The sequence below is a fragment of the Electrona antarctica genome (assembly GCF_951216825.1).
Source record: "Electrona antarctica genome assembly, chromosome: 15".
Classification (NCBI taxonomy): domain Eukaryota; kingdom Metazoa; phylum Chordata; class Actinopteri; order Myctophiformes; family Myctophidae; genus Electrona; species Electrona antarctica.
In genome coordinates, this window is record NC_136796.1 from 46,806,324 (window position 1) to 47,094,681 (window position 288,358).

The 288,358-nt window shown below is 42.2% G+C and overlaps 3 protein-coding genes and 2 long non-coding RNA genes across 5 annotated transcripts; 1 reads left to right on the forward strand and 4 right to left on the reverse strand.

Moving 5' to 3' along the window:
* Positions 1-56,161: 56,161 nt before the first annotated feature.
* On the reverse strand, positions 56,162-56,939 carry LOC306938923. The gene is made up of 2 exons (XR_013791802.1): positions 56,876-56,939; positions 56,162-56,737 (listed from the first exon to the last, which is right to left on the reverse strand). It is a non-coding gene; the product is annotated as an uncharacterized lncRNA (long non-coding RNA).
* Positions 56,940-56,963: 24 nt separating this feature from the next.
* On the forward strand, positions 56,964-191,008 carry LOC306938919. The gene is made up of 4 exons (XR_013791798.1): positions 56,964-57,003; positions 189,805-190,454; positions 190,511-190,599; positions 190,744-191,008. It is a non-coding gene; the product is annotated as an uncharacterized lncRNA (long non-coding RNA).
* Positions 58,908-157,256, reverse strand: LOC306938666 (NACHT, LRR and PYD domains-containing protein 3-like; the record flags this gene model as incomplete). The annotated part of the gene is made up of 12 exons (XM_079522933.1): positions 58,908-59,755; positions 70,505-70,554; positions 71,203-71,331; positions 75,614-75,778; positions 76,766-76,926; positions 78,511-78,651; positions 80,237-80,393; positions 108,036-108,209; positions 111,300-113,104; positions 127,997-128,093; positions 148,735-148,875; positions 157,147-157,256. The coding sequence occupies 12 exons, from the start codon at positions 157,254-157,256 to the stop codon at positions 59,202-59,204; spliced, it is 3,684 nt and encodes a 1,227-aa protein (XP_079379059.1). The 3' UTR covers positions 58,908-59,201.
* On the reverse strand, positions 81,563-84,032 carry LOC306938900 (protein NLRC3-like). Its single transcript, XM_079523264.1, has 2 exons — positions 83,850-84,032; positions 81,563-83,590 (listed from the first exon to the last, which is right to left on the reverse strand). The coding sequence occupies exon 2, from the start codon at positions 83,517-83,519 to the stop codon at positions 81,723-81,725; it is 1,797 nt and encodes a 598-aa protein (XP_079379390.1). The 5' UTR covers positions 83,520-83,590; positions 83,850-84,032; the 3' UTR covers positions 81,563-81,722.
* Positions 191,009-209,061: 18,053 nt separating the features above from the next.
* LOC306938120 (protein NLRC3-like) lies at positions 209,062-223,534 on the reverse strand (the record flags this gene model as incomplete). The annotated part of the gene is made up of 4 exons (XM_079522134.1): positions 223,492-223,534; positions 214,209-214,372; positions 212,134-213,949; positions 209,062-209,239 (listed from the first exon to the last, which is right to left on the reverse strand). Exons 3-4 carry the CDS (start codon positions 213,876-213,878, stop codon positions 209,062-209,064), a joined length of 1,923 nt encoding a protein of 640 aa, XP_079378260.1. The 5' UTR covers positions 213,879-213,949; positions 214,209-214,372; positions 223,492-223,534.
* Between the last annotated feature and the right edge of the window lie 64,824 nt (positions 223,535-288,358).

A 288,358-nucleotide genomic window follows, 5' to 3' on the forward strand; every position in this document is an offset into this window, starting at 1 on the left:
TGGTTAAGGTATAGGGTCAGCTATCATGGTAAACCAATCTGAGGCAGAGCTGGGCGGGTCTTGTCTAGTCTTCCAGGTGCACTGCACGCACACGCAGGTGTGCACGTGTACACACACACTCACATTGTGTGCGCACACACACACATCGTGTGCGTGTGCACACCAGCCAATCGCTTAGATATTGATTATTCTAGTATATGGTATAAAACACTTCAACAACATTAACCCCTTCACTTCTGTATTCTTAGTAAAACACACCTGGCTCTGTACTTGGGACGCTCGTTTCCCTCTACACCAAATCTCTTTGAGGAAATATCAGATCTACAAGCTCACAATGCGTTACAACATGAAGAAATATCAGATCTACAAGCTCACAATGCGTCACAACATGGAGAAATATCAGATCTACAAGCTCACAATGCGTCACAACATGAACAAATATCAGATCTACAAGCTCACAATGCGTCACAACAAAGCCAAACGTTCCCCCCAGAATAAAATTGGCTCTCTGGGGTGGTTAACATTCTTAACCAAATTCCAATTCCCAAAATCTCTGCCTCTCACTCACTCACGCCAGAATGTTATGGTGAAATTGGTGACCTGCTGAAATACGTGACCATCTTGTGGACTTCACATAACTTACATGGAGGTCTTTAAATACGTGGCCTGAATACCGCTAAGTTGAACTCTGATAATAAACAAACCACAATGATTTACATTCAGACACTGATGTTATGTGATGTCTACACGATTGTCACATATTTCAGCAGGTCACCAATTCCACCGTAACACCTCCATGCTGGAGTGAGTGGCAGAGATTATGGCTATTGGAATTCAGCTAAAGGGACAGTTCACCCCCAAAATGACTTTTTGTCTATGGACTACTCTCCCCATGGAGACTTGAATCCATGGTTATTTCATTGTTTGTTTGTTTTCGTCACATTCCTAAACCAATCATTTGATGAGAAGCAGCGGTTCCGGTAGGAGACACAAAGAGTCTCCTTTGTGTCTCCATACGTTATTTTAATGCTATCCCTTTAACCCATTTAGACCTGAGAACGATTCTACAAATGTCTTCTAAATCCTGACAGTTTTCTGAAAAACCCTATGTTTCTATGTCAACATTTTCATGTCAAGGACCACCAAAAATATATGTAATTGGCCGCCGCCCCCCATCTGAAAAAATGTTTTGTTCCAGTGACCACCCAGAGGCAAAGATTTGAGTTAAAAACGTTCGCTCTGAAAGAATATATTCAAAGATTTGCGCCACATTTTCACGATTTTTCAAAAATTGCAGACCTACAAGCTCGTAGCGCGGCGCTACGAGCTAATGCTTAAAACACCAAGAGGGGTTCTTGCCCAAAATGGGTTAACACCAGACTAGAGAGATTATTGCTATAGTGTATAGTTTAAAATCACTTACCCTGCAATAATCTTTATGCTACACCAGACTAGAGAGATTATTGCTATAGTGAATGTTTTAAAATCACTTACCCTGCAATAATCGTTATGCTACACCAGACTAGACAGATTATTGCTACAGTTAATGGTTTAAAATCACTTACCCTGCAATAATCTTTATGCTTTTATCCGACGTGGCAAAAAACAAAATGGTGTCCAGACGCTTCAGTTGACTGTGAATCAACACACTTACAGTTCTGTCATACTGGAGGTGGTGTTGTTGCAACAAGAACCTATGAATGATGACACCATGTGATACATTGACCTGCGACCAGCACACACACACGCACGCACGCACACACACACACACACACACACACACACACACACACACACACACACACACACACACACACACACACACACACACACACACACGCACACACTTATACAGTCAGTGTGCAGGTCAATGTTTAACTAAGGTGTGACACCATGATAACTTGTTCCTGTTCTCACCTCCCAGACTCTAGACTGCAGGGTGTCCAAACTGTGGCCCGGGGTCTAACTTTAGACGGCCCGCGGCTTCATACCTGAACTGTATTATGAACGGCCCGTCCAACAGTATGGGACATTTTTGGGACATTTTTACATTGAAGTTTTGTATTTGCTGATTTGTATTTCTGTTTTGCATAGATGTGTGTATTTGTATGTCTTTATAAATGTCTTGATGAATTGAAAATGGAGGACACTGATGTAAACAAGTCTTCAGAGTGCTTTTTCTGTTTTTATCCTCACAGCAGTTTTTGTATTGACCTGTACTTTCTTTGAAATGTACCCATTCTACAAACTGTTAATAACATTTTCAATCAATCAATCAATCAATCAATCAATCAACCTGGGTATTTCCCAGGGTATAACCAGTAAGACGCCTGAGGGAGAGAAGCGACCTCGCCCTAAAGGGCCTCCTGGGCGGAAACTACAGGCTGAGGCAGTTTTGTCCAGCTTTTAACACATCTTTTATCCCAACACAAATATTAAATGCCATTGACAATGAATGGACCATTTTGAGTGTTTGTGTAAACACAAACATTGCATAACACAAACATTGGTGCGGTGAGGACGCAAATTGTGATTGGCCGGCATGAGATGATGTATGATGATACTGTAAGAGAGCCCCTCACTTCACATGGGTGTGATTTTATTTTAAATTAAAATCCAAATGTCACCCACTTCTAGTGGTCAGAGGCCAAATAGCCATATGAAGGTTGTTCACAGACACTTGTTTGGGGGTTAGGAACACATTTCTGAGACATTTGGACCTTTACAAGAAATGTCCCATAGGGGAATTGACAAATAGGTTTTAACGTCAAACAAAGACCATTATCTATTGAACCAAACATCAGAGAAATATGACACTTGCAGCTTTAGAAGCACCTGATCCATACCTTTCTTTTCATATAAGCTAACCCTAGTGATAGTTAGTGTTACCCAGAGAAATATGACCTTTGGTCACTTTATGACCATGTGCTTGTTGTCCATAGTCCATATGAAAGTCCATACGAAATCACACTGGCATCGGGTGTGTCTTTGAAAGGCCTTTCTTAGTGTACCGGTATGTGGTTCAGTGCTGACACAAATAAAAAACTAACCCTTTGAATCATGTCAACATTGCAATGGACAGATCATGCTAAGGCCCAGGCTACACGTATATGGATCTTTTGCAAAATGCACATTTCTTTGTGCGTTTGGGCCTTTCAGCCACACACAAACAGCGTTTTCGGGCAAACGGAGGTTTTTGGAAACGGATTAATAAGTGAAGATTTTCGAAAATATCCAGATCAATTGTGCCTGCATGGAAACTACACGATATCTCCGATTGTATTTGTTCATGTTTATATATCACTGTTAACAACTTTAAAACATATGTTGCATCAACTGCAGCGAGGAAAGGCTCTGCTCTGCTGCATCCAAATATATCAGCCTACTCTTCCAGTGCGGATGATTTCATTTGTTTTGGTGCCGAGTGCGAAGCTTGAACAATAGGTTAATTGCGGACCGCTACAGATAAACTGTGGATATTAACCTACCAATAAAGGACCCAGGCCAAATGCCATTGCGCAATACTTGTCTATGCGTGGTGTGTGCATAGCCGCATGTGAAACTATATTCTCGTGCTGTATTTTGCTCTCCATGTCAAGGTCATGGTCATGGAGGAGAGAGAGAGGGTGCAGAGAGAGAGAGAGAGAGAGAGAGAGAGAGAGAGGTGTGAATGCAATCGCATATAGCGTGGTTGGTGAGAAGAAAGTATACAGTGAGTGGGTCGCCGTGTGCATAATATGCACATGGTCTCTCTCCTGTTCAGGTAATAAAGGGCGCACCCTTGACTGCATTCCGCCTGCATGCCGACAATGTGCGCGCGTGAACTTTTATTAGCCTACATTATAACGTGACATGTGTTATACACCTGGAAAATATAGCCACTCTACAAGCTCACAACTGGTTGTGGACGCGACACTTCTATAGGTCTGACTCTGCTATTATTTTCTGTGCAGGACTTGCCAAGTCGCCAGAGCAATGGGAAAGTGTCTATCATTTTTTAATTATATGGAGAGAAAAGTCGAGAGTCATGATTTGGAGATTTACGCACATATTGCATGTGACATGCTGACAGACAATGAAAGAAACATGTTCCACTTCCACTCACAATTTAGGTGGCTTTTAAAATGCGGTACTTAATCCTTCATTCAAAAATGTGTAAAAAAAATTCTAATATAATATAGCCTACAATTGAAACCTGCTACTGCAGTGATTTTATCCTGTGTTCAATGCGTTTCTGTTTGTGTGTGGACTAATGTCTGTCATATGGGCAGGGATTCTTTCTAAAACGGAGGACGAAAATATCCGTTTTGCAAAAGATCCATGTACGTATAGCCTGGGCCTTAAGGGTTAAAATCTGGTTAACAAGCTTGTGCTGCACACCTGCTGCTCATTCCTGATTGCAAATGTTGCTCCGCCCAACACCCCTATAAAAGTGTGAGAGTCCCACACTCCTGCTTTTTCATTAATTCACTCAGTCAGTCATTCACTTAGTCAGTCAGTCAGTCAGTCAGTCAGTCAGTCAGTCAGTCAGTCAGTGCAGCACAGAACAGCATGTCCTGTTACACTCATGCAATTATAAGTTTAGTGGTTTTTAGTTTGGGGGAGTGGTTAGAATGGTCCTATGTGGGACTTGCCTAGCTCCTCTCCTTTCTTTTCTTTTTCAGTTTGGCTGATATATCCAGTCACTTTTGGTTATTTTTCTTTCTTGATTGACTCCTGAGTTTAATTCTACTCTCAAATGAGTCATTCTTCCTCATCCACTTATTTCCTCAGTGGATTGACCGATCTGAAGTGCATGGCATGAGAGCTAGTTCACCAAGACATATTTTTCACTCTGCTCAAATTAATTCCATGAAATCCATTTATTAGCATTTTCTGAAAACTCACTCAAGATTGCAGTGGGAGTGATTCAGAGCAGTGTCAGGGTTAAGTCATTGGCAGGTGTTGTCTAATTGTGCTGTCCTCCTGATCTACAATGCCTTCAGTCATTCTTCTCAAACTTTAGTGCCAAGGAATATATGAAATATGTGGACCCCATCTGAAGATGATTTGTGCCAGGGACCCCCCAGAAGAGAAGATGAAAGAGGCAATATCCAACATAGTTGATGAAAAAACAAAACAATAGTTGATCTACAAGCTTGCAGTGCAGCGCTGTGCGTACAATGGCTATTTTTTCAGAACCCGTCTGTTCTAAATAGTTTTCTGAAAAACATATGCTGCTATATATTTATATATAGCTAAAATCCCAAAAGACAGATGGTTGAATGGGTTAAAGTAGTATGCTGGACCAGTGTGGTCAAAGTCTGGAAGAATGTTTCTTCTGTCCATTTTATCAAATAATTTGCTGTGGATGATACAATCATGTGATTGTTTTATTCAGCATGGTTTAAGCGGCTATTCCACCCACTGTAGTTAGCAGAGCAGTGTGTTGGACATGTCACAGCATGGTTTAAGCAGCTATTCCACCCACTGTAGTTAGCAGAGCAGTGTGTTGGACATGTCACAGCATGGTTTAAGCAGCTATTCCACCCACTGTAGTTAGCAGAGCAGTGTGTTGGACATGTCACAGCATGGTTTAAGCAGCTATTCCACCCACTGTAGTTAGCAGAGCAGTGTGTTGGACATGTCACAGCATGGTTTAAGCAGCTATTCCACCCACTGTAGTTAGCAGAGCAGTGTGTTGGACATGTCACAGCATGGTTTAAGCAGCTATTCCACCCACTGTAGTTAGCAGAGCAGTGTGTTGGACATGTCACAGCATGGTTTAAGCGGCTATTCCACCCACTGTAGTTAGCAGAGCAGTGTGTTGGACATGTCACAGCATGGTTTAAGCAGCTATTCCACCCACTGTAGTTGGCAGAGCAGTGTGTTGGACATGTCACAGCATGGTTTAAGCGGCTATTCCACCCACTGTAGTTGGCAGAGCAGTGTGTTGGACATGTCACAGCATGGTTTAAGCAGCTATTCCACCCACTGTAGTTGGCAGAGCAGTGTGTTGGACATGTCACAGCATGGTTTAAGCGGCTATTCCACCCACTGTAGTTAGCAGAGCAGTGTGTTGGACATGTCACAATCAACACAACATCATTGTGGTCATTTTAGTCTGGGGGGGACAGACCATAGATATGAAACAAATAGATGCCTCATTGGCTGCTGCAGTTCGTTGGAGCCGTGTGTGTTGACGGGAGGGCGGAAGAATTTACACTGGTACGCCGGAAGAGTGGACGGAACACTACGTCACGCTGCCACTCAAGTGACTACTGGCCAATCACAGTGCCTCTTTTCCGGGACTTGCCCGGACATGCGCCTTGCTTCCGCCGCGGGGCTTCGCAAGGAATATCGGGATTTTTTTGCCCTCCCTTGAGCACATACGCTCCACAGCCGAAAGGGGCGTCTACCTTTATATGTCTATGGGACAGACTATAGCAACTACTCTAAAGAGAAACATCGTGGATAGTCACTCTTAAAGCAACATTTGCTGGTCTGAATTGACATTCATATTGACATATCTCCCTTTCTTTAAAATATCTTATATCTTACATTATTGTTGAGTTATTGATGGTGACTTCTCTCTAGTCTCCTCAACAACAGGCTACTCAGCCGGATACAGGCTTTGGTTCCGACATACTATTGGTCTGACAGTCATTAGACCGACACCCTACCCTAAACCCTAACCTAACCCTAACCGCAAGCACAGCACAACACATACATGTCGGACCAACGCATTGTCGGGAGCGACGGGTGATTTCCATGTGTCGGTTCTGCGTGTGCATCCCACTCAGCCACAGTGTTGTTTTGTCCACTAAACATATGACAGAAAATGTTAGTCGACTACCCCTTCTCACTGATGAAAACTAAATAAAAGCAATAAGCCACAAGAGGTCTCAGGTTACCATGGATTTTACCATGGGTGAGAGGCGTGGTGAGACACGAGCGTAGCGAGTGTCTCCAACTCCAACCCTATAGCAGATTTTCTGAAATAGTGGATCATCAAGCTCAGCTTGTAGATCTGCTATTTTCAGCATGCAACCAAGTGTAAAATCAGCCATTCCGACACTAAAATCTTGCGATATTTAGTCGAATAAAACTAGACTAACACTGAAACATTTTAGATGACTAAAAGTCAATTACATTTTACTCAAGACTATGACTAAAACTAAAATGTTCCAAAATGTGTCAAATCAACACTGCTCAGCCAATATGTAATTATTTTTTATTATATCTACATTTATACTGTGGTTCTTATACTGTGGTTCTATTTTAGCTATCTCTATTTTTCTGTCTTCCATTTAGGCTCTGTATTTCATCCTAATGTATTGTTTTTCTATGATGCAGTTCTCTATTGGGGTATAATGTATTTAAGCACACACTCAAGTGCATTTGTTCTGATTATGACTTGGTGTTGTCATGTGATTGTGGGCACTGTGTTGCGGATTTCAACCTGTGTTTCTGCCATTGCATGGCAGATTTTAATTTTGATTAGTACCTTCGGCCATTTGAAAATAGCAGATCTACACGCTCAAGCTCACAATTATGTAGAGCCTATGGACAATCACAATCAGTTGGAATAATACATTTTGATGTGGCATAATTAAACGTATTGTTGATATGGCACACTAACAACAAAATGTAAACATGGCACCTTCATCTCAGAAAAGTAGCAGACACCTGATCTAAACGGCTTCTGTATCCATACTGGCCGTAGGCTAATATGCGGTTGTTTGAGGTCACCACATGGGCCTGGATCTGGCCTACTCATGGACGTCACTGAAAAACGTCATGTTGGCATTGTGATGACGTCCTTCGGTGACGTTCAGGACTAGGACGTGTTGAGCAGGACGTCATATGAACGGCTTTTTCATCACCCACGCTAGCCGTAGGCCAATAAGGGGCTGTTTGAGGTCACCACAAAGATGACCTGGCAATGACGTCCATATCATCCCATAATGGGCCTTTGTCTGGCCTAGTCGTGGACGTCACTGAAAGACGTTGTGATGACGTCCTTTGGTGACGTTCAGGATAGGCCAGATCACAGCTAATAGGGTTACGAAGTAAGTTTGGCCTCAAGCAAAGTCTATGGACTTTTAATATGTGTGTACAGCCTAATTATACCTTCCCTGTTGCCAGCCAAATATATGGACGTTAATGTTTGTTTAGGGTAGTAAATGACCATATGTCATCGGGGTGATATAAATACTGCCCTCGCTGCGCCCCTCACAAGCTCACAATGCGTTGCGATGCATTGTGAGCTTGTAGATCTAGATTTTGAACACATTTTGAACTTGTGAAATTCTGCAATATAACCACTTTTACTTGTAGTGCTTTAATTACATGCCCATACTTTTGTACTTTTACAGTAGGCTACTTGAGTATAACATTTGAGTACTTTTTCCACCACTGAAGGCACCAAAACTGATAAGCCCAATATACAACTGTTAAAATGCTCATCTACATATCAATGATTCAGTCAAACTGCAGTACAACAGGAGTTATGAATCAATTGTCATCACAACAAGTTGACAACACTTAAGACGATGGGGTGTCGTAGGCTGAGTTGTTGGCTACAGATCGTTTGTTGTATCCCCCACCACCAGACCTCCCAGGGGCATGTTTTAAATAGTCTGCAACGATCGTGGTGATGTTGCTCACCGTTTCCGTTCGGTCCCAGCGGCTCACTGCCTCTAAAATTGAAAATAATTAACACTGTCAGAAATGCAAAACATCACTTAAAAATATATATTTATACTGTATATCAATTGTAATTACCTATAACAGCACTGAAGAGAGCCGTGGGACCGAAGGCCATCTTAATGCCTGTCCCCCTCATGTTCATGGCTGACATTAGACTGTTAGTAAATAATCTGAAATGGTAAACAGAACCAATATGTAGAAGGACCCCCACAAGAACTGAAAAAGTTAAGATAAAGATAATGAACAAGTTTAGAAACTTTCCACAACAGAAAGTGTAATTAAGAATGAAGCTGCACTACTACATTTAGGCTTACCTCCCCTAGCCTTGCTAATTGTTGCCAAGGCAGGGTTCTGTGCACTGGCAGGTGTGGGTATTTCAATGTCCCTACTTTCCTGTGACATGTAGTCCCGTGCTTCATTAAGAGAAGTAAAAACATGTCACCCCTGAATCCTCCAGTTGAAATGTCTCAACCCTTCAGTGTCAATAGTGCAATGTGACAAATCTTACTTTCATTGTATATTCCTGCCTCATTTGGTGTGTCTGTAAAAACAATGGAATCACATTAGAATATGCATGACATCGGAAATAAATAGGCCTACATTATCCCAAATTCCTCCATACTAAAAGTGAAATGCTAAAGGTTACCATCTTGATGTACCACTGAGGAGTCCTCCATCTCCTCGACAGCACTGCAGGCAGAACTCTCCACCACTTCAAAATATAAGGAAGAGAGGACCAGCTTAAAAATCACTTATCTTGTAAATGTTTTCTCACAATGTAATCAGAGTACTAAACTGACAACTCACCGTGGTTGTTTTTTTGGACTGCCTTTTTTTTAGGCTGGGGCTTTGGTTCAGATCTGTAAAGACACAATTTGTGCGACATTATTACATTCAGTTTTCATTTTTATTCTTCGATTAAGAATAATGCAATTTACACTCACAACTTTTAAATATAGTTTTATGAAAATGTAATCAGATCCAAACTGCCAGTTTACCTTTGTTTTTCTTCACAGCTGCCTTCCTCCCTCGCCCAGGCTTTGATGCAACTGGTGTTACTGTAAAGACAATTTGTGCCACAACAAACAGGACTCACATTAAAATATCCATGAAATCGGATTAACTTCTACAGTAGGCTTACATTATCCCAAATTCCTCCATACTAAAGGTTAATGCTAAAGGTTACCATCTTGATGTACCACTGAGGACTCCTCCATCTCCTCGTCAGCACTGCAGGCAGAACTCTCCACCACTTCAAAATATAAGGAAGAGAGGACCAGCTTAAGAACACGAGGCCTGCCAGGAACATAGACACGTAGAATAGCGTACCGTGCCACACCCGGAAAAGCCGTTTTAACAGCGATGTATTATTTAATGCATGTTTTAATACGATTGTATCGTTGCTACCGTTCGTTAGCTCTGTTATGCTTCTGAGCCAATGGCCATTTTGAAGATGCGCGCGCATCCACTTACATCGCTTGCTCTGTTTTCAGACGGCTGTATCTCCAAAAGTGACATTGGAGGGGTCGCTTTGTCCCAGACAAGCGTTTTCAACGGCCTGTAGCAGGCGCTGTGATACTCGCGGTCCACTTTTTCCACCACCGACCGAGAGAACAAGCACCAGCTTCGTCAACACACACAGAATGGTTTCATAGTAAAATGCGATTACGGATATTTGGCTCTTCAAAGTAAGTGTCACGCGCGATAAAACCCTGGCAGGACGCGACGGAGGGATTCAATAATGGTAGCGGTAAATGGGTTTTAAAATCACTTAAGTTTAAATGTAAATAGTTTTACCACAATGTAATCAGACATTGACAAGATTTACCTTGTTTCTTTTTTTGGACTGCCTTTCTCACAGGCCTCTTGGGTTCTGTAAAGACATTAATGGGTAACATCATTAGATTAGATTAGTCCAATTACAATGATGCAATTCAGCAATTTACACACAGCTTTAAATGTAAATAGTTTTATGAAAATGTAATTAGATCCAAACCGCCAGTTTACCTTTGTTTTTCTTCACAGCAGCCTTCCTCCCTCGCCCAGGCTTAGATGCAACTGGTTACTGTAAAGACAATTTGTGCCACAACAAACAGGAATCACATTAAAATATCCATGAAACCGGAATAACTTCTACAGTACTTTATTCCAAATTAATCCATATACTGGCTAGTGGCTATAGGTTACCATTCTGTTGAACCAGTGGGGGGTCCTCCAGTTGTTTGGATTTATCCAGCACTTAAATATATAAATGGGTTATTTTTCATTCCTCAATTAAATAATATACTCACACTTACGACTTTAAATGAAAATATAAGACATCATAATCAGATACAAAACTGACTGACTTTACCTTTGTGTTTTAGCACAGCCTTCCTGACGGGCCTAGTCTTGCGTGCATCTGTAAAGACACATTGGGCCCTATTAAGCAAGTGGAATCTAATTACATATAATTTTACAGTTTTTAAGACGTGGGGGCGGGTGCAATGTCATATTACAATTATGGGCCAGGTAAGAAGCGCTTTCGACACCCCGTGGTGTGAGCAAAACGGCCTTGAATTAGTCATGGGAGTGTTTAAGGGAGTTTTGAGGCTTACCCAATGAACATGTCCGTACTATTCTCTTTACGACACCAGCTGATGATGCGCCCTTTTCGGCAAGTGGTATTACATTTCTGCAGACTGGCACCATAGACATGACATGACTTTGTCACATTTGGGTTAATTATTCATATTGCACTGCATGCTGTCACCTTTATGCCTCAAAAGAACAGATCCACAAGCTGTCACAGCCATGATGTGCATAGCTTGTAGGCCTATGTCTCTATTTTGTTAAGTAACTTGCAGTGTTCATTGGAAAGTCATTACAGCGGCGCAGCCATATGCTAAGGGAGGGAGATATACGCACATCATCACTTCATTTGTTTCTGTTCTAAGCATGAAAAACAGCTGTAAAAATCTTTATTCTAGTTCATTTGATTCATAAATGAATAACTAAGCCTTTGAAATGGCACCTACCTATACCTTTCAGATCGGAATGGAACTGCGAGTAGATACGCAGCATTGGCTGGCAAATTGGCAATCCATGCGTAATGTTCCCAGAATCGTCTAACCCCCGAACATACAAGTTCGTTTGATATTGTTTAATTCGATAAAAATAGAACCATATACCATACAGCGAATGAAAGCAAGATTCCTAAGGAATGTGGGGATTTTTACATTTTAAAAAACGGCTGAGAAATGAGAGAACCATGAGTGTTTATAATATCAAATATTATAAGAATAATATGAAAGACAAACGGGCTGTGAAGAGCTCAGCTCACCATCCCGACAAGGAGGAAATATAGCCTATAGTGCATGCACGTATATGCACTGACTGTTGCACACACGCTCTTTATTTGTTTCTATTGAAAAACACCAGTAAAATAACGTTTATTTTATTTTATTTCATTCGAGTCACGACGAAGGAATGAGTTGAAATGCCATACGTGCGCCATGCGTATTGCTGCGGCCCCAATGTTATGGTCTTCGCTCGTAGCATTTTATTGAAGAAGAATTGAGTCGGGTGTGATACAGCATATGAAAGCTAACTTCCCAGTGATTATGGAGATGTTTTATTTTTTTTTAAAGGTTGAGAAATGAGCGATATATGACCCTTTAGCCAGAAAGCTCGTCTCCTGCTGTTGCCATGTCTCATAGAAACAAGTAAATAGGTCTATAAACATACTCCCTAAAGAATCGCATATAACAGGGGTCTGCAACCTATTTTAAATGAAGTGCCATGTTTTTATTTTCTAGATAGTGAGTCTGCCATATCAAGATTCCTTTTAATGACACCACATTAAAATTTCCAGCATATTTTGATTGTCCACAAATAAATAATGAATAAAGTTCTTCCTTCTTTTTACATATTTTCTTGCACATTGTTATAATGATCATTATAAATATATATCCCCCATGCAGTCAGAGTTCATTGTTTTAATGAATGAATGTGATGCATTGTGAGCTGGTAGATCTGCTATTTTCAAAAGTAATCTTTGAAAAAAGTGACAATAAGAATATTTTTGAAAAATGTTATTGAAACATTTAAAAACACAAATCTGTCATGGGGGTCACTGGCTTAGTTGGGCAAATGCATTCATCTGGGGGTCCTTGACATGGGAATGTCGCTGTGTGAGGATCACTGGTTTAAACAACATTAGGAGAAAAGCCCAAATAAGCACTTTAGAAACAAGAAAAGCAACCACAACTACCAATATTTACAAGCAACTTTGCAGAAAAAGAAGCCGCTTATAATAAACAGCAGACATGGCAACACTCCAGCAGCACTCCAGAGCCGCTGAAGTGTAAAATCAAACAGTGCTTTTTGCTTTTAAGACGTGGTCAGACCCAGGCGGAATCGGTATGCGCTGAGTGTTTTTAGGTCAAGGGGCTTAATAGCAAATTAGCGCAAAGCGAAAATAATTAACATATGGACACTCCCCCAATGCTAAATTATGCAGGAACGTGGTATTCCATATGAGTGAGCGCTCACCACGGCTTCCATAATAAGAAAAGGCGCAGAGCGAGGGCGAAATCTGTATTACCGCATGGGTTTTTCGTCTTGCTTAATAGGGCTCATTGTGTCACATCATTAGATTCAGTCTCCAACGACCAGCTATGTGTGTCTCTATGCATGCATGTCTCCGTGTCGGAGTATGGACAGCTGCAACACTGCTGGGTGACCACTGAGTGGCACTGTTGAGCAGCCTACAGGCCCATTCACATTGACCACTATAACAATACAAGTATAACTAACAATAAAACTGTACCGTACAGTACAGTAACTGTCACAATAAAAGTATAGTTGCACCGCTCAATTCACACAGGTGTGATTTTAAGTTTTTGATTACAATAATGCAATTTACACCACAACTTTTAAATGTATATAGTTGTACGACAATGCAATCAGACTAGTAACAAAACTCTAAGTTTACCTTCGTTCATTTTTTGCACAGTAGGTGTAGTTTCACAGGACGGTGGCCCAGCCTTTTCTGTATCTGTTGCAACTGTAAAGACAAATCAAACAGGAATAACCAACTCCAACTCTCCCCGCAACAGGAACAGAGTACCAACTACCAAGGTCTTGACATCACTACCGCTAACCCTGGGCCATGAAGTATTCTTTCAATAATAGGGGAATCTTAGATAGAGTCATAATAACTGTACATTCTACAAATAATTAAATCAGGATGATTTTGTTCCTGCAGCCAGAACTGGACTTAAATGCTTACCTTTGCTTTCAGGCTCCACCAACTTAAATTTATTTGGCGGGGTTGGCGAAGCCATATTTATTTTTTCTGAACAAAGTACAATAGAGCTCCAGTTAGAACAACTACTGTGCAATAAAATGAAATTCACCTAGAACTATATGTAATCAACTTACTCCCCCCCTTCCTCCAGTTCCACATCCGGGTCCTCCGGGTCCACATCTGCCAGGTCTGACAGAGACAATTGAAGACATTTATCAATGCTCTAAAATGTGGAAAAACTGCCTGCCTAAATAAACAGAAAGATTTACTCACTGTATTCATAGTGTGGATCCATCTGTTTCTGTGTCATGTTTCCACTTCGATTTGATTCCTCTGTCTGTATATAAAAACAGTGGAGAGGTATTAGTACACATGACATCCGATTAAGATTAAAACAATTGAAATAATACTCACCAACTGCCCTTGTGCACCCAATACAATAGTTTATATTAGTGCAAAGGTTATGGTTACGTATGGACATTCATATTTTGATTTGACTTCATCCGAACCTTGTGCTTTGATGATGTGCTGGATGTTGCAAGTGGCAAACGTTAGGCTCTATGATGGCTTGTGATAATGTGTAAATGTATTTCCCCTTCTTTTTTCCTCCTTTGTTTTGGAATATATAACAAATACAAAATAAAAGTAAAATAAACAGTCAGTCAGGCAAACAAGTTCTATGACTCCATGTCATGAAGAAGGGGGAACACAGCATAGCCTTCTGAGTGAGTTCTATGACTCCATGTCATGAAGAAGGAGGAACACAGTTCTATTACTCCATGTCATGAAGAAGGAGGAACACAGCATAGCCTTCTGAGTGAGTTCTATGACTCCATGTCATGAAGAAGGAGGAACACAGCATAGCCTTCTGAGTGAGTTCTATGACTCCATGTCATGAAGAAGGGGAACACAGTTCTATGACTCCATGTCATGAAGAAGGGGGAACACAGCATAGCCTTCTGAGTGAGTTCTATGACTCCATGTCATGAAGAAGGGGAACACAGTTCTATGACTCCATGAGCCCTATTAAGCAAGACGAAAAACCCATGCGGTAATACAGATTTCGCCCTCGCTCTGCGCCTTTTCGTATTATGGAAGCCGTGGTGAGCGCTCACTCATATGGAATACCACGTTCCTGCATAATTTAGCATTGGGGGAGTGTCCATATGTTAATTATTTTCGCTTTGCGCTAATTTGCTATTAAGCCCCTTGACCTAAAAACACTCAGCGCATACCGATTCCGCCTGGGTCTGACCACGTCTTAAAAGCAAAAAGCACTGTTTGATTTGACACTTGAGCGGCTCTGGAGTGCTGCTGGAGTGTTGCCATGTCTGTTTATTATAAGCGGCTTCTTTTTCTGCAAAGATGCTTGTAAATATTGGTAGTTGTGGTTGCTTTTCTTGTTTCTAAAGTGCTTATTTGGGCTTTTCTCCTAATGTTGTTTAAACCAGTGATCCTCACACAGCGACATTCCCATGTCAAGGACCCCCAGATTAATGCATTTGCCCAACTAAACCAGTGACCCCCATGACAGATTTGTGTTTTTAAATGTTTCAATAACATTTTTCAAAAATATTCCACAATTGTCACTTTTTTCAAAGATTACTTTTGAAAATAGCAGATCTACCAGCTCACAATGCATCACATTCATTCATTAAAACAATGAACTCTGACTGCAGGGGGATATATATTTATAATGATCATTCTAACAATGTGCAAGAAAATATGTAAAAAGAAGGAAGAACTTTATATTTGTGGACAATCAAAATATGCTGGAAATTTTAATGTGGTGTCATTAAAAGGAATCTTGATATGGCAGACTCACTATCTAGAAAATAAAAACATGGCACTTCATTTAAAATAGGTTGTAGACCCCTGTTATATGCGATTCTTTTGGGAGTATGTTTATAGACCTATTTACTTGTTTCTATGACACATGGCAACAGCGAGTTTTCTGGCTTTGTCGTTGAGATTATAAAGGGTCATATATCGCTCATTTCTCAACCTTTTTTAGAAATTAAAACATCTCCATACTCATTGGGAGGTTTGCTTTCATACGCTGTATCACACCCGACTCAATTCTTCTTCAATAATATGCTACGAGCGAAGACCATAACATTGGGGCCGCAGCAATACGCATGGCGCACGTATGGCATTTCAACTCATTCCTTCGTCGTGACTCGAATGAAATAAAATAAAATAAACGTTATTTTACTGGTGTTTTTCAATAGAAACAAATAAAGAGCGTGTGTGCAACAGTCAGTGCATATACGTGCATGCACTATAGGCTATATTTCCTCCTTGTCGGGATGGTGAGCTGAGCTCTTCACAGCCCGTTTGTCTTTCATATTATTCTTATAATATTTGATATTATAAACACTCATGGTTCTCTCATTTCTCAACCGTTTTTTAAAATGTAAAAATCCCCATATTCCTTAGGAATCTTGCTTTCATTCGCTGTATGGTACATGGTTCTATTTTTATCGAATTAAACAATATCAAACGAACTTGTATGTTCGGGGGTTAGACGATTCTGGGAACATTACGCATGGATTGCCAATTTGCCAGCCAATGCTGCGTATCTACTCGCAGTTCCATTCCGATCTGAAAGGTATAGGTAGGTGCCATTTCAAAGTCTTAGTTATTCATTTATGAATCAAATCAACTAGAATAAAGATTTTTACAGCTGTTTTTCATGCTTAGAACAGAAACAAATTAAGTGACGATGTGCGTATATCTCCCTCCCTTAGCATATGGCTGCGCCGCTGTAATGACTTTCCAATGAAAACTGCAAGTTACTTAACAAAATAGAGACATAGGCCTACAAGCTATGCACATCATGGCTGTGACAGCTTGTGGATCTGTTCTTTGGAGGCATAAAGGTGACAGCATGCAGTGCAATATGAATAATTAACCCAAATGTGACAAAGTCATGTCATGTCTATGGTGCCAGTCTGCAGAAATGTAATACCACTTGCCGAAAAGGGCGCATCATCAGCTGGTGTCGTAAAGAGAATAGTACGGACATGTTCATTGGGTAAGCCTCAAAACTCCCTTAAACACTCCCATGACTAATTCAAGGCCGTTTTGCTCACACCACGGGGTGTCTAAAGCGCTTCTTACCTGGCCCATAATTGTAATATGACATTGCACCCGCCCCCACGTCTTAAAAACTGTAAAATTATATGTAATTAGATTCCACTTGCTTAATAGGGCCCCATGTCATGAAGAAGGGGAACACAGCATACCTTCTGAGTGAGTTCTATGACTCCATGGGCCCTATTAAGCAAGTGGAATCTAATTACATATAATTTTACAGTTTTTAAGACGTGGGGGCGGGTGCAATGTCATATTACAATTATGGGCCAGGTAAGAAGCGCTTTCGACACCCCGTGGTGTGAGCAAAACGGCCTTGAATTAGTCATGGGAGTGTTTAAGGGAGTTTTGAGGCTTACCCAATGAACATGTCCGTACTATTCTCTTTACGACACCAGCTGATGATGCGCCCTTTTCGGCAAGTGGTATTACATTTCTGCAGACTGGCACCATAGACATGACATGACTTTGTCACATTTGGGTTAATTATTCATATTGCACTGCATGCTGTCACCTTTATGCCTCCAAAGAACAGATCCACAAGCTGTTACAGCCATGATGTGCATATAGGCCTATGTCTCTATTTTGTTAAGTAACTTGCAGTTTTCATTGGAAAGTCATTACAGCGGCGCAGCCATATGCTAAGGGAGGGAGATATACGCACATCGTCACTTAATTTGTTTCTGTTCTAAGCATGAAAAACAGCTGTAAAAATCTTTATTCTAGTTCATTTGATTCATAAATGAATAACTAAGACTTTGAAATGGCACCTACCTATACCTTTCAGATCGGAATGGAACTGCGAGTAGATACGCAGCATTGGCTGGCAAATTGGCAATCCATGCGTAATGTTCCCAGAATCGTCTAACCCCCGAACATACAAGTTCGTTTGATATTGTTTAATTCGATAAAAATAGAACCATGTACCATACAGCGAATGAAAGCAAGATTCCTAAGGAATATGGGGATTTTTACATTTTAAAAAACGGTTGAGAAATGAGAGAACCATGAGTGTTTATAATATCAAATATTATAAGAATAATATGAAAGACAAACGGGCTGTGAAGAGCTCAGCTCACCATCCCGACAAGGAGGAAATATAGCCTATAGTGCATGCACGTATATGCACTGACTGTTGCACACACGCTCTTTATTTGTTTCTATTGAAAAACACCAGTAAAATAACGTTTATTTTATTTTATTTCATTCGAGTCACGACGAAGGAATGAGTTGAAATGCCATACGTGCGCCATGCATATTGCTGCGGCCCCAATGTTATGGTCTTCGCTCGTAGCATATTATTGAAGAAGAATTGAGTCGGGTGTGATACAGCGTATGAAAGCAAACCTCCCAATGAGTATGGAGATGTTTTAATTTCTAAAAAAGGTTGAGAAATGAGCGATATATGACCCTTTAGAATCTCAACGAGAAAGCCAGAAAACTCGCTGTTGCCATGTGTCATAGAAACAAGTAAATAGGTCTATAAACATACTCCCAAAAGAATCGCATATAACAGGGGTCTACAACCTATTTTAAATGAAGTGCCATGTTTTTATTTTCTAGATAGTGAGTCTGCCATATCAAGATTCCTTTTAATGACACCACATTAAAATTTCCAGCATATTTTGATTGTCCACAAATATAAAGTTCTTCCTTCTTTTTACATATTTTCTTGCACATTGTTATAATGATCATTATAAATATATATCCCCCTGCAGTCAGAGTTCATTGTTTTAATGAATGAATGTGATGCATTGTGAGCTGGTAGATCTGCTATTTTCAAAAGTAATCTTTGAAAAAAGTGACAATAAGAATATTGTTGAAAAATGTTATTGAAACATTTAAAAACACAAATCTGTCATGGGGGTCACTGGCTTAGTTGGGCAAATGCATTCATCTGGGGGTCCTTGACATGGGAATGTCGCTGTGTGAGGATCACTGGTTTAAACAACATTAGGAGAAAAGCCCAAATAAGCACTTTAGAAACAAGAAAAGCAACCACAACTACCAATATTTACAAGCATCTTTGCAGAAAAAGAAGCCGCTTATAATAAACAGACATGGCAACACTCCAGCAGCACTCCAGAGCCGCTCAAGTGTAAAATGAAACAGTGCTTTTTGCTTTTAAGACGTGGTCAGACCCAGGCGGAATCGGTATGCGCTGAGTGTTTTTAGGTCAAGGGGCTTAATAGCAAATTAGCGCAAAGCGAAAATAATTAACATATGGACACTCCCCCAATGCTAAATTATGCAGGAACGTGGTATTCCATATGAGTGAGCGCTCACCACGGCTTCCATAATACGAAAAGGCGCAGAGCGAGGGCGAAATCTGTATTACCGCATGGGTTTTTCGTCTTGCTTAATAGGGCCCATCGCTTTTTTAAAAATTAAAACATCTCCATAATCACTGGGAAGTTTGCTTTCATACGCTGTATCACACCCGACTCAATTCTTCTTCAATAAAATGCTACGAGCGAAGACCATAACATTGGGGCCGCAGCAATACGCATGGCGCACGTATGGCATTTCAACTCATTCCTTCGTCGTGACTCGAATGAAATAAAATAAAATAAACGTTATTTTACTGGTGTTTTTCAATAGAAACAAATAAAGAGCGTGTGTGCAACAGTCAGTGCATATACGTGCATGCACTATAGGCTATATTTCCTCCTTGTCGGGATGGTGAGCTGAGCTCTTCACAGCCCGTTTGTCTTTCATATTATTCTTATAATATTTGATATTATAAACACTCATGGTTCTCTCATTTCTCAGCCGTTTTTTAAAATGTAAAAATCCCCATATTCCTTAGGAATCTTGCTTTCATTCGCTGTATGGTATATGGTTCTACTTTTATCGAATTAAACAATATCAAACGAACTTGTATGTTCGGGGGTTAGACGATTCTGGGAACATTACGCATGGATTGCCAATTTGCCAGCCAATGCTGCGTATCTACTCGCAGTTCCATTCCGATCTGAAAGGTATAGGTAGGTGCCATTTCAAAGGCTTAGTTATTCATTTATGAATCAAATGAACTAGAATAAAGATTTTTACAGCTGTTTTTCATGCTTAGAACAGAAACAAATGAAGTGATGATGTGCGTATATCTCCCTCCCTTAGCATATGGCTGCGCCGCTGTAATGACTTTCCAATGAACACTGCAAGTTACTTAACAAAATAGAGACATAGGCCTACAAGCTATGCACATCATGGCTGTGACAGCTTGTGGATCTGTTCTTTTGAGGCATAAAGGTGACAGCATGCAGTGCAATAGGAATAATTAAGCCAAATGTGACAAAGTCATGTCATGTCTATGGTGCCAGTCTGCAGAAATGTAATACCACTTGCCGAAAAGGGCGCATCATCAGCTGGTGTCGTAAAGAGAATAGTACGGACATGTTCATTGGGTAAGCCTCAAAACTCCCTGAAACACTCCCATGACTAATTCAAGGCCGTTTTGCTCACACCACGGGGTGTCGAAAGCGCTTCTTACCTGGCCCATAATTGTAATATGACATTGCACCCGCCCCCACGTCTTAAAAACTGTAAAATTATATGTAATTAGATTCCACTTGCTTAATAGGGCCCCATGTCATGAAGAAGGGGGAACACAGCATACCTTCTGAGTGAGTTCTATGACTCCATGTCATGAAGAAGGGGAACACAGCATAGCCTTCTGAGTGAGTTCTATGACTCCATGTCATGAAGAAGGGGGACACAGTTCTATGACTCCATGTCATGAAGAAGGGGGAACACAGTTCTATGACTCCATGTCATGAAGAAGGGGGAACACAGTTCTATGACTCCATGTCATGAAGAAGGGGGACACAGTTCTATGACTCCATGTCATGAAGAAGGGGGACACAGTTCTATGACTCCATGTCATGAAGAAGGGAGAACACAGCATAGCCTTCTGAGTGAGTTCTATGACTCCATGTCATGAAGAAGGGGAACACAGTTCTATGACTCCATGTCATGAAGAAGGGGGAACACAGTTCTATGACTCCATGTCATGAAGAAGGGGGACACAGTTCTATGACTCCATGTCATGAAGAAGGGGAACACAGTTCTATGACTCCATGTCATGAAGAAGGGGGAACACAGTTCTATGACTCCATGTCATGAAGAAGGGGAACACAGTTCTATGACTCCATGTCATGAAGAAGGGAGAACACAGCATAGCCTTCTGAGTGAGTTCTATGACTCCATGTCATGAAGAAGGGGGAAGTTCTATGACTCCATGTCATGAAGAAGGGGGAACACAGTTCTATGACTCCATGTCACGAAGAAGGGGGACACAGTTATATGACTCCATGTCATGAAGAAGGGGGACACAGTTCTATGACTCCATGTCATGAAGAAGGGGGACACAGTTCTATTACTCCATGTCATGAAGAAGGGAGAACACAGCATAGCCTTCTGAGTGAGTTCTATGACTCCATGTCATGAAGAAGGGGGACACAGTTCTATGACTCCATGTCATGAAGAAGGGGGACACAGTTCTATGACTCCATGTCATGAAGAAGGGAGAACACAGCATAGCCTTCTGAGTGAGTTCTATGACTCCATGTCATGAAGAAGGGGGAACACAGTTCTATGACTCCATGTCATGAAGAAGGGGGACACAGTTCTATGACTCCATGTCATGAAGAAGGGGGACACAGTTCTATGACTCCATGTCATGAAGAAGGGGGGCACAGTTCTATGACTCCATGGGCCCTATTAAGCAAGACGAAAAACCCATGCGGTAATACAGATTTCGCCCTCGCTCTGCGCCTTTTCGTATTATGGAAGCCGTGGTGAGCGCTCACTCATATGGAATACCACGTTCCTGCATAATTTAGCATTGGGGGAGTGTCCATATGTTAATTATTTTCGCTTTGCGCTAATTTGCTATTAAGCCCCTTGACCTAAAAACACTCAGCGCATACCGATTCCGCCTGGGTCTGACCACGTCTTAAAAGCAAAAAGCACTGTTTGATTTGACACTTGAGCGGCTCTGGAGTGCTGCTGGAGTGTTGCCATGTCTGTTTATTATAAGCGGCTTCTTTTTCTGCAAAGTTGCTTGTAAATATTGGTAGTTGTGGTTGCTTTTCTTGTTTCTAAAGTGCTTATTTGGGCTTTTCTCCTAATGTTGTTTAAACCAGTGATCCTCACACAGCGACATTCCCATGTCAAGGACCCCCAGATGAATGCATTTGCCCAACTAAGCCAGTGACCCCCATGACAGATTTGTGTTTTTAAATGTTTCAATAACATTTTTCAAAAATATTCTTATTGTCACTTTTTTCAAAGATTACTTTTGAAAATAGCAGATCTACCAGCTCACAATGCATCACATTCATTCATTAAAACAATGAACTCTGACTGCAGGGGGATATATATTTATAATGATCATTATAACAATGTGCAAGACAATATGTAAAAAGAAGGAAGAACTTTATATTTGTGGAAAATCAAAATATGCTGGAAATTTTAATGTGGTGTCATTAAAAGGAATCTTGATATGGCAGACTCACTATCTAGAAAATAAAAACATGGCACTTCATTTAAAATAGGTTGTAGACCCCTGTTATATGCGATTCTTTTGGGAGTATGTTTATAGACCTATTTACTTGTTTCTATGAGACATGGCAACAGCTCGTCTCCTGTTGCAACAGAGGGACGGCTTTCTGTTCAAACGTTTAGATTGTAAAGGGTCATATATCGCTCATTTCTCAACCTTTTTAAAACATTAAAACATCTCCATAATCACTGGGAAGTTAGCTTTCATACGCTGTATCACACCCGACTCAATTCTTCTTCAATAAAATGCTACGAGCGAAGACCATAACATTGGGGCCGCAGCAATACGCATGGCGCACGTATGGCATTTCAACTCATTCCTTCGTCGTGATTCGAATGAAATAAAATAAAATAAACGTTATTTTACTGGTGTTTTTCAATAGAAACAAATAAAGAGCGTGTGTGCAACAGTCAGTGCATATACGTGCATGCACTATAGGCTATATTTCCTCCTTGTCGGGATGGTGAGCTGAGCCCGTTTGTCTTTCATATTATTCTTATAATATTTGATATTATAAACACTCATGGTTCTCTCATTTCTCAACCGTTTTTTAAAATGTAAAAATCCCCATATTCCTTAGGAATCTTGCTTTCATTCGCTGTATGGTACATGGTTCTATTTTTATCGCAATTAAACAATATCAAACGAACTTGTATGTTCGGGGGTTAGACGATTCTGGGAACATTACGCATGGATTGCCAATTTGCCAGCCAATGCTGCGTATCTACTCGCAGTTCCATTCCGATCTGAAAGGTATAGGTAGGTGCCATTTCAAAGGCTTAGTTATTCATTTATGAATCAAATGAACTAGAATAAAGATTTTTACAGCTGTTTTTCATGCTTAGAAGTCAGAAACAAATTAAGTGATGATGTGCGTATATCTCCCCCCCTTAGCATATGGCTGCGCCGCTGTAATGACTTTCCAATGAAAACTGCAAGTTACTTAACAAAATAGAGACATAGGCCTTGGCACATCATGGCTGTGACAGCTTGTGGATCTGTTCTTTTGAGGCATAAAGGTGACAGCATGCAGTGCAATATGAATAATTAACCCAAATGTGACAAAGTCATGTCATGTCTATGGTGCCAGTCTGCAGAAATGTAATACCACTTGCCGAAAAGGGCGCATTCCATGAGGACATCAGCTGGTGTCGTAAAGAGAATAGTACGGACATGTTCATTGGGTAAGCCTCAAAACTCCCTGAAACACTCCCATGACTAATTCAAGGCCGTTTTGCTCACACCACGGGGTGTCGAAAGCGCTTCTTACCTGGCCCATAATTGTAATATGACATTGCACCCGCCCCCACGTCTTAAAAACTGTAAAATTATATGTAATTAGATTCCACTTGCTTAATAGGGCCACATGTCATGAAGAAGGGGGAACACAGTTCTATGACTCCATGTCATGAAGAAGGGGGACACAGTTCTATGACTCCATGGGCCCTATTATGCGTGTCTTAAGTACCAGGTCTTATGACTTAACTTAAGACCTGGAGGCGTGGTCAATGCTGTTTGGCCACTCAGAATAGCCAAATGGCATTGATCACGCCTCCAGGTCTTAAGTTAAGTAATAAGACCTGGTACTTAAGACATGCATAATAGGGCCCCATGTCATGAAGAAGGGAGAACACAGCATAGCCTTCTGAGTGAGTTCTATGACTCCATGTCATGAAGAAGGGGGAAGTTCTATGACTCCATGTCATGAAGAAGGGGGAAGTTCTATGACTCCATGTCATGAAGAAGGGGAACACAGTTCTATGACTCCATGTCATGAAGAAGGGGGAACACAGTTCTATGACTCCATGTCATGAAGAAGGGGGACACAGTTCTATGACTCCATGTCATGAAGAAGGGGAACACAGTTCTATGACTCCATGTCATGAAGAAGGGGGAACACAGTTCTATGACTCCATGTCATGAAGAAGGGGAACACAGTTCTATGACTCCATGTCATGAAGAAGGGAGAACACAGCATAGCCTTCTGAGTGAGTTCTATGACTCCATGTCATGAAGAAGGGGGAAGTTCTATGACTCCATGTCATGAAGAAGGGGGAACACAGTTCTATGACTCCATGTCATGAAGAAGGGGGACACAGTTCTATGACTCCATGTCATGAAGAAGGGGGACACAGTTCTATGACTCCATGTCATGAAGAAGGGGGACACAGTTCTATTACTCCATGTCATGAAGAAGGGAGAACACAGCATAGCCTTCTGAGTGAGTTCTATGACTCCATGTCATGAAGAAGGGGGAAGTTCTATGACTCCATGTCATGAAGAAGGGGGAACACAGTTCTATGACTCCATGTCATGAAGAAGGGGGACACAGTTCTATGACTCCATGTCATGAAGAAGGGGGAGACAGTTCTATGACTCCATGTCATGAAGAAGGGGGACACAGTTCTATGACTCCATGTCATGAAGAAGGGAGAACACAGCATAGCCTTCTGAGTGAGTTCTATGACTCCATGTCATGAAGAAGGGGGAACACAGTTCTATGACTCCATGTCATGAAGAAGGGGGACACAGTTCTATGACTCCATGTCATGAAGAAGGGGGACACAGTTCTATGACTCCATGTCATGAAGAAGGGGGACACAGTTCTATGACTCCATGTCATGAAGAAGGGGGAACACAGTTCTATGACTCCATGGGCCCTATTAAGCAAGTGGAATCTAATTACATATAATTTTACAGTTTTTAAGACGTGGGGGCGGGTGCAATGTCATATTACAATTATGGGCCAGGTAAGAAGCGCTTTCGACACCCCGTGGTGTGAGCAAAACGGCCTTGAATTAGTCATGGGAGTGTTTAAGGGAGTTTTGAGGCTTACCCAATGAACATGTCCGTACTATTCTCTTTACGACACCAGCTGATGATGCGCCCTTTTCGGCAAGTGGTATTACATTTCTGCAGACTGGCACCATAGACATGACATGACTTTGTCACATTTGGGTTAATTATTCATATTGCACTGCATGCTGTCACCTTTATGCCTCCAAAGAACAGATCCACAAGCTGTCACAGCCATGATGTGCATAGCTTGTAGGCCTATGTCTCTATTTTGTTAAGTAACTTGCAGTTTTCATTGGAAAGTCATTACAGCGGCGCAGCCATATGCTAAGGGAGGGAGATATACGCACATCGTCACTTAATTTGTTTCTGTTCTAAGCATGAAAAACAGCTGTAAAAATCTTTATTCTAGTTCATTTGATTCATAAATGAATAACTAAGACTTTGAAATGGCACCTACCTATACCTTTCAGATCGGAATGGAACTGCGAGTAGATACGCAGCATTGGCTGGCAAATTGGCAATCCATGCGTAATGTTCCCAGAATCGTCTAACCCCCGAACATACAAGTTCGTTTGATATTGTTTAATTCGATAAAAATAGAACCATGTACCATACAGCGAATGAAAGCAAGATTCCTAAGGAATATGGGGATTTTTACATTTTAAAAAACGGTTGAGAAATGAGAGAACCATGAGTGTTTATAATATCAAATATTATAAGAATAATATGAAAGACAAACGGGCTGTGAAGAGCTCAGCTCACCATCCCGACAAGGAGGAAATGTAGCCTATAGTGCATGCACGTATATGCACTGACTGTTGCACACACGCTCTTTATTTGTTTCTATTGAAAAACACCAGTAAAATAACGTTTATTTTATTTTATTTCATTCGAGTCACGACGAAGGAATGAGTTGAAATGCCATACGTGCGCCATGCGTATTGCTGCGGCCCCAATGTTATGGTCTTCGCTCGTAGCATATTATTGAAGAAGAATTGAGTCGGGTGTGATACAGCGTATGAAAGCAAACCTCCCAATGAGTATGGAGATGTTTTAATTTCTAAAAAAGGTTGAGAAATGAGCGATATATGACCCTTTATAATCTCAAGGAGAAAGCCAGAAAACTCGCTGTTGCCATGTGTCATAGAAACAAGTAAATAGGTCTATAAACATACTCCCAAAAGAATCGCATATAACAGGGGTCTACAACCTATTTTAAATGAAGTGCCATGTTTTTATTTTCTAGATAGTGAGTCTGCCATATCAAGATTCCTTTTAATGACACCACATTAAAATTTCCAGCATATTTTGATTGTCCACAAATATAAAGTTCTTCCTTCTTTTTACATATTTTCTTGCACATTGTTAGAATGATCATTATAAATATATATCCCCCTGCAGTCAGAGTTCATTGTTTTAATGAATGAATGTGATGCATTGTGAGCTGGTAGATCTGCTATTTTCAAAAGTAATCTTTGAAAAAAGTGACAATTGTGGAATATGTTTGAAAAATGTTATTGAAACATTTAAAAACACAAATCTGTCATGGGGGTCACTGGCTTAGTTGGGCAAATGCATTAATCTGGGGGTCCTTGACATGGGAATGTCGCTGTGTGAGGATCACTGGTTTAAACAACATTAGGAGAAAAGCCCAAATAAGCACTTTAGAAACAAGAAAAGCAACCACAACTACCAATATTTACAAGCATCTTTGCAGAAAAAGAAGCCGCTTATAATAAACAGACATGGCAACACTCCAGCAGCACTCCAGAGCCGCTCAAGTGTAAAATGAAACAGTGCTTTTTGCTTTTAAGACGTGGTCAGACCCAGGCGGAATCGGTATGCGCTGAGTGTTTTTAGGTCAAGGGGCTTAATAGCAAATTAGCGCAAAGCGAAAATAATTAACATATGGACACTCCCCCAATGCTAAATTATGCAGGAACGTGGTATTCCATATGAGTGAGCGCTCACCACGGCTTCCATAATACGAAAAGGCGCAGAGCGAGGGCGAAATCTGTATTACCGCATGGGTTTTTCGTCTTGCTTAATAGGGCTCCATGGGTCCTATTATGCGTGTCTTATGTACCAGGTCTTATTACTTAACTTAAGACCTGGAGGCGTGATCAATGCCATTTGGCTATTCTGAGTGGCCAAACAGCATTGACCACGCCTCCAGGTCTTAAGTTAAGTCATAAGACCTGGTACTTAAGACACGCATAATAGGGCCCAGAGTCATGAAGAAGGGGGACACAGTTCTATGACTCCATGTCATGAAGAAGGGAGAACACAGCATAGCCTTCTGAGTGAGTTCTATGACTCCATGTCATGAAGAAGGGGGAAGTTCTATGACTCCATGTCATGAAGAAGGGGGAACACAGTTCTATGACTCCATGTCATGAAGAAGGGGGACACAGTTCTATGACTCCATGTCATGAAGAAGGGAGAACACAGCATAGCCTTCTGAGTGAGTTCTATGACTCCATGTCATGAAGAAGGGGGAACACAGTTCTATGACTCCATGTCATGAAGAAGGGGGACACAGTTATATGACTCCATGTCATGAAGAAGGGTACACAGTTCTATGACTCCATGTCATGAAGAAGGGGGACACAGTTCTATGACTCCATGTCATGAAGAAGGGGGAACACAGTTCTATGACTCCATGTCATGAAGAAGGGGGACACAGTTCTATGACTCCATGTCATGAAGAAGGGAGAACACAGCATAGCCTTCTGAGTGAGTTCTATGACTCCATGTCATGAAGAAGGGGGAAGTTCTATGACTCCATGTCATGAAGAAGGGGGAAGTTCTATGACTCCATGTCATGAAGAAGGGGAACACAGTTCTATGACTCCATGTCATGAAGAAGGGGGAACACAGTTCTATGACTCCATGTCATGAAGAAGGGGAACACAGTTCTATGACTCCATGTCATGAAGAAGGGGGACACAGTTCTATGACTCCATGTCATGAAGAAGGGGGAACACAGTTCTATGACTCCATGTCATGAAGAAGGGAGAACACAGTTCTATGACTCCATGTCATGAAGAAGGAGGAACACAGCAGACAAACACACTTTATGTACAGTTCACGTTTTTGGAGCAACCGTCTAGTCCAGGGTTCCCCAATAGGCGGCCCGCGGGCCATTTGCGGCCTGCAGAGCGCCCCCTTGTGGCCCCTGGAAGAATCTTTTTTTAAAGAAAAAGAAAAAAAGGTGTTTTTTTATTTTTTTTGAGGGGGTCCCAGATATAAATGGCATTAAATGGGGGTCAGTAGCCTATGCATGTCAAACTGGGCATCCTTTTCAAATGGGGTCTTGCCCTGAATTTTCAGGGCAAGACCTCGACCTCGTGCGTGCAGACTCGCCCCCCAGCCTGGTACCCTAGTCAAAATATGGCCCTTGAGGAAAATTAATTGGGGAACCCTGGTCTAGTCCCTCCATTCATCTGTCTGTGTTCTATATATACAATATCAATGAGCTTTGATTTGCATGGCTTTTCAAACAGGTCCACTGCATCGCCCTGTGCAATTACATCTACTGCGACCGTGCCTTCTGGTCTGTTGTCTTTCACAAAGGCAAAGTCCCCATTCTGCAGCAGGAAACAAGAATTTGGTCCTTTGGCTGACACAAAGTGACGTTTGCATTTGTGGCGGAATATGTCAGTATGTAGGTCTACATACTGCCTTTCAGTCACTCTCTTTGTTATCTGGGCAATTGGGTTGAGACTTTTCCTAACCATTCTTTTCAGGGACTGGAGGTGGTTCTCAAAGGGGAAACAGGAGATGTCATTTAATGAACAGGCAAAGTTTTCCACGTCATCTGCCACATGTTTTAAGTTATGCACATTGTACACAGGAAACACTTCACTGTATAGCTCTGAACTTTTAGTTACAAAATGTTGCATGAGCTCCTTGGCATAAGGGAGATAGGCCTGTCTTTTTGCAGCATCTGATTCCAGGAGAATAGAAGTGGCAACCGACAGACTTAGAAAATGAACATAGTACGGCTCTTTGACCAAGTATTTGAGCACAATTGACCCAGTGTAGAGAAGGAATTGTCTAAACTCTGTTGCCTTCCACCGGTCCAGGTCTTTCAGAGAGCGGGGTTGTCTTGCAAACTCTGCAGGCATTGCACCTTGCAACATGAGTAGTCTCTCTGACAATCGCTCTCTTGTTTTTCATAGGTTTTTCATTGGAGGATGCCAATAAACTGACCCATGCCTTTGTACTGTCTCGTTTAGATTACTGCAACGCACTCTATACAGGCCTGCCCAAAAAAAACACGGATCGCCTACAACTAATCCAAAACGCAGCAGCCAGAATTGTAACAAACACCAGGAAAAGGGACCACATTACCCCAGTACTAGCATCCCTACACTGGATCCCTGTACATTTTAGGATAGATTTTAAAGTTATTTGACTTGCTTTTAAAGTCAAGAAGGGTCTGGCGCCTTCCTATCTGTCAGACTGCCTCCATGAGTATGTCCCAGCTCGCCCCCTCAGGTCACTCGGTACTGAACGGCTGATCGAAATTCCAACTAATGGCAAAAGACACGGCGAAGCTACGTACCTAGGGTGTGGAACTCTCTTCCTCTCCATATCAGACTGGCAACCTCAGTTGATGACTTTAAGAAGCGGCTAAAAACCCACTAGTATGACCTCGCCTTTAAAGGGGCATTCCACTCATTTTCAACATTTGACTATGTCTTTAATATACAGTACTAGAGCTGTTGTGTGGAAATAATAAAAAAGTCCCCCCATTCTGTGTTTCCTAGAACTGTAATTATGCATTTATGTGAATTTTTCTTTCTACTGTATGTAAAGCACTTTGAACTGCACTTGTGTCTGAAAGGTGCTCTATAAATAAAGATTATTATTATTATTATTATTATTGGATGATATGTGGACCCCCATCTGAAGATGATTTGTGCCAGGGACCCCCCAGAAGAGAAGATGAATGAGTCAATATTGAACATAGTTTATGAAAAAAAAAAAAAAACAATAGCTGATCTACAAGCTTGCAGTGCAGCGCTGTGCGCTTGTACAACGGCTATTCTTTCAGAACCTGTCTGTTCTAAAGCGTTTTCTGAAAAACATATGCTGCATATATATATATATATATATATATATATATATATATATATAGCGCTAAAATCCCAAAAGACCGATGCTTTCCCGGTTAAAGTAGTATGCTGGACCAGTGTGGTCAAAGTCTGGAAGAATGTTTCTTCTGTCCAAACTAGTGTAACGCCCGGGATTCGAACTCGGGTCTCCCCGTGTGAAAGTCCAACATCTTAACCACTAGACCAAAGGGATATCCCTGTGGACTGGGGGGATATTAGACTATTGAGGCCATCAGGCAGAGGCTCTGAGCCACTCCGCTACACTAGCTGTGGATGATAAAATCATGTGATTGATTTATTCAGCATCGTTTAACCAGCTATTACACACTGTAGTTAGCAGAACAGTGTGTTGGACATGTCACAATCACAACAACAACAAAACATCATTGGTCATTTTAGTCTGGGGGGACAGACTGTAGCAACCACTCTAAAGAGAAACATTGTGGATAGTCACTCTATAAAGCAACATTCCCTGGTCTGAATGATGACATTGACATGCCTTTCTTTAAAATATCTTGTAGGCCTATCTTACATTAGTGTTGAGTTATGTATAGTGACTTCTCTCTAGTCTCCTCAACAACAGGCTACTCAGCCGTTTACTTCTGACATACTATTGGCCCGACAGTCATTAGACCGACACCCTACCCTAAACCCTAACCTAACCCTAACCGCAAACACAGCACAACACATACATGGAGCGACGGGTGATTTCCATGTGTTGGTTCTGCGTGTGCATCCCACTCAGCCACAGTGTTGTTTTGTCAACTAAACATATATATGACAAAAAATGTTAGTCGACTACCCCTTCTCACTGATGAAAACTAAATAAAAGCAATACAAATTAAGCTATGCTGACTAAAACTAAGACTTAAGTATTTTGACAATTTCGTCAATAGATAAAAACTAGACTAAAATGCTAGGGAGGGACTAGTGGAGAAGAGATCCAGTAGAACTAAAACATAAGTCATTTTATGTTTGGTTGGGCTCGGGTGTTTCGCTCTGAAAATAGCAGATTTTCTGAAATAGTGGATCATCAAGCTCAGCTTGTAGATCTGCGATATTTAGTCGACTAAAACTAGAACACTGAAACATTTCAGATCAAGTCAATTACATTTTACTCAAGACTATAAAAGACTAAATCCAAAATCTGCTGTCAAATCAACACTGCTCAGCCAATATGTAATTTTTTTTATTATATCTACCTTTATACTGTGGTTCCATTTTAGCGATCTCTATTTTTCTGTCTTCCATTTAGGCTCTGTATTTCATCCTAATGTATTATTTTTTTCTATGATGCAGTTCTCTATTGGGGTATAATGTATTTAAGCACACACTCAAGTGCATTTGTTCTGATTATGACTTGGTGTTGTCATGTGATTGTGGACACTATTGAATGACGTGTGATGCCGTCATTTCCAGTTGACCCTGATGAAGGCCTTAGGCCGAAACGCACAGGTCAGCAGCATTCTTTAACCCTTGCTTTTCCATAATGGAATAAAGGATTTTTCTACTTGAACTGAACAGAGTTGTCTTGGACCTTAGTTCACCACCATCCCTTTTCTTCCCACTACGCTTTTTTTGTCCTGAATCAAAAAACTAAAACCTCTCCAAAGAGCACCTGTTACTGTTTTCTATATTTAAAGGACCACTTCACCACTTTTCAACCTATCTTCATATAATAGGTCCTCACTAATAATCATGAAAAAATGGCACGATTTTTTTCTACTCAGTCTGTGTTTCATAGGACGTCTGTGGGCAGTTTAGAAACCGTCTTCCAGTGACATCATCATTAGGCAGATTTGTTTTAAACAAGATTTGTTTTACAAAAATATTTAGATTTTCATTATCGTGAGAACGATGGCTTCCATTTTCGCATTGCAACTTTTCAGGACTAGAAAGCCTGCAGTTTCTATTAGCTTGCATTCCCCATTGATGATGTCACTGGAAGACAGTTTCTGAACTGCCCACAGCCCTCCTATGAGACACAGACCGAGTAGAAAAAAATTGCACCATTTTTACATGATTATTAGTGAGGACCTATTATATGAAGATAGGTTGAAAAGTGGTGAAGTGGTCCTTTAAGTACCCACAAAGCACTGCTTCTTTTTTCTGCTCCCTTATCATTGTACTGACGTGTGCAAATGTTTGGCCATTTATAATAGGACCTCAGAGTTGAATTATTCTGCTACATTTCCATGATGATTGAGCTATTCTGATGAGGACACCAACATCACTTCATAGTGATATTGACTCATGTAACAGAACTGGCATGATAGCAGCTTGAAGGGAAGGGACGAAGGAATATTTTACACTGGTGTGACAAAACACTGCAAAGCTGCCTCCTAGTGGCACAATCACACCACCTCAGTCAGATGAGCACAGCATTGTGCAATTGGCTATTTAGAAAGCTGCATGGAGCACCATTGTCCCCAGAAAAGACAGGAGAATAAATGCATCAAGCATAGGTAGGTACGTCATACAACACAAGTAGTCAGTGTGCATTCTCAGAGTGTATTTACGACTCAAGTGTGAAATGGGGTGCATGGCAACCAGTCAGATTCCTAGGTGGTCTGTGCCACCTCAGGACACCTCCTGTCACACCACTGGATGGGGCACAATGACAAAAACATGTCATTGTCAATTAATTCAGACTGTGATAAGTTTCTGTACTTGACATGACATTTTTGTCTGATTGTCATTCAAATAATTGTGGTAAATGAACGTTTTTTTGGGAACCTTAAACAAGATTGGAAAATATAAAAACATTTCTGTTTGCCTTCTAGGCCTTGTAAACCAAGACTACACAAAGCAGATTTGAGAAATAACTTTATACTGTATACAAATTTCAGAAATGAAATATATAGGATATATTTTCCTTTTCTTTCTCGTTGTCCTTTTTGTGTTATGGTCCTCCATTTAAGTGATTTAATAGGGCAATAAATCAACTTAGGGGTCAGAAAATGTTGAACCGAGAACTGCAAAAACAAAATCCATTTATATTGTTCAATGTAGTCTGAGTGATCCAGGGCGTCACTTGTCACCATACACTATAATGGCTCTTTAGCTTGGTGTAAACATAAATAATACTGTCATCAAAATGGGAAGAGGGATCGGTATGACTGATTAACAGTATTTATTAACAGATTGGAGAATTACAGTACATTTCAAGCACAACTCAATACAAAACTGTTAACTGTGGACGACACCATAAAGCATTACACTTGTTTACAATAGGGTCCACCATGTTAAATTCATTATAACATTTAGAGATATAAACTTCTAGGAAGTGTTCTGCTTTCACTCCCCCCATAATGAAATCTGTCATTCATTCTTTGGTTCTGTCTCATTTAGAATACTGCCCTGTTATCTGGTCGTCAGCTACATCTGATTTGAAAACGTTGCAGGTTGCTCAGAATAAAGCGGCTCGTCTGGAACTAGGCTTTTCATACAGGACAAGTATTATATGCAAACTGTGGCACCGCTAAGAACACCAATACACTTAAAAGGGGGGTTGTACTAACAGAAAGTAGACTTCCATTGACCTAATCACAAAATGACTCTCCTAACACAGTGTCTTGGTCTGTAGTACTATCGTCCTAGACTACCAGAGAGACTAAGCCTATTCCATTCTGTCCTCACCTACTGATTCACTGACGCTCCACATGGACCACAAAGTAACCACAACAAAGCAACAACAACAAATCCACAGACAAGCAGGTCCGTTACTTGTGGCGAAGAACACAGCGATTCTAAAGGCCTGATGGTCCACTTCTCGGACGCAGAAATGCATCAACACGACCGGATTTCAAGGCACCAAAATGTCGTATCTTACAACTGAGGGTTTGTTATAGGCCTATTATATCCTTGTTGTAGCCGCTTTGTTGAAATTAACCCAATAAAGTCCAGGGACAGGGAATCACTTTAATTGCTCCTCCCCCCGCCTGTAGCGGGGCGTGAAATCACGAATTCCTTTAATCTAATTGCTGTAACAACTGACCACAGCACCACCTCTCCATTCATCTGAACTGTACAACTGACCACAGCACCACCTCTCCATTCATCTGAACTGTACAACTGACCACAGCACCACCTCTCCATTCATCTGAACTGTACAACTGACCACAGCACCACCTCTCCATTCATCTGAACTGTACAACTGACCACAGCACCACCTCTCCATTCATCTGAACTACAACTGACCACAGAACCACCTCTCCATTCATCTGAACTGTACAACTGACCACAGCACCACCTCTCCATTCATCTGAACTGTACAACTGACCACAGCACCACCTCTCCATTCATCTGAACTGTACAACTGACCACAGCACCACCTCTCCATTCATCTGAACTGTACAACTGACCACAGCACCACCTCTCCATTCATCTGAACTGTACAACTGACCACAGCACCACCTCTCCATTCATCTGAACTGTACAACTGACCACAGCACCACCTCTCCATTCATCTGAACTGTACAACTGACCACAGCACCACCTCTCCATTCATCTGAACTGTACAACTGACCACAGCACCACCTCTCCATTCATCTGAACTGTACAACTGACCACAGCACCACCTCTCCATTCATTTGAACTGTACAACTGACCACAGCACCACCTCTCCATTCATCTGAACTGTACAACTGACCACAGCACCACCTCTCCATTCATCTGAACTGTACAACTGACCACAGCACCACCTCTCCATTCATCTGAACTGTACAACTGACCACAGCACCACCTCTCCATTCATCTGAACTGTACAACTGACCACAGCACCACCTCTCCATTCATCTGAACCGTACAACTGACCACAGAACCACCTCTCCATTCATCTGAACTGTACAACTGACCACAGAACCACCTCTCCATTCATCTGAACTGTACAACTGACCACAGCACCACCTCTCCATTCATCTGAACTGTACAACTGACCACAGCACCACCTCTCCATTCATCTGAACTGTACAACTGACCACAGCACCACCTCTCCATTCATCTGAACTGTACAACTGACCACAGCACCACCTCTCCATTAATCTTTAAAGAACTACAATTCGTATGTATGTGTGTATATATATTTATATATATATATATACACACACACACACACACACACACACACACACACACACACACACACACACACACACACACACACACACACACACACACACACACACAGGCTGCCGTGGCAACAACTCCAGCTCCCAGAAGGCCTCAGGAGTCAGACACACAGACAGGTGTAGGTGTTTGAGGCAGAGCTGGGAGAGAACTGCAACTCCCAGAGGGCCTTGCAGCGCAGCACACAGTAGCCTACTATTCATTCATTTTTTAGTAATAGTACAAAACATTTACAGAGACTTTAGTTGTCACTGTAGCCGAGTTTGGAAATGGTCGCCTATGAAAACAAATACCGCTCACTGTACAATACTTGTATTTAAAATTAAAATACTAAAATTGCTGATATTTGCACCGCCCTTGTTGAAAAACAATGTATTTCAAACTCCATCTTGTCCCTCTCCAGTCCAGGCTGCTTGAACAGTTTTCTGCCCCCTCTATGGCACAACTTTGTATAATTCAATAGCTCTGATCCTCATTAGCTCCTACATGCAGCTCTACTGACCCCTTGTGGAAGGCCTTTGGGTGTAGAACCAAGAGCCATCATTTTCAGCACTGTTATGTTACTTTGAGTCAGTAGACTAGTACTAAGACTATACCAGTCTCAGACCCAAAACTAAAGAATATTGTTATCATTGGATAAGATTTTTGTCCACAATTCAATAGCAAAAACACTTGCCATGAACAATTATGTTCATGGCAAAAAGCAGGACAACTGTGACAAATAGCCTACATTAAAAACAGCTTTAACGAGACAAAGTCTTTCAGCTGGGGACCATGGGAACGTCCACAAGGACCACTGGTTGAGAACCACTTGCTTTAGACTTTTTAGATACATTTTCTACCAAAACAGTTTTTCCACATGAATCATGAAAGCGCTTCAGAAAGGAGTATGAGTGGCTGTCTCTCGGTGATAAAATGTTCTCATTAAACTATTTGATTAAACTAAATATCCTTTAAGTGCCACATTCAAGGTTGGAGTCCTGCACACAAACAAGCATTTTTGTACAACATTCTATTCCACACTCATTTCCATCAGCAGGCTATAGTTATACCACACATATCTTTATTTATTCACTTTTATAGAAATATAGTTAACTATTGTATAAGTTGGTTTGTTGTATCCATCACATGCATGTTCCATGTCCTGTAAGACCATAAATATAGTTAACTATTGTATAAGGTAGTTTGTTGTGTAAGAACAAACTTACTCACAGAGCCCCAATGCTCGGGACATTTTAGATTTTTGGTGATGGTTATGGACCTTATTCTCCTTTTTGATCCTTTGATCCTTAACCGTTTTTATTGTTTTCATTGTTCTGGTACTAGCCTTCTGATTTGAATGTTATATTTATATTTATTTTGGCATATCACAAGCTGACCCAATATTGGGACATGCAGAAGACACCCAGATTGTAATGTAGGCTACTGTACGCTGTCAAAATGTAAACAAAAAACAAAACAAAAACAAGTCATTTTTAACAACTACATCTATCTTTTTAATAGCCATGATTCTTGTCATCAAACCAGTGACTGATGGTCAGAAACATTCCTGCTCTCTGAGTGACATACCAGGCATGTTGATTTGAGATATCTATCTAATCCACCTACTGTACTAACTGCATGGACCCCTGGTCTGTATGCACTTTGATTTATGTTCAACTGATAGACCTTTTATTTGTGTTATTTATTTCTCTGACAGGAATCCTGTCATTCCATAAATAGCCTATAACTCTCTGGTATAAAGGACTCTCTGACAGGAATCATTTCCATAGATAGTGGACCAACCAACCCATAATGAAGAGGTTATCACTTGAAGAGTTGCCTTTTCTTTTCTTAGTTTTACATGTCATGGAAAAAACTTCATCTCACATCAAAGCATATTAACAGTAAAAGACACAAAGGACATAAAGAGAGAGAGAGACATTGACTGAAGTTCAGTTCAAATTATGGACAGATACTGCAGGTCAGCATTAAGTTGGCATTTCTTTCCCCTTAAATGTATACAATAAAGAATAAATGTATGCTTTGGAAAATGGACGTAAATAATGTCATCAATATCCATGACTTTACGGTACATAATTATCAGACCTAACCCTTCAACGTCTTGTGTATGACTGGCTATAGTGGCTATCACAGGTTTTATAGCATTTAAAAACATATTAGGCCATACAAAAATATATTATATTTATTTTGCCACACATTTGTAAAATAAAAAATATATACTTTATATATACAGGTATAAATGTTATTCCAAAAATATATTATTATTTTGCCGCAGACATTTGTAATCAAATATTCAAAATAAAACTGTGCCAAGTGTTCTCAGGGGCCCAAAGTTCCAATTAGCTTTCCTGCGTGTCCCAATAGTTTGGTTTAGTTCAGTTCAGTATTTGCACACAATCACACAGTTGAAAAAAGATTTAGTAGAAAAGCTTTCTCTACATCTACAACGGAGCAGTGCAACTCCATCTGCTCAGTTAACCTCTTTAACCCTGGAACTATATGATCAGAGATCAGATATGTGTAAAGTTGGTTAATCAAATGAAAACAGGGTTTACATTTAGGCCTGACGCCGAAATTTAAAAAAAAAAAGTCTTCTAAATCCTGACAGTTTTCTGAAATACCTATGTTTCTATGTCAGTGGTGCTCAGTATTTCATGTCAAGTTACCCAAAAATGATCTGTATTTGGCCACCGACCCCCGTCTGAAAATATGTTATTCCAGGAACCCCTCAGAAGCAAAGATTTGAGTTAAAAACGTTCACTCTGAAAGAATATATATATTCAAAGATTTGTGCCGCATTTTCACGATTTTTCAAAAATAGCGGACCTACAAGCTTGTAGCGCAGCACTCGCACGGCCGTGGTATGAGCTTGTAGATGTGCTATTTTTCATTAGCTATGAGGAGCCAGCAGGGATGAAGTGACGCTTCGGGGGACACACGCGGTTCATGTACATGTTGAAGTTGACTGGGCGGGACAGTTTGGCCAGTCTAATGCCGCGTCTAGGCAAGTTGCCACTCCAGTTGAGGTGAATGAAGACCTTCAGAGAAATGACAGGCACATGTTTAGATGCCACATAAGCTCTGTTTCCAAACATTAAAAATCACACCCGTGTGAAGTGAGGGGCACTAAAGTCTAACTCATTAGGTGATGTAATGGTGGTGTAAAACAAACGGTGACAAAACAAACATTAAATTCTCTTTATTGTTAATGGCATTTAATGTTTGTGTTAGGGACAAGATGGCATAAACTTTCCCTTGCATTGTCAATGGCGTTTTTAAAACAAACATTGAACTAAAAACTAAACTAAAAAAATAAATAAAAAAGCTTAGATTGTAGATCTATTTCCAATGGATTTCAACAAATTGTGGAATATGTTTGACTGAATTGAAGAGCAGATTGGAGTTCATTGCCTTGCTCAAAGGCACTTGGTTTAAGCACCCCCCTGACAACTTTCAGTTCAGTAACACTGTAAGTTGTTATGTGTATAATTTCCGCTCATTTCTAAGTGATAGTTATGTATGTAATATGTTCTGACACATGTTCATACTTCATACCGCTTCTATCACAAACTTCTGCTGGGTGCAGAACGATTATGGGCCCCTAGGACCACAACTTCACCAAGACTGGAAAACAGAAACAAATGATTATTTCACTTTAATGTCATTATCAATAAGTAGGCTAACTATTTCATATTTGTCCATACATTGTCCGTTCATTTTACATATTTAATAATAACTTTAGCCCTACACACACACTTCGCTGTATAATGAATATCGAAAATAGCCTGTGTGTGTGTGTGTGTGTGTGTGTGTGTGTGTGTGTGTGTGTGTGTGTGTGTGTGTGTGTGTGTGTGTGTGTGTGTGTGTGTGTGTGTGTGTGTGTGTGTGTGTGTGTGTGTGTGTGTGCGCGCGTGCGCAGTGGTGTCATGCTCGTAGAACGCAGTACCACGCCGTGGTTACCAGTAATTCTTTGACGTGCAGGGACGGAATGGAACGGTGCATGTGCGTGCACGCTAGAACGCGTCCCCCTAGATTCAAGAGGAGACGCACCTAATCAACCTCGCGTCACCAGACTTTCCAAGACGCACAAAGTCAGTGGTCTAGGTTTACTGGTTTACTGTTTTTTTTTCCAGTAACTTCATGAATAATCGAATACATTCCATGAATTAGAACAAATATTTAAGAAGTAGTGAAAATAGCCGATTTACAAGCTCACAACGCGGCGCGAAGCTATCTGCTATTATCGCTAATTATTGAGGGTCCCTTAATTAATGTCTAATTTCTGTTATTGGTCACGGATTAAAACGTTTGGGAACCAGTGCATTTTATAGTCTATCAGCGTTCATTCTCAAAGCCGGGAGACGGAATGGAAGATATAGAGCCTATACTATTCAGACATAAAAGACACATGCAAGATAAGAAATGATACCCTACAGAAAGTGGACATTCAATTTAAAATGAATAGCCTAATAACATATAGGCTCACGGTGAAGAAGAAGCCATATACAGTACATCTGAGTTTTCTCATCCTAGGCCTGACGTCGACATTTTAAAAATGTCTTCTAAATCATGACAATTTTCTGAAAAACCTCATGTTTCTATGTCAGTGGTGCTCGACCTTTTTCATGGCAGGGACCCCCAGAATTATCTGTATTTGGCTGCGGACCCCCATCTGAAAAGATATAGTTCCAGGGACCCCCCATGCAGAACCAAAGATTCCCATTCTGGACGGGAACCCCTTTTGGTGTTTTAACTAAGCATTATGTTATACTTTAGCTATTGAAAAATAGCAGATCTACAAGCTCATAGCGCACCACCAAGTGGCGCGCTACGAGCTTGTAGGTCTGCTATTTTTTTTAAATCACAAAAATGCGGCACAAATCTTTGAATATATATTCTTTCAGAGCGAAGGTTTTTTTTATTTCGACGTTAGGCTTAAATGGGTTAAAAGCGTTTTCTCTGAAAGAATATATATTCAAAGATTTGCACTACATTTTCACGATTAAAAAAAAAAAAAAAGACCTACAAGCTCATAGCACGGCACTCGGTGCCGCGCTATGGGCTTGTAGATCTGCTATTTTTCAATAGCTAAAGTGTAACATGAAAACACCAAAAGGAGTTCCCACCCAGAATGGGTTAAGCTTTAAATAACCCATAGGCTTCATTCCTCATATAGCCTATCGCACAACTTCACACCAAATTCTAATTTCTTACCAAGGTGACTGCTATAAATAAATAAATAAATCAATCAATCAATCAATCAACATAATAACAACAATACCATCAGGACAGGGTCATTAAGTAAAAAATAAAATAAAGATCATAAGATCGCTGTCTGTTTTGGCATTTATAGCTGTGCGCTTGCGCGCTCCGGGAGGCCACTCACATATGGTTTGGCACCATGTATGCTCTGACAGTGTCTGCTATCCGATCCAAACGCACTTAATAATATAGCCTAAAAGTCTCAGACAGACCACAACACCTCGAAGACCCTAATAGGAGCCCTCGTACAAGGTTTCTTCTACTGAAGACCCTAACAGGAGCCCTCGTACAAGGTTTCTTCCACTATGCATATAAATATACACCTCATGGTACCACAGCACCTCGAAGGCCCTAAAAACAATTAAGGCTCCAGACATCCCAAAACAAACTGGTCACTTGGCCTAACTCCCTATATCCTCGGTCACAGGCTTACTCATCTGCAAACTCCCAGAACCCACCTCACCCCCGCTTATTTTGATAGGTTGGAATGGCTTAGGGTTGACGACAGAGAATGCAACTTACAATGGGCATGGTCTACAAGATTCGCTATACACCACTAAGAGATACCATGTACCTGTCAATTGATATACTTCCTTAATGTCAACGAAGTCCACGATCACAACACCAGAGGGAGTTAAAAAAAAACATGTTCAACCCAGATTTGGCTCTAACAAGGGGTTACATTTATTTTGCAATATGAAACTGCCCTCCCCCCTCTATTTATATACAGGTTTAATGTTTTTTTTAGTTCAATGTTTGTTTTAAAAACGGCATTGACAATGAAGGGAAAATGTACGTCATCTTGTCCCTAACACAAACATTAAATGCCATTAACAATAAAGATAATTTCATGTTTGCGTTGGCACCGTTTGTTTTACACCATCATTACATCGCCTGTCCTAATCAACATGAGTTAGACTTTAATATATTAGCGTCCCTCACTTCACACAGGTGTGATTTCTTCTTCATATATGTGTATATTTGTATGTCTTTAAATGTTTTGATCTGAAGCCATGCCACTTGGTTCTCTAACATCTATCCCAGACCTGTCCGAACCCTTCCCTTTTAAATGGTCACCTGCTGGTTTCGTTTATTTGGGAGTGACTATAACACCTGCTTATGATACACTGTTCAAGGCCAACTTCCCTCCTCTTTTAGATATTATAAAGGCAGATTTGGAACGTTGGGCCCCCTTACCCCTCTCTTGGCTAGGTAGGATAGCTCTTATAAAAATGAATATTCTCCCCAGAATACTTTATCCATTGCAAATGATTCCTGTATTGTTGACAAACAAGGTTATCAAGGTACTAGAAGGCTGGTTAAGTACTTTCATTTGGAGTGGGAGGAAGCCTCGGCTGAAATTTGCCAAGCTGCAAATGGATAGCGCAGATGGTGGTCTAGATCTGCCCAATATAAGGCATTACCAACTGGCCGCGCACCTCAGGGTGCTTACGAATTGGCTTAAATCGGATCCTTCCTCGATTTGGCTTGATATTGAATCTTCACAGTCCAAGTGCCCTCTTTGGAATCTATTATTCATAAAGGACCTTAAGTCTATTAGGAAATGTTGTTCTAACCCCATCACGCTATGTTCAGTCAAAGCCTGGAGGTCTGTGCGTACTATTGAAGGCCGTGCTAAATTGACATCTCCCCTTACTCCAGTGGTAGGCAACCCCGACTTTAGGCCGGGACACTCAGGTGTAGGCTTTAAGACCTGGCATGAGAAGGGCATTACCAAACTTGGAGACCTGTTTGATGGCCAGACCTTGATGTCTTTCACACAATTGCAGCAGCGTCATGGGTTGCTAAAATCTGAATTCTTTAGGTATTTACAAATTAGACATTTTATTACTGAGGACACTTCACTTGTAACCAATAGTTCCGCTTCACAGGTAGAACGAGCCCTCTCTTTGCAATTTTCCAAGAAACAAATTTCAATTTTCTGTGACGTATTGAATTCCTACTCATCTATATCCTCTCAGGTTACTAAGCAGTCCTGGGAAAAAGACCTGGACGTCTCTATTCATGATGAGGACTGGGCAGATATGTGGGCCTATGCAAAACAGATTTCAGTTTGTAACCGAACTAAATCCATCCAGTTCAGGATATTACATCGTATACATATAACTCCTGCTCTCAAGAATAAAATGGATGTCAGTGCGTCCCCATTTTGCTTTAAATGCAAGACAGAGATTGGTAATTATGTTCACTGTCTTTGGTCCTGTGTGAAGCTTCAGAACTATTGGTATGACATTGTATCAGAACTCTCTGTTATTTTTGGTGTCCCGATCGATTTAAACCCGTTGTGTCTTTTACTTGGTCTCCCGGATGATCATGTTATTGATGTCAAACATAAGAGGTTGTTCAACTTATTAACGTTTGCTGCTAGGAAAAATATTCTTTTGTTTTGGATCAAGGATGTTGCTCCATCAAAGAAATCATGGCATAACATTATAATGGACTGTATTCCTTGTGAATACATTACATGCATGTTGCATTCTAAATTGGACACTTTCTACAAAATTTGGGACCCTTATTTAGATCATATTGGACCAACATTGTCTGCCACAATACTTGGAGGTTTTCCGTGCCAGCCTTAGATATCTTATATGCCAGCATTCTTCCCTAGTGTGTGCTCTGCTTTGGGGTGGGGGCTGGTCTGCCCTTTGGGTATGGGGGGGTGGTCGCCCGGGCAGGGGTCTCGATGCATTGCATCGGGGCCGCTTCTTGGGGCGGTGGCCCTGCCGCCTGGAGGGGGGGGGCGGTCGCCGCCTTTGGGTGGAGTATGCATTGGTCTGCTCTTATTGTAATGTTTTGTGCCTATGATAACTGTATTGTCTGCCTTTTTAACATGTATTTATATGATGTATTTCCTGAATGGGAGTCTATCAAAACTCAAGAGTCATTGTGGTTCATTGTCCTTGCCATGTCTTTGTATGTTCAATCTTTTTATTTATAATGATGTTGTGCCTGAGCTGTTTTTTTGTTTTTCTTTTCTTTTGTTGTTTGTTATTATGTTCTTGTTGTGTAATGTCTGTTTGTTGTCTTTAAGTTTGTTAAAAACCAATAAATATACTTTATAAAAAAAAAAAAAATGTTTTGATGAATTGAAAATGGAGGACCCTATAGCTGATGTAAACAAGTCTTTACTGCTTTTTCTGGTTTTATCCTCATAGCAGTTTTTGTATTGACCTGTCTGTACCTTCCTTCGACTGTACCCATTCTGCAATCTGTTCATAACATTATCAATCAATCAATCAATCAATCAATCAATCAATCAATCAATCGTCACACAGTGGAGGACTGCACTGCAAAACAACGTGATCGGGACATCCCTAGTGGTAATACATCACATGCATATAGAAATAGTCACCAAGGATCAGATTAAAGGCAAGTATAGTAACTTAAAGGACCACTTCACCACTTTTCAACCTATCTTCATATACTAGTCCTCACTAATAATCATGATAAAATGGCTACCATTTTTTTCTACTCAGTCTGTGTCTCATAGGAGGACTGTGGGCAGTTCAGAAACCCGTCCACCAGTGACATCATCGATGGGGAATCCAAGCTATTAGAAACTGCAGGCTTTCTAGTCCTGAAAGGTTGCAATGCGAAAATGGAAGCCATCGTTCTCACGATAATACAATTTTTTGTAAAAAAATATTGTTAAAAAAAAATCTGGTGGACGGGTTTCTGAACTGCCCACAGTCCTCCTATGAGAAGCAGACTGAGTAGAAAAAAAATGGTGCCATTGTATCATGATTATTAGTGAGGACCAATTATATGAAGATGGGTTGAAAAGTGGTGAAGTGGTCCTTTAAGTACACTAAAGAACCTAACATCTGTCTAGCTATTCAGCATCCCCAAGACATCTGGTCCCTCAATAACAACTGGCCACCACTAGGCATTGTAGTAGGCTACTCTGTGCGGGCAGTACTAGTAAGACCTAGGGGTGGGACGATATGGGTACCTCACGATACCATATATATCGCGATATTAGGCCCTAATAACAATAATATCACGATATTCGATATATTGCGATATGTCTAGTGGCATAGAGTCAACAGACATTGCCGTGGAGTCGGACCAGACCGCCGGAGTCGCATCATCTCCCAGTGTGGATCATGTGGCTGTGGATACCGGGACCGGCGGGCACGATTCGGATGGAGCGTCCGTTGATGGTGATGGTGCTACGTCTGCAGGAGTGTCCGCCTCAGTCGTGAAGGAAAGACGGAGTCTACTTCAGGTATGTTTGTGGTCCTCACTTTTGGTTAAGGAAATGGTGTATTGTATTTGTGTTGTAACTTGTACTGTACACGTAACTGTAACAGTATAGGCGGGCAGCAAGGAACAGTGTTACATAGGCTAATTTCCCCAGCATGTTAATACATATTTTTTGGAAAATGTTTTTAATAAAGTAGAATGGAATAGAATATGTCAATATGCTATTTTGTAGATAGCCTACACTGCATATTGCTCTGTATTGGTTGTTTTCACAGTTGTATGCTAGACAGTAGCTAGATAATTGTTTATAGCTGCCAAATGTAATTCTGTCTGCTTGTTTTTGAGGGGCGCTCCTATATACAGGTTTGTTTTAAAAACGCCATTGACAATGAGGAGAAATGTATGTTTGTTTTGTCCCTAACAAACATTAAATCCCATTAACAATAAAGATAATGTAATGTTTGTTTTGACACAGTTTGTTTTACATCACCTAATCATAGCAACATGAGTTAGACTTTAATATATTAGCGCCCCTCACTTCACACGGGTGTGATTTTTAAGTGTAGTAAGTAAAGTATTCTATTCTTCTATTCAAGGCCAAACTTAATGGCTACAGGTACGACAAGCTGAAGAGAAGGGCTCCGGTGGATGCAGCCCAAGAAGACCTGGAACTGAAGAGGAGCATGCTGAAAGTCATGGAAAAAGCAGAAACACAGAACACACAGAATCTCAACCAAATCACCTCAAATGTTGCACAGCTCACATCCTCAATCAATAACGGTTTTAACCTTTTGACTCAAATGATGCAACCTCCTCAGCCACCATATTACACCCAACCCCAAAGTATGCACAACCCTCCGTCCCTACATCACCCATCTCACACTGTCTCATCTCCACAACCAAATACCACACCACAGCATCCTACCCAGCACAACCACAACCCTCCGTCCCTACATAACCCATCTCACACAGTCTGATCTCCACAAACAAATACCACACCACAGCATCCTACCCAGCACAACCACAACCCTCCGTCCCTACATAACCCATCACACACTGTCTCATCTCCACAACCAAATACCACACCACAGCATCCTACCCAGCACAACCACAACCCTCCGTCCCTACATAACCCATCTCACACTGTCTCATCTCCACAACCAAATACCACACCACAGCATCCTACCCAGCACAACCACAACCCTCCGTCCCTACATAACCCATCTCACACAGTCTCATCACAACATCCTGCTCCGTTATCCCACAACCCTGCATCCATACATATCCGATCACAAACCGTCTCACCTCCACAACCAAATGCCACACCACAGCACATCACCCAGTTATCCTACAGACAAGCTTTGTTTGAAGATAACACAAAATCTGCTTAACCCATTTAGATTCTACAAATATCTTCTAAATCCTGACAGTTTTCTGAAAAACCTATGTTTCTATGTGAGTGGTGCTCAACCTTTTTCATGTCAAGGACCCCCAGAATTATCTGTATTTGGCCGTGGACTCCCATCTGAAATTATGTAGTTCCAGGCACAGAAGCAAAGATATGAGACGTTTGTTGTGAAATAATATATATTCAAAGATTTGGCCGATTTAAAAGAAATAGCAGATCTACAAGCTCAGTAGCTAAAGTATATACATAATGCTTAAAACACCAAAGGTTCCCATCCAGAATGGGTTAATTTCTCTCCTCATGCATAGAAGGAATTTGCTCCCCAAGTTGGCAGAGGGAATGTAGAGCCCAGGATTACATTATAGACAATTGACACTGGGTGAAAAAACGGGTTACAAAATTGTTTGATAAAAATTGTTCGAACATGTAAAGTCAATAGCACTTTAGGCCAGTGAGGATTGTTTTTTCTGTTTGTTTATTGAATTATTTATTTTATATTGCGCTAATGCACTTTTTTTTTGGACCATGTTCGAAATAAAGCTTTATTCATTCTTCCAGCCTAATGTTTAATTTAAGCTTGGCATATTAAGCTTCTGGATTGATATTAAAACAAAATGTAATGTATAGTGTATACAATACATATACAGTAACATATACATACAGTAACATCTGTCATGTCATGATGAAAATAAATGCACAAAAAGTTTTAATTAAAAAAAACGTATACATTTCAAGACCACACATCTACAAGAATCTGCTCAAACATTTGGCCTTTTTTTAAAGAAACGTTCTTGCTTATTTTTGATGCAGTAATAGTTTTTCTTATCTTAACACAAAATGTTGAATGACTTTTCATGTCTGTTAGAACTACTGATTCAACAAATGCCTTCCATCAGTGGTTCTCAAACTTTTATCGGGTCTAGGACACCTCAAAATGACGATGTATTCCCCCCCCCCCCAACTGAAAATGTTTGGTGCCAGGGACCCCACCAGAAGACATTTGCATAAAACAAATTTGAAATATTTCAAACCCATTCAAGATTTCCCCCAACCTGGAGGACCAGGTGCTGCTTTTCGTCTGGCCTCTCCCCTGAGACCTGCCCGGCTTGGTTGAACCTGCCGGGGGTATGAACCCCCTCCGGTATAGCCCTCAGAGTCACGGAGACACACAAGCCTTCCCACCACGACAAGGTAGCAACACAAGGGAAGGACTAACTAAACATAATAACATAAATAAATATAAGCAGGCATTAGAAAACAATCAAGGAGCAAACGGTGCAATATAAATGGACATATAGGCCTACAAATATGCATGTTCAAATTAATAATTTATAGACAGTAAAATGATGAGTAAAAGACAATATATGGGTAATGTTATGTTATCCATATCTGGGCTTTTGAACCCCCCCAGATGTTCAGTTGCTCCATTCAGTATTTAGATGTTTGACTCGTTTTATCAGACACACGCGCACACGCGCACACACACACACACACACACACACACACACACACACACACACACACACACCCTTCCAATACAAATCCATTGTAACTCCAAACTTTTGTATTACATTTTTTTAAGATTTGTTTTGGGCTTTTCTGCCGCCGCCCCTCAAAAATCACACCCGTGTGAAGTGAGGGGTATTATCATCATCCGTCGTCTCATTCCGGCCAATCACAATTTGCGTCCTCACTTTTCCCTCCCCGCTTTTCTGCCCTCACTTTTAGCTTCAAATTTCAATATGTATGGACTCAGCCAATCAATGCATCGCTGTGGGGTGATCAGCCAATCACAACAAGCCAATATTTGTGTTCACACAAACCCGGAAAGCTGGCCACCGCGCCTCAAAAATAAATAATATTTTTTTGTATTTTTGAGGAGCTCCTATATTCAGCTATTAGTGTAGATTTTCGTCTTACACAAACATTAAATTCCCATTGACAATGAATGGAGAATTTACGTCATTATGTGTCTGAGCAAATCGGCAAATGTTGTCCTACACAAAGATTAAATTCCCATTGACAAAGGAGAGTTTAAGTCATTATGTGTCTGAGCAAATGGTTACGTCATGATGATGTACAATGAGAAGAGCGTCCCTCACATTTTGGACTGAGGTCGATAAAAAAATGTCTCTGTTCCCCCCTCCTGCTCCCATCTGGGAACTCTCAGGCAGACTTGATGCAAACGGCCTGGCCAATCAGTGGCAGCTAGAGGCGGGATCAAGGCATACACAGTGCTGCCTTGATCCCGCCTCTAGCTGCCGCTGATTGGCCAGGCCGTTTTGTGGCCAGGCATCAAGTCTGCCTGAGAGTTCCCAGATGGGAGCAGGAGGGGGGAACCCAATGTACTCTCTGCTGCCCCATCTGGCGGAGTCAGGTTACCACGGACCCCCATCTCAAAATATGTAGTTCCAGGGACCCCCCAGAAGCCAATATTTTAATTACAAATGTTCGCTCTGAAATATATATTCAAAGATTTGTGCCACATTTTCACGATTTTTCAAAAATAGCAGACGCTCGTACCGCGCCACTCGGTGGCGTGCTATGAGCTTGTAGATCTGCTATTTTTGAGTGGTGCAAACCACTCCAACAACCAGCTTTGTCTGTACCCGTGTACCCGTGTATGTACCTGTGTACCTGTACGTGGCCCCACGCACAGGTGAGCATGGTTGCTATGGTTAGTGTGTGACGTCACTGCAGCACTCAGTTCACACGGGTGTGATTTTTTAATAGCTAAAGTATAACAGAATGCTTAAAACACCGAATGGGGTTCCCACCCAAAATGGGTTAACACGGGTATGTTTTTTTCTTTTTACACCTCACGTCGTCATTAGTGCCCTAAACAAACTGCCTTATGACGTCATTTCAAAAGCCATACATAGTCTATAGTAGCCAGAATGTGAACCCGGACATGTTGAGTACACCAACGTTTATGTTAGAAATGTTTACTATGGGCCCCAGCATGTAGAAACTGATAGTCTAGTAGCCAGAATGTGAACCCGGACATGTTGAGTACACCAACGTTTTATGTTACAAATGTTTAGTATGGGCCCCAGCATGTAGAAACTGATAGTCTAGTAGCCAGAATGTGAACCCGGACATGTTGAGTACACCAACGTTTTATGTTACAAATGTTTAGTATGAGCCCCAGCATGTAGAAACTGCCAGATGCTAACTTGCATATGTTGAGCAATTTTCCTCATCGGCATAATTAGCTTTAATGACTATCATTAAACATGGACACTATTTCAGATGATATAGTCCGAGACTTTAGTCATATTTTTGCGGTAATCAGTCTTAGAAGCACCACATTTGGCACAGATGTAGCCCAGGGCATGCTCTAATGATTTAGCTAGGGTGGGGGCCAGTGTGTCAGTGTAAAAACCAGATAAATGAATGTCCACTGACTGCATTGAGTCTTCTGCTCACTTTGAATTAACTAATTGCTACTTCTAGTCTCTCGAGACAGACTGTTGACTAACGTCACATTCACAGGAAAAGAGGGAGCTGTTTTTCCTTTATTTTTTGACAAGGGGTTCTCAGATTGCTTCTTGTCTGAATGGGATCGAGGAATGTCACAACAAATGTGTAGGTCTGTCGCCCTCTGCTGGACAAACATCGGACATGACATTAAAATAATAAACATCCACGGTTGAGAGAGACAGACACAACATTTGTCACACCATAAACACAACATTTACCACCACCTCCAATCCCAGGTATATCATTTTAGATATATAATTTTACCCAATATAATACATTCCATAAAAGCAATTTGAGGTACCGTAAAATGTGGAACGCCCTACCAACAGTCATTAAGACATGCGAATCCCTTGACTCCTTCAAAACCGCTCTCAAAGGGCACCTACGGATGGCTGCAATTCGAAACTGGCCCCGTAAAATCTTTCATTGCTTACAGGAATGAAAGAATTCCATTAGTTTATGCCAGGTGAGTCCAGTGCAACGCGCCTCAGAAATCAACGGGAAGTGTTGGAGAAATAGAATCAATATCCGGTCAGTGCGTTCAGTGTCTGTTTCTCGCTTCAAATGTTTTCAGAAACATTCTTGAGAGAAATGTTTAGCTGTAAATTACATTGTTTGTTTATACATTAAATAATAACGTGTGTTCCGATTGGATCCAACGTAGTTCTTATTGTGGACATGTTGTCACACTATGAATATTAATACACAGGAACAACGACAGACTGTCAACAAATAGCGGTGTACGATTATGAAATTATGACCGATATCCGATTATTTGCAGAGTCATATCTGCCGATACCGATTGTGACCGATTCCGGTATCATACAGAGGACCACAATGGAAACAAGCCTATAGGCCCTATAGGTGCTTGGCCCAAAGCCTGTTAATAAAGTATTAAAGCAATCAATAAATAGCCTAGATACTCTTTTCCAAGTGTCTGTTTTCACAACTGAATGAGATGAGTACACAAATGAAATGTAGAAAAATGTAAAGTTTATTTTTTACTTAAGATTTGACATCATATTTGATGTGGCTTTTGTTCTAGACTAGAGGTACTAGACACTTTTGATTTATATTGAACTCATTGATGAAACGAAAATAAACATAACGAGGCCATTTTACATGTAAATGGCCCTCCTCCTCATTGACCAGGCCTTTAGTCAACCATTTCTCATGATTCTGAAATCATTGCAAACATTTGTTGTACACGTTTGTTTGTTACTAGACACCTTTACAAACACATTGAAATCATTGCAAGCATTTGTTTTAGTCAACTTTCTTGTACCGCGCAAAATGGGTTAACACGGGTATGTTTTTTTCTTTTTACATCTCACGTCGTCATTAGTGCCCTAAACAAATTGCCTTATGACGTCATTTCAAAAGCCATACATAGTCTATAGTAGCCAGAATGTGAACCCGGACATGTTGAGTACACCAACGTTTATGTTAGAAATGTTTACTATGGGCCCCAGCATGTAGAAACTGATAGTCTAGTAGCCAGAATGTGAACCCGGACATGTTGAGTACACCAACGTTTATGTTAGAAATGTTTAGTATGGGCCCCAGCATGTAGAAACTGATAGTCTAGTAGCCAGAATGTGAACCCGGACATGTTGAGTACACCAATGTTTTATGTTACAAATGTTTAGTATGGGCCCCAGCATGTAGAAACTGATAGTCTAGTAGCCAGAATGTGAACCCGGACATGTTGAGTACACCAACGTTTTATGTTACAAATGTTTAGTATGGGCCCCAGCATGTAGAAACTGATAGTCTAGTAGCCAGAATGTGAACCCGGACATGTTGAGTACACCAACGTTTTATGTTACAAATGTTTAGTATGAGCCCCAGCATGTAGAAACTGCCAGATGCTAACTTGCATATGTTGAGCAATTTTCCTCATCGGCATAATTAGCTTTAATGACTATCATTAAACATGGACACTATTTCAGATGATATAGTCCGAGACTTTAGTCATATTTTTGCGGTAATCAGTCTTAGAAGCACCACATTTGGCACAGATGTAGCCCAGGGCATGCTCTAATGATTTAGTTAGGGTGGGGGCCAGTGTGTCAGTGTAAAAACCAGATAAATGAATGTCCACTGACTGCATTGAGTCTTCTGCTCACTTTGAATTAACTAATTGCTACTTCTAGTCTCTCGAGACAGACTGTTGACTAACGTCACATTCACAGGAAAAGAGGGAGCTGTCTTTCCTTTATTTTTTGACAAGGGGTTCTCAGATTGCTTCTTGTCTGAATGGGATCGAGGAATGTCACAACAAATGTGTAGGTCTGTCGCCCTCTGCTGGACAAACATCGGACATAACATTAAAATAATAAACATCCACGGTTGAGAGAGACAGACACATTTGTCACACCATAAACACAACATTTACCACCACCTCCAATCCCAGGTATATCATTTTAGATATATAATTTTACCCAATATAATACATTCCATAAAAGCAATTTGAGGTACCGTAAAATGTGGAACGCCCTACCAACAGTCATTAAGACATGCGAATCCCTTGACTCCTTCAAAACCGCTCTCAAAGGGCACCTACGGATGGCTGCAATTCGAAACTGGCCCCCGTAAAATCTGAATCCCCTAGGCTAAAACGAACGCAAGAGAACGTTTGAGAAGAAAGAAGGAAATGAAAATAGCAGATCTACAAGCCACTCAGTAGGTGACGTTCCCGCATAACTTCTGGGTATGATGATGATGTCATTCGCATACCCTCTATTCTGGGGGGAACCTTCAGCCAAAAATAGCAGATCTGCAAGCTGTAGGACGACTATGTTTGGCAACATTTGGTGTAGACAGAAAAGAAGTGGTCCAAGTACAGAGACAACTCAGGTCCAGTTTAGTAAGTCTAGAGGGTTTAAGAGGATAAATAACAATCTGTATTATAGTGTGTATATGAATAAATTTTAACAAACTGTATTCTACTATATGTTTATATGTATATGAATGTATTTTAACAAGCTGTATTCTATGTTTATATATATGAGCTGTTTGAACTGATTTTGAAGGATGTGTCATTGATTGATTCCATCAATTGGTTCAATAATGGACATGTCTTTTAGTTTACAAATAAGGAACAAAGTGTGTCTCCTATCAGTTCAATAACGGACATGTCTTTTAGTTTACAAATAACAAAGTGTGTCTTATTGTTGTTTCCAAACAAGGGACGATTCCTTATTCCTTATTCAGTTGGCGACCCAATATATGGCTATTTACGTACACAATAAATTACCAGAATGATCCAAAAGTACAAATGAAACAAAGTATTTCATTGCTTACGGTAATGAAAGTAGTCCATTAGGCCATTGGTTCCCAACCTTTTTATACTGAAGTACCACCTCAGAAAATATTTGTCTCTCCAAGTCCCACCATAATAACTGATGTTAGATGTTAGGGTAATTAATGGGAATTGACCCATGAGTAAAAACTAAATGAAGGTGGATTTCATTGCTTACAGGAATGAAAGAATTCCATTAGTTTATGCCAGGTGAGTCCAGTGCAACGCGCCTCAGAAATCAACGGGAAGTGTTGGAGAAATAGAATCAATATCCGGTCAGTGCGTTCAATGTCTGTTTCTCGCTTCAAATGTATTCAGAAACATTCTTGAGAGAAATGTTTAGCTGTAAATGACATTGTTTGTTTATACATGAAATAATAACGTGTGTTCCGATTGGATCCAAGCCCTTTTGTGACATATATTCATATTTTTAAATCATCATTTTAATGCCTAAAGAAAAATCCGCGATTTACACACTATATCTCATTCTGACGGGGCAAGACTATAGTATTGGGACAATCAGACCTGATGGTGGCGGTAACGTCACCATTGTGCCGATTCTGACCAAAAGGAGCGAGTGAACGATGACCACATCCGGTTAGGATCAAAATATCCGGCAGTAGCTTTGCTAGTGTGCCACAATGAAAGATGTCCGGAATGCTAAGCTATCATCGTCTTTTTCATAACTAAGTCAAATTAAGCTCTAATCAAGCCCAAAACATCGCATTTTACGCAGCGATGCATGCGCAATCATGCGCGTGCGTGATCGACCATGCACGCGCGGATTTCGGCCGGTTTTAGGAACATTACATCGGACGTTAGCCAAATTAGCCAAAAAATGCTAAATTTTGCTACATTAAGGTCCCGATTAGGCTCCCGATTGACAGGCCGTCAATTCCGTCAACGGTAGGTCTGGATTTATTGATTAAATCCGTCAATTCCGTCAACGGGAGTCTAAGGGTTAATGGGAATTGACCCATGAGTAAAAACTAAATGAAGGTGGATTTCATTGCTTACAGGAATGAAAGAATTCCATTAGTTTATGCCAGGTGAGTCCAGTGCAACGCGCCTAAGAAATCAACGGGAAGTGTTGGAGAAATAGAATCAATATCCGGTCAGTGCGTTCAGTGTCTGTTTCTCGCTTCAAATGTATTCAGAAACATTCTTGAGAGAAATGTTTAGCTGTAAATGACATTGTTTGTTTATACATGAAATAATAACATGTGTTCCGATTGGATCCAACGTAGTTCTTATTGTGGACATGTTGTCACACTATGAATATTAATACACAGGAACAACGACAGACTGTCAACAAATAGCGGTGCACGATAATGAAATTATGACCGATATCCGATTATTTGCAGAGTCATATCTGCCGATACCGATTGTGACCGATTCCGATATCATACAGAGGACCACAATGGAAACAAGCCTATAGGCCCTATAGGTGCTTGGCCCAAAGCCTGTTAATAAAGTATTAAAGCAATCAATAAATAGCCTAGATACTCTTTTCCAAGTGTCTGTTTTCACAACTGAATTTTATTTAGCGAATGCAAAGTCCTTTAGCCAAGCGGTTGCCTCCTGGTCTGCTGTATGGAGGGTGATTAATCCTCCTTCCAGTCTTTGGAGAGGGCAAACTTCTATGATGTGCTTCATAGTTTGCTCCTCACCACACGCACACAGTGGGCTTGGGCTACTGCCCCACTTGTGAAGGCTGGCCAAGCAGGGGCCATGTCCAGTCCTGAACCTATTCAACGTAGACCACTGTCTCCTTGGGAGGGTGGTGCCAGGGACCTGTTGGTTGGGATCTGACACCAGGTGTTTGTTTGGGACCTCATTGGACTCCCATTCCCTTTTCCAAGCTGATTGGATGGTGAAGTCAGCTGATGGGGGGGTTCTTCCAAATCGGTCGTCTAGATGGGAGTCGAGCAGTGGGTGGGTTAAATATGTCTGCATGGATTGGTAGGTGGGGAGAGTCTTTGACCTTTTGAAGCATCCTTTGAGAGACTGCTGCTCACAACTGAATGACTGAATGAGATGAGTACACAAATTAAATGTAGAAAAATGTAAAGTTTATTTTTACTTAAGATTTTACATCATATTTGATGTAAAACTAGAGGTACTAGACACTTCTCATTTATATTGAACTCATTGATGTTTTTTTACATTTTTCATTTAAAACCGATTAAATAATCTGTATTATTTTGAGACTGTTCCGATACCAATATGGCATTTTTATGGCCGATATGGCCGATTCCGATTTATGCTACCGATTAATCGTGCATCCCTATCAACAATCAATTTATTAAACAATTATGACTTCTACACATGATCATACAATAACATGTGAATAATGAGAATATCAAATGAATGAATGCATGAATGAATGAAATATTTATTTTCGTGTCATACCACTTTGGCCCATCCCATATGGGATTATATGACACATTTCACAAAGTACATTGAATACAACTGACAGTCCTTCCTGTTCATACATATTTGTACATTATTCGAACAAAAAAAGAAAACAAAACGAAAATAAACATAACGAGGCCATTTTACATGTAAATGGCCCTCCTCCTCATTGACCAGGCCTTTAGTCAACCATTTCTCATGATTCTGAAATCATTGCAAACATTTGTTGTACACGTTTGTTTGTTACTAGACACCTTTACAACACATTGAAATCGTTGCAAGCATTTGTTTTAGTCAACTTTCTTGTACCGCGCTCTGACTTATGGTGCGTCACCGGCTTAAATCAACATCATAAAAAGTAGAGAAACAAATTCAAGCAGGTTTATTTCTCTATTTCATCAGGACAAACGTTTGGGCTAACAGCCTTCTTCAGTGTGAGGAGTTGTGGGAGTCAAGTCTCTTTTGAAGGAGTGGTGACGTTGTGCAGGTGCACACCATCACTAATCATCACCTCACAGTCACACCCAAGGTGTGATTACAGACTGGATAGATAAAAGCTATCAGTATCTATTAACAATGTCAATACATTTGCCCAATATATAGAAATATCAAATATACAAATATACAAATATTATAAAAAGATTTAACACTAATGAAAGTGGCTGAGGACATCGGGCATTACTGCCGTTCATAAATCAGTTACAGTCATTAGAGGAAAACGATTACTGTTTGTTTGGGACCTCCTTGGACTCCCATTCCTTTGTCCAAGCTGATTGGACGGTGAAGTCAGCTGGTAGAGGGTTCGTCTAGATGGAAGTGGAGCAGTGGGGGGGTGTAGATGTCTGCATGGTAGATGACTGAAGACAGGGACTGTGTTCCTCCACCTCACAGCTGCCTTTGATACCGTCTGGCACAAACACCTCACAGTGAAACTCACAAAGACCTCACAGGGAAACTCACAAAGACCTCACAGGGAAACTCACAAAGACCTCACAGGGAAACTCACAAAGACCTCACAGTGGAACTCACAAAGACCTCACAGGGAAACTCACAAAGACCTCACAGGGAAACTCACAAAGACCTCACAGTGAAACTCACAAAGACCTCACAGTGAAACTCACAAAGACCTCACAGTGAAACTCACAAAGGACGCTCCCTGCTTGTACAACGGCAATAATTCAAACTCTGCCGACCAACAGGAGGTTCAGAGTTCACCTAGGTCAGAACACAGGCACACGGAGAACACAGAGAAATGGAGTCCCGCAGGGCTCAGTTCTAGAGCTCCAACCCTGTTCAACCTCTACACAAAACAACCTACCATCCACCAACTCCTGCAAATGTATCTATGCAGATTACATCTGTCTGGCATTCCAAACCACCAGACCTTGACCGACTGGAACAGGTGCTCTCTGAAGACCTTTACAAAACTGGACCAGTTCTGCAAAACCTGGCGCCTAAAACCAAGCCCAACAAAAAAAGTTTCCAGCGTATTCCATCTCCACAATGCTAAAGCTGCCAGAGAACTGAACATCCATCTGAGTGGACTCAAGCTAAAGCTGCCTCTAATCCAACCCACCTCGTTGTGACCCTCGACAGAACCCTGTCCTTCAAAGAACAACTAAAAGGGAACGACAGCGAAGGTGAAGTCCAGAAACAACCCACTCTGCTGCCGATGAGCTTTGCTGCAGCCTCCACACTGAGCTCTGCTGCAGCCTCCACACTGAGCTCTGCTGCAGCCTCCACACTGAGCTCTGCTGCAGCCTCCACACTGAGCTCTGCTGCAGCCTCCACACTGAGCTCTGCTGCAGCCTCCACACTGAGCTCTTCTGCAGCCTCCACACTGAGCTCTGCTGCAGCCTCCACACTGAGCTCTGCTGCAGCCTCCACACTGAGCTCTGCTGCAGCCTCCACACTGAGATCTGCTGCAGCCTCCACACTGAGCTCTGCTGCAGCCTCCACACTGAGCTCTGCTGCAGCCTCCACACTGAGCTCTACTGCAGCCTCCACACTGAGCTCTGCTGCAGCCTCCATACTGAGCTCTGCTGCAGCCTCCACACTGAGCTCTGCTGCAGCCTCCATACTGAGCTCTGCTGCAGCCTCCATACTGAGCTCTGCTGCAGCCTCCACACTGAGCTCTACTGCAGCCTCCACACTGAGCTCTGCTGCAGCCTCCATACTGAGCTCTGCTGCAGCCTCCACACTGAGCTCTGCTGCAGCCTCCATACTGAGCTCTGCTGCAGCCTCCATACTGAGCTCTGCTGCAGCCTCCACACTGAGCTCTGCTGCAGCCTCCACACTGAGCTCTGCTGCAGCCTCCACATTGAGCACCAGCAGTTACTCAGAGGATGCTTCAGAAAGTCAAAGACTCTCCCCGTCTACCAGGTCAAAGACTCTCCCATATACCAGGTCAAAGGTCAGTGACTCTCCCAGTCTACCAGGTCAAAGGTCAAAGACTCTCCCATAGTCTTTGGAATGAAGCTTCATTTAGTTTTAGTCATATTTTAGTCATCTGAAAAGTTTTAGTGTTAGTCTAGTTTTAGTCGACTAAATATAAGATGTTAGTTGACAAAATATACAGTTAATTTAGTTGACTAAAATGTATTTTGGTGGGCCTTGGTGGCGTCGTAATGGCTGAGTTTACATGCTGAAAATAGCAGATCTACAAGCTCACAACGTGTCGCAATGCGACGCGTTGTGGGCTCTGAAAATAGCAGATCTACAAGCTCACAACGTGTCGCAATGCGACGCGTTGTGGGCTTGTAGATCTGCTATTTTCAGCAACCAAGCATAACATGACTTGTCTTTTAGTTCTACTGGATCTCTTCTCCACCTTAACATTTTAGTCTAGTTTGTATTTGTTGATGAAATTGTCAGTATATTTAGTCTTAGTTTTAGTCATCAAAGCTTAGTTTTTATTTTGTTATTTAGTCTTCCTCAGTGAAAAAAGGTAGTCGGCGAACATTTTCCGTCAGTTTTAGTCGACGAAATCAACACTAAATGGTTCTCAAAGTGTGGTCCAGGGTCCTCCAGGGGTCCTTGAGGGGGTTCCAGGGGGTCCTAGAAGCTAAATGATCAAATATTAACCATATATTACCTTGCTATTTGAAAATAGCAGATCTACAAGCTCACAATGCATTGGGTCAAAGGTCAAATACATGGGGGGAGTTGACATGACAACGTCCAGGAGCTGTAATGTGTGATGTCACTAGTGATGCTTATTACATCATCACGTTGATGTCACCGTGATGTCATGAGTCACTCATGCCCAAATATGGAGTCCATGATGTCAGACTCGGCTATAGTGTCAAAGTACCCCGTGGCGACGGTGGTAACCATGACAACCTGCAATCACTCAAACATGTTGAGTAACCATGGCGACCTGATGATGTCACCCTCACATAGAGCCTCTATCTCTGCTCACACAGACACACTGAGGAGGAGGAGGAGTCCCAGTATAACCTGAACCCGGCATAGAGAGATTGAGTGGGCGTGGTCTGGAAGGTGTACAGGTGTCTCAGTGACTCAGAGCACACTGTGTAGAAGGACAGAGTCCCAGCGGGACGGTCCACATACACTGATACTCTGTTGGAGCCTTCAGAGGCTCTGACAGGGAGGACAGTCTGCTGTCCGTTGTGTCTGACAGAGTAACTGGTACCATTAAGACCATCACAGTCCAGACTCCAGGACTTGTCATTCCATCCAAGCCCACAGTCAACACCACTTCCTTTCCTGCTGATTGTTCCGTCAGCCACTCCTATATTAACATCTCCACTGCACTCTACCTCCCAGGAACAACGTCCAGTCACACTCTGTGTACTCAGAACCTGATACCAGCCACTAAACCTGTCGGGGTGATCAGGAGGATCCTGACCCCCTGACCTCCATGTGACCTTCCTGTTGTCCTCAGACAGAGAGAGGGCTCTGTGTGCTGTGTTTGTGTCCAGTGTGAGACGCTGGAAATCTGATGAGAAAACAACACAAGGAACATTAAATACATCATTCACTGACTGACACACACGCACAAATGCACATGCACGGTCGCACCCATGCGCACACACACATGCACGGTCGCACACACACACACGCGCGGTCGCACACATACACGCGCACGGTGACACACACACACACACCCGCGCGCAGTCACACACACACACACGCACAGTCACACACATACACACATGCACGGTCACACACACATGCGCGGTCACACACACACACGCGCGCGCGGTCACACACACGCGCGGTCACACACGCACGCGGTCACACACGCACGCGGTCACACACACACACGCGCGCGGTCACACATGCGCAGTCACACACACACGCGCGGTCTCACACACACACACGCGCAGACACACACACACGCGCGCAGTCACACACACACGCGCGCAGTCACACACACACGCGTGCAGTTACACACACGCGCGCAGTCACACACACACACGCGCACAGTCACACACACACACACACATGCACGGTCACACACACTTGCACGGTCACACACACACACACACATGCGCGGTCACAAAACACACACGCGTGCAGTTACACACACACACACGCGCGCAGTCACACACACACGCGCACAGTCACACACACACACACATGCACGGTCACACACACATGCACGGTCACACACACATGCACGGTCACACACACACACACACACACACACATGCGCGGTCACACACACGCGCACACAGTCGCGGTCACACACACATGCGCGGTCACACACACACTCACAGTCACACACACACATACACGCACGGTCAAGGTCACACTCACACGCGGTCACACACACAGTCGCGGTCACACACACAAATACACGCACGGTCACACACACACGCGCGTGGTCACACACACACACACGCGCGGTCACACACACGCGCAGTCACACACACACACACGGACACACACACACGCGCGCGCGTGGACACACACACACACAAGCGCGGACACACACACACGCGTGCGCGCGTGGACACACACACACAATTGCGGACACACACATGCGCGGACACACACACACACACATACATGCACGGTCACACACACATGCGCGGTCACACACACAAGCGCGGACACACACACACACACATGCGCGGACACACACACACACACACACATACATGCGCGGACACACGCGCGCGCGTGGTCACACGCGTGCGTGGTCACACGCGCATTCACACACACACACGCACGCAGTCACACTCGGTCACACACACCCGCGCGCAGTTACACACACACATGTGCGCAGTCACACACACACACAAGTGCGCAGTCACATACACACATACACACGCACAGTCACACACACGCGCGCGTGGTCACACGCGCATTCACACACACACACGCACGCAGTCACACTCGGTCACACACACCCGCGCGCAGTTACACACACACATGTGCGCAGTCACACACACACACACAAGTGCGCAGTCACATACACATACACACGCGCAGTCACACACACGCGCTGTCACACACACGCGCTGTCACACGCACGCGCAGTCACACACACACATGCGCGGTCACACACACACATGCGCGGACAAACACACACATGCGCGGACACACACACACACACACATGCGCGGACACACACACACACAGACATGCGCGGACACACACACGCGCACGTGTGGACACACACACACACAAGCGCGGACACACACACACACACACACACAAGCGCGGACACACACACACACACACACACACACACACACACACACACACACACACACACACACACACACACACACACACACACACACACACACAGTTGGGTGAAGGGTTAGAGTCCAACCACCAGGGGGCAGAATGTCTAAAAGTCTCCACACAGTGTGATTTTATTTGAACTGGAGACCCCCCAAAATAATCATTTGAACTGCATGGGGACCAGTGTTGTTTTCATCGACTAAAACTATGACAAAAAAATGTTTGTCGACTGCCTTTTTCCACTGATGAAAACTAAATGGAAACAAAATGAAAACTAAGCTATGATGACTAAAACTAAGACTAAATATACTGACAATTTGATCAACAAATAAAAACTAGACTAAAATGTTAGGAAGGGACTAGTGGACAAGAGATCCAGTAGAAGTAATTTTACACTTGGTTGCATGCTGAAAATAGCAGATCTACAAGCTCACAAGCTTGTGAGCTTGTAGATCTGCTAGTTTTAGCAAGTGTAAAAACAGTCATTACGACGGCATCAAGGCCCGCCAAAATACATTTTAGTCGACTAAATCAACTGTAGATTTAATATCCTATGATATTAGTCGACTAAAACTATACTAACACTAAGACATTCCAGGTGACTAAAATGTGACTAAAACTAAATGCAACTATTCAAGAGACTATGACTAAAACTAAAATCTAAATTTGCTGCCAAAAACAACACTGCTGGGGACCCCCCAAAATAATCATATTTTAACTGGGGGGACCCCAAAATTATAATAAATGAAGTGGGGACCCCCCAAAATTATAATACATGAAGTGGGGACCCCCCAAAATTATAATAAATGAAGTGGGGACGCCCCAAAATTATAATAAATGAAGTGGGGACCCCCCAAAATTATAATAAATGAAGTGGGGACCCCCCACACTGACAAGCACATGGAATTGTAGGCGTTACATTTAGTTTGAGGCATTGTGAGCTTGTAGATCTGCTATTTTCACAATATTTTCCACTTTCTTACACCTTATTTGACATTTTTGGCCAATTTGGCCACAACCATCTGGGGATCCCCACAACCATCTGGGGATCCCCACAACCATCTGGGGACCTCCACAATCATCTGGGGACCCCCCACAACCATCTGGGGACCCCCACAATCATCTGGGGACCCCCACAACCATCTGGGGACCTCCACAATCATCTGGGGACCCCCCACAATCATCTGGGGACCCCCCACAACCATCTGGGGACCCCCACAATCATCTTGGGACCCCCCACAATCATCTGGGGACCTCCACAATCATCTGGGGACCCCCCACAACCATCTGTGGACCTCCACAATCATCTGGGGACCCCCCACAATCATCTGGGGACCCCCCACAACCATCTGGGGACCCCCACAATCATCTGGGGACCCCTACAACCATCTGGGGACCCCCAGGGGGTTCATGGGGGGAGGAGGTGCCTAGTTCATGTATGCAGTGATAGGTCAGGCTAGAGGGGGTTAAAGCAATGGGCGAAGGTGGTTGGTGAAGAGGAGAGCCCGAAGAAAAAGGAAGTGACACAATGACAGTGGGCAGAGAGAGACTAGCCTAGACAGAGACAGACAGAGAGACTCTTTGTTATTTTATAATTATAAAGGAAGTGACACACTGACAGTGGGCAGAGAGAGACTAGCCTAGACAGAGACAGACAGAGAGACTCTTTAGCCAAATTCCAATACCCAAAATCTCGGCCACTCGCTCACTCCCACTCGGTCACTCGGGGTCATTCCAGCTTGCCCCGGAAATGGTTAACGTTCCAATTGTTAATGTGCTCCATCGAGGAGGCGAGTGGAGTCGAGTGGAGGAGCCGAGTGGGCTCTCCGAGAGCGCATAGAGCGAGTGTACATCAGGTGCAGGCTCGGTGGGGTATGTTGTCTCCTCGCGCCGGATTTCCGCATCACGTGTACATGTTTTTTTCTTTCTCCAGTGACATAAGTCCGCCTCCTCCACATGTGGCACACTGCTTGAAACCCGATACTATGCACCCCCCCCACCCCCACCCCCACCCCCATCCACCAGCACTGAATTAATAGAGCTTCTGAATGATAAAGTAGCCTATCTATAGCCTACATATGTGAAAGCCACTGGCTTTATTGCATTGTGTGATATAAGCATAATGAAAGTAGGTATATAAATATAGGCTATATTGTGCGCGACTCAAAAGCTATAGTTTTTTTCTCTCTGTGCATGCCTGAATGCGCAGACTGCTATGAATGACGGTGACAAAAATGTATTTAGCCTATTTATGTGGACTCAACTGAATATGTAAGTCAGAAAGACTACTTAATTCCTGTTATAGTGTCCGTTATGCAAAGACCGTCGGAGGAGGGACTGGGGGGGGGGGGGGGGTTGATTTATAAGCACAAAATGATGAATTGTCTATTCTGTAGACTGTACTGGGTTCGGAGTTCCAGTGATCCAGCTGTGTGACACTGTATTGTTCCACCACTTTTGCTTTGGCAATGTAAACGTATGTTTTCCATGCCAATAAAGCCCTTTGAATTGAATTGAATTGATACACGTCAAGTGACGTCATAAGTGATCGCGGAATGTGCCGTCGCTTTGAAATGACATTCCGATTCTAGAGGCAAATCCACTCCACCACTCTGTCCTCGCATCGAATCCTCTCCTCCTCGCTGGGGGCGGAGCTAAGGAGCGAGTGGAGGACGCGAGGGGAGTGAGCGAGTGTGAAAGTTGCGGTATTGGAATTTGGCTTTTGTTATTTTATAATTATAAAGGAAGTGACACACTGACAGTAGGCAAAGAGAGACTAGCATAGACAGAGGCAGACAGAGGCCCAATCCCAATCGCCTCCCTCAAGCCCTGAGCCCTGAACCCTCATTGACTTTAATGACGTCAGCTGTAAGTGCTTGAGGGTGAGAGGCTGCAAGGGCTCCAAATTGTTGTGAAGGAAATGGGACAGCACTTTGAAGATGTGCCATTCATGACAATTTGCATCACTTTATAAAACAAACTGTCCTTATTCACAGCAAGTGCTTTAACCCACTCAGGGCGGGAACCCCTTTTGGTGTTTTAAGCATTATGTTATACTTTAGCTATTGAAAAATAGCAGATCTACAAGCTCGGCACTCAGTGCCGCGCTACGAGCTTGTAGATCTGCTATTTTATAAAAAACGTGATAATGTGGCGCAAATCTTTGAATATATATATATATTCTTTCAGAGCAAATGTTTTTAACTCATATCTTTGCTTCTGAGGGGTCCCTGGAACAACATATTTTCAGATGGGGTCGGCGGCCAATTACATACATTTTTGGGTGTCCTTGATGTAAAAATGTTTGAGAACGACTGACATTAAAATATGGGGTTTTCAGAAAACTGTTTAAATTTAGAAGGCATTTGTAGAATCGTCCTCAGGTCTAATCCTACTATAAATGCGCCACATCTCTGTGTGCGTGCGTGTGTGCGTGTGTGTGTGTACGGTTGTAATGCACGTAACTCGAGAACCGTTTGCCCCACCGACTTCAAAACGACACACACGTTCCACACCCCCGCAGGGAGTGCAGTGCCCGGTATCGAGTCGGTCGGACCCACGGTTCTCCAAAACCACCACAAAAGGCTCTGGTCAGGCTCTGCCAGTGGCCCAATGAGGCCAAGTACCCTCACCTGTGCAATTTCCAGCCTCTGCCTCAGCCAATTGATTGCCATGTCTATCATGTCTATTTTTAGTTTTTAAGCTGATATTTTATTAGTTTTATAAAAACACTTTCCTGTGTGATAGGGGTTGTAATATCCATAGATAATAATATTCATAATATGCATTATAAATTGCATTTCCACATTATTTTACTTTGCTCAATAGTCATTTCTATCATGTTTCCCTTATTATTATTGTTATTAAATATATCCTATCCTTCCATTCCGTCTCCTTTTGAGAACAGTGAGAAAGCACTATTGTTTGTTGACATTCTAACCGCGATACATAAATTATTTGCATACTTAAATGATTGACGTTCAGAGGATCCCCCTCATTCCCCTGGTAACGCTATGAACTGTGGGTAATTTCTTTGCCAAAGTCAGCCTATTGGCCCAATCCCAATCTGCTCCCTTGCTGACTCAATGAGCCCTCACTGACTTAGGTGCGCGTTCATGTGAAGTCTGTGAGGGCTTGAGGGATGTCCCATTTGAAATCGTTAAGTCAGTGAGGGCTCAGCCCCGCCCCTTTATGCACCCTTTGCCAAAGTCAGCATCGATGCTGACTTTGGCTGACTTTGACAAAGAAATTACCCACAGTTCATAGCGTTACCAGGGGAATGAGGGGGATCGTCCGAACGTCAATCATTTAAGTATGCAAATTAGTTATGTATCGCGGTTAGAATGTGAACAAACAATAGTGCTTTCTCACTGTTCTCAAAGGGAAACGGAATGGAAGAATAGGATATATATAATATATATATATATATATATATATATATAATAATAAGGGAAACATGATGAGAAATGACTAATGAGCAAAGTAAAATAATATGGAAATGCAATTTATAATGAATATTATTATATATGAATATTACAACCCCTATCACACAGGAAAGTGTATTTATGAAACTAATAATAAAACGATCAGCTTAAATAATAAAATAGACATGATAGACATGTATAAATAGGCCAAGCATGTAGGCACTGGCTGTGAATAAGGACAGTTTTTATAAAGTGATGCAAAGTGTCATGAATGGCGGACTCATCTTCAAAGTGCTGTCCCATTCCTTTCACAACAATTTGGAGTCAGCCTCACTGACTTACCGATTTCAAATGGGACATCAAGCCCTCGTGGACTTCACATGGACGCGCAGCTAAGTCAGTGAGGGCTCATTGAGTCAGCAAGGGAGCGGATTGGGATTGGGCCAGAGAGACTCTTTGTTATTTTCGGCACCCTCCCAACCCAGTTTTAGCCTGTATTAAAACCTCCCAACCCAGTTTTAGCCTGTAATAAAACCTCCCAACCCAGTTTTAGCCTGTATTAAAACCTCTCAACCCAGTTTTAGCCTGTATTAAAACCTCCCAACCCAGTTTTAGCCTGTATTATAACCTCCCAACCCAGTTTTAGCCTGTATTAAAACCTCCCAACCCAGTTTTAGCCTGTATTAAAACCTCCCAACCCAGTTTTAGCCTGTATTAAAACCTCCCAACCCAGTTTTAGCCTGTATTAAAACCTCCCAACCCAGTTTTAGCCTGTATTAAAACCTCCCAACCCAGTTTTAGCCTGTATTAAAACCTCCCAACCCAGTTTTTAGCCTGTATTAAAACCTCCCAACCCAGCTTTAGCCTGTATTAAAACCTCCCAACCCAGTTTTAGCCTGTATTAAAACATCCCAACCCAGTTTTAGCCTGTATTAAAACCTCCCAACCCAGTTTTAACCTGTATTAAAACCTCCCCAACCCAGCTTTAGCCTGTATTAAAACCTCCCAACCCAGTTTTAGCCTGTATTAAAACATCCCAACCCAGTTTTAGCCTGTATTAAAACCTCCCAACCCAACTTTAGCATGTATTAAAACCTCCCAACCCAGTTTTAGCCTGTATTAAAACCTCCCAACCCAGTTTTAGCCTGTATTAGAACCTCCCAACCCAGTTTTAGCCTGTATTAAAACCTCCCAACCCAGTTTTAGCCTGTATTAAAACCTCCCAACCCAGTTTTAGCCTGTATTAAAACCTCCCAACCCAGTTTTAGCCTGTATTAAAACCTCCCAACCCAGTTTTAGCCTGTATTAAAACCTCCCAACCCAGTTTTAGCCTGTATTAAAACCTCCCAACCCAGTTTTTAGCCTGTATTAAAACCTCCCAACCCAGCTTTAGCCTGTATTAAAACCTCCCAACCCAGTTTTAGCCTGTATTAAAACATCCCAACCCAGTTTTAGCCTGTATTAAAACCTCCCAACCCAGTTTTAACCTGTATTAAAACCTCCCCAACCCAGCTTTAGCCTGTATTAAAACCTCCCAACCCAGTTTTAGCCTGTATTAAAACATCCCAACCCAGTTTTAGCCTGTATTAAAACCTCCCAACCCAACTTTAGCATGTATTAAAACCTCCCAACCCAGTTTTAGCCTGTATTAAAACCTCCCAACCCAGTTTTAGCCTGTATTAGAACCTCCCAACCCAGTTTTAGCCTGTATTAAAACCTCCCAACCCAGTTTTAGCCTGTATTAAAACCTCCCAACCTAGTTTTAGCCTGTATTAAAACTTCCCAACCCAGTTTTAGCCTGTATTAAAACCTCCCAACCCAGTGTTAGCCTGTATTAAAACCTCCCAACCCAGTTTTAGCCTGTATTAAAACCTCCCAACCCAGTTTTAGCCTGTATTAAAACTTCCCAACCCAGTTTTAGCCTGTATTAAAAGGGCAAAAAACCCAGTTCTCTGGTTAAAACGTCAATCCTGTTTCCTCCCTTTATTTTCTAAGTTAGTGACACAGCTTGAGGGACCGCAAACGCTACAGTACTTTACTTGAGTATTTCCAATATCCAACACTTTTATTTCTACTCCACTACATCTCAGATTCCAAATATTGTACTTTTACTCCATTACATTTAGTTACTAGTTACTTTGTAGATTTGGATTATTATTACAAAACATACATTTCCCACTTAAGCCCATATACATTTTGGCCATTTGAAAATAGCAGATCTACAAGCTCACAATGCGTCGCATCACGGTGCATATTAGTGAATGAGGCCCATTGTTTCTGTCAAAAGATTTTTATACATTTGAAAAGAGTACTTTCTCCTTTTGGTACTTTAAGTACATATTGATACCAATACTTTTGTACTTTTACTCAAGTACATTTTGTATTCCAGACTTGTACTTACAGAGTATTTCTATATTGCAGTACAAGTTGTCAACGTGGTGCGACTCGACGCGTTGTAATCTCAGATCTGTAGTTTTTATGAGCGGTGCCTCCTCTCCATTACGCAGCTGTATGTGTACGTGTCTGTCTCTCTGTGTACGTGTCTGTCTCTATGTGTACGTGTTTGTCTCTATGTGTACGTGTCTGTCTCTATGTGTACGTGTCTGTCTCTATGTGTACGTGTCTGTCTCTATGTGTACGTGTCTGTCTCTCTGTGTACGTGTCTGTCTCTATGTGTACGTGTCTGTCTCTATGTGTACGTGTCTGTCTCTATGTGTACGTGTATGTATCTCTGTGTACGTGTCTGTCTCTATGTGTACGTGTCTGTCTCTCTGTGTACGTGTCTGTCTCTCTGTGTACGTGTCTGTCTCTATGTGTACGTGTCTGTCTCTCTGTGTACGTGTCTGTCTCTATGTGTACGTGTATGTCTCTCTGTGTACGTGTCTGTCTCTATGTGTACGTGTATGTCTCTCTGTGTACGTGTATGTCTCTCTGTGTACGTGTCTGTCTCTCTGTGTACGTGTCTGTCTCTATGTGTACGTGTCTGTCTCTCTGTGTACGTGTCTGTCTCTCTGTGTACGTGTCTGTCTCTATGTGTACGTGTATGTCTCTCTGTGTACGTGTCTGTCTCTCTGTGTACGTGTCTGTCTCTATGTGTACGTGTCTGTCTCTATGTGTACGTGTATGTCTCTCTGTGTACGTGTCTGTCTCTCTGTGTACGTGTCTGTCTCTATGTGTACGTGTATGTCTCTCTGTGTACGTGTCTGTCTCTTTGTGTACGTGTCTGTCTCTATGTGTACGTGTCTGTCTCTATGTGTACGTGTCTGTCTCTCTGTGTATGTGTATGTCTCTATGTGTACGTGTCTGTCTCTATGTGTACGTGTATGTCTCTCTGTGTACGTGTCTGTCTCTCTGTGTACGTGTCTGTCTCTCTGTGTACGTGTCTGTCTCTATGTGTACGTGTATGTCTCTCTGTGTACGTGTCTGTCTCTATGTGTACGTGTATGTCTCTCTGTGTACGTGTCTGTCTCTCTGTGTACGTGTCTGTCTCTATGTGTACGTGTCTGTCTCTATGTGTACGTGTCTGTCTCTATGTGTACGTGTATGTCTCTCTGTGTACGTGTCTGTCTCTCTGTGTACATGTATGTCTCTCTGTGTACGTGTCTGTCTCTATGTGTACGTGTCTGTCTCTCTGTGTACGTGTCTGTCTCTATGTGTACGTGTCTGTCTCTCTGTGTACGTGTCTGTCTCTATGTGTACGTGTCTGTCTCTATGTGTACGTGTCTGTCTCTATGTGTACGTGTCTGTCTCTATGTGTACGTGTCTGTCTCTATGTGTACGTGTCTGTCTCTCTGTGTACGTGTATGTCTCTCTGTGTACGTGTCTGTCTCTATGTGTACGTGTCTGTCTCTCTGTGTACGTGTCTGTCTCTCTGTGTACGTGTCTGTCTCTCTGTGTACGTGTATGTCTCTCTGTGTACGTGTATGTCTCTCTGTCCGAGCACGGAAAGCTGCAACACGGTAACTCTGTCATTTCTCAACCATTTCGGACACGGGACGGCTTGCCAGAACCGTCCCGGCCCCCTGGGCGCGTTCCGGGGACCCCCACACGGTAACTCTGTCATTTTGTCAAAAATAATCAAAGTACAGCATAGAGCACAGCACACTACAATACAGTACAGAGCAGTAACTATACCAATAAATATAGTATAGTTGCACCGCTCAGTTCACACAAGTGTGATTTTTATTTCCATTTCCAGTCTTGTATGTTGTTAAATGGAGCGTAGAACAATGCAAATGATCAACACAGAGATCACTTGTGAGTTTCTAACAAAAACGAGACACACCTGTGATCTGCACACATCACGGCTCTGCACCACCTTTCATGCATCGCACGTCAGAATTGAACTTATGCCATATATAGACAAAATACATGTTATTTACGACCAGGTTAGTGAATGAGGCCCATTGTTTCTGTCAAACCACATGACCTTATCTTGATGGTGTTAAGGACCAGGCCAAGCACAGAGTAGAGAGCACAAGAGTTTTCAGGACAACATCAACCAAGTATACAACAGTGTATACAATTTTAATGTGTGATGTTGACACAGACAGACAGATACTCACGTTTTGAAATGAGTGTAGAATTAAACCCATCTTCTCCTCCATGTTTCACTCTGTAGGAAGTAGAACAACAATGCATCAATGTCTAACTGTCTAACACAACGTCTCCACTAGCTGACACTACAGTGTTTCACTCTGTAGGAAGTAGAACAACAAAGCATCAATGTCTAACTGTCTAACACAACGTCTCCACTAGCTGACACTACAGTGTTTCACTCTGTAGGAAGTAGAACAACAAAGCATCAATGTCTAACTGTCTAACACAACGTCTCCACTAGCTGACACTACAGTGTTTCACTCTGTAGGAAGTAGAACAACAATGCATCAATGTCTAACTGTCTAACACAACGTCTCCACTAGCTGACACTACAGTGTTTCTCCTATCATTATCTTGGCCCTGCAGCTCATCCAGACATACTCACTGCTGCCCAGTTTGGATCTCATCACCTCCTCAGACCTTAACCCCTATAGCACTCCACTCTCCTTTTATACCTTCTTGATGCAACTTTACTATGCACATATATCTGGGATATGTCTTGTTCTTAATTTAGATTATTTTTGTTGTTTAGAGTACACTTTTAGAGTTTCTTTGAGGCACTGCATTGTTCTCTCTGCATGCTTTGTGACGTTGTGTCAGAGTGAATACACTGTTAAGGGAAACACTGCACTGTCCAACATGGACACAGCCCAAGTCTACTCACTTGCAGTTCTCCAGGACTGAATCATTCACCACGTTGAGGCTCAGGTCCAACTCTCTTAGGGAGGGATTAGAGTTTACAGCTGAGGCCAGAGCTTCACAGCATCTCTCTGACAAGCCGCAGTGAGCCAGTCTGAAACACCAGATGAAAACATACATAAATAAATGAATGAATAAAGAACACATTTATAATATGCATTATTCCTGGATTTAGAACCTGCTTACAGCCATCTATTAAAGGAGACTCTTGTGTCACTTAGGGTGCCTTCACACCTGGATGATTTAGTTCCATTAACACTAGCACGTCTAAGCGGTCCATCTGACCGATTTTGAAGTGGATTTTCTTTGCCCATGAAGTTCTGAGAAAGTTCCCCTTGCATGACTTTTTCTAAATATCCGATTCAAATCATCTCCGTTTTGTTTTTCAAAAAAAAAAAGTTTTCTAAATATGATTTTAGGCATACTTATACCTACTATATCTGCTCTTTTTCGCCCAAATGACCGCCATCACCCTTTCTCCCCCGCAAGCAGTGAAGTTCACACCTCCCTCCCGGCTGGAGACGGGCATTGTTCAAGCTAATGGGTCATTTGCATTCCAACTACTTCCACATGTAGGCAAACTTACATTACGAATTTAGACTAAATGTTGTTTTAGAGGTTATATTTGTTATATGCGGTTTGCAGAAATAACAATGTCTGCCTTTATTTTTCCCGAAATGGAAAATAATATATGGTGAAATATGGTGTGTTGACTGACTGGCGTATTGTTTCCACCAAGCGCATAGCTCAATAGATAAATGTTGACTATACAAGCCATCTTTATAGCATAATTATGTAAGGTGGTGATGATAAAAATAAATCAATTATCCTGGTTCGGAGGGCACGCTAAAACCGGCATTATAGCCTGCTGCTGCTGTGGATTGTTCCACAGCCTATTCTGGCATATAAATATCGCCAGCTCTTTCTAATCCGGATCATGTTTTTTTTATTTCAGGCTATTTTCAATATACCCTGCAGAAGGCAACGTTGGAATAATAAAGTTTATAGCATCGTGACTACGAGCTGTGCATGGTCTGTTTGACCCGACCGACATTTCCTTTCCTTGGAGCGAGAATGCTTGCCGATGCGATTCCAAATAAAAATGACAGTGTTTGAAATCATTCCAACGCGATAGACCTCCCGAACGTCTAAATGTTTTGTCAGTCAAAAGATAACAGTTCTGTCCGTCTTTCTTTGTCTGTAAACTTTTCTGCACGCGACCAGTGGAACTGATTTGCACGCACGGCTCTCTTTTTTTCTATCTCCCTCTCTCGCGGAGGCATGTAAATGTTCATGAATCCAAGTAACTGAAGGTGAGGTATGCAGAAATGCATTTTAGATAACCCTGTAGCACTATTTGTGGCGGTGATGCGTCACATGACTTGATCTATCCTATGGTATATAAACCGTGCTGCTACAAACCTTCTGCTGCTGAGATGCAGACCTCTGGAGCTGGCACAATCAATCAAATATATAATAATTACATTGATGCGCCCTTGCCCCTTACCCATACACGTGTAGCCTATAATGTTTCCCCCTCTATATAAAAATGACTTTATTACTCTAATGTCGTATTTTGTCTGACTGAGCAATGCGCCTGGCTCTGGCTGTTACAATAACGTGTGGTATTTTATTGGCTCAATACAAAGTCGGACAGTGTTTTATCCGCTCCCAAACTGTGTTGGACGCAGCTGTTACCTCCTGACCGAGCTGACGCACCCCCAACGCCCAGTATTGTATTTGTTATTTGGTCTAAATAACAACGCTCCACACGTCCCAAACTCTTCTCCCTTCTGGCTCCAAAACTATGGAATGCACTTCCCATCACAGTCAGAACTGCAGCCTCACTCCCAATCTTCCGCCGTAGTCTGAAAACCCACCTCTTCAGACTCCACCATGGCCCGTAGCACTTGCCCTAGCCTAGCCCCTTAGATAGCACTTTATATAGACTTAGATGGTATTTTGAACAGACTTATAGCTTGTTACGTAGACAGCACTAGAATTGCATTTTATGTAGTCATAGCACTTTATAGTACATAGGCTAGTATAGTATGTATAGTTTACATAGATACTCCACTGTTACGTTCTTAGTTTACGCATGATTCATGATAACTACTTTTTATATGTGATGTATGCCATGCTTTTGTTATTGCTTAATGTAAGTCGCTCTGGATTAAGAGTCTGCTAAATGCCTAAATTGTAAATTATCTAAAAGGATTTATATATATATAATCCGTTAATCACACGATCAAAGACCAAATAATTTGCAGGCAGCTGGCGTTAATTACCTCGCGCTGCGCAAGGGTATTCAATATAGCGCTAACACCGTCACTATAATTATAGTTTGGTAAACTGAAAAAATAAGTCGAGTTGTCCTGTCGAGTTTAAACGCTGCCTTGAATTAGTTGGAATGTGACATTTAGAAGACAATGGCAAGTCGTCAACCCCCCGCCGCGGGGGGAGAGGTGTGAAGAGCATTAGAAGAGATGCAGGGAGAGAGTGGCCAATGGAATTGCACAAAAAACACGGTCATCTTGACTGTTAGCCGTCAGAGTAGTAGGTGAGTTGAGTTCAGACATGCTAGTGTTAAAACAAACCCTGGCCCCCGACATAATCATATTTGAACTGGGAACCCCCAAATAATGATATTTGAACTGGGGACCCCCCAAAATAATATTTGAACTGGGGGGACCCCTCAAAATAATATTTGAACTGGGGTCGCCTCAAAATAATATTTGAACTGGGACACCCTAAAATGATGATATTTCAACAGGGGACCCCCCAGAACTACAAGCTCACAGCGCCTCACAGTGAGCTTGCAGATCAGCTATTTTCATGATGTTTGCTTCTTTCTTCCATAATATTAGTATTAATATTAGTATTAGTATTATTATAATATAATTAAGAAGCTTGATAACTGTGGCGTAGCTACAACGGGTTGCCAATACATAGTAGCCAATACATTCGCCTTAAAGGGATATTACACTTTCATGTTTGGGGTAATTTTCATGTCTCTCAGGCACATAGGCTTATTAATACGTTCTCGCCATAACATTCATATTATATTCACATAATACAGTACATAATAAACAGAAGTGATACATAAATGTGGTAAATTGTGATGATATTAAAGGTTATGCAAGGGAAGTCGGGCAGTGTTTTCCCCTGTGTATGTGTAGTCTTGCGTGTGCGCGCGTGCACGCGTGCGCCTGTGTGTGCAGGCTCGCGTGCGTGTGGGTCGTGGTGTGAGTGGGTGATTGTAACAGGGGGAGTGCCAGGAACAGACGCAGCCTCGCCGGATTGGTGCACAGAGGACGACGCCAAGTTTAAAAGGCTGTCAGAGAGCCGGCGACAGCGAACCCGTGCCTTCCTGACTCCCAACCCGTCCGCTCCGTTGTAGGCTCTGTAGCCACTTGTGCATGTGAAGCTGAACAGATAGCCTAATACAACATTGTCTCACTTGATCCAGTATGTAGCTGACAGATAACAGTCCGACTTGAACACGGCCTCCTGCCAAGTTCTGCTCCGCTAGGCTAGGGTTCTCTAAAGAAAAAGGGGGGGGGGGGGCAGGGGGGGGGGCTGATCTTATGTTTTTCCCGTTTGTATTTTGTTTTCTGACAGGGAGGTTAGCGATTGTATTTTGGTTTTGAATTCATTGAGGTAAGCATTCCCTTTTTCTTTCTAGTTCTGTTTTGATGTTCAGTCCTCCGCTCTTGGAGATTTTGTACCCGTTGCCCGAAGTGAAGAGAGAAAATAAAAAGAAAACATTGAAAAGTAAACTGTTTGGACGGCGGTTTTCTTGGGAGCTGGGAAGGTCGGTTTTCCACACTTTATGTTGTCTCGGTTCCCCTAGGCCGAGACATCACATGGGGGCTCGTTTCCAAAACCCTTCATTTTTTCCATCGGGTAAGTGCGTTTTTTTTCCTCCTTAGTCAGTTTTGGTAAATGGTAAATGGTAAATGGTGCATTTATATAGCGCCTTTACCCAAGGCGCTTTACATAGATTGTGCATTACATTCACCCATTCACACACACATTCATACACCGATTGCGGCGGAAGCCATGCAAGGATTTCCAGAAGGGTCCCTCAAAGGAAAATGTTGACCGGTGTACAAAGGACAACCTGTTATTGCTGGTAAATATTTTGGGGGTTGATGTGCCACTTAATGCTAATGAAGATGACCTGAAGCAGATTCTGAGTGAGAAATTGGAAAAGGGTGGGTTATTTCATGGTAGCGGGGGGGCCGAGGCACGGGATGCGTTGACACACGAGGGAACGGAGGAGCCACATGATGACGCTAAGGCAGACCGTGCTGCTCAGCTCCCGTCCAACATAATCTACAATGTCACACCAGCATGATGACTATGTATCTTACTTTAGAACTTCCAGTCTACTGTGTGGGCTCTTCAGTGAAGCACAGAGCAGCTCCACTGAGTCCTGCAGGTCGTTTTCACTGAGGTCCAATTCTCTCAAATGGGAAACATTAGAGATGAGAGCTGAAGCCACAACTTCAACGTCTGTCTTTCTGAGTTTACAGAGTCTGTAAATGCAGATTAAATGAGAGATTATCAAAACAAATGATACATAATCATATCTGAACTGGGGACCCCCTACCCTGAAGAATGAATATACATATTGTGAAAATAGCCAAACTACAAGCTCACAAAGCCTCACAGTGAGCTTGTAGATCGGCTAGTTAGACAATGTTTGCCTCTTTCTTCCGTAATATTTGACAATTTGGTTTTAAAAATGTTTTAAAAGTAATATAATTGTACCTTAAATCCTAAACCACACCCAAAGGGTCGGGTCGGGACAACCACACCAATGTAACTCCTTGCAACTCAATGAGTTTAATTGGTGTGGTTTTATCTTTTAAAAAAACACTTTGTCCCGACTTTGGTGTGGTTTGGCCTTTAGAAATGTACAGATACTCTGTATACTGTACACTTATACTGTTGGTTTGTCTACTGTTCAGTGAGAAAACAATGCTGCACATTAAGCTAATCATCTGGGGACCCCCTTGGGGGTCCAGACCCTCAGTTTGGGAACCACAGACCTAGACTAATAGAATGATAATTGATTGGTACAGTAGGTAGATGCAGACTATTGATTATGTATTCATGCTTATCACTGTAAAGCTCGATAACTGTGGCGTAGCTACAAGGGGTTGAAGTCGAAAGTAGCCGATCTACAAGCTCACAAGTGTTGCATCCTCGACGTGCTGTGATTCAATTCAGTTCAATTTTATTAAAGTGTCAACTCACAACAAGTTGTCTCAAGACACTTTACATGTAGAGCAGAGAACCAACATAGATCCCACCCTGAGCATTAAGCAATTTGGAGACAGTGAGCTTGTAGATCAGCTATGTTCAGTGTGCAACCACCCTATATGTTGAAGTAGCCTATACATTTGCCTTAAAGGGAAATTAAACTTTCAATCATCACCACAGCATTCATATTATATTCACATAATACAGTATATAATAAAACAGCAGTGATCAAAATAAATGTGGTAAATGTATCTTACTTTAGAACTTCCAGTCTACAGTGTGGGCTCTTCAGTGAAGCACAGAGCAGCTCCACTAGTCCTGAGTCCTGCAGGTCGTTTTCACTGAGGTCCAATTCTCTCAAATGGGAAGGATTAGAGCTGAGAGCTGAAGACACAACTTCAACGTCTGTCTTACTGAGCTGACAGCCAACAAGTCTGTAAATGCAGATTAAATAAGAGATCAAAACAAATTATACCTCATTCACTGTCATGGAATTTAACTAAAACATCTCCTATCTAGTTATCCAGACATACATATAGACACCACTTGACAGCACAGAATGACTGTACAGAGGAAGATAGACATTTTGATATCAAAGATTTAAACCAGCAGTTGAAGGAGTGAAATGAAGACTGAACAACAACATTGTATATTTACTGCCGCGCTGTGTAAAAGCTTTACAAACAAGCTGCTGGAGACCAGCATTCAGTCTCTATTTCTGTTCCCTGTCTCCTCAAGCTGGGCCACAGCTGTAGGCTTTACTGTTAGTTTGAATTTACCCCAATATTATAATATTGCATAACTTACAATATTATACCATTTCATAACCTACAATATTATAACATTTCATAACCTACAATATTATAACATTTCATAACCTACAATAATAACATTTCATAACCTACAATATTATTACATTTCATAACCTAAAGAATGTTATGTGTTGTTTTTGGCAGCACATTTTGATTTTAGTTTTAGTCATAGTCTCTTGAATAGCTTTCATTTAATTTTAGTCACCTGGAATGTTTTAGTGTTTAGTCTAGTTTTAGTCGGCTAAATGTCATAAGATTTTAGTCGACTAAATCTACAGTTGATTTAGTCGACTAAAATGTATTGTGGCGGGCCTTGATGCCGTCATAATGACAGATTTTTGCTGAAAATAGCCGATCTACAGCGCGACGCGCTGTGAGCTTGTAGATCGGCTATTTTCAGCATGCAATCAAGTGTAAAATGACTTATACTGGATATCTTGTCCACTAGTCCCGTCCTAACATTTTAGTCTAGTTTGTATTTGTTGACAAAATTGTCAGTATATTTAGTCTTAGTTTTAGTCATCATAGCTTAGTTTTCATTTAGTTTCCATTTAGTTTTCCTCAGTGGAAAAAGGTAGTCGACGAACATTTTTTGTCATAGTTTTAGTCGACAAAAACAACACTGGTTATAACATTTCATAACCTACAATATTATAACATTTCATAACCTACAATATGGAACAAGAGACAGAACCAGGACATGCTAGTGATGCTCTGACCAGCTGGACAGTTATAAGAATGATGAAAGAATTATCCAATTTTCTTTTCTTTTTTGTTAACCCAAGAAAAGGAAATGAGCAACTCCAAACGTTGCATCAAACATATGCACAGCAGATATAAGAAGTGTCTAATATTATTAATAATGTTCTGGGTCGCACATAGACGATCTACAAGCTCACAAGCGTTGCGTCCTCGGCGCGTTGTGAGCTTGTACATCAGCTGTTTATGGTGTGTAATCCAGTTGTATGACCAAGTAGCTCAGAAGCCTATACATTTGCCTTAAAGGGTTATTACCCTTTCAAACATATTTGGGTAATTTTAACATCTACTCAGGCCCATAAGCTTGGGTTACCATGATATCAAGCTTATTAATATTCTCACCACAGCAATCATATTATATTCACATAATACAGTGCATAATAAACAGAAGTGATTCAAATGAATGTGGTAAATGTATCTTACTTTAGAACTTCCAGTCTACAGTGTGGGCTCTTCAGTGAAGCACAGAGTCCTGAGTCCTGCAGGTCGTTTTCACTGAGGTCCAATTCTCTCAAATGGGAAGGATTAGAGCTGAGAGCTGAAGACACAACTTCAACGTCTGTCTTACTGAGCTGACAGCCAACAAGTCTGTAAATGCAGATTAAATAAGAGATCAAAACAAATGATACCTCATTCACTGTCATGGAATTTAACTAAAACATCTCCTATCTAGTTATCCAGACATACGTATAGACACCACTTGACAGCACAGAATGACTGTACAGAGGAAGATAGACATTTTGATATCAAAGATTTCAACCAGCAGTTGAAGGAGTGAAATGAAGACTGAACAACAACATTGCATATTTACTGCCTAAACTGTGTAAAAGCTTTACAAACAAGCTGCTGGAGACCAGCATTCAGTCTCTATTTCTGTTCCCTGTCTCCTCAAGCTGGGCCACAGCTGTAGGCTTTACTGTTAGTTTGAATTTACCCCAATATTATAATATTGCATAACCTACAATATTATACCATTTCATAACCTACAATATTATAACATTTCATAACCTACAATATTATAACATTTCATAACCTACAATAATAACATTTCATAACCTACAATATTATTACATTTCATAACCTAAAGAATGTTATGTGTTGTTTTTGGCAGCACATTTTGATTTTAGTTTTAGTCATAGTCTCTTGAATAGCTTTCATTTAATTTTAGTCACCTGGAATGTTTTAGTGTTTAGTCTAGTTTTAGTCGGCTAAATGTCATAAGATTTTAGTCGACTAAATCTACAGTTGATTTAGTCGACTAAAATGTATTGTGGCGGGCCTTGATGCCGTCATAATGACAGATTTTTGCTGAAAATAGCCGATCTACAGCGCGACGCGCTGTGAGCTTGTAGATCGGCTATTTTCAGCATGCAATCAAGTGTAAAATGACTTATACTGGATATCTTGTCCACTAGTCCCCTCCTAACATTTTAGTCTAGTTTGTATTTGTTGACAAAATTGTCAGTATATTTAGTCTTAGTTTTAGTCATCATAGCTTAGTTTTCATTTAGTTTCCATTTAGTTTTCCTCAGTGGAAAAAGGTAGTCGACGAACATTTTTTGTCATAGTTTTAGTCGACAAAAACAACACTGGTTATAACATTTCATAACCTACAATATTATAACATTTCATAACCTACAATATGGAACAAGAGACAGAACCAGGACATGCTAGTGATGCTCTGACCAGCTGGACAGTTATAAGAATGATGAAAGAATTATCCAATTTTCTTTTCTTTTTTGTTAACCCAAGAAAAGGAAATGAGCAACTCCAAACGTTGCATCAAACATATGCACAGCAGATATAAGAAGTGTCTAATATTATTAATAATGTTCTGGGTCGCACATAGACGATCTACAAGCTCACAAGCGTTGCGTCCTCGGCGCGTTGTGAGCTTGTACATCAGCTGTTTATGGTGTGTAATCCAGTTGTATGACCAAGTAGCTCAGAAGCCTATACATTTGCCTTAAAGGGTTATTACACTTTCAAACATATTTGGGTCATTTTAACATCTACTCAGGCCCATAAGCTTGGGTTACCATGATATCAAGCTTATACATATTCTCACCTCAGCAATCATATTATATTCACATAATACAGTGCATAATAAACAGAAGTGATTCAAATGAATGTGGTAAATGTATCTTACTTTAGAACTTCCAGTCTACAGTGTGGGCTCTTCAGTGAAGCACAGAGTCCTGAGTCCTGCAGGTCGTTTTCACTGAGATCCAATTCTCTCAAATGGGAAGGATTAGAGCTGAGAGCTGAAGACACAACTTCAACGTCTGTCTTACTGAGCTGACAGCCAACAAGTCTGTAAATGCAGATTAAATAAGAGATCAAAACAAATGATACCTCATTCACTGTCATGGAATTTAACTAAAACATCTCCTATCTAGTTATCCAGACATACGTATAGACACCACTTGACAGCACAGAATGACTGTACAGAGGAAGATAGACATTTTGATATCAAAGATTTCAACCAGCAGTTGAAGGAGTGAAATGAAGACTGAACAACAACATTGCATATTTACTGCCTAAACGGTGTAAAAGCTTTACAAACAAGCTGCTGGAGACCAGCATTCAGTCTCTATTTCTGTTCCCTGTCTCCTCAAGCTGGGCCACAGCTGTAGGCTTTACTGTTAGTTTGAATTTACCCCAATATTATAATATTGCATAACCTACAATATTATAACATTTCATAACCTACAATATTATTACATTTCATAACCTAAAGAATGTTATGTGTTGTTTTTGGCAGCACATTTTGATTTTAGTTTTAGTCATAGTCTCTTGAATAGCTTTCATTTAATTTTAGTCACCTGGAATGTTTTAGTGTTTAGTCTAGTTTTAGTCGGCTAAATGTTATAAGATTTTAGTCGACTAAATCTACAGTTGATTTAGTCGACTAAAATGTATTGTGGCGGGCCTTGATGCCATCATAATGACAGATTTTTGCTGAAAATAGCCGATCTACAAGCTCACAGCGCGTATCCTGCACCTACTGTACCAATGAATTATCATTCTGTGTTGATCTGTTGCGTACTCCGGTAAAGCTAGAAAATAGCCGATCTACAAGCTCAGAAGAGTTGGGTCCTTGACACGGTGTGAGCTTGTAGATGTTGTATGACAAAGTAGCTTATACATTTGCGTTAAAGGGATATTACACTTTGAAACATGTTTGGGGTAATTTTAACGTCTACCCTACAGATCATATCACACACATGGTCCCTGGAGGATGGACCCTACAGATATTATCACACACATGGTCTAGCTCAACAATTTTATTTTCTTCAAAATGTTATTTTATTTTGAGCTATTATTATTTTATATGTCGCATCACAAAGCTGTGGCTGTTGTTTACATTACATCACATGAGCGATGGAAAGCGATGCATCCTTTCTGTATAGATGATAAGTGACGCCTTTGAACTTGTACTAATGAGTGCTTTCACCACAGTGAAGCAGGTTTAACGTTGGGTATTACGGTTGTCTTTTATGGTGTTAAAAGGGCCGTGGAACAATGCAGATGATTTTAGACTCTCAGTTTAGTTTTTGCCCTGCATTATTGACGACTGGCCTTCATTTGGACACAATACCACTAGTCACTATTTGAGAAATTGACTCTAGGATGTTTCTATTCACTTGACTACTAACCGAGCCTTTCTGCAGTTCCTCACAGCTGGGATCAGTCTCCTTCGCCCCTCCACTGATGTGTTGTATTTGTCCAGGTCCAACTCTTCCAGAACCTCCTCTGACATCTGCAGCATGACGGCCAGAGCTGAACACTGGGTCTCAGACAGTTTCTCTGTTCTGTTCTCTGACTTCAGGTACTGTTGGATCTCCTGATGTAATGAGTGGTCGTTCATCTCCATCAAACAGTGGAAGATGTTGATACATCTGTCAGGGGAGGCATCATCAGTTAACATCCCCTTCAGGTTCTGGATGACTTTCTGGATCTCTCTCTCTTTCTGGCCCAGTAGGCCTACTAACAGACTCCATGGACTGTCCTTTGTCTGACCCAGCAGGCCTCCTAACAGACTCTGGTTGGACTTCAGTGAGAGGCCATGAAGGAACCGAACAAGTAGGTCCAGATGGCCATTTTTACTCTTCACAGATTTTTCCATAGCGGCTTTCAGGAAGTCGGAGAGGGAGCTGTCACTGTTGTATTTCTTATCTTCCAGGAATGTCTTCAGTACCTCCATGTTCTTCTGTGTGAAACAGTGGAACAGGAAGACTGCAGCCAGAAACTCCTGGATGCTCAGATGAACAAAGCTGTAGACAGTTTTCTGGAATAGCACACTCTCTCTCTTGAAGATCTGTGTGCACACGCCTGAGTACAGCGCGGCGTCTTTCACATCAAGACCACACTCTTCCAGGTCTTCTTGGTAGAACATGATGCTACTTTTCTTCAGGTGTTGAAATGCCAGCTTGCCCAGATTCAGAAGAACATCCCTGTCAGTCTTTGTGAGCTGCTGTTGAGTCCCCTTTTCTTTTCTTTTCTTTTTCACATCATGAGTCTCATCATACTTCTGCTTCTTCCTGTTTGTCAGAACCAACAGGAATTGGCAGCACATCTCAGTCAGGGTCTTGGGCAGCTGTCCTATCGTGGTGTGTGTCCTCAACATGTCCAGCAGAACGGTAGCAATGATCCAACAGAAGAGTGGGATGTAACACATGATGTGGAGGCTCCTCGATGTCTTCAAGTGTGAGAGGACTCTGTCGGCCAGCTTCTCTTCACTGAATCTCTTCCTGAAGTACTTATCCTTCTGGGGGTCTGTGAACCCTCGCACTTCTGTCACCATGTCAACACATGCAGGAGGGATCTGATTGGCTGCTGCTGGTCTGGTGGTTATCCAGAGGAGGGCTGAGGGGAGCAGATTCCTCTTGATGAGGTTTGTCAACAGATAATCCACCGATGATGTCACTGTGACATCAGAGATGATTTCATTGTTGTCGAAGTGCAATGGAAACCTGCTTTCATCGAGGCCATCAAAGATGAAGCAAACTTTCCAGGCAGCGAGCTGCTCTGCTGTGACCTTCTTTAATGTTGGGTGGAAATCATGGATCAGTTTGAGAAGGCTGTACTGCTTATCTCTGACCAAGTTCAGCTCCCGGAATGAAAAGAGAACCAGGAGATCTATATCTTGATTCTCCAAACCTCTTGCCCAGTCCAGAGCAAACTTGCGCACAGAGAATGTTTTTCCAATGCCAGCGATGCCTTCGGTCAGAACACTTGTGCTGGGTGTCTCTCTGCCAGGGAGGAGGATCTTAAAGATTTTACAGCAGTTGATTGGTTCGTCATGGAAGGTCTTCATGTTGGAAACTGTCTCAAGCTGTATCACCTCATGTTGGCGATTAACCCCTTCACTCTCTCCCGCTGAGATGTAGAGCTCTGAGTAGGTGCTGGTGACGGAGGTTCCAGACTCTTCCGTCATGTCGTCTTTCACTTCATCAAGACTGTCCAAACTGACCTTATAATCGTTCAAATCATCCTGCAGACTGACATCTGAAATGAGAAGAAAATGTTTTAAACATTGAGGTTAATTTATAGCTTTACATGTTTACAGCACACATTACTAATTAATTACCCCCAGAAAATATGCTTTTTGATAAGCAACATTGCCAAAGGTAAGGTAAGATCAGCTGTTTTTGTCCAGGATTGATAATTGTTTAGCTTCATTATTTGCACTTAGATATAATTGATACACACCGATAATTTGAACATTTAGTCTGACTATGAATTTTCAATGAGTGCACATTCTTACTTTGTCCAGGTGTGGTTTGACTGGGTGTCTTCAGTCCAGGTGTGGTTTGACTGGGTGTCTTCAGTCCAGGTGTGGTTTGACTGGGTGTCTTCAGTCCAGGTGTGGTTTGACTGGGTGTCTTCAGTCCAGGTGTGGTTTGACTGGGTGTCTTCAGTCCAGGTGTGGTTTGACTGGGTGTCTTCAGTCCAGGTGTCTGATCAGCCTCAGTCACAACGCACCCCTCTCTGTGGACACGAATACATATAATAGTTATTCTAATATGTACATACACTGTGTGTGTGTGTGTGTGTGTGTGTGTGTGTGTGTGTGTGTGTGTGTGTGTGTGTGTGTGTGTGTGAGAGAGAGACCATATAGCTCCTTGTAAAACAATGTGATAAGAATGAAGGATAAGATATCAGCAGTTTACTGTAAACCATGTGACCACAGCAGAGGAAGATGGCAATTTGCTGCTTTCTGCTCTCTAGTTCTAGGCGATGCTTTCTGTACCCGTGATCTGTATCCTGAAGCACTTGTTGTAGAGTTTTCCAAGTTTGTGCATCCACTATTGTTTGTGTTCAAGAATTTCTTGTTAAATGTGAATGCAAATAAAGATGTTAAGATGTGTGTGTGTGTGTGTGTGTGTGTGTGTGTGTGTGTGTGTGTGTGTGTGTGTGTGTGTGTGCTCATATTTATGTATTCATGTCTGATATAAGTATATGTTCACATTGCATTGTGTTGGTACTTGGTATACAATAATAATAATATGTTGTTGTTGTGTATATTGTACATATCAGATTTTGTATTGACCTGTACTTTCTTTGAAATGTCCATTCTACAAACTGATAAGATTTTCAATCAATAATGGTTAGAGGAGTGCCCTTGTTGCCGAAAGGTTGCCGGTTCGATTCCCTGGACGGGCAGGAAAAATATGGGTTGTGAATAGGCATGTAACGCTACACTCAACTCACGATACGATACGTATCACGATATGAGGTTCACGATACCATTTTTTTTTAATGATTTATCTTCCCCCCAAGCTTTTTTCACAATTTTTATTTAACTACATTGCAAAAGTAGCATTACTTTTCATGTAAAATTACTTAATTTCTGTGCAACAACTGTAAACATGCTTTCATGTTTAAACCTAGCTCGAGTTAACATTTCTTCTTTTCTTTGATGGCATCTTAGGATAGATGTAGACCTATTTGACAGTGCAGAAACATAATTGCCTTCCTTGATGTATTATTGAGCATCAATAACGACCATCACCTGTGTCACAGACACATAGAGCTCCCCTATGCAGGCCTCTACTACTGAAAGTGACTGCATGGAGTCTGTCTCATTTCTCTCCAAAATATGATGGAATATGATTACAGCTCACATTTCATATCACACACTAGCCCCCCTAAAAAAAAAGGCTCATTCGAATCCTAATGCGTATCAAAGAACCGCATTCTACTCCGAGCAAAAACGGGGGTTTCGCTTCGCTTCCAATCGCACTTGATTACATTCGGTGCAGGTGTGAATGCAATCCACAGTAAATAAAGGAAATTAAGCAAACAATGTGGCGGGTGAGGAGCTGAACACAGTTGGAGACGGAGAAGGCATATTTTACGCAAAGATGTCCCGTTACCGTGGATAGACGTGGTCGAATGAGGAGACTGAAGCCCTGATCGAAATGAGGATGAGTACATTAATCAATTGCTTAAGGAAACACATAAAAACACTGCAGTGTAGCCTACAGAATATTCTGTCTGTCTGTCTGTCTGTCTGTGCGTGCCGTAAACATGGAGTGCTGTCACTGTGTGTGTGGGGACTGGGTAGTAGGGACTTTCATCTCGATAAACTTGTAAACATTTTGCGCTGCTGTCTGTTATATCAGTGCGCTCAGCGCTGTGCCTCCATGCCCAAAAGAACAGTGCGTGGCTGCGTGCGTAGAGAGAGAGAGAGAGAGGGGGGGGGGGGGGGGGTGATAATTGTATCACCATGGATTTCACTGTGTAGGCTAGTTTATGAATGGAACACATTGATAAAGGTCCCCCCTGCTGCGTTTCCAATTGCTGCGGATGACAGTGTGAAGGAAAACCGCAGCAAATTAAATATGCAAGAATCCCAATTTCTCCGAAGTATTAGGTGAGAATGTGACCTAAGAATGTGGTTGTACTGGTCAGCTCCCAGGTTTTAATGTGTGTGTCTCTATGTGCAGGGCGTTGCTGAAAATGAGCACTTGTGCTCAGATACTATCCTGGGTAAATAAAGGATAAAGAAAACAGTGTATTACATAGACAGGACATCATGCACACAAGCAGTCAGTCTGTATAGTGCAGCTTCACCTCTGAACTCCACATTGTCTGGAGTCTGACTTCCTGTCTGAAAAGACCTTTATGGTTCAGATAAATGTGGTTCTATCTGATTGGTTTAACACCAGTTCAGATAAATGTGGTTCTATCTGATTGGTTTAACACCAGTTCAGATAAATGTGGTTCTATCTGATTGGTTTAACACCAGTTCAGATAAATGTGGTTCTATCTGATTGGTTTAACACCAGTTCAGATAAATGTGGTTCTATCTGATTGGTTTAACACCAGTTCAGATAAATGTGGTTCTATCTGATTGGTTTAACACCAGTTCAGATAAATGTGGTTCTATCGTATCTGATTGGTTTAACCCATTCTGGGCGGGAATCCCTTTTGGTGTTTAAAGCATTATGTTATACTTTAGCTATTGAAAAATAGCGGTGCCGCACTACGAGCTCATAGGTCTGCTATTTTAGAAAAATCGTGAAAATGTGGCGCAAATTTGGAATATATAGTTCATCGAGGCCTTTCGAGAACATTTAAGGGTGTGTTATTTAAATGACGGTCTGTTTCAGCTGCGACATTTATCAAAGATCCGAGCAAATGAACGCTAGGATCAGCTGTATAGGATCACTTGATAAATCTCACATGGACAATGGTGTACGCCACGGTTAAGAAAAAAAATGAAGGCAGGATATACACTCCACTGACAAATGGAGTTAGTGAGTTGTGTCATAGTCAGTGTTGGGAAAGTTATTTTTTTTATACTAGTTCAGTTCACAGTTCAAAAATTAAAAAATGAACTAGTTCCGTTCATAGTTCATCATTCAAAATTTGGAACTAAAGTTCATCGTTCCAAAAAAGGAACTATTATAGTTATTTTTCGTTCTTTTTTTCTTTTATTATTGCCACAGCCCATAGCCATATAAAACCACAGACTTTATTCCAAATGAAGTCCAAATCTTAAAAAACAACTTTGGGATTAATAAAGTGACAACTTTTACAATATCTCCATTACCATTATCCAAATTAATTCCTTATCTTTTTCTTTTTTTTAACATTTTACAAAAAATGCTCTTTTGCAATGTGAAATGCCACCGAATTCTTAATTATTTTCCTTGTCTTTATGGGCACACTTGTGAAAGCTGCATGCTTTTATTGTGAAGGCAAAAGTTTCTGAATGTTCTCAGAGCCTGCATATCTCTGCATGCTGAAAATAGCTGATCTACAAGCTCACAACACGTTGTGAGCTTGTAGATCAGCTACTTTCGGAACACAGAACACAAGTACGACGAAGAATAAATCAGGCATCACTGCGCTTCACTCACTGTGGGAGAGAGATGTCTTTTGTTGTCCGTTTGTGGCGATATTATGGACACCAGGACACGTACCTCCTCGACGCAAAATTAACCAACTAAGCTATAGGAAGCTATTTTTCGTGGCACATTATGTTTAATTAAACATGAGTGGGCGATGCGCGCTCCAGCGACGGCTGAGAAAGATTAGTTAATTTGTGTCGGATAAGGACTTATTGGTTGGTTTTCCGCAAGATATTAAGGCATGTTTAGGGTGTTTTTTATCGCGGGGATTTTGCCTGGAAGGCTCTATGGAAACACTCACTCTTGAACGAAGTTGAACGTGAGAAAGTGACGTTCACACACGCCAGAAATGCGTGTGTGAACGTATTCACACTGACGCGTTCACAATGACGTTCATCAAGCAGAAATACAGTACGTTCAGTTCACGTTCACCCGAAATATGAACGAGTTTGTGAACGATCGTTCTTTGAACGCGGGTACAACACTGGTCATAGACCAATTATTTGTTTACAAACATAAGTAGTGTGTATATTGTATAGTGTTATAGGTCCTCATTCACAACGGCGTTTACGCTCATAAAGTGACGTTACGTGAGCGGAGCGTGAGCGGACAGGCATTTACGTGGATTCCCACATTAGGTGGGAATTCATGAACTTGAACGTGAACTTGACGGTGACGTGGGTTGGTCGGAAATTCCGCTGAAAGCTGCGCCACCTCTCATGGTCGTGTACGGCTTGCGTAGATTTATTAAGAAGGCTTTAGTCTTCATGCTGAATCAATTAAAAGTCCCCAAATCTCAGATAAAATATGTAGGCATGTGTCCCCAACATTGGTCGCACATAAAAGTAGTTAAATAGGGAGAAGTAGCATATTCTTTTGTTCTCTATATCTTTTGTTCTATTGTGTGTAATTATTAGACATAATGGACATAATTTCTATAGATTTCTATACATGCTTTGTGTGCTGTTGTCTATAGTATGTACAAAATAAATCTATTCAGACTCATGTATAAACAAGACTCTTTAGAAATCTTTAGAGAACAGGGTCTTTCTTTTGTGTGTATTTGTGTGGTTTTGTTCACTGTTTGTGCATGTGTTTATGGTGTACACTTTCTGTTAATGTGTGACCCTCTCCTGCAGAGAGTGGGATGCTAGAACCGTCTCATGCCTTTTTGTCTCTATTGACAAAAGACACTCATTAGGACATAATTGAATTGTAATGTCTGTCTGGCTGAGTGAGTGAGTGTGCGTGCGTGCATTAATTGCATGGACTGTTCCCCATGGATTCAGTCTGTCTGCCCGTGTGTGAGAGATGTAAAAAGGCCAATCTATAGAAAAAGGGCCTTCCTTTTGTATTATTATCCTGTGTATTATGCAGTTTGTGTACACTTTCTGTCTCTGTGGACAAAAGCTACTCATTGGACTTGTGACGACTCAAAGCCCATTGAATGGTAATGCCTGTCTGGTTGAGTGAGTGAGTGTGCGTGCGTGCGTGCGTGCATTAATTGCATGGACTGTTCCCCATGGAATGGAGTCTGCCCGTGTGTGAGAGCTGTAAAGGACCCATAAGCCTTTGGAAGTAGGGTCTTTTCTTTTGTGTTATTAGCAATAATAGCCAAGTACAGGTTTTTGTGTTCACTTTCTGTTACACTTTAACAGTCTCGTGCCTTTTTGTCTCTATTGACAAAAAAGCCACTGACTTGTGACGACTCAAAGCCATTTAATTGTAATGGATAGGTCTGGCTGAGTGTGCGTGCTTGCGTGCGTGCATTAATTGTAAGGACAGTTCCCCACTTTAGGGGCTCAGTCTGTCTGCCTGTGTCTCACTCGTAAAAACTTTGGGTACAGTGAGTGTGTGTGTGTGTGTGTGTGTGTGTGTGTGTGTGTGTGTGTGTGTGTGTGTGTGTGTGTGTGTGTGTGTGTGTGTGTGTGTGTGTGTGTGAGAGATGTAAAGGCCAATCTATAGAAAAAGGGGGCTTTCATTGTAATTCATGAACAAAAGCCTTTTGTTATGGATTGGTGACTGCTTAGAACTAATGGACCCTAAATGTGTTAGATCTCTCTCTCTCTCTCTCTGTGAGCATGTGTTGCGTGCATGCATGTTTTAGGGTGGTTGGTTTATCCAATAACTTTAGAAATATAATATATATAATATAATATTATATATTTAATCCATGGTTAGGCAACAGTGTTAAAACGATGTTCACCCCATAACTCTGAGACATCCTGTGACATAACAGCTGTAAATAAAGTACTAAAAGTAAAACATTTTCGTAAAATACATGCCGGTATAGGGCATGCATGTTTAAAAGTATAATTGACATGATTATGGGCATGTCTTTTAGACCACTAGATTTAGTTAAACAGAACTGTCAAACATTCATGTTTTGACAGACTGCAAATAATTACAGTAACTGATGGTCTGCTAACATTTACACATTTTAACCAAATACATGCGTACATGCGTACATACATTTACCCATTTTAACCAAATACATGCGTACGTACATACATACATACATACACGTGTATGCTATTATTATTGTCTTTTTTGCTTGATTTTATATGACTGGACATGACTATATTCTATACCAAGCACCAACATGATGTTTGTTACATTTATTCAGTACATAAGTCTAACCATTAATCACTGATACCATTTTTTCTTATGTTTTTAAAGTTACTAAAGTATGTAGAAGTATGAAGAAAATGTGTTAGACACACTTTTAAAAATTATACGAAAGTATCAGATCTACAATATCCCAATGCATCACTATTCACTGCCATTGTTTTATAGAATGCGATGGCAAATTATAATACACACCATACAATTGCAACACCTACAGTAGGTCATTCTGCATTATGCTGTATTCTACTGCAATAAGCTGAGCAGAGACCGTTTTTGTTTTCTCTAGTTCTCTATTTTCTCAGCGACTTGCAAGAGTCACCGAGTCAAGTTTTTAAAACTGTAGTGTTTATGATAAGTTTATGATATAAATATGCTCACGTAAACAAGTTGAATCAGCATACAACTTGAATCATTATACAACTTGTAGTAGTTATCTTGTATGCTCTAATTAGCATCTTATGATGTATAACATCAGTTATGTTTTATCTAACACATTTTGTAAGCCTATGCATACATGCAAATCTACAGTATCATACATATTTTATTCTTACATGTCCCCCGTAGTCCATACTCATACTCCATACACCATACAAACTTAGCTGTAACATTATACCATGTCTTAATATCTGACAATGTTCATTTCAAATTAAATTAATTTGAAAAATCTATATCCATTATGACAAACCATTAGTATATATATATATATTTAGGCTATTGTATGATCTGTCAGTGGTCAGGGATGGATTAACCCAAGAATTATATGTGAACGGTGTGCAACAGGTCCTACAGTAATTAGGCAACTACTGCTAGAAAAGCCATATGCTAGAAATGTTCTCACAATGATTGGTATAGCCTAATATTTGTAGTAATTAGTGTTATGATTAGGCCTAATGATCCAATCCTTGTAGGTAGATCGGTAGCGAGACAAGTTTTATGCCTCCTGGTAAAAGCTATACTCCCATTGTAAAGAAACTGTGATACGCACACATGCTATGGTAGAATATCAGCATGTGAATGCTCTTGCATAAGATGGTTAATTACTAAACTAGTGTTTTTCTACGACATTACAGTAGACCTAACTAATTTCACTTGTAGAAATTCATGAAGAATAAGCCTATAGCCTTTTACTAAAGAACAGGCAATATTTTTGAAATAAGGCCTCATTATGTCCATGGCAATGCATATGACTCAACAAGTTACATTTAGACACTTTATGCTCAACATTATGATATTGGGTCATAGGCACAGTAGGCATGGTGAATATTACCGGTTGTCTGTATCGTTGAACAGATGTATTATACCTGCAAGTATAGCATGACTATCAGTTATTCAATGCAACCTATTTTTTTCCTCTAACTATAGTGTTTTTTAGATGGATGCTAGTCCACATCCATGAACCTCTGCAACAAATTAACTCACAATACCAACTACAAAAAACCATTAAAAACATCTATACCATACACCCTACATTACGAGAATGCAAAACATGAAACAAAAACATGCAAATACAGAACAGAATGTTCTGGTACAGCCATTGTAATATCAAAAGAAATTGATACAGATCCTATACATATCCTAGAAAAAACAAAACTATACCTGCAATCAACACAATGGACCAATACCAGATCACCGAAACATAAGTTCATCACAAATGTATAGTGACACCTACAGTATCATCAATAAGGCACTAAAATCAACACCACACAAAACATCACAACACCGCAAAATCAAACGTAACATGAAACATGCAAAAATGCATACAAATAAAAAGTGCCATCTGACTGACTGCTCTATAGTTCAACTCTTAAGCCAATGCCTCCAATACACATCCATTATCAAAAGACATCGTTATCAAAAACGTAATATTTTGATATAGGCTGCAAAGGCAGCAATATGTATGAATATATATATGTATTATAGCATAGAGGTCCATACTACAATCATATAATCATATCACAACATCAACACGAATGCACAACACAAAAACAACTATTGCATATTATTCAGAACCAATACACACCACTACCCAACAGCATAAACACTGTACATCACCAATCAATAATAGCTGAACATCTACACATCATTATGACTAATGAAGTGCTCAATATACTAGTTCAACACAGGTTAATAACAAAGTATGTAAATATCTGAATACTTTGCCTTGGCAGCGTAACTGTATATGATTTCTCATATAAAACTAATTTGAAACTAATTTACCGGACTATTTAATTTTAGGTGAACACATTATGGTGCTGAAGATAGATAGTAGTAGATATTGTTGGTTATAGGTAATGATGAAGCCTTATGTCCATAGGGGATGAAGAGGAGTAAGTAAGTAATAGGTAACGATGACTATAGGTTATATTGATTGCATGATATTTGATTGATTGACATTTGATAGTTAGATAGACTATAGTCTAGACTACAGGGGTATAAACTATGCGGCTATAGGCATACAAGGATGTATATTACAGTATATTTTCAATCCAAAAACTGTAGATAGGGTCTGCACACAAAACACACTGTTTTGTGTTGACAATAACTATTGACAACAACAACCCAACATACTAGTATATATGCAATAGTATCAAGCATATATATATATATATATATTTTTTTTTTAAATAAAATAATCTGTACTGTGTATGTGTAGAATAATAAGATATGCTTGAACGGTTCAACTACGTGCTAATATATATATATTTTTATAACCTCCTAGAAAAAAACTGTATGGGGCATACAAAACACATTAACATCAGTATGTCTGATGGTGCAGTGTGTAAATGTAACAAAGACCATTATAACAGATTATGTACACTATGCTTATATATGGTAATATGGCTTTCCAAGAATTCAGAAACTACAGTTTAGAAAAACGTGTACACCTAAACCTGCACAAAAACCATATGGTATGAGTGATATCCTATAGTGTTTATCGTTTCAACGTTCAGATTATTGATATTCCATGCATTTAATGCATTAACTCGGAGTTCCTTGCTAACTGTAAATCGGTCAGAATTAAGAGTACACCATATTGTTCAAGATTGTTCAAAATACTATATGTATAATAATGAACAAATATTGATGCATGTTCAGATATAATCATGTACTAGTTATGTTGACTTAATTAGTTTAAGAATAGCGTTAAAGTGTCAGAGAATAGTTGTGCTGTAACTGTAATTGTAACTTTAAAAAACCATATGGATTATAATCATATGGATAATAAACTTAGGCTAAAGGATTACTTGGTGCAAAAGCTGTCCACTTCAATTATTATTATTATGTATTATATATATATATATAACCTGTAGGCTACTGTCTCTACATTTTCTGTAAGAATCCATGTAATGTACCATCTAGTAAAACTAGACTCATTTTTACACTCATGTTTACACTCATGTTTTATGGATTGTAGGTTCGTACATTCTTCTAGACACTTAAAACTACTATGAGTGTATGATATTGTTGTTTGACAAGAAAGTATGTACATGATCATTTAGTTTACGCAGATATGCTATGCATAACGACTGAATGTTACAATTATCCACCAATGGTGGTTGTTAGTTACAGAATATATCAATTCTTAGTTTCATGAGTTTCAGTACTATACCATAATATTGAAAAACATAGATATTTCAAATCCGTACACTACACATGTTGAACAGATAATAATTCTATTCTATAGTATAGTCATATGATATGATGTCTCCTATGTTATTGCATCAAACTCTATAACTCTATGGTGTAAGTACATACTTATTGATTTATAGATTTGAATAACAATGAGAGCGTCAGAGTCTCATACCACCCCTATTTTCAGGATATATGAACATGGATGAGGTACCATGGTGGTATCCCACCAGTCCTCGAAACATGGCATATAATGATGCCAGCATGGAAGCAAGACAGATAATCAGAAGAAACAAGATGAAGCTTTTAAGTATCCTTAGGTCTGATGTTGCCTATGTAATCAATCTACTTTGTGAAGCACGGCTAATCACGGAAAGAGAGCGCCTAAACCTGATGACTAAACACTCTATCTACTCTGGATACTCGGATCCAACCATTGAACTCCTGGACACAATTAGGAGCAAGGGTGAAAGAACTTGCAATGCTTTCCTGTCTATGCTACAAGACACAGATCTAGTAGAAAAGTTTCCTGCTCTAAAGACAATGTCTTGGGACAATCTTCCATTGAATAATCAATGAGAGGGTGTGGTGTTTGGAGTCAGCTCCCTATTTAAAAGGGTGGTCACAGAGCTGTAGGCCTGCAGAGAAAAGACAGCTAGCCTTATTTGCACCAGATAAGTTAGGAGATACTTCCTCATCAATTATTTCCTCTCAATTTTGTCATGGAGCCTATGGGTAAAGCACGTACCCCTAATGAATCAGTGGACCTCCAGCAGTTATTGCAGACTGAAACAACCGATGCAGATACACCTACGATACCTAGGTACAGATCATACAAACCTCTCAAAGTATGGGGGTATAATCCGCCAGAGGACAGCTTTGCCTATACCCCTGATTTCGAATTATATGAAGAGAGCGCAGAGGGCGAAGTTATGACAGCGGACCCATGCTACATGAACATACCTGTATACAGGCCAAGAGATGATGAGGAGGACCTGGTGGACTCTGATCTGGTGGACTTAATAATCGATACGGATGACGAGTACTATGCCCAGAGAGATCCGTTAGATTTGACTACAAGCAAGAAAACTCCTGGACTTTCCGAAAATTCACTACCCATCACAATCCCATCCTCCCCAGCAACGAACTATGAAACACAGAACTATTCCAAACCACAGCCATCCCCTGCAGACTCTGGTGATGAGGATGCAACATCCATTCTAGTTGCATCCAAGGCCTGTATCTCGGAGTCTGCTTTACCTACAGTCAAAACGAATTGGCTGAAACACAAAACTAGCTGGATGAAACCCAAAACTAACTGGATGAACAGAATGGAGGACATTCTTCAGGTCCCCACATACGGAATGGGTCGCATGAATGTTAAAGATATAAAGATTGCATTAAAGTTATGGGATATCGAAAATGAGCAGAAAAACAGAGATTCACATGAAGGGACATAGGGAATAATAGATATTAATGTAATAGACTTAGTGTAAAAACTACTAAAAGTCATTGATTTGTAAAATAATGAGGTAATATTGAACCGTGTACTACATGATTTAATATGGATATCTGTGTCTATTAAATGTTTCTTGCTAAATAAAAAAAATATCAAATACTGTTTGTATAATGGTAAATTACTTATATGATATACTGTACTGTAAAAGTAGTACTATAACATAATATTGAAAAACATAGATATTTCAAATCCGTACACTACCGTACAACCCTAACCCCAGGTATATATTATCTACATCTAGACATCTACTATATGTATGCACACCATGTATGTAGTAAAAATGATAACAAAATATACATTTCTATGATTACATATTTATTATCATTATCATTGATTCAATACTGATGAACTGAAAGGTAATAACTCAAAGGTAATAACCATGAATAACAAAGCAGTTATTCTTAGAAGGCTCCGCCTCTCTGAGACGTGCTGTTAAATACTGCGGGGACATGCCCCAGCATGAGTGAGTAAGCCTAGGCACAAGCTGTCCTAAAGAAAGAAAGAAAGAAAAAGAAAGAAAGAAAGAAAAAGATGTGTTCTACCGGATTGAGCTACGAGGATGAGGATAGAAAAGTCTGGGCGTTATCGGACAGGCGGAAAATACGGTTGTCTTTTTTTCATTTCAAGAATTATCCATATATTGAACTCTATACATTGGACTCAGGGGACAGTATCTTTGAAGACAGATTGCCATACATACGAGTCTATGAATCTGAATTTGAGAGTTTGGTAAATGGTATTTTGGACTTCTGCAATTATCTGCAGTTGGAGCAGAAGCTAAACCCTGCCTATGTCAAACCATCTCGAAGGGTGCGAGTGGACGATACAATACCAGCTCGTAGTGATGATGAGGGCTTCATCGTTGACTGTTCTAGGACAAATACATGGTTGTTAGTGAGATACAAATCTCAAGGTCATACTCTTTTTGAAATTCCTAAATCTATAATGGATAAAGAAAAATACTTTCCAATCCAACTAGCCGTTGGTTTGGACGATTTAGGTATTCTAAGGCATGTGTTAAGGGAAGCTACTGTTTTTTTCAAAGCAACTAAAGAGAGCCGAAAGATAACTTTGATGGAAGAACGGATTAGAGGCATCAATCGTATAGATTCAGGGTATTCGGGGGATTGTCCGCGTGTAAAACAGAGGCGTGTGGATTGCAACGCATGTACTAGACCTAGAGGCCGTACAGGGTTTTCATTCGGTGATTATATACCTAATAGGCATACTGGTATCGATCTCGCAAAACCTGCGGGAGCTACATTATTCTCAATGCCTGATGACAGCCTGGAAAATGACAATTTATTTTATGCAACTACTACGACCACCCCAACTACACTATAGGTAAAAAGGCTCACTCCGCAACCTCTACCTTATACTCTGTGTATAATTGTGATATCACCATTCACCATGGAAGACTCTACTTTTTCAGTGGGCGAATCCAGCTCAAGTGGAGGAGACAAAGCTTGGTGGATGGACCCTCGGCGGGTTGTGTATGAGGCACCATCATGGTGGAATCCCACCAGTATTGGGGATACGGACGAAGACGCTGAATATGATGATACGGTTATTGTTGTGTTACACTGTATGTATTGTTTCACTTGTTTGTTGTGGACCCCAGGAAGAGTAGCTGCTACTTTGGTGGCTGCTAATCCATGATCATCATGACAATGATACATATGAATAATAATAATGGATGCTGTGTTCAGTATTGAATATGTAATGATAATAAATATGTAATCATAGAAATGTATATTTTGTTATCATTTTTACTACATACATGGTGTGCATACATATAGTAGATGTCTAGATGTAGATAATATATACCTGGGGTTAGGGTTGTACGGTAGTGTACGGATTTGAAATATCTATGTTTTTCAATATTATGTTATAGTACTACTTTTACAGTACAGTATATCATATAAGTAATTTACCATTATACAAACAGTATTTGATATTTTTTTATTTAGCAAGAAACATTTAATAGACACAGATATCCATATTAAATCATGTAGTACACGGTTCAATATTACCTCATTATTTTACAAATCAGTGACTTTTAGTAGTTTTTACACTAAGTCTATTACATTAATATCTATTATTCCCTATGTCCCTTCATGTGAATCTCTGTTTTTCTGCTCATTTTCGATATCCCATAACTTTAATGCAATCTTTATATCTTTAACATTCATGCGACCCATTCCGTATGTGGGGACCTGAAGAATGTCCTCCATTCTGTTCATCCAGTTAGTTTTGGGTTTCATCCAGCTAGTTTTGTGTTTCAGCCAATTCGTTTTGACTGTAGGTAAAGCAGACTCCGAGATACAGGCCTTGGATGCAACTAGAATGGATGTTGCATCCTCATCACCAGAGTCTGCAGGGGATGGCTGTGGTTTGGAATAGTTCTGTGTTTCATAGTTCGTTGCTGGGGAGGATGGGATTGTGATGGGTAGTGAATTTTCGGAAAGTCCAGGAGTTTTCTTGCTTGTAGTCAAATCTAACGGATCTCTCTGGGCATAGTACTCGTCATCCGTATCGATTATTAAGTCCACCAGATCAGAGTCCACCAGGTCCTCCTCATCATCTCTTGGCCTGTATACAGGTATGTTCATGTAGCATGGGTCCGCTGTCATAACTTCGCCCTCTGCGCTCTCTTCATATAATTCGAAATCAGGGGTATAGGCAAAGCTGTCCTCTGGCGGATTATACCCCCATACTTTGAGAGGTTTGTATGATCTGTACCTAGGTATCGTAGGTGTATCTGCATCGGTTGTTTCAGTCTGCAATAACTGCTGGAGGTCCACTGATTCATTAGGGGTACGTGCTTTACCCATAGGCTCCATGACAAAATTGAGAGGAAATAATTGATGAGGAAGTATCTCCTAACTTATCTGGTGCAAATAAGGCTAGCTGTCTTTTCTCTGCAGGCCTACAGCTCTGTGACCACCCTTTTAAATAGGGAGCTGACTCCAAACACCACACCCTCTCATTGATTATTCAATGGAAGATTGTCCCAAGACATTGTCTTTAGAGCAGGAAACTTTTCTACTAGATCTGTGTCTTGTAGCATAGACAGGAAAGCATTGCAAGTTCTTTCACCCTTGCTCCTAATTGTGTCCAGGAGTTCAATGGTTGGATCCGAGTATCCAGAGTAGATAGAGTGTTTAGTCATCAGGTTTAGGCGCTCTCTTTCCGTGATTAGCCGTGCTTCACAAAGTAGATTGATTACATAGGCAACATCAGACCTAAGGATACTTAAAAGCTTCATCTTGTTTCTTCTGATTATCTGTCTTGCTTCCATGCTGGCATCATTATATGCCATGTTTCGAGGACTGGTGGGATACCACCATGGTACCTCATCCATGTTCATATATCCTGAAAATAGGGGTGGTATGAGACTCTGACGCTCTCATTGTTATTCAAATCTATAAATCAATAAGTATGTACTTACACCATAGAGTTATAGAGTTTGATGCAATAACATAGGAGACATCATATCATATGACTATACTATAGAATAGAATTATTATCTGTTCAACATGTGTAGTGTACGGATTTGAAATATCTATGTTTTTCAATATTATGGTATAGTACTGAAACTCATGAAACTAAGAATTGATATATTCTGTAACTAACAACCACCATTGGTGGATAATTGTAACATTCAGTCGTTATGCATAGCATATCTGCGTAAACTAAATGATCATGTACATACTTTCTTGTCAAACAACAATATCATACACTCATAGTAGTTTTAAGTGTCTAGAAGAATGTACGAACCTACAATCCATAAAACATGAGTGTAAACATGAGTGTAAAAATGAGTCTAGTTTTACTAGATGGTACATTACATGGATTCTTACAGAAAATGTAGAGACAGTAGCCTACAGGTTATATATATATATATAATACATAATAATAATAATTGAAGTGGACAGCTTTTGCACCAAGTAATCCTTTAGCCTAAGTTTATTATCCATATGATTATAATCCATATGGTTTTTTAAAGTTACAATTACAGTTACAGCACAACTATTCTCTGACACTTTAACGCTATTCTTAAACTAATTAAGTCAACATAACTAGTACATGATTATATCTGAACATGCATCAATATTTGTTCATTATTATACATATAGTATTTTGAACAATCTTGAACAATATGGTGTACTCTTAATTCTGACCGATTTACAGTTAGCAAGGAACTCCGAGTTAATGCATTAAATGCATGGAATATCAATAATCTGAACGTTGAAACGATAAACACTATAGGATATCACTCATACCATATGGTTTTTGTGCAGGTTTAGGTGTACACGTTTTTCTAAACTGTAGTTTCTGAATTCTTGGAAAGCCATATTACCATATATAAGCATAGTGTACATAACCTGTTATAATGGTCTTTGTTACATTTACACACTGCACCATCAGACATACTGATGTTAATGTGTTTTGTATGCCCCATACAGTTTTTTTCTAGGAGGTTATAAAAAAATATATATATTAGCACGTAGTTGAACCGTTCAAGCATATCTTATTATTCTACACATACACAGTACAGATTATTTTATTTAAAAAAAATATATATATATATATATATATGCTTGATACTATTGCATATATACTAGTATGTTGGGTTGTTGTTGTCAATAGTTATTGTCAACACAAAACAGTGTGTTTTGTGTGCAGACCCTATCTACAGTTTTTGGATTGAAAATATACTGTAATATACATCCTTGTATGCCTATAGCCGCATAGTTTATACCCCTGTAGTCTAGACTATAGTCTATCTAACTATCAAATGTCAATCAATCAAATATCATGCAATCAATATAACCTATAGTCATCGTTACCTATTACTTACTTACTCCTCTTCATCCCCTATGGACATAAGGCTTCATCATTACCTATAACCAACAATATCTACTACTATCTATCTTCAGCACCATAATGTGTTCACCTAAAATTAAATAGTCCGGTAAATTAGTTTCAAATTAGTTTTATATGAGAAATCATATACAGTTACGCTGCCAAGGCAAAGTATTCAGATATTTACATACTTTGTTATTAACCTGTGTTGAACTAGTATATTGAGCACTTCATTAGTCATAATGATGTGTAGATGTTCAGCTATTATTGATTGGTGATGTACAGTGTTTATGCTGTTGGGTAGTGGTGTGTATTGGTTCTGAATAATATGCAATAGTTGTTTTTGTGTTGTGCATTCGTGTTGATGTTGTGATATGATTATATGATTGTAGTATGGACCTCTATGCTATAATACATATATATATTCATACATATTGCTGCCTTTGCAGCCTATATCAAAATATTACGTTTTTGATAACGATGTCTTTTGATAATGGATGTGTATTGGAGGCATTGGCTTAAGAGTTGAACTATAGAGCAGTCAGTCAGATGGCACTTTTTATTTGTATGCATTTTTGCATGTTTCATGTTACGTTTGATTTTGCGGTGTTGTGATGTTTTGTGTGGTGTTGATTTTAGTGCCTTATTGATGATACTGTAGGTGTCACTATACATTTGTGATGAACTTATGTTTCGGTGATCTGGTATTGGTCCATTGTGTTGATTGCAGGTATAGTTTTGTTTTTTCTAGGATATGTATAGGATCTGTATCAATTTCTTTTGATATTACAATGGCTGTACCAGAACATTCTGTTCTGTATTTGCATGTTTTTGTTTCATGTTTTGCATTCTCGTAATGTAGGGTGTATGGTATAGATGTTTTTAATGGTTTTTTGTAGTTGGTATTGTGAGTTAATTTGTTGCAGAGGTTCATGGATGTGGACTAGCATCCATCTAAAAAACACTATAGTTAGAGGAAAAAAATAGGTTGCATTGAATAACTGATAGTCATGCTATACTTGCAGGTATAATACATCTGTTCAACGATACAGACAACCGGTAATATTCACCATGCCTACTGTGCCTATGACCCAATATCATAATGTTGAGCATAAAGTGTCTAAATGTAACTTGTTGAGTCATATGCATTGCCATGGACATAATGAGGCCTTATTTCAAAAATATTGCCTGTTCTTTAGTAAAAGGCTATAGGCTTATTCTTCATGAATTTCTACAAGTGAAATTAGTTAGGTCTACTGTAATGTCGTAGAAAAACACTAGTTTAGTAATTAACCATCTTATGCAAGAGCATTCACATGCTGATATTCTACCATAGCATGTGTGCGTATCACAGTTTCTTTACAATGGGAGTATAGCTTTTACCAGGAGGCATAAAACTTGTCTCGCTACCGATCTACCTACAAGGATTGGATCATTAGGCCTAATCATAACACTAATTACTACAAATATTAGGCTATACCAATCATTGTGAGAACATTTCTAGCATATGGCTTTTCTAGCAGTAGTTGCCTAATTACTGTAGGACCTGTTGCACACCGTTCACATATAATTCTTGGGTTAATCCATCCCTGACCACTGACAGATCATACAATAGCCTAAATATATATATATATACTAATGGTTTGTCATAATGGATATAGATTTTTCAAATTAATTTAATTTGAAATGAACATTGTCAGATATTAAGACATGGTATAATGTTACAGCTAAGTTTGTATGGTGTATGGAGTATGAGTATGGACTACGGGGGACATGTAAGAATAAAATATGTATGATACTGTAGATTTGCATGTATGCATAGGCTTACAAAATGTGTTAGATAAAACATAACTGATGTTATACATCATAAGATGCTAATTAGAGCATACAAGATAACTACTACAAGTTGTATAATGATTCAAGTTGTATGCTGATTCAACTTGTTTACGTGAGCATATTTATATCATAAACTTATCATAAACACTACAGTTTTAAAAACTTGACTCGGTGACTCTTGCAAGTCGCTGAGAAAATAGAGAACTAGAGAAAACAAAAACGGTCTCTGCTCAGCTTATTGCAGTAGAATACAGCATAATGCAGAATGACCTACTGTAGGTGTTGCAATTGTATGGTGTGTATTATAATTTGCCATCGCATTCTATAAAACAATGGCAGTGAATAGTGATGCATTGGGATATTGTAGATCTGATACTTTCGTATAATTTTTAAAAGTGTGTCTAACACATTTTCTTCATACTTCTACATACTTTAGTAACTTTAAAAACATAAGAAAAAATGGTATCAGTGATTAATGGTTAGACTTATGTACTGAATAAATGTAACAAACATCATGTTGGTGCTTGGTATAGAATATAGTCATGTCCAGTCATATAAAATCAAGCAAAAAAGACAATAATAATAGCATACACGTGTATGTATGTATGTATGTACGTACGCATGTATTTGGTTAAAATGGGTAAATGTATGTACGCATGTACGCATGTATTTGGTTAAAATGTGTAAATGTTAGCAGACCATCAGTTACTGTAATTATTTGCAGTCTGTCAAAACATGAATGTTTGACAGTTCTGTTTAACTAAATCTAGTGGTCTAAAAGACATGCCCATAATCATGTCAATTATACTTTTAAACATGCATGCCCTATACCGGCATGTATTTTACGAAAATGTTTTACTTTTAGTACTTTATTTACAGCTGTTATGTCACAGGATGTCTCAGAGTTATGGGGTGAACATCGTTTTAACACTGTTGCCTAACCATGGATTAAATATATAATATTATATTATATATATTATATTTCTAAAGTTATTGGATAAACCAACCACCCTAAAACATGCATGCACGCAACACATGCTCACAGAGAGAGAGAGAGAGAGAGATCTAACACATTTAGGGTCCATTAGTTCTAAGCAGTCACCAATCCATAACAAAAGGCTTTTGTTCATGAATTACAATGAAAGCCCCCTTTTTCTATAGATTGGCCTTTACATCTCTCACACACACACACACACACACACACACACACACACACACACACACACACACACACACACACACACACACACACACACACACACACACACACACTCACTGTACCCAAAGTTTTTACGAGTGAGACACAGGCAGACAGACTGAGCCCCTAAAGTGGGGAACTGTCCTTACAATTAATGCACGCACGCAAGCACGCACACTCAGCCAGACCTATCCATTACAATTAAATGGCTTTGAGTCGTCACAAGTCAGTGGCTTTTTTGTCAATAGAGACAAAAAGGCACGAGACTGTTAAAGTGTAACAGAAAGTGAACACAAAAACCTGTACTTGGCTATTATTGCTAATAACACAAAAGAAAAGACCCTACTTCCAAAGGCTTATGGGTCCTTTACAGCTCTCACACACGGGCAGACTCCATTCCATGGGGAACAGTCCATGCAATTAATGCACGCACGCACGCACGCACACTCACTCACTCAACCAGACAGGCATTACCATTCAATGGGCTTTGAGTCGTCACAAGTCCAATGAGTAGCTTTTGTCCACAGAGACAGAAAGTGTACACAAACTGCATAATACACAGGATAATAATACAAAAGGAAGCCCCTTTTTCTATAGATTGGCCTTTTTACATCTCTCACACACGGGCAGACAGACTGAATCCATGGGGAACAGTCCATGCAATTAATGCACGCACGCACACTCACTCACTCAGCCAGACAGACATTACAATTCAATTATGTCCTAATGAGTGTCTTTTGTCAATAGAGACAAAAAGGCATGAGACGGTTCTAGCATCCCACTCTCTGCAGGAGAGGGTCACACATTAACAGAAAGTGTACACCATAAACACATGCACAAACAGTGAACAAAACCACACAAATACACACAAAAGAAAGACCCTGTTCTCTAAAGATTTCTAAAGAGTCTTGTTTATACATGAGTCTGAATAGATTTATTTTGTACATACTATAGACAACAGCACACAAAGCATGTATAGAAATCTATAGAAATTATGTCCATTATGTCTAATAATTACACACAATAGAACAAAAGATATAGAGAACAAAAGAATATGCTACTTCTCCCTATTTAACTACTCATAAAAAAATTATAGCCTATATAAAAGCCAAGTATCACTTGTATGCCTAAATGCATGCATTCTAGAGGCAGGTTAGCCTAGAGTGACTTACAGAAACGGCCCCTGCAAGCCCGACACCTTTTTTATTTATTTATTAGGATATTTCTAGCATGCGCGATTGCGCTGCTCACTTGACAGCTTTCTACTCGCAGTGCAACGCGCTGTGAGCTTGTAGATCGGCTCTCGCAGTCTCGCGGACTCGCGCTGCATGTTAAAAAACAAACTCACAATTATAATAAGAACATACACTTATCTGCATTCTGCACTGTACGAATCCAACGTTGTTTAGTGTAGTAATGTCTGCAGTATAGGCCTATTTAAATTGTTTCGTTATGGAGCTCCTTTGAGTCAGTCTGTCGGTGCGTGTGTGTGTGTGTGGGGGGGGGGATTAGCCCTATTTAAAAAATAGAAGACCACATTAGCCTATTTGAATGAATGGCATCAGCGTGTTTGAAAGTCGGCCAGTCATATCATAGTTTTAAGCCAGCTCACCTCGCGCTTGTTCACAAACATGACGGACAGACAGACAAGAAAGGCTGTTGATGATGATTATTATTACCACTGTAACTCGCTGATCAGCATGTTGACAGAGACTCAGCCAATTAAAGTTTCACGTAGGCCTAAATGCATTTGCTGCAAGCACCTATCTGCCTCCATTTGCGTCGTGGTATTAATTTATAATATGTATATGGATCACATGCGGACGCCACACAGAATAGCCAACTCTTACCTGCAGCTGAGGAAACATACAACGTAGTTGGATCGGATGAAATATAGCCTTAAGTCCAAATCCCACAAGAAAAAAAAGAAAGAAAATATGTCCTGTGTCCATGCATGTCCATATATTTGCTTTCCAAATCCGACAGTGCAGGGCAGGGAATCAATCACCGCAGTAGACTAATCAATAGGGCCTTTTATCATTGCCGAGTTTTAATATAGCATTTGGTTGTGTGGTGAACAGTACAAATTAACTTCTTTCTCATTATGTGAAAGTAACTGTAACATCAGTTAACTTATTAACGTTCTGACATTTAACAAGGAGTGAAGCAATGCGTGCCAAGTTGGCAAGTTTCGTTTATAATTATATACAAAACTCGCGCTGTTTGCTTGAAGATCTGTCCGTGCAGAGACCCGCCTGTCAAAATTAACTGCTCTACAAGCTCATCGCGGCTGTTGTATATAATTTAAAGCCCGGTGCAGGCTATGATGACGTATTTCGATATTTCCTGTTGCCTTATATGGTGTGGGATGGGCGTTCTAACCAGGCGACACCAGGCGAATCGCTTGGGAAAAATGCGGAAAGGCTACACTCTGCGATCCGCACAAATGAAGTGATTACACCAGCTTCCCTGAATAAGACGGGAGCAAATCGCAGCGTGATCGGACAGAGAAATACGATGATATTTAGTATCTGTATACGCTTCCGTTACACTCTGGCGTAAACGCTGTTGTGAATGAGGACCAATGTCTCCACTAGCTGACACTACAGTGTTTCACTCTGTAGGAAGTAGAACAACAAAGCATCAATGTCTAACTGTCTAACACAACGTCTCCACTAGCTGACACTACAGTGTTTCACTCTGTAGGAAGTAGAACAACAATGCATCAATGTCTTAACTGTCTAACACAATGTCTCCACTAGCTGACACTACAGTGTTTCACTCTGTAGGAAGTAGAACAACAATGCATCAATGTCTATCTGTCTAACACAACGTCTCCACTAGCTGACACTACAGTGTTTCACTCTGTAGGAAGTAGAACAACAATGCATCAATGTCTAACTGTCTAACACAACGTCTCCACTAGCTGACACTACAGTGTTTCTCCTATCATTATCTTGGCCCTGCAGCTCATCCAGACATACTCACTGCTGCCCAGTTTGGATCTCATCACCTCCTCAGACTCCACCTTAACCCCTATAGCACTCCACTCTCCTTTTATACCTTATTGATGCAACTTTACTATGCACATATATTGGATATCCTTGCTGTCGTGAGGAACTCCACCGCCTCTCTCCTTCTCAAACTGTCTGCTAAAGCAACTAACTCCACCGCCTCTCTCCTTCTCAAACTGTCTGCTAAAGCAACTAACTCCACCGCCTCTCTCCTTCTCAAACTGTCTGCTAAAGCAACTAACTCCACCGCCTCTCTCCTTCTCAAACTGTCTGCTAAAGCAACTAACTCCACCGCCTCTCTCCTTCTCAAACTGTCTGCTAAAGCAACTAACTCCACCGCCTCTCTCCTTCTCAAACTGTCTGCTAAAGCAACTAACTTCACCATCTCTCCCTCTCTCTCTCATGCAGGTAATTGACAATATACATGTATAAAGTCACAATACCAAATTTGAGGCAGTATTCTTTGTTTTCAAAATATAAGGTTTTCTTATTTCCCTTAAAAAATATGTTTCATTTTCTGAAAAATGAACATTTTGGAGTTGGTTTCTTCCCGACAGCAACACTATGTCTTTGTACATCAACCGCAAATGTACAGAATGTTATTTAGATGTTAATTGTTTAGACAGATGTTCATTGTTGACCTGCTATCCTATAGTTTATTTGAGGCACTGCATTGTTCTCTCTGCATGCTTTGTGACGTCGTGTCAGAGTGAATACACTGTAAAGGGAAACACTGCACTGTCCAACATGGACACAGCCCCAAGTCTACTCACTTGCAGTTCTCCAGGACTGAATCATTCACCACGTTGAGGCTCAGGTCCAACTCTCTTAGGGAGGGATTAGAGCTTACAGCTGAGGCCAGAGCTTCACAGCATCTCTCTGACAAGCCGCAGTGAGCCAGTCTGAAACACCAGATGAAAACATATACATAAATTAATGAATTAATTAATAAATAACACATTTATAATATGCATTATTCCTGGATTTAGAACCTGCTTACAGCCATCTATTAAAGGACTTTCTTGTCCCCCACCTGGATGCTTTAGTAACTATAAAGTTTAGTTCCATTAAAACAAACCCTGACCCCCAAAATAATAATATTTGAACTGGGGACCCTGACAAGCACATGGAATTGTAACCATTACATGAATGTGAAAAATATTAACAAACTACAAGCTCACAACACCTCACAGTGAGCTTGCAGATCGGCTATATTCACGATGTTTGCTTCTTTCTTCCAGCATATTAGTATTATTATTATAATATTATTAAGAAGCTTGATAACTGTGGCGTAGCTACAATGGGTCGCAATACCAAAATAGACGATCTACAAGCTCCTCAACGCGTTGTGAGAAATTCCGTCATATGATGAATTAGCCGATACACTGGCCTTAAAGTGATATTACACTTTGAAACATGGTTGGGGTCATTTTAACGTCTACTTAGGCACATAGGCTTGTGTTATCATGATTTATTTTTCATCCTTTATTCACCCAGGGTAGTAGCTGAGCACAAGTGCTCATTTTCAGCAACGCCCTGCACACATAGAGACACACAGACAGACACACACATTAAAACCTGGGAGCTGACCAGTACAACCACAGTCTTATACTGTGGGCCAATAAGCAGCTCCACTGGAGCAGGTGGGGGTTCAGTGCCTTGCTCAAGGGCTCTTCAGCGGTGTTGGGTGAGTGATGACCAATCACTTCCTGACCCAGATTTTTCCTGCCCGTCTGTGGAATCGAACCGGCAACCTTTCGGCAACAAGGGCGCTCCTCTAAACCTTAGGCCACCGCTGCCCCAAGCTTATTAATATCAATATCAAGCTTATTAATACATTCTCAACACAGCATTCATATATCAAGTGATCAAAATAAATATGGTAAATGCATCTTACTTTAGAACTTCCAGTCTACAGTGTGGGCTCTTCAGTGAAGCACAGAGCTCCACTAGTCCTGAGTCCTGCAGGTCGTTTTCACTGAGGTCCAATTCTCTCAAATGGGAAGGATTAGAGCTGAGAGCTGAAGCCACAACTTCAACGTCTGTCTTTCTGAGGTCACAGCCAACAAGTCTGTAAATGCAGATTAAATAAGAGATTATAAAAACAAATTATACCTAGTTCACTGCCATGGAAGTTAACTGAAAACAAATCGATGTAGTTATCTAGATATGAAGAGTATTTAGAGGAGCAGAGTGTGGAATAGACCAGGGGTTCTCAACCTGGGGGTCACGACCCCTCAGGGGGTTGCAAATTTAATTTGGGGGGTCCCCAAATTATTAAAAAAACTTTTTTTCTTTTGCAACTAAATAGCTGGACAATGGAAATTTAGAGTTTACATACACAGTGCATGCATACACTTTCCTTAATGATTATATCTGGGTTTCAGTATTTATTTATGATGTATTTTCTCTATAATTAAGGTTATTGTAGCGGTCAATTTGTATTGTTGGTGGAGAGGGGGGCGGGGCGGGGCGGGGGTCACGACATGGCCAAAGCATTTCCGGGGCTCCCCAGACAAAAACGTTGAGAACCCCTGGAATAGACAACACCACTTGACAGCACAGAATAACAGAGGAAGAAAACAATATAGATATCAAAGCAGTAGAAGGTGTGAAATGAAGACTGAACGTTAGTTCGATTTCCCCCAATATTGTCAAAAAAATGTCATAACCTACAGTATGCTCTCAGATGTTTTATTTTTTAGTGGCCAAGAACATCGAAGTAACAGGTTGAAACCAAGGGGCCAGTGATGCTATTCAACGTTGAAGCTCTAGGTCCTAGTGGTAGGAGGAGGGACTACAGGCGGACCCGTGGATTCATGACCGGGAAACCCCGTGCAGCTGGGCTTTGACATTGAGCGCTCGGTTGCCCTACGTCACTCCGGACCTCGAAGTTGAGGTCCGGGGAGGGACTTCCGGCAGTCTTCCGGGTGCTTCAAAACGCCACTGAGCAACTTCCACTGACATGAATAGCTGGGGGGGCGGAGCTTCGCGCCAGTTCAGTCTCTATTATATATATACTCTATGGTTGAAACCAGTGTTTAAATCACTTATGAAGTTACTGTATACTGTGCCATGTTTTCACAATGTCAATCTTACGGAAGCAGTACCGTGCATGCAGACCAGTGTTGATTTAGTCGACTAAAACTAAGACGGAAAATGCTCGTCGACTACCTTTTTCCACTGACGAAAACTAAATGTAAACTAAATAAAAACTATAAGCTATGATGACTAAAACTAAGACTAAATATACTGACAATTCCGTCAACAAATAAAAACTAGACTAAAATGTTAGGAAGGGACTAATTAATTTCATTTTACAATTAGTTGCATGCTGAAAATAGCCGACGCGTTGTGAGCTTGTAGATCTGCTATTTTCAGCAAGTGTAAAATCAGTCATTACGACGACATCAAGGCCCGCCAAAATACATTTCGTTCATCAACTGTAAAACTTTAACTGTAAAATCTTAAGTTGTGGAGTAAAGTCCTTACTAGAGGCTTAGTAACTACTAGTTAGTTTGTAACTAGTGGCTTACTAAATTGTGTTGCACCACGACTGTTTAAGGCATAACATAACTAGTAGTGCCTAGACTGTTAAAATAATGTGTAGTCGCATAAAATGACGTCATAGCTCCCGGATCCAATGAAAACGAGCGGTTTCTACACTAGGAAGTAAACGTTATCTTGTCAATGTATGTATTTATCAGATGTAAAATATTTATCAGATATTTTTGTATTTATCAGATATTGTTTACTTCAAAGATTGTTTGATATATTTACAGGTATGATAGTACATGTATTGTATTTAAATATCTGTACAGTATATTGATTATTAAATGATCTATACATTTGTAAATTATTGACATCCATATGAATATATTTTACTGACTAAATGTTCTTTAAATGTATATCAATTAACAGTTCATTTGGAACAAACGGAATCTGGCAAATATGTCAACATCATCATAAATATCAAGCGGGTGTAGTCGGTCTCGCAAAACGCGTTGGCGAGGACGGGGTCTTTCGTTATATTGAATTAATGCGTCGATGAAATCAACCCGGTCAGCCATGATAACAAAGTTAGTAGACTGCTCCTAGGACTTAGTGCTGCCACATGGTTTGCGTAAATATTTAGTTGTTACTTAGAGATACGTTATAACTAATTTGTGTGGTGCAACATCTTAAATTTTAGTAATGCATAAGTCTTGACGTAAAGGCCATTTACGCAATTACTAGGCTACGTTTGAACTTAGTGCGAGGTGGTGCAACCTCCTACTGGTGACTAAAATGTGACTAAAACTAAATTATTCAAGAGACTATGACTAAAACTAAAATCTAAATTTGCTGCCAAAAACAACACTGATGCAGACAGGGTTGACATTGAAGCAGGACTGTGCATGCAGACAGGGTTGACATTGAAGCAGTACTGTGCATGCAGACAGGGTTGACATTGAAGCAGTACTGTGCATGCAGACAGGGTTGACATTGAAGCAGTACTAAGCATGCAGACAGGGTTGACATTGAAGCAGGACTGTGCATGCAGACAGGGTTGACATTGAAGCAGTACTGTGCATGCAGACAGGGTTGACATTGAAGCAGTACTGTGCATGCAGACGGGGTTGACATTGAAGCAGTACTGTGCATGCAGACAGACAGTGTTGACATTGAAGCAGTACTGTGCATGCAGACAGGGTTGACATTGAAGCAGTACTGTGCATGCAGACAGGGTTGACATTGAAGCAGTACTGTGCATGCAGACAGGGTTGACATTGAAGCAGTACTAAGCATGCAGACGGGGTTGACATTGGGAAAACATGGCACAGGCTGACTTCAGAAGCGATTTAAACGCTTGTTTCAACTTAAATGTTTTTGGCCGCTAAAAATAAAACATCTGAGAGCATATAGGCGAGGCTGCTCTCAGATGGATGATGTGCGGCAAAACGTAAATGCATAAAAATCTGGCGGACGGGAGGCAGAAATGTCAACTGGTTAATTTCCGGTTGTATACAGTATGTTGCCTAGAAACTTAGTAACATTCATATATTGATTGTATCTGTTGCCTAGCAACCTAGTATCATCCTTACGTTGGTGAAGAGGGCCATCTATCATAAACCACTGAAAGGACCATAGGACACAGCATGATTGGCAGTTAACTACTAACCGAGCCTTTCTGCAGTTCCTCACAGCTGGGACCAGTCTCCTTCGCCCCTCCTTTGATGTGTTGTATTTGACCAGGTCCAAGTCTTCCAGAACCTCCTCTGACATCTGCAGCATGACGGCCAGAGCTGAACACTGGGTCTCAGACAGTTTCTCTGTTCTCTTCTCTGACTTCAGGAACTGTTGGATCTCCTGATGTAATGAGTCATCGTTCATCTCCATCAGACAGTGGAAGATGTTGGTACATCTGTCAGGAGAGACATCATCACGAGTTAACATCCTCTTCAGGTTCTGGATGGCTTTCTGGATCTCCTCTGGACTGTTCTCTGTCTGACCCAGCAGACCTCCTAACAGACTCTGGTTGGACTCCAGTGAGAGGCCATGAAGGAACCGAACAAGTAGGTCCAGGTGGCCATTTTTACTCTTCACAGATTTTTCCATAGCAGCTTTCAGGAAGTCGGAGAGGGAGCTGACACTGTTGTATTTCTTATCTTCCAGGAATGTCTTCAGTACCTTCATGTTCTTCTGTGTGAAACAGTGGAACAGGTAGACTGCAGCCAGAAACTCCTGGATGCTCAGATGAACAAAGCTGTAGACGGTTTTCTGGAACAGCACACTCTCTCTTTTGAAGATCTGCGTGCACACTCCTGAGTACAGCGAGGCGTCTTTCACATCAAGACCACACTCTTCCAGGTCTTCTTGGTAGAACATGATGCTACTTTTCTTCAGGTGTTGAAATGCCAGCTTGCCCAGATTCAGAAGAACTTCCCTGTCAGTCTTTGTGAGCTGCTGTTGAGTCCCCTTTTCTTTTTCTTTCTTTTTCACATCATGAGTCTCATCATACTTCTGCTTCTTCCTGTTCGTCAGAACCAACAGGAATTGGCAGCACATCTCAGTCAGGGTCTTGGGCAGCTGTCCTATCGTGGTGTGTGTCCTCAACATGTCCAGCAGAACGGTAGCAATGATCCAACAGAAGAGTGGGATGTAACACATGATGTGGAGGCTCCTCGATGTCTTCAAGTGTGAGAGGACTCTGTCGGCCAGCTTCTCTTCACTGAATCTCTTCCTGAAGTACTTCTCCTTCTGGGGGTCTGTGAACCCTCGCACTTCTGTCACCATGTCAACACATGCAGGAGGGATCTGATTGGCTGCTGCTGGTCTGGTGGTTATCCAGAGGAGGGCTGAGGGGAGCAGATTCCTCTTGATGAGGTTTGTCAACAGATAATCCACCGATGATGTCACTGTGACATCAGAGATGATTTCATTTTTGTCGAAGTGCAATGGAAACCTGCTTTCATCGAGGCCATCAAAGATGAAGCAAACTTTCCAGGCAGCGAGCTGCTCTGCTGTGACCTTCTTTAATGTTGGGTGGAAATCATGGATCAGTTTGAGAAGGCTGTACTGCTTATCTCTGACCAAGTTCAGCTCCCGGAATGAAAAGAGAACCAGGAGATCTATATCTTGATTCTCCAAACCTCTTGCCCAGTCCAGAGCAAACTTGCGCACAGAGAATGTTTTTCCAATGCCAGCGATGCCTTCGGTCAGAACACTTGTGCTGGGTGTCTCTCTGCCAGGGAGGAGGATCTTAAAGATTTTACAGCAGTTGATTGGTTCGTCATGGAAGGTCTTCATGTTGGAAACTGTCTCAAGCTGTATCACCTCATGTTGGCGATTAACCCCTTCACTCTCTCCCGCTGAGATGTAGAGCTCTGAGTAGGTGCTGGTGACGGAGGTTCCAGACTCTTCCGTCATGTCGTCTTTCACTTCATCAAGACTAGTCATACTGTCCTTATAATCGTTCAAATCATCCTGCAGACTGACATCTGCAATGAGAAGAACATTTATGTTTTAAACATTGAGGTTAATTTATAACTTTACATGTATACAGCACACATTAATTATAAATTAAATACCTCCAGAAACTATGCAATTTGTTCAGAAAAACAGGCAAAAGTAACAACACAAGATCAGTTGTTTTTGTCCAGCTGTTGAGTTGATAGTTGTTTAGCTTCATTATATGCACTTGGATATAATTGATACAGACAATAAATATTTGAACATTTAATTGATACAGACAATAATTATTTGAACATTTAGTCTATGATTTCTTAGCGTTCAATTTATTAGCATGAATTTTCAATGAGTGCACATTCTTACTTTGTCCACCTGTGTTTTGACTGGGTGTCTTCAGTCCAGGTGTGGTTTGACTGGGTGACACACACACACACACACACACACACACACACACACACACACACACACACACACACACACACACACACACACACACACACACACACACACACATCAGCAACTCTACATCTGATCTCAAACCCTTAGATCTCCATATGTCAGAACCTGTTCTGACATTAGTTGATCCTTCCCCATCCATCCTTCCTCTTCGATGTCACCCTTTTGGCCGATAACTGTCGAATCCAGTCAAACTCTAGACGGGCCTGCCCCAAAGTTATTAGTGCAGCTGGCGAAAACTAGAGTTCTCAACAGGCCCGAAAATCAAGGCTCGGCCCTCATCAAACCCTGTACCTTCAAGGGAATGTCCCCGCTGCCACCCTTAGATCTCCATATATGGAGCTGACCTGTTCTGACTTTCCATATGTTGATCTGACCTCATCAAACCCTGTACCTGTAGACATGCTCATTATATGGCCAGTACAGAACTCATTCCATGTTGATCTGACCCCCCCATGCTAAAGCGCCAGCGCTCGACCAACAGTCTGCCATCACCCAGGCGCATGCATGCATGCGACCTCGCTTCTTGCACTTAGGCGTCTTACTGGTGTACCTGTACACAAGATGGAACAATAAAGTACAACCTTGAACCTTGAATTGTAGGCTATTGGATGATTGACATACTGTGTATCTGGAGGTCCAGGTTCATTACTGAAGTCAGGAGGTTCTCCTTTAGACCGGTCACTCTTCATAGACAGAAGGCTGGGTGTTGGAGACTCTGCTCTGTGGTACAGACTTCTGGAATCATAGAAACGAAGAAGAAGAATTTATTCAATATGTGGTGTTTTGGGTGGTCTGAAGTTTAGTTTTTAGTGACATTGAGATGTTGGAGAACCAAGAGGTGCAAGCATAGATCGATCTATCTATCAATCTATCTATTTGATCTGAAATCAAACTATAGAATACATGTTCAGAAACATCTACCATAAAACCATAATTGTCTCAGATATTCCGTTTCCCAGCCCAGATCCAGAGCAAACAGCCATGATTATCCTCTAGTAGTGTGAGCCGTTCAAAGATTTCATCTTAAGCCTCCCGATTTGTTCAAAGACATCCGAGGCGTCACGATAATATTCAAACATGGTTGATATTTATCTGGATCGCTACTGTCCGTTATACTTTGTATTGTTGTGTATATTGTATAGTGTTATAGTGTGTATATTGTATACTGTTATAGTGTGTATATTGTATAGTGTTATAGTGTATATATTGTATAGTGTTATAGTGTGTATAGTATTATCGTGTGTATATTGTATAGTGTGTATATTGTATAGTGTTAAAAATGGTAAATGGTGCATTTATATAGCGCCTTTATCCAAGGCACTTTACAGAGATTGTGCATTACATTCACCCATTCACACACACATAAATACACCGATGGCAGCGGAAACCATGCAAGGCACCAACTAGCACATCGGGAGCAATTAGGGGTTCAGTGTCTCGCTCAAGGACACTTCGACAGTAACTCTGCGGGAGCCCGGGTTCGAACTGGCAACCTTACGGTTACCATCCAGGCACTCTACCCCTGAGCCACCGCCGCCCCTGTTATAATGTGTATATTGTATAGTGTTATAGTGTGTATTACAATTTACAATTTACAATTTAGGCATTTAGCAGACGCTCTTAATTCAGAGCGACTGTATAGTGTATAGTGTTATAGTGTGTATATTGTATAGTGTTATAGGCCCTCATTTATCAATCGAGTGTAAAATCTGCCCCAAATTCGAGTGTAGGATTCGTAGTACACCCACGTCGGGTCGGCATTTACAAAGTGATCGCAGACAGCTGTTTCTTCCTTAATTTCGTTCCGACGTTAATAAATGTGACGGCTGAAATCTATCTGGCACGCCCTATGAAATCAAGCCTCGCCCTCGTTTTTGCGACATGAACAACTGCAATACGACCTGGAAACCATGGTTACAGGAAAAATAAAGTTCCCCTCGCTTGCATAAGTTGCCTTTCTGCCCCCTCTCATACACACAAACACACACACACACACACACACACACACACACACACACACACACACAGACGCACGCACGCACACGCAACTTGCAACTTGTTGTATCTTAAATAAATAAACCTGCATGAATTAAATAAAGCTGTAGCCTACCCTGTCTGTTTCTCCTCTCGCTTCGCTTCCCCCCTGTCCGCCTCACCCCCCCCCGCACGCATGCACGCACATATCGCAATTTGCAAGCAACTGTCACTGACTGTGTGTTGTTAGTTATATTCAATTATTAAAGTATTTTTAATTTAATATACAACAAGAAATATTAGTGAACGAAAACCTGAACCTGTGAACCATGAATTAAATAACAAATAGGCACACACACGCTGCTGTTTTGCATAGGTGCTCCTCCTGTCCTGTCTGTCTCTCTCTATCACTGTGGTCCGTCCGTGACACCGTGATCAACTGACCAGCACGTTCGACGATTTAAATTGCCTCGCAGTCGCTGCAGTGGTTGGGCTGTCAACTGTCAAATCAATTATATGAATATTGAAGCCAAAACCGTAGCCTCATGTGGCATGCACTGGACAGTGGTGGTGGTGGTGGTGGGCTGCAGGCTGGGTTAGCCTATACTATCTCCGATGCGTTCCCACTTGCGCTGGCACGACACATTTGGCATTCGAGCGACGCGTCGGGTTTATTAAACGAGGAGGAGATTGCACATACTGTAACTCCAGAAAGACATCGGCCTGCTGTAGATTAGGCTACAGTAGGCTACCCATGTTGGGACTCTCCGCAGCTGCAGCGCTGTACTATAATCTCCAACGTCCCGTCATGGAAATATTTCAGCACAGACAGCCCAAATCCTCGCATGTATGCGCTCATCATGCAAAACACTGTTTAAATGGCTTTCGCATCTAACTTGCAACATTGTTTTTAAATGCGCGATTTTAATTGCTTGCTTGTAAAGTTGGAAATCTCCTACTAATTTCATATGACACAAAGACACATCGTTGATGTATTCCTTTACTTTTTTTTCCTTTTTTACATTTAGCCCATATACATACAGTTTTATGTTTCGATGCCTGTGACAGCCTCTCAGCTGGTCAAACAATGCTGCTCCGCTGTTCTACGACAGAAAAACAGGTGAGGACAAAGCGTACGACAGCTCCCGACCAGACGTGGTTTTTGTCTTGGCTCAAGTTCAAAATCAAACGTTGGCGCAAATGATAAATGCCGAAAATTGCGGTAATTTCGGCGTACACCCATATTTTGGCGTACGCACGGTTGATAAATGAGGGCCATAGTGTGTATATTGTACAGGAGGATTGACATACTGTGTATCTGCAGGTCCAGGTTCATTACTGAAGTCAGGAGGGTCTCCTTTAGACCAGTCACTCTTCATAGACAGAAGGCTGGGTGTTGGAGACTCTGCTCTGTGGTACAGACTTCTGGAATCATAGAAACGAAGAAGAAGAATTTATTCAATATGTGTTGTTTTGGGAGGTCTGAAGTTTAGTTTTTAGTGACATTGAGATGTTGGAGAACCAAGAGGTGCAAGCATAGATCGATCTATCTATCAATCTATCTATTTGATCTGAAATCAAACTATAGAATACATGTTCAGAAACATCTACCATAAAACCATAATTGAGTACCACAGACGAAAAACAGTCTAAGTCCAAATTTCAGACTGACCCCTCCATGAAAAGGCCTCGTTGTCCTGAACCCTTATCTACCATTTATATATTATGGATCAATAGTGTGGACTTAGACTGTTATTCGTCTGTGGTACTCAATTGTCTCAGATCCGTTTCCCAGCCCAGATCCAGAGCAAACAGCCATGATTATCCTCTAGTAGTGTGAGCCGTTCAAAGATTTAGGCCCTCATTTATCAATCGAGTGTAAAATCTGCCCCAAATTCGAGTGTAGGATTCGTAGTACACCCACGTCGGGTCGGCATTTACAAAGTGATCGCAGACAGCTGTTTCTTCCTAATTTCATTCCTAGCAGTGATAAATGTGACGGCTGAAATCAATCTGGCACGCCCTATGAAATCAAGCCTCGCCCTCGTTTTTGCGACATGAACAACTGCCATACGACCTGGAAACCATGGTTACAGGAAGAAAAAAAAGGTTCCCTCGCTGCCCCCTCTCTCATACACAGACGCACGCTCACGCAACTAAGGCAACTTGCAACTTGTTGTATCTTAAATAAATAAACCTGCATGAATTAAATAAAGCTGTATAAAGGCCTACCCTGTCTGTTTCTCCTCTCGCTTCGCTTCCCTTGCTGCCTGCCTCACCCCCCCCGCACGCACGCACGCACATATCGCAATTTGCAAGCAACTGTCACTGTGTGTTGTTAGTTGTATATTAAATTATTAAAGTCTTTTTAATTTAATATACAACAAGATATATTAGTGAACGAAAACCTGAACCTGTGAACCATGAATTAAATAACAAATAGGCACACACACGCTGCTGTTTTGCATAGGTGCTCCTCCTGTCCTGTCTGTCTGTCTCTCTCTATCACTGTGGTCCGTCCGTGACCGTGACCAACTGACCATGCACCACACGTTCGACAGTATTTAGATTGCCTCGCAGTCGCTGCAGTGGCTGGGCACTGGTGGTGGTGGGCTGGCTGGGTAGCCTACCTATCTCCGATGCTGTTCCCACTTGCCCTGGCACGGTACATTTGGCATTCGAGCGACGCGTCAGGTTTATTAAACGAGGAGGAGATTGCACATACAGTAACTCCAGAAAGACATTGGCCTGCTGTAGATTAGGCTACAGTATAGGCTACCCACGTTGGGACTCTCCGCAGCTGCACTAGCCTATAGTAGCCTACTCTCCAACGTCCCGTCATGGAAATATTTCAGCACAGACAGCCCAAATCCTCGCATGTATGCGCTCATGCAAAACACTGTTTAAATGGCTTGCAACATTGGCAAAACATTGTTTTTAATTGCGCGATTTTAATTACTTGTAAAGTTGGAAATCTCCTACTAATTTCATATGACACAAAGACACATCTTATATGTATTTAGCCCATATATACCTATACAGTTTTATATAAACATTTTAGGAGTGAATACATATGTTTAGATGCCTGTGACAGCCTCTCAGCTGGTCAAACAATGCTGCTCCGCTGTTCTACGACAGAAAAACAGGTGAGGACAAAGCGTACGACAGCTCCCGACCAGACGTGGTTTTTGTCTTGGCTCAAGTTCAAATTCAAACGTTGGCGCAAATCGTAAATGCCGAGAATTGCGGTAATTTCGGCGTACACCCATATTTTGGTGTACGCACGGTTGATAAATGAGGGCCTTAATCTTAAGCCTCCCGATTTGTTCAAAGACATCCGAGGTGTCACGATAATATTCAAACATGGTTGATATTTATCTGGATCGCTACTGTCCGTTATACTTTGTATTGTTGTGTATATTGTATAGTGTTATAGTGTGTATATTGTATAGTGTTATAGGCCCTCATTTATCAATCGAGTGTAAAATCTGCCCCAGATTCGAGTGTAGGATTCGTAGTACACCCACGTCGGGTCGGCATTTACAAAGTGATCGCAGACAGCTGTTTCTTCCTAATTTCATTCCTAGCAGTGATAAATGTGACGGCTGAAATCTATCTGGCACGCCCTATGAAATCAAGCCTCGCCCTCGTTTTTGCGACATGAACAACTGCAGTACGACCTTGGAAACCATAGTTACATGACGAAAAAAGTCACCCCCTCTCATACACACACAGACGCACGCACGCACACGCAACTTGCAAGTCCAACTGGTTTGTTGTAGCCTATCTTAAATAAATAAAGAACGAACACCTGTATGAATTAAATAAAGCTGTAGCTGTAGTACCCTGTCTGTTTCTCCCCTCGCCTCGCTTGCCTTGCTGCCCACACACACGCACACACACACACATACGGGCCGTGGCCCAGTCAGTTTAGAGCTGGCCCAACTTTGAGCCTTAATTGTGCATGCAAATTTCTGGTTATTAAACCACAGCATGCAAGCCGCCTTTGTTTTAAAATGGTTCCCCAAACCGTTCACAGTTCACACTTCACTATCGGCCGGGGATGCCCCCCCCCCATGCTAATTTGCCCAGTCAATCATTTGATCCGTGCTACGCGCCTGCCGTGTGTTGTTAGTTGTTGTAGCCTATATTAAATTATTAAAGTATTTATTCATTTAATATAGCCTACAACAATATATTAGTGAACAAAAATCTGAACCTGCATGTGAACAATGAATTAAATAACAAATAGGCGCACACACACGCTGCTGTTTTCCTCCTCTCCTGTCCTGTCTGTCTCTATCACTGTGGTCCGTTCATGACACCACGACCATGCACGTTTATGACAATCTATTTAGATTACCTCGCTAGTCGCAGTAGTCGGTGCAGTGGCTGGGCTGTCAACTGACAATTATATAAATGTGCAGCCTAAACCAGCCTCATGTGGCACACTGGCACTGGTGGGCTGGCAGCCTGAGCCTATACTGTACCTAACTCCGATGCGGTCAGCGGTCCCCAATTTTGCGCTGGCACGGCACATTTGGCATTCGAGCGACACGTCGGGTTTATCCTTAAAACGACGAGATGTAACTCGATAAAGACATGGCTGTAGATTGCACTATAGCCTACCCGTTGGTTGGTAGACTTGACTATAGCAGCATGCACTCTCGATCTCTCGATCCAACTATTCCAGGAGGGGGGGGGGGGGGGGGGGGGGGGCACCGGCATGTTTAAATGGCTTACGCATCTAACTTGCAACATTGTTTTTAAATGCGCGATTTTAATTGCTTGCTTGTAAAGTTGGAAATCTCCTACTAATTTCATATGACACAAAGACACATCTTATATGTATTTAGCCCATATATACCTATACAGTTTTATATAAACATTTTAGGAGTGAATACATATGTTTAGATGCCTGTGACAGCCTCTCAGCTGGTCAAACAATGCTGCTCCGCTGTTCTACGACAGAAAAACAGGTGAGGACAAAGCGTACGACAGCTCCCGACCAGACGTGGTTTTTGTCTTGGCTCAAGTTCAAATTCAAACGTTGGCACAAATCGTAAATGCCGAGAATTGCGGTAATTTCGGCGTACACCCATATTTTGGTGTACGCACGGTTGATAAATGAGGGCCTTAATCTTAAGCCTCCCGATTTGTTCAAAGACATCCGAGGTGTCACGATAATATTCAAACATGGTTGATATTTATCTGGATCGCTACTGTCCGTTATACTTTGTATTGTTGTGTATATTGTATAGTGTTATAGTGTGTATATTGTATAGTGTTATAGGCCCTCATTTATCAATCGAGTGTAAAATCTGCCCCAGATTCGAGTGTAGGATTCGTAGTACACCCACGTCGGGTCGGCATTTACAAAGTGATCGCAGACAGCTGTTTCTTCCTAATTTCATTCCTAGCAGTGATAAATGTGACGGCTGAAATCTATCTGGCACGCCCTATGAAATCAAGCCTCGCCCTCGTTTTTGCGACATGAACAACTGCAGTACGACCTTGGAAACCATAGTTACATGACGAAAAAAGTCACCCCCTCTCATACACACACAGACGCACGCACGCACACGCAACTTGCAAGTCCAACTGGTTTGTTGTAGCCTATCTTAAATAAATAAAGAACGAACACCTGTATGAATTAAATAAAGCTGTAGCTGTAGTACCCTGTCTGTTTCTCCCCTCGCCTCGCTTGCCTTGCTGCCCACACACACGCACACACACACACATACGGGCCGTGGCCCAGTCAGTTTAGAGCTGGCCCAACTTTGAGCCTTAATTGTGCATGCAAATTTCTGGTTATTAAACCACAGCATGCAAGCCGCCTTTGTTTTAAAATGGTTCCCCAAACCGTTCACAGTTCACACTTCACTATCGGCCGGGGATGCCCCCCCCCCATGCTAATTTGCCCAGTCAATCATTTGATCCGTGCTACGCGCCTGCCGTGTGTTGTTAGTTGTTGTAGCCTATATTAAATTATTAAAGTATTTATTCATTTAATATAGCCTACAACAATATATTAGTGAACAAAAATCTGAACCTGCATGTGAACAATGAATTAAATAACAAATAGGCGCACACACACGCTGCTGTTTTCCTCCTCTCCTGTCCTGTCTGTCTCTATCACTGTGGTCCGTTCATGACACCACGACCATGCACGTTTATGACAATCTATTTAGATTACCTCGCTAGTCGCAGTAGTCGGTGCAGTGGCTGGGCTGTCAACTGACAATTATATAAATGTGCAGCCTAAACCAGCCTCATGTGGCACACTGGCACTGGTGGGCTGGCAGCCTGAGCCTATACTGTACCTAACTCCGATGCGGTCAGCGGTCCCCAATTTTGCGCTGGCACGGCACATTTGGCATTCGAGCGACACGTCGGGTTTATCCTTAAAACGACGAGATGTAACTCGATAAAGACATGGCTGTAGATTGCACTATAGCCTACCCGTTGGTTGGTAGACTTGACTATAGCAGCATGCACTCTCGATCTCTCGATCCAACTATTCCAGGAGGGGGGGGGGGGGGGGGGGGGGGCACCGGCATGTTTAAATGGCTTACGCATCTAACTTGCAACATTGTTTTTAAATGCGCGATTTTAATTGCTTGCTTGTAAAGTTGGAAATCTCCTACTAATTTCATATGACACAAAGACACATCGTTGATGTATTCCTTTACTTTTTTTTCCTTTTTTACATTTAGCCCATATACATACCTATACAGTTTTATATAAACATTTTAGGAGTGAATACATATGTTTCGATGCCTGTGACAGCCTCTCAGCTGGTCAAACAATGCTGCTCCGCTGTTCTACGACAGAAAAACAGGTGAGGACAAAGCGTACGACAGCTCCCGACCAGACGTGAGTTTTGTCTTGGCACAAGATCATTTTCAATCTTTGGCGCAAATCGTAAATGCCGAAAATTGCGGTAATTTCGGCGTACACCCATATTTTGGCGTACGCACGGTTGATAAATGAGGGCCATAGTGTGTATATTGTATACTGTTATAGTGTGTATATTGTATAGTGTTATAGTGTGTATAGTATTATCGTGTGTATATTGTATAGTGTTGTAGGCCCTCATTTATCAATCGAGTGTAAAATCTGCCCCAAATTCGAGTGTAGGATTCGTAGTACACCCACGTCGGGTCGGCATTTACAAAGTGATCGCAGACAGCTGTTTCTTCCTAATTTAATTCCTAGCAGTGATAAATGTGACGGCTGAAATCAATCTGGCACGCCCTATGAAATCAAGCCTCGCCCTCGTTTTTGCGACATGAACAACTGCAATACGACCTGGAAACCAAGGTTACAGGAAAAAAAAAGTTGCCTTGCTGCCCCCTCCCATACACACACACAAGACGCACGCACGCACACGCAACTTATTGTATCTTAAATAAATAAACCTGCATGAATTAAATAAAGCTGTAGGACTACCCTGTCTGTTTCTCCTCTCGCTTCGCTTCCCTTTCTGCCCGCCTCACCCCCCGCACGCACGCACGCACATATCGCAATTTGCAAGCAACTGTCACTGTGTTGTTAGTTGTATATTAAATTATTAAAGTCTTTATTCATTTAATATACAACAAGATATATTAGTGAACGAAAACCTGAACCTGTGAACCATGAATTATATAACAAATAGGCGCGCACACACGCTGCTGTTTTGCAAGGTGCATCTCCTGTCCTGTCTGTCTCTCTCTATCACTGTGGTCCGTCCGTGACACCGTGACCAATTGACCATGCACGTCCGACAGTCTATTTAAATTGCCTCGCTGTCAACTGTCAATTTTATGAATATTGCAGACAAAACCGTAGCCTCATGTGGCACTGGACAGTGATGGTGGTGGGCTGCAGGCTGGCTTAGCCTATACTATCTCCGATGCATTCCCACTTGCGCTGGCACGGCACATTTGGCATTCGAGCGACGCGTCGGGTTTATTAAACGAGGAGGAGATTGCACATATCCAGAAAGACATCGGCCTGCTGTAGATTAGGCTTCAGTAGGCTACACATGTTGGGACTCTCCGCGCTGCAGCACTGCACAGTGCACTATACTCTCCAACGTCCCGTCATGGAAATATTTCAGCACAGACAGCCCAAATCCTTGCATGTATGTGCTCATCATGCAAAACACTGTTTAAATGGCTTGCATCTAACTTGCAACATTGTTTTTAAATGCGCGATTTTAATTGCTTGCTTGTAAAGTTGGAAATCTCCTACTAATTTCATATGACACAAAGACACATCGTTGATGTATTCCTTTCCTTTTTTTTCTTTTTTACATTTAGCCCATATACATACCTATACAGTTTTATATAAACATTTTAGGAGTGAATACATATGTTTCGATGCCTGTGACAGCCTCTCAGCTGGTCAAACAATGCTGCTCCGCTGTTCTACGACAGAAAAACAGGTGAGGACAAAGCGTACGACAGCTCCCGACCAGACGTGGTTTTTGTCTTGGCACAAGATCATTTTCAATCTTTGGCGCAAATCGTAAATGCCGAAAATTGCGGTAATTTCGGCGTACACCCATATTTTGGCGTACGCACGGTTGATAAATGAGGGCCATAGTGTGTATAGTGTATAGTGTTATAGTGTGTATATTGTATAGTGTTATAGTGTGTATAGTGTATAGTGTTATAGTGTGTATATTGTATAGTGTTATAGTGTGTATATTGTACAGGAGGATTGACATACTGTGTATCTGCAGGTCCAGGTTCATTACTGAAGTCAGGAGGGTCTCCTTTAGACCAGTCACTCTTCATAGACAGAAGGCTGGGTGTTGGAGACTCTGCTCTGTGGTACAGACTTCTGGAATCATAGAAACGAAGAAGAAGAATTTATTCAATATGTGTTGTTTTGGGTGGTCTGAAGTTTAGTTTTTAGTGACATTGAGATGTTGGAGAACCAAGAGGTGCAAGCATAGATCGATCTATCTATCAATCTTTCTATTTGATCTGAAATCAAACTATAGAATACATGTTCAGAAACATCTACCCTAAAACCATAATTGTCTCATATATTCCGTTTCCCAGCCCAGATCCAGAGCAAACAGCCATGATTATCCTCTAGTAGTGTGAGCCGTTCAATGATTTAATCTTAAGCCTCCCGATTTGTTCAAAGACATCCGAGGCGTCACGATAATATTCAAACATGGTTGATATTTATCTGGATCGCTACTGTCCGTTATACTTTGTATTGTTGTGTATATTGTATAGTGTTATAGTGTGTATATTGTTATAGTGTGTATATTGTATAGTGTTATAGTGTGTATATTGTATAGTGTTATAGTGTGTATAGTATTATCGTGTGTATATTGTATAGTGTTATAGTGTGTATATTGTATAGTGTTAAAAATGGTAAATGGTGCATTTATATAGCGCCTTTATCCAAGGCACTTTACAGAGATTGTGCATTACATTCACCCATTCACACACACATACATACACCGATGGCAGCGGAAACCATGCAAGGCACCAACTAGCACATCGGGAGCAATTAGGGGTTCAGTGTCTTGCTCAAGGACACTTCGACAGTAACTCTGCGGGAGCCCGGGTTCGAACTGGCAACCTTACGGTTACCATCCAGGCACTCTACCCCTGAGCCACCGCCGCCCCTGTTATAGTGTGTATATTGTATAGTGTTATAGTGTGTATAGTGTTATAGTGTGTATATTGTATAGTGTTATAGTGTGTATAGTGTATAGTGTTATAGTGTGTATATTGTATAGTGTTATAGTTTGTATATTGTACAGGAGGATTGACATACTGTGTATCTGCAGGTCCAGGTTCATTACTGAAGTCAGGAGGGTCTCCTTTAGACCGGTCACTCTTCATAGACAGAAGGCTGGGTGTTGGAGACTCTGCTCTGTGGTACAGACTTCTGGAATCAGAAAATCAGAAAATGAATATAACGGCGCGGTGAGCCCGGACCGGACAGAACACGGCCCGGCCCGACTGGCTTTTGGCTCTAATGCATTCTATGGTTCACAGACATGCCGGTCTGACAGACAGACAGCAGTCACTAGGGCTAATTAGCCCTATATAAAAATAGAAGTCCACATTATGGCATCAGTGCAATACATTGATCTCATCATGATGCCAAATGTTGGTGCCAAATGTCTCGCGAATCATTTTAATATGACGACATCATATGAAATGAACCTGCACTTACATCTGACAAAGAGGATATAGGCTATCCGCCGTATGTTCCCTCTAATTTGTTTTTGGTCTGAGTAAACACTCAAACCTTCTGAGCAGACATCAGCAACTGCTGAGCAAACATACATCACCTTGACAGCAAGTAGCCAAACATTAGATAATGCAAAGTGAGCGCCCCACACAGGTGTGATTTATTTTTATTTTTTTTGCCAAATGGATTTTGGGAGTGAATCAATGAACATAAGGCTACGCAATACAAGTTCAATTTTTTTTGTTAATATCAAGGTGGTAGGCTTGCATTTTTAGGAGCCTTTTCAGGCTGTGACCCCCCCAAAGTATGGTCCCCACTTCATATTTGAAGTGGGGACCCCCCACCCAGACAAGCAACAGAATGGTTCCACAGATAAATGTTGTGAATAGCAGATGTACAAGGTCGTTGTGAACTTGTAGATTGGCTATTTGCACAATTGTTGCCTCCGACTTATCTAATAATACTAAAAATAATAATTTATTATTATTGTTTATTGTAATAATAATAATAATTATTATGACAATTAAAAGGCAAAAGTAAAGAAATTAGATTGTCCCATTCAGACACAGAAGTACAGGCCTATGTCTGCATCAAATTGTCCAAGGAAAAGAAATCACACCCGTGTGAAGTGAGTGGTGCAACTCGGTGGGTGTGTGTGTGTGTGTGTGGGGGGGGGGACGCACCCAGGAGGAACACACCCAGGTTGGCGGCCCGATTCCGGCAGGCCGGCCCGTGTCCGAAACGGTTGAGAAATGACGGAGTTACCGTGTGGGGGTCCCTCTACTGTACCCTCTACTGTACTGTACTGTCACTGTACTGACCCACAGGAACGCACCCGCCACCCACACACATAGCTCCGCACCACTCAAAAATACCTCATGTCACTCACTGTACACAGTTGTTTCAGCTCATTTTAAGCTCTGTATAGGGATTCAAAATGGTACACTTTTGGATCCTGAGCAAAAATATGTAGGCACATGTAGGCCTACACAAGATGTAATAAAGAAATGCTAGGAATCTAGGTTGGTTTACTTACATGTTGGCCTATAGTATTGCCTGTCTGACCTACAAATGCTTTCATCACGTCGCGCATGATCAATATACAGTTTGAGTGCATGCACAGATGCACTGCACACACATTTAGGTAAGAACTGTGAACTGTGAACGGTTTGGGGATCCATTTTAAAACAAAGGCGGCTTGCATGCTGTGGTTTACTAACCAGAAATGTGCATGCACAAGGCTCAAAGTTGGGCCAGCTCTAAACTGACTGGGCCACGGGCCGTATGTGCGTGTGTGCGTGTGTGCAGCAAGGCAAGCGAGGCGAGAGGAGAAACAGACAGGGTACTACAGCTACAGCTTTATTTAATTCATACAGGTGTTCGTTCTTTATTTATTTAAGATAGGCTACAACAAACCAGTTGGACTTGCAAGTTGCGTGTGCGTGCGTGCGTCTGTGTGTGTATGAGAGTGGGGGTGACTTTTTTCGTCATGTAACTATATGGTTTCCAAGGTCGTACTGCAGTTGTTCATGTCGCAAAAACGAGGGCGAGGCTTGATTTCATAGGGCGTGCCAGATAGATTTCAGCCGTCACATTTATAAACGTCCGAACGAAATTAAGGAAGAAACAGCTGTCTGCGATCACTTTGTAAATGCCGACCCGACGTGGGTGTACTACGAATCCTACACTCGAATTTGGGGCAGATTTTACACTCGATTGATAAATGAGGGCCATAGTGTGTATAGTATTATCGTGTGTATATTGTATAGTGTTATAGTGTGTATATTGTATAGTGTTAAAAATGGTAAATGGTGCATTTATATAGCGCATTTATCCAAGGCACTTTACAGAGATTGTGCATTACATTCACCCATTCACACACACACACACACATACATACACCGATGGCAGCGGAAACCATGCAAGGCACCAACTAGCACATCGGGAGCAATTAGGGGTTCAGTGTCTTGCTCAAGGACACTTCGACAGTAACTCTGCGGGAGCCCGGGTTCGAACTGGCAACCTTACGGTTACCATCCAGGCACTCTACCCCTGAGCCACCGCCGCCCCTGTTATAGTGTGTATATTGTATAGTGTTATAGTGTGTATAGTGTTATAGTGTGTATATTGTATAGTGTTATAGTGTGTATATTGTATAGTGTTATAGTGTGTATAGTGTATAGTGTTATAGTGTGTATATTGTATAGTGTTATAGTGTGTATATTGTACAGGAGGATTGACATACTGTGTATCTGCAGGTCCAGGTTCATTACTGAAGTCAGGAGGTTCTCCTTTAGACCAGTCACTCTTCATAGACAGAAGGCTGGGTGTTGGAGACTCTGCTCTGTGGTACAGACTTCTGGAAACATAGAAACGAAGAAGAAGAATTTATTCAATATGTGTTGTTTTGGGTGGTCTGAAGTTTAGTTTTTAGTGACATTGAGATGTTGGAGAACCAAGAGGTGCAAGCATAGATCGATCTATCTATCAATCTTTCTATTTGATCTGAAATCAAACTATAGAATACATGTTCAGAAACATCTACCCTAAAACCATAATTGTCTCAGATATTCCGTTTCCCAGCCCAGATCCAGAGCAAACAGCCATGATTATCCTCTAGTAGTGTGAGCCGTTCAAAGATTTAATCTTAAGCCTCCCGATTTGTTCAAAGACATCCGAGGCGTCACGATAATATTCAAACATGGTTGATATTTATCTGGATCGCTACTGTCCGTTATACTTTGTATTGTTGTGTATATTGTATAGTGTTATAGTGTGTATATTGTATACTGTTATAGTGTGTATATTGTATAGTGTTATAGTGTGTATATTGTATAGTGTTATAGTGTGTATAGTATTATCGTGTGTATATTGTATAGTGTTATAGTGTGTATATTGTATAGTGTTAAAAATGGTAAATGGTGCATTTATATAGCGCCTTTATCCAAGGCACTTTACAGAGATTGTGCATTACATTCACCCATTCACACACACATACATACACCGATGGCAGCGGAAACCATGCAAGGCACCAACTAGCACATCGGGAGCAATTAGGGGTTCAGTGTCTTGCTCAAGGACACTTCGACAGTAACTCTGCGGGAGCCCGGGTTCGAACTGGCAACCTTACGGTTACCATCCAGGCACTCTACCCCTGAGCCACCGCCGCCCCTGTTATAGTGTGTATATTGTATAGTGTTATAGTGTGTATAGTGTTATAGTGTGTATATTGTATAGTGTTATAGTGTGTATAGTGTATAGTGTTATAGTGTGTATATTGTATAGTGTTATAGTTTGTATATTGTACAGGAGGATTGACATACTGTGTATCTGCAGGTCCAGGTTCATTACTGAAGTCAGGAGGGTCTCCTTTAGACCGGTCACTCTTCATAGACAGAAGGCTGGGTGTTGGAGACTCTGCTCTGTGGTACAGACTTCTGGAATCAGAAAATCAGAAAATGAATATAACGGCGCGGTGAGCCCGGACCGGACAGAACACGGCCCGGCCCGACTGGCTTTTGGCTCTAATGCATTCTATGGTTCACAGACATGCCGGTCTGACAGACAGACAGCAGTCACTAGGGCTAATTAGCCCTATATAAAAATAGAAGTCCACATTATGGCATCAGTGCAATACATTGATCTCATCATGATGCCAAATGTTGGTGCCAAATGTCTCGCGAATCATTTTAATATGACGACATCATATGAAATGAACCTGCACTTACATCTGACAAAGAGGATATAGGCTATCCGCCGTATGTTCCCTCTAATTTGTTTTTGGTCTGAGTAAACACTCAAACCTTCTCTGCAGACATCAGCAACTGCTGAGCAAACATACATCACCTTGACAGCAAGTAGCCAAACATTAGATAATGCAAAGTGAGCGCCCCACACTTCACACAGGTGTGATTTATTTTTATTTTTTTTGCCAAATGGATTTTGGGAGTGAATCAATGAACATAAGGCTACGCAATACAAGTTCAATTTTTTGTGTTAATATCAAGGTGGTAGGCTTGCATTTTTAGGAGCCTTTTCAGGCTGTAACCCCCCCAAAGTATGGTCCCACTTCATATTTGAAGTGGGGACCCCCCACCCAGACAAGCAACAGAATGGTTCCACAGATAAATGTTGTGAATAGCAGATGTACAAGGTCGTTGTGAACTTGTAGATTGGCTATTTGCACAATTGTTGCCTCCGACTTATCTAATAATACTAATAATAATTTATTATTATTGTTTATTGTAATAATAATAATAATTATTATGACAATTAAAAGGCAAAAGTAAAGAAATTAGATTGTCCCATTCAGACACAGAAGTACAGGCCTATGTCTGCATCAAATTGTCCAAGGAAAAGAAATCACACCCGTGTGAAGTGAGTGGTGCAACTCGGTGGGTGTGTGTGTGTGTGGGGGGGGGGGGGGGACGCACCCAGGAGGAACACACCCAGGTTGGCGGCCCGATTCCGGCAGGCCGGCCCGTGTCCGAAATGACGGAGTTACCGTGTGGGGGTCCCTCTACTGTACCCTCTACTGTACTGTACTGTCACTGTACTGACCCACAGGAACGCACCCGCCACCCACACACATAGCTCCGCACCACTCAAAAATACCTCATGTCACTCACTGTACACAGTTGTTTCAGCTCATTTTAAGCTCTGTATAGGGATTCAAAATGGTACACTTTTGGATCCTGAGCAAAAATATGTAGGCACATGTAGGCCTACACAAGATGTAATAAAGAAATGCTAGGAATCTAGGTTGGTTTACTTACATGTTGGCCTATAGTATTGCCTGTCTGACCTACAAATGCTTTCATCACGTCGCGCATGATCAATATACAGTTTGAGTGCATGCACAGATGCACTGCACGTGTACACATTTAGGTAAGAACGTCATAACATTGCTACCTCACTCTGTGTGTGTGTGTGTGTGTGTGTGTGTGTGTGTGTGTGTGTGTGTGTGTGTGTGTGTGTGTGTGTGTGTGTGTGTGTGTGTGTGTGTGTGTGTGTGTGTTTTTACTGTGTGTGCCTGGTGAAGCGTTGGTTAAGCGCAGTCAGGCAGGACTCCTATCCATAAACTTCACTTGAAAGTTAAGTTTTGCAAACTTAAATAATTGTCAATAAACGTCATTTTTCTAACATGAAGGATCTGTGACATCTGTCTGTTCTCTGCGTGGCCTGTGTGCCTTCAAACATGCAATGGATAGCAAGCGCTGTTGCCCCGCCCCGCGCCCCAGCCGATGTACAAGTCCACCTCACGTCACTGTTGCAACACTGTGTGGGTTTATAGGTCAGCTCAGCTGTATTCTACACAAGAAAAAGTGTCATGCTGCTCTGGACCCGGAGCGCACAGAGGGAGGAGGAGGAGGAAATGTTGCATAGCGATTTTGCTTATTTCTTCTAAATCTCTGTATATAAAATATAGCTGACTCAGCGAATCTCTGAGTTACATCAATATTGTTCCTCGTAAATAGTTGGTTTGTGCCTAAGTATTGAGATTATAAAGTTCGCTTTGTGCATTTTGACTGCACATTCCCATCCATTGGCCATGATCGCGGGGGTTTGACTCAGAATGAACTGACTGAGAGAAAACGCTAAGCCAATCAGCAATCAGAAGTACTCGGCAGTATGGTTGCCAGTGTTGCCAACTGTCGTGACAGAAATAAGCTAAGCAGCCTCCAAAAACCAAACCAGGCAAGCAACTGTGAATGAATCCACGTTAGGCTGGAAATATGCAGGCTGGAAATATGCAGACTTGGCAACACTCAGCAGAAAGATCTACCGGTCGACTACCAGTGTTGCAAGTTTCCCAGGTAAACACTAACACAGCACCTTCTACGAAGCTGCTGGTAAAAAGTATCGGATATCTATTTTACCTCTGCAGGCGAGTGTGCAATTGTTCAATAGAAATGGCTCTGTATAGGTATTTGCCAAGTAGGCCTATAGGCTATAACCTTGAGCTTGAACTTAAATCAATAAATTAATGAGTTGGTTATGAGAGTAGCCTATACTTTATAACGTTCATAACTGTTCTACAAGCTCATGCATTGCGGAGCACCGCGTTCACTGGACCAGTGCATTTGCAGGCTGTAATGATGACGTATTTCGATATTTCCTGTTGCCTTATATGGTGTGGAATGGACGTGGATGTTCCATTAAACCAGGCGACACCAGGCGAATCGCTTGGGAAAAATGCGGAAAGGGTACACCCATAGAGTATATATATAATAGAGACTGAACTGGCGCGAAGCTCCGCCCCCCCAGCTATTCATGTCAGTGGAAGTTGCTCAGTGGCGTTTTGAAGCACCCGGAAGACTGCCGGAAGTCCCTCCCAGGACCTCAACTTTGAGGTCCTGAGTGACGTAGGGCAACCGAGCGCTCAACGTTAAAGCCCAGCTGCACGGGGTTTCCCGGTCATGAATCCACGGGTCCGCCTGTAGTCCCTCCTCCTACCACTAGGACCCAGAGCTTCAACGTTGGAAAGTCTGCCTTCCCCCTTGGGTACACCCGGCGATCTGCACAAATGAAGTGATTACACCAGCTTCCCTGAATAACACAGGACCTAATCGTAGCTTGAAAGGACGGATAAATACGATATCATTACGCATCTCCTTTACACCTGTGCGTACATTTTCGTTGTGAATGAGGACCAGGGTGTGTATATTGTATAGTGTTATAGATCCTCATTCACAACGAAAATGTACGCACAGGTGGATTTGGAAAGCAAATATATGGACACAGGACATATTTAATCCACCGGACCATGCGGTTTTCTTTTTTTCTTTATTCTTTTTTCTTGTGGGATTAATCAGTTTTTGGACTATATTTCATCCGATCCAACATCAAGCCTGATCAAGGTAAGAGTTATTATATTCTGTGTGCCACTAGGGCGTCCGCATGTGATCAATATACATTATTATAAATTAATACCACGACGCAAAGGGAGGCAGATATAGGTGCTTGCAGCAAAGGCATTAGGCCTACGTGAAACTTTAATTGGCTGAGTCTCTAATTAGCCCTAGTGATTCCGTCTGCTGTCTGTCTGTCAAACCGGCATGTCTGTGAAGTGTGACTGTGTGAACCATAGTATGCATTAGAGCCAAAAGCCAAGATTGGACTTGGTTCAGGTTCAGCTTCAGCTTCAGCTTCTGCTGTCCCCCCCCCCCCCCCCCCCCCACACACACACACACCGACAGTCATAGAATTGACTCAAAGGAGCTCCGTAACAAAACAATTTAAATAGGCCTACTGCAGGCATTACTATACACTAAACAACGTGAGATTTGTACAATGCATGTTCTTATTATAGCCTAACTGTGAGTTTGTTTTTTAACATGCAGCCGATCCACAAGCTCACAACGCGTTGCACTGCGAGTAGGCTAGAAGGCTGCTGAGATCGTGAGCCGCATATATCCTAATAAATAAATAAAAAGGCTCGGGCTTGCGGGGGCAGTTTCTGTATGGGACTCTAGGCTAACTTAATTGACCAATGCCTCTAGAATGCATGCATATAGGCATACAAGTGATACTTGGCTTTTATATCCATGTTTTTCCCCACCAAGGTACTGGGGCTCCTTGTGTGTGTGCTTTGCTTCCTTCAGGCCGTTTTGCCATGTCTGCTTATTATAAGCAACCTTTGACTTGTTTTTTCTGTAAAGTCACTTGCAAATAAATTATTGGTAGTTGCTGGTTGATGTTTTTTTGGGCTTGATTCTAAAGTGTATAGTAGTTGCTTATATGGGCTTGCTTCCACATTTATTCACATCAAGGAACCCCAGATTAATAGCTATGTAATTATCCACAGACATCCATCTGAACATATTTTGTGCCTTTTTTTTAGATGTTTTATTAGATTTATTCTCAATGAGGTTTTAAATAACGGATGTACAACCTCACAATGTGCTGTGAGCTTGTAGATCAGCTATTTTAATTTGTGCTTGTTTTCATAGACCTGGCCACTTGTTTCTCTTGCAAAACTGGCAACACAGCAAGAGAAAGAGGAACTTATGCACACACAAACGCAATGCACTATGGGCTGTAAGGAAAAGGTGAATAGGCTATCATTTTTTTATGTGCTGACCAATGTTGGGGACACATGCCTACATATTTTATCTGGTTTGGGAACTATTTATTGATTCAGCATGAAGACTAAAGCCTTCTAAATAAATATACGCAGGCCGTATGCCCTTTACACCACACTGGAGTTTCCGACCAACCAACGTCAAGTTCACGGAGATGGCCATGAATTCCCACGAAATGTGGGAATCCACGTAAATGCCTGTCCGCTCACGCTCCGCTCACGATATTAGCGTAAACGCTGTTGTGAATGAGGACCATAGTGTGTATATTGTATAGTGTTATAGTGTGTATATTGTATAGTGTTATAGTGTGTATAGTGTTATCGTGTGTATATTGTATAGTGTTATAGTGTGTATATTGTATAGTGTTATAGTGTGTATATTGTACAGGAGGATTGACATACTGTCTGTGTGGAGGTCCAGGTTCATTACTGAAGTCAGGAGGGTCTCCTTTAGACCAGTCACTCTTCATAGACAGAAGGCTGGGTGTTGGAGACTCTGGTCTGTGGTACAGACTTCTGGAATCATAGAAACAAAGAAGAAGGATTTATTCAATATGTGTTGTTGTTGTGAGGTCTGAAGTTTAGTTTTTAGTGACATTGAGATGTTGGAGAACCAAGATGTGCAAGCATAGATCGATCTATCTATCGATCTATCTGAAATCAAACTATCAATAGAATACATCTTCAGAAACATCTACCATAAAACCATAATTGTCTCAGATATTCCGTTTCCCAGCCCAGATCCAGAGCAAACGGCCATGATTACCCTAACCCTAACCCTAGTGTGAGCCGTTCAATGATTTAATCTTAAACCTCCTGATTTGTTCAAAGACATTTGAGGCCGCCACGATAATATTCAAACATGGTTGATATTTATCTGGTCTGTGGTACAGACTTCTGGAATCATAGAAACGAAGAAGTCCATTTATTCAATATGTGTTGTTTTGTGAGGTCTAAAGTTTAGTTTTAGTGACATTGATATGTTAGAGAACCAAGAGGTGCAAGTATATTCAAAGTGGCATTGAATGAAATTGAATGAGGCCTCCAGCAAGAGTCTAGAGAGCACTTTTGTTGACAAAAGAGTAAAGTTCTGCCCAAAGATATTTCTTGATCATTTTCTTTATCACACATTTCAAAAGAAAGAAAAGTGTGCTTTTTCCACACATTGCACCCATTTTCTTCCAGTCATAGACTACTCTTGTTATGATATTCTGTATGTCATTCATGTAACTCACATTTTAATGCTATTCAGAATGTGTGTATAGCAGGTCAATAAATAAATAATGTTTTCATATTTGGAAATGTGCACTGTCTCAATGTTTTCATATTGCATGTGCATTATATGGCATGCATGCATGCATTGCACAAGTGTGCAAATGCATGTGCATTACTGTAGGTGGACTCCCCACTTCAGAAAATACCAATGGTCATATGTCATAGATATGTCATCGATGAAAGAAAGAGTGCTTTTTCACAAATTGCAGGGTCCATGTTCTACCCGTCATAGACTATCATATTCTGTATTTGTCATTCATGTAATTCATATTTTAAGGCTATTTCCGCATTTTTCCCAAGCGATTCGCCTGGTGTCACCTGGTATAGATGGAACATCCACGCCCATTCAACACCATATAAGGCAACAGGAAATATCGAAATACGTCATCATAGCCTGCACAGAGGATTCCCAAGCTATATACAACAGCCGCGATGAGCTTGTAGAGCAGTTAATTTTGACAGGCGGGTCTCTGCATGGACAGATCTTCAAGCAAACAGCGCAAGTTATATGTATATAATTATAAACGAAACTTGCCAACTTGGCACGCATTGCTTCACTCCTTGTTAAATGTCAGAACGTTAATAAGTTAACTGATGTTACAGTTACTTTCACATAATGAGAAAGAAGTTAATTTGTACTGTTCACCACACGACCAAATGCTATATTAGCCTACAACTCGGCAATGATAAATGAATGCACTGCAGGGTTATAAAAAAAAGAAAGAAACAATTGCACACTCGCCTGCAGAGGTAAAATAGATATACGATTTTTATCAGAGCTGCATTGATTCATGCGGGGAATAGATTAATATCATCTCACTGTCATCTGTCTGAATGCCATGTGGAGAATGGATTTGTTCTGATCATGGACACGTAGGCATATAGCTATACATTTTCAACCATATACGGCGGGTAGCCTATATCCTCTTCGTCAGATCCTCTTGTCAGCCTAAGTGCAGGTTCATTTCATGATGTCGTCATATTAAAATGATTCGCGGGACATTTGGCACCAAACTTGATTGATCTCATGAGATCAATGTAGTAGCCTACAGCCTACACAGCTACAGTTGCCCATATTATAATAAATTAAGGTGAGCTGGCTTAAAACTATGACTGGCCGAATTGCACGCGCTGATGCAATAATGTGGACTTCTATTTGTTATAGGGCTAATTGGCCCTCGTGACTGCTGTCTGTCTGTCAGACCGGCATGTCTGTGAACCATAGAATGCATCTGTTCTGTGAACTTCTGTCCGGGCCGGGCTCATATCAGTTCCTATAACGACAGTGGGTGCCCACCTGCCCCCCGCAGCGGGGGAAAACTGTTTTTTTTGGTACTTTATTTACAGTTTGCTAATAAACACAGTGGTGCGCTTTCAGTTCACAACGAACATATTAAATTGTTTCAGCATCTTGTTTCAACATTTCAGCATGATCAATGATCAACAGTAAAGAATTAAATTGTTTCAGCCATAAGCGGCGGGTGGATTTCACCTTAGGTAGGCTAGAATTGCGTGGGACGACGACGCAAAATTATTTATTTATTTCCCCCAGATGGTCTAACAATGTCATGATTTGACCAATTTATTACCAATCTCGTACACCATTGCTCACGAAAGCAAGATCCTTGACCCAATTACAGCCACTGCATCTTACCTTTTAATTAAAGTAAAAGTAGTCTGAGGAAAAGGAACAGTTCTGTTCCCCGGACACTGTTTTGGGATATTTTGGCTGAGATGGCTCTGTTAGTCAAGTCTCAAGTCAGCGTGGAGATTACCCGGCGGTCAGAGCCGGATTTACCTTGCTGAGGGCCCCCGGGCTGGAGCAAATTTGAGGGCCCCCCTTGGGGCGCGCGGCGAAGCCGCGCGTCCCGCGATTTGGCCGAGCGGCGCAGCCGCGAGGCCGAAAAAAATTTGGGCTATTTTGTTTTCATTTTGGGGTACCCAGGCCCCTAAAAAGAGAGGCAGGCAGGCAGAAGCTCTCAATGGTTTAACCATAATACAACTAAATACAATAACAATACACACATTTCACTTGAATTGGATTTCACTTTACAATTTTATAATTCAAAAAAAAAAAATATATATATATATTTTTATTTTTTATTTTTTTTTGGGGGCCCCCTAGTCGGGGGCCCCCGGGCTTCAGCCCACCCTAGCCCAACGGTAAGTCCGGCTCTGCCGGCGGTGTTGCTGCCCCTCCGCTCCCTCCCGGCTCATGGCTCTTTACAGACGGGCCGGCGGTACACAGACAGCAGCCTCTCCGCTGACCATGTAAAGCCCAACACACACCGTCTGTGAACGCCGCGCGTCAAAACAGCCGCCTCCATTATTTTCAATGAACCTATCCCACACCGGCGGCGTCAGACGCGCGCTGGCGAGCGTCCACGCCTCGCCTGACGCTCCGATACGCCGCTGTTCTATTTTCCAGGCTTTGCCGCACGGCCTCCATCCGGGTACCGCGTCCCACAGGATGCGGTAGCGCTCCGCGTCCTGTGGGTGTTGCTGTGCGGCTATGACGCGCGGCAATACTGTGCCGCGTCGCTGCGCACCCGCTTCACAGACGGTGTGTGTTGGGCTTCAGTGTAGTGTTGCCAGGCCCGGTTCTTCCTACAGGCCGACGAAGCGGCGGCTTCGAGCGCCATAGGGGAGGGGCGCCAAAAAACAAACAAAAAAAAAAAACATTTTTTTTTTTTAACATTTTTTTTTTTTTAACATTTTTTTTTTTTTTTTACTCTGTCCCAACTCTGTCTGCCCAGTGTCCCCCCAGTGCCTCCCCAGTACCTCCCCAGTGTCTCCCCAGTGCCAGTGTCCCCCCAGTGCCTCCAGAGAGCCTCCCCAGTGTCCCCACAGTGCCTCCCCAATGGACCCCCAGTGCCTCCACAGTGTCCCCACTGTCCCCCCAGTGCCTCCACAGTGTCTCCTCAACTTTTTGGGACAGAGTAAAAAAGAAAAAAAAGGGGGGGAGGGGGCAATCTGGCGCCTGGGGCGCCAGATTGCTCAGGACCGGCCCTGAGTGTTGCCCTGGTCCAGTGCTTACAGCGAGTCTCGCTGTAAGCACTGGACCAGGGCTAGTGTTGCTGCAGGAGTGTGAATGAACCGTGCGATCACTGGAACAAAGCCACCGTATTAGCATTTCAATACCTGTTCTGTGAACACCGTAAAGGTGTGTGCAAAATGACCAGGGGAGGGGAGCTTCAGCCTTCAGTCAGTGGGTGCTATTTGGCTTACTATTGTGTCAGTGGGTGCTTAAGCCCTCAAGCACTCCCGCCGTTGCGCGCCGTTATATTAATTTTCCAATGTGAATTTCACCCAGATTGGACTGTTCAGCGGTAGCATGAACAGAACCCATTCTATCCATTTCTTTCAATCGCCTGTATCTCCTATTCCTTGTCCCAGATGGCATTTTTGGTCAAAACAGCGTTTCTTTGACGGCACAGAGCTGACGATCTAGAGCTCTCCGGAGCTCCGGCCTGGATTCACATTGTAAACAAGGCCCGGCTAGCTGTGTGAAAACTCCTAACTTAACACTTTGATTGCTACAGGGTCTCGGCAGGCCTATTTTGATGTTGCTACCGTTTAACATTGCACAAAGGCCTTGTTCGGGGGCCCACAGCAAAATGTTCTCTTATAGCGAGAATCACACGCATACATCAAAAGAAAGCTGAACTTGTCCACTTCAATTTAAAAAATACATTTTGATTTTACCATGTTCCATTCTGGAGATATTGACCTTTTTGCAACACCTGCATTTGCCTGGAAGTGGTTATCTTGAACAGCGAGCAGAGTTATGGATGGTTTAAAGTCAGAGACATTGACAGGCAGATATAAAATTGAACCCAATAAATATCCTATACATCCTATACACCGAATGAAAGCCCTGAATGTGTACTTTTACGAGGAAAACAGTATACATTGATCCCATCTACAGTTAGACAGTAATTGGTTATTGAATGCAGCTTGTGCCCACCAGATAACTTCAGAGAAGACATGGACGTGAACTCCTCAATATTCACAAAATAAGGCCTATAGCGACATATAAATACTATATACCGTATGAAAAAGAAGACTCTCTGCTTTCATAAGAAAAAAACTTCTACTGTAGTAATAATAAAAATCACACCCATGTGAAGTGAGTGGTGCAACTCTGTCCCATATTCTGTTCTCTGCTTATTCAATACAGCTCGCTATATACGGACTGAGGCAGAAAGTCATGTAAACCTTTTATTTACAGTTTGGTCTGTAAACTTCTACTGTAATAATAAAAATCACACCCCTGTGAAGTGAGCGGTGCAACTGTTCTCTACAGTTGCACCGCGCAAAATGATGATGATTGCCTCCATAGATATATATAAACATCTATGATTGCCTCGCCTCGCCTAATCTATCTCACTGCTTTCATTGTCTTGATCGCAGTAACATTTGGGGGGGGGGGGGGGGGGGGTCATGGGCACATTGGGCAGCAAACGTCTTGATCCGTACAGCTATAAAAAGTCCCATTCCACCGTTCGGTTCAGAACTATAGTATAACGGTGAGACGCGTTGTCATCATCAGCTGATTTTGTTTTTCAAGCTAGTATAGGGGAACATGCCTGGACATGCAGCTTTATTGGGGGCGATGGAGGAAAAAAAAGCTTCCAGAGAGGTGCTAAGCCCGGCTGTGCTGTCGACGACAAGGAAAAAATGACTTCCACAGATCACAACAGTGACAACACCACGGTTTAGGACGCGGAAAAGTTCGTTATACATTACACCCGGGTCGATTACGTCCCCGACGCGTTCATTGCGGTCTTATCACTACAATTATAATGAATAAAAAAGCGTTACAATCACACGTCCGAGCGATCTCCGATTATGACGGCTCTGCATGGCGATACGTGATCCCCCAACGGTAGACTGTCTGTTGTCATGGCGGCCCCTCTCGATACTGTAGTTCGTTTGTTAGTTCGTAGTATTGTAGGCTCGGGGATCGTTTGGTCGCTACAGTATGAAGAAGGAAACATGCATCTGTCCATGTGTGTTGCAGACGTTATGCAAGCAATGCCGATCTGGTGCAGATCATGTGTAGGCAGCGTAACAGCGTTCCGTTCATCATGTTTTTTTCCGAGACACAGAGCCCTCGTCTCGCAAGGCCCTCCTCCTGCAGGAGAAACAGGAGGGGAGGGGGGAATCGAGTATTATAGTGTTGGGTGAAAGCCAATAGGTGGAGGCTCTGGGTGGAGGAAAGCCTGGTGAGGCGAGGTTAGGTGAAATTTGATTCTTTTCACACACCGACTAGATCGGCATGGGCGCATCCATTTTACACTGGCTTCTACACGTAAAGCGGCCCGCCCTCCTGTTTTCAGGGGTTTTTTCTGATCACGTGAGCGGGACTAAGCAGCAATGACAGGGGGATGGTTCTTCATTGTCCGGGTGGGTAAAAAGTGATTAGAACGTATGGATACGTGGTTCGCACCGGACGTTTGATTAATTGATAACGTATTGATACGCGATTAGCGTTCGCTGTGTTAAGACTACTGTTTGTGGAGCGGAAATGGCGGCTTTTCAAAATAAGAGCTCAAATTAAAAAAAATTTGGCATGAATTAGATCCTAATTTTTCAATAAATGGTAGCGGTCTAAGTGTTAAGGGTGTGTTATTTAAATGACGGTCTGTTTCAGCTGCGACATTTATCAAATATCCGAGCAAATGAACGCTAGGACCAGCTGTATAGGATCACTTGATAAATCTCACGTGGACAATGGTGTACGCCACGGTTAAGAAAAGAAATTAAGGCAGGATATACACTCTTTTTTTCCCTTTTTTTTCTTATTGCCACAGCCCATAGCCATATAAAACCACAGACTTTATTCCAAATGAAGTCCAAATCTTAAAAAAACAACTTTGGGATTAATAAAGTGACAACTTTTACAATATCTCCATTACCATTATCCAAATGAATTCCTTATCATTTTATTTTATTTTTTTACATTTTACAAAAATTGCTCTTTTGCAATGTGAAATGCCACCGAATTCTTAATTATTTTCCTTGTCTTTATGGGCACACTTGTGAAAGCTGCATGCTTTTATTGTGAAGGAAAACGTTTCTGAATGTTCTCAGAGCCTGCATATCTCTGCATGCTGAAAATATCTGATCTACAAGCTCACAACGCGCCGCGGACACGACACGTTGTGAGCTTGTAGATCAGCTACTTTCAGCACGGAACACAAGTACGACGAAGAATAAATCAGGCATCACTGTGCTTCACTCACTGTGGAAGAGAGATGTCTTTTGTTGTCCATTCGTGGCGATATTATGGACCAGGACACGTACCTCCTCGGTGCAAAAATAACCAACTAAGCTATAGGAAGCTATTTTTCGTGGCACATTATGTTTAATCAAACAACAACAAGTTTCCTCAGTGTTTGTGTTGGGAGTTGGGACAGTGTCTGTCTGCGTGCTGCGTGCATGAGTGGGCGATGCGCGCTCCAGCGACGGCTGAGAAAGATTAGTTAATTTGTGTCGGATAAGGATTTATTGGTTGGTTTTCCACAAGATATTAGGCATGTTTAGGGTGTGTTTTATCGCTGGGATTTCGCCTGGAAGGCTCTATGGAAACACTCACTCTTGAACGAAGTTGAATGTGAGAAAGTGACGTTCACACACGGCAGAAATGCGTGTGTGAACGTATTCACATTGACGCGTTCACAATGACGTTCATCAAGCAGAAATACAGTACGTTCAGTTTACGTTCACCCGAAATATGAACGAGTTTGTGAACGATCGTTCTTTGAACGCGTTCGGGTACAACACTGGTCATAGACCAATTATTTGTTTACAAACATTGGGACTGGGAACACGGCTGACTGTTTCATGTAATCAATTCCCAACAGATCTCCAAACCTGTTGTTTTTGGGAGCGCTGGTTTCAATCCATCCACCCTATAGGAGACATTTATACTTCAAAGCCCAACAGTATTGCGCACAGAGAACAGCTGATATACAAGCTCGCATCGCAGATGCGACTGTTGTGAGCGTAGAGGTCTGCGTGCGCGACACCATCGCGGGACGAAGCATAAATTATACTTGGACTGCAGGTGTGTGTGCAGCCGTGCACAAACAGGCTCTGCTGCCGTGATCATGAGTGCACCTCCCGTTCTTATAACAGCGACTGGAGGTGTGGTTTTGAGGACAACTGTTTTGAATTGCTATTATTGTTCAAACACAACAGAAACCATGGATTATATATTTCAAGGTCGAGAGATCACAATAAAAATCCTAATCATTCTTCCTCCACACTGGGATAAAAACAGCATCTGAAAGTTTGATGGGGCATTTTTTACACGTGAGTGCAGTTAGAACTTTTCCATTGCATCTTATGAGAGGAAGGGTTCTTCTGCTGCCTTTATGCGCGCGCATGTTGTTTCCTATCAGTGTGACGTTGTCTGTTAAGGCGTCTATAGTGTGTATATTACAGGAGGATTCACATACTCTCTGCGTGGAGGTACAGGTTCATTACTGAAGTTGAGAGGAGGATCATTAGACCAGTCACTCTTCATAGACACACAGCTGGCTGTTGGAGACTCTGGTCTGTGGTGAACACTTCTGGAATCATAAGAAGAATATTATATTGTAACATACAAAGAATGTCAATCCTCATACATTTGTCTTTTGTATCACAAACTGCTGTGAAAGAGTCTGTCATTGTGATATATACCCCCTGGTGGTCAGATGGACACATTACCCATGATTCACCCTCAGTGGCTACAGTATGAATGCCTTGTGACATTTATGTATCTGATATACCTGTAATATTAATGACTTGCTTTAAGGTGACTGCCTCATTTCAAGGCCTAAGGGCTTTACAATGAGTAAATATAAATGTATATCTCCAAAATATTTCAGCTGTTCCCACTACAGATATAAAATGTATTGATCTTCAGACTGCATGTATGCATCCGAAACTTGACTATGCAAAGGTACTGATTAATGAGGACTCTCCTGATGTCTTTGTCTTAAAAAACCCAAGATTCAGATATTGCCTTAAATGGCTAGAACCTCTTTAGAATGCACAGAAAGTCTAAAGCTGGTGGTGTAGTAATTTGCCATTTTAAAGGATTTAAATAACAGAACAATGGTTTTTGTGAGATCAAATTCTGACTTGAAAACGGACAATTCATTCACAGACCCTGACATAGCTTTTAACAAATGTTCTTGTATTTTTGAGTGGTGTAAACCACTCCTACAACTGGCTTTGTTAGTTTACGTGTCTGTCTGTCCGTCTGTCTGTCTGTACCAAAAAAAATGAGCATGGTTACTATGGTCACCCAGTTCACACGGGTGTGATTTCATTACGTCTGACATTACGTCAGACCACAGCTGATCAGTCTATATAAGACCTTACACCACTCAGTTCACACGGGTGTGATTTTTAACCCTATCACTGAGAAGTGGTGAAGACTTCTGGAATCATAGACAAATATATTACTACAATTATTATGTTTCTTTTCTTTTATGAACTTTGTGGAATATGTTTTAATGTGTCTTTACTTATATAGAGTATTGTATGTCTTTAAATGCACTGAGCTGGATTGCTGCTCAATTTTGTTGTTCTGTACAATGACAAATATTCTGATTCTGATGTATTAGTAACACTCATTGGAAATGTAGCGACACAACTAACACTAGCGATGAAATAATGTAAATGGCAGAAATGGAGTGCGTCATTATGCCTGTATATATTATTATTATTATTATTATTATTAAAGGACCAAGCAGTCCTGAAAGGACTTGGTCCTTTTTTGGAATTGTAGTTTATTTTCTTCCGCCAAAAATAGCAGTTCTGGCTGAACTGTGCAGTCGGTTTTCACGAAATTTGGAGATATGGTAGAGGGCCATGCCAAACGGTGAGGATGCGAAGCCCACAACCATTGGCCAAAGGGTGGCGCTATATTGAAAATGCAAACTTTGACCACGCGTAGCTCATGAACCTTTTGACCGTTGGCAATGAAACCTCGACACACATAACCATAACCATAACATACCATGCATGTCCTCCTTCTCTCCTCTATCCCCAGACGAGGTCCTGAAACTAGTCACATCCACTAGACCTACCACCTGTCCTCTCGACCCCGCCCCGTCTCCAATCTTCCAGACCATCGCACCTGACCTGCTCCCCTTCATCACCTCCATTATCAACACCTCAGTAACCTCAGGCTGCGTCCCATCTGCCTTCAAGTCAGCCAGGGTATCACCACTCCTCAAAAAACCAACTCTTGACCCCTCAGATGTCAAGAACTACAGACCGGTATCACTCCTTTCCTTTCTTGTCTCTAACCAGCTTTCTCTCCATCTCTCACAGAACAACCTGCTGGATCCCAACCAGTCAGGATTCAAGAAGGCACACTCCACGGAAACTGCACTCCTCGCAGTCACAGAAGCACTACATGCTGCCCAGGCTGCTTCCCACTCCGCAGTCCTGATTCTCCTAGACCTATCGGCGGCATTTGACTGGTTTGACTGGTGAACCACCAGCTGCTCCTAGGCACCCTAGCTGATCTAGGCATCGGCGGGACGGCGCTGAAGTGGTTCTCCTCCTACCTCTCTGACCGGACTTACCAGGTTTCTTGGAAAGGTTTGCTATCATTCCCCCGCACCCTCCAAACTGGGGTCCCACAGGGATCTGTACTTGGTGCCCTCCTCTTCTCACTGTACACTAAATCCCTTGGCACCATCATCTCGGCTCACAATATATCCTATCACTGCTATGCCGATGACACACAACTGTTTCTATCCTTCCCCCCCTCTGCCACCCAGGAAGAAGAGCGCATCACTGCATGCCTGGCCGACATCTCACAGTGGATGTCTTCCAACCACCTCAAGCTGAACCCAGACAAGACTCAGCTTCTGTTCTTCCCAGCTAAGTCCTGCCCTATGCGGGAGCTAACTATCTCCGTAGACAACGCCCTGGTAAAGTCTGTCCCGACAGCCAGGAACCTTGGTGTTGTCCTGGACAGTCAGCTCTCGTTCAAAACACACATCACAGCTGTCACTAGATCCTGTAGGTTTACACTCTACAACATACGACGAATTAGACCGTTCCTCACGAGTCAGCCCAGCTCCTAATCCAGACAACAGTCTTGTCAAAACTTGACTATTGTAACTCCCTCCTTACTGGCCTGCCGGCATGTGCACTTAAGCCCCTCCAACTGATCCAAAATGCCGCAGCCCGCTTGGTCTTCAACCAGCCAAAATTCTCACACGTCACCCCCCTTCTCCGCTCCCTCCATTGGCTCCCGGTCGCTGCCCGCACAGAATACAAAACTCTGATGCTGGCATTCAAAGCAACCAAAGGCATGGCCCCCCATATCTCACAAGTATGATCGTACCCTACAAACCCTCCCGCGCACTCAGATCAGCCAACGCAGGGAAGCTGGAGGTACCTTCACTAAAAACGCCGGGACAACGCTCCACACGTCCCAAACTCTTCTCCCTTCTGGCTCCAAAACTATGGAATGCACTTCCCATCACAGTCAGAACTGCAGCCTCACTCCCAATCTTCCGCCGTAGTCTGAAAACCCACCTCTTCAGACTCCACCATGGCCCGTAGCACTTGCCCTAGCCTAGCCCCTTAGATAGCACATTATGTAGACTTAGATAGTATTTTAAACAGACTTATAGCTTGTTACGTAGACAGCTCTAGAATTGCACTTTATGTAGTCATAGCACTTTATAGTACACATGTATAATATATGATATAGTATAGTATGTATAGTTTACATAGATACTCCACTGTTACGTTCTTAGTTTACGCATGATTCATGATAACTACTTTTTATATATGTGATGTATGCCATGCTTTTGTTATTGCTTAATGTAAGTCGCTCTGGATTAAGAGCGTCTGCTAAATGCCTAAATTGTAAAATTGTAAATTGTATGCGTCTCCTCATGCCGAACAAGTTCTGTGCTGTTACTTTTGACCTCTGACCTCTAGATCACCCGCCATTTTGAATTATATGAAAATCAATTAAAATGCATCTCCTCTCAGGATCTTTGATCAAAATGCACGAAAACTTCTACACGTGAACTTTGGACCTATATGGACATGGGAAAGTATAGTACGTTTTTTTAAGTGAAAGAATGAAGGTTTTATGAGCCAATGAAAATTGCCGTTTTGTGAAGTTTTGTCTTTACTTTGTTCTGTTGTAGTGCCTGTGGCTTTGCTGACCTCTGCTGGTCTAAAGTGCCTCACCTGTCAATCACCTGAGAGTTCTGGCTGCCACACCCTTAGTCAGCTGTTCTTGATTAGTTGCAGGCTATATAAGTGGACCTGTGGCCAGCAGCTCATTGTCTCCCAAACACCCAAACTGAACTGTTGTGTTCCCTTTTTGTTGCTGTTATTAGTTAAGTTTCAGATGGGCTGTTCGTAAGTATTCTTGTCCATCAGTCCCTGTTTTGCAATGCAGGATTTTAAATAAATGTGTAATATCTTTGTAAACTTTTGATCTGACATTGTGTCCTTTTATGTTAGCCCTTGGTTGAGCCAAGTTTAAAGGTGTAGTGAAATGAAAAATAAGTTTTTCACACTTTTAGACCATATCCGTGGTCATCATATGGGCATACCTAACAATGGATGCCAAAAAAACGAGAAAATTCTCATTTTTGTGTGTTTTTATATCAAACGTCCATAAAAATATATTTTTTATTACTTCCTGAAAACGAAAACGTGCTGCGTGATGACGTGTCGAGGCCCACATCGATAAAAGCCAATAAAAATGAAGCTCACCCGTTTAATTCCCCATATCTCCGCATCCGTCCAGCACAGGCTGCACAGCTGCTACTGATTACAAACATCTTCCGTTTTTATTCCCATTCAAGATAACATCCAGGGAGTGTATTACTCGGTTTCAACTTAATCATCACGCTAAAAAATGTATCTGAAAACATTATAGGGTAGAAATAAGCCACATAAGAGTAAACAGGTAAAGCTGGACGACTATCTGATTTGTAAACAAACATCCACACGCTGTCCTGCGTAGCATAGCAGCAGCATAGCTACGGCCCCTAGCTACCGTCCCATCCCCTGAAGGGATGCAACGCTCTGATTGGTTCAGAAACTTCATAGCGGTGTTTCAACTTGAAACTTCACAATAAATGTCCACCATTTCCGTTTCACTACACCTTTAAAGGGCCGTAACAATGCTAGAAACTGATTTGTTTAGTGAGAAACATGTATAAAGAACTTGATCCTGATCAAATCAGGTTCTTTACTCATGAATTGATAGATTATTTGATGTTGTACAACAGTGATTTTGAAACAAAGACTGATTTGGACACCTGGCCTTTCAGTTCAGGTTGTTTGTGTCCTGAAAGGATTCCCTTGCATGGATGGTTCTGGTACCCAGACCTGGCGAGCCGACCCGGAACTCTGAACTCCCCCCCCCCCCCCCCCCCCCCCCCCCTCAGATTTGAACCCATGGGTTCAAATCTGAGTCTTCAAGAACCCTTATCTGCCTCCCACTATAAAAAGTCGACCCTGTCACAATTCCATGGTCTTTTTCTCAAGTTTAGTCATCCATGTTTCTTGTGCATATTATTAAGGGACCAAGAAGTCACGAAGGCCAAAGGGGGGCGCAATAGCAATATTTTGAAAATGAAACCTTTGAACAGTCGTAACTCATGCCTCGTTTGGCCAAAAGTGCACTTGTTTCCACATGTCCCTTGACTCATGGGGAACACATCTGTCACTTTGACAAGTAAGCTCCGCCCTCAGATTTTTCACCATTTTGAGCAGTTTGAAAAAAGCTTATACCTGATTTTCTGCCCTGATTTTTGAGCAACTTGTGTGAAATGTTCTACACACAATCTATGGACCATTATCTGAAATCCCACTTTAAGATAAGTTTGTACGTGAACACATGAACAGCACACACACACTGTAGAAATGGATAATGACATGCCCAAAACGAGGACACACATACTAATACAAATAGTATGCCAAATACACTGAATGATGTTACTGTTTACAATGAAAAAACCGGATAGCTCAGTCAGTAGAGCTCTTGCCTTTGGACCACAAGGTTGTTCATTCAAATCCGGGTACTGACAACTCAGCTCGTCAGTCTTATTTGTGCATATTGTTCTTATTGCGTATCGTCTTCTTTCTTGGTCCCGCCTTATCGCTGCTTGCAGCTATATTTATTATTATTATTATTATTATGTGGATCGCAACAACAGTGCTCCTCCAAGGTCTGCATGTTATGTGTGCGTGACGTCCACTGTCTGTCTGTCCACCCACTAGGCAATTTGAATATAAGATATAGATATGACTTATTTTCTATTTATGTTATTCTAGTGTTGTATATAGTGAGTATTCACATACTGTGTGTGTGGAGGTACAGGTTCATTACTGAAGTTGAGAGGAGGATCATTAGACCAGTCACTCTTCATAGACACACAGCTGGCTGTTGGAGACTCTGGTCTGTGGTGAACACGTATGTCAATCCTCCTATGTTTGTCCTTTGGATCACAAACTGTTGTGAAAGAGCCTGAAAGAGTTGGTCATTGTGTGAAAGAGTCCGTAATACAATACAATACAAGCTGGTCACATCCAGCTTCACATACCAGAGGAATTGAACACTGGCCAATAGCAAGACTGCCTGACTCACCGAGTGAAGGGAAGAGGGGCCTCTCCATGAAGCCTTGCGGAGGAGAATGTTGCTACTTCTGCACTCTTCTCGGCTGTGGTGAGTTGCTTGATGAGAGCGCTGATCCTCGGCCCCACTACCCTGCCCGGCAACACATGGCTTCTGTTGGGAGAGGGACATAATCATTTATTCATTTAATATGTCTGTTTCGTTTTCTGAAATCCAAGGTGTCGCCTTCAACCTGCCTTTCATTTGTCCGTTCGTTCATTCATTCGTTCTTTCGTTCATTTGTTTGTTCATTCATTTTTATGCTGTGCTGACCTGGTAGAGAACTACCCACCGGCTGTCAGAGAAAGAATAGACACCTGTCAGTTGTCACGAGTAGTGTGTGCTGGTAATGTGATGGGCAGTGACTCAGGGGTAGTGGTAATGTGATGGGCAGTGACTCAGGGGTAGTGGTAATGTGATGGGCAGTGACTCAGGGGTAGTGGTAATGTGATGGGCAGTGACTCAGGGGTAGTGGTAATGTGATGGGCAGTGACTCAGGGGTAGTGGTAATGTGAGGGGCAGTGACTCAGGGGTAGAGTGGTAATGTGAGGGACAGTGACTCAGGGGTAGAGTTGGTAATGTGAGGGGCAGTGACTCAGGGGTAGAGTTGGTAATGTGAGGGGCAGTGACTCAGGGGTAGTGGTAATGTGAGGGGCAGTGACTCAGGGGTAGTGGTAATGTGAGGGGCAGTGACTCAGGGGTAGTGGTAATGTGAGGGGCAGTGACTCAGGGGTAGAGGTAATGTGAGGGGCAGTGACTCAGGGGTAGAGGTAATGTGAGGGGCAGTGACTCAGGGGTAGTGGTAATGTGAGGGGCAGTGACTCAGGGGTAGAGTTGGTAATGTGAGGGGCAGTGACTCAGGGGTAGAGTTGGTAATGTGAGGGGCAGTGACTCAGGGGTAGAGTGGTAAGTTGAGGGGCAGTGACTCAGGGGTAGAGTTGGTAATGCGAGGGGCAGTGACTCAGGGGTAGTGGTAATGTGAGGGGCAGTGACTCAGGGGTAGAGTTGGTAATGTGAGGGGCAGTGACTCAGGGGTAGTGGTAATGTGAGGGGCAGTGACTCAGGGGTAGTGGCAATGTGAGGGACAGTGACTCAGGGGTAGAGTTGGTAATGTGAGGGGCAGTGACTCAGGGGTAGTGGTAATGTGAGGGGCAGTGACTCAGGGGTAGTGGTAATGTGAGGGGCAGTGACTCAGGGGTAGTGGTAATGTGAGGGACAGTGACTCAGGGGTAGTGGTAATGTGAGGGGCAGTGACTCAGGGGTAGAGTTGGTAATGTGAGGGGCAGTGACTCAGGGGTAGTGGTAATGTGAGGGGCAGTGACTCAGGGGTAGAGGTAATGTGATGGGCAGTGACTCAGGGGTAGTGGTAATGTGAGGGGCAGTGACTCAGGGGTAGAGGTAATGTGAGGTAGCCTGGCTAATAAGCCAGACTAATATCACACAACACTGTCGCGGTATATTAGTCTGGGACAGTGACTCAGGGGTAGAGTTGGTAATGTGAGGGGCAGTGACTCAGGGGTAGAGTTGGTAATGTGAGGGGCAGTGACTCAGGGGTAGTGGTAATGTGAGGGGCAGTGACTCAGGGGTAGTGGTAATGTGAGGGGCAGTGACTCAGGGGTAGAGGTAATGTGAGGGGCAGTGACTCAGGGGTAGAGGTAATGTGAGGGGCAGTGACTCAGGGGTAGTGGTAATGTGAGGGGCAGTGACTCAGGGGTAGAGGTAATGTGAGGGGCAGTGACTCAGGGGTAGAGTTGGTAATGTGAGGGGCAGTGACTCAGGGGTAGAGTGGTAAGTTGAGGGGCAGTGACTCAGGGGTAGAGTTGGTAATGCGAGGGGCAGTGACTCAGGGGTAGTGGTAATGTGAGGGGCAGTGACTCAGGGGTAGTGGTAATGTGAGGGGCAGTGACTCAGGGGTAGTGGCAATGTGAGGGACAGTGACTCAGGGGTAGAGTTGGTAATGTGAGGGGCAGTGACTCAGGGGTAGTGGTAATGTGAGGGGCAGTGACTCAGGGGTAGTGGTAATGTGAGGGGCAGTGACTCAGGGGTAGTGGTAATGTGAGGGACAGTGACTCAGGGGTAGTGGTAATGTGAGGGGCAGTGACTCAGGGGTAGAGTTGGTAATGTGAGGGGCAGTGACTCAGGGGTAGTGGTAATGTGAGGGGCAGTGACTCAGGGGTAGAGGTAATGTGATGGGCAGTGACTCAGGGGTAGTGGTAATGTGAGGGGCAGTGACTCAGGGGTAGAGGTAATGTGAGGTAGCCTGGCTAATAAGCCAGACTAATATCACACAACACTGTCGCGGTATATTAGTCTGGGCTGGCTCCACTTGGATTTCATTTCCCGGGGGGCGGGTTCAAACATTTTCTCTTTGACGCAATTGGTCAGAGCTACTGTCAGTCAAAAGTCTCAAGCATTGAACGTCACTGTACCAAAGCCCGCCCATATTGCATACCGTGTCCCGATTGGTCCGACCTGTTCTCGGTTGTAGGAAAGAGGCGTGCTACTGAGCCTCGCCAGACCGTAATCCACTGGTAGGCAATTTTTTTTTGCCAACGGCTGATTCGGTCTGGTTTATTAACCAGGCTAAATGTGAGGGGAAGTGACTCAGGGGTAGTGGTAATGTGAGGGGCAGTGACTCAGGGGTAGTGGTAATGTGAGGGGCAGTGACTCAGGGGTAGAGGTAATGTGAGGGGCAGTGACTCAGGGGTAGAGGTAATGTGAGGGGCAGTGACTCAGGGGTAGAGTGGTAATGTGAGGGACAGTGACTCAGGGGTAGAGTTGGTAATGTGAGGGGCAGTGACTCAGGGGTAGAGTTGGTAATGTGAGGGGCAGTGACTCAGGGGTAGAGTTGGTGATGCGAGGGGCAGTGACTCAGGGGTAGTGGTAATGTGAGGGGCAGTGACTCAGGGGTAGAGTTGGTAATGTGAGGGGCAGTGACTCAGGGGTAGTGGTAATGTGAGGGGCAGTGACTCAGGGGTAGTGGCAATGTGAGGGACAGTGACTCAGGGGTAGAGTTGGTAATGTGAGGGGCAGTGACTCAGGGGTAGTGGTAATGTGAGGGGCAGTGACTCAGGGGTAGTGGTAATGTGAGGGGCAGTGACTCAGGGGTAGTGGTAATGTGAGGGACAGTGACTCAGGGGTAGTGGTAATGTGAGGGGCAGTGACTCAGGGGTAGAGTTGGTAATGTGAGGGGCAGTGACTCAGGGGTAGTGGTAATGTGAGGGGCAGTGACTCAGGGGTAGAGGTAATGTGATGGGCAGTGACTCAGGGGTAGTGGTAATGTGAGGGGCAGTGACTCAGGGGTAGAGGTAATGTGAGGTAGCCTGGCTAATAAGCCAGACTAATATCACACAACACTGTCGCGGTATATTAGTCTGGGACAGTGACTCAGGGGTAGAGTTGGTAATGTGAGGGGCAGTGACTCAGGGGTAGAGTTGGTAATGTGAGGGGCAGTGACTCAGGGGTAGTGGTAATGTGAGGGGCAGTGACTCAGGGGTAGTGGTAATGTGAGGGGCAGTGACTCAGGGGTAGAGGTAATGTGAGGGGCAGTGACTCAGGGGTAGAGGTAATGTGAGGGGCAGTGACTCAGGGGTAGTGGTAATGTGAGGGGCAGTGACTCAGGGGTAGAGGTAATGTGAGGGGCAGTGACTCAGGGGTAGAGTTGGTAATGTGAGGGGCAGTGACTCAGGGGTAGAGTGGTAAGTTGAGGGGCAGTGACTCAGGGGTAGAGTTGGTAATGCGAGGGGCAGTGACTCAGGGGTAGTGGTAATGTGAGGGGCAGTGACTCAGGGGTAGTGGCAATGTGAGGGACAGTGACTCAGGGGTAGAGTTGGTAATGTGAGGGGCAGTGACTCAGGGGTAGTGGTAATGTGAGGGGCAGTGACTCAGGGGTAGTGGTAATGTGAGGGGCAGTGACTCAGGGGTAGTGGTAATGTGAGGGGCAGTGACTCAGGGGTAGAGGTAATGTGAGGGGCAGTGACTCAGGGGTAGTGGTAATGTGAGGGGCAGTGCCTCAGGGGTAGAGTTGGTATTGTGAGGGGCAGTGACTCAGGGGTAGAGTTGGTAATGTGAGGGGAAGTGACTCAGGGGTAGAGTTGGTAATGTGAGGGGCAGTGACTCAGGGGTAGAGTTGGTATTGTGAGGGGCAGTGCCTCAGGGGTAGAGTTGGTAATGTGAGGGGCAGTGACTCAGGGGTAGAGTTGGTATTGTGAGGGGCAGTGCCTCAGGGGTAGAGTTGGTAATGTGAGGGGCAGTGACTCAGGGGTAGAGTTGGTAATGTGAGGGGCAGTGACTCAGGGGTAGAGTTGGTAATGTGAGGGGCAGTGACTCAGGAGTAGAGTTGGTAATGTGAGGGGCAGTGACTCAGGGGTAGAGTTGGTAATGTGAGGGGCAGTGACTCAGGGGTAGAGTTGGTAATGTGACGGGCAGTGACTCAGGGGTAGTGGTAATGTGAGGGGCAGTGACTCAGGGGTAGAGTTGGTAATGTGAGGGGCAGTGACTCAGGGGGAGAGTTGGTAATGTGACGGGCAGTGACTCAGGGGTAGTGGTAATGTGAGGGGCAGTGACTCAGGGGTAGTGGTAATGTGAGGGGCAGTGATTCAGGGGTAGAGTGGTAATGTGAGGGGCAGTGAATCAGGGGTAGAGTGGTAATGTGAGGGGCAGTGACTCAGGGGTAGTGGTAATGTGAGGGGCAGTGACTCAGGGGTAGAGTTGTAATGTGAGGGGCAGTGACTCAGGGGTAGTGGTAATGTGAGGGGCAGTGACTCAGGGGTAGAGTTGGTAATGTGAGGGGCAGTGACTCAGGGGTAGAGGTAATGTGAGGGGCAGTGACTCAGGGGTAGTGGTAATGTGAGGGGCAGTGACTCAGGGGTAGTGGTAATGTGAGGGGCAGTGACTCAGGGGTAGAGGTAATGTGAGGGGCAGTGACTCAGGGGTAGTGGTAATGTGAGGGGCAGTGACTCAGGGGTAGAGGTAATGTGAGGGGCAGTGACTCAGGGGTAGAGTTGGTAATGTGAGGGGCAGTGACTCAGGGGTAGAGTGGTAAGTTGAGGGGCAGTGACTCAGGGGTAGAGTTGGTAATGCGAGGGGCAGTGACTCAGGGGTAGTGGTAATGTGAGGGGCAGTGACTCAGGGGTAGAGTTGGTAATGTGAGGGGCAGTGACTCAGGGGTAGTGGTAATGTGAGGGGCAGTGACTCAGGGGTAGTGGCAATGTGAGGGACAGTGACTCAGGGGTAGAGTTGGTAATGTGAGGGGCAGTGACTCAGGGGTAGTGGTAATGTGAGGGGCAGTGACTCAGGGGTAGTGGTAATGTGAGGGGCAGTGACTCAGGGGTAGTGGTAATGTGAGGGACAGTGACTCAGGGGTAGTGGTAATGTTAGGGGCAGTGACTCAGGGGTAGAGGTAATGTGATGGGCAGTGACTCAGGGGTAGTGGTAATGTGAGGGGCAGTGACTCAGGGGTAGAGGTAATGTGAGGTAGCCTGGCTAATAAGCCAGACTAATATCACACAACACTGTCGCGGTATATTAGTCTGGGACAGTGACTCAGGGGTAGAGTTGGTAATGTGAGGGGCAGTGACTCAGGGGTAGAGTTGGTAATGTGAGGGGCAGTGACTCAGGGGTAGTGGTAATGTGAGGGGCAGTGACTCAGGGGTAGTGGTAATGTGAGGGGCAGTGACTCAGGGGTAGAGGTAATGTGAGGGGCAGTGACTCAGGGGTAGAGGTAATGTGAGGGGCAGTGACTCAGGGGTAGTGGTAATGTGAGGGGCAGTGACTCAGGGGTAGAGGTAATGTGAGGGGCAGTGACTCAGGGGTAGAGTTGGTAATGTGAGGGGCAGTGACTCAGGGGTAGAGTGGTAAGTTGAGGGGCAGTGACTCAGGGGTAGAGTTGGTAATGCGAGGGGCAGTGACTCAGGGGTAGTGGTAATGTGAGGGGCAGTGACTCAGGGGTAGAGTTGGTAATGTGAGGGGCAGTGACTCAGGGGTAGTGGTAATGTGAGGGGCAGTGACTCAGGGGTAGTGGCAATGTGAGGGACAGTGACTCAGGGGTAGAGTTGGTAATGTGAGGGGCAGTGACTCAGGGGTAGTGGTAATGTGAGGGGCAGTGACTCAGGGGTAGTGGTAATGTGAGGGGCAGTGACTCAGGGGTAGTGGTAATGTGAGGGACAGTGACTCAGGGGTAGAGTTGGTAATGTGAGGGGCAGTGACTCAGGGGTAGTGGTAATGTGAGGGGCAGTGACTCAGGGGTAGAGGTAATGTGATGGGCAGTGACTCAGGGGTAGTGGTAATGTGAGGGGCAGTGACTCAGGGGTAGAGGTAATGTGAGGTAGCCTGGCTAATAAGCCAGACTAATATCACACAACACTGTCGCGGTATATTAGTCTGGGCTGGCTCCACTTGGATTTCATTTCCCGGGGGGCGGGTTCAAACATTTTCTCTTTGACGCAATTGGTCAGAGCTACTGTCAGTCAAAAGTCTCAAGCATTGAACGTCACTGTACCAAAGCCCGCCCATATTGCATACCGTGTCCCGATTGGTCCGACGTGTTCTCGGTTGTAGGAAAGAGGCGTGCTACTGAGCCTCGCCAGACCGTAATCCACTGGTAGGCAATTTTTTTTTGCCAACGGCTGATTCGGTCTGGTTTATTAACCAGGCTAAATGTGAGGGGCAGTGACTCAGGGGTAGTGGTAATGTGAGGGGCAGTGACTCAGGGGTAGTGGTAATGTGAGGGGCAGTGACTCAGGGGTAGCGGTAATGTGAGGGGCAGTGACTCAGGGGTAGTGGTAATGTGAGGGGCAGTGACTCAGGGGTAGAGGTAATGTGAGGGGCAGTGACTCAGGGGTAGAGGTAATGTGAGGGGCAGTGACTCAGGGGTAGAGGTAATGTGAGGGGCAGTGACTCAGGGGTAATGTGAGGGGCAGTGACTCAGGGGTAGAGTGGTAATGTGAGGGGCAGTGACTCAGGGGTAGAGTTGGTAATGTGAGGGGCAGTGACTCAGGGGTAGAGTTGGTAATGTGAGGGGCAGTGACTCAGGGGTAGAGTTGGTATTGTGAGGGGCAGTGCCTCAGGGGTAGAGTTGGTATTGTGAGGGGCAGTGACTCAGGGGTAGAGTTGGTAATGTGAGGGGAAGTGACTCAGGGGTAGAGTTGGTAATGTGAGGGGCAGTGACTCAGGGGTAGAGTTGGTATTGTGAGGGGCAGTGCCTCAGGGGTAGAGTTGGTAATGTGAGGGGCAGTGACTCAGGGGTAGAGTTGGTATTGTGAGGGGCAGTGCCTCAGGGGTAGAGTTGGTAATGTGAGGGGCAGTGACTCAGGGGTAGAGTTGGTAATGTGAGGGGCAGTGACTCAGGGGTACAGTTGGTAATGTGAGGGGCAGTGACTCAGGAGTAGAGTTGGTAATGTGAGGGGCAGTGACTCAGGGGTAGAGTTGGTAATGTGAGGGGCAGTGACTCAGGGGTAGAGTTGGTAATGTGACGGGCAGTAGTGGTAATGTGAGGGGCAGTGACTCAGGGGTAGAGTTGGTAATGTGAGGGGCAGTGACTCAGGGGTAGAGTTGGTAATGTGACGGGCAGTGACTCAGGGGTAGTGGTAATGTGAGGGGCAGTGACTCAGGGGTAGTGGTAATGTGAGGGGCAGTGATTCAGGGGTAGAGTGGTAATGTGAGGGGCAGTGAATCAGGGGTAGAGTGGTAATGTGAGGGGCAGTGACTCAGGGGTAGTGGTAATGTGAGGGGCAGTGACTCAGGGGTAGAGGTAATGTGAGGGGCAGTGACTCAGGGGTAGTGGTAATGTGAGGGGCAGTGACTCAGGGGTAGTGGTAATGTGAGGGGCAGTGACTCAGGGGTTGAGGTAATGTGAGGGGCAGTGACTCAGGGGTAGTGGTAATGTGAGGGGCAGTGACTCAGGGGTAGAGGTAATGTGAGGGGCAGTGACTCAGGGGTAGTGGTAATGTGAGGGGCAGTGACTCAGGGGTAGTGGTAATGTGAGGGGCAGTGACTCAGGGGTAGTGGTAATGTGAGGGGCAGTGACTCAGGGGTAGTGGTAATGTGAGGGGCAGTGACTCAGGGGTAGTGGTAATGTGTGTGTGTGCGTGCGCTCATATTTATGTATTCATGTCTGATATAAGTATATGTTCACATTGCATTGTGTTGGTACTTGGTATACAATAATAATATGTTGTTGTTGTTGTGTTGTGTATATTGTACATATCAGATTTTGTATTGACCTGTACTTTCTTTGAAATGTCCATTCTACAAACTGATACTAAGATTTTCAATCAATCAATCAAAAAGTGTGTGTGTGGTTTGTTTTGTCATTCATGTAACTTAGCATGAGATCAGGTTGTTGTATTATAGTGTTGTGCATATTGTATAGGAGGATTGACATACTTATCTGGAGGTCCAGATTCATGACTCTTCATAGACACAGATGGAGGCTCTGCTCTGTGGATGTGATGTTTGTCAGCTCCCTCCTCCTCTCTCTCCTCACACTGACTCATCTTTGCTCTTCATGAAACCTACAGTCAAAATACACCAGAAAACAGTCAATGTTTGCTGACACACACACACACACACACACACACACACACACACACACACACACACACACACACACACACACACACACACACACACACACACACACACACACACACACACACACACACACACACACACACACACAGAGAGAGAGAGGATGGAGAGAGACCTATTGTATTGGGAGAGATGGATGGAAGGAGAGAGACAGACAGACGGACCATCATCATTTCAGCAGGCCAAAGGCATAGAGGAAATAATCACCCCTCTTGTTATTTTTCATGTCATGTTTATGAATTGAATACATAGGACCCGAATGGAAACAAGACTGCAGGGCCTTTTACTTGTGCTATCCTTTTAGACCAAGTGTTTGACTGTACTCTGTTACAGTTTACATTTCTGTCTATTAAACTATTCAATCAATCAATCAATCAATCAATCTAAATCAGGGACAGAGAGAGAGAGAAAGGAAGGAACACTCAAAGCAGCAAACGACCATCTTCCTGTGGCCTGTGGTCACATGGTTACACTGGTCACATGGTTACACTGTGGTCACATGGTTTACACTGTGGTCACATGGTTACACTGTGGTCACATGGTTTACACTGAGGTCACATGGTTACACTGTGGTCACATGGTTTACACTGAGGTCACATGGTTACACTGTGGTCACATGGTTTACACTGTGGTCACATGGTTACACTGAGGTCACATGGTTTACACTGTGGTCACATGGTTACACTGTGGTCACATGGTTTACACTGAGGTCACATGGTTACACTGAGGTCACATGGTTTACACTGTGGTCACATGGTTACACTGTGGTCACATGGTTTACACTGAGGTCACATGGTTACACTGTGGTCACATGGTTTACACTGTGGTCACATGGTTACACTGTGGTCACATGGTTTACACTGTGGTCACATGGTTACACTGTGGTCACATGGTTACACTGTGGTCACATGGTTACACTGTGGTCACATGGTTTACACTGTGGTCACATGGTTTACAGTAAACTGCTGTGGAGACTGAGTGAGTCACTGTAATAAATATCAGAGTCATATCTGATCCTTCATACTTTATCACATTTTTACAATGTGCCGCACACGTAGCCTGGCTAATAAGCCAGACTAATATCACACAACACTGTCGCGGTATATTAGTCTGGGCTGGCTCCACTTGGATTTCATTTCCCGGGGGGCGGGTTCAAACATTTTCTCTTTGACGCAATTGGTCAGAGCTACTGTCAGTCAAAAGTCTCAAGCATTGAACGTCACTGTACCAAAGCCCGCCCATATTGCATACCGTGTCCCGATTGGTCCGACCTGTTCTCGCTTGTAGGAAAGAGGCGTGCTACTGAGCCTCGCCAGACCGTAATCCGCTGGTAGGCATTTTTTTTTGCCAACGGCTGATTCGGTCTGGTTTATTAACCAGGCTACCGCACACGCACACGCACACACACACACACACACACACACACACACACACACACACAGACGTTAACCATTTATTTATGTCCACATTAAGGAGGGCATACGAGGACACCAGTATTATAGGAGCAGTAAAGGGTCTTTAGTGACACTCTGAACTCCTAGTAGACCTTTTGCAGACGGCGGCCATCTTGCCATCAGAGTTTGGAAGCGCTCGCTTTCAGCAAAGCAACATCCTGCTGCCTCCTGCATTATGTGCAAATTCAAACCAGGTGGTACGCAGGGCCGTTGAGTGGTATCCAACGAGCGCTTCCAAACTCCAACACTTAAAAATAATCACCTGCAAGGACAGAAAGTACGTAGATCATACCATGTCTACAGTGGATTTTTGTGAAGCAAACACATTGCAGATAGAGTGGGCTGTCCATCAGATCGGACGTTTCTGTTTGGGTATGGGCTGTCAATGGGAAATTGCATCTACATACAACCCTGCCATTATCTTATAAGGCAAGATGGCCACGGTGTGCAGATGGTCAATTGCTCTGCTCCCGATGGGGATGCACACGTAGATTAGACACACCAACGGACCGACATGCGGAAACAACGGTCGGACATGAGCTGCTCCTGTGCTTGCTGTTAGGGTTAGGTTAGGGTTTGAGGTTGAGGTAATCTATGTGAAGCGCCTTGGATAAATGCGCTATATAAATGCACCATTTACCATTTTATTCATACTCCAGTTTTAGGTGGTGTGGAGTATGAACAGGCCTTATACTGAAGGAGCCATTCTGCCTGTGTGTCTTTGGCCTGTTGTGGGCGTTCACCTTGAGGGGAGGAGGGTCATCAGCAGGTTGATAAGGGCAGGTGCAACAAGACACATTTTAGAAGTCCAGTTTTAGGTGATAAGGTGACCACCCAAACGGTGGTCACCTCATCACCTAAAAGTGGAGTATGAACAGGCCTTAACCCGTTAAGACCTGGAACGCATCTGTGTCACCTTAGCTTTAAAACCACTTTAACCATTATCTTATACTTTAGCTATTGATAAATAGCAGATATACAAGCTCATAGCGTAGCACTGAGTGCCACGCTACGAGCTTCTAGATCTAGAAGCTCGTAGCGTGGCACTCAGTGCTACGCTATCTAGATCTAGATTTTAGTTTATTGTGAAAATGTGGCACAAATCCTTGAAAATATATTCTTTCACAGTGAACATTTTTTAACTCATATCTTTGCTTCTGGTGGGGATGGGGGGGGGGGGGGTCCCTGAAACAACATATTTTCAGATGGGGGGGGGGGGGGGGGGGGTCGGCGGCCAAACATGTAATTTTTGTGGTCCTTGACATGAAATAGTCTGAGAACCACTCACTTTGGCTAGACAAACAGCCAAAAGACACGCAATTCAATCCAATTACCTGTAGGCTGGGTGCCGGAACAAAGACAATCACCTTGTCTTTGATACGACCTTTCTAAGTAAAGAATGGGAGCTGAAATTGGTGTGCAGACTTTTTTATTCTAACCACTGATATAGAAACATAGGTTTTTGTTTTTTTTCCAGAATGAAAATGATTCAGAAGAGATTTGCAGAATGAACGAACGGATTATACTTTAATTTAACCCATTCTGGGCGGGAACCCCTCTTGGTGTTAAGCATTATGTTACACTTTAGCTATTGAAAAATAGCAGATCTACAAGCTCATAGCGCGGCACCAAGTGCCGCGCTACGAACTTGTAGGTCTGCTATTTTTGAGAAATCGTGAATATGTGACCGCAAATCTTTGAATATATTCTTTCAGAGCGAATGTTTTTAACTGAAATCTTTGCTTCTGGGGTGTCACTGGAACAACATATTTTCAGATGGGGGTCGGCGGCCAAATACATGTCATTTTGGGGGAAATAGTTTGAGAACCACTGACATAGAAACATGGGGTTTTCAGAAAAAACATTTTTTTAAAGAATTTCTCAGGGGTTAAGGTTACTGAAGGAGACATTCTGCCTGTGTGTCTTTGGCCTGTTGTGGGCGTTCACCTTGAGGGGAGGAGGGGTGTCGGGGCAATCAGCAGGTTGATAAGGGCAGGTGCAACAAGACACATTTTAATAAATGGAAACCAACCCAACAGCAGTTTGAAGTCTGGACAGTTGATTATTTGAAACACGTCAGAAATGTGCCCAGCCAAGTGGAGAAAAGATTGTTTTAGTCTGTCTGCGACTACAGTTACATTCACCACATCATGGCATATGTCTTCATGATACAATAGACATGTCACTCAGCACTCTATGGGTAAAAGTAACAGTGTCTCCGACATATATGGTGGCTGCCATTCATAGACAAAGGTGCAAACTGTATGCCCAGGCAAACATTTTAATGAGGAAATGTCATAATTGCTCTTCGGATGTTAAGGTATCACTGTTTAAAGCTTTCTGTACACCGTTGTATACTGCTCACCTGTGGAGTAACTACAAGGTGAGTAGCATGCATAAACTTAAGGTTGCATATAATGATGCATTACGATTACTAGTGAGGGTACCAAGATGGCACCGTGCCAGTCAGCTGTTTGTGAACATGGGGGTTCCTACCTTTCAAGCCCTTCTAAGAAACTTGATGTACAAATTAATGTGTCGACTAGAGGAGTCTGACAACTGTGTCATCAGGTTGTTAACCAACCCTGTGAAGAGCTCTAATAGGTTCTCTTCCATGATTTGGAGACATTGGCGAAACTGCCTGTGAGCATATGCACTGTCTATGTACTGTATGTATATATGTATATTTTAATTTTTCTATTTTTAATTTGTTTTATTATTTACTGTATTTTGTTCCTCTGTATGTGATCTGGACCACGAGTCTGTAATAAAGATTGAATATATAATATAGCAGAGACAGCACAATACTTTGCCAGCCTTTTTGCCTCCTTTTGGGGCATCCCAAGTTCTTGAAACCCTCTAACAACCAGTCTGTGGGTATAATGTCCTAGGCTGCCAAATATTAAAAACAAATAGTCTGCACCTATTAGCCCAGCTCTGAGATGGTATGTAGGAGTGGTTGGTATTTAATGACCATATATGGTCATAAAGGCTTCCTCTAGGCTGGGGTCAAAGGTTCTGCTATCTCTAATACAGACACTTCTCTGGACTGGAAGATTGAACAGTGAGGTCACACCATCATTAGACAGTGTCTTGTGTTTTAGTAAGTTGAACATGACATTACTTAATATGAGATCACTTTGTTAGTCCCAGACAATGTTGTGTGTATTGTATAGAAGGATTTGCATACTTTGTGTCAACATTATTATGTATTATTACATCCCATTATAAGCGCATATAATTATAGTTAGTAGAGAGAGAGAGAGAGAGAGAGAGAGAGAGAGAGAGAGAGAGAGAGAGAGAGAGAGAGAGAGAGAGAGAGAGAGAGAGAGAGAGAGAGAGAGAGAGAGAGTATTGGATGGATATAGACAGAGAGAGGAGAGAGAGACCTATTGGGAGAGAGAGACAGACAGACAGACAGACAGACAGACTCAAAGCAGTAAACGACCGCCTTCCTCTGCTGTGGTCACATGGTTTACAGTAAACTCAATGTAATAAATGTCAGAGTCATATCGGATCCTTCATTCTTATCACATTGTTTTTACAATGTGCCACACACACACACACACACACACACACACACACACACACACACACACACACACACACACACACACACACACACACACACACACGTTAACCATGAATTGATGTCCACATTAATATAAGGAGAGCATACCAGTATTATAGGAGCAGTAAAGGGTCTTTAGTGACACTCTGAACTCCTAGTAGACCTTTTGCAGACGGTGGCCATCTTGCCATCAGAGTTTGGAAGCGCTCGCTTTCAGCAAAGCAACATCCTGCTGCCTCCTGCATTATGTGCAAATTCAAACCAGGTGGTACGCATGGGCCGTTGAGTGGTATCCAACGAGCACTCCCAAACTCCAACACTTGACAGAAAGTATAGCTCATAACATGTCTACAGTGGAGTTTTATGAAACAAACACATTGCAGATTGAAAGAGGATAATTCAAGCTTTTTTGTACAGCTGCAATGTTGGTGAGTTTGACGTTGTGTAATACAATCAGATAGGACTTTTCTGTTTGGATGTCTGGGCTGTCAATGGGAAACTGCATCTAGTTACTACCCTGCCATTAACTTATATGGCAACATGGCCGCGGTGTGCATATGGTCAATTGCTCCCAATGTGCAGGTTGGTGCCTTGCATGGTTTTTCGTGTGTGTGTGTGTGTGTGTGTGTGTGTGTGTGTGTGTGTGTGTGTGTGTGTGTGTGTGTGTGTGTGTGTGTGTGTGTGTGTGTGTGTGTGTGTGTGTGTGTGTGTGTGTGTGTGTGTGTGAGAGAGAGTGAATGTAATGCACCATCTATGTAAAGCGCCTTGGATAAAGGCTCTATATAAATGCACCATTTACCATTTAGTCATACTCCACTTTTAGGTGATAAGGTGATCACCCAAACGGTGGTCACCTCATCACCTAAAAGTGGAGTATGATTATGAACAGGCCTTAAAGGGTAAGACCACTTTTGTTGAGGTTTGGGTTGTGTAGTTACCTTGCCATGATGTAACTCCAAATGTGGACAAGAAATAAAAAATAATTGCTCCAGTGATTAGAAATTGATAATTCGAAATATGCTCCTCATTGACTTACATTGTACACTAAAACGGCTCTCAAAGTCACTCTTTTAGTACGTAAACAAACACAAACAAAGTTGATTCAGACAATATAGAGCATCACCAAAACTCATGTGGTTTTATTTTTTCATAATAACGTTAACTTCCTGTTGATTTGTCCATTTTATTAGGAAGAAAACCCGGACTGGATCCGTGGATCCGGATCCAGTTCTTCAAATAGTAAAATCAACAGGAGGTTAACATTTTTATGAAAAAATTAAACCACATGAGTTTTGGTGATGCTCTATATTGTCTGAATCAACTTTGTTTGTGTTTGTTTACGTACTAAAAGAGTGACTTTGAGAGCCGTTTTAGTGTACAATGTAAGTCAATGAGGAGCATATTTCGAATTATCAATTTCTAATCACTGGAGCAATTATTTTTTATTTCTTGTCCACATTTGGAGTTACATCATGGCAAGGTAACTACACAACCCAAACCTCAACAAAAGTGGTCTTACCCTTTAAGGTTACTGAAGGAGACATTCTGCCTGTGTGTCTTTGGCCTGTTGTGGGCGTTCACCTTGAGGGGAGGAGGGGTGTCGTAGCAATCAGCAGGTTGATAAGGGCAGGTGCAACAAGACACATTTTAATGAATGGGAAACCCACCCAGCATTTGAAACGCGTCATAAACGGTTTCCATGTGCCCAGCCGAGTGGAGAAAAGATTGGTTGAGACTGAAACTACAGTTACATTCACAACATCATGGCATGTCTTCATGATACAATAGGCATGTCACTCAGCACTCTATGGGTAAAAGTAACAGTGTCTCCGGCATATATGGTGGCTGCCAATTTATAGCAGAGACAGATAGAACAGATACTTTGCCAGCCTTTTTGCCTCCTTTTGGGGCATTCCTAGTTGTTGAAACCCTCTAACAACCAGTCTGTGGGTATAATGTCCTAGTTGTTGAAACCCTCTAACAACCAGTCTGTGGGTATAATGTCCTAGTTGTTGAAACCCTCTAACAACCAGTCTGTGGGTATAATGTCCTAGTTGTTGAAACCCTCTAACAACCAGTCTGTGGGCATAATGTCCTAGTTGTTGAACCCCTCTAACAACCAGTCTGTGGGTATAATGTCCTAGTTGTTGAAACCCTCTAACAACCAGTCTGTGGGTATAATGTTCTAGTTGTTGAAACCCTTTAACAACCAGTCTGTGGGTATAATGTCCTAGTTGTTGAAACCCTCTAACAACCAGTCTGTGGGTATAATGTCCTAGGCTGCCAAATATTAAAACAAATAGTCTGCACCTATTAGCCCAGCTCTGAGATGGTATGTAGGAGTGGTTGGTATTTAATGACCATAATGGTCATAAAGGCTTCCTCTAGGCTGGGGTCAAAGGTGCTGCTATCACTAATACAGACTGTATTCTCTGGACTGGAAGATTGAACAGTGGAGGTCACACCATCATTAGACAGTGTCTTGTGTTTTAGTGATTTGAACATGACATTACTTAATATGAGATCACTTTGTTAGTCCCAGACAATGTTGTGTGTATTGTATAGAAGGATCTGCATACTTTTGTGTCAACATTATTATGTATTATTACATCCCATTATAAGAGCATATAATTATAGTTTGCAGAGACAGACAGAGTAATGGATGGATAGAGAGAGAGAGAGAGAGAGAGAGAGAGAGAGAGAGAGAGAGAGAGAGAGAGAGAGAGAGAGAGAGAGAGAGAGAGAGAGATGAGAGGGGGGGGGGAGAGAGGGGGAGAGAGAGAGGGAGGGGGAGAGAGGGGGGAGAGAGAGAGAGGGGGGAGAGGGAGAGGGGGAGGGAGAGGGGGAGGGAGAGAGGGGGGAGAGAGAGAGGGGAGAGGGGGGAGAGAGAGAGGGGGGGGAGGGAGAGGGAGAGGGAGAGGGGGAGGGGGAGGGAGAGGGGGGAGAGAGGGAGTGAGAGGAGAGGAGGGAGAGAGAGAGAGGGGGGGAGAGGGGGGAGAGAGAGAGAGGGGGGGAGAGGGGGGAGAGAGAGAGAGGGGGGAGGGGGAGAGAGGGAGAGGGAGAGGGAGAGAGGGAGGGAGAGGGGGAGGGAGAGAGGGAGGGAGAGAGGGAGGGAGAGAGGGAGAGGGGAGAGAGAGAGAGAGGGGGTGAGAGAGATACCTATTGGAAAGAACAGACAGAGCGATGGATGGAAGTACACAGAGAGAGAGAGAGACAGAGAGAGAGAGAGAGAGAAGAGAGAGAAGAGAGAGAGAGAGAGAGAGAGAGAGATCTTCCTCTGCTGTGGTCACATGGTTTACAGTAAACTCATACTGTAATAAAGGTCAGAGTCATATCTGATCCTTCATTCTTATCACATTGTTTTTACAATGTGCCACACACACACACACACACACACACACACACACACACACACACACACACACACACACACACACACACACACACACACACACACACACACACACACACACACACACACACACACACTGAACTCCACTACCTTTTAGGTAACTGCTATTGTAACTCTTTATGTCTGCAATTCAACAACTCTGTTACAATCAGTGAGATTGAAATATGCTTCATAGGATTATAATGTGTATTAGCATCCAGTCATCTACTGTCACTCTGACCTCAGTAAAATAGGATTATAATGTTTATTAGCATCCAGTCATCTACTGTCACTCTGACCTCAGTAAAATAGCAGAGGACTTGACCCGCCCTATTCCACCTCTGATTGGTTCAGCTTAATGGACGAGAGGAGTGATGATTGGTTAAGGTATAGGGTCAGATATCATGGTAAACCAATCTGAGGCAGAGCTGGGCGGGGTCTTGTCTTGTCTTCCAGGTGCACTGCACGCACACGCAGGTGTGCACGTGTAAAGCACACCTGGCTCTGTACTTGGGACGCTCGTTTCCCTCTACACCAAATCTCTTTGAGGAAATATCAGATCTACAAGCTCACAATGCGTCACAACATGGAGAGATATCAGATCTACAAGCTCACAATGCATCACGGCATGAAGAAATATCAGATCTACATGCTCACAATGCATCACGGCATGAAGAAATATCAGATCTACAAGCTCACAATGCGTCACAACATGAAGAAATATCAGATCTACAAGCTCACAATGCGTCACAACATGAAGAAATATTAGATCTACAAGCTCACAATGCGTCACAACATGAAGAAATATCAGATCTACAAGCTCACAATGCGTCACAACATGAACAAATATCAGATCTACAAGCTCACAATGCATCACAACAAAGCCAAACGTTCCCCCCAGAATAAAATTGGCTCTCTGGGGTGGTTAACATTCTTAACCAAATTCCAATTCCCAAAATCTCTGCCTCTCACTCACTCACGCCAGAATGTTATGGTGAAATTGGTGACCTGCTGAAATACGTGACCATCTTGTGAACTTCACATAACTTACATGGAGGTCTTTAAATACGTGGCCTGAATACCGCTAGGTTGAACTCTGATAATAAACAAACCACAATGATTTACATTCAGACACTGATGTTATGTGATGTCTACACGACTGTCACATATTTCAGCAGGTCATCAATTCCACCGTAACACCTCCATGCTGGAGTGAGTGAGTGGCAGAGATTATGGCTATTGGAATTCAGCTAAAGGGACAGTTCATCCCCAAAATGACTTTTTGTCTATGGACTACTCTCCCCATGGAGACTTGAATCCATGGTTATTTTATTGTTTGTTTGTTTTCGTCACATTCCTAAACCAATCATTTGATGAGAAGCAGCGGTTCCGGTAGGAGACACAAAGAGTCTCCTTTGTGTCTCCATAAGTTATTTTAATGCTATCCCTTTAACCCATTTAGACCTGAGAACGATTCTACAAATGTCTTCTAAATCCTGACAGTTTTCTGAAAAACCCTGTTTCTATGTCAACATTTTCATGTCAAGGACCACCAAAAATATATGTAATTGGCCGCCGACCCCCATCTGAGAAAATGTTTTGTTCCAGTGACCACCCAGAGGCAAAGATTTGAGTTAAAAACGTTCTCTCTGAAAGAATATATTCAAAGATTTGCGCCACATTTTCACGATTTTTCAAAAATTGCAGACCTACAAGTTCGTAGCGCGGCGCTACGAGCTAATGCTTAAAACACCAAGAGGGGTTCTTGCCCAAAATGGGTTAACACCAGACTAGACAGATTATTGCTATAGTGTATAGTTTAAAATCACTTACCCTGCAATAATCTTTATGCTACACCAGACTAGACAGATTATTGCTACAGTTAATGGTTTAAAATCACTTACCCTGCAATAATCTTTATGCTTTGATCCGACGTGGCAAAAACAAAATGGCGTCCAGACGCTTCAAGTTGACTGTGAATCAACACACTTACAGTTCTGTCATACTGGAGGTGGTGTTGTTGCAACAAGAACCTATGAATGATGACACCATGTGATACATTGACCTGCGACCAGCACACACACACACACACACACACACACACACACACACACACACACACACACACACACACACACACACACACACACACACACACACACACACACACACACACACACACACACACACTGTCAGTGTGCAGGTCAATGTTTAACTAAGGTGTGACACCATGATAACTTGTTCCTGTTCTCACCTCCCAGACTCTAGACTGCAGGGTGTCCAAACTGTGGCCCGGGGTCTAACTTTAGACGGCCCGCGGCTTCATACCTGAACTGTATTATGAACGGCCCGTCCAACAGTATGGGACATTTTTGGGACATTTTTACATTGAAGTTTTGTATTTGCTGATTTGTATTTCTGTTTTGCATAGATGTGTGTATTTGTATGTCTTTATAAATGTCTTGATGAATTGAAAATGGAGGACACTGATGTAAACAAGTCTTCAGAGTGCTTTTTCTGTTTTTATCCTCACAGCAGTTTTTGTATTGACCTGTACTTTCTTTGAAATGTACCCATTCTACAAACTGTTAATAACATTTTCAATCAATCAATCAATCAATCAATCAATCAATCAATCAATCAATCAATCAACCTGGGTATTTCCCAGGGTATAACCAGTAAGACGCCTGAGGGAGAGAAGCGACCTCGCCCTAAAGGGCCTCCTGGGCGGAAACTACAGGCTGAGGCAGTTTTGTCCAGCTTTTAACACATCTTTTATCCCAACACAAATATTAAATGCCATTGACAATGAATGGACCATTTTGAGTGTTTGTGTAAACACAAACATTGCATAACACAAACATTGGTGCGGTGAGGACGCAAATTGTAAATATAAAATCAAATATAATATTTTATCCTGTGTTCAATGCGTTTCTGTTTGTGTGTGGACTTTTCTAAAACGGAGGACGAAAATATCCGTTTTGCAAAAGATCCATGTACGTATAGCCTGGGCCTAAGGGTTAAAATCTGGTTAACTAGCTTGTGCTGCACACCTGCTGCTCATTCCTGATTGCAAATGTTGCTCCGCCCAACACCCCTATAAAAGTGTGAGAGCCCCACACTCCTGCTTTTTCATTCATTCGCTCGCTCAGTCAGTGCAGCACATAACAACATGTCCTGTTACACTCATGCTATTATAAGTTTAGTGGTTTTTAGTTTGGGGGAGTGGTTAAATGGTCCTATGTGGGACTTGCCTAGCTCCTCTCCTTTCTTTTCTTTTTCAGTTTGGCTGATATATCCAGTCACTTTTGGTTATTTTTCTTTCTTGATTGACTCCTGAGTTTAATTCTACTCTCAAATGAGTCATTCTGTCCTCATCCACTTATTTCCTCAGTGGATTGACCGATCTGAAGTGCATGGCATGAGAGCTAGTTCACCAAGACATATTTTTCACTCTGCTCAAATTAATTCCATGAAATCCATTTATTAACATTTTCTGAAAACTCACTCAAGATTGCAGTGGGAGTGATTCAAAGCAGTGTCAGGGTTAAGTCATTGACAGGTGTTGTCTAATTGTGCTGTCCTCCTGATCTACAATGCCTTCAGTCATTCTTCTCAAACTTTAGTGCCAAGGAATATATGAAATATGTGGACCCCATCTGAAGATGATTTGTGCCAGGGACCCCCCAGAAGAGAAGATGAAATGATGAGGCAATATTCAACATAGTTGATGAAAAAACAAAACAATAGTTGATCTACAAGCTTGCAGTGCAGCGCTGTGCGTACAATGGCTATTTTTTCAGAACCCGTCTGTTCTAAATAGTTTTCTGAAAAACATATGCTGCTATATATTTATATATAGCTAAAATCCCAAAAGACAGATGGTTGAATGGGTTAAAGTAGTATGCTGGACCAGTGTGGTCAAAGTCTGGAAGAATGTTTCTTCTGTCCATTTTATCAAATAACTTGCTGTGGATGATAAAAGCATGTGATTGATTTATTTAGCATCGTTTAACCAGCTATTACACACACTGTAGTTAGCAGAGCAATGTGTTGGACATGTCACAATCACAACAACAAAACATCATTGTGGTCATTTTAGTCTGGGGGGACAGACTATAGCAACTACTCTAAAGAGAAACATTGTGGATAGTCACTCTTAAAGCAACATTCCCTGGTCTGAATGATGACATTGACATCTCTCCCTTTCTTTAACCCATTCTGGACGGGAACCCCTTTCGGTGTTTTAAGCATTATGTTATAGGCCTACTTTAGCTATTGAAACATAGCAGATCTACAAGCTCATAACGCGGCACTCGGTGCCGTGCTACGAGCTTGTAGATCTGCTATTTTTGAAAAATTGTGAGAATGTGGCGCAAAAACGCTTTTAACTCAAATCATTGCTTCCGAGGGGTTCCTGGAACAACATATATTTTGAGATGGGGGTCGGAGGCCAAATACATGTAATTCTAGGGGTCCTTGACATGAAAAAGTTTGAGAACCACTGACATAGAAACATGAGGTTTTTCAGAAAACTGTCATGTCTCTTGTGTCTTACAGACCCATTCAGACCGTATGACGTGTGGTATAACTAATCCAACCGACGGATCCAAAGGGCACGTCCTAGCCCATTCACAAATATTCAGATTTTTTTCATTTTTTCATACTCCTTGCTCTTTGCGCACGCGCGTTGTCGTTCACTTCCCTGTATACGGATCTGAAAGAATGCCTCGTATGGATATACTAAACTCTTCATTTCTGACTTCTGACCGGCCTCTCGTTCAAAATATGAACGTGAGGGATTATTCAGCGATTTTATCGTAACGATAGCGAAAATATGTCTCCCGGTTTTTGTCCGGAACGGAAGGGGGGGCTTTACAGAGTAAAAGCGGCCATATCTTCCCGTCACCCCGAGCTTCTATTTTGAAAGAAATCCCGGCACTGATTGTGTTATTGTTGAGTTATTGATAGTGACTTCTCTCTAGTCTCCCCAACAACAGGCTACTCAGCCGGATACAGGCTTTGGTTCCGACATACTATTGGTCTGACAGTCATTAGACCGACACCCTACCCTAAACCCTAACCGCAAGCACAGCACAACACATACATGTCGGACCAACGCATTGTCGGGAGCGACGGGTGATTTCCATGTGTTGGTTCTGCGTGTGCATCCCACTCAGCCACAGTGTTGTTTTGTCCACTAAACATATTACAAAACATTTTAGTAGACTACTCTTTTTCACTGACGCAAACTAAATAAGAGCAATACAAACTAAGCTATGCTGACTAAAACTAAGACTTAAGTATACTGACAATTTCGTCAAATAAAAACTAGACTAAAATGTTAGGGAGGGACTAGTGGAGAACATAAGTCATTTTATGTTTGGTTGCGCTCGGGTGTAGCGCTCTGAAAGTAGCAGATTTTCTGAAATAGTGGATCTTCAAGCTCAGCTTGTAGATCTGCTAATTTCAGCATGCAACCAAGTGTAACGACACTAAAATAATGCGATATTTAGTCAACTAAAACTATGACTAAAACTAAATCAAAATGTGCTGTCAAAATCAACACTGCTCTGCCAAAATGTTTTTATTTATTCTATCTACATTTATACTGTGGTTCCATTTTAGCGATCTCTATTTTTCTGTCTTCCAATTAGGCTCTGTATTTCATCCTAATGTATTATTTTTTTCTATGATGCAGTTCTCTATAGGCCTATCTCACAGCCCGTTTTCCACGCCCACTTCCGGTAAATAGTGGTGTCTTTAACATGAGCATTTACACGTTTTTTTTCTCTGGAGAATCTAAGTACATTTTCTAATGTAAAAATGTGACAGACCAATATTATTATGAAGCAAACAAGATGGTAAATCAGGTCGAACAGATAGAACAAACCTTACCTTGAGAAAACAAAAGTTGTAGACTTCTTAAATTACCTCTGTTAACATGGAGCGTCTATGGAGTGACGTCACGCTATCACCACTAACCCCGAAAGGGGGCGTATTTAGGGGGGCGGGGAAATTCTGTGAGATAGGCTTATTGGGGTATAATGTATTTAAGCACACACTCAAGTGCATTTGTTCTGATTATGACTTGGTGTTGTCGTGTGATTGTGGACACTATTTAATGACGTGTGATGCTGTCATTTCCAGTGGACCCTGATGAAGGCCTTAGGCCGAAACGCACAGGTCAGCAGCATTCTTTAACCCTTGCTTTTTCATAATGGAATAAAGGATTTTTCTACTTGAACTGAACAGAGTTGTCTTGGACCTTAGTTCACCACCATCCCTTTTCTTCCCACTACGCTTTTTTTGTCCTGAATCAAAAAACTAAAACCTCTCCAAAGAGCACCTGTTACTGTTTTCTATATTTAAAGGACCACTTCACCACTTTTCAACCTATCTTCATATAATAGGTCCTCACTAATAATCATGAAAAAATGGCACGATTTTTTTCTACTCAGTCTGTGTTTCATAGGACGTCTGTGGGCAGTTTAGAAACCGTCTTCCAGTGACATCATCATTAGGCAGATTTTTTTTAAACAAGATTTTTTTTTACAAAAATATTTAGATTTTCATTATCGTGAGAACGATGGCTTCCATTTTCGCATTGCAACTTTTCAGGACTAGAAAGCCTGCAGTTTCTATTAGCTTGTATTCCCCATCGATGATGTCACTGGAAGACAGTTTCTGAACTGCCCACAGCCCTCCTATGAGACACAGACCGAGTAGAAAATGAAAATGAAGATAGGTTGAAAAGTGGTGAAGTGGTCCTTTAAGTACCCACAAAGCACTGCTTCTTTTTCCTGCTCCCTTATCATTGTACTGAAGTGTGCAAATGTTTGGCCATTTATAATAGGACCTCAGAGTTTAATTATTCTGCTACATTTCCATGATGATTGAGCTATTCTGATGAGGACACCAACATCACTTCATAGTGATATTGACTCATGTAACAGAACTGGCACGATAGCAGCTTGAAGGGAAGGGATGAAGGAATATTTTACACTGGTGTGACAAAACACTGCAAAGCTGCCTCCTAGTGGCACAATCACACCACCTCAGTCAGATGAGCACAGCATTGTGCAATTGGCTATTTAGAAAGCTGGAGCACCATTGTCCCCAGACACGACAGGAGAATAAATGCATCAAGCATAGCACGTCATACAACACAAGCAGTCAGTGTGCATTCTCAGAGTGTATTTACGACTCAAGTGTGAAATGGGGTGCATGGCAGGGGTGCATACTTAGTTTAGACTAGTCATTGGTTAGACATGGGTTAAGGTTAGGTTTAGGTGTGCTGCCCCGTGGGAGGTTAGGTTTAGGGTGAGGGTTTGAGATAGGTTGTAGTTGTAGGACTAATGACTGGTCCAACCAATGACTAAACCAAAAACTGTCTAAACTAAGTACTGCACCCGCATGGCAACCAGTCAGATTCCTATAGGTGGCCTAGCTGTGCCACCTCAGGACACCTCCTGTCACACCACTGGATGGGGCACAATGACAAAAACATGTCATTGTCAATTCATTCAAACTGTGATAAGTTTCTGTACTTGACATGACATTTTTGTCTGATTGTCATTCAAATAATTGTGGTAAATGAACGTTTTTCTTGGGAACCTTAAACAAGATTGGAAAATATAAAAACATTTCTGTTTGCCTTCTAGGCCTTGTAAACCAAGACTACACAAAGCAGATTTGAGAAATAACTAGATACTGTATACAAATTTCAGAAATGGCTAAATTAGCCAATCTTTATTTTCAGTTTGGCTGACATTTCCAAGGCCTTTTTGGTTCCCTGATATATTTTCCTTTTCTTTCTCGTTTGTGTATTGTCCTTTTTATGTTATTGTCCTCCATTTAAGTGATTTAATAGTGCAATAAATCAACTTGGGGGTCAGAAAATGTTGAACCGAGAACTTCAAAAACCAAATCCATTTATATTGTTCAATGTAGTCTGAGTGATCCAGGGTGTCACTTGTCACCATACACTATAATGGCTCTTTAGCTTGGTGTAAACATAAATAATACTGTCATCAAAATGGGAAGAGGGATCGGTATGACTGATTAACAGTATTTATTAACAGATTGGAGAATTACAGTACATTTCAAGCACAACTCAATACAAAACTGTTAACTGTGGACGACACCATAAAGCATTGCACTTGTTTACAATAGGGTCCACCATGTTAAATTCATTATAACATTTAGAGATATAAACTTCTAGGAAGTGTTCCGCTTTCACTCCCCCCATAATGAAATCTGTCAGTCATTCTTTGGTTCTGTCTTATTTAGAATACTGCCCTGTTATCTGGTCGTCAGCTACAACATCTGATTTGAAAACGTTGCAGGTTGCTCAGAATAAAGCGGCTCGTCTGGAAATAGGCTTTTCATACAGGACAAGTATTATATGCAAACTGTGGCACCGCTAAGAACACCAATACACTTAAAAGGGGGGTTGTACTTAAATCCCCTAACAGAAAGTAGACTTCCATTGACCTAATCACAAAATGACTCTCCTAACACAGTGTCTTGGTCTGTAGTACTATCGTCCTAGACTACCAGAGAGACTAAGCCTATTCCATTCTGTCCTCACATACTGATTCACTGACGCTCCACATGGACCACAAAGTAACCACAACAAAGCAACAACAACAAATCCACAGACAAGCAGGTCCGTTACTTGTGGCGAAGAACACGGCGATTCTAAAGCCTTGATGGTCCTCTTCTCGGACGCAGAAATGCATTAACACGACCGGATTTCAAGGCACCACAATGTAGTATCTTACAACTGAGGGTTTGTTATAGGCCTATTATATCCTTGTTGTAGCCGCTTTGTTGAAATTAACCCAATAAAGTCCAGGGACAGGGAATCACGTTAATTGCTCCTCCCCCCGCCTGTAGCGGGGCGTGAAATCACGAATTCCTTTAATCTAATTGCTGTAACAACTGGACAACTGACCACAGCACCACCTCTCCATTCATCTGAACTACAACTGACCACAGCACCACCTCTCCATTCATCTGAACTGTACAACTGACCACAGCACCACCTCTCCATTCATCTGAACTGTACAACTGACCACAGCACCACCTCTCCATTCATCTGAACTGTACAACTGACCACAGCACCACCTCTCCATTCATCTGAACTGTACAACTGACCACAGAACCACCTCTCCATTCATCTGAACTGTACAACTGACCACAGCACCACCTCTCCATTCATTTGAACTGTACAACTGACCGCAGCACCACCTCTCCATTCATCTGAACTGTACAACTGACCACAGCACCACCTCTCCATTCATTTGAACTGTACAACTGACCACAGCACCACCTCTCCATTCATCTGAACTGTAGCACCACCTCTCCATTCATTTGAACTGTACAACTGACCACAGCACCACCTCTCCGTTCATCTGAACTACAACTGACCACAGCACCACCTCTCCATTCATTTGAACTGTACAACTGACCACAGCACCACCTCTCCATTCATCTGAACTACAACTGACCACAGCACCACCTCTCCATTCATTTGAACTGTACAACTGACCACAGCACCACCTCTCCATTCATCTGAACTGTACAACTGACCACAGCACCACCTCTCCATTCATCTGAACTGTACAACTGACCACAGCACCACCTCTCCATTCATTTGAACTGTACAACTGACCACAGCACCACCTCTCCATTCATTTGAACTGTACAACTGACCACAGCACCACCTCTCCATTCATCTGAACTGTACAACTGACCGCAGCACCACCTCTCCATTCATCTGAACTGTAGCACCACCTCTCCATTCATCTGAACTACAACTGACCACAGCACCACCTCTCCATTCATCTGAACTACAACTGACCACAGCACCACCTCTCCATTCATCTGAACTGTACAACTGACCACAGCACCACCTCTCCATTCATCTGAACTGTAGCACCACCTCTCCATTCATCTGAACTGGACAACTGACCACAGAACCACCTCTCCATTCATCTGAACTGTACAACTGACCACAGCACCACCTCTCCATTCATCTTTAAAGAACTGTACAATTGACCACGTATGTATGTATGTATGTATGTATATATATATATATATATATATATATATATATATATATATATATATATACACACACACACGCAGGCTGCCGTGGCAACAACTCCAGCTCCCAGAAGGCCTCAGGAGTCAGACACACAGACAGGTGTAGGTGTTTGAGGTAGAGCTGGGAGAGAACTGCAACTCCCAGAGGGCCTTGCAGCGCAGCACACAGTAGCCTACTATTCATTCGTTTTTTAGTAATAGTACAAAACATTTACAGAGACTTTAGTTGTCGCTGTAGCCGAGTTTGTAAATGGTCGCCTATGAAAACAAATACCGCTCACTGTACAATACTTGTATTTAAAATTAAAATACTAAAATTGCTGATATTTGCACCGCCCTTGTTGAAAAACAATGTATTTCAAACTCCATCTTGTCCCTCTCCAGTCCAGGCTGTTTGAACAGTTGTCTGCCCCCTCTATGGCACAACTTTGTATAATTCAATAGCTCTGATCCTCATTAGCTCCTACATGCAGCTCTACTGACCCCTTGTGGAAGGCCTTTGGCCGTGTAGAACCAAGAGCCATCATTTTCAGCACTGTTGTTACTTTGAGTCAGTAGACTAGTACTAAGAGCAGGAATTTCACGGCGGCCATGGCCGTCGTGGCCCCTATCTTTGGCCGTGTGCCCCTCGAAAAAGTATATGCCCATACGGCCACAGTGGCCGTGGTGCCCCGACCGGCGCCCACAGAAGTTCATTTTACCGTTTTTCCTCTGCGCAATTTTCCAGTCATTACGGTAACCAATGTCCCCTCACGTCCCGCGCAGAACAAATCTGTGTTGTAGTTGTGTTGCCATTTGCAAAGTGGTTTGATTATTTTGCGGTACTTTTCCTTAATAACTACCCCCGCTGCCGCTGGTTGTCATGACGTGCGCACACACACACACACATACCCGCACGCCTCCTCCTCCGCGCCACACATACACGCACTGACAGAGTAAACAGAGGGCATTTAGCCCACAGGCCCACACGCTGCCTACTAGTGTAGCTAATCTAGCTATCCGGTCAAACTGCAACTATCACTCAAAACAAAATAATAGTTTCTACAGTTGCGACAGTGTGGCGGTCCTACGTCACATACATTAACGTTGGTCGCTGGTCGGACATGGTCCAGCTTAGCCGCAATTTGCAACTCTAGATTTTTTTTATAATGGGATGAATCTAGAGTTGCAATACCCTCCATTGACTCCCCACTCATCATTTTGCGTTTGCGATCTGCTTGTCTTAAACGACGTTAAACTCACCAACATTGCAGCTGTAGTCCAAGCTTGAATTATTCTCTTTCAATCTGCCGAGCTTGTTTTTCATAAAAATCCCCCATAGACATGTTATGAGCTACTTTCTGTCAAGAAGAAGAAATGTTGGAGTTTGGAAGCGCTCGTTTGTATTAAGGGGTCGCGCTGCTGCCTCCTGCATTATGTGCAAATGCAAAACAGATGCATGCAGGGACGTTCAGTGACTTACGACGAGCGCTTCCAAACTCCAGCACTTAGAAAAAGAATCACTTGCACAGAATTTCTTGACAGAAAGTAGCTCATAACATGTCTACGGGGGATTTTTATGAAAAACAAGCTCTGCAGATTGAAAGAGAATAATTCAAGCTTGGATTACAGCTGCAATGTTGGTGAGTTTAACGTCGTTTAAGACAAGCAGATCGCAAACGCAAAATGATGAGTGGGGAGTCAATGGAGGGTATTGCAACTCTAGATTCAACCCATTATAAAAAAATCCAGAGTTGCAAATTGTTGGAAAATGTTTTTAATAAAGTAGAATGGAATAGAATATGTCAATATGCTATTTTGTAGATAGCCTACATTGCATATTGCTCTGTATTGGTTGTTTTCACAGTTGTATGCTAGACAGTAGCTAGATAATTGTTTATAGCTGCCAAATGTAATTCTGTCTGCTTGTTTTTGAGGGGCGCTCCTATATACAGGTTTGTTTTAAAAACGCCATTGACAATGAGGAGAAATGTATGTTTGTTTTGTCCCTAACAAACATTAAATCCCATTAACAATAAAGATAATGTAATGTTTGTTTTGACACAGTTTGTTTTACATCACCTAATCATAGCAACATGAGTTAGACTTTAATATATTAGCGCCCCTCACTTCACATGGGTGTGATTTTTAAGTGTAGTAAGTAAAGTATTCTATTCTTCTATTCAAGGCCAAACTTAACGGCTACAGGTACGACAAGCTGAAGAGAAGGGCTCCGGTGGATGCAGCCCAAGAAGACCTGGAACTGAAGAGGAGCATGCTGAAAGTCATGGAAAAAGCAGAAACACAGAACACACAGAATCTCAACCAAATCACCATCAATAACGGTTTTAACCTTTTGACTCAAATGATGCAACCTCCTCAGCCACCATATTACACCCAACCCCAAAGTAGCACTTACACACACATGCACAACCCTCCGTCCCTACATAACCCATCTCACACTGTCTCATCTCCACAACCAAATACCACACCACAGCATCCTACCCAGCACAACCACAACCCTCCGTCCCTACATAACCCATCGCACACTGTCTCATCTCCACAACCAAATACCACACCACAGCATCCTACCCAGCACAACCACAACCCTCCGTCCCTACATAACCCATCTCACACAGTCTCATCACAACATCCTGCTCCGTTATCCCACAACCCTGCATCCATACATATCCGATCACAAACCGTCTCACCTCCACAACCAAATGCCACACCACAGCACATCACCCAGTTATCCTACAGACAGGCTTTGTTTGAAGATAACACAAAATCTGCTTAACCCATTTAGATTCTACAAATATCTTCTAAATCCTGACAGTTTTCTGAAAAACCTATGTTTCTATGTGAGTGGTGCTCAACCTTTTTCATGTCAAGGACCCCCAGAACTATCTGTATTTGGCCGTGGACTCCCATCTGAAATTATGTAGTTCCAGGCACAGAAGCAAAGATATGAGACGTTTGTTGTGAAATAATATATATTCAAAGATTTGGCCGATTTAAAAGAAATAGCAGATCTACAAGCTCAGTAGCTAAAGTATATACATAATGCTTAAAACACCAAAGGTTCCCATCCAGAATGGGTTAATGTCTCTCCTCATGCATAGAAGGAAGTATGCATAGAAGGAATTTGCTCCCCAAGTTGGCAGAGGGAATGTAGAGCCCAGGATTACATTATAGACAATTGACACTGGGTGAAAAAACGGGTTACAAAATTGTTTGATAAAAATTGTTCGAACATGTAAAGTCAATAGCACTTTAGGCCAGTGAGGATTGTTGTCTCCACCAGGCCGAAGGCATGGGGAGAGAGTATGTTTTGCACTCCGTCCGTGTGTGTGTCCGTCCGTCCGTCCTTCCTTCCGTCCGTCTGTGTACAGCTAATCTCCGGCACCGTTAACCCGGTCGATGCCAAACTTTGCACACACACTCCCTGGATGCCAACGATGAACCTCTGCCCCGCATTTTCCAGAACGGCCTGTTATAGCGCCACCATGAGGCAGCTTTTCACATGTTTTACCTAAAACTGCACCGATCTGCGTGAAACGTTGCATGCACACTCGCTAGATGCCAAGGACAAACCTTTGACCTGCATTTTCCGCATCTGCCTTTTATAGCGCCACCAGGAGGCCGACTTTTGAAAAAACACATTTTTTGATATTACTCCTCCAGATTCTGTCCACAAATCTCACAAATCGTTACACAGTATCTCTATGGTCATGTGCTCAAGTCGGATCTGTCCGATATTTCATATTCCATCATAATTGGCTATAATTGGCTTTCACAGTTTGCAAGATTGCCCCGTTTTGAACAAAAGCCTCAAATCATGAACGCAGCATGCAATTTACATGAAATCTTTCACACATTTTCTTACTGGGCTGAGGAATATATCCCACCCTTTTCACATTGGCCTGTTATAGCGCCATCAACAGGTTGATTTTTGCAAAACACATTTTTGGAACAAAATGCCTCAAATCATCCAATTGCCATCAAAGGCAAACATGTTTATATTACTCCTAAACATCTCACACAGTCCTATCCTCCTGGTGGAGACCTGTGCCCAGAAGGGCACTTTTTCTAGTTTTTTCTGTTTGTTTATTGAATTATTTATTTTATATTGCGCTAATGCACTTTTTTTTTGGACCATGTTCGAAATAAAGCTTTATTCATTCTTCCAGCCTAATGTTTCATTTAAGCCTGGCATATTAAGCTTCTGGATTGATATTAAAACAAAATGTAATGTATAGTGTATACAATACATATACAGTAACATATACATACAGTAACATCTGTCATGTCATGATGAAAAGAAATGCACAGAAAGTTGAATAAAAAAAAACGTATACATTTCAAGGCCACACGTCTACAAGAATCTGCTCAAACATTTGGCCTTTTTTGAAAGAAACGTTCTTGCTTATTTTTGATGCAGTAATAGTTTTTCTTATCTTAACACAAAATGTTGAATGACTTTTCATGTCTGTTAGAACTATTGATTCAACAAATGCCTTCCATCAGTGGTTCTCAAACTTTTATCGGGTCTAGGACACCTCAAAATGACGATGTATCCCCCCCCCCTCCCCCCCCCAACTGAAAATGTTTGGTGCCAGGGACCCCACCAGAAGACATTTGCATAAAACAAATTTGAAATATTTCAAACCCATTCAAGATTTCCCCCAACCTGGAGGACCAGGTGCTGCTTTTCGTCTGGCCTCTCCCCTGAGACCTGCCCGGCTTGGTTGAACCTGCCGGGGGTATGAACCCCCTCCGGTATAGCCCTCAGAGTCACGGAGACACACAAGCCTTCCCACCACGACAAGGTAGCAACACAAGGGAAGGACTAACTAAACATAATAACATAAATAAATATAAGCAGGCATTAGAAAACAATCAAGGAGCAAACGGTGCAAAATAAATGGACATATAGGCCTACAAATATGCATGTTCAAATTAATAATTTATAGACAGTAAAATGATGAGTAAAAGACAATATATGGGTAATGTTATGTTATCCATATCTGGGCTTTTGAACCCCCCCAGATGTTCAGTTGCTCCATTCAGTATTTAGATGTTTGACTCGTTTTATCAGACACACGCGCACACGCGCACACACACACACACACACACACACACACACACACACACACACACACACACACACACACACACCCTTCCAATACAAATCCATTGTAACTCCAAACTTTTGTATTACATTTTTTTAAGATTTGTTTTGGGCTTTTCTGCCGCCGCCCCTCAAAAATCACACCCGTGTGAAGTGAGGGGTATTATCATCATCCGTCGTCTCATTCCGGCCAATCACAATTTGCGTCCTCACTTTTCCCTCCCCGCTTTTCTGCCCTCACTTTTAGCTTCAAATTTCAATATGTATGGACTCAGCCAATCAATGCATCGCTGTGGGGTGATCAGCCAATCACAACAAGCCAATATTTGTGTTCACACAAACCCGGAAAGCTGGCCACCGCGCCTCAAAAATAAATAATATTTTTTTGTATTTTTGAGGAGCTCCTATATTCAGCTATTAGTGTAGATTTTCGTCTTACACAAACATTAAATTCCCATTGACAATGAATGGAGAATTTACGTCATTATGTGTCTGAGCAAATCGGCAAATGTTGTCCTACACAAAGATTAAATTCCCATTGACAAAGGAGAGTTTAAGTCATTATGTGTCTGAGCAAATGGTTACGTCATGATGATGTACAATGAGAAGAGCGTCCCTCACATTTTGGACTGAGGTCGATAAAAACATTTCTCTGTTCCCCCCTCCTGCTCCCATCTGGGAACTCTCAGGCAGACTTGATGCAAACGGCCTGGCCAATCAGTGGCAGCTAGAGGCGGGATCAAGGCATACACAGTGCTGCCTTGATCCCGCCTCTAGCTGCCGCTGATTGGCCAGGCCGTTTTGTGGCCAGGCATCAAGTCTGCCTGAGAGTTCCCAGATGGGAGCAGGAGGGGGGAACCCAATGTACTCTCTGCTGCCCCATCTGGCGGAGTCAGGTTACCACGGACCCCCATCTCAAAATATGTAGTTCCAGGGACCCCCCAGAAGCCAATATTTTAATTACAAATGTTCGCTCTGAAATATATATTCAAAGATTTGTGCCACATTTTCACGATTTTTCAAAAATAGCAGACGCTCGTACCGCGCCACTCGGTGGCGTGCTATGAGCTTGTAGATCTGCTATTTTTGAGTGGTGCAAACCACTCCAACAACCAGCTTTGTCTGTACCCGTGTACCCGTGTATGTACCTGTGTACCTGTACGTGGCCCCACGCACAGGTGAGCATGGTTGCTATGGTTAGTGTGTGACGTCACTGCAGCACTCAGTTCACACGGGTGTGATTTTTTAATAGCTAAAGTATAACAGAATGCTTAAAACACCGAATGGGGTTCCCACCCAAAATGGGTTAACACGGGTATGTTTTTTTTCTTTTTACATCTCACGTCGTCATTAGTGCCCTAAACAAACTGCCTTATGACGTCATTTCAAAAGCCATACATAGTCTATAGTAGCCAGAATGTGAACCCGGACATGTTGAGTACACCAACGTTTATGTTAGAAATGTTTACTATGGGCCCCAGCATGTAGAAACTGATAGTCTAGTAGCCAGAATGTGAACCCGGACATGTTGAGTACACCAACGTTTTATGTTACAAATGTTTAGTATGGGCCCCAGCATGTAGAAACTGATAGTCTAGTAGCCAGAATGTGAACCCGGACATGTTGAGTACACCAACGTTTTATGTTACAAATGTTTAGTATGAGCCCCAGCATGTAGAAACTGCCAGATGCTAACTTGCATATGTTGAGCAATTTTCCTCATCGGCATAATTAGCTTTAATGACTATCATTAAACATGGACACTATTTCAGATGATATAGTCCGAGACTTTAGTCATATTTTTGCGGTAATCAGTCTTAGAAGCACCACATTTGGCACAGATGTAGCCCAGGGCATGCTCTAATGATTTAGCTAGGGTGGGGGCCAGTGTGTCAGTGTAAAAACCAGATAAATGAATGTCCACTGACTGCATTGAGTCTTCTGCTCACTTTGAATTAACTAATTGCTACTTCTAGTCTCTCGAGACAGACTGTTGACTAACGTCACATTCACAGGAAAAGAGGGAGCTGTTTTTCCTTTATTTTTTGACAAGGGGTTCTCAGATTGCTTCTTGTCTGAATGGGATCGAGGAATGTCACAACAAATGTGTAGGTCTGTCGCCCTCTGCTGGACAAACATCGGACATGACATTAAAATAATAAACATCCACGGTTGAGAGAGACAGACACAACATTTGTCACACCATAAACACAACATTTACCACCACCTCCAATCCCAGGTATATCATTTTAGATATATAATTTTACCCAATATAATACATTCCATAAAAGCAATTTGAGGTACCGTAAAATGTGGAACGCCCTACCAACAGTCATTAAGACATGCGAATCCCTTGACTCCTTCAAAACCGCTCTCAAAGGGCACCTACGGATGGCTGCAATTCGAAACTGGCCCCGTAAAATCTTTCATTGCTTACAGGAATGAAAGAATTCCATTAGTTTATGCCAGGTGAGTCCAGTGCAACGCGCCTCAGAAATCAACGGGAAGTGTTGGAGAAATAGAATCAATATCCGGTCAGTGCGTTCAGTGTCTGTTTCTCGCTTCAAATGTTTTCAGAAACATTCTTGAGAGAAATGTTTAGCTGTAAATGACATTGTTTGTTTATACATTAAATAATAACGTGTGTTCCGATTGGATCCAACGTAGTTCTTATTGTGGACATGTTGTCACACTATGAATATTAATACACAGGAACAACGACAGACTGTCAACAAATAGCGGTGTACGATTATGAAATTATGACCGATATCCGATTATTTGCAGAGTCATATCTGCCGATACCGATTGTGACCGATTCCGGTATCATACAGAGGACCACAATGGAAACAAGCCTATAGGCCCTATAGGTGCTTGGCCCAAAGCCTGTTAATAAAGTATTAAAGCAATCAATAAATAGCCTAGATACTCTTTTCCAAGTGTCTGTTTTCACAACTGAATGAGATGAGTACACAAATGAAATGTAGAAAAATGTAAAGTTTATTTTTTACTTAAGATTTGACATCATATTTGATGTGGCTTTTGTTCTAGACTAGAGGTACTAGACACTTTTGATTTATATTGAACTCATTGATGAAACGAAAATAAACATAACGAGGCCATTTTACATGTAAATGGCCCTCCTCCTCATTGACCAGGCCTTTAGTCAACCATTTCTCATGATTCTGAAATCATTGCAAACATTTGTTGTACACGTTTGTTTGTTACTAGACACCTTTACAAACACATTGAAATCATTGCAAGCATTTGTTTTAGTCAACTTTCTTGTACCGCGCAAAATGGGTTAACACGGGTATGTTTTTTTCTTTTTACATCTCACGTCGTCATTAGTGCCCTAAACAAATTGCCTTATGACGTCATTTCAAAAGCCATACATAGTCTATAGTAGCCAGAATGTGAACCCGGACATGTTGAGTACACCAACGTTTATGTTAGAAATGTTTACTATGGGCCCCAGCATGTAGAAACTGATAGTCTAGTAGCCAGAATGTGAACCCGGACATGTTGAGTACACCAACGTTTATGTTAGAAATGTTTAGTATGGGCCCCAGCATGTAGAAACTGATAGTCTAGTAGCCAGAATGTGAACCCGGACATGTTGAGTACACCAATGTTTTATGTTACAAATGTTTAGTATGGGCCCCAGCATGTAGAAACTGATAGTCTAGTAGCCAGAATGTGAACCCGGACATGTTGAGTACACCAACGTTTTATGTTACAAATGTTTAGTATGGGCCCCAGCATGTAGAAACTGATAGTCTAGTAGCCAGAATGTGAACCCGGACATGTTGAGTACACCAACGTTTTATGTTACAAATGTTTAGTATGGGCCCCAGCATGTAGAAACTGCCAGATGCTAACTTGCATATGTTGAGCAATTTTCCTAATCGGCATAATTAGCTTTAATGACTATCATTAAACATGGACACTATTTCAGATGATATAGTCCGAGACTTTAGTCATATTTTTGCGGTAATCAGTCTTAGAAGCACCACATTTGGCACAGATGTAGCCCAGGGCATGCTCTAATGATTTAGTTAGGGTGGGGGCCAGTGTGTCAGTGTAAAAACCAGATAAATGAATGTCCACTGACTGCATTGAGTCTTCTGCTCACTTTGAATTAACTAATTGCTACTTCTAGTCTCTCGAGACAGACTGTTGACTAACGTCACATTCACAGGAAAAGAGGGAGCTGTCTTTCCTTTATTTTCTGACAAGGGGTTCTCAGATTGCTTCTTGTCTGAATGGGATCGAGGAATGTCACAACAAATGTGTAGGTCTGTCGCCCTCTGCTGGACAAACATCGGACATAACATTAAAATAATAAACATCCACGGTTGAGAGAGACAGACACATTTGTCACACCATAAACACAACATTTACCACCACCTCCAATCCCAGGTATATCATTTTAGATATATAATTTTACCCAATATAATACATTCCATAAAAGCAATTTGAGGTACCGTAAAATGTGGAACGCCCTACCAACAGTCATTAAGACATGCGAATCCCTTGACTCCTTCAAAACCGCTCTCAAAGGGCACCTACGGATGGCTGCAATTCGAAACTGGCCCCCGTAAAATCTGAATCCCCTAGGCTAAAACGAACGCAAGAGAACGTTTGAGAAGAAAGAAGGAAATGAAAATAGCAGATCTACAAGCCACTCAGTAGGTGACGTTCCCGCATAACTTCTGGGTATGATGATGATGTCATTCGCATACCCTCTATTCTGGGGGGAACCTTCAGCCAAAAATAGCAGATCTGCAAGCTGTAGGACGACTATGTTTGGCAACATTTGGTGTAGACAGAAAAGAAGTGGTCCAAGTACAGAGACAACTCAGGTCCAGTTTAGTAAGTCTAGAGGGTTTAAGAGGATAAATAACAATCTGTATTATAGTGTGTATATGAATAAATTTTAACAAACTGTATTCTACTATATGTTTATATGTATATGAATGTATTTTAACAAGCTGTATTCTATGTTTATATATATGAGCTGTTTGAACTGATTTTGAAGGATGTGTCATTGATTGATTCCATCAATTGGTTCAATAATGGACATGTCTTTTAGTTTACAAATAAGGAACAAAGTGTGTCTCCTATCAGTTCAATAACGGACATGTCTTTTAGTTTACAAATAACAAAGTGTGTCTTATTGTTGTTTCCAAACAAGGGACGATTCCTTATTCCTTATTCAGTTGGCGACCCAATATATGGCTATTTACGTACACAATAAATTACCAGAATGATCCAAAAGTACAAATGAAACAAAGTATTTCATTGCTTACGGTAATGAAAGTAGTCCATTAGGCCATTGGTTCCCAACCTTTTTATACTGAAGTACCACCTCAGAAAATATTTGTCTCTCCAAGTCCCACCATAATAACTGATGTTAGATGTTAGGGTAATTAATGGGAATTGACCCATGAGTAAAAACTAAATGAAGGTGGATTTCATTGCTTACAGGAATGAAAGAATTCCATTAGTTTATGCCAGGTGAGTCCAGTGCAACGCGCCTCAGAAATCAACGGGAAGTGTTGGAGAAATAGAATCAATATCCGGTCAGTGCGTTCAATGTCTGTTTCTCGCTTCAAATGTATTCAGAAACATTCTTGAGAGAAATGTTTAGCTGTAAATGACATTGTTTGTTTATACATGAAATAATAACGTGTGTTCCGATTGGATCCAAGCCCTTTTGTGACATATATTCATATTTTTAAATCATCATTTTAATGCCTAAAGAAAAATCCGCGATTTACACACTATATCTCATTCTGACGGGGCAAGACTATAGTATTGGGACAATCAGACCTGATGGTGGCGGTAACGTCACCATTGTGCCGATTCTGACCAAAAGGAGCGAGTGAACGATGACCACATCCGGTTAGGATCAAAATATCCGGCAGTAGCTTTGCTAGTGTGCCACAATGAAAGATGTCCGGAATGCTAAGCTATCATCGTCTTTTTCATAACTAAGTCAAATTAAGCTCTAATCAAGCCCAAAACATCGCATTTTACGCAGCGATGCATGCGCAATCATGCGCGTGCGTGATCGACCATGCACGCGCGGATTTCGGCCGGTTTTAGGAACATTACATCGGACGTTAGCCAAATTAGCCAAAAAATGCTAAATTTTGCTACATTAAGGTCCCGATTAGGCTCCCGATTGACAGGCCGTCAATTCCGTCAACGGTAGGTCTGGATTTATTGATTAAATCCGTCAATTCCGTCAACGGGAGTCTAAGGGTTAATGGGAATTGACCCATGAGTAAAAACTAAATGAAGGTGGATTTCATTGCTTACAGGAATGAAAGAATTCCATTAGTTTATGCCAGGTGAGTCCAGTGCAACGCGCCTAAGAAATCAACGGGAAGTGTTGGAGAAATAGAATCAATATCCGGTCAGTGCGTTCAGTGTCTGTTTCTCGCTTCAAATGTATTCAGAAACATTCTTGAGAGAAATGTTTAGCTGTAAATGACATTGTTTGTTTATACATGAAATAATAACATGTGTTCCGATTGGATCCAACGTAGTTCTTATTGTGGACATGTTGTCACACTATGAATATTAATACACAGGAACAACGACAGACTGTCAACAAATAGCGGTGCACGATAATGAAATTATGACCGATATCCGATTATTTGCAGAGTCATATCTGCCGATACCGATTGTGACCGATTCCGATATCATACAGAGGACCACAATGGAAACAAGCCTATAGGCCCTATAGGTGCTTGGCCCAAAGCCTGTTAATAAAGTATTAAAGCAATCAATAAATAGCCTAGATACTCTTTTCCAAGTGTCTGTTTTCACAACTGAATTTTATTTAGCGAATGCAAAGTCCTTTAGCCAAGCGGTTGCCTCCTGGTCTGCTGTATGGAGGGTGATTAATCCTCCTTCCAGTCTTTGGAGAGGGCAAACTTCTATGATGTGCTTCATAGTTTGCTCCTCACCACACGCACACAGTGGGCTTGGGCTACTGCCCCACTTGTGAAGGCTGGCCAAGCAGGGGCCATGTCCAGTCCTGAACCTATTCAACGTAGACCACTGTCTCCTTGGGAGGGTGGTGCCAGGGACCTGTTGGTTGGGATCTGACACCAGGTGTTTGTTTGGGACCTCATTGGACTCCCATTCCCTTTTCCAAGCTGATTGGATGGTGAAGTCAGCTGATGGGGGGGTTCTTCCAAATCGGTCGTCTAGATGGGAGTCGAGCAGTGGGTGGGTTAAATATGTCTGCATGGATTGGTAGGTGGGGAGAGTCTTTGACCTTTTGAAGCATCCTTTGAGAGACTGCTGCTCACAACTGAATGACTGAATGAGATGAGTACACAAATTAAATGTAGAAAAATGTAAAGTTTATTTTTACTTAAGATTTTACATCATATTTGATGTAAAACTAGAGGTACTAGACACTTCTCATTTATATTGAACTCATTGATGTTTTTTTACATTTTTCATTTAAAACCGATTAAATAATCTGTATTATTTTGAGACTGTTCCGATACCAATATGGCATTTTTATGGCCGATATGGCCGATTCCGATTTATGCTACCGATTAATCGTGCATCCCTATCAACAATCAATTTATTAAACAATTATGACTTCTACACATGATCATACAATAACATGTGAATAATGAGAATATCAAATGAATGAATGCATGAATGAATGAAATATTTATTTTCGTGTCATACCACTTTGGCCCATCCCATATGGGATTATATGACACATTTCACAAAGTACATTGAATACAACTGACAGTCCTTCCTGTTCATACATATTTGTACATTATTCGAACAAAAAAAGAAAACAAAACGAAAATAAACATAACGAGGCCATTTTACATGTAAATGGCCCTCCTCCTCATTGACCAGGCCTTTAGTCAACCATTTCTCATGATTCTGAAATCATTGCAAACATTTGTTGTACACGTTTGTTTGTTACTAGACACCTTTACAACACATTGAAATCGTTGCAAGCATTTGTTTTAGTCAACTTTCTTGTACCGCGCTCTGACTTATGGTGCGTCACCGGCTTAAATCAACATCATAAAAAGTAGAGAAACAAATTCAAGCAGGTTTATTTCTCTATTTCATCAGGACAAACGTTTGGGCTAACAGCCTTCTTCAGTGTGAGGAGTTGTGGGAGTCAAGTCTCTTTTGAAGGAGTGGTGACGTTGTGCAGGTGCACACCATCACTAATCATCACCTCACAGTCACACCCAAGGTGTGATTACAGACTGGATAGATAAAAGATATCAGTATCTATTAACAATGTCAATACATTTGCCCAATATATAGAAATATCAAATATACAAATATACAAATATTATAAAAAGATTGAACACTAATGAAAGTGGCTGAGGACATTGGGCATTACTGACGTTCATAAATCAGTTACAGTCATTAGAGGAAAACGATTACTGTTTGTTTGGGACCTCCTTGGACTCCCATTCCTTTGTCCAAGCTGATTGGACGGTGAAGTCAGCTGGTGGAGGGTTGGTCTAGATGGAAGTGGAGCAGTGGGGGGGTGTAGATGTCTGCATGGTAGATGAATGAAGACAGGGACTGTGTTCCTCCACCTCACAGCTGCCTTTGATACCGTCTGGCACAAACACCTCACAGTGAAACTCACAAAGACCTCACAGGGAAACTCACAAAGACCTCACAGTGAAACTCACAAAGACCTCACAGTGAAACTCACAAAGACCTCATAGTGAAACTCACAAAGGACGCTCCCTGCTTGGACAACGGCAATAATTCAAACTCTGCTGACCAACCAGAGGTTCAGAGTTCACCTAGGTCAGAACACAGGCACACGGAGAACACAGAGAAATGGATTCCCGCAGGGCTCAGTTCTAGTAGTCCAACCCTGTTCAACCTCTACACAAAACGACCTACCATCCACCAAATCCTGCAAATTCATCTGTGCAGACGACATCTGTCTGGCATTCCAAACCACCAGAATTTGACCCACTGGAACAGGTGCTCACTGAAGACCTTTCCAAACTGGACCAGTTCTGAAAAAAGCCCAGCTTCCAGCGTATTCCATCTCCACAATGCTAAAGCTGTCAGAGAACTGAACATCCATCTGAGTGGACTCAAGCTAAAGCTGCCTCTAATCCAACCCACCTCGGTGTGACCCTCGACAGAACCCTGTCCTTCAGGGAACACGTAAGAGGGAACGACAGTGAAGGTGAAGTCCAGAAACAACCTGCTCTGCTGCAGCCTCCACACTGAGCTCTGCTGCAGCCTCCACACTGAGCTCTGCTGCAGCCTCCACACTGAGCTCTGCTGCAGCCTCCACACTGAGCACTGCTGCAGCCTCCATACTGAGCTCTGCTGCAGCCTCCACACTGAGCTCTGCTGCAGCCTCCACACTGAGCTCTGCTGCAGCCTCCACACTGAGCACCAGCAGTTACTCAGAGGATGCTTCAGAAAGTCAAAGACTCTCCCCGTCTACCAGGTCAAAGACTCTCCCATATACCAGGTCAAAGGTCAAAGACTCTCCCAGTCTACCAGGTCAAAGGTCAAAGACTCTCCCCGTCTACCAGGTCAAAGGTCAAAGACTCTCCCCGTCTACCAGGTCAAAGACTCTCCCATATACCAGGTCAAAGGTCAAAGACTCTCCCAGTCTACCAGGTCAAAGACTCTCCCCGTCTACCAGGTCAAAGGTCAAAGACTCTCCCATATACCAGGTCAAAGGTCAAATAATCTCCCCGTATACCAGGTCAAAGGTCAAAGACTCTCCCCGTCTACCAACCCATGCAGACATCTAGTCTAATGTAAGATCTAAAGCTCCCTGTGGTGATGACTCATTTATACCATAGAGTTTGACATTAATATGGATTTGACCACGGACCCCCATTTGAACATATTTGTACCAGGGACCCCCATTTGAACATATTTGTACCAGGGACCCCCATTTGAACATATTTGTACCAGGGACCCCCATTTGAACATATTTGTACCAGGGACCCCCATTTGAACATAGTTGTACCAGGGACCCCCATTTGAACATATCTGTATGTGTGTGTGTGTGTATATATATATATATATATATATATATATATATATATATAGGGTTAACGTGTTTAACCCATTTTGACCTGAGATCCGATTCTAAAAATGTCTTCTACATCCTGACAGTTTTCAGAGAAAGCTATGTTTCTATGTCAGTCGTTCTCAAAAATAGCAGACCTACAAGCTCGTAGCGCGCCACTCGGTGGCGCACTATGAGCTTGTAGATCTGCTATTTTTCAATAGCTAAAGCATAACATAATCTAACACCAAAAGGGGTTCCCGCCCAATTGTTTTTACAGCAAATGTAGATTTTATTTTAGTCATAGTCTTTGGAATGAAGCTTCATTTAGTTTTAGTCATATTTTAGTCATCTGAAAAGTTTTAGTGTTAGTCTAGTTTTAGTCGACTAAATATAAGATGTTAGTTGACAAAATATACAGTTAATTTAGTTGACTAAAATGTATTTTGGTGGGCCTTGGTGGCGTCGTAATGGCTGAGTTTACAAGCTGAAAATAGCAGATCTACAAGCTCACAACGTGTCGCAATGCGACGCGTTGTGGGCTCTGAAAATAGCAGATCTACAAGCTCACAACGTGTCGCAATGCGACGCATTGTGGGCTTGTAGATCTGCTATTTTCAGCAACCAAGCATAACATGACTTGTCTTTTAGTTCTACTGGATGTCTTCTCCACCTTAACATTTTAGTCTAGTTTTTATTTGTTGATGAAATTGTCAGTATATTTAGTCTTAGTTTTAGTCATCATAGCTTAGTTTTTATTTTGTTATTTAGTCTTCCTCAGTGAAAAAAGGTAGTCGGCGAACATTTTCCGTCAGTTTTAGTCGACGAAATCAACACTAACTGGTTCTCAAAGTGTGGTCCAGGGTCCTCCGGGGGTCCTTGAGGGGGTTCCAGGGGGTCCTAGAAGCTAAATGATCAAATATTAACCATATATTACTTTGCTATTTGAAAATAGCAGATCTATAAGCTCACAATGCATTGGGTCAAAGGTCAAATACATGGGGGGAGTTGACATGACAACGTCCAGGAGCTGTAATGTGAGATGTCACTAGTGATGCTTATTACATCATCACGATGATGTCACCGTGATGTCATGAGTCACTCATGCCCAAATATGGAGTCCATGATGTCAGACTCGGCTATAGTGTCAAAGTACCCCGTGGCGACGGTGGTAACCATGACAACCTGCAATCACTCAAACATGTTGAGTAACCATGGCGACCTGATGATGTCACCCTCACATAGAGCCTCTATCTCTGCTCACACAGACACACTGAGGAGGAGGAGTCCCATAACCTGAACCCGGCATAGAGAGATTGAGTGGGCGTGGTCTGGAAGGTGTACAGGTGTCTCAGTGAGTCAGAGCACACTGTGTAGAAGGACAGAGTCCCAGCGGGACGGTCCACATACACTGATACTCTGTTGGAGCCTTTAGAGGCTCTGACAGGGAGGACAGTCTGCTGTCCGTTGTGTCTGACATAGTAACTGGTACCATTAAGACCATCACAGTCCAGACTCCAGGACTTATCATTGTCTCCAAGACTACAGTCATAACCATGTCCTTTCCTGCCGATTGTTCCGTCAGCCACTCCTATAGTAACCACTCCACTGCACTCTACCTCCCAGGAACAACGTCCAGTCACACTCTGTGTACTCAGAACCTGACACCAGTCACTAAACCTGTCAGGGTGATCAGGAGGATCCTGACCCCCTGGCCTCCGTGTGACCTTCCTGTTGTCCTCAGACAGAGAGAGGTCTCTGCGTGCTGTGTTTGTGTCCAGTGTGAGACGCTGGAAATCTGATGAGAAAACAACACAAGGAACATTAAATACATCATCCACTGACTGACACACACGCACAAATGCACATGCACGGTCGCACCCATGCGCGCGCACACACACATGCACGGTCGCACACACACACACACGCACGGTCGCACACATACATGCGCACGGTCACACACACACACACACCTGTGCGCAGTCACACACACACACACGCACAGTCACACACATACACACATGCGCGGTCACACACACACGCGCGGTCACACACACACGCGCGGTCACACACGCACGCGGTCACACACACACACGCGCGCGGTCACACATGCGCAGTCACACACACACGCGCGGTCTCACACACACACACGCGCAGACACACACACGCGCGCAGTCACACACACACGCGCGCAGTCACACAAACACGCGTGCAGTTACACACACACACGCGCGCAGTCACACACACACACGCGTGCAGTTACACACACACACGCGCGCAGTCACACACACACGCGCACAGTCACACACACACACACACATGCACGGTCACACACACATGCACGGTCACACACACACACACACATGCACGGTCACACACACACGCGCGCGCGCAGTCACACACACACACACACACACACACGTGCAGTTGCACACACACACACGCGCAGACACACACACACGCGCGCAGTCACACACACACACGCGCGCAGTCACACACACACACGTGCAGTTACACACACACAAGCGCGCAGTCACACACACACACGCGCACAGTCACACACACACACACACACACATGCACGGTCACACACACATGCACGGTCACACACACACGCGCGCAGTCACACACACACACGCGCACAGTCACACTCACACACACACGCGCACAGTCACACACACACACACATGCACGGTCAAGGTCACACTCACACGCGGTCACACACACAGTCGCGGTCACACACACACATACACGCACGGTCACACACACGCACAGTCACACACACACACACACGCGCGCGTGCAGTCACACACACACACACGCGGACACACACACACACACGCGCGCGCGTGGACACACACACACACAAGCGCGGACACACACACACGCGTGCGCACGTGGACACACACACAGAATTGCGGACACACACACACACACATGCGCGGACACACACACACACACACATACATGCACGGTCACACACACATGCGCGGTCACACACACAAGCGCGGACACACACACATGCGCGGACACACACACACACACACATACATGCGCGGACTCACACGCGCATTCACACACACACACACGCACGCAGTCACACTCACACGCGGTCACACACACCCGCGCGCAGTTACACACACACATGTGCGCAGTCACACACACACACAAGTGCGCAGTCACACACACACATACACACGCGCAGTCACACACACGCGCGCGGTCACACACACACACGCGCGGCCACACACACACACACGCGCGGCCACACACACACACGCGCGGTCACACACACACACGCGCGGTCACACACACGCGCGCAGTCACACACACACACACACGCGGGCGCGGTCACACACACATGCGCGGTCACACACACATGCGCGGTCACACACACACTCGTGCGGTCACACACACACTCGCGCGGTCACACACACACACACGCGCGGTCACACACACACGCGCACAGTCACACACATGCGCGCAGTCACACACACACACAAGTGCGCAGTCACACACACACACGCGCGGTCACACACACGCGCGCGCGGTCACACACACACGCGTGCGGTCACACACACACGCGCGCGGTCACACACACGCGCTGTCACACACACGCGCTGTCACACACACGCGCAGTCACACACACACATGCGCGGTCACACACACACATGCGCGGACAAACACACACATGCGCGGACACACACACACACATGCGCGGACACACACACAGACATGCGCGGACACACACACGCGCGCGTGTGGACACACACACACACACAAGCGCGCGCGGACACACACACACACACACACACACACACACACACACACACACACACACACAGTTGGGTGAAGGGTTAGAGTCCAACCACCAGGGGGCAGAATGTCTAAAAGTCTCCACACAGTGTGATTTTATTTGAACTGGAGACCCCCCAAAATAATCATTTGAACTGCATGGGGACCAGTGTTGTTTTCGTCGACTAAAACTATGACGAAAAATGTTTGTCGACTGCCTTTTTCCACTGATGAAAACTAAATGGAAACAAAATGAAAACTAAGCTATGATGACTAAAACTAAGACTAAATATACTGACAGTTTTATCAACAAATAAAAACTAGACTAAAATGTTAGGAAGGGACTAGTGGACAAGAGATCCAGTAGAAGTAATTTTACACTTGGTTGCATGCTGAAAATAGCAGATCTACAAGCTCACAAGCTTGTGAGCTTGTAGATCTGCTAGTTTTAGCAAGTGCAAAAACAGTCATTACGACGGCACACACACATGCGCGGTCACACACACACTCGTGCGGTCACACACACACGCGCGGTCACACACACACACACACACGCGCACAGTCATACACATGCGCGCAGTCACACACACACACACACAAGTGCACACACACATGCGCGGACACACACACACACAGACATGCGCGGACACACGCGCGCGCGTGGACACACACACAAGCGCGGACGGACACACACACACACACACACACACACACACACACACACACACACACACACACACACACACACACACACACACACACACACACACACACACACACACACAGTTGGGTGAAGGGTTAGAGTCCAACCACCAGGGGGCAGAATGTCTAAAAGTCTCCACACAGTGTGATTTTATTTGAACTGGAGACCCCCCAAAATAATCATTTGAACTGCATGGGGACCAGTGTTGTTTTCGTCGACTAAAACTATGACGAAAAATGTTTGTCGACTGCCTTTTTCCACTGATGAAAACTAAATGGAAACAAAATGAAAACTAAGCTATGATGACTTAAACTAAGACTAAATATACTGACAATTTGATCAACAAATAAAAACTAGACTAAAATGTTAGGAAGGGACTAGTGGACAAGAGATCCAGTAGAAGTAATTTTACACTTGGTTGCATGCTGAAAATAGCAGATCTACAAGCTCACAAGCTTGTGAGCTTGTAGATCTGCTAGTTTTAGCAAGTAAAAACAGTCATTACGACGGCATCAAGGCCCGCCAAAATACATTTTAGTCGACTAAATCAACTGTAGATTTAATATCCTATGATATTAGTCGACTAAAACTATACTAACACTAAGACATTCCAGGTGACTAAAATGTGACTAAAACTAAATGCAACTATTCAAGAGACTATGACTAAAACTAAAATCTAAATTTGCTGCCAAAAACAACACTGCTGGGGACCCCCCAAAATAATCATATTTTAACTGGGGACCCCCCCAAATTATAATAAATGAAGTGGGGACCCCCCAAAATGATAATAAACGAAGTGGGGACCCCCCAAAATTATAATAAATGAAGTGGGGACCCCCCACACTGACAAGCACATGGAATTGTAGGCGTTACATTTAGTTTGAGGCATTGTGAGCTTGTAGATCTGCTATTTTCACAATATTTTCCACTTTCTTATACCTTATTTGACATTTTTGGCCAATTTGGCCACAACCATCTGGGGATCCCCACAACCATCTGGGGATCCCCACAACCATCTGGGGACCTCCACAAACATCTGGGGACCCCCCACAACCATCTGGGGACCCCCACAACCATCTGAGGACCCCCCACAATCATCTGGGGACCCCCCACAACCATCTGGGGACCCCCACAATAATCTTGGGACCCCCCACAATCCTCTGGGGACCTCCACAATCATCTGGGGACCCCCCACAACCATCTGGGGACCTCCACAATCATCTGGGGACCCCCCACAATCATCTGGGGACCCCCCACAACCATCTGGGGACCCCTACAACCATCTGGGGACCCCCAGGGGGTTCATGGGGGGAGGAGGTGCCTAGTTCATGTATATGCAGTGATAGGTCAGGCTAGAGGGGGTTAAAGCAATAGGCGAAGGTGGTTGGTGAAGAGGAGAGCCCGAAGAAAAAGGAAGTGACACACTGACAGTGGGCAGAGAGAGACTAGCCTAGACAGAGACAGACAGAGAGACTCTTTGTTATTTTATAATTATAAAGGAAGTGACACACTGACAGTGGGCAGAGAGAGACTAGCCTAGACAGAGACAGACAGAGAGACTCTTTAGCCAAATTCCAATACCCAAAATCTCGGCCACTCGCTCACTCCCACTCGGTCACTCGGGGTCATTCCAGCTTGACCCGGAAATGGTTAACGTTCCAATTGTTAATGTGCTCCATCGAGGAGGCGAGTGGAGTCGAGTGGAGGAGCCGAGTGGAGGAGCCGAGTGGGCTCTCCGAGAGCGCATAGAGCGAGTGTACATCAGGTGCAGGCTCGGTGGGGTATGTTGTCTCATCGCGCCGGATTTCCGCATCACGTGTACATGTTTCTTTCTCCAGTGACATAAATCCGCCTCCTCCACATGTGGCACACTGCTTGAAACCCGATACTATGCACCCCCCCCCCCCCCCCCCCCCACCCCCATCCACCAGTGCTGAATTAATAGAGCTTCTGAATGATAAAGTAGCCTATCTATAGCCTACATATGTGAAAGTGAAAGGACCACAACAAGCCACTGGCTTTATTGCGTTGTGTGATATAAGCATAATGAAAGTAGGTATATAAATATAGGCTATATTGTGCGCGACTCAAAAGCTATAGTTAATTTCTCTCTGTGCATGCCTGAATGCGCAGACTGCTATGAATGACGGTGACAAAAATGTATTTAGCCTATTTATGTGGACTGAACTGAATATGTAAGTCAGAAATACTACCTAATTCCTGTTATAGTGTCCGTTATTTGCAAAGAGCGTCGGAGGAGGGACTGTCGGAGGAGGGGGTGGGGGGGGTTGATTTATAAGCAAAAAGGAACGTGGGCTGTGGGCAGGTCAGGAATTCCCTTCACAATCATATAATATAAAAGTGTGCGCACTGCGCATCCTGGCGCTTATTCACTATTTCAGGAATAAATAGCCTTGCACATTGGCCTCGGGCTCGGTTACATGCACAAAATGATGAATTGTCTATTCTGTAGACTGTACGGCTCTGGGTTCGGAGTTCCAGTGATCCAGCTGTGTGACACTGTATTGTTCCACCACTTTTGCTTTGGCAATGTAAACGTATGTTTCCCCATGCCAATAAAGCCATTTGAATTGAATTGAATTGATACACGTCATAAGTGATCGCGGAATGTGCCGTCGCTTTGAAATGACAGCGTAGTACATTCCGATTCTAGAGGCAAATCCACTCCACCACTCTGTCCTCGCATCGAAACACACTGACAGACACAGTGGGCAGAGAGAGACTAGCCTAGACAGAGACAGACAGAGGCCCAATCCCAATCGCCTCCCTCAAGCCCTGAGCCCTGAACCCTCATTGACTTTAGTGACGTCAGCTGTAAGTACTTGAGGGTGAGAGGCTGCAAGGGCTCCAAATTGTTGTGAAGGAAATGGGACAGCACTTTGAAGATGTGCCATTCATGACAATTTGCATCACTTTATAAAAAAAACTGTCCTTATTCACAGCAAGTGCTTTAACCCACTCAGGGCGGGAACCCCTTTTGGTGTTTTAAGCATTGTTATACTTTAGCTATTGAAAAATAGCAGATCTACAAGCTCGGCACTCAGTGCCGCGCTACGAGCTTGTAGATCTGCTATTTTAGAAAAAACAATAATAACGATAATGTGGCGCAAATCTTTGAATATATATATATTCTTTCAGAGCGAATGTTTTGAACTCATATCTTTGCTTCTGAGGGGTCCCTGGGACCAGTGACGGATCAACCCCTCTCAAGGCCCTGGCGCTTCACCAAATCAAAAGGCCCTACAGATTCAGCCAATTAATTAATTAATTAACATGCATGCATGCGTTTCGCCGTTTAGCGCATATCCACTACTGCCTGCTGCCCGCTGACACACAAGACACAGCCGCACTGGGCACAGCCTTTCCAACTTCAGTGAGCTGCTAAACTATTATGTAAGGACTAGGAGATTACTTTATGGTTATTAATACAAGAAACATGCAGCAGCATGTTTTGTCTAAATTGGCCAACAAATGCAGCTACATTTGCAAACAGTGCTGTTGACCATGTTGTTACATGGTCCATATAACATGTGTGCACCAACAGACAATGCCAATATGCTATATTAATATTAGAACGTTTTAAAGAGATTAATTATTGACGACAATGCAACCAAGTTGTGGGTGCAACGTCACTGAAAACTTTCATAATAGCAAATTAGCAATTACATTAATTTACTCACGAGTGCTGAAATCGTGAAATGGAGGATGTAAGAACACACTTTTGTTGCATTAGAGCAGGGTAAATATGAAGTTTTGCGCCAAGGTCTGTTTATATTCCTCTTACATAGGCTGTAGGCTATGTTATTGTCGCACGTTGGTCGGTCTGACTGGGACAACATATTTTCAGATGGGGGTCGGCGGCCAATTACATACATCTTTGGGTGTCCTTGATGTAAAAATGTTTTTTACATCACCTATCAACTATCACACTTTCCTGTGTGATAGGGGTTGTAATATCCATAGATAATAATATTCATAATATGCATTATAAATTGCATTTCCACATTATTTTACTTTGCTCAATAGTAATTTCTATCATGTTTCCCTTATTATTATTGTTATTAAATATATATATCCTATCCTTCCATTCCGTCTCCTTTTGAGAACAGTGAGAAAGCACTATTGTTTGTTGACATTCTAACCGCGATACATAAATTATTTGCATACTTAAATGATTGACGTTCAGAGGATCCCCCTCATTCCCCTGGTAACGCTATGAACTGTGGGTAATTTCTTTGCCAAAGTCAGCCTATTGGCCCAATCCCAATCTGCTCCCTTGCTGACTCAATGAGCCCTCACTGACTTAGGTGCGCGTTCATGTGAAGTCTGTGAGGACTTGAGGGATGTCCTATTTGAAATCGTTAAGTCAGTGAGGGCTCAGCCCCGCCCCTTTATGCACCCTTCGCCAAAGTCAGCATCGATGCTGACTTTGGCTGACTTTGACAAAGAAATTACCCACAGTTCATAGCGTTACCAGGGGAATGAGGGGGATCGTCCGAACGTCAATCATTTAAGTATATGCAAATTAGTTATGTATCGTGGTTAGAATGTCAACAAACAATAGTGCTTTCTCACTGTTCTCAAAGGGAAACGGAATGGAAGAATAGGATATATATATATATATATACATATATATATATATATATATATATATATATAATAACAATAATAATAAGGGAAACATGATGAGAAATGACTAATGAGCAAAGTAAAATAATATGGAAATGCAATTTATAATGAATATTATTATATATGAATATTACAACCCCTATCACACAGGAAAGTGTATTTATGAAACTAATAATAAAACGATCAGCTTAAATACTAAAATAGACATGATATAAATAGGCCAAGCATGTAGGCACTGGCTGTGAATAAGGACAGTTTTTATAAAGTGATGCAAAGTGTCATGAATGGTGGACTCATCTTCAAAGTGCTGTCACATTCCTTTCACAACAATTTGGAGCCCTTGCAGCCTCACTGACTTACCGATTTCAAATGGGACATCCATCAAGCCCTCGTGGACTTCACATGGACGCGCAGCTAAGTCAGTGAGGGCTCATTGAATCAGCAAGGGAGCGGATTGGGATTGGGCCAGAGAGACTCTTTGTTATTTTCAGCACCCTCCCAACCCAGTTTTAGCCTGTATTAAAACCTCCCAACCCAGTTTTAGCCTGTATTAAAACCTCCCAACCCAGTTTTAGCCTGTATTAAAACCTCCCAACCCAGTTTTAGCCTGTATTAAAACCTCCCAACCCAGTTTTAGCCTGTATTAAAACCTCCCAACCCAGTTTTAGCCTTATTAAAACCTCCCAACCCAGTTTTAGCCTGTATTAAAACCTCCCAACCCAGTTTTAGCCTTATTAAAACCTCCCAACCCAGTTTTAGCCTGTATTAAAACCTCCCAACCCAGTTTTAGCCTGTATTAAAACCTCCCAACCCAGTTTTAGCCTTATTAAAACCTCCCAACCCAGTTTTAGCCTGTATTAAAACCTCCCAACCCAGTTTTAGCCAGTTTTAGCCTGTATTAAAACCCCCCAACCCAATTTTAGCCTGTATTAAAACCTCCCAACCCAGTTTTAGCCTGTATTAAAACCTCCCAACCCAGTTATAGCCTGTATTAAAAGGGCAATAAAACCCAGTTCTCTGGTTAAAACGTCAATCCTGTTTCCTCCCTTTATTTTCTAAGTTAGTGAGACAGCTTGAGGGACCGTAAACGCTACAGTACTTTACTTGAGTATTTCCAATATCCAACACTTTTATTTCTATACTCCACTACATCTCAGATTCCAAATATTGTACTTTTACTCCATTACATTTAGTTACTAGTTATTTGGATTATTATTACAAAACATACATTTCCCACATTGCCCATATACATTTTGGCCATTTGAAAATAGCAGATCTACAAGCTCACAATGCGTCGCATCACGGTGCATATTAGTGAATGAGGCCCATTGTTTCTGTCAAAAGATTTTTATACAGTTGAAAACTTGAAATGGGACATTCTGCATAAAGAGTACTTTCTACGTTTGGTACTTTAAGTACATATTGATACCAATACTTTTGTACTTTTACTCAAGTACATTTTGTATTCCAGACTCGACGCGTTGTAATCTCAGATCTGTAGTTTTTATGAGCGGTGCCTCCTCTCCATTACGCAGCTGTATGTGTACGTGTCTGTCTCTCTGTGTACGTGTCTGTCTCTATGTGTACGTGTCTGTCTCTATGTGTACGTGTCTGTCTCTCTGTGTACGTGTCTGTCTCTCTGTGTACGTGTCTGTCTCTCTGTGTACGGGTCTGTCTCTCTGTGTACGGGTCTGTCTCTCTGTGTACGTGTCTGTCTCTATGTGTACGTGTCTGTCTCTCTGTGTACGTGTCTGTCTCTATGTGTACGTGTCTGTCTCTATGTGTACGTGTCTGTCTCTCTGTGTACGTGTCTGTCTCTCTGTGTACGTGTCTGTCTCTCTGTGTACGTGTCTGTCTCTATGTGTACGTGTCTGTCTCTCTGTGTACGTGTCTGTCTCTATGTGTACGTGTCTGTCTCTCTGTGTACGTGTCTGTCTCTCTGTGTACGTGTCTGTCTCTCTGTGTACGTGTCTGTCTCTATGTGTACGTGTCTGTCTCTCTGTGTACGTGTCTGTCTCTCTGTGTACGGGTCTGTCTCTCTGTGTACGTGTCTGTCTCTATGTGTACGTGTCTGTCTCTCTGTGTACGTGTCTGTCTCTCTGTGTACGTGTCTGTCTCTATGTGTACGTGTCTGTCTCTCTGTGTACGTGTCTGTCTCTATGTGTACGTGTCTGTCTCTATGTGTACGTGTCTGTCTCTCGGTGTACGTGTCTGTCTCTCTGTGTACGTGTCTGTCTCTCTGTGTACGTGTCTGTCTCTATGTGTACGTGTCTGTCTCTCTGTGTACGTGTCTGTCTCTCTGTGTACGTGTCTGTCTCTCTGTGTACGTGTCTGTCTCTATGTGTACGTGTCTGTCTCTCTGTGTACGTGTCTGTCTCTATGTGTACGTGTCTGTCTCTATGTGTACGTGTCTGTCTCTCTGTGTACGTGTCTGTCTCTATGTGTACGTGTCTGTCTCTCTGTGTACGAGTCTGTCTCTATGTGTACGTGTCTGTCTCTATGTGTACGTGTCTGTCTCTCTGTGTACGTGTCTGTCTCTATGTGTACGTGTCTGTCTCTCTGTGTACGTGTCTGTCTCTCTGTGTACGTGTCTGTCTCTATGTGTACGTCTCTCTGTCTCTCTGTCCGAGCACGGAAAGCTGCAACACGGTAACTCTGTCATTTCTCAACCATGTCGGACGCGGGAAGGCTTGCCAAAACCGCCCCGGCCCCCTGGGCGCGTTCCTGGGGGTCTGGATGTTCCGGGGACCCCCACACGGTAACTCTGTAATTTCTCCAAACATAATCAAAGTACAGCATAGAGCACAGTACACTACAATACAGTACAGATCAGTAACTATACCAATAAATGTATAGTTGCACCGCTCAGTTCACACAAGTGTGATTTTTATTTCCAGTTGTCTTGTATGTTGTTAAATGGAGCGTGGAACAATGCAAATGATCAACACGGAGATCACTTGTGACTTTCTAACAAAAACGAGACACACCTGTGATCTGCACACATCACGGCTCTGCACCACCTTTCATGCATCGCACGTCAGAATTGAACTTATGCCAAATAGACGAAATACATTATTTACGACCAGGTTAGTGAATGAGGCCCATTGTTTCTGTCAAACCACATGACCTTATCTTGATGGTGTTAAGGACCAGGCCAAGAGCACAGAGTAGAGAGCATAAGAGTTTTTAGGACATCAACCAAGTATACAACAGTGTATAAAATGTTAATGTGTGATGTTGACACAGACAGACAGATACTCACGTTTTGTATTGAGTTGACTCAGTTGAGGGTTAGTAAGCCAATCTTCTCCTCCATGTTTCACTCTGTAGGAAGTAGAACAACAATGCATCATGGCCACGTTTACATGAGGACTTTTAACCCCCTTTAATTCCGAATAAAAGAAGAAGCAGTGATGATGATCCCCCTGGTCTGTGAGTGTTCAAAGATCCAACCGTCCCGAGTTGATCATGATCACTCTGATAATTTTCAAACATGTTTGATATAGGCTAGCCTTACAGTGCATCGGGGCCTCGTGGGACTCACAGAAAGACAGTGGAGGAGAGAGGACGCAATGCCGTCAGCCCGCCCACACACACACACACACACACACACACACACACACACACACACACACACACACACACACACACACACACACACACACACACACACACACACACACACACACACACACGCACGCGCTATACGTCCATCCTATCCCCTTCAACTTTTATAGGCTATATCCTAACTTGTCTATTCCAATACGTTGCAACCAAAACATCATGAAACATAACGGCTTTGCAGTTTAATTGCATTGATGATCAGCTGCAGTATTAAACACCCAATTTATTCTCTGGTAGCCTACAGTACTTTGGCCGGAATATATGCCATGCCATGATGATGCGGCGATGGTGTATCGTGCAGATAAGCTTATGCTTTATGCGATGTACAAGACCACAGATGGGACACGTTGTCAGCCTGTAGATCAGCTCTTACTTTCACAATGTACGTGCATTGTGCAAAGACGAAGCACAAATAAATCCAATAGCCTTGAGGCGTGCAGCGAAAAATGGATACATGCGATCCCCCCCCCCCCCCCCCCCCCCTTCTGTTTTGTGTGTGTGTGTGTGTGTGTGTGTGTGTGTGTGTGTGTGTTCAACATTCTCTCTCTCTCTCTCTCTCTCTCTCTCTCTGGTCCAGTGCTTACAGCGAAAGAGAGAAGCACTGGACCAGGGCTACGTCGATATATATCACATGACGACACCGTCCATGTAAACACTCATACGGAATGACCATTTCCCATGGAAACTAGCAGCAAAAAACATTACTTCCGAAGTATTTTATTCTGAAGTATTTATTCGGAATGATCAGCCTGCATGTAACTGCGGCCAATGTCTAACACAACGTCTCCACTAGCTGACATTACAGTGTTTCACTCTGTAGGAAGTAGAACAACAATGCATCAATGTCTAACTGTCTAACACAACGTCTCCACTAGCTGACACTACAGTGTTTCACTCTGTAGGAAGTAGAACAACAATGCATCAATGTCTAACTGTCTAACACAACGTCTCCACTAGCTGACACTACAGTGTTTCACTCTGTAGGAAGTAGAACAACAATGCATCAATGTCTAACTGTCTAACACAACGTCTCCACTAGCTGACACTACAGTGTTTCACTCTGTAGGAAGTAGAACAACAATGCATCAATGTCTAACCTTCTAACACAATGGTCCTCATTCACAACGGCGTTTACGCTCATAAAGTGACGTTACGTGAGCGGAGCGTGAGCGGACAGGCATTTACGTGGATTCCCACATTACGTGGGAATTCATGAACTTGAACGTGAACTTGACGGTGACGTGGGTTGGTCGGAAATTCCGCTGAAAGCTGCGCCACCTCTCATGGTCGTGTACGGCTTGCATAGATTTATTAAGAAGGCTTTAGTCTTCATGCTGAATCAATTAAAAGTCCCCAAATCTCAGATAAAATATGTAGGCATATGTGTCCCCAACATTGGTCGCACATAAAAAAATTATAGCCTATATAAAAGCCAAGTATCACTTGTATGCCTAAATGCATGCATTCTAGAGGCAGGTTAGCCTAGAGTGCCATACAGAAACTGCCCCTGCAAGCCCGACACCTTTTTTATTTATTTATTAGGATATTTCTAGCATGCGCGATTGCGCTGCTCACTTGACAGCTTCTACTCGCAGTGCAACGCGCTGTGAGCTTGTAGATCGGCTCTCGCAGTCTCGCGGACTCGCGCTGCATGTTAAAAAACAAACTCACAATTATAATAAGAACATACACTTATCTGCATTCTGCACTGTACGAATCCAACGTTGTTTAGTGTAGTAATGTCTGCAGTATAGGCCTATTTAAATTGTTTCGTTATGGAGCTCCTTTGAGTCAGTCTGACTGTCGGTGCGTGTGTGTGTGTGTGGGGGGGGGATTAGCCCTATATAAAAAATAGAAGACCACATTAGCCTATTTGAATGAATGGCATCAGCGTGTTTGAAAGTCGGCCAGTCATATCATAGTTTTAAGCCAGCTCACCTCCACTCGCGCTTGTTCACAAACATGACGGACAGACAGACAAGAAAGGCTGTTGATGATGATTATTATTACCACTGTAACTCGCTGATCAGCATGTTGACAGAGACTCAGCCAATTCAAGTTTCACGTAGGCCTAAATGCATTTGCTGCAAGCACCTATCTGCCTCCATTTGCGTCGTGGTATTAATTTATAATATGTATATTGATCACATGCGGACGCCACACAGAATAGCCAACTCTTACCTGCAGCTGAGGAAACATACAACGTAGTTGGATCGGATGAAATATAGCCTTAAGTCCAAATCCCACAAGAAAAAAAAGAAAGAAAATATGTCCTGTGTCCATGCATGTCCATATATTTGCTTTCCAAATCCGACAGTGCAGGGCAGGGAATCAATCACCGCAGTAGACTAATCAATAGGGCCTTTTATCATTGCCGAGTTTTAATATAGCATTTGGTTGTGTGGTGAACAGTACAAATTAACTTCTTTCTCATTATGTGAAAGTAACTGTAATGTAACATATTATACGTTCTGACATTTAACAAGGAGTGAAGCAATGCGTGCCAAGTTGGCAAGTTTCGTTTATAATTATATACAAAACTCGCGCTGTTTGCTTGAAGATCTGTCCGTGCAGAGACCCGCCTGTCAAAATTAACTGCTCTACAAGCTCATCGCGGCTGTTGTATATAATTTCAAGCCCGGTGCAGGCTATGATGACGTATTTCGATATTTCCTGTTGCCTTATATGGTGTGGGATGGGCGTTCTAACCAGGCGACACCAGGCGAATCGCTTGGGAAAAATGCGGAAAGGCTACACTCTGCGATCCGCACAAATGAAGTGATTACACCAGCTTCCCTGAATAAGACGGGAGCAAATCGCAGCGTGATCGGACAGAGAAATACGATGATATTTAGTATCTGTATACGCTTCCGTTACACTCTGGCGTAAACGCTGTTGTGAATGAGGACCAATGTCTCCACTAGCTGACACTACAGTGTTTCACTCTGTAGGAAGTAGAACAACAAAGCATCAATGTCTAACTGTCTAACACAACGTCTCCACTAGCTGACACTACAGTGTTTCACTCTGTAGGAAGTAGAACAACAATGCATCAATGTCTTAACTGTCTAACACAATGTCTCCACTAGCTGACACTACAGTGTTTCACTCTGTAGGAAGTAGAACAACAATGCATCAATGTCTATCTGTCTAACACAACGTCTCCACTAGCTGACACTACAGTGTTTCACTCTGTAGGAAGTAGAACAACAATGCATCAATGTCTAACTGTCTAACACAACGTCTCCACTAGCTGACACTACAGTGTTTCTCCTATCATTATCTTGGCCCTGCAGCTCATCCAGACATACTCACTGCTGCCCAGTTTGGATCTCATCACCTCCTCAGACTCCACCTTAACCCCTATAGCACTCCACTCTCCTTTTATACCTTATTGATGCAACTTTACTATGCACATATATTGGATATCCTTGCTGTCGTGAGGAACTCCACCGCCTCTCTCCTTCTCAAACTGTCTGCTAAAGCAACTAACTCCACCGCCTCTCTCCTTCTCAAACTGTCTGCTAAAGCAACTAACTCCACCGCCTCTCTCCTTCTCAAACTGTCTGCTAAAGCAACTAACTCCACCGCCTCTCTCCTTCTCAAACTGTCTGCTAAAGCAACTAACTCCACCGCCTCTCTCCTTCTCAAACTGTCTGCTAAAGCAACTAACTCCACCGCCTCTCTCCTTCTCAAACTGTCTGCTAAAGCAACTAACTTCACCATCTCTCCCTCTCTCTCTCATGCAGGTAATTGACAATATACATGTATAAAGTCACAATACCAAATTTGAGGCAGTATTCTTTGTTTTCAAAATATAAGGTTTTCTTATTTCCCTTAAAAAATATGTTTCATTTTCTGAAAAATGAACATTTTGGAGTTGGTTTCTTCCCGACAGCAACACTATGTCTTTGTACATCAACCGCAAATGTACAGAATGTTATTTAGATGTTAATTGTTTAGACAGATGTTCATTGTTGACCTGCTATCCTATAGTTTATTTGAGGCACTGCATTGTTCTCTCTGCATGCTTTGTGACGTCGTGTCAGAGTGAATACACTGTAAAGGGAAACACTGCACTGTCCAACATGGACACAGCCCCAAGTCTACTCACTTGCAGTTCTCCAGGACTGAATCATTCACCACGTTGAGGCTCAGGTCCAACTCTCTTAGGGAGGGATTAGAGCTTACAGCTGAGGCCAGAGCTTCACAGCATCTCTCTGACAAGCCGCAGTGAGCCAGTCTGAAACACCAGATGAAAACATATACATAAATGAATGAATGAATTAATAAATAACACATTTATAATATGCATTATTCCTGGATTTAGAACCTGCTTACAGCCATCTATTAAAGGACTTTCTTGTCCCCCACCTGGATGCTTTAGTAACTATAAAGTTTAGTTCCATTAAAACAAACCCTGACCCCCAAAATAATAATATTTGAACTGGGGACCCTGACAAGCACATGGAATTGTAACCATTACATGAATGTGAAAAATATTAACAAACTACAAGCTCACAACACCTCACAGTGAGCTTGCAGATCGGCTATATTCACGATGTTTGCTTCTTTCTTCCAGCATATTAGTATTATTATTATAATATTATTAAGAAGCTTGATAACTGTGGCGTAGCTACAATGGGTCGCAATACCAAAATAGACGATCTACAAGCTCCTCAACGCGTTGTGAGAAATTCCGTCATATGATGAATTAGCCGATACACTGGCCTTAAAGTGATATTACACTTTGAAACATGGTTGGGGTCATTTTAACGTCTACTTAGGCACATAGGCTTGTGTTATCATGATTTATTTTTCATCCTTTATTCACCCAGGGTAGTAGCTGAGCACAAGTGCTCATTTTCAGCAACGCCCTGCACACATAGAGACACACAGACAGACACACACATTAAAACCTGGGAGCTGACCAGTACAACCACAGTCTTATACTGTGGGCCAATAAGCAGCTCCACTGGAGCAGGTGGGGGTTCAGTGCCTTGCTCAAGGGCTCTTCAGCGGTGTTGGGTGAGTGATGACCAATCACTTCCTGACCCAGATTTTTCCTGCCCGTCTGTGGAATCGAACCGGCAACCTTTCGGCAACAAGGGCGCTCCTCTAAACCTTAGGCCACCGCTGCCCCAAGCTTATTAATATCAATATCAAGCTTATTAATACATTCTCAACACAGCATTCATATATCAAGTGATCAAAATAAATATGGTAAATGCATCTTACTTTAGAACTTCCAGTCTACAGTGTGGGCTCTTCAGTGAAGCACAGAGCTCCACTAGTCCTGAGTCCTGCAGGTCGTTTTCACTGAGGTCCAATTCTCTCAAATGGGAAGGATTAGAGCTGAGAGCTGAAGCCACAACTTCAACGTCTGTCTTTCTGAGGTCACAGCCAACAAGTCTGTAAATGCAGATTAAATAAGAGATTATAAAAACAAATTATACCTAGTTCACTGCCATGGAAGTTAACTGAAAACAAATCGATGTAGTTATCTAGATATGAAGAGTATTTAGAGGAGCAGAGTGTGGAATAGACCAGGGGTTCTCAACCTGGGGGTCACGACCCCTCAGGGGGTTGCAAATTTAATTTGGGGGGTCCCCAAATTATTAAAAAAACTTTTTTTCTTTTGCAACTAAATAGCTGGACAATGGAAATTTAGAGTTTACATACACAGTGCATGCATACACTTTCCTTAATGATTATATCTGGGTTTCAGTATTTATTTATGATGTATTTTCTCTATAATTAAGGTTATTGTAGCGGTCAATTTGTATTGTTGGTGGAGAGGGGGGCGGGGCGGGGCGGGGGTCACGACATGGCCAAAGCATTTCCGGGGCTCCCCAGACAAAAACGTTGAGAACCCCTGGAATAGACAACACCACTTGACAGCACAGAATAACAGAGGAAGAAAACAATATAGATATCAAAGCAGTAGAAGGTGTGAAATGAAGACTGAACGTTAGTTCGATTTCCCCCAATATTGTCAAAAAAATGTCATAACCTACAGTATGCTCTCAGATGTTTTATTTTTTAGTGGCCAAGAACATCGAAGTAACAGGTTGAAACCAAGGGGCCAGTGATGCTATTCAACGTTGAAGCTCTAGGTCCTAGTGGTAGGAGGAGGGACTACAGGCGGACCCGTGGATTCATGACCGGGAAACCCCGTGCAGCTGGGCTTTAACATTGAGCGCTCGGTTGCCCTACGTCACTCCGGACCTCGAAGTTGAGGTCCGGGGAGGGACTTCCGGCAGTCTTCCGGGTGCTTCAAAACGCCACTGAGCAACTTCCACTGACATGAATAGCTGGGGGGGCGGAGCTTCGCGCCAGTTCAGTCTCTATTATATATATACTCTATGGTTGAAACCAGTGTTTAAATCACTTATGAAGTTACTGTATACTGTGCCATGTTTTCACAATGTCAATCTTACGGAAGCAGTACCGTGCATGCAGACCAGTGTTGATTTAGTCGACTAAAACTAAGACGGAAAATGCTCGTCGACTACCTTTTTCCACTGACGAAAACTAAATGTAAACTAAATAAAAACTATAAGCTATGATGACTAAAACTAAGACTAAATATACTGACAATTCCGTCAACAAATAAAAACTAGACTAAAATGTTAGGAAGGGACTAATTAATTTCATTTTACAATTAGTTGCATGCTGAAAATAGCCGACGCGTTGTGAGCTTGTAGATCTGCTATTTTCAGCAAGTGTAAAATCAGTCATTACGACGACATCAAGGCCCGCCAAAATACATTTCGTTCATCAACTGTAAAACTTTAACTGTAAAATCTTAAGTTGTGGAGTAAAGTCCTTACTAGAGGCTTAGTAACTACTAGTTAGTTTGTAACTAGTGGCTTACTAAATTGTGTTGCACCACGACTGTTTAAGGCATAACATAACTAGTAGTGCCTAGACTGTTAAAATAATGTGTAGTCGCATAAAATGACGTCATAGCTCCCGGATCCAATGAAAACGAGCGGTTTCTACACTAGGAAGTAAACGTTATCTTGTCAATGTATGTATTTATCAGATGTTGATATTTTTTTATTTATCAGATATTGTTTACTTCAAAGATTGTTTGATATATTTACAGGTATGATAGTACATGTATTGTATTTAAATATCTTATATTGATTATTAAATGATCTATACATTTGTAAATTATTGACATCCATATGAATATATTTTACTGACTAAATGTTCTTTAAATGTATATCAATTAACAGTTCATTTGGAACAAACGGAATCTGTTAAATATGTCAACATCATCATAAATATCAAGCGGGTGTAGTGGGTCTCGCAAAACGCGTTGGCGAGGACGGGGTCTTTCCTTATATTGAATTAATGCGTCGATGAAATCAACCCGGTCAGCCATGATAACAAAGTTAGTAGACTGCTCCTAGGACTTAGTGCTGCCACATGGTTTGCGTAAATATTTAGTTGTTACTTAGAGATACGTTATAACTAATTTGTGTGGTGCAACAGCTTAAATTTTAGTAATGCATAAGTCTTGACGTAAAGGCCATTTACGCAATTACTAGGCTACGTTTGAACTTAGTGCGAGGTGGTGCAACCTCCTACTGGTGACTAAAATGTGACTAAAACTACATAATTCAAGAGACTATGACTAAAACTAAAATCTAAATTTGCTGCCAAAAACAACACTGATGCAGACAGGGTTGACATTGAAGCAGTACTGTGCATGCAGACAGGGTTGACATTGAAGCAGTACTGTGCATGCAGACAGGGTTGACATTGAAGCAGTACTGTGCATGCAGACAGGGTTGACATTGAAGCAGTACTGTGCATGCAGACAGACAGGGTTGACATTGAAGCAGTACTATGCATGCAGACGGGGTTGACATTGTAGCAGTACTAAGCATGCAGACAGGGTTGACATTGAAGCGGAACTGCACATGCAGACAGGGTTGACATTGGGAAAATATGGCACTGACTTCAGAAGCAATTTAAACGCTTGTTTCAACCTGTCACTTAGATGTTTTTGGCCGCTAAAAAATAGAGCCTGCTCTCAGATAGATGATGTGCGGAAAAACATAAATGCATTTTCAAAATCTGTTTACATTGAGGCGGACGGGAGGCAGACTTTTCACTTTATGTATTATCTGTTGCCTAGCAACCTAGCATCATTCATACTGGTTTTATCTGTTGCCTAGCAACCTAGCATCATTCATACGTTGGTGAAGAGCGCCATCTATCATAAACCACTGAAAGGATCATAGGACACAGTATTGCGTGCTTGGCAGTCAATCCATGTGTTAACTACTAACCGAGCCTTTCTGCAGTTCCTCACAGCTGGGACCAGTCTCCTTCGCCCCTCCTCTGATGTGTTGTATTTGTCCAGGTCCAACTCTTCCAGAACCTCCTCTGACATCTGCAGCATGACGGCCAGAGCTGAACACTGGGTCTCAGACAGTTTCTCTGTTCTGTTCTCTGACTTCAGGAACTGTTGGATCTCCTGATGTAGTGAGTGGTCGTTCATCTCCATCAGACAGTGGAAGATGTTGATACATCTGTCAGGAGAGACATCATCACGAGTTAACATCTCCTTCAGGTTCTGGATGGCTTTCTGGATCTCCTCTGGACTGTTCTCTGTCTGACCCAGCAGGCCTCCTAACAGACTCTGGTTGGACTCCAGTGAGAGGCCATGAAGGAAGCGGACAAAGAGGTCCAGGTGGCCATTTTTACTCTTCAGGGATTTTTCCATAGCAGCTTTCAGGAAGTCGGAGAGGGATCTGATACTGTAGTATTTATATCCCAGGAATGTCTTCAGTACCTTCATGTTCTTCTGTGTGAAACAGTGGAACAGGTAGACTGCAGCCAGAAACTCCTGGATGCTCAGATGAACAAAGCTGTAGACGGTTTTCTGGAACAGCACACTCTCTCTTTTGAAGATCTGCGTGCACACGCCTGAGTACAGCGAGGCGTCTTTCACATCAAGACCACACTCTTCCAGGTCTTCTTGGTAGAACATGAGGCTACTTTTCTTCAGGTGTTGAAATGCCAGCTTGCCCAGATTCAGAAGAACTTCCCTGTCAGTCTTTGTGAGCTGCTGTTGAGTCCCCTTTTTCTTTTTTTTCTTTTTCACATCATGAGTCTCATCATACTTCTGCTTCTTCCTGTTTGTCAGAACCAACAGGAATTGGCAGCACATCTCAGTCAGGGTCTTGGGCAGCTGTCCTATCGTGGTGTGTGTCCTCAACATGTCCAGCAGAACGGTAGCAATGATCCAACAGAAGAGTGGGATGTAACACATGATGTGGAGGCTCCTCGATGTCTTCAAGTGTGAGAGGACTCTGTCGGCCAGCTTCTCTTCACTGAATCTCTTCCTGAAGTACTTCTCCTTCTGGGGGTCTGTGAACCCTCGCACTTCTGTCACCATGTCAACACATGCAGGAGGGATCTGATTGGCTGCTGCTGGTCTGGTGGTTATCCAGAGGAGGGCTGAGGGGAGCAGATTCCTCTTGATGAGGTTTGTCAACAGATAATCCACCGATGATGTCACTGTGACATCAGAGATGATTTCATTTTTGTCGAAGTGCAATGGAAACCTGCTTTCATCGAGGCCATCAAAGATGAAGCAAACTTTCCAGGCAGCGAGCTGCTCTGCTGTGACCTTCTTTAATGTTGGGTGGAAATCATGGATCAGTTTGAGAAGGCTGTACTGCTCATCTCTGACCAAGTTCAGCTCCCGGAATGAAAAGAGAACCAGGAGATCTATATCTTGATTCTCCAAACCTCTTGCCCAGTCCAGAGCAAACTTGCGCACAGAGAATGTTTTTCCAATGCCAGCGATGCCTTCGGTCAGAACACTTGTGCTGGGTGTCTCTCTGCCAGGGAGGAGGATCTTAAAGATTGTACAGCAGTTGATTGGTTCGTCATGGAAGGTCTTCATGTTGGAAGCTGTCTCAAGCTGTATCACCTCATGTTGGCAATTAACCCCTTCACTCTCTCCCGCTGAGATGTAGAGCTCTGAGTAGGTGCTGGTGACGGAGGTTCCAGACTCTTCCGTCATGTCGTCTTTCACTTCATCAAGACTGTCCAAACTGACCTTATAATCGTTCAAATCATCCTGCAGACTGACATCTGAAATGAGAAGAAAATGTTTTAAACATTGAGGTTAATTTATAGCTTTACATGTTTACAGCACACATTACTAATTAATTACCCCCAGAAAATATGCTTTTTGATAAGCAACATTGCCAAAGGTAAGGTAAGATCAGCTGTTTTTGTCCAGGATTGATAATTGTTTAGCTTCATTATTTGCACTTAGATATAATTGATACACACCGATAATTTGAACATTTAGTCTGACTATGAATTTTCAATGAGTGCACATTCTTACTTTGTCCAGGTGTGGTTTGACTGGGTGTCTTCAGTCCAGGTGTGGTTTGACTGGGTGTCTTCAGTCCAGGTGTGGTTTGACTGGGTGTCTTCAGTCCAGGTGTGGTTTGACTGGGTGTCTTCAGTCCAGGTGTCTGATCAGCCTCAGTCACAACGCACCCCTCTCTGTGGACACGAATACATATAATAGTTATTCTAATATGTACATACACTGTGTGTGTGTGTGTGTGTGTGTGTGTGTGTGTGTGTGTGTGTGTGTGTGTGTGTGTGTGTGTGTGTGTGTGTGTGTGTGTGTGTGTGTGTGTGTGTGTGTGTGTGTGTGTGTGTGTGTGAGAGACCATATAGCTCCTTGTAAAACAATGTGATAAGAATGAAGGATAAGATATCAGCAGTTTACTGTAAACCATGTGACCACAGCAGAGGAAGATGGCAATTTGCTGCTTTCTGCTCTCTAGTTCTAGGCGATGCTTTCTGTACCCGTGATCTGTATCCTGAAGCACTTGTTGTAGAGTTTTCCAAGTTTGTGCATCCACTATTGTTTGTGTTCAAGAATTTCTTGTTAAATGTGAATGCAAATAAAGATGTTAAGATGTGTGTGTGTGTGTGTGTGTGTGTGTGTGTGTGTGTGTGTGTGTGTGTGTGTGTGTGTGTGTGTGTGTGCTCATATTTATGTATTCATGTCTGATATAAGTATATGTTCACATTGCATTGTGTTGGTACTTGGTATACAATAATAATATGTTGTTGTTGTTGTGTTGTGTATATTGTACATATCAGATTTTGTATTGACCTGTACTTTCTTTGAAATGTCCATTCTACAAACTGATAAGATTTTCAATCAATAATGGTTAGAGGAGTGCCCTTGTTGCCGAAAGGTTGCCGGTTCGATTCCCTGGACGGGCAGGAAAAATATGGGTTGTGAATAGGCATGTAACGCTACACTCAACTCACGATACGATACGTATCACGATATGAGGTTCACGATACCATTTTCTTTTAATGATTCATCTTCCCCCCAAGCTTTTTTCACAATTTTTATTTAACTACATTGCAAAAGTAGCATTACTTTTCATGTAAAATTACTTAATTTCTGTGCAACAACTGTAAACATGCTTTCATGTTTAAACCTAGCTCGAGTTAACATTTCTTCTTTTCTTTGATGGCATCTTAGGATAGATGTAGACCTATTTGACAGTGCAGAAACATAATTGCCTTCCTTGATGTATTATTGAGCATCAATAACGACCATCACCTGTGTCACATACACATACAGCTCCCCTATGCAGGCCTCTACTACTGAAAGTGACTGCATGGAGTCTGTCTCATTTCTCTCCAAAATATGATGGAATATGATTACAGCTCACATTTCATATCACACACTAGCCCCCCTAAAAAAAAAATCGATATTCATTTTTAATAAATCGATACATATCGTTGGGATATAATATATCAATATATAATATATCGTTACATGCCTAGTCGTGAAGTGATTGTCATCACTCACCCATCACCGCTGAAGTGCCCTTGAGCAAGGCACTGAACCCCCAACTGCTCCAGTGGAGCTGCTTAGTGGTTAACAGTATAAGACTGTGGTTGTACTGGTCAGTACAACAGTATAAGACTGTGGTTGTACTGGTCAGTACAACAGTATAAGACTGTGGTTGTACTGGTCAGTACAACAGTATAAGGTAAGGTGACATTCACACCAGAAAGCTTTGCTGCGATTAAAACGAATCCTGCTGCCCATTGTCAGAAAGTGCACTTTGTTTGGCAGGTGTGAAGGCTCATTCGAATCCTAATGCGTATCAAAGAACCGCATTCTACTCCGAGCAAAAACAGGGGTTTCGCTTCGCTTCCAATCGCACTTGATTACATTCGGTGCAGGTGTGAATGCAATCCACAGTAAATAAAGGAAATTAAGCAAACAATGTGGCGGGTGAGGAGCTGAACACAGTTGGAGACGGAGAAGGCATATTTTACGCAAAGGTGTCCCGTTACCGTGGATAGACGTGGTCGAATGAGGAGACTGAAGCCCTGATCGAAATGAGGATGAGTACATTAATCAATTGCTTAAGGAAACACATAAAAACACTGCAGTGTAGCCTACAGAATATTCTGTCTGTCTGTCTGTCTGTGCGTGCCGTAAACATGGAGTGCTGTCACTGTGTGTGTGGGGACTGGGTAGTAGGGACTTTCATCTCGATAAACTTGTAAACATTTTGCGCTGCTGTCTGTTATATCAGTGCGCTCAGCGCTGTGCCTCCATGCCCAAAAGAACAGTGCGTGGCTGCGTGCGTAGAGAGAGAGAGAGGGGGGGGGGGGGGGTGATAATTTTATCACCATGGATTTCACTGTGTAGGCTAGTTTATGAATGGAACACATTGATAAAGGTCCCCCCTGCTGCGTTTCCAATTGCTGCGGATGACAGTGTGAAGGAAAACCGCAGCAAATTAAATATGCAAGAATCCCAATTTCTCCGAAGTATTAGGTGAGAATGTGACCTAAGACTGTGGTTGTACTGGTCAGCTCCCAGGTTTTAATGTGTGTGTCTCTATGTGCAGGGCGTTGCTGAAAATGAGCACTTGTGCTCAGATACTATCCTGGGTAATTAAAGGATAAAGAAAACAGTTTATTACATAGACAGGACATCATGCACACAAGCAGTCAGTCTGTATCGTGCAGCTTCACCTCTGAACTCCACATTGTCTGGAGTCTGACTTCCTGTCTGAAAAGACCTTTATGGTTCAGATAAATGTGGTTCTATCTGATTGGTTTAACACCAGTTCAGATAAATGTGGTTCTATCTGATTGGTTTAACACCAGTTCAGATAAATGTGGTTCTATCTGATTGGTTTAACACCAGTTCAGATAAATGTGGTTCTATCTGATTGGTTTAACACCAGTTCAGATAAATGTGGTTCTATCTGATTGGTTTAACACCAGTTCAGATAAATGTGGTTCTATCGTATCTGATTGGTTTAACCCATTCTGGGCGGGAATCCCTTTTGGTGTTTAAAGCATTATGTTATACTTTAGCTATTGAAAAATAGCGGTGCCGCACTACGAGCTCATAGGTCTGCTATTTTAGAAAAATCGTGAAAATGTGGCGCAAATTTGGAATATATAGTTCATCGAGGCCTTTCGAGAACATTTAAGGGTGTGTTATTTAAATGACGGTCTGTTTCAGCTGCGACATTTATCAAAGATCCGAGCAAATGAACGCTAGGATCAGCTGTATAGGATCACTTGATAAATCTCACATGGACAATGGTGTACTGCCTTCAAAAAAATGAAGGCAGGATATACACTCCACTGACAAATGGAGTTAGTGAGTTGTGTCATAGTCAGTGTTGGGAAAGTTATTTTTTTTATACTAGTTCAGTTCACAGTTCAAAAATTTAAAAATGAACTAGTTCCGTTCATAGTTCATCATTCAAAATTTGGAACTAAAGTTCATCGTTCCAAAAAAGGAACTATTATAGTTATTTTTCGTTCTTTTCTTTTTTTCTTTTATTATTGCCACAGCCCATAGCCATATAAAACCACAGACTTTATTCCAAATGAAGTCCAAATCTTAAAAAACAACTTTGGGATTAATAAAGTGCCAACTTTTACAATATCTCCATTACCATTATCCAAATTAATTCCTTATCTTTTTTTTTTTTTTTAACATTTTACAAAAAATGCTCTTTTGCAATGTGAAATGCCACCGAATTCTTAATTATTTTCCATGTCTTTATGGGCACACTTGTGAAAGCTGCATGCTTTTATTGTGAAGGCAAAAGTTTCTGAATGTTCTCAGAGCCTGCATATCTCTGCATGCTGAAAATAGCTGATCTACAAGCTCACAACACGTTGTGAGCTTGTAGATCAGCTACTTTCGGAACACAGAACACAAGTACGACGAAGAATAAATCAGGCATCACTGCGCTTCACTCACTGTGGGAGAGAGATGTCTTTTGTTGTCTGTTTGTGGCGATATTATGGACACCAGGACACGTACCTCCTCGACGCAAAATTAACCAACTAAGCTATAGGAAGCTATTTTTCGTGGCACATTATGTTTAATTAAACATGAGTGGGCGATGCGCGCTCCAGCGACGGCTGAGAAAGATTAGTTAATTTGTGTCGGATAAGGACTTATTGGTTGGTTTTCCGCAAGATATTAAGGCATGTTTAGGGTGTTTTTTATCGCGGGGATTTTGCCTGGAAGGCTCTATGGAAACAGTCACTCTTGAACGAAGTTGAACGTGAGAAAGTGACGTTCACACACGCCAGAAATGCGTGTGTGAACGTATTCACACTGACGCGTTCACAATGACGTTCATCAAGCAGAAATACAGTACGTTCAGTTCACGTTCACCCGAAATATGAACGAGTTTATGAACGATCGTTCTTTGAACGCGGGTACAACACTGGTCATATACCAATTATTTGTTTACAAACATAAGTAGTGTGTATATTGTATAGTGTTATAGTGTGTATATTGTATAGTGTTATAGTGTGTATATTGTATAGTCTTATAGTGTGTATATTGTATACTGTTATAGTGTGTATATTGTATAGTGTTATAGTGTGTATATTGTATAGTCTTATAGTGTGTATATTGTATACTGTTATAGTGTGTATATTGTATAGTGTTATAGTGTGTATAGTGCGGATGTAAAGGGGCGCGGTTCTGCTGCTGACCCAGTGTCTCATCTGTCTGTCTCGTCTGCTGTTTTTTATGTATTTTATGTCGTCCTAAGCAATCGCACCCCAATTATCTTTGTGGCAAAATGAAGCTTAACGTCGGCATGATACTGTGCCTGGCTGTGTGCCTTCTCAGTTGTTTAATCACTGAAGTATGGAGTTTACACGGAAAAGTCGGCGTCCTCGCCTATACTCGCGATCAGCTGTTATCGCTCAGGCACCCAGGCAAACCAGGAGACGCTGTTTTGGATTCACTGGACAAGTATCCACAACTTAAAAATACCGGTACGCGAAAATGGAATAAAGATAAGAAACGAGGATCAAGGGGTGGAGTGAGAGCCAGATTAAGGAGGCGCGGCAGCAGACATCCTTTGCCGGTAATAACTTTTTCTAATGTCCGCTCTTTGAGCAACAAAATTAATGAACTGGTCGCTAAAGTTAAATACGACAACGAATTCAGACAGAGCAACCTCATCTGTTTTACAGAGAGTTGGTTGAAGGAGGAGATGTCAGACCCAAATCTGCCGGGTTACACAATAATACGGGCTGACAGAGACACTAATACGTCACGGAAATCTATTGGTGGTGGCTTGTGTGTCTATATTGACACACGCTGGGCTACCCAGTATACGGTCCGGGAACGCGTATGCACACATGACTATGAAATCCTGGTGGTCTCATTTCGTCCATTCTACCTCCCGAGAGAGTTTGGCCAGATTACAATCATACTGGCCTATGTACCTGGGCCGGATTTTGTGGGGGCTGCGGCCAGTATAGCCGAGTGCTACAACAACGCTCTGTCCCGCGCAGTTAACCAACCCGTTCTGCTGCTAGGGGACTTTAACTCTTGTGAACTGTCCGATCACCTGCCCACTCTACACAAGTACGTGGACTGTCCGACCCGCCTGGCACGCACCCTGGACAAGTGTTATGGCAACATACCAGACGCCTATAAATCCACCTGCAGGCCTGCCTTGGGGAAGTCTGACCATAATGTCATACACCTACTCCCACGCTACAGGGCTAAACTGAGACGGGAAAAAACAGTGACCAAGGAAATAGTGACCTGGACAGAGGACTGTAAGGAGGAAATGAGATGCGAGTTGGAAACGACTGACTGGCTATTTCTTAACTCATGTGACACCCCTCACGAACTGATTGACACGTTTACATCCTATCTGTTGTTTAATGAAAGTAAAATCATGCGAACTAAATCTGTCAAAATATTCCCTAATAACTTATGGATGTCTAGTGATCTGAAGGGTTGCATTCGTGAGAAGAAACATGCTTTTAAAAATGGTAATGTTGAGTTAGTTCGAGAAAAAAGATGTGAATTAAGATCTAAACTGAAACAAGCAAAAATAGATTACAAAGATAAAGTTGAGTACCAATACTTTGCAGGGAATGCCAAGAAAGCATGGGAAGGTTTAAATGTGATGATGGGCAGGGAAACTAAGCAAAAGCGTACCCCCCTGTCGCACCCCTCTCCATCTTTTGCTAACGATCTAAATATCTTTTTCAGCCGTTTTGATAAGAATGACTTCAGTGCTGAGCGTGATAGTGTGTGTATGTCCATTCCGGAGTATGTCCCTATCACACTCAGTGAAAATGAAATTGTAGCTAGCCTTTCCTGTATTAAGCCCAACTCGGCCCCTGGGCCTGATGGCCTTAGAGGTAGAGTGTTGAAAGAAAATGTTCATGAACTTAAAGGTATTGTGTTGATGCTATTCCAGTATTTGCTTGACTCTCTAACAATGCCCAATTTATGGAAAATATCTTGTATTGTGCCTCTCCCCAAGAAGCCTGGAGCCACTGAACTAAAAGACTTCAGGCCCATTGCTCTTACTTCCATTTTGGGAAAATGTTTTGAAAGAGTTATAAGCAGACAAATCACAGCGATGGTTTCTAACAGCTTAGATCATCTCCAATTTGCTTATAAAAGTCAGAGAGGAACTGATGATGCAACTATCAGCCTGTTTAACACCCTGTCAAAGCATCTCCAAGTCCCCTCCCACTTTGCCAGGGTCCTTTTTATTGATTTTACCTCTGCTTTCAACAGCATGCAGATACACACCCTTCTGCAGAGACTCATTGACATAGGGGTAAATGGAGGTATTATCCATCTTGTCAGAGACTTCCTCTCTGACCGTCCTCAACAGGTCCGTGTTAATGATACTCTGTCCGACATCACTGTGCTTAACACCGGTGCTCCACAGGGGACTATCTTATCCCCCTTACTTTTCTCCTTATATACAAATTAATTCCAGTTAGACCAGGATATGTTTCATTTGTTCAAATATGCGGATGATATGGCCCTGGTTGCCTTACTGAAGAAGGGGGACACAGCGGGGGAGGAAGCATACAGAGTACATGTGTCATCTCTTCAGAACTGGTGCGAGAAAAGCTCCTTAGGGATCAATGTGACAAAAACAAAATAACTTGTCATTCATGAAAAGGAACCTGTGCAGTCCATTACAATTGGTGGACAAATAGTGGAGATAGTAGACACTATTAAATACTTAGGCACATATATTGACAGCAAACTCAATTTCAGTGAAAATGCTGACCAGATTTTTAAAACTTGTAACCAACGCCTCCATCTACTACGCAAGCTCAACTCATTTGGAGTGAGTAAGCATATTATGGAGACGGTCTATAAAAACCTGATAGAGGGAATTTTGACTTTTAACATGGCTATGTGGTATGGAAATCTAAATGTTAAAGGAAGAGGCAAGCTGCAGCGAATAGTAAACCTAGCATCAAAAATCATTGGGAAGAGACAGCAACAAATAGGCTGTATCTACAAGGAGGTACTTCGTAGAAAAGCTATCAAGATAGCAAACGACCCCTCTCATCCACTCTGCAGGGAGTTCGAGCTACTTCCCTCTGGTAGACGGTACAAAGTGCCAAGAGCTAACCGTAACATTTTTAAAAATTCCTTCATACCAAATGCCATTGAGGCACTAAATGATACCATGTCTCGCTAGATTTGTTTGTTTTTTCAATGTATTTGCCACTGTTGTCCTGCACTTTTTGTTTTGCCATGAGAAAATAATTGTGTTACGTGTTGTTGCTGTTGTTGTAACTGTTTGTTTTTTACTGTTGAGACCGAAGACAAATTTCCATACGTGGACAAATAAATGAAACTAACTAACTAACTAACTAACTAACATTTACATTGTTCCACGCCCCATTTCACACCATAAAAGCCGTCAAGCATGACTCAGCAGACAGCAGTCAAAAAACTATAGGCCTTACAGTGCAAACGAGTCCTCCTGACGGTGTGGAAGCAACAAAATAATTATATTTTCCAAATTAAAATAAAAATGATTGCTGGAAAGAAATCACTGACACGGTCAGTGCTGTGCAGATATATATAAAAAGACATCCGATATTTATTTTTTTAATCAGAGCTGCATTGATTAATTAGTGGAATTCCGTCTTTTAGATTAATATCATCTCACTGTCATCTGTCTGAAAGCCATGTGGAGAATGGATTTGTTCTGATCATGGACACGTAGGCCTATAGCTATAATTAAAATGTCAACCATACGGCGGGTAGCCTATATCCTCTTTGTCAGATGTATAAGTGCAGGTTCATTTCATGATGTCGTCATATTAAAATGATCCGCGGGACATTTGGCTTTAGTTGGCACCAAACTTGATTGATCTCATGATGAGATCAATGTAGTAGCCTACAGCCTACACAGCTACAGTTGCCCATATTATAATGAATTAAGGTGAGCTGGCTTAAAACTATGACTGGCCGAATGACGCGCCGTTATATTAATTTTACGATGTGAATTTCACCCAGATTGGACTTGGTTCAGCGGCAGCATGCTGCTGTCCGTCCTTCCGTCCGTCCGTCCGTCCGTCCCCCCCCCCCACACACACACACACACACCGACAGTCATAACTGACTCAGAGCAGAGGAGCCCCGTAACAAAACAATTTAAATAGTCCTACTGCAGGCATTACTACACTAAACAACGTTGGATTTGTACAGTGCAGATAAGTGCATGTTCTTATTATAATTGTGAGTTTGTTTTCTAACATGCAGCGCGAGTCCGCGATAGCCGATCTACAAGCTCACAACGCGTTGCACTGCGAGTAGAAGGCTGCTGAGAGTGAGCCGAATGCTAGAAATATCCTAATAAATAAATAAAAAGGTGTCGGTCTTCGGCCGCGGGGGCAGTTTCTGTATAGGACTATAGGCTAACTTGACCAATGCCTCTCGGCTTTTATATAGGCTATTTTTTTTTATGTGCTGACCAATATTGGGGACACACCCTACATATTTTATTTGAGGTCTGGCAACTATTAATTGATTCAGCATGAAGACTAAAGCCTTCTGAATAAATATACGCATGCCTAGATCGCGAGTACACTACCCTCTGAGCTGACGTGGAACTGAGCGGAGTTTACGACCAACGGACGTCAACGTCAAGTTCATGGCCATGGCCATGAATTCCCACGTAATTTGGGAATCCTCGTAAATGCCCGTACGCTCACGCTCCGCTGCACGATATGAGCGTAAACGCTGTTGTGAATGAGGTCCATAGGGTATATATTGTACAGGAGGATTGACATACTGTGTGTGTGGAGGTCCAGGTTCATTACTGAAGTTAGGAGGTATTCCCATAGACCAGTCACTCTTCACAGACAGAAGGCTGGGTGTTGGAGACCCTGGTCTGTGGCTTCTGGAATAATAGAAACGAAGAAGACAATTTATTCAATATGTGTACAATATGTGAATTAACGTAAGGAGCGTCATTTTTTATTTCGTTATTAATAAAAAACAGAAGTCCCAGAAAAGGCGCGCTGTTATTGGCCAGTAGTCACTTTTGTGAGTTCAAAATGTATATTGCTAGCTGTTTCTGACACAGTAAGTCGAAGGAGTGTTTTTCGTGCAAAACTAATGCTTGGAATGGATTCAGAATCATGAAAACCCCCTAGTTTGACCCCTAGTGTGGCCATAGACCCCCTAGTTTGTCCATAGCCACTTGCCCAAATATGCCCTAATGTGTTGACCTCATCACATTTATGATGACGGCTATGGCCATTTTTAGCCCAAGGAGCACGTATAAAAAGACATTTTATATTGTTATAGTGTGTATATTGTATAGTGTTATAGTTTGTATAGTGTATCTCATCATGACTCAGAGCAGAGGAGCCCCGTAACAAAACAATTTAAATAGGCCTACTGCAGGCATTACTACACTAAACAACGTTGGATTTGTACAGTGCAGATAAGTGCATGTTCTTATTATAATTGTGAGTTTGTTTTCTAACATGCAGCGCGAGTCCGCGATAGCCGATCTACAAGCTCACAACGCGTTGCACTGCGAGTAGAAGGCTGCTGAGAGTGAGCCGAATGTTAGAAATATCCTAATAAATAAATAAAAAGGTGTCGGTCTTCGGCCGCGGGGGCAGTTTCTTTATAGGACTATAGGCTAACTTGACCAATGCCTCTCGGCTTTTATATAGGCTATCATTTTTTTATGTGCTGACCAATATTGGGGACACACCCTACATATTTTATTTGAGGTCTGGCAACTATTAATTGATTCAGCATGAAGACTAAAGCCTTCTGAATAAATATACGCATGCCTTGATCGCGAGTACACTACCCTCTGAGCTGACGTGGAACTGAGCGGAGTTTACGACCAACGGACATCAACGTCAAGTTCATGGCCATGGCCATGAATTCCCACGTAATGTGGGAATCCTCGTAAATGCCCGTATACGCTCACGCTCCGCTGCACGATATGAGCGTAAACGCTGTTGTGAATGAGGTCCATAGGGTGTATATTGTACAGGAGGATTGACATACTGTGTGTGTGGAGGTCCAGGTTCATTACTGAAGTTAGGAGGTATTCCCATAGACCAGTCACTCTTCACAGACAGAAGGCTGGGTGTTGGAGACCCTGGTCTGTGGCTTCTGGAATAATAGAAACGAAGAAGACAATTTATTCAATATGTGTACAATATGTGAATTAACGTAAGGAGCGTCATTTTTTATTTCATTATTAATAAAAACAGAAGTCCCGGAAAAGACGCGCTGATATTGGCCAGTAGTCACTTGTGAGTTCAAAATTGATATTGCTTATGGAAAGCTGTTTCTGACACACTAAGTCCAAGGAGTGTTTTTCATGCAAAACTAATGCTTGGAATGGATTCAGAATCATGAAAACCCCCTAGTTTGACCCCGAGTGTGGCCATAGACCCCCTAGTTTGTCCATAGGCTCTTGCCCAAATATGCCCTAATGTGTTGACCTCATCACATTTATGATGACGGCTATGGCCATTTTTAGCCCAAGGAGCACGTATAAAAAGACATTTTATATTGTTATAGTGTGTATATTGTATAGTGTTATAGTTTGTATAGTGTATCTCATCATGACTCAGAGCAGAGGAGCCCCGTAACAAAACAATTTAAATAGGCCTACTGCAGGCATTACTACACTAAACAACGTTGGATTTGTACAGTGCAGATAAGTGCATGTTCTTATTATAATTGTGAGTTTGTTTTCTAACATGCAGCGCGAGTCCGCGATAGCCGATCTACAAGCTCACAACGCGTTGCACTGCGAGTAGAAGGCTGCTGAGAGTGAGCCGAATGTTAGAAATATCCTAATAAATAAATAAAAAGGTGTCGGTCTTCGGCCGCGGGGGCAGTTTCTTTATAGGACTATAGGCTAACTTGACCAATGCCTCTCGGCTTTTATATAGGCTATCATTTTTTTATGTGCTGACCAATATTGGGGACACACCCTACATATTTTATTTGAGGTCTGGCAACTATTAATTGATTCAGCATGAAGACTAAAGCCTTCTGAATAAATATACGCATGCCTTGATCGCGAGTACACTACCCTCTGAGCTGACGTGGAACTGAGCGGAGTTTACGACCAACGGACATCAACGTCAAGTTCATGGCCATGGCCATGAATTCCCACGTAATGTGGGAATCCTCGTAAATGCCCGTATACGCTCACGCTCCGCTGCACGATATGAGCGTAAACGCTGTTGTGAATGAGGTCCATAGGGTGTATATTGTACAGGAGGATTGACATACTGTGTGTGTGGAGGTCCAGGTTCATTACTGAAGTTAGGAGGTATTCCCATAGACCAGTCACTCTTCACAGACAGAAGGCTGGGTGTTGGAGACCCTGGTCTGTGGCTTCTGGAATAATAGAAACGAAGAAGACAATTTATTCAATATGTGTACAATATGTGAATTAACGTAAGGAGCGTCATTTTTTATTTCATTATTAATAAAAACAGAAGTCCCGGAAAAGACGCGCTGATATTGGCCAGTAGTCACTTTTGTGAGTTCAAAATTGATATTGCTTATGGAAAGCTGTTTCTGACACACTAAGTCCAAGGAGTGTTTTTCATGCAAAACTAATGCTTGGAATGGATTCAGAATCATGAAAAACCCCTAGTTTGACCCCGAGTGTGGCCATAGACCCCCTAGTTTGGCCATAGCCACTTGCCCTAATGTGCTGACCTCATCACATATATGACGGCTATGGCCATGTTTAGCCCAAGGAGTGTTTTTGTGCAAAAGTAATGCTTGGAATGGATTCAGAATCATGAAAACACCCTAGTTTGACACGCCACATGCTACTTAAAGCATAATGAAATTGAGAACATTTTGCCTTATAATGGTTGTATGGCACCCCAACTTTCAGCAGCTGTCAAACATTCCCCTAGGGTGGTTGAATAGAAACCAATGTGGGATATGTTAGTAGACACCTAGTAGTGTTGTAGTGTGTATATTGTATAGTGTTATAGGTCCTCATTCACAACGGAAATGTACGCCCAGGAGTAAAAATGAAGTGTGTAAAGGACTGTGTAGGCTATATACTGTATACCCTACGCTGAACCTGCGAAAATCTCCCGTGCCATTCAAAAAGTACACAGGTGTATGTACACAGGTACAGTAGGCTACACAGGTGTATGTCACATAATGAATGCGAGCGGGTGCCAATAAATGATCGGAAAATCACCCGACAACTTCATTTACATTGTTCCACGCCCCATTTCACACCATAAAAGCCGTCAAGCATGACTCAGCAGACAGCAGTCAAAAAACTATAGGCCTTACAGTGCAAACGAGTCCTCCTGACGGTGTGGAAGCAACAAAATAATGATATTTTCCAAATTAAAATAAAAATGATTGCTGGAAAGAAATCACTGACACGGTCAGTGCTGTGCAGATAGCCTATATATAAAAAGACATCCGATATTTATTTTTTTAATCAGAGCTGCATTGATTAATTAGTGGAAGTCCGTCTTTTAGATTAATATCATCTCACTGTCATCTGTCTGAATGCCATGTGGAGAATGGATTTGTTCTGATCATGGACACGTAGGCCTATAGCTATAATTAAAATGTCAACCATACGGCGGGTAGCCTATATCCTCTTTGTCAGATGTATAAGTGCAGGTTCATTTCATGATGTCGTCATATTAAAATGATCCGCGGGACATTTGGCTTTAGTTGGCACCAAACTTGATTGATCTCATGATGAGATCAATGTAGTAGCCTACAGCCTACACAGCTACAGTTGCCCATATTATAATGAATTAAGGTGAGCTGGCTTAAAACTATGACTGGCCGAATGACGCGCCGTTATATTAATTTTACGATGTGAATTTCACCCAGATTGGACTTGGATCAGCGGCAGCATGCTGCTGTCCGTCCGTCCGTCCCCCCCCCCCCCCCCCCCCACACACACACACACACACACACACACACACATACACAAACACACACACACCGACAGTCATAACTGACTCAGAGCAGAGGAGCCCCGTAACAAAACAATTTAAATAGGCCTACTGCAGGCATTACTACACTAAACAACGTTGGATTTGTACAGTGCAGATAAGTGCATGTTCTAATTATAATTGTAAGATTGTTTTCTAACATGCAGCGCAAGTCCGCGATAGCCAATCTACAAGCTCACAACGCGTTGCACTGCGAGTAGAAGGCTGCTGAGAGTGAGCCGAATGCTAGAAATATCCTAATAAATAAATAAAAAGGTGTCGGTCTTCGGCCGCGGGGGCAGTTTCTGTATAGGACTATAGGCTAACTTGACCAATGCCTCTCGGCTTTTATATAGGCTATCATTTTTTTATGTGCTGACCAATATTGGGGACACACCCTACATATTTGATTTGAGGTCTGGCAACTATTAATTGATTCAGCATGAAGACTAAAGCCTTCTGAATAAATATACGCATGCCTTGATCGCGAGTACACTACCCTCTGAGCTGACGTGGAACTGAGCGGAGATTACGACCAACGGACGTCAACGTCAAGTTCATGGCCATGGCCATGAATTCCCACGTAATGTGGGAATCCTCGTAAATGCCCGTACGCTCACGCTCCGCTGCACGATATGAGCGTAAACGCTGTTGTGAATGAGGTCCATAGGGTGTATATTGTACAGGAGGATTGACATACTGTGTGTGTGGAGGTCCAGGTTCATTACTGAAGTTAGGAGGTATTCCCATAGACCAGTCACTCTTCACAGACAGAAGGCTGGGTGTTGGAGACCCTGGTCTGTGGCTTCTGGAATAATAGAAACGAAGAAGACAATTTATTCAATATGTGTGGGGTTATTTATGGGTGGACGAGTGCCTCTAGTGGCTGAGAAGGGGTCGCACACCTGGCTAACAGAACATCGTGTTTTATTATTCTACCATAAAGTTTACAAACTTATCTCAGGAGTAAAATGAGGAGATAATTTGGGTAAATATGTATGTTTAGGGGTGATTTTATTGCATGGGAAAGGTGAGCATGTTTAACTGTATTTTATTGGAACCCGTGTTTATATGTCATTTTGAGGGAATGTTTTGGTGAGGGATGCTACTGCGCATGTGCAAGCTGGTCTTTTATTCAGTGCGGAGATGTTTGTCAACTGGTAGAGACCAATGTGTAAGTACCAGCGGTTTAATTGTTAGTATGACATTAATTCCTTCATAATTTCTTGCATGATGTTCAGGTTTACAGTCAATGTGTAGATGTTATAATATTAATAGTGTGATTTGTTTTCTTTGGTGTGTTACAGTAAATTACCTGCCTGCCTGCAGCAACGTATTGTTTATTTACTTGAGGCTATTGCTAGCGCCTCAACTCACGGGTCGGCCATAACCGTACACAAGTATAGAGAGAGTGTGTGTGGTTGTGTGTGAAAGAGTTTTGGTAAAATAAATAACAAGAGTTAAAAGACAGTTATTTGTTTCTCAAGTTTATTCCAATGTGTGTGAGGCTGAGTAGTTATCATTGCCAGAACTACCAGGGCAAACATTCCCTTTCGGAGGGATTAAAATCCGAACAATATGTGTACAATATGTGAATTAACGTAAGGAGCGTCATTTTTTATTTCGTTATTAATAAAAAACAGAAGTCCCAGAAAAGGCTCGCTGTTATTGGCCAGTATTCACTTTTGTGAGTTAAAAATGTATATTGCTAGCTCTTTCTGACACAGTAAGTCGAAGGAGTGTTTTTCGTGCAAAACTAATGCTTGGAATGGATTCAGAATCATGAAAACCCCCTAGTTTGACCCCTAGTGTGGCCATAGACCCCCTAGTTTGTCCATAGCCACTTGCCCAAATATGCCCTAATGTGCTGACCTCATCAAATTTATGATGACGGCTATGGCCATTTTTAGCCCAAGGAGCACGTATAAAAAGACATTTTATAGTGTTATAGTGTGTATATTGTATAGTGTTATAGTTTGTATAGTGTATCTCATCATGACTCAGAGCAGAGGAGCCCCGTAACAAAACAATTTAAATAGGCCTACTGCAGGCATTACTACACTAAACAACGTTGGATTTGTACAGTGCAGATAAGTGCATGTTCTTATTATAATTGTGAGTTTGTTTTCTAACATGCAGCGCGAGTCCGCGATAGCCGATCTACAAGCTCACAACGCGTTGCACTGCGAGTAGAAGGCTGCTGAGAGTGAGCCGAATGTTAGAAATATCCTAATAAATAAATAAAAAGGTGTCGGTCTTCGGCCGCGGGGGCAGTTTCTTTATGGGACTATAGGCTAACTTGACCAATGCCTCTCGGCTTTTATATAGGCTATCATTTTTGTATGTGCTGACCAATATTGGGGACACACCCTACATATTTTATTTGAGGTCTGGCAACTATTAATTGATTCAGCATGAAGACTAAAGCCTTCTGAATAAATATACGCATGCCTTGATCGCGAGTACACTACCCTCTGAGCTGACGTGGAACTGAGCGGAGATTACGACCAACGGACGTCAACGTCAAGTTCATGGCCATGGCCATGAATTCCCACGTAATGTGGGAATCCTCGTAAATGCCCGTACGCTCACGCTCCGCTGCACGATATGAGCGTAAACGCTGTTGTGAATGAGGTCCATAGGGTGTATATTGTACAGGAGGATTGACATACTGTGTGTGTGGAGGTCCAGGTTCATTACTGAAGTTAGGAGGTATTCCCATAGACCAGTCACTCTTCACAGACAGAAGGCTGGGTGTTGGAGACCCTGGTCTGTGGCTTCTGGAATAATAGAAACGAAGAAGACAATTTATTCAATATGTGTGGGGTTATTTATGGGTGGACGAGTGCCTCTAGTGGCTGAGAAGGGGTCGCACACCTGGCTAACAGAACATCGTGTTTTATTATTCTACCATAAAGTTTACAAACTTATCTCAGGAGTAAAATGAGGGGATAATTTGGGTAAATATGTATGTTTAGGGGTGATTTTATTGCATGGGAAAGGTGAGCATGTTTAACTGTATTTTATTGGAACCCGTGTTTATATGTCATTTTGAGGGAATGTTTTGGTGAGGGACGCTACTGTGCATGTGCAAGCTGGTCTTTTATTCAGTGCGGAGATGTTTGTCAACTGGTAGAGACCAATGTGTAAGTACCAGCGGTTTAATTGTTAGTATGACATTAATTCCTTCATAATTTCTTGCATGATGTTCAGGTTTACAGTCAATGTGTAGATGTTATAATATTAATAGTGTGATTTGTTTTCTTTGGTGTGTTACAGTAAATTACCTGCCTGCCTGCAGCAACGTATTGTTTATTTACTTGAGGCTATTGCTAGCGCCTCAACTCACGGGTCGGCCATAACCGTACACAAGTATAGAGAGAGTGTGTGTGGTTGTGTGTGAAAGAGTTTTGGTAAAATAAATAACAAGAGTTAAAAGACAGTTATTTGTTTCTCAAGTTTATTCCAATGTGTGTGAGGCTGAGTAGTTATCATTGCCAGAACTACCAGGGCAAACATTCCCTTTCGGAGGGATTAAAATCCGAACAATATGTGTACAATATGTGAATTAACGTAAGGAGCGTCATTTTTTATTTCGTTATTAATAAAAAACAGAAGTCCCAGAAAAGGCTCGCTGTTATTGGCCAGTATTCACTTTTGTGAGTTAAAAATGTATATTGCTAGCTGTTTCTGACACAGTAAGTCGAAGGAGTGTTTTTCGTGCAAAACTAATGCTTGGAATGGATTCAGAATCATGAAAACCCCCTAGTTTGACCCCTAGTGTGGCCATAGACCCCCTAGTTTGTCCATAGCCACTTGCCCAAATATGCCCTAATGTGCTGACCTCATCAAATTTATGATGACGGCTATGGCCATTTTTAGCCCAAGGAGCACGTATAAAAAGACATTTTATAGTGTTATAGTGTGTATATTGTATAGTGTTATAGTTTGTATAGTGTATCTCATCATGACTCAGAGCAGAGGAGCCCCGTAACAAAACAATTTAAATAGGCCTACTGCAGGCATTACTACACTAAACAACGTTGGATTTGTACAGTGCAGATAAGTGCATGTTCTTATTATAATTGTGAGTTTGTTTTCTAACATGCAGCGCGAGTCCGCGATAGCCGATCTACAAGCTCACAACGCGTTGCACTGCGAGTAGAAGGCTGCTGAGAGTGAGCCGAATGTTAGAAATATCCTAATAAATAAATAAAAAGGTGTCGGTCTTCGGCCGCGGGGGCAGTTTCTTTATGGGACTATAGGCTAACTTGACCAATGCCTCTCGGCTTTTATATAGGCTATCATTTTTTTATGTGCCGACCAATATTGGGGACACACCCTACATATTTTATTTGAGGTCTGGCAACTATTAATTGATTCAGCATGAAGACTAAAGCCTTCTGAATAAATATACGCATGCCTTGATCGCGAGTACACTACCCTCTGAGCTGACGTGGAACTGAGCGGAGATTACGACCAACGGACGTCAACGTCAAGTTCATGGCCATGGCCATGAATTCCCACGTAATGTGGGAATCCTCGTAAATGCCCGTACGTTCACGCTCCGCTGCACGATATGAGTGTAAACGCTGTTGTGAATGAGGTCCATAGGGTGTATATTGTACAGGAGGGTTGACATACTGTGTGTGTGGAGGTCCAGGTTCATTACTGAAGTTAGGAGGTATTCCCATAGACCAGTCACTCTTCACAGACAGAAGGCTGGGTGTTGGAGACCCTGGTCTGTGGCTTCTGGAATAATAGAAACGAAGAAGACAATTTATTCAATATGTGTACAATATGTGAATTAACGTAAGGAGCGTCATTTTTTATTTCATTATTAATAAAAACAGAAGTCCCGGAAAAGACGCGCTGATATTGGCCAGTAGTCACTTTTGTGAGTTCAAAATTGATATTGCTTATGGAAAGCTGTTTCTGACACACTAAGTCCAAGGAGTGTTTTTCATGCAAAACTAATGCTTGGAATGGATTCAGAATCATGAAAACCCCCTAGTTTGACCCCGAGTGTGGCCATAGACCCCCTAGTTTGGCCATAGCCACTTGCCCTAATGTGCTGACCTCATCACATATGTGATGACGGCTATGGCCATGTTTAGCCCAAGGAGTGTTTTTTGTGCAAAAGTAATGCTTGGAATGGATTCAGAATCATGAAAACACCCTAGTTTGACACGCCACATGCTACTTAAAGCATAATGAAATTGAGAACATTTTGCCTTATAATGGTTGTATGGCACCCCAACTTTCAGCAGCTGTCAAACATTCCCCTAGGGTGGTTGAATAGAAACCAATGTGGGATATGTTAGTAGACACCTAGTAGTGTTGTAGTGTGTATATTGTAGTGTTATAGGTCCTCATTCACAACGGAAATGTACGCCCAGGAGTAAATGAAGTGTGTAAAGGACTGTGTAGGCTATATACTGTATACCCTACGCTGAACCTGCGAAAATCTCCCGTGCCATTCAAAAAGTACACAGGTGTATGTACACAGGTACAGTAGGCTACACAGGTGTATGTCACATAATGAATGCGAGCGGGGGCCAATAAATGATCGGAAAATCACCCGACAACTTCATTTACATTGTTCCACGCCCCATTTCACACCATAAAAGCCGTCAAGCATGACTCAGCAGACAGCAGTCAAAAAACTATAGGCCTTACAGTGCAAACGAGTCCTCCTGACGGTGTGGAAGCAACAAAATAATGATATTTTCCAAATTAAAATAAAAATGATTGCTGGAAAGAAATCACTGCCACGGTCAGTGCTGTGCAGATATAAAAAGACATCCGATATTTATTTTTTTAATCAGAGCTGCATTGATTAATTAGTGGAAGTCCGTCTTTTAGATTAATATCATCTCACTGTCATCTGTCTGAATGCCATGTGGAGAATGGATTTGTTCTGATAATGGACACGTAGGCCTATAGCTATAATTAAAATGTCAACCATACGGCGGGTAGCCTATATCCTCTTTGTCAGATGTATAAGTGCAGGTTCATTTCATGATGTCGTCATATTAAAATGATCCGCGGGACATTTGGCTTTAGTTGGCACCAAACTTGATTGATCTCATGATGAGATCAATGTAGTAGCCTACAGCCTACACAGCTACAGTTGCCCATATTATAATGAATTAAGGTGAGCTGGCTTAAAACTATGACTGGCCGAATGACGCGCCGTTATATTAATTTTACGATGTGAATTTCACCCAGATTGGACTTGGTTCAGCGGCAGCATGCTGCTGTCCGTCCGTCCGTCCATCCGTCCGTCCCCCCACACACACACACACACACAAACACACACACACCGACAGTCATAACTGACTCAGAGCAGAGGAGCCCCGTAACAAAACAATTTAAATAGTCCTACTGCAGGCATTACTACACTAAACAACGTTGGATTTGTACAGTGCAGATAAGTTGTTCTTATTATAATTGTGAGTTTGTTTTCTAACATGCAGCGCGAGTCCGCGATAGCCAATCTACAAGCTCACAACGCGTTGCACTGCGAGTAGAAGGCTGCTGAGAGTGAGCCGAATGCTAGAAATATCCTAATAAATAAATAAAAAGCTCACGCTCCGCTGCACGATATGAGCGTAAACGCTGTTGTGAATGAGGTCCATAGGGTGTATAGTGTACAGGAGGATTGACATACTGTGTGTGTGGAGGTCCAGGTTCATTACTGAAGTTAGGAGGTATTCCCATAGACCAGTCACTCTTCACAGACAGAAGGCTGGGTGTTGGAGACCCTGGTCTGTGGCTTCTGGAATAATAGAAACGAAGAAGACAATTTATTCAATATGTGTACAATATGTGAATTAACGTAAGGAGTGTCATTTTTTATTTCATTATTAATAAAAACAGAAGTCCCGGAACAGACGCGCTGATATTGGCCAGTAGTCACTTTTGTGAGTTCAAAATTTATATTGCTTATGGAAATCTGTTTCTGACACACTAAGTCCAAGGAGTGTTTTTCATGCAAAACTAATGCTTGGAATGGATTCAGAATCATGAAAACACCCTAGTTTGACACGCCACATGCTACTTAAAGCATAATGAAATTGAGAAAATGTTGCCTTATAATGGTTGTATGGCACCCCAACTTTCAGCAGCTGTCAAACATTCCCCTAGGGTGGTTGAATAGAAACCAATGTGGGATATGTTAGTAGACACCTTTACAAACACATTGGTGAAGAAAATTCTTGGTAAGAAATGTATTCCCAGATTTTATTAATATCCCCTGACTAAATGCTGTGTACAACTTCAACGCATGCACGCGCACGCACGCACACGCACACGCAGGGGCGGAGCTACCGGGGGGGTGGTCACACCTCGGCCCGGGCCTCTTGGGGGCCCGCGCCGGCCGCGCGCCTGACCGCAGAAAGAATATTTCTATAAAGAATGTAACACTTTTGCCAGGCCCGCCTCTAGGGGGCAGAGGCAGACTGAGCCGGGCCTTCTCCATTCTCCCTCCCAGACGTTGAAGGATAGCAGTGGCACTGCCACTGCCACTGCACGCAAGGATTCCATGTCTCATGGTTGTTAACTTGTTGGTAGTTATTGACAAAGGTGATTTTGAGCCGTTCTTCAACCGTAAAAGCCATTCAATAATATTGAAATAAATATTGTGTTGTGTGTGTGTCAGTGTGTGTTGGTTGGTTTATTTTATTTCACACGGATTCAAAGTTAACATTGCATGATGCAGCAGCATTGCATTGTCTGATTTGTCTCCAACCCAAAATACATTGGTGATTTTATTTTGGGTAAGTATCGATTCGTCATCAACACCTGCCTGCCCCAAAAGGTCATGGGGCACTGGGGGCAAAACGTCATCATCAATCGCTTGTCTGCTTGTCAACAACACAATAAGCCAGCCAGCCAGGTACAACAGCGGAGCCTGCCTATTAGTGCCTAATCTAATCATGAGCGGATATAAACACAAAAGTGGAAATGAAAAGCGCAAAGCAAAGGAGGAAAGGGAACTAGCAAAAGCTAAACTTCCCAAATTAGATAGCTATTTTGTTCGCCCGGTCCCTCGTCCACCTCCTCCTCCACCTCCACCTGTTGAGAAAGACACCAGCGACAGCGATTCACCCGATACTGGCCCCCTCCTACCATCGGGGTCAGAGGAACACAGTCTGAGCCAGCTAACCCAGCTTAACAGGTATGCATGCTACTGACTGTCAGTCACTGCGTCAAGTTAAATTAATAATGAATATGGTTATTCTTTATATAGCCGCCTGCGGCCTGCCCGCCTAGCCTCCTTCAAGTTATCTCTGTCTCTCTTTTGGCTGTAGGCCGGCTAGTGATGATGCATCGAGGTTAGGGGAACACAGTGACAGGACTGACAGCAGGAGTCTGATTAATAGTACGGGTACATTCGTTGCATGCAGCGTCATGCCACAAACAGAAACAGTACTCTCCCTCCGCAGTTAGACTGCTGCTGTCGTTGTCCGTGGCCATGAAAAGTGCTTATAGTGGCGTTCTCTCCCGAAGTTTGTTTGTTGCGTTGTGCACGAGCGCGAGCAATATGCGACCACCGGCATTTGGACACTAGTGACAGCCAGCCATGCAGTCAGGGCAGCGAAGGTAACAGATACGGCACTTGAAAAAAAAGACTTCCGACAGCTTTTGAAGTTTTGATATAAAGCTATATTAAATATTCTCGTCCAGAGCCTCCAACATATTAGTCAGCCGTAGAGAATGAGGGGAGGAGGGAGGGGCGGGATGCATCCACTGGTTAATATTATGCTGGCCTGGGTAAAGTAAACTACAACATGAACGGGTTAAATTTCCGCGGAAAATCTGCGGCGTTTTCATCGGAACACCGCGGCCGCGTATTCCGTTCGGGCCTGACAAACAACTGAGTGGCTGCATGGGAACTCTGAACACCACGCGTAGGGCCTAAGTGATCAATGGGGCATTGTGTGACATCCTATAGAAATGATTTTCTAAGCTTTTGTCCTTAATACAATTATACCGAAATAAGGGCATGCCTGGTCTTCTCCATTCATTTATGCTGCAAGGTCAAAAGGGCTACTATAGAACACTCAATAGGCCACAACAGCTCATAGACCACTGGACTGTGAACCTCTCTGACAATTGTAGTAAATGTAGCCCTTACCCTTTCAGAGAAAAAATACTCGAAGAGCTGTCACCCTTTTCTATTAATGTATTCAGTAATACACTTATATCAATTAAACTATGACACATATCTCGTAGTAAAGTTTTGGGGTTGCTGTAGACATAAAGGTGAACAAAAACAAGTGTTGTTGCCTATAGGAGACAACACTAACTAGATTGAAATATATTCAATGAGACCTGGCTGTAATGTTCAATGAGACCTGGCTGTAGTGTTCAATGAGACCTGGCTGTAATGTTCAATGAGACCTGGCTGTAATGTTCAATGAGACCTGGCTGTAATGTTCAATGAGACCTGGCTGTAATGTTCAATGAGACCTGGCTGTAATGTGTTCAATGAGACCTGGCTGTAATGTTCAATGAGACCTGGCTGTAATGTTCAATGAGACCTGGCTGTAATGTGTTCAATGAGACCTGGCTGTAATGTTCAATGAGACCTGGCTGTAATGTGTTCAATGAGACCTGGCTGTAATGTTCAATGAGACCTGGCTGTAATGTTCAATGAGACCTGGCTGTAATGTGTTCAATGAGACCTGGCTGTAGTGTTCAATGAGACCTGGCTGTAATGTTCAATGAGACCTGGCTGTACTGTTCAATGAGACCTGACTGTAATGTTCAATGAGATGTTGTACAGGAGACATACTGTGTGTGTGGAGGTCCAGGTTCATTACTGAAATTAAGAGGTTCATATTTAGAAGTGTCACTCTTCATAGACACACAGCTGGGTGTTGGAGACTCTGGCCTGTGGTACAGAGTTCTGGAATCACATGAATAAAAAAGGACCATGTGTTCAAAACTATTTCTTCTTATGTCCCACAAGTATAAGATAATAAAACATTTAGGTTTTCCCTAACAAAATATGACATGGAAACTTAACAAGCAATTCAATAATAGATAGATAGATTGAACATAGTGGGTTACATAGTCAGGGCATCATGCACACAAGCAGTCAGTCTGTATAGTGCAGATTCACCTCTGAACTCCACATTGTGATTTGTACAACTTAATTCACAAACTAGTAACTTATAATCCATAGTTAAGATTGGGCAGGAAGGATACACCATTACGCCATTATGAAATGTTGTCTTGTGCTTTAGTGATTATCATGTACTTAGGATGATATTATGAAGTCGTATCATAGTGTTGTGTGTATTGTACAGGAGGATACACATACTTGTCTGGAGGTCCAGGTTCATTACTGAAGTTAAGAGGTTCATATTTAGACGTGTCACTCTTCATAGACATGTAGCTGGGTGTTGGAGACTCTGGCCTGTGGTACAGAGTTCTGGAATCACACATGTTCATGAAATTATCATTTGAGTTGAACTACAGTTTGCTGCTCAGATATTGCTAGTAATAATTGACACCTTATGTGCTAGTGTCATAAGTTTGCACATTTCCTATACTGCTGGTTTTCTCTACAGTATTTCTGTCCTCTAAAAAGTAGTCAAATCACAGCTCATGATTTTCCTTCATAGACCACTGTACTGTGAACCTCTCTGACAATTGTAGTAAATGTATCCCTTATAGGCTACCCTTTGACTCGAGAGAAAAAAATACTTGAAGAGCTGCACCCCCAAACTATGCAACATATCTCTTAGTAAAGTTTTGGGGTTGCTGTAGACATACAGGTGAACAAAAACAAGTATTGTTGCCTATAGGAGACAACACTAACTAGATGTAATGCGTTCACTGAGACTTGGCTGTAATGTGTTCAATGAGACCTGCGGCTGTAATGTTCAATGAGACATGGCTGTAATGTGTTCAATGAGACCTGACTGTAATGTGTTCAATGAGACCTGGCTGTAATGTTCAATGAGACTTGGCTGTAATGTTCAATGAGACCTGGCTGTAATGTGTTCAATGAGACTTGGCTGTAATGTTCAATGAGACCTGGCTGTAATGTGTTCAATGAGACTTGGCTGTAATGTTCAATGAGACTTGGCTGTAATGTGTTCAATGAGACTTGGCTGTAATGTTCAATGAGACCTGGCTGTAATGTGTTCAATGAGACTTGGCTGTAATGTTCAATGAGACTTGGCTGTAATGTTCAATGAGACCTGGCTGAACCAGATTGCTAACAAAGAGATCATTGAGTCTGCGAGTCATACAGCGAGTCTGTATGTGTAATCGCCAACAATTTCACGGGACTGTGCTGGCTTGCATAAACACCCCTTAACTTCTCTCCACGTCTCTCATTAAAAAATGCTTACATTTTTCAAGGCATATCATAGTGCTGTGTATGTTGTACAGGAGACATACTGTGTGTGTGGAGGTCCAGGTTCATTACTGAAATTAAGAGGTTCATATATAGACGTGTCACTCTTCATAGACACACAGCTGGGTGTTGGAGACTCTGCTCTGTGGTGAACACTTCTGGAATCATACACAAATATTGTTTAAATTATCACATGAATAAAAAAGACCATGTGTTCAATACTATTTCTCCCACAAGTATAAGATAATACAATCTTTAGGTTTTTCCTAACAAAATATGTGTAGGAGAAAACTTTAGGTTTCCAAAAACAAAATATGACATGGAAACATAACAAGCAATTAAATAATAGATAGATAGATTTAACATTGTGTGTCATGCACACAAGCAGTCTGTATAGTGCAGATTCACCTCTGAACTCCACATTGTGATTTGTACAACTTATTTCACAAACTGCACACATCATAGTAACTTATATTCTATAGCTTAAGGTGGCCTTACACTAGCGGATGTTTTTCCAATCTGAAATCTGATAGCACCACACACTACAGGATAATCGGAGCGGGGCAGAGCAAATATCAAACATTCTTGATGTTGATCGGGCCGATCCCGATCGCGCTTTGAGCGGTCGGGCACCCCCCGAGCGTCAAAAATGCCCGATTATCGGCTAGTGTAAGGCCACCTTAGGAATCTTAGCTATAGAATATAAGTTACTATGATGTGTGCATCTTTGCCTAAGATTGTGCAGGGAGGATACACCTTTATGAAATGTTGTCTTTGGTAGTTAGCATGTACTTAGGATGATAGTGAGGTTTGATTGATATATTCAATCTACTGTATATAACAAAAACAGGAAATCATCATTAAAGGTGGTAAAAAGGGAAAATAAAAATATACAGTGAGGGGGAAAGGGGGATGGGGGGGACTCAGACTTTGTTACGGGGCCAGTTTCAAATTGCAGCCTTCCGTATATGCCCTTTGAGAGCGGTTTTGAAGGAGTCAAGGGATTCACATGTCTTAATGACTTTTGGTAGGGCATTCCACATTTTGGTGGCATAGGAGCGAAATTAATTTAGTCCCTTGTTTGTGCCGAATCTGGGTTGCACATGGTTTGTTGAACTTCCTCTGGTCTTGTGGGTGTGTCATAATATCGTATCATAGTGTAGTGTATATTGTACAGGAGGATTCACATACTTGTGTGGCGGTCCAGGTTCATTACTGAAGTTAAGAGGTTCATATTTAGACGTGTCACTCTTCATAGACAGAAGGCTGGGTGTTGGAGACTCTGCTCTGTGGTACAGACTTCTGGAATCAAACAAATTATTCTACAATAATTATCATGTGAATGAAAACATCAGTCTGTTCAAGATTCCTTATTGTTGCATCCAGTTTTACAAGTATAAGAGTCAAATATTTGGGTTCCACCTCATAACAACACACAACAAAAAAGTGGTGTTGACAGTCTGACACCATCACCATCCTCATGGTGCTGTAGTGTTACTGACACCATCACCATCCTCATGGTGCTGTAGTGTTACTGACACCATCACCATCCTCATGGTGCTGTAGTGTTACTGACACCATCACCATCTGCATGGTGCTGTAGTGTTACTGACACCATCACCATCTGCATGGTGCTGTAGTGTTACTGACACCATCACCATCCTCATGGTGCTGTAGTGTTACTGACACCAACACCATCCTCATGGTGCTGTAGTGTTACTGACACCACCACCATCCTCATGGTGGTTTAGTGTTACTGACACCACCACCATCCTCATGGTGCTGTAGTGTTACTGACACCACCACCATCCTCATGGTGCTGTAGTGTTACTGACACCACCACCATCCTCATGGTGCTGTAGTGTTACTGACACCACCACCATCCTCATGGTGCTGTAGTGTTACTGACACCACCACCATCCTCATGGTGCTGTAGTGTTACTGACACCATCACCATCCTCATGGTGCTGTAGTGTTACTGACAGTCTGATACCATCACCATCCTCATGGTGCTGTAGTGTTACTGACAGTCTGATACCATCACCATCCTCATGGTGCTGTAGTGTTACTGACAGTCTGATACCATCACCATCCTCATGGTGCTGTAGTGTTACTGACACCATCACCATCCTAATGGTGCTGTAGTGTTACTGACACCATCACCATCCTAATGGTGCTTCTCTATTTTTACTGACACCATCACCATCCTCATGGTGCTTTAGTGTTACTGACAGTCTGACACCATCACCATCCTCATCATCCTCCTCCACACATCAATGCATTGTGTTGTTGTACCAAACTAAATGACTTAGTTGTATTTTTTATCCACAACATGACGTCTCAGGTCCTCATTCAGTGCACTAAACCAGGGGTTCTCAACCCGTGGGGGGTCGCCAAATAAAAAAAGTAAAAAAAAAAAAAAAAGGAAATTAAGAGTTTACATAGTACACATAGTGCATGCATAAACTTTCATTAATGATTATATCTGGTTTCAGTATTTATTTATGATATATTTTCGCTATTATTAAGGTTATTGTAGTGGTCAATTTGTATTGGGGTGGGGCGGAGCGGGGTTCGCCAGACCGGGGGTCCTCAGCCAAAAACGTTGAGAACCCCTGCTCTAAACAAGCATTAAAGTCCATAGACTTTGCTGCCAAACATGTTGTTGTTAAAAGTGCTCCAAACAAACGTTAAAAGTCCATAGACTTGGCTGTCACATGACGTAATTTCGGTAATCCATGCATTGGAGAGACTAACGCTCCTCAACAACTAAATGTCCTAAAAATACAGTAGAATAACAGTTGCATAGATACATTTACAGAACCCTTTTCTACTTTTTGAGTGGTGTAAACCACTCCTACAACTGGCTTTGTTAGTCTGTCTGTCTGTCTGTGCTCAAAAAATGAGCACGGTTGCTATGGTCACCCAGTTCACACAGGTGTGATTTCATTACGTCAGACATTACGTCAGACCACAGCTGATCAGTCTATATAAGACCTTACACCACTCAGTTCACACGGGTGTGATTTTTTACTTATAGTTTACTTTTAAAGCTGAATCACCAACTTAGAAAATGTAGGAGAACCGGGAAAACAAATCAGGAACACTCACCCAAATGTAAGGAGCATCGATTTTTGTTTATTTAAAAAATAATTTACTTTAATTATAAGTAAAATAAAATGTAATGGAGGATTAACATACTTTGTATGTGGAGACTCTGGTCTGTGGATGTGATGTTTGTCAGCTCCCTCCTCCTCTCTCTCCTCACACTGACTCATCTTTGGTCTTCAGGAAACCTGTCAAGATTACAGGCACGCACGCACGCACGCACGCACGCACGCACGCACGCACGCACGCACGCACGCACGCACGCACGCACACACACACACACACACACACAATGTAACCATTAATTTATGTCCACACAGAGTAGGTGCATACAAGGAAACAAATATTAGGTGCAGTAGAGTTACATTCACAACATCATGGCATATGTCTTCATGATACAATAGGCATGTCACTCAGCACTCTATGGGTAAAAGTAACAGTGTCTCCGACATGTCGTAGGCTGCACCTATTAGGCCAGCTCTGAGATGGTATGTAGGAGTGGTTGGTATTAAATAACCATATATGGTCATAAAGGCTTCCTCTGGTCAAAGGTGCTACTATCTCTAATACAGACACTTCTCTGGACTGGAAGATTGAACAGTGAGGTCACACCATCATTAGACAGTGTCTTGTGTTTTAGTGCTTTGAACATGACATTACTTTATATGAGATGACTGTGTTAGTCCCAGACAATGTTGTGTGTATTGTATATAAGGATTTATACTTTGTCTCAACATTATTATGTATTACATCCCATTATAAGAGTATATAGTTAGCAGAGAGAGGGAGACAGAGTAATGGATGGATATAGAGAGACAGAGAGAGGAGATAGAGACCTATTGGGAGGAGGGACAGACAGACATACAGACACAGACAGACACAGACAGACAGACAGACAGACAGACAGACAGACAGACAGACAGACAGACAGACAGAGGGATGAATAGAACTAGAGAGCAGGAAGCAGCAGATGACCATCTTCCTCTGCTGTGGTCACATGGTTTACAGTAAAATCTCAGTCATATCTGATCCTTCATTCTTATCTCACTGTTTTACAAGGAGCTATATGGTCACACACACACACACACACACACACACACACACACACACACACACACACACACACACACACACACACACACACACACACGTTAACCATTTATGTATGTCACAAAGGAGGGCATAACCATTTTAGGAGCAGTAAAGGGCCTTGAGCAAGACTCTGAACTCCTAATTTCTCCCGATGTGCAGGTTGGTGCCTTGCATGGTTTCCCCTGTCATCGGTGTGTGAATGTATGTGTGAATTAGTGAATGTAATGCACAATCTATGTAAAGCGCCTTGGATAAAGGCTCTATATAAATGCATCATTTACCATTTATTCACACTCCAGTTTTAGGTGATAAGGTGACCACCCAAACGGTGGTCACCTCATCACCTGAAAGTGGAGTATGAACAGGCCTTAACCCGTTAAGACCTGGAACGCATCTGTGTCACCTTAGCTTTAAAACCACTTTAACCATTATCTTATACTTTAGCTATTGATAAATAGCAGATATACAAGCTCATAGCGCCGCACTGAGTGCCACGCTACGAGCTTCTAGATCTAGAAGCTCGTAGCGTGGCACTCAGTGCGGCGGCCAAACATGTAATTTTTGTGGTCCTTGACATGAAATAGTCTGAGAACCACTGATATACTGTAGAGCAAAAGAGGCTAGACAAACAGCCAAAAGACACGCAATTCAATCCAATTACCTGTAGGCTGGGTGCCGGATCAAAGACAATCACCTCGTCTTTGATACCACCTTTCTAAGTAAAGAATTATTGGGAGCTGAAATTGGTGTGCAGACTTTTTTATTCTAACCACTGATATAGAAACATAGGTTGTTTTGTTGTTTTCAGAATGAAAATGATTCAGAAGAGATTTGCAGAAGGAACGAACGGATTATACTTTAATTTAACCCATTCTGGGCGGGAACCACTCTTGGTGTTAAGCATTATGTTACACTTTAGCTATTGAAAAATAGCAGATCTACAAGCTCATAGCGCGGCACCGAGTGCCGCGCTACGAACTTGTAGGTCTGCTATTTTTGAAAAATCGTGAATATGTGGCCGCAAATCTTTGAATATATTCTTTCAGAGCGAATGTTTTTAACTCAAATCTTTGCTTCTGGGGTGTCACTGGAACAACATATTTTCAGATGGGGGTCGGCGGCCAAATACATGTCATTTTGGGGGAAATAGTTTGAGAACCACTGACATAGAAACATGGGGTTTTCAGAAAAAACATTTTTTTAAAGAATTTCTCAGGGGTTAAGGTTACTGAAGGAGACATTCTGCCTGTGTGTCTTTGGCCTGTTGTGGGCGTTCACCTTGAGGGGAGGAGGGGTGTCGGGGCAATCAGCAGGTTGATAAGGGCAGGTGCAACAAGACACATTTTAATAAATGGAAACCAACCCAACAGCAGTTTGAAGTCTGGACAGTTGATTATTTGAAACACGTCAGAAATGTGCCCAGAAGGAGAAAAGATTGTTTTAGTCTGTCTGCGACTACAGTTACATTCACCACATCATGGCATATGTCTTCATGATACAATAGACATGTCACTCAACACTCTATGGGTAAAAGTAACAGTGTCTCCGGCATATATGGTGGCTGCCATTCATAGACAAAGGTGCAAACTGGATGCCCAGGCAAACATTTTAATGAGGAAATGTCATAATTGCTCTTCGGATGTTAAGGTATTACTGTTTAAAGCTTTCTGTACACCGTTGTATACTGCTCACCTGTGGAGTAACTACAAGGTGAGTAGCATGCATAAACTTAAGGTTGCATATAATGATGCATTACGATTACTAGTGAGGGTACCAAGATGGCACCGTGCCAGTCAGCTGTTTGTGAACATGGGGGTTCCTACCTGTCAAGCCCTTCTAAGAAACTTGATGTACAAATTCATGTGTCGACTAGAGGAGTCTGACAACTGTGTCATCAGGTTGTTAACCAACCCTGTGAAGAGCTCTAATAAGTTCTCTTCCATGATTTGGAGACATTGGCGAAACTGCCTGTGAGCATATGCACTGTCTATGTACTGTATATGTATATTTAAATTTTTCTATTTTTAATTTGTTTTATTATTTACTGTCTTTTGTTCCTCTGTATGTGATCTGGACCACGAGTCTGTAATAAAGATGGAATATATAATATAGCAGAGACAGCACAATACTTTGCCAGCCTTTTTGCCTCCTTTTGGGGCATCCCAAGTTCTTGAAACCCTCTGACAACCAGTCTGTGGGTATAATGTCCTAGGCTGCCAAATATTAAAAACAAATAGTCTGCACCTATTAGCCCAGCTCTGAGATGGTATGTAGGAGTGGTTGGTATTGAATGACCATATATGGTCATAAAGGCTTCCTCTAGGCTGGGGTCAAAGGTGCTGCTATCTCTAATACAGACACTTCTCTGGACTGGAAGATTGAACAGTGAGGTCACACCATCATTAGACAGTGTCTTGTGTTTTAGTGATTTGAACATGACATTACTTAATATGAGATGACTGTGTTAGTCCCAGACAATGTTGTGTGTATTGTATAGAAGGATTTGTATACTTTGTGTCAACATTATTATGAATTATTACATCCCAGACAGATAGAGTAATGGATGGATATAGACAGAGAGAGGAGAGAGACCTATTGGGAAAGACGGACAGACAGACAGACAGAGAGAGAGAGAGAGAGAGAGAGAGAGAGAGAGAGAGAGAGAGAGAGACTCAAAGCAGTAAACGACCGTCTTCCTCTGCTGTGGTCACATGGTTTACAGTAAACTGACACTGTAATAAATGTCAGTCATATCTGATCCTTCATTCTTATCACATTGTTTTTACAATAGCCGCACGCACGCGCACACGCACGCGCACACGCACACACACACACACACACACACACACACACACGTTAACCATTTATGTATGTCACAAAGGAGGGCATAACCATTTTAGGAGCAGTAAAGGGCCTTGAGCAAGACTCTGAACTCCTAATTTCTCCCCATGTGCAGGTTGGTGCCTTGCATGGTTTCCTCTGTCATCGGTGTGTGAATGTATGTGTGAATTAGTGAATGTAATGCACAATCTATGTAAAGCGCCTTGGATAAAGGCTCTATATAAATGCATCATTTACCATTTATTCACACTCCAGTTTTAGGTGATGAGGTGACCACCCAAACGGTGGTCACCTCATCACCTGAAAGTGGAGTATGAACAGGCCTTAACCCGTTAAGACCTGGAACGCATCTGTGTCACCTTAGCTTTAAAACCACTTTAACCATTATCTTATACTTTAGCTATTGATAAATAGCAGATATACAAGCTCATAGCGTAGCACTGAGTGCCACGCTACGAGCTTCTAGATCTAGATTGTTGTTTATTGTGAAAATGTGGCACAAATCCTTGAAAATATATTCTTTCACAGTGAACATTTTTTAACTCATATCTTTGCTTCTGGGGGGGGGGGGGGGGGTCCCTGAAACAACATATTTTCAGATGGGTGGTCGGCGGCCAAACATGTAATTTTTGTGGTCCTTGACATGATATAGTCTGAGAACCACTGATATACTGTAGAGCAAAAGAGGCTAGACAAACAGCCAAAAGACACGCAATTCAATCCAATTACCTGTAGGCTGGGTGCCGGAACAAAGACAATCACCTCGTCTTTGATACCACCTTTCTAAGTAAAGAATTATTGGGAGCTGAAATTGGTGTGCAGACTTTTTTATTCTAACCACTGATATAGAAACATAGGTTTTTTTGTTTTTTTTTTCCAGAATGAAAATGATTCAGAAGAGATTTGCAGAATGAACGAACGGATTATACTTTAATTTACCCCATTCTGGGCGGGAACCCCTCTTGGTGTTAAGCATTATGTTACACTTTAGCTATTGAAAAATAGCAGATCTACAAGCTCATAGCGCGGCACCGAGTGCCGCGCTACGAACTTGTAGGTCTGATATTTTTGAAAAATCGTGAATATGTGGCCGCAAATCTTTTCTTTCAGAGCGAATGTTTTAACTCAAATCTTTGCTTCTGGGGTGTCACTGGAACAACATATTTTCAGATGGGGTCGGCGGCCAAATACATGTAATTTTGGGGGAAATAGTTTGAGAACCACTGACATAGAAACATGGGGTTTTCAGAAAAAACATTTTTTGAAAGAATTTCTCAGGTCTAACTAAAGGTCTAACTAAATGGGTTAAGGTTACTGAAGGAGACATTCTGCCTGTGTGTCTTTGGCCTGTTGTGGGCGTTCACCTTGAGGGGAGGAGGGGTGTCGTAGCAATCAGCAGGTTGATAAGGGCAGGTGCAACAAGACACATTTTAATGAATGGAAACCAACCCTACAGCAGTTTGAAGTCCGGACAGTTGATTATTTGAAACGCGTCAGAAATGTGCCCAGCCGAGTGGAGAAAAGATTGTTTTAGTCTGTCTGCGACTACAGTTACATTCACCACATCATGGCATATGTCTTCATGATACAATAGACATGTCACTCAACACTCTATGGGTAAAAGTAACAGTGTCTCCGGCATATATGGTGGCTGCCATTCATAGACAAAGGTGCAAACTGTATGCCCAGGCAAACATTTTAATGAGGAAATGTCATAATTGCTCTTCGGATGTTAAGGTATTACTGTTTAAAGCTTTCTGTACACCGTTGTATACTGCTCACCTGTGGAGTAACTACAAGGTGAGTAGCATGCATAAACTTAAGGTTGCATATAATGATGCATTACGATTACTAGTGAGGGTACCAAGATGGCACCGTGCCAGTCAGCTGTTTGTGAACATGGGGGTTCCTACCTGTCAAGCCCTTCTAAGAAACTTGATGTACAAATTCATGTGTCGACTAGAGGAGTCTGACAACTGTGTCATCAGGTTGTTAACCAACCCTGTGAATAGGTTCTCTTCCATGATTTGGAGACATTGGCGAAACTGCCTGTGAGCATATGCACTGTCTATGTACTGTATGTATATATGTATATTTTAATTTTTCTATTTTTAATTTGTTTTATTATTTACTGTATTTTGTTCCTCTGTATGTGATCTGGACCACGAGTCTGTAATAAAGATGGAATATATAATATAGCAGAGACAGCACAATACCTTGCCAGCCTTTTTGCCTCCTTTTGGGGCATCCCAAGTTCTTGAAACCCTCTGACAACCAGTCTGTTCTTTCTTTTCTTTTGTGATATCTGTAATGTTGTAATGTTTTTTTGTATGTATATTATTCTGTGAGGACCCCAGGAAGAATAGCTGTTGCCAGGTGCAACAGCTAATGGGGATCCTAAATAAACTAAACTAAAATCTGTGGGTATAATGTCCTAGGCTGCCAAATATTAAAAACAAATAGTCTGCACCTATTAGCCCAGCTCTGAGATGGTATGTAGGAGTGGTTTGTATTTAATGACCATATATGGTCATAAAGGCTTCCTCTAGGCTGGGGTCAAAGGTTCTGCTATCTCTAATACAGACACTTATCTGGACTGGAAGATTGAACAGTGAGGTCACACCATCATTAGACAGTGTCTTGTGTTTTAGTAAGTTGAACATGACATTACTTAATATGAGATCACTTTGTTAGTCCCATACAATGTTGTGTGTATTGTATAGAAGGATTTGCATACTTTGTGTCAACATTATTATGTATTATTACATCCCATTATAAGAGCATATAATTATAGTTTGCAGAGACAGACAGACAGAGTAATGGATGGAGAGAGAGAGAGAGAGAGAGAGAGAGAGAGGCAGATAGAGGGGGGAGAGAGAGAGGGGTGGGGGAAAGGGAGAGGGAGAGGGAGAGGGGGGGAGAGAGAGGGAAAGGGAGAGAGAGGGAGGGAGGGAGGGAGGGAGGGAGAGAGAGAGAGGGGGAGGGGGAGAGAGAGAGAGAGGGGGTGAGAGAGAGAGAGAGACATCTTCCTCTGCTGTGGTCACATGGTTTACAGTAAACTCATACTGTAATAAAGGTAAAATCTGATCCTTCATTCTTATCACATTGTTTTTACAATGTGCTACACACACACACACACACACACACACACACACACACACACACACATCGTTAACCATATATTCATGTCCACACAAATGAGAGCATACGAGTATTATAGGAGGCAGTAAAGGGGCCAGACGGCGGCCATCTTGCCATCAGAATACAATATTGGTATTTAATGACCATATAGTCATAAAAGCTTCCTCTAGGCTGGGGTCAAAGGTGCATTCAACAGTAGCTCAGCGGTAGAGTGGCCGGTAGAACAGCCGGATGGGAACTGTGAGGGTCCCAGTTCGATCCCTGTGGGCTCCCACAGAGTTAGTGTCGAAGTGTCCTTGATCAAGACTCTGAACCCCTAATTGCTCCCGATGAGCAGGTTGGTGCCTTGCATGGTTTCCTCCACCATATGTGTATGAATATTAGCTGTCAGACTCTTCATCAACCACAACAACTTGTGGTGTATTAGCTGTCAAAGATCTAAAGATGTCTGGCTTATCACAGAGATGGAACACACAGGGATGTTTAGTACATTCTCACTGAGGACACACGCACACACACACACACACACACACACACACACACACACACACACACACACACACACACACACACACACACACACACACACACACACTGAACTCCACTACCTTTTAGGTAACTGCTACTCTTTATGTCTGCAATTCAACAACTCTGTTACAATCAGTGAGACCTCAGTAAAATAGCAGAGACTTGACCCGCCCTATTCCACCTCTGATTGGTTCATCTTAATGGACGAGAGGAGTGATGATTGGTTAAGGTATAGGGTCAGCTATCATGGTAAACCAATCTGAGGCAGAGCTGGGCGGGTCTTGTCTTGTCTTCCAGGTGCACTGCACGCACACGCAGGTGTGCACGTGTGTACACACACACTCACATTGTGTGCGCACACACACACATCGTGTGCGTGTGCACACCAGCCAATCGCTTAGATATTGATTATTCTAGTATATGGTATAAAACACTTCAACAACATTAACCCCTTCACTTCTGTATTCTTAGTAAAGCACACCTGGCTCTGTACTTGGGACGCTCGTTTCCCTCTACACCAAATCTCTTTGAGGAAATATCAGATCTACAAGCTCACAATGCATCACGGCATGAATAAATATCAGATCTACAAGCTCACAATGCATCACGGCATGAATAAATATCAGATCTACAAGCTCACAATGCATCACGGCATGAATAAATATCAGATCTACAAGCTCACAATGCGTCACGGCATGAAGAAATATCAGATCTACAAGCTCACAATGCATCACAACATGGAGAGATATCAGATCTACAAGCTCACAATGTGTCACAACATGAAGAAATATTAGATCTACAAGCTCACAATGCGTCACAACATGAATAAATATCAGATCTACAAGCTCACAATGTGTCACAACATGAAGAAATATCAGATCTACAAGCTCACAATGTGTCACAACATGGAGAAATATCAGATCTACAAGCTCACAATGCGTCACAACATGAAGAAATATCAGATCTACAAGCTCACAATGCGTCACAACATGAACAAATATCAGATCTACAAGCTCACAATGCGCATCACAACAAAGCCAAACGATCCCCCCAGAATAAAATAGGCTCTCTGGGGTGGTTAACATTCTTAACCAAATTCCAATTCCCAAAATCTCTGCCTCTCACTCACTCACGCCAGAATGTTATGGTGAAATTGGTGACCTGCTGAAATACGTGACCATCTTGTGGACTTCACATAACTTACATGGAGGTCTTTAAATACGTGGCCTGAATACCGCTAGGTTGAACTCTGATAATAAACAAACCACAATGATTTACATTCAGACACTGATGTTATGTGATGTCTACACGATTGTCACATATTTCAGCAGGTCACCAATTCCACCGTAACACCTCCATGCTGGAGTGAGTGAGTGGCAGAGATTATGGGTATTGGAATTCAGCTAAAGGGACAGTTTACCCCCAAAATGACTTTTTGTCTATGGACTACTCTCCCCATGGAGACTTGAATCCATGGTTATTTTATTGTTTGTTTGTTTTCGTCACATTCCTAAACCAATCATTTGATGAGAAGCAGCGGTTCCGGTAGGAGACACAAAGAGTCTCCTTTGTGTCTCCATACGTTATTTTAATGCTATCCCTTTAACCCATTTAGACCTGAGAACGATTCTACAAATGTCTTCTAAATCCTGACAGTTTTCTGAAAAACCCTATGTTTCTATGTCAACATTTTCATGTCAAGGACCACCAAAAATATATGTAATTGGCCGCCGACCCCCATCTGAAAAAATGTTTTGTTCCAGTGACCACCCAGAGGCAAAGATTTGAGTTAAAAACTTTCGCTCTGAAAGAATATATTCAAAGATGTGCGCCACATTTTCACGATTTTTCAAAAATTGCAGACCTACAAGCTCTTGGTGTTTTAAGCATTAGCTCGTAGCGCGACGCTACGAGCTAATGCTTAAAACACCAAGAGGGGTTCTTGCCCAAAATGGGTTAACACCAGACTAGAGAGATTATTGCTAGTGTATAGTTTAAAATCACTTACCCTGCAATAATCTTTATGCTACACCAGACTAGAGAGATTATTGCTACAGTTAATGGTTTAAAATCACTTACCCTGCAATAATCTTTATGCTTTTATCCGACGTGGCAAAAAACAAAATGGCGTCCAGACGCTTCAGTTGACTGTGAATCAACACACTTACAGTTCTGTCATACTGGAGGTGGTGTTGTTGCAACAAGAACCTATGAATGATGACACCATGTGATACATTGACCTGCAACCAGCACACACACACACACACACACACACACACACACACACACGCACACACACACACACACACACACACACACACACACACACACACACACACACACACCACACACCACACACCACACACACACACACACACACACACTGTCAGTGTGCAGGTCAATGTTTAACTAAGGTGTGACACCATGATAACTTGTTCCTGTTCTCACCTCCCAGACTCTAGACTGCAGGGTGTCCAAACTGTGGCCCGGGGTCTAACTTTAGACGGCCCGCGGCTTCATACCTGAACTGTATTATGAACGGCCCCGTCCAACAGTATGGGACATTTTTGGGACATTTTTACATTGACGTTTTGTATTTGCTGATTTGTATTTCTGTTTTGCATAGATGTGTGTATTTGTATGTCTTTATAAATGTCTTGATGGATTGAAAATGGAGGACACTGATGTAAACAAGTCTTCAGAGTGCTTATTCTGTTTTTATCCTCACAGCAGTTTTTGTATTGACCTGTACTTTCTTTGAAATGTACCCATTCTACAAACTGTTAATAACATTTTCAATCAATCAATTAATCAATCAATCAATCAATTAATCAATCAATCAATCAATCAATCAATCAATCAACCAACCTGGGTATTTCCCAGTGTATAACCAGTAAGACGCCTAAGGGAGAGAAGCGACCTCGCCCTAAAGGGCCTCCTGGGCGGAAACTACAGGCTGAGGCAGTTTTGTCCAGCTTTTAACACATTTTTTATCCCAACACAAATATTAAATGCCATTGACAATGAATGGACCATTTTGAGTGTTTGTGTAAACACAAACATTGCATAACACAAAATTTCTACGATCTACGCAAATTGTGATTGGCCGGCATGAGATGATGTATGATGATACTGTAAGAGAGCCCCTCACTTCACATGGGTGTGATTTTATTTTAAATTCAAATCCAAATGTCACCCACTTCTAGTGGTCAGAGGCCAAATAACCATATGAAGGTTGTTCACAGAGACTTGTTTGGGGGTTAGGAACACATTTCTGAGACATTTGGACCTTTACAAGAAATGTCCCATAGGGGAATTGACAAATAGGTTTTAACGTCAAACAAAGACCATTATCTATTGAACCAAACATCAGAGAAATATGACACTTGCAGCTTTAGAAGCACCTGTTCCATACCTTTCTTTTCATATAAGCTAACCCTAGTTAGTGTTACCCAGAGAAATATGACCTTTGGTCACTTTCTGACCATGTGCTTGTTGTCCATCAATCAATCAATCAATCAATCAATCAATCAATCAATCAATCAATCAATCAATCAATCAATCAATCAATCAGTCCATACAAAATCACACTGGCATCGGGTGTGTCTTTGAAAGGCCTTTCTTAGTGTACCGGTATGTGGTTCAGTGCTGACACAAATAAAACCCTTTGAATCATGTCAACATTGCAATGGACAGATCATGCTAAGGCCCAGGCCACATGTCTATGGATCTTTTGCAAAACGCACATTTCTCTGTGCGTTTGGGCCTTTCAGCCACACGCAAACGGCGTTTTCGGCCAAACGGAGGTTTTTGGAAACGGATTAATAAGTGAAGATTTTCGAAAATATCCAGATCAGTGGATCTGTGTAGTCATGCGAAACGGAGCATCATCGTTTTGAGAAACGATGATGTCACCGCTTATTAGCGCTGACATTGCCGTCCAAAGTTTTCAGGAGTGGCCCGTTTTGTTCAAAATGCTGTCCTGCTCATCCATAATTCTATCCTCAGAGATGCTATGAGTGATCTGGCTCTGCATTTCCTCAACAAAAGAACATTGTTGCAAAAAACAAACAAACAAACATGTTTATATTACTCCTAAACATTTTGCCAAACATCTCACACAGTCCTATCCTCCTGGTGGAGACCTGTGCCCAGAAGGGCACTTTTTCTAGTTTCATTTGTATTGGTGCCGAGTGCGAAGCTTGAACAATAGGTTAATTGCGGACCGCTACAGATAAACTGTGGATATTAACCTACCAATAAAGGACCCAGGCCAAATGCCATTGCGCAGTACATGTCTATGCGTGGTGTGTGCATAGCCGCATGTGAAACTATATTCTCGTGCTGTATTTTGCTCTCCATGTCATGGTCATGGAGGAGAGAGAGAGGGTGAGAGGGTGCAGAGAGAGAGAGAGAGAGAGAGAGAGAGAGGTGTGAATGCAATCGCATATAGTGTGGTTGGTGAGAAGAAAGTATACAGTGAGTGGGTCGCCGTGCGCATAATATGCCACATGATCTCTCTCCTGTTCAGGTAATAAAGGGCACACCCTTGACTGCATTCCGCCTGCATGCCGACAATGTGCGCACGTGAACTTTTATTAGCCTACATTATAACGTGACATGTGTTATACACCTGGAAAATTTAGCCACTCTACAAGCTCACAACTGGTTGTGGACGCGACACTTCTATAGGTCTGACTCTGCTATTATTTTCTGTGCAGGACTTGCCAAGTCGCCACAGCAATGGGAAAGTGTCTATCATTTTTAAATTATATGGAGAGAAAAGTCGAGAGTCGGGATTTGGAGATTTACGCACATATTGCATGTTGTGAAGAAGTAAATGAACTAAACAGCTCATAAACAAACATACTAAAATACTTAGAAGAAAGTCGGAGAATAAACGCGGAGGCACAGGCAGATTAACTTAATGAAGGTTTCGGAGTCCAGCTTTATTTGCAGAGAGTACAAGTCACAGCCATGGAGCCGGAGCCCCATGCAATGCATCTGTCAGCCTCACGGCCTCCGGACAACTCACACACACACAGACAGACAGTTCTGACAGTTTATATAGAAGCCCAATACACATTTGAATAGCTCAAGCAGACAGTCGTTTGACACCCAAACCAAATGGTCCAAGTCACTAGGTGTGGTCACAGTAAGAACAATAAAGACCTCTGTCTAGAATAGATGCTGCTAAGCTAGATCAAAGTAGGCCTATAGCTATTTACAGCATGCAAGCTGTGAACTGGTGCCTCTACGTCTGTCCTGTTGGCTCTCTCACCCAGGTTTACACTTCAGTTTAAAACAGATATCTAGGCTATATTAATGAAATGTGGTTCCAATATACCACAGTAGCCATGTTTACATGTGCCATTCTAATAAATACACCCGATTTAAAATATCCATGTATACACCTAAATAAACCCGATCAAGCCCGACCCGATTTAAATTCTAATCGGATGCAGAGGGGTGGTCTAGACTTTTTTTAAACCCGATCAAGGACATTTCTTCCATGTATACACCTTAACACGATTAGATTTGATACTGTCTTTCTGCCCATGCGCCAACCCCCTTCCCCTTCTTTCTAAAAAATCACACCCGTGTGAACTGAGTGGTGTAAGGTCTTATATAGCCTGTCTGACGTAATGAAATCATGTCTGACGTAATGAAATCACACCCGGGTGAACAGGGTGAACATAGCAACCATGCTCATTTTTTCTGCACAGACTAACAAAGCCAGTTGTAGGAGTGGTTTACACCACTCAAAAATGGCAGCACAGAAGCGCAAGTGGTCTCCTCGTGAGACGCTGTTTTTATTAAAAGTTCTTCAAGAACGCAACATAATTCAAAGACTGGATGGGAGAAAAGTAAGAAATGCGGAACTTTATCAAGAAGTCTACGATAAGTTTCTGGAAGCTGGTTTGAGAATGGAAAGCGCTGAAGACCGACTACTTCAAGGCGAAATCCCACAACAACACTAGTGGAAACGACCCGTCCAGCTTTCCCTTTTTCGACGCCATGGATGAGATATTGGGAGAGCGTCCACTAGCAAACGTAGGTGAACACGGCGTGGATTTTGGGTTTGAGGACGACGAGTCGCGTGGTGCGGAGGAGGAAAGTAGCATTTCGGGTAAGTTTACTGTGCAATGAACACAAGGCCTCGCTAACGTTAGGTAGATAGGCCTGCCCTACAGTATCCCGTGGGGGTAGCGTTAATTGTTAACATTAGCCAAACTAATACTAATAGTCGCCAAGTTGTCTTTATGATATATCTGCAGGTTGTTTTGTCTTACTAATTTAACGGCGCCCCCCCATAATGTTGTCCAGATGACGAGCACAGCAGCGTGGGAAACAACAGCTCCATGCAGAACACGGATTCCATCGCTATTGAAGAAAGTTCCCCGTCCGTTTTGGCTGACCAACGTGCTAAAAAGAAGCTATTTATTTTATGTCTGGCAGTAAACTGTCAACTACATCATGGTTAAACTGTATCAGTACAATACATAGCATGTATTCCATATGCATAAACGGCAGCATTGAACACATGTATGTATTACATTACTTTAAACTTCCATCAATGAACACATGTGTGGCACAGAAGTTGATAGGTTGTTCTGTGACTATTGCAATGCATGGAATAAGTGGGGTCCCCCAGGGCGTCCCAAGCTAAATAATAGTTTGGAACCAAATAAACCCATAGGTTCTGTAACTCTGAGTGTACAAATGGAACCAAATGGACCTGTTAGGGTTAAATTAATTGATTTTACGATATAAATTGGGTCTCAAGAGATAGAAATGCCATTAAATGCCTTAATGGTGGTCTGTAGACTAATGCATGTCAAACTGGGGGTCCTTGAAATTAAACAGGTTTTGAGAATCACAGCTGGAGCCGTAAAAATCTTCTCTTGTGGGGGTCCCTGGCATATCTCTTCAAATTGGTGTCCACGGGCTAATTGGTGTCAATTTGGGGGTCCTTGTCATGAAAACGTTTGGGAACCACTTTTCTAGGTCAATGTTAAATAGTGGACATAAGACTCTGCAGGGACATTTATCTTGTTGTTCACGTTTTTATTGTTACATAATTAACTGTGTGTGTGTGTGTGTGTGTGTGTGTGTGTGTGTGTGTGTGTGTGTGTGTGTGTGTGTGTGTGTGTGTGTGTGTGTGTGTGTGTGTGTGTGTGTGTGTGTGTGTGTGTGTGTGTGTGTGTGTGTGTGTGTGTGTGTGTGTGTGTGAATATAGAGTTGCAAAACCAACCTGACAGCCAATGCATCTAAACAGAAAAAGTCATATCGGATTGCATTAAACAAGGTTAAATTCACTAACATTGCAGCTGTACTGAAAGTTTGAATTGTCCTATATTATGTGCAGGTGATTGATTAGGTGATTGATTAGGCAATTATGCTTTACAAATGTGTATAGAAATTATTTTAGGCCAATAAACAACTATATATATACCCAATTTCCCACCCCACCAGGTTTCTCGATGAAAATTCCCGCTCAACTGAGAGTATCATAGGGCAGCTATTTGAAGGTCTTAGGGCTTTCGTTCCACATCCCCCCCAGCCAGCTCCACACACACAGTGGCAAACTCCATTCCATAATCCTCCTCAGCCCCCATATCACCAGTACCCATATCCACCTCCCCAGCATCATCCACAACACCCATACCCACAATCTCAAAGTCCACAAGACTCATACCCAAGACCTCAAATTCCACAACAACCTCAAAGTCCACAACGCCCACAACCTCGCAGTCCACAACAACCATACCCAGAACCCCCAGGTTCAGAGGTCAGGGTCCTCTGGGTGTAGCTCAGACTACAGCTCAGACTACACTCTGCGGAACCTGTAGATTTATTTTGTTTGTTTTTAGGATCAGCTCTGACCAAACGGTATACAGCAATGGCAGTTTTTGTTATCGGTGTTTTATTTTACATTTCTATTAGAATTTCATGTTTTGTTTGACAGTTTAGAATAGAAACGATAGAACAGTGAACACGCACATCCACTTACTAGCCAGGTGCTGGGCTGAGATAAATAATATAAAAGAAAGTAAGGTCCGCACACTGGACTGAGCTCCAAAAGCTTAAGGTTTTATTTTCTCACCAAAGGGGGCATGGCGTTTCACGGCTCTTCATCATGTCTGATAAAGAGCCGTGAGGCTCGAAACGTCATGTCCCCCTGTTGGTGAGAAAATTAAACTTTAAAGCTTTTGGAGCTCAGTCCAGTGTGCGGACCTTACTTTCTAACCCCCCTCCCCCCCCCCCCCCCCCCGTAAAAGTGTAGAGATTTCCGGGTTGAGTCCATTTGCGACTCCTTGAGAAGTTCTAAAAGAACGCAACATAATGGATAGACTAGATGGAAGAAAAGTAAGAAATTCTTAACTTTACCAAAAAACCTTTCAAAGTTTGGGAAGGTTTTCTTTTTTTAAGCACATTTCTGCCCCATAGAGTGTACTGCAATGGCACTTTTTGTTTAAGTTTATTAGGTTGACTGTCTGGTGGTAACCTCATGTCGAACTTTAAGATTAAAATTCAAAAATGTCAAAAGTAGCAGCTCAAAATCAGTTGCTTTGCGCAGTTTCGAGCTTGCAGATCTGCACGTTTTGTGACGTAGTATAATCAATTAGGGCATTACTTTATGAAAAAAGACAAATTTGGAAATGGAATATGGAGATTAGGTTTCTGCCTGACAGCAACAAGTTTTTTGTTGTTTTTTTTACTAATTTGAAACTACATGTAGAACATTAATTTTGTTTAGCTACTTAGCCTACACTTCTACACTAGTGAAGTGTGTGTAGTGTTCTACACTAGAACAGGTTGTTAACAAATCCCTTAACTCAGGTCACTTTTCTGTGAATGACTATTTTATTTTTTGGTTAAATGATTGTGTATTGTATACAGAGAAATGCATACGTTCATTGTATTGTACATGGAGAGAAAAACAAGTTATTTTGAACATTACTTGAACTTGTCTTAAGACTGTACTTTACACAGAGGGGGAAAAATGTTTAGACTACTGTGAAGGTTTATATATATATTTTTTTCTATTGGAATGGATTTCACTTTACAGAGAACCTTGTTTACACTTACACACCAAATAATTACCTTCCCCGTCTGTAGGTAACGTGCAATGTAAAAGCGTGAGGGTCAAGACTTATTTATTACAAATTCTACCAAATTTGAATCTTGGTTCAGCCGAACCTCTCAACAAATGAAATATCACTTGAGACCGAGTGTGTAAACAAGGTTCTCTGTAAAGTACAATCTGTCAGGTATTTTTTTTTAATGAGAAACGTGAACCTTTCAAGGGTTTTTGCACTGCGTTACTTTGATCAGGCATAGCTCTTCCCAAAGACTAATGTATTGGCACCTTTGTTTACATTTCGTAATACATTTGGAGCTATATTGTTTGTTTGGTGGGAACCTCATGTCAAATGTAATTTTCACGATTCCAAAATAGCAGGTCTACAAGCTCAAAACGGGCAAGAGTTTTGAGCTAGCAGATCTGCTATACTTTTGGTGCTTTGTGATGATGCAGTATGGTGTGTGTTTACAGAAACGACAAGGAGGATTCTGCCAGACAGAAACAACTTGGAAAGGATTGTACAGAGAACCTTTTTTACACACAAAAAAAAACGTCCCCTGTCTGTACGACGTAAAAGTGTTTCTATTTCCGAGTACAATCCCATTGTTGTTCTTCTGCTCGTCTTCGTAGGAAGCCCAGCCTTTTCTGTTGACAAAATCCTTGTACCCATCGGTTGGAGGTAGGACAGGGATGTGTGAACCATCGATCAGTCCCACTATCTGAGGGACACCGTGGGCTGTCTCAAATCTTCGGGCAATTTCGGTTGCTTCCTCTTCGTTGAGCATGCGAATCAGGTGTTTGATTGGCCCCTTTACCATACCCTTACAAAACATGTACGTGAACTTCTTGACTGTACATTTGTGAACGCCGAATTGGTTTGCGATGAGGCGATATTCTCCACAACTACCCAGTCTGTATAATATAACGTCAGTCATGAATGACTGGTGTGTCATCCTGAAGTTTTCCTTCCATTCTTGGTCTGTGAATTCCAATAGGACAATTCTATTCCACCAATCCTTACTGCGGATCTTCATCCATTGCTCTCTGGTCTGGGAAGAAGGAGGAAGGGGCAGCAAAGTAACGCAACGCAGTAAAAGCAACTCATTACAACCCCATTGTTGTTGTTCTGCTCGTCTTCTCCTAACGCAGGTCCTTTCCTCCAACAGAAGCAGTGCAGTAAGCTGCTGCTTCATTAGCAACGTCAAAACGAAACGAAATACTGTGCTGAACAGACAAATATCCATCTTCTCGGATGGTAAAGGAATATAGCCTATGCTGTTTGTAAAGGCGAGAGAAAAATGACGTGGTGTTAATTACGTGGACTGGTGGAGGACTTCATGGCACCCGAGGAATTCACTGTCAGAGCTCCCATTCTACTCACTATGCGCGTCGCCATAGTTTTATACAGACTGGGTAGTTGTGGAGAATATCGCCTCATCGCAAACCAAGTTCACGTACGTGTTTTTATTGAAGAATCATTTTGTTTTTGTTAGGTTTTCTTTGTGTAAACGAGGTTCTCCAATTTGGCGTTCACAAATGTACAGTCAAGAAGTTCACGTACATGTTTTGTAATGGTATGGTAAAGGGGCCAATACGAAGGTACAATCATTTCCAGGTTTCTGAAGTCTATATATATTTGATATTTGGGATTCTGTCTGGTGTAAACCTCATGTCAAACTTACATACTACACTATTTCAATTCCAAAATTGGCAGATCTACTAGCTCAAATCGGGCAAGCGTTTCGAGCTAGCAGATTTGCTTCCTTTGATGATTTGTGATGTAGTATGATTAAGTGGGCTGTTAATTGACCTCCTACTCCAGACTGGCAGCAGCAACAACTTTAATGTCAATACTGGTTTAATACATTGTTTACAAACATTACTGTACAGACAGGATACAAATGTTTACAAAAAACCTTTCAATTTTTGTGAAGTATTCTTTTTTTATTACAAAACTTAAACATTTCAGTTATTCATTTGATTACTTATAAAAGGAAAGAAGATTAATTTGATTAGGCACAGCTCTGCCCAAAGGGTATATGGTATTGGCACTTTTTGTTGTACATTTGGAAATGTATTTTCTATCTGGTGGAAACCATGTCCAGACCAAAACTGTTACTTTTACGATTACAAACACAAAATGGCAGATCTACAAGCTCAAAATGGGCAAGCGTTTCGAGCTTGCAGATCTTCTACTTGTGATGCTGTGATGCTGTAAGTGTACATAAAAACACAAGGTTTCTGCCCGACAGCCACAACTTCAATGTCGATACTGCTTAATGATAATGCCCTGTACGAAGGGGGAATTCGGTGGCCATGTATCTCGTCAGTGCCTCCCTGGCTCTGCTGTCGGTTTCAGTGTTTTGGCGGGGCATTGGCTGGGTAGGCTGTGGAAAGTCTGTGTTATGGTCATGGAGTTCCTCCAACCAGTTGGTGTTTAATACATCTTTTTCTTTTTGACAAAAATTGTGTAATGCACAACATGTAGCAATACGTTTTGGTGTAATGAAGGTGTGTGAAGTGGAAATCGCTCGTTTTAAGAAGCACCCTCCACCTTGACTTGAGAATTCCAAAAGTATTTCCAATACCCACACGGACCGAGCTTAGGTACACATTAAAAGACTCCTGTGCTGGGGTCAAGTTGGGGCTGTTGATGTAACCTTAGGTACACATTAAAAGACTCCTGTGCTGGGGTCAAGTTGGGGCTGTTGATGTAACCTTAGGTACACATTAAAAGACTCCTGTGCTGGGGTCTTAGGTACACATTAAAAGACTCCTGTGCTGGGGTCAAGTTGGGGCTGTTGATGTAACCTTAGGTACACATTAAAAGACTCCTGTGCTGGGGTCTAGGTACACATTAAAAGACTCCTGTGCTGGGGTCAAGTTGGGGCTGTTGATGTAACCTTAGGTACACATTAAAAGACTCCTGTGCTGGGGTCTTAGGTACACATTAAAAGACTCCTGTGCTGGGGTCAAGTTGGGGCTGTTGATGTAACCTTAGTTACACATTAAAAGACTCCTGTGCTGGGGTCTTAGGTACACATTAAAAGACTCCTGTGCTGGGGTCAAGTTGGGGCTGTTGATGTAACCTTAGGTACACATTAAAAGACTCCTGTGCTGGGGTCTTAGGTACACATTAAAAGACTCCTGTGCTGAGGTCTTAGGTACACATTAAAAGACTCCTGTTCTGGGGTCAAGTTGGGGCTGTTGATGTAACCTTAGGTACACATTAAAAGACTCCTGTGCTGGGGTCAAGTTGGGGCTGTTGATGTAACCTTAGGTACACATTAAAAGACTCCTGTGCTGGGGTCAAGTTGGGGCTGTTGATGTAACCTTAGGTACACATTAAAAGACTCCTGTGCTGGGGTCAAGTTGGGGCTGTTGATGTAACCTTAGGTACACATTAAAAGACTCCTGTTCTGGGGTCAAGTTGGGGCTGTTGATGTAACCTTAGGTACACATTAAAAGACTCCTGTGCTGGGGTCAAGTTGGGGCTGTTGATGTAACCTTAGGTACACATTAAAAGACTCCTGTGCTGGGGTCAAGTTGGGGCTGTTGATGTAACCTTAGGTACACATTAAAAGACTCCTGTGCTGGGGTCAAGTTGGGGCTGTTGATGTAACCTTTGAGTAGCCAGTCCAGGAGGGTATGCAGGATCGCCAACAATTTGGAGCCTCACATCTTCTCCTGCGATGTTTCTGACACTCTGCAAAGGGAACACAATTAGTTAATGGTGGAATAGAATTGTTCTATTGGAATTCACAGACCAAGAATGGAAGGAAAACTTCAGGATGACGCGCCAGTCATTCATGACGTTATGTGGTGCCATAGTTTTATACAGACTGGGTAATTGTGGAGAATATCGCCTCATCGCAAACCAATTCGGTGTTCACAAATGTACAGTCAAGAAGTCCACGTACATGTTTTGTAAGGGTATGGTAAAGAGTAGTGAGCCAATGCCCTGCCAAAATACTGAAACTGACAGCGGATCCTGTTGTGTTAATGGAAAAGTGATTGTGTACTGAAACTGATAGACTAGAGCCAGTTAATGACAAAGTGAATGTGGTTTTGTTAACTGTAAACTGACAGCAGAGCCATTTAATGGCAAAGTGAATGTAGTTTTGTTTACTGAAACTGACAGCAGAGCCAGTTAATGGCAATGTGAAAATTTGCACAATTCATATGCAATAAAGAAATACAACATATGTGACCACATTTGACTGAGAGACTGCCATTGGATTTTTTTGAATTTTTGTTTTTTCATGTCATATGAAAGCAGGGAATCAAATTGACATATTGGTTGTTCAGTTTGACCCACCAGTTTTGGAGATATGGCTTATAGAGTAATGTCTTGCAGAAAACAGCGATTTTAGAAAACAGGTTTGAAAGGTTCACTTCTGTGGTCTCTAACATTACACCTAGCTACATGTTTAAGCATTTATTTCATATTTACATGTCGATTTCAGCTCTGACACTTATTTCAGACATGCTCTAGTATGTGAAGAGTCTGCCTGTGCTATTAACTCATTTTGGAAAAAAAAAGTTTTTCTCCTCTGGTGAAAAGCTGGAACGTGCGTGATGGCAGGCTCTCAGTCAAATCTGGTCACATATATGCAGTGTTATTATTGACAATAACTTGTACCTTTGGCAGCAGGTGATGTCTTTGGAAAAAATCTGAATTCCGGAGGACCAGGGCATCATGTGCGGCCCCTACTGGCATCTTACAACTGATGCATCTGAAACTAGGAAACAAATCGCATTTGTCAAATTTACATTTTGGTTAAGTATCTTGACTTTATACTGTTGCCATTTAGATTAAATGACTGATATATTGCTGTCAGATATGGGCTTATAGATCAGCAATTCTGTATGATGAGAATATATATACGCACACATGTTTCTTCCCAACAACAACTATGCATTGTTCTTTATGGGGAATGTGTTTAGGGGTGATTATAGTGTGATGTGTTATTTAATGTCAAGGGCGCTAAATCCACCGGTTCATGTAGGCTACTTTATTGGGGATTTTAGATCGCCAGACCTCATAACTGTTTGAAAAATAAACAAATCATCCAGGCTGTGTGATGTATCAATATACAATATATGTCCAATATACTACAGGCTGTTTCACTTATGTGGATGCATAATTCATTGACGTCACGACCCTTACCATGATGCATCATTCACCACAGCCTGTAGGACGTAGGAAGCCCAGCCTTTTCTGTTGACAAAATCCTTGTACCCATCGGTTGGAGGTAGGACAGGGATGTGTGAACCATCGATCAGTCCCACTATCTGAGGGACACCGTGAGCTGCTTCAAATCTTCTGGCAATTTCGGTTGCTTCCTCTTCGTTGAGCATGCGAATCAGGTGTTTGATTGGCCCCTTTACCATACCCTTACAAAACATGTATGTGAACATCTTGACTGTACATTTGTGAACGCCGAATTGGTTTGCGTTGATGCAATATTCTCCACAAATACCCAGTCTGTATAAAACTATGGCAACGCGCATAGTGAGTGGAATAGGAGCTCTGACAGTGAATTCCTCGGGTGCCATGAAGTCCTCCACCAGTCCACATAATGTCATGAATGACTGGCGCGTCATCCTGAAGTTTTCCTTCCATTCTTGGTCTGTGAATTCCAATAGGACAATTCTATTCCACCAGTCCTTACTGCGGATCTTCATCCATTGCTCTCTGGTCTGGGAAGAAGGAGGAAGGGGCAGCAAAGTAACGCAACGCAGTACAAGCAACTCATTACAACCCCGTTGTTGTTGTTCTGCTCGTCTTCTCCTACCGCAGGTCCTTTCCTCCAACAGAAGCAGTGCAGTAAGCTGCTGCTTCATTAGCAACAGCAAAACAAAACACAATACTGTGAACAGACAAATATCCATCTTCTCGGAATATAGCCTATGCTGTTTGTTTGTAAGATGATTGATGAAGATGATTTGTGCCAGGGACCCCCAGAAGAGAAGATGAAAGAGGCAATATTCAACATAGTTAATGAAAAAACAAAACAGTTGATCTACAAGCTTGCAGTGCAGCGCTGTGCGCTTGTACAACGGCTATTTTTTCAGAACCCGTCTGTTCTAAAGAGTTTTCTGAAAAACATATGCTGCTATATATTTATATATAGCTAAAATCCCAAAAGACAGATGGTTGAATGGGTTAAAGTAGTATGCTGGACCAGTGTGGTCAAAGTCTGGAAGAATGTTTCTTCTGTCCATTTTATCAAATAACTTGCTGTGGATGAAAAAAATTATTTTATCAAATAACTTGCTGTGGATGATACAATCATGTGATTGATTTATTTAGCATTGTTTAACCAGCTATTACACACACTGTAGTTAGCAGAGCAATGTGTTTGACATGTCACAATCACAACACCAAAACATCATTGTGGTCATTTTAGTCTGGGGGGGACAGACTATAGCAACTACTCTAAAGAGAAACATTGTGGATAGTCACTCTCAAAGCAACATTCCCTGGTCTGAATGATGACATCTCCCTTTCTTTAACCCATTCTGGACGGGAACCCCTTTTGGTGTTTTAAGCATTATGTTATAGGCCTACTTTAGCTATTGAAACATAGCAGATCTACAAGCTCATAACGCGGCACTCGGTGCCGTGCTACGAGCTTGTAGATCTGCTATTTTTGAAAAATTGTGAGAATGTGGCGCAAATCTTTGAATATTCTTTCAACGCTTTTAACTCAAATCATTGCTTCCGAGGGGTTCCTGGAACAACATATATTTTGAGATGGGGGTCGGAGGCCAAATACATGTAATTCTAGGGGTCCTTGACATGAAAAAGTTTGAGAACCACTGACATAGAAACATGAGGTTTTTCAGAAAACTGTCATGTCTCTTGTGTCTTACAGACCCATTCAGACCGTACGACGTGTGGGAACGTCATAACTAATCCAACCGACGGATCCAAAGGGCACGTCCTAGCGCATTTTCATTGGTGTCAAACGAGAGAAAAATATTCGGAATTTTTTCATTTTTTGTTTTGAGTTGGCCTCCAAAGCCACCATACTCCTTGCTCTTTGCGCACGCACGTTGTCGTTCACTTCCCTGTATACGGATCTGAAAGAATGCCTCGTATGGATATACTAAGGGATTATTCAGCGATTTTATCGTAACGATAGCGAAAATATGTCTCCCGGTTTTTGTCCGGAACGGAAGGGGGGGCTTTACAGAGTAAAAGCGGCCATATCTTCCCGGCACCCCGAGCTTCTATTTTGAAAGAAATCCCGGCACTGATTGTGTTATTGTTGAGTTATTGATAGTGACTTCTCTCTAGTCTCCCCAGGCTTTTCTTCCGGCATACTATTGGTCTGACAGTCATTAGACCGACACCCTACCCTAAACCCTAACCTAACCCTAACCGCAAGCACAGCACAACACATACATGTCGGACCAACGCATTGTCGGGAGCGACGGGTGATTTCCATGTGTCGGTTCTGCGTGTGCATCCCACTCAGCCACAGTGTTGTTTTGTCCACTAAACATATTACAAAACATTTTAGTAGACTACTCTTTTTCACTGACGCAAACTAAATAAAAGCAATACAAACTAAGCTATGCTGACTAAAACTAAGACTTAAGTATACTGACAATTTCGTCAAATAAAAACTAGACTAAAATGTTAGGGAGGGACTAGTGGAGAACATAATTCATTTTATGTTTGGTTGCGCTCGGGTGTAGCGCTCTGAAAGTAGCAGATTTTCTGAAATAGTGGATCTTCAAGCTCAGCTTGTAGATCTGCTAAGTTCAGCATGAAACCAAGTGTAACGACACTAAAATAATGCGATATTTAGTCAACTAAAACTATGACTAAAACTAAATCAAAATGTGCTGTCAAAATCAACACTGCTCTGCCAACATGTTTTTATTTATTCTATCAACATTTATACTGTGGTTCCATTTTAGCGATCTCTATTTTCCTGTCTTCCATTTAGGCTCTGTATTTCATCCTAATGTATTATTTTTTTCTATGATGCAGTTCTCTATTGGGGTATAATGTATTTAAGCACACACTCAAGTGCATTTGTTCTGATTATGACTTGGTGTTGTCATGTGATTGTGGACACTATTTAATGACGTGTGATGCTGTCATTTCCAGTGGACCCTGATGAAGGCCTTAGGCCGAAACGCACAGGTCAGCAGCATTCTTTAACCCTTGCTTTTTCATAATGGAATAAAGGATTTTTCTACTTGAACTGAACAGAGTTGTCTTGGACCTTAGTTCACCACCATCCCTTTTCTTCCCACTACGCTTTTTTTGTCCTGAATCAAAAAACTAAAACCTCTCCAAAGAGCACCTGTTACTGTTTTCAATATTTAAAGGACCACTTCACCACTTTTCAACCTATCTTCATATAATAGGTCCTCACTAATAATCATGAAAAAATGGCACGATTTTTTTCTACTCAGTCTGTGTTTCATAGGACGTCTGTGGGCAGTTTAGAAACCGTCTTCCAGTGACATCATCATTAGGCAGATTTTTTTTAAACAAGATTTTTTTTTACAAAAATATTTAGATTTTCATTATCGTGAGAACGATGGCTTCCATTTTCGCATTGCAACTTTTCAGGACTAGAAAGCCTGCAGTTTCTATTAGCTTGTATTCCCCATCGATGATGTCACTGGAAGACAGTTTCTGAACTGCCCACAGCCCTCCTATGAGACACAGACCGAGTAGAAAATGAAAATTAAGATAGGTTGAAAAGTGGTGAAGTGGTCCTTTAAGTACCCACAAAGCACTGCTTATTTTGTCCTGCTCCCTTATCATTGTACTGAAGTGTGCAAATGTTTGGCCATTTATAATAGCACCTCAGAGTTTAATTATTCTGCTACATTTTCATGAGGATTGAGCTATTCTGATGAGGACACCAACGTCACTTCATAGTGATATTGACTCATGTAACAGAACTGGCACGATAGCAGCTTGAAGGGAAGGGATGAAGGAATATTTTACACTGGTGTGACAAAACACTGCAAAGCTGCCTCCTAGTGGCACAATAACTCCACCTCAGTCAGATGAGCACAGCATTGTGCATTTGGCTATTTCGAAAGCTGGAGCACCATTATCCCCAGAAAAGACAAGAGAATAAATGCATCAAGCATAGGTAGGTACGTCATACAACACAAGCAGTCAGTGTGCATTCTCAGAGTGTATTTACGACTCAAGTGTGAAATGGGGTGCATGGCAACCAGTCAGATTCCTAGGTGGTCTGTGCCACCTCAGGACACCTCCTGTCACACCACTGGATGGGGCACAATGACAAAAACATGTCATTGTCAATTAATTCAGACTGTGATAAGTTTCTGTACTTGACATGACATTTTTGTAAATGAATGTTTTTTGGGGGCATTAAACAAGATTGGAAAATATAAAAACATTTCGGTTTGCCTTCTAGGCCTTGTAAACCAAGACTACACAAAGCAGATTTGAGAAATAACTTTATACTGTATACAAATTTCAGAAATCTTTATTTTCAGTTTGGCTGACATTTCCAAGGCCCTGATATATTTTCCTTTTCTTTCTCGTTTGTGTATTGTCCTTTTTGTGTTATTGTCCTCCATTTAATAGTGCAATAAATCAACTTGGGGGTCAGAAAATGTTGAACCGAGAACTGCAAAAACAAAATCCATTTATATTGTTCAATGTAGTCTGAGTGATCCAGGGTGTCACTTGTCACCATACACTATAATGGCTCTTTAGCTTGGTGTAAACATAAATAATACTGTCATCAAAATGGGAAGAGGGATCGGTATGACTGATTAACAGTATTTATTAACAGATTGGAGAATTACAGTACATTTCAAGCACAACTCAATACAAAACTGTTAACTGTGGACAACACCATAAAGCATTACACTTGTTTACAATAGGGTCCACCATGTTAAATTCATTCTAACATTTAGAGATATAAACTTCTAGGAAGTGTTCTGCTTTCACTCCCCCCATAATGAAATCTGTCATTCATTCTTTGGTTCTGTCTCATTTAGAATACTGCCCTGTTATCTGGTCGTCAGCTACAACATCTGATTTGAAAACGTTGCAGGTTGCTCAGAATAAAGCGGCTCGTCTGGAACTAGGCTTTTCATACAGGACAAGTATTATATGCAAACTGTGGCACCGCTAAAAAACACCAATACACTTAAAAGGGGGGTTGTACTTAAATCCCCTAACAGAAAGTAGACTTCCATTGACCTAATCACAAAATGACTCTCCTAACACAGTGTCTTGGTCTGTAGTACTATCGTCCTAGACTACCAGAGAGACTAAGCCTATTCCATTCTGTCCTCACCTACTGATTCACTGACGCTCCACATGGACCAGAAAGTAACCACAACAAAGCAACAACAACAAATCCACAGACAAGCTTGTGGCGAAGATGGTTCTCCTTGTCTGACGCAGAAATGCATCAACACGACCAGTACAGGTTTCATGTCGTAAATGAAATGAAATGATTACTATATTTCCCCAGGGTATCTGGGCTAAGCTCAAGAACTTGTTTCCAGCCAGGCCCTGCTCATAGAACATTTCATCGTAGTGGTTCAATGCCTTGTTCAAGGGCACTTCAGCGGTGGTAATTTTAACGTGTCGGACCGCTGATTCGAACTGGCGACCTTCCGGTATCAAGACCGCTCCGCAATCCGTTCGGCCACCGCACGTATCTTACACCTGTGGTTTTGTGGATAAATATGATATCCTTGTTGTAGCCGCTTTGTTGAAATTAACCCAATAAAGTCCAGGGACAGGGAATCACGTTAATTGCTCCTCCCCCCGCCTGTAGCGGGGCGTGAAATCACGAATGTCTTTAATCTAACAACTGACCACAGCACCACCTCTCCATTCATCTGAACTGTACAACTGACCACAGCACCACCTCTCCATTCATCTGAACTGTACAACTGACCACAGCACCACCTCTCCATTCATCTGAACCGTACAACTGACCACAGAACCACCTCTCCATTCATCTGAACTGTACAACTGACCACAGCACCACCTCTCCATTCATCTGAACTGTACAACTGACCACAGCACCACCTCTCCATTCATCTGAACTGTACAACTGACCACAGCACCACCTCTCCATTCATCTGAACTGTACAACTGACCACAGCACCACCTCTCCATTCATCTGAACTGTACAACTGACCACAGAACCACCTCTCCATTCATCTGAACTGTACAACTGACCACAGCACCACCTCTCCATTCATCTGAACTGTACAACTGACCACAGCACCACCTCTCCATTCATCTGAACTGTACAACTGACCACAGAACCACCTCTCCATTCATTTGAACTGTACAACTGACCACAGCACCACCTCTCCATTCATCTGAACTGTACAACTGACCACAGCACCACCTCTCCATTCATCTGAACTACAACTGACCACAGCACCACCTCTCCATTCATCTTCAAATAACTGTACAACTGTATGTATATATATATATACACACACACACACACACACACACACACACACACACACACACACACACACACACACACACACACACACACACACACACACACACACACACACACACACACACACAGGCTGCCGTGGCAACAACTCCAGCTCCCAGAGGGCCTCAGGACACACTTTCCCCATGGGCACATTTGAGCCGACAGCCGCGGACAGAAGAAGCTGTGTTTTACGTCATTTCCGAGTTTTTAGACAGCTGGTGGATGGAAAAGAAGCTCCACCTCCACGGCTGACTGCCGCGACGGACAGATTCCCGGGAAACGCTCACCTCCGTGGCATTCAGCCAGGCTGGCTGCTTGAACAGTTTTCTATGGCACAACTCTGTATAATTCAATAGCTCTGATCCTCATTAGCTCCTACATGCAGCTCTACTGACCCCTTGTGGAAGGCCTTTGGCCGTGTAGAACCAAGAGCCATCATTTTCAGCACTGTTATACTTTGAGTCAGTAGACTAGTACTAAGACTATACCAGTCAGTCTTAGACCCAAAACTAAAGAATATTGCTGTTGTCGTTGGATAAGATTTTTGTCCACAATTCAATAGCAACAACACTTACACACAATTATGTTCATGGCAAAAAGCAGGACAACAGTGACAAATACATTCAAAACAGGTTTAACGAGACCAATTCTTTCAGCTGGGGACCACCTGGGAACGTCCACAAGGAGTATGGAGTATGACTGGCTGATACAATGTTCTCATTAAACTATTTGATTAAACTAATAAATATCCTTTAAGTGCCACATTCAAGGATGGAGTCCTGCACACAAACAAGCATTTTTGTACAACATTCTATTCCACACTCATTTCCATCAGCAGGCTATAGTTATACCACACATATCTTTATTTATTCACTTTCATATTGTATATAGGTTTGTTGTATCCATCACATGCATGTTCCAGGTCCTGTAAGACCATATAAATATAGTTAACTATTGTATAAGGTGGTTTGTTGTATCCATCACAAGCATGTTCCAGGTCCTGTAAGACCATATAAATATAGTTAACTATTGTATAAGGTGGTTTGTTGTATCCATCACATGCATGTTCCAGGTCCTGTAAGACCATATAAATATAGTTAACTATTGTATAAGGTGGTTTGTTGTATCCATCACAAGCATGTTCCAGGTCCTGTAAGACCATATAAATATAGTTAACTATTGTATAAGGTGGTTTGTTGTATCCATCACATGCATGTTCCAGGTAAGACCATATAAATATAGTTAACTATTGTATAAGGTGGTTTGTTGTATCCTTCACATGCATGTTCCAGGTAAGACCATATAAATATAGTTAACTATTGTATAAGGTGGTTTGTTGTATCCTTCACATGCATGTTCCAGGTCCTGTAAGACCATATAAATATAGTTAACTATTGTATAAGGTGGTTTGTTGTATCCTTCACATGCATGTTCCAGGTCCTGTAAGACCATATAAATATAGTTAACTATTGTATAAGGTGGTTTGTTGTATCCATCACATGCATGTAAGTTTGGTCCTGTAAGACCAAACTTACTTACAGAGCCCTGATGCTGTCAACACCTTCAGAAGACATGTTTGGTGATGGTTATGGACCTTATTCTCCTTTTTGATCCTTTGATCCTTAACCGTTTTTTATTGTTTTTATTTGTCTGGTACTAGCCTTCTGATTTTAATGTTATATTTATATTTATTTTGGCATATCACAAGCTGACCCAATATTGGGACATGCAGAAGACACCCAGATTAATACGCAATGAAGGCTACTGTACGCTGTCAAAATAAAGATTATAAATCATAGAAGTCATTTTTAATAACTACATCTATCTTTTTAATAGCCATGATTCTTGTCATCAAACCAGTGACTGATGGTCAGAAACATTCCTGCTCTCTGAGTGACATACCAGGCATGTTGATTTGAGATATCTATCTAATCCACCTACTGTACTAACTGCATGGACCCCTGGTCTGTATGCACTTTGATTTATGTTCAACTGATAGACCTTTTATTTGTGTTATTTCAGAATCAGAATCCGAATCAATCTTTATTGTCACATCACATTACAAGTAAGGTGGGTGAAAAACTTGGTTGTGCAGGCTCATATTGCAGTTTAAGGTAGAGAGAGAAGAACATAAAGTGCATGACATAACAGAGTGAGTGCAAAATAAATAAAAGTTCGTCATGGGTGCATGTACTGTATAGGCTATAACAAAAAGAGTCCCTATTTGAGCATGAATCAGTTCAGTTCAGTGCGTCAAAACTTAGCTCTTGTTCAGCAGTCTGATTGCTGATATTTATTTCTCTGACAGGAATCCTGTCATTCCATAAATAGCCTATAACTCTCTGGTATAAAGGCCTCTCTGACAGGAATCATTTCCATAGATAGTGGACCAACCAACCCATAATGAAGAGGTTATTTTTCTTTTCTTTTCTTTTCTTAGTTTTACATGTCATGGAAAAAACTTCATCTCACATCAAAGCATATTAACAGTAAAAGACACAAAGGACATAAAGAGAGAGATTGACGTTCCGTTCAAATTATGGACAGATACTGCAGGTCAGCATTACGTTGGCATTTCTTTCCCCTTAAATGTATACAATAAAGAATAAATGTATGCTTTGGAAAATGGACATAAATAATGTCACCAATATCCATGACTTTACGGTACATAATTATCAGACCTAACCCTTCAACGTCTTGTGTATGACTGGCTATAGTGGCTATCACAGGTTTTATAGCATTTAAAAACACATTAGGACTTACACAAATATATTATATTTATTTTGCCACACATTTGTAAAATAAAAAATATATACTTTATACAGGTATAAATGTTATTCCAAAAATATATTATTATTTTGCCGCAGACATTTGTAATCAAATATTCAAAATAAAACTGTGCCAAGTGTTCTCAGGGGCCCAAAGTTCCAATTAGCTTTCCTGCGTGTCCCTTAGTTTGGTTTAGTTTAGTTCAGTATTTGCACACAATCACACAGTTGAAAAAAGATTTAGTAGAAAAGCTTTCTCTACAAAGCAGTGCAACTCCATCTGCTCAGTTAACCTCTTTAACCCTGGAACTATATGATCAGAGATCAGATATGTGTAAAGTTGGTTAATCAAATGAAAACAGGGTTTACATTTAGGCCTGATGTCAAAATAAAAAAAAAAGTCTTCTAAATCCTGACAGTTTTCTGAAATACCTATGTATGTATGTATGTAAATATACTTTATATATTAAAGTCTAACTCATGTTGACTTTAATATATGGTGATGTAAAACAAACGGTGACAAAACAAACATTAAATTATCTTTATTGTTAATGGCATTTAATGTTTGTGTTAGGGACAAGTTTGTAAGATGGCGTAAACTTTCCCTTGCATTGTCAATGGCGTTTTTAAAACAAACATTGAACTAAAAACTAAACTAAAAAAATAAATAAAAAAGCTTAGATTGTAGATCTATTTCCAATGGATTTCAACAAATTGTGGAATATGTTTGACTGAATTGAAGAGCAGATTGGAGTTCATTGCCTTGCTCAAAGGCACTTGGTTTAAGCACCTCCCTGACAACTTTCAGTTCAGTAACACTGTAAGTTGTTATGTGTATAATTTCCGCTCATTTCTAAGTGATAGTTATGTATGTAATATGTTCTGACACATGTTCATACTTCATACCGCTTCTATCACAAACTTCTGCTGGGTGCAGAACGATTATGGGCCCCTAGGACCACAACTTCACCAAGACTGGAAAACAGAAACAAATCATTATTTCACTTTAATGTCATTATCAATAAGTAGGCTAACTATTTCATATTTGTCCATACATTGTCCGTTCATTTTACATATTTAATAATAACTTTAGCCCTACACACACACTTCGCTGTATAATGAATATCGAAAATAGCCTGTGTGTGTGTGTGTGTGTGTGTGTGTGTGTGTGTGTGTGTGTGTGTGTGTGTGTGTGTGTGTGTGTGTGTGTGTGTGTGTGTGTGTGTGTGTGTGTGTGTGTGTGCGCGCGCGCGTGCGCAGTGGTGTCATGCTCGTAGAACGCAGTACCACGCCGTGGTTACCAGTAATTCTTTGACGTGCAGGGACGGAATGGAACGGTGCATGTGCGTGCACGCTAGAACGCGTCCCCCTAGATTCAAGAGGAGACGCACCTAATCAACCTCGCGTCACCAGACTTTCCAAGACGCACAAAGTCAGTGGTCTAGGTTTACTGGTTTACTGTTTTTTTTTCCAGTAACTTCATGAATAATCGAATACATTCCATGAATTAGAACAAATATTTAAGAAGTAGTGAAAATAGCCGATTTACAAGCTCACAACGCGGCGCGAAGCTATCTGCTATTATCGCTAATTATTGAGGGTCCCTTAATTAATGTCTAATTTCTGTTATTGGTCACGGATTAAAACGTTTGGGAACCAGTGCATTTTATAGTCTATCAGCGTTCATTCTCAAAGCCGGGAGACGGAATGGAAGATATAGAGCCTATACTATTCAGACATAAAAGACACATGCAAGATAAGAAATGATACCCTACAGAAAGTGGACATTCAATTTAAAATGAATAGCCTAATAACATATAGGCTCACGGTGAAGAAGAAGCCATATACAGTACATCTGAGTTTTCTCATCCTAGGCCTGACGTCGACATTTTAAAAATGTCTTCTAAATCATGACAATTTTCTGAAAAACCTCATGTTTCTATGTCAGTGGTGCTCGACCTTTTTCATGGCAGGGACCCCCAGAATTATCTGTATTTGGCTGCGGACCCCCATCTGAAAATATATAGTTCCAGGGACCCCCCATGCAGAACCAAAGATTCCCATTCTGGACGGGAACCCCTTTTGGTGTTTTAACTAAGCATTATGTTATACTTTAGCTATTGAAAAATAGCAGATCTACAAGCTCATAGCGCACCACCAAGTGGCGCGCTACGAGCTTGTAGGTCTGCTATTTTTTTTAAATCACAAAAATGCGGCACAAATCTTTGAATATATATTCTTTCAGAGCGAAGGTTTTTTTTATTTCGACGTTAGGCTTAAATGGGTTAAAAGCGTTTGCTCTGAAAGAATATATATTCAAAGATTTGCACTACATTTTCACGATTAAAAAAAAAAAAAAAAACCTACAAGCTCATAGCACGGCACTCGGTGCCGCGCTATGGGCTTGTAGATCTGCTATTTTTCAATAGCTAAAGTGTAACATGAAAACACCAAAAGGAGTTCCCACCCAGAATGGGTTAAGCTTTAAATAACCCATAGGCTTCATTCCTCATATAGCCTATCGCACAACTTCACACCAAATTCTAATTTCTTACCAAGGTGACTGCTATAAATAAATAAATCAATCAATCAATCAATCAATCAACATAATAACAACAATACCATCAGGACAGGGTCATTAAGTAAAAAATAAAATAAAGATCATAAGATCGCTGTCTGTTTTGGCACTTATAGCTGTGCGCTTGCGCGCTCCGGGAGGCCACTCACATATGGTTTGGCACCATGTATGCTCTGACAGTGTCTGCTATCCGATCCAAACGCACTTAATAATATAGCCTAAAAGTCTCAGACAGACCACAACACCTCGAAGACCCTAATAGGAGCCCTCGTACAAGGTTTCTTCTACTGAAGACCCTAACAGGAGCCCTCGTACAAGGTTTCTTCCACTATGCATATAAATATACACCTCATGGTACCACAGCACCTCGAAGGCCCTAAAAACAATTAAGGCTCCAGACATCCCAAAACAAACTGGTCACTTGGCCTAACTCCCTATAGCCTCGGTCCCAGGCTTACTCATCTGCAAACTCCCAGAACCCACCTCACCCCCGCTTATTTTGATAGGTTGGAATGGCTTAGGGTTGACGACAGAGAATGCAACTTACAATGGGCATGGTCTACAAGATTCGCTATACACCACTAAGAGATACCATGTACCTGTCAATTGATATACTTCCTTAATGTCAACGAAGTCCACGATCACAACACCAGAGGGAGTTAAAAAAAACATGTTCAACCCAGATTTGGCTCTAACAAGGGGTTACATTTATTTTGCAATAAATGCCCTCCCCCCCTCTATTTATATACAGGTTTAATGTTTTTTTTAGTTCAATGTTTGTTTTAAAAACGGCATTGACAATGAAGGGAAAATGTACGTCATCTTGTCCCTAACACAAACATTAAATGCCATTAACAATAAAGATAATTTCATGTTTGCGTTGGCACCGTTTGTTTTACATCATCATTACATCACCTGTCCTAATCAACATGAGTTAGACTTTAATACATTAGCGTCCCTCACTTCACACAGGTGTGATTTCTTCTTCATATATGTGTATATTTGTATGTCTTTAAATGTTTTGATGAATTGAAAATGGAGGACCCTATAGCTGATGTAAACAAGTCTTTACTGCTTTTTCTGGATTTATCCTCATAGCAGTTTTTGTATTGACCTGTCTGTACCTTCCTTCGACTGTACCCATTCTGCAATCTGTTCATAACATTATCAATCAATCAATCAATCAATCAATCAATCAATCATCACACAGTGGAGGACTGCACTGCACAACAACGTGATCGGGACATCCCTAGTGGTAATACATCACATGCATATAGAAATAGTCACCAAGGATCAGATTAAAGGCAAGTATAGTAACTTAAAGGACCACTTCACCACTTTTCAACCTATCTTCATATACTAGTCCTCACTAATAATCATGATAAAATGGCTACCATTTTTTTCTACTCAGTCTGTGTCTCATAGGAGGACTGTGGGCAGTTCAGAAACCCGTCCACCAGTGACATCATCGATGGGGAATCCAAGCTATTAGAAACTGCAGGCTTTCTAGTCCTGAAAAGTTGCAATGCGAAAATGGAAGCCATCGTTCTCACGATAATACAAATCTAAACATTTTTGTAAAAAAATATTGTTAAAAAAAAAATCTGCCTAACGATGATGTCACTGGTGGACGGGTTTCTGAACTGCCCACAGTCCTCCTATGAGAAGCAGACTGAGTAGAAAAAAATGGTGCCATTGTATCATGATTATTAGTGAGGACCAATTATATGAAGATGGGTTGAAAAGTGGTGAAGTGGTCCTTTAAGTACACTAAAGAACCTAACATCTGTCTAGCTATTCAGCATCCCCAAGACATCTGGTCCCTCAATAACAACTGGCCACCACTAGGCATTGTAGTAGGCTACTCTGTGCGGGCAGTACTAGTAAGACCTAGGGGTGGGACGATATGGGTACCTCACGATACCATATATATCGCGATATTAGGCCCTAATAACAATAATATCACGATATTCGATATATTGCGATATGTCTAGTGGCATAGAGTCAACAGACATTGCCGTGGAGTCGGACCAGACCGCCGGAGTCGCATCATCTCCCAGTGTGGATCATGTGGCTGTGGATACCGGGACCGGCGGGCACGATTCGGATGGAGCGTCCGTTGATGGTGATGGTGCTACGTCTGCAGGAGTGTCCGACTCAGTCGTGAAGGAAAGACGGAGTCTACTTCAGGTATGTTTGTGGTCCTCACTTTTGGTTAAGGAAACGGTGTATTGTATTTGTGTTGTAACTTGTACTGTACACGTAACTGTAACAGTATAGGCGGGCAGCAAGGAACAGTGTTACATAGGCTAATTTCCCCAGCATGTTAATACATATTTTTTGGAAAATGTTTTTAATAAAGTAGAATGGAATAGAATATGTCAATATGCTATTTTGTAGATAGCCTACATTGCATATTGCTCTGTATTGGTTGTTTTCACAGTTGTATGCTAGACAGTAGCTAGATAATTGTTTATAGCTGCCAAATGTAATTCTGTCTGCTTGTTTTTGAGGGGCGCTCCTATATACAGGTTTGTTTTAAAAACACCATTGACAATGAGGAGAAATTTATGTTTGTTTTGTCCCTAACAAACATTAAATCCCATTAACAATAAAGATAATTTAATGTTTGTTTTGACACAGTTTGTTTTACATCACCTAATCATAGCAACATGAGTTAGACTTTAATATATTAGCGCCCCTCACTTCACACGGGTGTGATTTTTAAGTGTAGTAAGTAAAGTATTCTATTCTTCTATTCAAGGCCAAACTTAATGGCTACAGGTACGACAAGCTGAAGAGAAGGGCTCCGGTGGATGCAGCCCAAGAAGACCTGGAACTGAAGAGGAGCATGCTGAAAGTCATGGAAAAAGCAGAAACACAGAACACACAGAATCTCAACCAAATCACCTCAAATATTGCACAGCTCACATCCTCAATCAATAACGGTTTTAACCTTTTGACTCAAATGATGCAACCTCCTCAGCCACCATATTACACCCAACCCCAAAGTAGCACTTACACACACACATGCACAACCCTCCGTCCCTACATAACCCATCTCACACTGTCTCATCACATCCTGCTCAGTTCACTTACAACCCTGCATCCATGCATATCCGATCGCACACTGTCTCATCTCCACAACCAAATACCACACCACAGCATCCTACCCAGCACAACCACAACCCTCCGTCCCTACATAACCCATCTCACACAGTCTCATCTCCACAACCAAATACCACACCACAGCATCCTACCCAGCACAACCACAACCCTCCGTCCCTACATAACCCATCGCACACTGTCTCATCTCCACAACCAAATACCACACCACAGCATCCTACCCAGCACAACCACAACCCTCCGTCCCTACATAACCCATCTCACACTGTCTCATCTCCACAACCAAATACCACACCACAGCATCCTACCCAGCACAACCACAACCCTCCGTCCCTACATAACCCATCGCACACTGTCTCATCTCCACAACCAAATACCACACCACAGCATCCTACCCAGCACAACCACAACCCTCCGTCCCTACATAACCCATCTCACACAGTCTCATCACAACATCCTGCTCCGTTATCCCACAACCCTGCATCCATACATATCCGATCACAAACCGTCTCACCTCCACAACCAAATGCCACACCACAGCACATCACCCAGTTATCCTACAGACAGGCTTTGTTTGAAGATAACACAAAATCTGCTTAACCCATTTAGATTCTACAAATATCTTCTAAATCCTGACAGTTTTCTGAAAAACCTATGTTTCTATGTGAGTGGTGCTCAACCTTTTTCATGTCAAGGACCCCCAGAATTATCTGTATTTGGCCGTGGACTCCCATCTGAAATGATGTAGTTCCAGGCACAGAAGCAAAGATATGAGACGTTTGTTGTGAAATAATATATATTCAAAGATTTGGCCGATTTAAAAGAAATAGCAGATCTACAAGCTCGTAGCGCGGCACTCGGTGCCGCGCTATGAGCTTGTAGATCTGCTATTTTTCAAAAGCTAAAGTATATACATAATGCTTAAAACACCAAAGGTTCCCATCCAGAATGGGTTAATTTCTCTCCTCATGCATAGAAGGAAGTATGCATAGAAGGAATTTGCTCCCCAAGTTGGCAGAGGGAATGTAGAGCCCAGGATTACATTATAGACAATTGACACTGGGTGAAAAAACGGGTTACAAAATTGTGGGATAAAAATTGTTCGAACATGTAAAGTCAATAGCACTTGAGGCCAGTGAGGATTGTTTGTTTATTGAATTATTTATTTTATATTGCACTAATGCACTTTTTTTTTGGACCATGTTCGAAAAAAAGCTTTATTCATTCTTCCAGCCTAATGTTTCATTTAAGCCTGGCATATAAGATTCTGGATTGCTATTAAAAGTGTAATGTATAGTGTATACAATACATATCCTATGTGGCTGGATGTCTACAGGCATTTGGGCATTTGCACATAAGACCACATTGAAAGGATAGTGTATACATGTCATATGTGGATGGATGTACTTGAGTTAGGACTGTTATGTCATTGCACCCTATGCCTTTTCTATTTACAGTGTTTCATTTCAATTACCTCTTGTACAGAACACAAATGTACAGTATAAGCTACATATACACGCATGATAAAAACGAAAGGTTTTGTAATGCCAAATGTTGTTTATTTTGTTAGATAGCAAATATGTTGGCTCACCTTTTCTGTTCAGCTTTACAGTTTTGTTGCTTCACTGTTACAACTCAGAGGTTCAACCTTTTCAGGCCGTGGCCCCAAAAGAATAATCGTATTTTAATTTGGAATGTTTTGTCTTTTGTGCCATGGACATACAACCAGAACTGAACAGTATATAAGCTACAATTCTGTAAAGAAATGTTTGTCATTGCAGTCAGTGCAACATTTGTTTAACAAAAGACATATTTTCTGAATGTCTTCTTGTAGGCTTTGACTATTTTAGCTGGTCAATGACAATTTACAATAACAAAGAATCTGTAACAGTGTTAAACGATGACAGTAACATCTGTCATGTCATGATGAAAAGAAATGCACAAAAAGTTGAATAAAAAAAAACATATACATTTCAAGGCCACACATCTACAAGAATCTGCTCAAACATTTGGCCTTTTTTTTAAAGAAACGTTCTTGCTTATTTTTGATGCAGTAATAGTTTTTCTTATCTTAACACTTTGATTGCTGGAAGATCTCAACAGGCCTATTTGGATGGTGCTGCCATTTAACATTGCACAAAGGCCTTGTTCGGGGGCCCACAGTAAAATGTTCTCTTATAGCGAGAATCACACGCCTACATCAAAAGAAAGCTGAACTTGTCCACTTCAATTAAAAAAATACATTTTGATTTTACCATGTTCCATTCTGGAGATATTGACCTTTTTGCAACACCTGCATTTGCCTGGAAGAGGTTATCTTGAACAGCGAGCAGAGTTATGGATGGTTTAAAGTCAGAGACATTGACAGGCAGATATAAAATTGAACCCAATAAATATCCTATACATCCTATACACCGAATGAAAGCCCTGAATGTGTACTTTTACGAGGAAAACAGTAAACATTGATCCCATCTACAGTTAGACAGTAATTGGTTATTGAATGCAGCTTGTGCCCACCAGATAACTTCAGAGAAGACATGGACGTGAACTCCTCAATATTCACAAAATAAGGCCTATAGCGACATATAAATACTATATACCGTATGAAACAGAAGACTCTCTGCTTTCATAAGGAAAAAAATTGTACTGTAATAATAAAAAAATCACACCCCTGTGAAGTGAGCAGTGCAACTCTACTTCTCTACTTATTCACTACAGCTCGCTATATACGGACTGAGACAGAAAGTCATGTAAAGCTTTTATTTACAGTTTGGTCTGTAAACTTCTACTGTAATAATAAAAATCACACCCCTGTGAAGTGAGCGGTCAAACTCTGTTCTCTACAGCTCGCTATATACGGACTGAGGCAGAAAGTCATGTAAACCTTTTATTTACAGTTTGGTCTGTAAACTTCTACTGTAATAATAAAAATCACACCCCTGTGAAGTGAGCGGTCAAACTCTGTTCTCTACAGCTCGCTATATACGGACTGAGGCAGAAAGTCATGTAAACCTTTTATTTACAGTTTGGTCTGTAAACTTCTACTGTAATAATAAAAATCACACCCCTGTGAAGTGAGCGGTGAAACTCTGTTCTCTACAGCTCGCTATATACGGACAGAGGCAGAAAGTCATGTAAACCTTTTATTTACAGTTTGGTCTGTACAAAATGCCCAGAATATCAGTGGCTTTTACTGTAGTAATCATACAGTTAGTATACAAAATGCCCAGTATATCAGTGGCTTTTACTGTAGTAATCATACAGTTAGTGTACAAAATAAAGTGCGTCTGAGCTAAATACAAAATGCCCAGTATATCAGTGGCTTTTACTGTAGTAAATAGTAATCATACAGTTAGTGTAAAAATTATACAAAATAAAGTGCGTCTGAGCTAAATACAAAATGCCCAGTATATCAGTGGTCCTTACTGCAATAATCATACAAAATAAAGTGCTTCTATGAGCAAAGTACAACATGCCCACTATATCAGTGGTCCCTTACTGCAATAATCATACAAAATAAAGTGCTTCTATGAGCAAAGTACAACATGCCCACTATATCAGTGGTCCCTTACTGCAATAATCATACAAAATAAAGTGCTTCTATGAGCAGTACAACATGCCCACTATATCAGTGGTCCCTTACTGCAATAATCATACAAAGTACAACATGCCCACTATATCAGTGGTCCCTTACTGCAATAATCATTAAAAAAAAAGTGCTTCTATGAGCAGTACAACATGCCCACTATATCAGTGGTCCCTTACTGCAATAATCATGGAAAGTACAACATGCCCACTATATCAGTGGTCCCTTACTGCAATAATCATACAAAATACACAATATAAATAAAATAAAGTTCACAGTCAAAATAAACATAAAAACCAAAACAAAATTACTTCTTGTAAAACTTCTTGGTGTGGTACTTGTGAAAACACGCTCCTCTATGCATGGGCACACCACAGGCTTTGCAAAAAAAGCGTGTCTCATGCCGCTTACCCCCAACGCTGCAAACCCGACACACCTTTTGGGGCAACACTTTTTTGCCCGTTCTGGGGATTTTGATCAGCTCGTGGTCTCCAAGATTCACATGGAGCCTGCTGCCAGGGTCTTGGCGTGGTTGGCGTGGTGCCCTTGGCCTAGGGGCTCCCCCCACTGCACCCACCTGCTCCCCCCCCACTGACCTTCGGGCCCTAGGGGCTTCCTCCCCCCCCACTGCACCCAGCTGCTCTCCCACCTGCTCTCCCCCCACTGCACCCACCTGATCCTCCCCCACTGCACCCACCTGATCCACCCCCACATCCCGCAAGTTGCCCCATGACTTCACGATGCTGAGAAGGAATGGCAACAGACACTTGGCTTCCCCCTTTTTGGCATCTTTGTAGAGGACGAATGCATTGTACATAGCAATGGAGAACATATACATCACAAACTTTTTATACCACTTCATCGTTCTCCGGGTAAAGGGATAGTACGATATCATCTGGTCTAAACGGTCGACCCCATTCATGTACTTATTGTACTCTGCAATGGATGCAGGCTTGATCAGCTCTCGTCTGACCGCCTTCCCTTTTTCCCTCTCCAGGACTGTGACCATTTCATGTTTGTGCATGGTAGACACAACCTTGACAATTTTTTTGTCCCTCCAAGCAATGATCATGACCTTCTTGTTGTGGCGCATGATGGACTCTCCAGGTGCCAGCTTCTTGATGGTGGCGTCTCTGATTACTGGAGGTTCTCCCCGGAACTTTCTAAGAGTCCCACAAACGTGTGTTCCCAACCCTCTGAGATGGTTACACATTTTGACACTGTTGTAGTAGTTGTCCATATAAAGTCGATAACCCTGATGTGTCAAGTCAGCCATTAGGAGTTCTACTGTGGGAATCAACTGGGACTTTTCCCCTACATAAGGTTTGAGGCTATAACAGTAACCTGTCTTGCTGTCACAGAGAATATATGACTTCAGGCCGTATTTTATTGGCTTCTGAGGGTTGTAAACCCTGAAGGCCAGTCTCCCCCTCCAGAGCATCATTCCTTCATCTATAGAGATGTTCTCTGTAGGCGTCAACATCTCCTTGAACTTGGCCAACAAATAGTCCAACACTGGCCTCACCTTATACAGCCTGTCCGCTTCGTTCCCTGCCCCATTCTCCGAGAAGTGGATGAACCGCAACAGCAACTGGAAGCGGTCACGGGACATTGTCTTGTTGAAGAAGGGGGTGGAAAGCACCTCGTCCATGCTCCAGTACAACTCCAGCCTGGGCAATATGTGGATACCGGTCAGGAAGTACAGGGCCAAGAAGTTCTTCAGCTCCGTCAGGGTGACCTCTCTCCACTGCCACACTCTCGAGTGGGCCACCTCGGCAGGGACCTACAATTTACAATTGACATTTAGTGTATAGATAGAAAAAAAAAAAATCTAAAATAAAATCAAAAATAAGTCACAAAAAAAAATCAAAGAAAAAAAAATCAAAAAAAAAAAAAATTAAAAAAAAAAAAAAAAATCACACCCTTGTGAAGTGAGTGGTGCAGGAATGCGGTCAGGGGGCCGGCCCGGTTCCGGCGAGCCGCCCCGTGTCCGAAATGGTTGAGAAATGACAGAGTTACCGTGTGGCGCGGACAAACCCAGGGACACACATAGCCGTCTATAGGAGTGGTTGAATCACTGCACCACTCAACAAAAAAAAGAAAGTGGTGCTCAATTTTCTAGTAAGTATACACTATAGAATGCCATGTTTACATAATATGCCATCTAAATTACATAATTTTACCTTAGCTATACACAGCTCAGCATACAGGTTGGTTTGCACCACGATGTCCGACAGCATCTCATCGGTCAGGAAGAGCTGGAAGAACTGGATGGGATCACTGTCGGCTGTCAGCTGTCCATAAAAAGCACCTGGGGAGCCGGTGAAGGGGATGTGGGGGGGTTCCCAGCCAACATCCGACCACTCTGCCTCAGCTGGACTGTCACCATCTACATTATAAATACATATACAAAATTACCATAAAATACATTGTTTTTATTTGTGTGGTATTGTATACATTTGCTGATATGCTCACTCTTTTTACTCTGTAAACCTGTGATGTGACAATAAACCTGATTCTCAAAATAAGTCTCACCCAGCTCGCTGGCAACAGGATCTGCAGAACTGGTTGTGGGCTGTTCCTCATCACTAGCATCCAGGAGAAGCAGCATGTCTGAAATGTAGATCAATTCAGGCATTTAGGTCCAAGCACATGTAGTTAGCCTTCATTTACTGTACTGTCATAAAGTAAAAGTACTGTCATAGTAAATTTACATTTATAATCAAATGTGCTGCATAGTAAACTAGGATCACATGCAGAACTCACCCAAACCAGCAGCAGCATCGTCAATGGGTGATGGCTGTGATGGATCAGATTCAGATATGGCTGAAATGAAATCCCATATCAAAATATGTACATCAAATCAATTATATCTAAGTGACTTACAATAAGCACAGATATAAAATGCATATATTGTTAGCCTGCATAGAATGTCAGTACAAGAGTACATGTGTTTGCATTGTGAAATTGAATTTACATTGTACTTGAATGTGGTGCGTAGTAAACTGGTATCACATTCTAAACTCACCCCATCCGTGTGAAACGGCAGCAGCAGCCCCGAGTAGTGGCTGTGATGACGGGTCATCAGAATCAGATATGGCTGAAATAAAAATCACAGTAAAATATCAAATATGTACATCATTTTATCAATTCTATCGAAGCGACTTACAATAAGCACAGATATCAAATGCAGATATTGTTAGCCTGCATAGAATGTCAGTACAATAGTACATGTGTTTGCATTGTGAAATTGAATTTACATTGTACTGGATGTGGTGCATAGTAAACTAGGATCACATTCTAAACTCACCCCATCCGTGTGAAACGGCAGCAGCAGCAGCACTGGTTGAAGGCCGGTGGTCATCATCAGACAGGGCTGAAATGAAATCACAGTAAAATATCAAAATGTGTACATGAAATCTATTGTATCATATCGACTTAGTGTTATTATATGGCCTCAGCTGCCTGACTCAGTGACAGCATTTCTGCATAAGCATATTGATAACCATGACATGATTGTCTGCATCAGAAGGACTGACTATGTACAATATGATATGATGACATCACTACTGCATCAGGGGACTGACTATGTACTGTATGATATGACGACATCACTACTGTATCAGAGGGACTGACTGTATGTACATGATGATATGATATGCATGCGTGTTCCTGCTCATTCTGTCATGGTTATCATGGTTTGCATGCAAACCATGATAACCATGACAGAATGAGCACAAAAATAGCAGATCTACAAGCTCGTAGCGCGCCACTGTGGCGCGCTACGAGCTTGTAGATCTGCTATTTTTGTGCTCATTCTGTCATGGTTATCATGGTTTGCATGCAAACCATGATAACCATGACAGAATGAGCAGGAACACGCATGCATATCATATCATCATGTACATACAGTCAGTCCCTCTGATACAGTAGTGATGTCGTCATATCATACAGTACATAGTCAGTCCCCTGATGCAGTAGTGATGTCATCATATCATATTGTACATAGTCAGTCCTTCTGATGCAGACAATCATGTCATGGTTATCAATATGCTTATGCAGAAATGCTGTCACTGAGTCAGGCAGCTGAGGCCATATAATAACACTAAGTCGATAAGGACAGAATGAGCAGGAACACGCATGCACATCATATCATACAGTACATATATAGTGCTATAATCTAAGTGTTTGAACATTTAGAAAATGCTGTTCTCATACCTCCATGGGGTGCCTGGGCAAACTCATCCATGTCATCGTCTGACCACGCGTCTCTAACCCACTCGCCTGGGTCTGACTCTGACCCTGACCTGTCTGAAAACGTAATCAATATTACAATGTATTCATAATATATATAATTGATTCATCTAGACTACACACGTTCTTTCATCATTATGGGATAAGGGACATGCAGCTACAGTATAACGCACGCCAACAATACATTCGATATTTTCGTTTTATAATTGATTCAGATGCAACAGGGTCTCATCTCCCAGTGGGATACACTTACAGTAGATTAGAAAGTACAGTAACAAAACGCGATTCAGTATTAGCTTAGTAGGTAGCACAGTAGACTAACGTCTACAGTAAAATTGCAAATTGGAGGTTCTTACCGCCTTCTTCGGCAAACTGAGCGAGGTCCTCTCTAGTCGGATTCCACTCATCATGGAGGTCGACGAGCTCCTCTTCCTCCTGATCACTTTCTCCCGGGGAGAGAGCGTCGGGGGACGGGGGACGAGATGCAGCGGCGGCCGCTGCTGCGACTCGAGAACTCCGCCGAGGTGGCGGCGCCACAACGCTGGTTGCTTGCCCACGTTGTGTACTGGTCCCAGGACACAACGTAGCCTGATCCAGGCTGAGCCCAGCCTGGATCGGATCGTCCTCCTCGAAAGCAGAAGCCTCTTCTTCCGAGTCAGTCTCGTCCTCGACCTTGTTCTTGAGAAGCCAAGACGCGATCGAGGATTGACCAGGGAGGGGAACGCGGCGTTTAGGCGGCATGTCGCAAAATGGCGACAAGACGCGGGGACAGGGGAAATGGGAGACAAGAGACAAACAGTAAACTAACACTACACTTGACTAGACTGACGAAACAAAACACTCAACACTGAACACTGATCCAAACTAAATAACTAAATCCTACTGCTACTACTAACTGAAATCTAACTGGAAACTCTAACTGGGGGGGAAAAAAACTAACGTGTGGCCTATACTAACTAAACGGACGGACTAAACAACTAAACTATAACTATATAATAAACTAATCTATTACTATCTACTACTAATACTACCACTAAAGACTACTACTACTACTACTACTACTAAATCGGACGGCTATACTCTAAATGCTACTATAAATCGCTAAATCAACTCAACTGCTCTGCTCAAAATACGTATACGCTTTGTCTCAATGACTCTCCAACTCCCACAGCGAAATCGAGGTATCCGGGGCTTTTTATAAGTTTTGGTTTGATCACGTGACCGGGTCTTTGAAGGTGCGATCGGAGCTACTTTATATATTGTCCGGGTGCATAGAAAGTTGAATGAAAGTATTCTATAAAAAAGTGATTGAAACGTATTGATACGTGATCCGCACCCGACGTTTGATTAACTGATAACGTATTGATACGCGATCCGCGTTGGGAGTGTTAACACAAAATGTTGAATGACTTTTCATGTCTGTTAGAACTACTGATTCAACAAATGCCATCAGTGGTTCTCAAACTTTTAAAATGACGATGTATCCCCAGGTGCTTCTTTTCGTCTGGCCTCTCCCCTGAGACCTGCCCGGCTTGGTTGAACCTGCCGGGGGTATGAACCCCCTCCGGTATAGCCCTCAGAGTCACGGAGACACACAAGCCTTCCCACCACGACAAGGTAGCAACACAAGGGAAGGACTAACTAAACATAATAACGTAAAATGCAGCACACATGCTGTCCCAGTTCTCATGGGTTA

Bases quoted from the DNA above. Each gene is read 5' to 3' on its own strand.
- LOC306938900 (XM_079523264.1), bottom strand. From the start codon at position 83,519: ATGACGGAAGAGTCTGGAACCTCCGTCACCAGCACCTACTCAGAGCTC.